This window comes from Aphelocoma coerulescens, chromosome 8 (assembly GCF_041296385.1).
Source record: "Aphelocoma coerulescens isolate FSJ_1873_10779 chromosome 8, UR_Acoe_1.0, whole genome shotgun sequence".
Lineage (NCBI taxonomy): Eukaryota > Metazoa > Chordata > Aves > Passeriformes > Corvidae > Aphelocoma > Aphelocoma coerulescens.
Window position 1 is genome coordinate 2891601 of NC_091022.1, and position 288358 is coordinate 3179958.

General features: G+C 41.7%; 1 protein-coding gene and 1 long non-coding RNA gene across 3 annotated transcripts; one reads left to right on the forward strand and one right to left on the reverse strand.

Moving 5' to 3' along the window:
* Positions 1–27891: 27891 nt before the first annotated feature.
* BRINP3 (BMP/retinoic acid inducible neural specific 3) lies at positions 27892–236979 on the forward strand. 2 transcript variants are annotated; one of them, XM_069022751.1, is made up of 8 exons: positions 27892–28011; positions 45671–45956; positions 142973–143163; positions 152118–152308; positions 170125–170230; positions 173406–173642; positions 195769–195991; positions 235596–236979. In XM_069022751.1, exons 2-8 carry the CDS (start codon positions 45721–45723, stop codon positions 236710–236712), a joined length of 2301 nt encoding a protein of 766 aa, XP_068878852.1. In that variant the 5' UTR covers positions 27892–28011; positions 45671–45720; the 3' UTR covers positions 236713–236979. The 2 variants fall into 2 exon arrangements, with proteins under 2 accessions (XP_068878852.1, XP_068878853.1); XM_069022752.1 differs by lacking the exons at positions 27892–28011; positions 142973–143163 and having other exon boundaries at positions 45777–45956.
* On the reverse strand, positions 114671–119798 carry LOC138113957 (uncharacterized). The gene is made up of 3 exons (XR_011152417.1): positions 117397–119798; positions 115991–116117; positions 114671–114763 (listed from the first exon to the last, which is right to left on the reverse strand). It is a non-coding gene; the product is annotated as an uncharacterized lncRNA (long non-coding RNA).
* Positions 236980–288358: the final 51379 nt, after the last annotated feature.

The window sequence follows — 288358 nt, forward strand, 5'->3', positions numbered from 1 at the left end:
TAATTGGGCCCCACAGATTTGTCTGCGCTCATGTTCTTCAGATGAGCTTAATCTTGATCTTCAGTTATGCTGGGAGAGATTTCTTCCTCCCCAGTTTCTGACTTGACTTTAAAGGATTTGAGAAGTGTGAGGAGAAGGATCACCATTGAAAACTGAAGCAAGAACAGTTTTTGAGCAGCTCAGCCTTCTCCATGCCAATTGTCACCAGCCCTCCTGTGTCATTTACTGGGGGTGCAAGGCAGGGGTACATCTCTGTTAATCTTCCTTTTCTGCCCTACTCACTGGTAGAAGACATTATTATTATTAACTATTATTCACATTCTTTGTTGAACTTAGCTGCAAACATAATTTACTTTTCCTGCTCCCTTCCCTAAACTCTTGGACCATATTCCTATATTCTTTCCAGGATTTTTGTCCCTGTTTCCACTGCCTATACATTCCCCTCTTGCGATTCAGTGTGATTCAGGTTCTTACTCAGCCATGCTGGTTTTCTGCCTTTCTTTCTTGGTTACTTGCACATGGGAATCAAGGGTCCTTGTGATGTAAGAAAAATGTTTTAAAGGGCTGTCAGCTCTGTCCAGCTCCCTTTATCCCCGAGGAGAACTTCCCAGGAAAAGCCATCCATCACTTTTTAAACTGAAAATTCACTTCCCCCCTTCCTTCCCCCCTTCCTTCCCCCCTTCCTTCCCCCCTTCCCCCCTTCCTTCCTTCCTTCCTTCCTTCCTTCCTTCCTTCCTTCCTTCCTTCCTTCCTTCCTTCCTTCCTTCCTTCCTTCCTTCCTTCCTTCCTTCCTTCCTTCCTTCCTTCCTTCCTTCCTTCCTTCCTTCCTTCCTTCCTTCCTTCCTTCCTTCCTTCCTTCCTTCCTTCCTTCCTCCCTCCCTCCCTCCCTCCCTCCCTCCCTCCCTCCCTTCCTCTCCATCCAACCAAGCCTCAGTGATAGTGATCAGATCACAATTTTCCACCTGCATGGTGGCTCCCAGCTCATCCTGTTTCTTTCCCAAAACAGCTCAGAGGTTCCTCTAGATGAGCAGAACAGACTGGGAAACTTTTCACACTCCTGCAAACTTCCAGTAACAAGATGCAAATTGCATCTGTACGTGACCAGAAGTAAATGCTATCACCACCTGAGAAGTGACTTGGGACTATGCCCAACTGCAGCTTAAATTATACAATGTCTCTGAATTGATGAACTTTGCAGTGTACATGTTACTAGTTTTTCAGCATCGTCTCACAGCTGAGAACAAGTGCTTTAGCCATTCCTTGGCTTTTTAATCCTGATACCTCACTGCCTGCTGGTGGTCGAGATTGTCAAAGAAGCCAAAATAACCACAATTTCTCCATTGAATTCTTTCCCTTTGCTGCCCAGAAGCTTCATGCTCCACATGCCAAGTGTGTGAGTAGGAGAAACCTGCTCCATCCACGGTGATGTCTGGGAGGTTTGTAGGGTCACGGGAGTTAATGCTGTCCAGGATTAACAGGTCCTTAGGGGCTGTTTTGGGGTTTTTGAACCCTGTGGAAAGTTGCTATAAAGACTGGCAATGATTTTTGGCTTTAAGAGCTGATCCAAGTCCAGTAATGATCACATTTTCTGCATCTTGTTTATGTAATAAATAAGGGAGCTTTAATCCCTCTGAAATTAGTATGAGTTGAACAGTCATGGCATTGTCTGAGTGTCCATGAATGAATTTAGAGGGGCACAGAAATAGATTTCTGGCTGCAGCTATATTTCTCTGCAAACCTTGCAGATAACAAGTAAAAAAACCGAGTCATTGTTGTCTACTACACAGAATTTTCACATACTCTTTAGCTAAATTTAAAAGAAAAAATTCAGAAAGAACTTTAAATATTGTTTTGTCATCAGAAATCTAATTAATAATCTTGTCATGCTCTTGAATTATTTTCTGCCACTGATGGAAGGGTTGTGTTTCCCTTTCTAATTTCAAAAGTATAGGTCCTACAAGGATGCAAAAGCAAAAAACCTCTAAATGATTTTCAATAAAGTTTATAAGTGTATTTTTTTCCCCCTGTTTTAATAGTGTTTAACTGTGCTTTTCAACTCAGGAAAGTAAGCAGGACAAGACACAGAATGTCAAACTGATTTTCTAAATTAAATTGTTGTTTGATTTTATTAAAATTCCAGAAAAGCAGCATATTGCAAAGCACAGAAACACATGACACCTTCTGGGTGAGTCAGTGTCTTACTTCAGATTTATTAGTACTGAAGAAAGTTAACCTAAGATATATTAAGCAAAGTCAGCCCCAAACTTTGTGGCTTCACTGAAGTTACGCCTGTGAGGACTTAATTACATTTTCTGCTGAGCCATCCCGAAAACTTTCCGGAATTTTTTGTCCTTTAAGGAGTTGGTAAACATTTTTTTCCTTCACCAACCTCTTCCTCCCCATCAGAAAGCACCAAGCCCATTAAAATTTGTTCCAATAATTTTTTACAGTAAGTTAATTGATGGGATATTAAGGCTACAAAAGTGGACAACTGCTCTCCACTTCACCTCTTCTTATCCCCCAGCTGTCATTGCTTGAGAAATGAAATGCCTGAAAATGGAACTGCCTGTTTCAAACCAAGCCTACAGAATGGCTTTTATTTAACCCACAAATTCCAGCCCGAGTCAAAGATAGGGCTGCCATAACACTCCTATTGTTCAGTTGGCCAACTACAGAAGTCCAAATTCTTGGACAAGAGCAACCATCAGAGCATGGATAACTAAGGCGCGGTGTTTTACCCAAATACGACTTTTGCCTGCATAAAAAGAAATATTTTCTTCCCTATTCCAGTGAGCCCACTGCCAAAGGTAACATCTTGGTGGGATATGTTGCCAGTGGAAGAAGCGCTGCCGTGTCTCCAAGCCCTGCGTGTGCTGCAGTCTCCGGGATGGCAGAGGCAGCGAGCAGTTCCTGTGCCAGCCTCGAGCAGTTCCTGTGCCAGCCTCTCCAAACCTCTGCAGCCTCCCAGCCTGCCACTGAGCAGACATAACCCTCCTTCTGGCTGCTGAATGGGAATATGGATGGAAGATTTTCCGAGGCTGAATATTTATCTGGAGAAGGTCACTACGGCTTTGGCAGGGAAACACGATTTGCTATTGATTTAGGCAGAGACATAATTCCACTTCTAAAGTGAAGAGGAAATTTATCTGCATAGTCTAATAACTGAGGGTCCTATTTTGACCAATGAGAAGTGCAAGTCATGAGAACTCACGGTCTGTGTCTCTCCCTCACCCTTTTAGCATACATTAACATCTATTGATACATACATAGATCTCACTTATTAAAAGACTGCTTTATGGTCTTAGGGTTCATTTTTGAAGCAGATGGTGCTTTCTGTTACTGATGCTTGTCACATTCGTTTTCGAGCAGAAAGTGCAACGCTATCGACATAAAACCAAATTTAACATGTGAAAATAAAATCAGTTCCTGCGTTCTGCGTAGGGATGTTGAAGTCCCAGGAGACCTGGCTTTGTCTGACAAGGTACAAACTCAGATGTCCTTTTCTTTACAGTTATATTGCCTAAAATGTTTAATCGTGGCTTTCATTTTAAAATCTCATCTTTTCATTCCCCCACAATGCCTTTGCAAAGGCAAGCTGTCAGACAGAACCACTTTGGGTGTTCCACCTTCTCCTTCAGATCTTCCCCCCACCCACTTAAATGGTGGAGTTATTCTATAAATCTAATAAGAGGTCAAACTTTTCTTTTTCTACTTGAATAGGCAGCATCTGATGTCCAGAGGCTTCCAGTGCCCTAACCAGTAAGCTGGCCTCTGTGGGCTGTGCCTGCATTTAGGTATTTCAAACTCACATACAAGGAGAAGAAGGGATAAATCAAAGCTCCACAAAACCCAGAAGATAACAATTTACATTCAAGATGTCAGGACAAGTCCAGAGAGTACCAATTTGCCTGTGAAAAGTGAGGACAGGTGACAATACTCCCTGGTGCCAGGGAGCAGCTGCTGTAGATTAAACACTTCCAGCTTCCTCTGCTGCTGAGGTTGTGTTTTGCCCTGCCCTGTGACCCCAGAGGGGATGAGCAGATGGAACAGCACTAGGGAAAGGGACTTGGGAATGCTGGTGGATGAAAGGCTGGACATGAGTCAGCAATGCAAACTCACAACCCAGAAAGCCAAAACTGTGTTCTGGGCTGAGCCCCCAGCGTGGGCAGCAGGGAAGGGATGGGGATTCTGCCCCTGTGCCCCTGTGCTCAGGTGAGAGCCCACCTGCAGAGCTGCCCCAGCCCTGGGGCCCAGCACAGGAAGGACCTGGAGCTGCTGGAGAGGCCAGGGGAGGCTCCAGGATGAGCAGAGGGGTGGAGCAGCTCTGCTGGGAGGAAAGGCTGCCAGAGCTGGGATTGTTCAGCCTGGAGAAGAGAGGGCTCTGGGGAGACCTTATTAAAGGGGGTTTTTAGAAAGAGGGGGACAGACCTTTAAAGCCATTCTGGCTTTAAACCAAAGAAAGGTAGACTCAGGAGAGATATCAAGAAGAAATCTTTCACAGTGGTTGGTGGTGAAGCACTGGAAGAGATTGTCCAGAGCAGCTGTGGATGCCCCTGGATCCCTGGCAGTGCCCAAAGCCAGCTTGGACAGGGCTTGGAGCACCGTGGGACAGTGGAAGGTGTCTCTGCCATGGCAGGGGTGGCACTGGATGGGCTTTGAGGTCCAATCCCACCAAACCATTCTGTGATTCTATGAGTCAAAGGGGCAGTTGTTATGTAAAGAAAAAGGAAAGTGCTTCTCCCACCCTGTCCAGAGCCCTCTTCTATCCCCACAAAACTCTCAAGCAGCTCTGCAAAGCTGTGAATCAGCTCTGCCCAGAGAAGCTCTGCCAGAGCAAAACTGCACTGTATCATTGCTTCTTCTCAAAGTGTTTATTATTACTAAAACCAGGAAGCCTTTATTTCACCCTTTTTCCTTAATCTCTGCTTTGCTAGTTGCTGATCTTGGATTAGAAATTGTAAGACCTGGTGATGCCATGAAGATTTTTTGCCTTTTCTTTTATACCCCTGTTATACCTTTTTACAACTTCTGTATTCTCAGTGCTTTTTCCCTACATTCTTGGATTTATTTGCCAAGCTAAGAGACTCAACATTTTAGAAGCTTTGTAGCCAGGGATCAGTGTGTCCCAGAGCCCAAGGTCCTCTCCAGAACACATTCTGTAAACCAAGATAGAACCATCCAGGGGAAGGCTCCTTGGGGAGGGGGGCTCATTGAGCCTCTCATTGGGGAATCTTTGATAGATCTGCTAATTAGTAACACCTATAATGTTAGACCAGATCTTTGGGGGCACACTGGGCGGGGTGCATCTCGATGCACATGACCTGGACGTGTGCACCTAAGGATCCTTAAAATAAATCCCAAGGTAAAATCCCTTTTCCCCTTCTAACCGTGTATGACTCTTGATTTTAAGACCAGGAAAAGGCATCACTGGGAAGAAAGCTAAGAAAGTACTCCGTTTGGGAATTAATTCTTCTTAAAAGGGAGGGCAGATGTCCACCTGTTTCCCTCTCAGAATCTCTAATGCCTCTGAGCTCTCCTTAAAAAAAAGGGAGTATTCTTTCTTCATCAAGACTGTCTGGTTATGTGCAGCAGCAGGTAGAGGAAAGTAGTCTCTATGGAATGAAGAAGCTTTGCTTTGGGACTATCTCTGAGCCATAAATCTGTGCAGAGAGATTTCAGCTGAAATTTCCTTTTTTATCCCACTGTATGAAGTCCAGCTATTCTTTCCCATCTTCACCATCTCCTTTAACAAATTTTGCTGTAAGAGTATCTTTTAAAGCAGGTCCTAAAATTTTCATTAGGGACAGGGTTTGCTGTTGCACTGCAGATTTTATCATGTGCATTCTCTGCATCACCAAAGCTAAATCAAAGCCATTGCAGAGAATGCTTTTTGAACTTGTTAGCATGGATAGGTTATCTGCAAGATGGGATGATAAAATTATTTACTTCCTAAAGTTCTCTTATGGCACAACCTGCCTGTGTTCGCTAACTAAGAGCTCCTTTGAGCTGATGCACAACCATTTTACTCTGCAGCAGGCACTAGTTATTCATCTGTGTCCTAATTCCATCCAAATTACTTCAAGCTGCTAATTTCTACCATCATTTAAACTCTTATATCTTTGTTTTTCAGTTAGCTGTTATTGTATTTAAATACCTTACACTGGCATCTGTCTTTCCTTTTTAGGGTATTTTTGAACCTATATTTTTCTCCGAGGTCTGTTTCCTTTGTGCATGCTGGCAGAGCCTGGTTTCTCATTCCTGATGAAGCATTTCTTTGTTTCCAATGTTAGTCTAAGAATTTTTTATCTTTCCCAGCTTCTCATAATCTTTATGTAATGTCCTAGAAAAGAAAAGCAAATGAGGCTTTGCTCTTGCTCTACATTTGAGTATTTGCCTTTTCATTGATACATCTCACTTCTAGGGACATCATAGATGCCAAGACATTGTTTACCTTCTTGCTGCTACCAGACATTGTGCACACAGCTGATGTATTGTCCTTAATCAATCCCAGGTCTCGTTACTGCCCAGTTTTGTAGATTAATATTTTTATTTGTGCTGCAAAATTTGTATTATATACTTCTGGCCTCCATCTCCACTTTTTCCTTTCAGGGGGTCATAACCACATCCCATTGAGTCCCACTGGAATGTAGGACCATGGCATAGGGATGCTTTGCAGGATAGTTGTTTCCTTACAGCTGTTTCTGCACTTCCATCACGTTCCCATTTCCCCCCCCCCCCCCCTGTTTTTTTCCCTTCAGGGAAATACAAGGAGTCACTCCAGCTGATGCCTTGGAATTCAAACAGCTGGAGATGTTTGGGAATCTATTCTGCATCCAGTGATATAAAATACAGAATTTTACAGCTCAAAGAAGGCCTCATTAGACCAAGTAGTGCCAGAGGCCAGAAGTCCACGATATATTTACCAGCCCAAAAAGTAGCTGGCAGGACTTGCTGGGAAAAGCAGCCCCTCTGGAGTGCCTGTGTAGAGCACTCTGTGTCCTGGGTGGTTTAATGTTAAATTTCTATACCTAGGAGCTGTCACAGTACCTGTGCTCCCCTCCTCACAACATATTTCTTACCTAGAAGGGTATAAACCATGCATTTAGGGAACAGCCAGTACAAGGTGAACTCTGAACTTTAGCTCCCTGAATCCTGTGTTTAAGACCTGTGAGCAGCCACCATGGCCAGGGCAGAATTGTTATTTTTGTGCCTAAACCAATTCCAGAATTCCACGTCCCAAACCCCTTTTTCTGACCCTCTGACTGAAAGGGGTAGGCAGGAAGCAAGAGCAGCTCAAGCACAAAAAAAAAAAAAAAAAAAAAAAAAAAAAAGGGAAACCAAGTGAATCTTCCCGTTTGAATCTCAGCTCACTGATTTGTACCTCCCTTGCCGAAGCACCACCATCACCGGCAGAAATCTTCATTTCCACTTGAGTTCCGAGGGAACAAAACAAACCATTTAGGAACAGCATGTGAATTGGTGAGCTGTCAGGTCGCAATGAGTGTTTTGTTTGCAAAACATCCATTCAGAACCTCATTACCCCAAATGAGCTCCACCTGCACTCCATTATAGCAGCTTTATTCTTTTGGGTTTTTTTGAAGTGTAGGAAAACTTCACCTTATCTAGAATTGAGTCTATGAAACTGTGGGCAACGGTGTTAGATGGGCCAGCTTAAATGAAGGTTTAGCTCGGTGGATGAAACATGTAACAGGACTGAAAAAGCCATACATGAAATACTGCATGATTATAAGTAATAGGGTCAGAGGCACTTTTGTTGTCAAGTGTCTCCTGACCTTGCTCAGCTCTCAGGCTGTAGAGACTTTTATAAGCTCAATGTAGTATTCAAGGTTTTGCCAGGAAACAAAAATACTTTGTCTGTTTTGTTTCATGAGAAGCTGATTAATTTCCTTAGATTCCTTAAAAAAAATATCAGGACAGTGGAAGAGGTCACTGAAGGTAAAGAGAGGAACCCCAAGGGGTGAGCATGGTTCCCTCTTTGAGCAGGCCATATTTATCCTAGGAGTTTTGAAATATCGAAAGTTGGTGTTTTCAATTTTAACAAATACTTATGTGGCAAGAACTGTCAACTTTCCTCTTATTCCACCTTATTTTCTAAACAGTTGTAGAGATGCTTAAGAGGCTGAAGCATTTTCATCTGTGCCTTGTCCTCCCATTAGATGTTTTCCAACCAGATTTTCTTCCAGTCAGCTGTTCAGACCCTAATGACTGTTTTAATGTTCTACCTGGAGAGTATTATTTTCTTTCAATTTTCCACCTGTTTCTTACCCTTGGGGTATTTGTCCTTTCACTAGGCCTATTGCAGTGTTTTAGTCCTAAAACATGGCTCTGTTGAAAGGTTCAGAACAGTACCTACACCCTGCTAGGCTGAAGGGTCCTTCTGGAGGGTTTTTCAGTGCATTACCACGTTTTCTTCCAAATCTTAAAGAAATGCCCCAGGATATTTTTGATATAATTTCCTACAGCCCTGGTGACTCTCCAGCTGCCAAATAATTAATTATTCCCTGATCATAAAGTCATAAAGAAAGCTGTCTCAGATCATTCTTTCTGCTAGTTTGGTCAGAGACAGTACATTCCCAGTGAGGTATTTTAGTCTTGGATAAATAAACATTATGTAGGAGCCAGCATCACCATTGTGACACAGGATTCCTGTGCAGCTCAGCTTGAGTGCAATCAAATCTGAAGGGCTTGTGTAAGCCAAGGAAAGAGACTGCTCTCAGAGACCCTGTATAGGCTCTGGCTAGTCAGCTTAACAACTACTTTTGATTATTAATAAGAATGTTTGAATTGTTTTCTTTAAACCTGCAGTCATACCCAACTTTTAGAATCTTCCAGTGCAGAAGAAATGAAATTTTTGTTCATCCAAATGCAGCTTTCCCTATACTTTGCTAATAAGATTTTTGCCCTAATCTGTCTGGATCACTTATATTACATATGCAAAAATTCATTAATACAGGTTAGCTTTACACCTGCCAATCAATGCAAATTATATTAAATGACAGGCGGCAGCTTATATATTTGAATTATTGCCACCACCAAAATGAAAAAATATGCTACTTCAAAGCAGAGAGAGGACCCATGGCATAGAATAATAGAAAAAGAGCCAAAGGGTTTATTAAATTTGACACCTAATCTTTCCATCAAGCTTATAAAAATGCGACTGCTCTCCAGCAGTGACCTAGAGCATTGCAGCAGCACTGCTGCAAGGTGTCGTGCTCTCAGCCACTGCTCTAAAAATGCTATTTTAGTAGAAATGGTGAGCAGGTTGCTCTTATTTGTTTTGCCATACAACCACATCGCTGCCCTGGACCATCCTGAAAGGCTGCTGCCCTTCAGAGTGTGAAGCACTGGGGTAACTCTGGGAAGATGGCCACAATTATAATTAGAAGGCACTCCACCTAATGTCAGGAGGCTAATCCTGTGGTGTCAAGCATTGTGTCCCTGATTTAGCATTGTAGCAGCAAAAGGTACAATCCCACAGCACACCAAGCTCATGAAACCTTGTCAAAAACCTGTTGTACACCTAAAGACCCGGCAATGACTTCTGGGTTTAGTCACATTAATCTCTGAACTGTGTAAGAGCTCAAATTTTGCACTTGCTACAGACAACCCTCATTAGTAATACAGTCAAAATTGTTATATAAAAAAAGGCATTGCTGGCACCTCCCGTTTTCTTCAGCACTAGGCCTGCCCTGCCAATGTTCCTCTGTATCCCAAGGCTGGCAGCTTTGGTCTTCTCCAAGGTTTTGGGGAAGGGGGGATTAACCATGTGCAATTACCACCTCAGACTTTTTCTGGGAATATTGTAATGACTGTGGTGACGGATTTGTTCTCAGTCTCAGAATCTGCCTGAGACTTTCACTAACAATAGTTTTTGGGGTTTTTTACTAGTAATTGTAAAAATCATGTACCTTGGGTGGCCAGCTGGTTTGTCTAGTTTCAGTGTGTAACTTTCCTACAAAAAGCTGATTTTTCCCCATCGTGCTCAGTACAGTGATCATGTGCTAATCTAAACATTTTGGTGAATTTAAATTAGTGTGTTCTTCAAGATTTTAATTTCAGCACCTAAAGTGGGCCAGGTGCTTAGTTGCTTTAATCCATCTACTTCTGTCAAAATCAATTATTTTGATACAATTCCAATGCAGGATTGTATCCACTACAATTTTATCAACCTGTGGTCAGCAAAAAAAACTCAGCTATTTTTGCTGAGGATGGAGATAAGACATTTATTTCAAAGGCTTTCTATTTTTAACTGTGGCCCTCTTGTTTTCTTCCCTCTTCATGGATGACTTTTAGGAGCTTCTGGATCTGTCAGCTGAAATGACAAATTTCTACTACAATCTCTGTTAATTTTTGAGATAGCTGAATGTATAAAATAGTGCACATAAGTACACAGATTGCAGACATAGTGAGTTTGATTGCTGTGCTTTTCCAATTCCTTTTTCTTTTCTTTTTCTACCATTCCTATAGCATGCATGTGCTATACATTAATTTTCAAACCCTTTAATAGTTACTGCATGACCTTAAAGTTAACATCTAATAGAGAATCTATTTACCTACATTCTTTACCATACCCTTCATTAGAATTGACAATTTGGACTCTTCATCATTTTTTAAATAAGCTGCAGGTTTAAAATAAATAAACAGCTGGTTTTTTTCCCATGGAATGGTTGATGTCAGAGATAAGAGCTTATGTGACTTTGTACATTGTGCTGATTTAAAAGGTTTCCCTGGTAGTAGCTGTGGTTTTTTTCTCCACTATAAGGTCACGACACAAATATGTTTTAACTTTTTACCATGAAGAGACCCTATTAATGCTAACGCAACCACCATGAAAGAAGAGTTGGGTTAATACACAGTGGTGTGTGTCAAAGATATACTTGTAGTGCCAAGGAGAATTTGTATTACCGATGTTTCTAATTTTTCCTTTGAAAAAACTATGGGATAAATGAATTTATTGTGTTCTTTATCTGTTAAGATGGGTGTTAACAGGCATACACAGACCTTTCTGGCTTGGAAAAGCAGCATAAATATTTCAGATCAGAAGGGAAACCTGAGTAGTTACACCTTTGCTGAAGGAGAGACAAGACACCCATTGTGACAAAACTCTTATTGTTTGTGGCTCGTTTACTTCTCTTATTTTATAGTATTTCCTATACAACTGGCTCCCAACAACAAGCCTCAGCTTCTACTCTGCTGTCCCATTTCCTCCTAAAGCACCTAATCTGGATGGATAACTTACTCATGGCAGAAATGCTTGGACAAGAACCATGAAGGAACTTATCCTAAACTTATTCAAGGTGGGCATATGGTTCTCACAGTGTAAAACAGGGGAAACTACAGGATTACTTATGGGTATTATTTGTCAAGTTATACCAATGAAGAGAAGAGGGGAAAAAAACCTTTAAGATTGAAACTTATCCAACCAACGTATTTGAAAATTATATTTATGTTACAAACAACACTTCTTTGAAGTTCTGTGCAAAGTGAGGTATAGACTCCATTAGGTGTCCTAAACCCTGGGCTAAGAAACTGTCTCCAACAAAACTGAAAGACTGAAGGAAATGGGGACAGCAGGCTTATGTGGGTCTCCCTAAGGATAAAACCCATTCTGGATGGAGATGAGAAGTGAAGTGCCTAAAGTATTTCCACAGCTTCCAGAAAATATCTCTGCATTTAGAAAGAGACATAGCTGCTTAAAAAGAAGGAAAAGACTTTGGAAAACACATTTATTAAAAAAAAAATAAAAATAAAGAGAGTGAAATTAAAATGGTGAGCATCACAGTAACTCCCATCATTTTGGTCTGCTCCTTGCTTGTTTCCCAGAGCCTCAGGCTTCTGACAGCCAATGCTCCCTACCTGCTCTTCTTCACCTGCTGCCTTGCAGAGGGAACAATTTTGCTAAACCCTACCAGAAGGAACATGGGTATAAGTGACCCAGGTCTGAGTCAGGTGAGTGCAGACTCTGTCAGCCTTATTTCCTTCAACCCAGGCAGCCAGCACAGACACTGCTGGGGATCTCTCCATTCATGTTTTGCTGGCATATCCCATTAGCTCACAGACCTGCTGAATGCCATGCTGTTATTTTATATCATTGCCATGAACTGTACCATTGGCCTCTGATAGTATCAGGTGTTCTGGACTAGAAAAGCTCAAAATAATAGCACGGTATAGCCAAAGCTGGGGCTCCAAGGAAATTCTGGGTAAAAGCTGTGGGTCAGGCAGTCAGGAAAAGCCAAATACTTGGCAGTGCGAATGAGGCACTTGGTGGATCCAAAAAGACAGATAAAGAAGACATGCTGTTAATCACCAGTCATACCATTATCTGGAATATCATTTAAATGGAGATTCTAAAAGACCAAAACATGTTCCAGAGAGGCTGCTTTCTGAATCATGTTTGAGCCAATCAGTGGAGGAAAAAAACCCCCAAAACCAACAAAAAACCCCAAGCCCAACCAAAAGAAGCGTAAAGAGCAAAAATTATGACTATTTGTCTCACAAATTTTTGTCTCTAAAGGTTTTCATGTATCTTGCGTATTATATACACTCAGTCCAACACTGGAAAGCACAAGTAGATCATCGTGGATCATCTGTTTTCTCAGAGCATCAGAGGCCTTCCAGTCATTAGATGCCCATCAGGATCACCAGACCTCTTAATGACACGGGCCTGGCTTTAATTTTCTCTGCAGAAACCAGCCCAGCACATTTCTGAACAGACCCTATCAAGCTCCTGAGGGTCTGTACCCTGCCATTACAGCTCCTGTATGGAGTACTGCTGCTCCTAAGGTAATCTAAAAACCCCAAGAAGTCGGGAAGGCAGAATGCCAGCAGCTATACAATATGGAAAGGTGATTAGGACACTGGGATTGATTGTGAAAAAGCCAGAGGTAAATCAAGCCCAGAAGGACTGACAGCAAACTCTGGTATTTGTCTATCAGTATAAGATTCTTGCATACACAGTGCATTGAAGAAACATTTTGTGAAGAATACTATAAACATAAACCTATTCTCATGAACATGCATTATTGTTCCTAGAAGGAAAAAAAGAAGATAAATAAAATTAGGAGACATTGAGAAACCATAGATTTGGGGGAAAATGGTGAAAGATATTTGTTGTTTCAAAGGTTAGGTTTCTCTGACCCATCTGTGCTGATTGTACCTCCCAGGATTGGAATTTCTGATGGTCAGGTTCTCTTGGTTCATGCCATTTTTACTGACACTTAGATGCAATGAATAGGTGCCCTAACTGCTTTTTATGCTCCAGCTAAATAAAATAAGGAAATAGAATTTGAATTCAAAAGAGGAATGGTCTTTTAAAGTGCACCTGGTCATCACCATCACTTATTGCACTTTTGGTTTTCACTATTGAGCCATCCTGAAGCTCCCAAACTGGAATCCTCATTAATAAAATTAAACTAAGACACTCATTGTAAGTGTTAGCAGGCTGGCAGTCCACAGTTTTAATCTGTCTAAAGTAACCTCATGTCTCTTCCTGAAGCACTCACAGTGAGGTTTCCACGTCCTTTACACTTTTGCTGCACAGATCCTCTCTGGCCACGCCTCACCTTTTGGGAACACGGGACTTTCCAGTCCTCAGTGGGCATTATAGAGTCATTATGGTTGGCAAAGACCTCAAACACCACTGAGCCCATTAACCTAGTTTGGGATTCAGATGTCTCTAATCCACAAGTCCAGTAGACAACTCAAAGGAGGTTGGAAGACAGGTTTAATGCCTTTGCTGGCTGTGATATGCCAGTTACCAGCATGACTATAAAATTATATTATAACATGCTCTATATAGCTGAAGGAAGTATGTCCTGCATCTCTAAATCTTGCCTGCATTAGAAGCTCAGAAATAGTTGTCATTTTAAGGCTCTGTTCAGATCCAAATTTCCACAGACATGTTTGCAACCCCTCCAGTGGAGAGAAGCTGCACCACATGGTGCTTGAAAACCATCGTTTTCAACCCAAACCAAGCTTGGGCTCTTCTGGGTCTAAACTCTGTGTGAAGACAGAGACCATCTTGTTCTTTCCTTTGGAGTAACAATTCCCAAACTAGAAATCATGCTTCTGGAAATGTGATTGCAAGTGGTGTTATGAATCCAGCCACAAAGATAGTATGAGAACCTGCTATCCCCCAAATCCAGCTTGCATGAAACGTGAAAAATGTGAATTCTTACTAAGAGGGTTCTAAACCCTCAAAGACAAGCTCCTTACTGTGGAGGAAATATGTTGAAGTAAAGGCACAATTTCCTGTTTTGTGTGGCCAGTGTATACAAAAGAAGACAATCAACTGCATGTGTACCAAACCCTCTATTTTTCTCCTCTCTTTTGAAGCCTCTATTTTTTGGCAGTTTGGGCTTTTTTAAAAAAGGGAGTGAAAGTTACTCTTCAGTCTGAAATTAAAACAATATTAACTACCACCTCCCCAAACACCCCAACTCCCCAAACTGCTGTGATTGCATAGAGAGGGAAAATATTAGATGATCACGTCATGTGCTCTCTGGTGCACCTCCTTCCCTCAAAATCACACTTGGAGAGAAGCTTAGAGTGCTTTGTAAGTTTTTCAGCCTATCACTGTGCAGGTGGTGCCATTAGGATTTCAGACTAGAGGCAAATTATCAAAGCTAACAAAGTCCTAGGGAATATTCTACTGTAGTTCTCTCAGTGAGAGCTGATGAAGCTGCCATACAAAGAACAGAGGACCTCTTCTCTCTTGTCTTTGTATTTAGTTCATTACCTCCATTGAAAGCTTATGAAATGTACTTGCCAGAGTTTGGGGTTTTTTGCCCAATTATAGCTTTAAAATATACTAGAACAGACTCTCTTTACATATTACAGGCTCTCTAGTTACACATAGATTTTGGCTATGCCTCAGAAAGAACTCAGGCCTATTTTTTGATCCATTTCTCTTCAAGAAAGCATATAAGCACCTGAGCAAAGGCAAAAACACAGGTAAGTTTTATAAGAAGAATTAGGCAAACTCAAAACGTGAACTGAGCAAAGGTGTCTTTTCATGCAGTGATGAGTTCATTGGGAAAGTCAATTCTCCCTCTGATTCACTCTTCCCTCTTCCTTCAGAGAAAAGGTGTAGACAAAGCTGCCCTTCAGCAGCAGTTGGTGGTTCCTCTGTGAAAATGTATTTAAGAAAGGGAAAAAATTCTGGACAGGCAGAGGAGTGAGGGAAAAGATGATGAGAGACAGCCCAGCAGACACTGAGGTCAGTGGAGAAGGAGACAGAGGAGGTGTTCCAGGTGACTGAGATGAGAAGACAACAGTGGAGCAGGGAAAAAGTGTGAGGCAGAAGGAGCAGCAGAAAGGAGCTACTAGGGACTGACCACAACCCCCAGTGTGCTCACAGCATCCCCCTGTGCTGCTCAGGAATGCAGGAGGAGGTAGAGGGGCTGGAAATGATGGAGTGAGGTCCAGCATGGGAAAAAGCAGGAGGAGAAGGTGCTGTTTTAATTTTTTTGTCTTCCTTTCTGATTTATCAACTCTTATTTTTAACTGGCAGTAAATTAAATTAAGTTTTCCCAAGTTGAGTATGCTTGGCCCATGAGAGTAACTCATAAATGGTCTCCCTATTCTTATCTCAACCCATCCAGCTTTTTAATCTGATTTTATCTGCCTGCCCTGTTGAGGGGATGTCCCCTCCGAGGGGCAGTACCAATGCAGCTCTGATCTCTGCTCTCTGTGGCAGTGACAGGACTCAGGGAATGGCTGGGGCTGTGTCAGGGGAGGGTTAAGTTGGAGATCAGGAAAAGGTTTTTCCCCCAGACTTTGTTGGGACACTGCCCAGGCTCCCCAGGGAATGGGCACGGCCTCAAGGCTGCCAGAGCTCCAGGAGTGTTTGGACACTGCTGCCAGGGATGCACAGGGTGGGATTGTTGGGGTGTCTGTGCAGGGCCAGGGGCTGGATAGGATGATGCTGGTTGGTCCCTTCCCACTCAGGATATTCTGTGATTCTGTGAGTGGAGTTGGCAGGGTGGACATCTGGCAGTTGGCCAAAGCCAACTCACCACTAGGATAAATTATTTCTGGGACAGGAGGCACACGGAGCAATTTCTGTGTGGTTTGTGTGTAATTACTACCAGCTGCAGTGCTGAAGGGCTAGGTCGTTGTGGATGTAGGTACAGATCTTGCCTTTATGATGATGGATTACCAAAAGATGTTTTAAAGAAATCTTTCTCAAGCTAATTACGGAGTAAGTTTAATATTTGTTGAGAAGAGGGAGAGCTTGTCTCCAGGAAAAGTTCTCAGTGACCAAATAAGCCTGTGTTTGATGCTGGCCAGAGACATCAGTCATTACAGTGATGTGTTTCAGGAGAGGAATCTTTAAATAACAGTGGACCATATCTGAGTAGGATGAGAAGAATTTTGGATGTAGAGGTAGATTTTCATGGAGGAGCTAGCAGGATCAATGTGCATGTCCTTTAGCTAACTTGAATGAAAAATCCTGCAGAAAACTTGTCAGGAAAATGGTTTTCATTTTCCAGCACTGCAAGACGTTGCAGGTGATGATGCAGTAATCACTGTGCAATAAGCACGTTCAGAAACAGCATAACTTCAAATTACTGCATTGTTCCAAGTGCTGATTTGCAAATGGAAAATACTCCCAGTACTATTATAAACAGCAGACTCACTGGCAGACTGTGCAGAAGAGTTCTTCTTTGCTGCTTGCCAACTTTACAGCCCCACAGGAAGAGAAATTGACTAAATCACTGTAAAGTGCACCACAATTACCTGTGACAAACACAAAACATTTCTTTATTTATTAGTGTTGTGGTTTAACCTCAGCCAGCAACTAAGAACCACTCAGCTGCTCACTCACTCCCCAAACCCTCCTGTGGGACAGGGAGAAGAATTGGAGAAAGGTAAAACCCGTGGGTTGAGATAAGAACAGTTTAATAACTGAAATAAATTAAATAATAATATAAGGAAAAGTCCTTGACTTAGGGTAAGGGTTGATGAGCAAGAATCAAACCATCAGTGGGTGATTCACATTGTTCTCATTCTAAAGACAAAACACAGCACTGTACCGCTACTAAGAAAAAAATTAACTCTATCCCAGCTGAAACCAGGACAATTAAACACTTTTTTATTAACTGTTGTATGTGGTACCTTGCAGAATAAGACCATCTACATGCAAACATGAACAGAATGAAATGCAAAAAAATGTCTGAAAGACATTTATCTTGTATTTCTATAGAAATTCTTAACATTAAAAAAAAACCCCTAATATCTGGTGTCCATCAGTGCATATTGCTAAGTTCATTTCTTCACATGCTTCTGAAAATGAAGGGGACTTTTTATTTTAGGAATTCTGCAGTTTGGAAGAAGTGGAAGATTTGAGTAGTCCTGGGTTGTGGTTTTATTTTTTTTTTTCAGTTTAATGGCAGGTTTATGTTAAGTACAATTAAAATGAAATCCTTGAATGTATTTACAGCTGAAGTTGTAAATTGCATTTACAATTGAAGTCAGCTGATTACAGTTGAATGATTTCAAGTTGGCAGTGAAATGCCTGGTGAAATCTGTCAGAAATTGGCCAATAGAACATGAACACAAACACGAACATGAACATAAGGAATTTTCCTCTGACCTAGAATTAAACTTCTGGTTATCAGGCTTAATTCAGGCAGCCAGCAATCTGCAAGGCTGGGTTCAGAGGATCTGATTGAGCAACAAGGTTCTGTCTACCCAACGTGGTTCTAGAAAAGAAATATTGAGAAACCCAAATATTCACTGACAACTGAGACTACTAGCTAATGTTCTGAATAAAAAGGTGTATATGATAAATGCTGTTACCCATCTCCTGCAGCTGCTCTGCCAACCCCTCCCCACTTCACCAGCCCCACACAGACTTCTTAGCAAAACTGCAGCAAATGAGGGCAGCTGGGCCTCCCCTGTTCTGTGAAAGGCTTATTTTTGTGTGTGTTCAGCCACAGGCAGAGTAGCAGGAGATGCACAAACTGTGCTCAGTTATCAAGGAAATAAATGACCAAAGGAAAGGGCAAATACAAACAAACAGAACTCACCAAGCAGAGGAACGTGGTGGTGATTGGCAGCTACTCAGAGATTGAAACACTGCAGCAAACCTCAGCTTAATATCAGAACTTTTTGCATGAGAATGTACTCCCACCTTCCTAAGGCTTTGTTCTCATTTTCTGTGTTTTACTACATTTATTAGGAACATAGAAAACCATTTATTTAACAGACGTTGAGATTGGTGAGAAAGGAAAGCTTCATGGAGCTGCAGTATTTGGCAGACGAGACCATTCTGTGCCCAAAACTCCACAACTGCTAAGGCAGATCGGCTTCTCCATCTCCAAACCTGATCCTGGGGCCTGTGGAGAGTTACCTGGGTTAACAGCTCCCCCAGCTGCTCCTTCACTCCTCCTCACCTCCCTCCCCACCCCAAAGCAGGATGGGAGAAGAGAACAGGAGAGGCAAAAGTGAAAAAACCTCATGGATTGAGACGAAAAGAGTTTAACAACTGTAAAAAAACTACCCCAAAACAACAACAACAAAACTAAACCAAAACCCCCCAGTGATGCCAAGGCAATCCCTGACCACCTCCCACTATCAGACTGATGCCAAGCCAGGCTATGAGCAATGGCTGCTTGGGAAATTGGGGATGTCTACTTTTGTTAGGAGTGACTTGTTTGGAAGGTGTGGCAGTAGAGGGGTTTTTTAATACTCCACTGCTCTTTTTTTCCTCCTTTTGTGAAAGGAAAATTCATTTCTGAGAATTCTTTTAATTTTTTTGCTGTAGAACAAGATGAATATCCTTGCCTTTGGCTTTCTTATTTTAATTGGACAGAAAAAAATTGGGTTTTTTTGCTAATTCACACATCAGAGAAACTTTAAATGTTTTCTTCCTTTACTTGTAACAGCAATTTTTTTTTTTTTTTTTTGCTATTATGCAAGTCTTTTCATTAAAAACACAATAGTGCTGACTACTGACTTTGGAAAAGGATCATGCTAAGGTTATTTCTTAAGAGTAGAAAATGATTGGAGCACTAACAGTAGGGTACAGTTGTAGGGTATAGAGTGGTTAAACCACACCAACCACATTTGGATTAATACACATACCATCTTCTAGCTCCAAAGTCAATTCAGACTCTCTAAAAAAAGCAATTGCCAATATATATGCTCACAATAAAATAGATACATACTGCCAATTATACACTGACAATTAATTGCCCGGTAACTTCCAGGTTGAGAAGACCTTCAATTTCCTCTAGATAGTCCAAATGGTGCTCAGTGAGAATGTCTCCTCAAAGTTGTTTCGTTGTTATCCTGTAGGGTTTTTTTTTTACTCAGCCCTTTAAAGTGCACAGCTAATGGGAACACTGAGATTGTCCCATTTTAATACATTTTGTCGGTGTTACTTTTCATGTCTTTATCTGAAAAAAATCCAAGCAAGAGAACAGATGTCTGGTTTCTTAGGGCCCAAACAGGAACAAGACAGTGTTCTGCTGTGTCAGAGTTATGCCAAAAAGTGAATGTTGTTTCTAGGGTTGAGCACAATCAAGACAGCTCTCTCGAAATGGAACATATGTCTTTTTTGAACCAGGTTCCGAGATTTCATTTACTTTCTCTCCAATCTCATTTAAAGAAATGCAACTGGAACGTGGCTCTCTGGTAAAGGCACTTTGCAACACTTTAAAAGTACAAATTCCTGCTGGTGTGTGATTCAGCAAAAGGCATGCTAAAGACATGAAGCCATCCTTGTCTGCTGAAGTTTTAAATGCGTGCTTACAAGCCAGCCGGTTCCAGAGTGCTTCACAAAATCCACGTGGGCTTTGTGCTCTACTGCTTTGACGAATGGAGACTGTAATCAAATAAATGATGGAAGAGGCATTTTTTTTTTTCACTGCCTCCTTTCCTTTGTGACTGAGAAGAGAAGCTGACATCTGCCTACTCTCAGCACCCAGCAGCTGGGAGGCAGTAGAAATGTCAAAAGGGTGACGGCTTCTGCTGACAGAACACATACCTGTTGTGTGCCATAATGACTCAACCCAGACTGCTGCAAGACAAGAACTGTGGAAAGCAAAAAAAAAAAAAAGGAACACACAGTTTTATACAAATATTGCTTATTTTTCATGTTGTTATGTTTGAGTTGGAAATTAAGTAAATGGAGTTCATCCGTACAAATTCTTCGTGCTTTTTCTATCTCATTAACTCCATAGCCTGGGCAAATGACAAATGCCTGTAAAATTGCTGTATTTTAAGTGCAGGCTAGAGACTGGAAATGCATGGAACAGAATGTGCAAGGAACTTTATTGTTCTTGTTCACTGTCATTAGTGGCCATGTAGTTTGATTCTTATGAGTTAATGACACATAATAACAAAGGTTATTTTCAAATCTTTCTGCAGATCTCTTGCTCAGCTCATTTCTGTGGGAGATAACCAGATTTATTGAGATAAGGCAGCAGATGTTATTCAGGGAATGACTATCAAATGGAACCAATATCTGTAAAATAATCTATTTTCCAAATGCAAATCACACTCTCTACAAGTTTTTCTTCACAGCACAGCCACTTTGTAAAACTCTACCTTTCTATTGTGCAATTCCTTGACACTGCAAAGCATCAACTGAACTTCACTTGACTCCATCACCCTTCCAAAAACTCATTTTTTTCTGAACGTGGGTCTTGTTCTTTTACATGTGCCACAGAAAATTCATTGAGGGGTCTTCTACTGATTTCAACTCTTCTTCTGTCCTACACCATTAATTCAAACACACTTCAGATCCGAACTCTCTAGGAAGAAACTTTTTGTGTTAATATTTTGCCTAGTCTGGAAGGGACTCCTTTCTGACAGCACAGAAGTAACACAGCACCAGCTGGTAGGATTTTTTGCTAAGTCTGTGTGCCAACACCAAGGTCAGGTGGGGCTAAAACCCAATAGAAGATGCACGACTTCTTTATTTAAACACAAGCACACTAAAATTACACCTCAGTTCCTTTACAAATCTCCTGAGGTCAGTGTTTCCCACACTGCTTGTAGAGTCAATGCTTGTGGGAGAGAGGCCTCCACTCTGTGCCCATCATATCAGCTACTGGAAGTACAGATTATACTTCTTTCAGAGGGCAGTCCTCCTTGTACTGGGCTACTACAGCAACTGAATAGATTTTTCTTAAGAAAAACAAGCGCTTGATGCACAGGAATCTCCACCACAACACTTCAACATGGTTTAAAATGCATCTCCTCCTTTGCCTTTTTCTCCACAAGTATTTCTTGAAATTAGCAGAGACTTTTGTGATTTTTCTAAAGTCCAGTTAGCAAGAAGAAATACCTGAACACATCAGAGGATATTTTAAAACTGGCAAACCCATATTTTTTGCCTGCATGGCTGTTCATCATTGAAACATGGCCAAGATATGCCTGAACTGAAAAAAACCAGTAATAGAGTCAGCAGCATCTTGCAGCACGTTGCTATTGTCACAGTCCCATGGATTTGAAGAAAATTCATTTTCTGTTCACCTTTTCTTTAAAGTGCTGGGAACACTTCAAAGTCACCTGATTTTACCTCTCACACTATTTGATGGCAGTCATCACTTGCCTTATGTGCTAAGAATTTTGCTATAAACAAAGCCCATCACAGGACAGCCATGAAATCCCTCCATTCCTTCTTAGCCATAGTTACTTCTTCAGGCTGCTGCGTGTATCTGCAGTGCAAGGGGAGAACCTCACAGCACCCTACCTGGCACAGATGACAGCAGCTGTGAAGATTCAACAGAATGGCCCCAAATCTTTCAAGGATAGGGGTCAGGAAGTTGGCAGCCCCTGGAGATGTTCATGCCTCCACATCTCATGTGCTATTGTATCCCTCCTAGATGTATGTGTCTGTCTGTGTCTGCTGAGTTCACATCAGCTTACAGGCCTTGCAATTAATACCTTCTGAAAGCAGTAGAGAAATACCACCTCTTCAAAGAGGTTATTCTGTCTCACAAAACTGGTCCTTCAATGACAGCAAGAGCCTGGAAAAAGCCCCAGCCTTTAGGTTTGTCCCCTGCTGCCAAAGGACAGGGCAAGTGAATAAGCAAAAATGGTTTATTTCTTTGAGATTTGGGGAAAAAAATAAAGAAATTCTACAGAACTAGTTCATTTTCTGTAAGTGAAATGCTGGGAGATCCTAAAAATAATCTCTAGTGCAAGTGAGGAAAAACTCAGCGGGTATAATTTTATTCAAGTGAATCATATCTCTGTAAAAGCAAAAATACATGGGTGGAAATATGTTGGTGGACAACAAGCTGACCATGAGTCAGGTGCATCTCGCTGGCAGCAACAGCAAAGTGGGCCTGGACAGGAATGGACCCTCACATTGTGCTCATCATGCTGCACCCACATTCACAGAATGTTTTGGGTTGGAGGGAACCTTAAAGGCCATCTATTTCCAACTCCCCTGCCACGGGCAGGAACACCTTCCACTAGAGCCTGTGGAAGAAACCTCACAATTTGAGAAAGAAGCAGAAAGACGGGAGAGGGACCAAAGCAAGGCCATGAAGACGATCAAAGGGCTGGAGAACCTGTGAGGAAGCATGAAGGACTTAAGCCTTCTTTCCTTGAAGAAGAGAAGGCTTGGGGAGACCTTCCCACAGCCACTGAAGTGAGTGGATCGAGTGGCACCACAGCAAAGTGCAGAGCACAGCATGGGGAGTGTCCTGATCTGGGGGCACCTTGGGGCTCTGTGAGGAGATGAGTGGGCTGAGCAGTATCAGGCAGTAAGAGAGAGAGCAGCTACTGGAATCACTCCCCACCTTCCCTGGCACAGGCCCAACATGCAAACTGGACACAGGATTTGGGGGATTCCTGGTCCCCTCCCGACCTGTCTGAATGCAGTGACTTGAGGGATTGGGGCAATGGTGCTAAGTTCCTGGCCGGCTGTGGTGATTTGACCTTGGCTGGACACCAGGTGCCCACCAAGCCACTCTAGCCACTCCCCCTTCTGATGCCTTTTCCTGGTCTTAAAATCAAGAGTCAGACACGGTTAGAAGGGGAAAAGGGATTATACCTGGGTATTTATTTTAAGGATCCTTAAGTGCACACGTCCAGGTCATATGCATCGAGATGCACCCCGCCCAGTGTGCCCCCAAAGATCTGGTCTAACATTATAGGTGTTACTAATTAGCAGATCTATCAAAGATTCCCCAATGAGAGGCTCGAGTGAGCCCCCCTCCCCAAGGAGCCTTCCCCTGGATGGTTCTATCTTGGTTTACAGAATGTGTTCTGGAGAGGACCTTGGGCTCTGGGGCACACTGATCCCTAGCTATGAAGCCTCTAAAACGTTTAGTCTCTCAGCTTGACAAACAAGTCCAAGAATGTAGGCAAAAAGCACTGGGAATACGGAAGTTGTAAAAAGGTATAACAGGGGTATAAAAGAAAAGGCAAAAATCTTCATGGCATCACTTCCAGCTGGACAGTGGAAAGAAAATGAGATGGGAAACAACTCACAGGTTGAGATAAGGAAGTTTACCAAAGCAAAAGTGAAAGGTTATGTGCTCTCAAGCAAAGAGAAATCCCAAAGATTTTATTCTCTACTTCCCATCAGCTAGCAAGGTCTGGCCTCCTCCTGGGAAGCAGCACATGGAGCTGTTGCTCTGGAAGGTACATGCTATAAACAACACATCCTCCTCCCCAGTCTTCCTCCCCCACTTAGCTTTTATCTCTGAGCTGATGTCATATGGTCTGGAATATCCCTTTGGGCAGTTTGGGTCAGCTGGCCTAGCTGTGTCCCCTCCCAGGATCTTGGCCACTCCCATTCCCAGATGGCAGGGAATCTTGAGAGACAGTGCTTAGGCTGTGCCAGCCCAGCAGTAGCCAAAACTGGTGTGTTATCTGCACCTTTCCAGCTCCCAAAGCAAAGCACAGCACTGAGGGCTGCTCTGGGAACACGAACTCCAGCTCAGCCAGACCCACTACACCAGTGGAGTAGAAGCATCTCCTCTGTGACCGGGTGTCCCTGATAGGATTATAAAGCAAAATTCAAAATGTGGCATGTTTGTTTCTATAATGAGCAAATACAGGGCTTGTTTAGATATGCAGGTCAATTTATGGGTGCAAACAGTAGCTAGAAATGAAACTCATGAATATGTGAAATGTTGTTTCCCAAGCAAAATAAGAACTCCGGACCCAGGCAATTAAGCATTCCCTATGTTTTCTGGATAAATATGCAAATTTGACATTCAACTCAGACTTCTAAAAAAAAATTTCACCCAAGTTAAAACACTAAGAACACAAGCGGTCCAAAGCTTAAATCTTTTTGCTCTAACTTTAATTACTTACCATAATTTCAGTTAAGGGCAAGGCACTTTAGTAGGTTATCATTTTGCTCCTCCCAACTGTTTCAAAAGTCAAGTACAGTTTCCCCTGACAAATCACATAGTGGATGGAATTTTTAGATGGAGAATTTACAGCAGAGTAGCATGCAGGGAATTCATTATAGCAGGGAGAAGGAAGTCACTGCAAGAAGGTGTTGGTATTGTTTGCATAATAGGTTTGCCTGTTGCAAACTAAGGGTAACTACTGAGCTGCCTTAATAAATTACATACATTTCTCAGTAGCTAAAGAGAAGCACTTAGAAGGTTCTGGAAGAAGGAGGACCAAAAGGCTGATCATATGAAGTAGAAAAAAAATGTTAAGGGATAAGTTCTTAAAATGTGTTTATCAACACAGAAACACACTGCTGTTAAATGCAGATTTACAGGATAAAGGACTCTAACAACCCATAATTCGGGGCCACAAGGCTTTTGGGAAGGGACAGTTTGATGTGCCACTCCCCTTTCACATGATGCTGCTGCAGACAGGGTCCCAATCTGGATTTAGCAATTTTGGTGGTGATGTAAGTTTCTGCCTCGTTCAAGTACAGTTTGTTCCACTGTTTGTGGCTTTGGTGTACTGCCCTAAGAGGAGATTTTATAATATCATATTTTAAGGCCATAGATTATTAACACCACTGAACAAAAGGCATCCTGGTCCTCTACAACCCTTTAACTCTGCTTCAGAATGATTTTAAGGGCTCAAGTCAAACTGTGGTGGCAATTAAGTCTTGGAGTTGACCACGGGGAAAGTTCTGTGTTGTAATTCCAAAGTAACTTTTTTAACCTTTAAATAATGGACATAACCTCTTCTGAGCAGCCTCTTCTAGTGGAATGTGTCCCCACCTGTGGCAAGGGGGTGGAATTAGATCATTGTTAAGGTCCCTTCCCAACTGAACTATTCCATAATTCTATGAGTCAATGTAGTGAAGAATATCAGAATATTCTTATTAAATTTAAAGTGGAAAAGAACCATAAGAGTTGATACTAGCTGAGGAAACCAAGTTGTCCTGCTCTGTAGGTGAAAGAAGGTGGCAGGGAGGAAAGGGTGAAATAAAGTGAAATAAAGACCAGACGATGTCCACTGCACCTCTGGAAGCTATGAAATAGGAACTCCGCCTTGTTGTGAAGTGTCTGAGCCAAAGACTAATGAAGTCAGTCTCTTTTATTGGGAGGGTGAGGTTGGTCAGACTCAAAATCCTCCTTGGCTGATTTAAGCTACCTTTGGTGTGAAGGTGCTGCAAAGAAAGTTCGGCCTAGGACACCACTAGAGAAAAGAAGAAACCTGAAGGGAAGAGCAGAAAGGCGTTAACATACCAGCAAATCTCTTTTTATACCTTTTTTGTGTGTCTCTCTCACACACGGGCAATATAAAGGTCCAGAGGATGCTGCAGTACCAAGCACTGCCATGAAGGTGCTGCTGTCCATGTGCACCCCCCGGCACTGTGGATCTATCCCAGCCACGCGCTACGTCTGTCCTTTGTTTTCTCTGAGGTTTTATCAGTCTTAGAAAATGGACAGTACCCTTATTGAATGTCTTGAATCCCAAGTCTATTTGACAGTCATTGCAGGCTTGATGTGCAGCAGTCTCTGTTAAGAAACACAAGCTTTACATAAACAGGCTGACCTTTTTAACCGGCATTTTGTCCGGAGGAGCTGAAGGGGAGGAGATAAGGGAAGAGAAGGGGGCAGAGGAGTCTTTGCTACCTGTTGCTGTAAGAGAAATCACATCCTGAAGGAAAGAGACCTTTTGTTTTTGTAACTGCATAAAGAATCGTATTTATCTCTACATATTTAGCAGCGACTACACCTGCAATGTACACTGCATTTTTTTCTTTACAAACCGTATCATCTTTCCTTCACTCCTTTCTTGTGTCCTCGCTAAAGAAAAAAGTCAAAAAAGCCCCAAGCAGGGTAAATCATTGCTAAGATCAGCTCACTCCACAATTCTTTAGCATAAAAATGATTAAATATGCTGACAGGAAGAAACCAATGTGGTGCCAGTGGAATCTCGGGTTTCTGCGGTTTCCGAGTTTTCCCCAACAGATTCTGGAAACATAAAACTGCTTCCAGAGATAACTGAAAGAAGACAAAAAGCCTCTTAACCAAACCCCAGAAATTACCATCGCTTTCAAAGACCACATGGAGCACAGCAGAGAAGTGCTGGTGATCACTCCACATTGCCCAGCACACACATCACGTACCCTGTATGGTTACTGTGCCTATTGATCCTGCTAAGCGTGGGGAGAACACAGCCATGCTACATCGCAGGGATGCCAAAGCTCCGTGCTGATCTGCACGCTGCTCCCTGACACGGGCTGGCTCTCAGTTTACTCGCGCTGAGCTCTCAGCCCAGCTACAGCCAGGGAAAAGCATTTTTATTAGCCATGAACGCGTGTCTGCTTACAGCACGGGTGTAGAAGAGGGACCAGCAGAGGGGAGGGGGACATACATCAAGCTCCATAAATGCTGGCCCTGCCTCCCTCTCCCCCACACACCTTCAAATTCCGCGCACATTCCGGAGCCACTGTGCGAGGAAAAGGGTGATTTTTCCGCCGAGCCAGGTTGTTATTTCCATACCAAGAGCCTGGAAGCATCGAGAAGCGGGGGGGATGGAGGGGAGATGCTCCGCTTACCCGGGGCAGGAGAGGGACACGGGTGATGAGCAGGGACATTTCCGCCCATCGCCTCTCCCCTCTCCCCCGCAGAGGTTCCTGCGTCCCCGCGCAGCTCCCAGCAGCCGGTTCCCCGCTCAAGGATCTCTGCAGCCCTTCCGTGCCGGGCTCGGAGGGAGAGAGGCGCGGCGGGGAGCAGGGCTGCAGAACACATAAAATAAAAAGATGTGAAACAAAGAGCTTGGCCGAGGGTGGTACGTCCTTACCTGGTCCGTATCGCCGCCGTGGCTCGCTGGATTGCGGGTGCAGGAGGAGGAGGAGGAGGAGGAGGAGGCGGAGGAGGAGAGGCTGGTGCCGCGCCACCCGCAGCCCGCGGGCGCGCCGAGCCCCGGCCCCGCCGTGCCCCGGCCCCGGGAGCTGCCCCCGGCCCTGTCGCCGCCTCCCCCGCGGTCTCGGCTCCCCGCACCCCCTCCGCCGCTCGCCCCCGCTCCGAGGGAGGTCGCGGAGCCCGGCAAAGCCCCGGCCAGCGTCGCTCCCCCGGCCCCCGGCCGCGGATGCCGGGATGAGCCCCCGGCGCTCTCTGGCCCTCCCGGCTCGCTCCGGCCTCCCGCTCCTCGGTGCGGTCTTGTCTGTGTTCCACCTGCGTGGGCAAAGCCCCTGTCCTCCTGCCTGCGGCTGAGATCCCACAATTTGTTATTCTTTCCTCGAGAATCGCTTCCATCACCACCAAAAAAACCCACATCTACCCCAGCAAATCCCATCCCTCTTCGCAACTCCTCTTGCTATTCGGGTTTGCTTCCCTCTCTCCTCCTCCTCCTTCTCCCCTCCCTCTTTCCCCCCTTTTGGGTTTGGAGCCTCTCTCTGCCCTGCACACACACACAGACAGGCACGCACGGTGTAAATGGGTTGTCACACACACAGAACCGCTGCTGGTTCCCAAAGTCCCCCCACCTTGCTCAGCCTTCCTCTAGCTTGAAGCCGCGGATCATGGACTATATGCTTGGAGCCGGGATGCGTTTTATTCACAGCCGCTTCGCCTCCTGCAATTTCACCCGGTGAGTAGGTTTGATCTCGCGTTCAGGTGGCGTGTTTCCAACAGGAAGGACACTAAAAACAACAGGGAAAAATTAAAAAAAAAAAAAAAGGAAAAGAAAAAATAAATTTTAAAAAGTATTGCTCCCCCTTGTTCCTGAACGGGCTGGCTGCACTTTCTAAACTCGAAGGAATTAGGAAACACCAGTTCTCTGCCCACGTTCATTCCCAGTCACCGCGCTCGGCGCTGATTGCAGCGCGCTCCGCATCATCGCTTCCAGAGCCTTCATCGTTGCACTGCTTATTCATCACATTTTATTCATGTTTCCATCAGGCATGGTATCTGCTCCATTCCCTGGTTTAACCCTTGCAGACGAAGCCGCTGGGGTGGGCGCTGGAAGGGCTCAGTGCTTCTCCCCGTGCCGGGGAAAGGACAGGATTGCTGCTGGCAGAGGGAGCCGTGAGCGTGCCTGAGGAATGTCTGGGAATCTGCGGGGGGAGACCAGGTGGAAAAGTTCATCGCTCTTTCCCATCCCCTGAAGAACTTGGACAGGATTGGGGGTGGGGAAGGATTCTCCAGAAGAGATAGGAAAGGATTTCCAGACCTAATGTCCCGTCGCGTGTGCCGGGAGGTGGCAGTGGCCAGGCGGCAGCGGTGGGGGCGGCCGGGGGTGCGGGGGAGCAGCGGGGTCGGCTGCCGGGGCTTCTGTCCTGCTGCTGCCGGGGCTTCTGTCCTGCTGCTGCCGGGGCTTCCATCCAGCCGCTGCCGCCGCTCGCCCGGCGCCCTTTCCTCATTTCTCAATCCCATCGCTCCTGGTTTTAGTTAATTACTATTTTCGGGCATGCCTGTATTTTCGGCTGGCCAGAAATTGGCTCCTGAGGAGCGCAGGATAGGAGCGAGGCGTCTCCCTCACAGAACGTACGCCCACCTGTACATCTACCTGACGCAGAGGTAGATGGTAGAGGTAGGTCTCTTGAATCAATTAGGGGCTTCTTTGAAAGAAAAAGAGAGACCAACCAAGGGAAATAAGCACCTTATGTTTAAGAAAAGGACAAGCGCCCTCAGAGTGCTAGTTGTGGGTGATACTTCCAGGGTTTCACTGTCTCTAATTAGAGGCAGAGATCCACCCACGGTCCATAGCAGAAGGTAGGGAGGAAACAGGTTATCTCTCGTGGGGAGGTATTGACGGGGCTCCGTGTAACTCTGGCGTTTGGTGCAGGATAAGTGTGTGCGTGTGTGTCTGTGTGTGCGAGGTCATGTCTCCAGAGCAGTACATGAAGACATCACATGTGAGCAAGGTGTTAGAGCCTTGCAAGCAGGTAGAGATGCCAGTGAGAAACAACAAGATCCGAATTTATTGCCTGGTGGCAAGCCGAAGAGGGGAAAGACCAATTCAGTGCCAGAGTGTGCTGCCCCCCTGTTCTTCCCTCCCTCCATCCTCCTCCTCCCCGCCCTATTGCCCCCCCCCCTTACCCCCCCAGCCGCCAAATTGCTGGCTGATGTCTGGAAAGGAGTAGTGAAAAAGCCCTTCAAGTGTGGATCCAAAATCCACCCTTCCTCCAGCTCCTCTCTTCTCCTCCCACCGGCTCGAAGCCCCCATGCCTACTTATCTCCTTCCAGCTAAGCGTCCTTCCCCCGGAGCCTCTACTCCAGCAGATTTTCCCATTCCCGCTGACTTGCCCCTGTGCCCCCACCTCCTCCTGCCCCGGCCCTTTCCATGAGACCGAGGTGATTAACCAAATCCCAGGCATTTCTCCTGAATTACCCGCCTCTGGCGCTGCTGCTGCCGGGATCCTCCCGCACCAGGCTGCTCAGGAAAGTTTCCTTGCAGTCATATCCCCTTCCCTCCCTAGGTAGGGAGTGGGTTTCAAAACCTCTACCTGATTTTTAATACTTTTTTTTTTTTCCCTTAAACCTTTAAAAAAGAAAAAAAAAAAAAACCCAAACAAACCAGCAAGTCCTGAGGGATTTATGTAGTAGTGGGAATAGCTCAGCCAGTGAGCATCGCCTTGCCGTGCTGCTTAAATGCTACCGCTCTGCAGAAGAGATTTATGTGCCCATCAGCAGAATATTTCCCGGGTTTAAGAGCACTCAATATTCCCTCTGCTGACGGGGATGGGAGATGGTAGGACACAGGATGAGGGCAGCGGAGTTGTTTAGCTCACAGGCACTGTGACGGATGGCAGTAAAACGGTGTCTGGGCAGTAGAAGTGACACAGGTTGGGCCGGCTGGCATTCCTACACTCAGCGGAAGGCGAGGGGACACACATCAAACCCTTTGCATACAACACCAGATAAATCAATGCAAGTAACGCGGGCTTAATGGGCGATTGCAACAAGCGAGAGTCGGGCATGGCAAATAGAGAAGACTCCCGTTATCCTTGATTTCCAGCATTCCGCACTCCCAGCCCAGGGATACCTTCTGCTCACATGGGGCTGGATGACTCAGAAAAAACAGAGGAATAGCGGGCAGCAGCCGGGCGGATTTTGCTTTGCCGTAGTTGGTTCTTTTGCTTTTGGTACCATAGATTGGCCGTGCGGAAATACCTCCCGAGCCCCGCGGCCCGTTCCTGAGACAATGCTCCCAAACATCTCTCTTCCCTGTATTTAGACGTTCAGGCTGCCTGCTTGCCCGTGTCTGGCTTCACCGCCAAGGATTACCTCCATCTGCCCTGAAGCTGCGTGGCTTTGGGACTCCCTTTTTGGCCGGGAGTTAATCTCCTAATCTCCCGTACTGGCGGTGGCAGACGGACATCCAGGGAGGTGGCTCTGGCACAGGGAACACCTTTAGGGATGCGTGTCAGCGTCCAGCCTGCCTTCTCAGCCGCCCGGGCTTCATCTGCCCCGCTCCCCCGAGCCGCGCGTGTCCCCGGGGCAGGTCCCGGGGGCAGGGCCGGGAGGGGCCGGTGACAAGGCGGAGGTCGGGGGGGAACACGCCGCCCTCCCCAGCAGCAGGAGGGGCTGCTCCGGCTCCGGGCGGAGCGAGCGCCGGCAGCCGGGCGGCAGCGCCGGTCCCGGCTGCGGGACCCCCCTGCTCTCCCCCCGCCGCCCCTCTCCAGCCTCTCCGCATCCTCGGCAGCCGAGGGCAGCTCGTTTCGTGGGGGAAGGAGAAAAACACGCCCCCCCCTCCTCCCCCCCTCCCCGCCAGGGAGCGGTGCGTGCCCCGCAGCCGCCAGTCCGTGCTGGGCCGCCCGCAGAGGGAGCAGAGGCTTCACCGCAAAGAGTTAACGCAGGGCTGCAGGGTGCTCCAGGCTGGAGTCCTGTGTGCGCCTCTGAGATGCACCAGCCAATCCCAGAGACAGCAGTGAACTAGATGTAGCATGCTGTAAGGAGGGAGGTGAGGAAAATAGGGTGTAAACTGTCACCGTCCATCGCCAGGCAGACCTGCTTTTTGGGCTACGGTTTCTGTGCTACTTAGAGACCATCATGCATTTAAAAAGGTAAGGGCTTTGTTACCAACAGTCTGTGTTGTGATTCACTGCCGGATTCAAGTGCATTTTCTGTGTGGCTTTCATTTAGTGCTAAATCGTGTAGCGCAGAGCGGGAAGAAAGTGGCATGTGGCATGATTTACTGTTCGGGAGTCGTTTTGGGAGACTACGTCAGCTTCGAGTTGTAACGATTTCATGTAGAGATTAAGCAAGTGAATGCATGTGAAGTAAAGTGAATTCATGACTGGCAGAAAAAATGAGATGTATGTGATAAGAGAAGGATGTTCTGTTGTAGCACCAAAATCAGTTATGGATCTGTATGAAATGAAGGCTAGTGTGAGATAGACCTGCTTTTGAAAAAATGTGGAGAGTAATTCAGACGCATGTATCTGACAAGCAAGTCTGACAGAAAAAAAGCAAAAATAACTTCTTTCCTAGGAAAAACCCCATGCCTAACTTTATTTAAATACAACATCACAAAAGAATGCTATAAAAAGAAGTGAAGTCAGAACCTTACAGAGTCTGTATGTTCAGAGATGAGTGACTCTGACACATTAAGTGTACAGAGATAAAGCTAGAGTGGCCCTGCTTACATTTACAAGATATAAGAAATAACTTCAGAGGAGCAATCCGTTTAGATATCAGACTTTACAGACTGCTGTCATTGCTCAACTCCATCCCTGTGAGGAGTTACTCATTTTAAATAGGTGCTCCATCAGCTTTGCCATAAGACCAGCTTTGGGAGCAGAAACATTTGACTGGATCTCTTCCTTTCTGTACCCGAGCATAGCAACAGACCCTCGGTCTCAGATGCTGTTGCAGTGCTAATCAGCAGAGTTCCATCAAGAAACTACCTACAAATTCTGGCCTCCAACCATTTTTCTCTCTAAGACATGTACATGATTTAAGCAGGGGAGGAATAAAAAAAAAGATCTGTGATATTTTCTGTAAGCTGATCCACCTCCAGTGAGAGCAAACCTCCCCAACAGACGCTGAGTTCACCGGAGTCGTGTTTGGGGTGCTTGTTCACGAAATGCTGAAACCCTGTGAGTGAAAACGTTAACTAAGAAACATGAAAACAAGCAGCTGAATGTTTTTACAGAGCTCAGTACAGAAGGCAGCATTTGTACAACAAGCCAACAAAACAACTTGAGAATATTCAAGTGATGTAATCATCCCCACTTATCCTTTCCTATTTTTTCCTACAACTCTCTGACTGCCTCCGTGAAGAATTAATTACAGAAGTCAATTCATTGTTTACACCAACTTGTCCAAAAATTTACTTTTTAGTCACATAGATTGCAGTGACTTTTCATTCCTCTCAGTCCCAGGCAACGATTTATGGGACTAAAATATTTTTACTTCATTTGTATCAACTCAAAATTGAGCAATCATATCTGATTGTGATCAGTCTAAGTAATTTCTTGCTTGAGATGCAACAACCATTGAAAACAAAAGGAAGGTCTTTTTACCAGCAAGCTTGCTTCTTCAGCAGTTCTTGAAAATCTAAATGGAAAATTGGATGATCAAACTACTCACCTAAGTTTCCCTCTGAAGAAAAAGAGTGGTGGGAAGTATTAGGTGATAGTTTCTGGAAACATTATTTTCTAGCTCTCAGGCATGCCTCGTGCAGCCCTTTCTCAATCCTCCCAAAGCTTCACCTCTCCTCAGAACCAGAAGTAGACATTCGTTTTTACTCTCCTGAAACACTTGTAATCTCGTATGGGAGCAAGATCACCAGAAAGACACTTTGACAAACAGAGCCCAGGTACTCTTTGAGAAAGGTTGTGCTGAAACCACTGTCCTGTTAGAGCTGCAGGTAGTAGATGACAGCCAGTCATGCCATGGGGAAGGTGTCTAACTTCTTCTTGATCTCATACCGTACCATCATAAGAGAACATTTTTTAAAAACAAATTTGCAACCACATTTTCTTCATAACATTGATTTCCTTCTTGCTCAATATATGTGTGTTCGGTGAGGGCCTGATCTTGGACAGTTGAAGGATATCAGGACATCCCTATTAACTTCAATAAAAGCAAGATCAGTTTCCAAAACAATATTTTGGACTGCAAAGTGAACTTCAGATTTAGAAGGAAAAAAAGTGAGCATCATGGAGTTACATGCTGCACACTGAGCAGTGGGAGGCTTTGCACACCTTGAGTCAAATTGTATTAAAATACTAAAAAGCTGAAGAATTTGTAACCTGATCTTACATTGGTCTAAGCCTCAGTGCTTTTTCATAATTGATATAGCAACATTTTTCTGTATGAAGTTGAGGAACACTGAGAGATCCCCACTGAGCTGCAGGTAATCAGCACCTTGTGACTCAGGTCATCACCCTGCTGAAAACTGCAATGTGAATAATTTGGTCTTCTAGCTTTGAAGTTAATAATGTATATGTACCCCAGTTTGTGTGCATACACAGATGTAGTTTGTATATCCATATGCATACATCGATATAAATATGCACGATATGCACTGCGCATCCCTCCACACCCACGGTCTGTATAATCCCTTTTTTTGCCCTGGCTCACACCATGGGAATGATTATTTAGCCCAGTCTATTTCCCATCTCCCCCTGAAAGTCTCCACCTGCTCTGTGTGCCACAGAATAACACGCTGACGAGAGGGAAGGAGGACACTCTGCCACACCAGAGCTTTTCAACTTCAACTAATGAGCCTCTCACAAAGGCCACGGATTTTGTTCCACCTTCAGGAGAAGATTGACCAAGCAATATATTTTGTTAGCTAAATTAAGACTATTAGACTGTAGTGGTTTCTCTTATAATGAGGTGAGAGCATAAGGCTCGTGTGTCAGACACCTTTATTATAACAGTTACGTTAATGGGGAAGAATTCTGCTCACTTGCAGTAACACCTTCACTGCCACATCCAGCAGCACTCAATTAATGAGGAAAGTGGTTTGTAAGGCAGTTTTTGTACATTGGCAAGTAAAGGATGTAGATCTGGGGAACCAGAGCACTGCTCTATACCCTTAATCCCATATTATTCATGACTACTGAGAATTCTGTAGAGCTAATTTAGCTCTTTCAGTACTTACAAATCTACTGGAAATAACAAAAACACCTGGTTAGGTGAACATGGATGACCACTCTGAAGTCAAACGGGATTATTAAAATCCATTATAAATGTTACTTTTTAATACCTTCTTTTTTTTTCCTCTTTTTTTCCTTTATTTGAAGTCTGTTTCTAAGGAGGCTTACCATTGCTGGTGAAAAGCACTGCTAAATGCTGAAAAATGCCATCATGGATGGAGGTGGCAGCCCAAGTGGATATTTTTATTTCACTGTTTTTCACCTAAAACATTATTGATCCCTATTCATTGACAATTTGCTGGACAGAGAGAAACACATATAGGTTACAACAATTTTGATATTGAATAATTCTCTATGGTTTGTGCTTAATGGGCTGCCCTAAAGGTTAAAATTGCTGTATTTTAGGGCAGAGATGATACAGACCTCTTCTTCTCCAGGATGTGTAGCTGCCCAGCACTTCTTGGATTAATCCCCTTATTCCTTTGGGTCTGTACCAACATTTCTAAGGAAGATGCTTGTTTAGATAAAGCAGGAACGTTTATGCAGGTCAAGACTCATCCTGCTGCCAGCCTCTGGGGACGGTGGATTTATTTCACAGAGAGCCATTAGTTGGTGATGTTCTCTTCTTAAGTCGCTGCTCCTGTGGGATGCAAATCTGACTCATTGGCTTAAAAAGTAAAAGCTTTAGTAACTACCTAAGCACCCTTTAAGCTCTCTGTTAGCTTGAGTTTATTAGATTGATTCACATTAGTTGAAGAGATGGTAGTGGCTTTTTTTTTTTTTTTGAAAAGAACTCTTATTTATAAACCAGCTTAACTTCTTCATACTGGCTTGTCTTGGCTGGGCCAAGTCTAGAACGTTTTCTCTGTCTTTCTGGAAAAAAAGAGGTTATAATAAAGAAAGCTGATGATCCTCATACTCAAAGAGACTGCAGTGGTCTGTAATTCCTCATAAACTGTTTTGTGTCTCTCATTCAGCACTGTGAAGGTATTGCTGAAAGTTTAAAGCTCCTCAGCATTAGCTGAACAAATTTCTGCAGAATAAGAACGTGTTTTGCTATGAGCTACAGCAAGAAATAGTGATCATTTTGTACTAAGGTGGTTTTAGACTGGCTCATACCTAAATTAAAACAGTAGAGAGATAGCAATGCCTGATGCAAAGTCAGACTTTCACCTCTTGTAGCATGATGTTCATAAGAAATACATCTTTTAGCAGACAGGCTTTTTTTTTCCCCCTCTAGTTTTGCAATTTCTTCTAATCTTGTCTAAAATCAAGTCTTGCAAGGCAGCTCTGGTGTTAGATTTATGTGAGATAGCAGGCTGCCCAGTACACATAACATAATTATTACTTGTACAATCAAGCTTTATCCATCCTGAGCTGCAATTAGACCCACACTGGCTTGTTGGAGCTCGAATCTTTGCTCAGTCAGCCATAAAGTCCCTACTCTTGCTATAAAAAATTAATAGCTGTAACATGAACATTTAAGAGGATCTGGCTACTGCCCATGCAGTGGCTACAGGCTTGGAATGCTGCGGCAAAGGGACTGTGGAAAAACCATGCAACAGTTTTGAGCAGGATCAGCTGTAGAACTATGGTCTCTTGAAGCTTCCACGAGTCCTGCCTTGGGAGCTGGCACAACAGGAGGTGTAAATTTGTTGGTTTTTTCCTGCTGGAATAAATAGGTTGAAGATGAGGAACCTGAAAGGAGTTTTAACCACCCATTTATATCAGCTGAAAACCATCTACACCATCTGTGAAATCAGCTGTAAAATATGCTATGAGATCTGGAGCACTTTTCTCTGAAAGGCATAATAAAAGGGCAAAATAAAAACATTACCATTCTATTACATATCATTGTTAAGAAATAAAATATATAAAATAATCCATTCTTCTTGCAATGCATCCAGAAAAGCGCATTGAAAGAAAAATTTCATGATGTTAGATCTTTATGGATGTTATTCTTAACTACTGGTCTGAATTGTAACCACTAATTTCCACGTGGAAAATAAAACCAAGAAGAGTGTAAATCCTCGATCAGATGCAGCCTTAGCTAAAATTAAAGGGCTACATCCCATGCCTGAGTCAGAGCCTCCAAACTGAGAAATTCATTCTTAGAAATAAAAGAATCCCCAGCCACATTATTTGTGGATTAGGTCAGGTAATATCTGAGGGGATGGAAGTACGTGAAACTAGGCTGGATGTTGTAAACGTGTCCCCATTGCAATCAGTACAGTTCATTGCTATTTTGGCCCTCTTCTTAAGTCCAGAGAACTGCTACACACCGTCACTTTCCCCCTTCATTATTGTACGAACAATATTAGCACTCCAACAGCTTCAAAGAAACTTCTATTTTTGCCTGAGACTGACAATTCCTTTCCTCTCCATTCTTTTTCTGAGCATTTGTTGCAAAATCTCCAGGAACAGAAATTTTAAGTAGCAACAAAAATAGTCAGCCGCTCTGTTTGTGGAATAATCAACTTCCTTTTTATTTTATAACATTTTTTGCCATCCAACAATTTGAAAGCTTTCTATAAGCATTGGCTGTTCAGGCTTCACAACAGAAACTGTCATTACAGAAGGTTAAGGGACTTGGCAGAGCTTATACAGTAAAATCAAAGCTGTGCTTTAAGGTAGCTCAGCTCCAAGTACTCTCCTTCCTCTCTGTAACCTGAATCTTCTTCAGTTCAACAATCTGTTGGCGAGCAAAGTTTCCTCCCACTCCATCCCATTTTAGCCCTTCTGCACTCATCAGTTATATTTGGATTTGTCCTCGGGCTCGAAAGCCTCTAGAACCAAAGCTTTGTGTAAATAGCTGCTTCCTCCTGTTCTGGATGGCAGCAGCTGTAAGAGCCCTGGGTTTCAAAACCACTACAAGGATGAATTAAAAGAGGAAAGGGCTGTTTGTTACTCTGGAATGGGTTACTGGGCACAGCTTATTTACATGTGTCTCAGTCTCTTCGTATCCTGCCGATACTTAGCTGTCAAATTGGGTCAGAAATCTTGTCTGGGGACTAAGAGTTATGAGTGAAAAGGAGATATGCTGCTGGAACTAGTGTGTCATGACTGTTCAGTGATCATTTATTACTTAATTTTAGGGTGTAGTCTTTACAGATCCTGAGAAGCAACTCGATTGCCATTAAAACACACCCAACGAGATCACCAGAGTAGAGAATACTGGATGATTAGAAGTTAAGCATTCAGTTAAAAAAAAAAAAAATCCAGTAAGATGGAATGAAGGCTGCTAAATGTGTGTCTCCTGTTGAGATTTTCTTCAAACTTGAATGCTCCAGTATGAAAAAATTGTATGTCACAGCAATACATGTCATTCTGTGCCTGAGGAAATGCTGGACCAGAGCCTCTCCTAAAGCTGTTACTTTTCCATAGAGCCACTCCCAAACTTGTTCTGAGAGAGCTTGTTCTGTTTCCCTTATAACACTTTTCACACCATCAGATGTTCTAGCTGAAAATTTTTGGACAGTTTGGGAGAATGTTTAGCATAACTTGTGTAGTGGAAGGGTGACTTAAGACTGAAATGTCATGCCGAGTTTCAATGCATAGAGCTTTTGTCCATGTGCACTTGTGGGCTTGCAAAGGTGAAGGTTTCATCCTCTATGGACTTCTGTGATTGGAAAAGTGCAGTCATCCAGCCTGGAGCAGACTTCCAGCTCTCAGAGCAGCAGGTTTTCTGTGCCTTCGTGGCATCCTGGCTGTTGGTCAGTTGAACCCCAGGGCTCAGCCAGGGTCCTGCTCATCCTTTCCAGAAATCAGCTTCATTTTAGCTCCTTCTGTGACTTATACCTGTCATCTACCAAGAATTTGGGTGCTGGCCCACATTTAAAGATGAGGAACTTGAGACACTTGAGGACTTGCGTGGATTTTACAAGATCATGGAGTGAAAGGAAAGTGCGGAGTGGCTTTAAACTGAAAGAGAGTCAATTTAGAGATTTAGATTGAACATTGAGAGGAAATTCCACCCTGGGAGGGTGGGGAGGCCCTGGCATAGGGTGCCCAGAGAAGCTGTGGCTGCCCCTGGATCCCTGGCAGTGTCCAAGGCCAGGTTGGACAGGACTTGGAGCAACCTGGGCTAGTGGAGGGTGTCCCTGCCCATGGCAGGGGGTGGAACTGGATGGGCTTTAAGGCCCCTTCCAACCCAAATCTTTCTGTGGCTCAATCATTTCTCCCTTTCAGTTTTTCAGCAACACAGCCCCACCAGCACCACACAAGCTGGGAATGGAGGTCCTGGAGCCCCTGGTCAGCCCCCAGAGGTGTCAGGAGACCCAGATAAGGCTGGTCAAGGATAATGAGGCCTTTTTTGTGCTCTCAGAGACTTGACAGGTAATATCTTCTCCTCAGTGGGCTCCTTGCAGAAACAGATTCACTCATTAAGGCTGAAAGACTGCAATGACAATTTGGGGATGCTGCTTTACATCATCAGCTAAAACACATAAGGATCCATTTGCACAGGAGGATGAACTTAGACTAACAGATCTAGAAAGTGCCTGAGGGAATTTATACATCATGATTTGGGCAGCAAAGGGAAAAATGAGGTCTTTTACAAATATCAGACATTGAAACACTTACCTTGGTACGCCTGGCAGCCAGCACATACTTCGCAGGCTGAGGAGGCTGGCACTTGCTGCACTGGGAAGCAGCAGAAAGCACATGGGGACATCAGCTGAAGGCTCACAGGCACTTGCAGGAGTGAAATTCTGCAGGGACAGAGCAAATACCGAGGCACGCTCTGTGGGCAAGAGCTGTAGCACTCATCAACCAGCCCTCACAGACAGACCCGTGACGGCTGCAGAGGTCAGGCTGACATGTATTCTCTCTTTCTGTGCATGCATTTTCTGTTCTTTTCTCTGAAGACAGGGATGAGGAAAAAATAGCAGGATGAGGAAAAAAGTAGCAGGATTTTAAAAAGAAAAATTAAAAATAAGACTCTTATTTGTTGTTTATTTCAGCTGTTGAGGACATAGTTACAGGGGTCTTGTGCTTGTCTTTGAGAGGGGAGAAGAAAGCTGAAATCTGGCAGTGGGTGAAGCTCTATTTGAATAAAGGAAAGATGCTGATTTAGGGTACATGTAGTAAAAACTGCTACCAGGACCTGCTATGAAGACCACACTTAATCTTAAGCCTGGAATGCAAAACTCTCCTAAGCTTGTTAGACATAGAATTAATTTCTCCTTTCAGATTTCTTTTTGGATTATTGTAGCTCAGAATGAATACCAGAGAACAAGCTGATCCAATCCCCCTCCAGAAAATCATGTTGACAAACATGGCTTGTCTATCCAGGGGCCTTCTAATTTTTCCCCGGTGTCACACGCCGTCCCCTGCAGCTCACATGTGTCAGATCTGATGGCAGGGAGAGCTCACCATCCTCCACCCTGGTCCTTCTCAGCAACCTGGGCCAGTTGGCATTGGGAGAAGCTGAGCTTTAAGATCCCTTCCAGCCCAAACACTTGTGGCTCTATGGTTTGGTGATTCCAGTGCCCCAAATGCCTGTTCTGTTTCTTTGTTCTACCAAAGGCACCTGCTGGGTCTCTTGTTCCTGCCCCAGACATCTGGTGGGACTTCAGACTGGCAGCTGACTATGACCACAGGACAGAGCAGCCCACCTCAGCTCACAAGTCCTTTTGCTGTCCTTCAGGAAGTTCAGCTTGGGGGATTTTTTTCCTGTGGATTTGAGTATCCTCCTTTGAAGAACAGAACCTACATGACGGCTAAGCCCAGAGCAGAGCACGACTGAGATACTTTTGGCTCTCTGCTCTACCCTCCTCCTCCGTAGCTGATACTGATTGCAGCACTTTCTGCTCTTTTCTTCCACAGCACATCATCAGCTCCACGGCTGTTTCATTTACACTGGGCTGTGTGAGGATTCCATGGGCAGAAGCCTCCTCGGGTCTCACTCATTTAAAATTGTTAGCATGAGAAAAATTGCTTCTTGAGAAAAGAATAAGAACCACTGATGATAACACAGTAGGTCCTGCGGTGCTCTGCAAAGGTGGGCAATACGATCATCACACTTCAGATGGGGGAGTGAAAGCAGAGACACATGAAGTGATAAACCCAGGGTCTTGTAGCAGATAAGAGCAATCTCTGAGACACAGACTATTGCTTTATTCTTTATGCAAAATGTCTTTCCATTTTTCAGTGTCAAAATACCTTTGAAAAAAAATGGTCTGGACTTATCTTGCCTTCTCTGAGCTTCACCGTTTCCCACCCAGCTGCAGTGAATAAAATGTTGCTCCTTGCCATTGATTCAAAGTTGCAGCGTTCCTGAGAATTTTGTGTAATAGCTAGGAAACAGAGTTTGCTCCATTCCTGTTTTCCATGATGTGCAGTCTAAAAGAAATATGAGGAATACTCTGCTACACCATGTATTGTACTTGATCAAAAGCAGTAACTTTGAAATCCCTAAGGCTTGTGGGGAATGGAGGCATGGAGTACCAAAACCCTCATAAACGGTAAAATTATGACCTGACTGAAATCCAACTGCCTACAAACAGAATTGGATGTATTCCTCTCCATCTGTCACCAGATTTTTTTCTTTTTTTTTGTTTTATTTTAAAGGCTATGTAAGTGATAGCTAATATTTTGATTACTTCAAAGAAAGACAAACTTTGTGTTTTGCGTAAAAAAGCACCATCTTAGACACGTTAATTTTCTAAAGGTTATAAAAAACTTATTAATTACTTTCCTTTGAAAGGACGTATCTGAGAATAACAGTCTTAAATTTTTGTTTCATCATTATGGGAAGTTACAGCCAGGAGAACCCCACTTCAGCACAGAGGATTGTCAATTTTCCACGGAGAGCTGGGACGTATCAGCGTTTTCTTGGAATTCAAGTGAACATAAAAACCAAAGGACTTCAGAGAGACCTTGGTCTTCTTCCTTTTCACTGACAGAAGGGGATCTCTGTGGGATCTCAGACCAGGGCCTCAGATACATCTCTCAGATTGCAGGGTAGAGAGAAATATTAAAAAAACCAAACCCAAACCCAATCTTATTAAAAATGCCCGTAAATTTGTGCAGTTATTTTATTTTGATTCTTGAGAACTGCAGGTAGATGTGGCCCAAAAAAAGTTCCTGGTGATGCCTAACATCAACTTCATTGACCCTTACTTAAAAAGTTGCTCCACTACTGAACCAGTAATGACCAATTTCGAAGCTATATCTCTACTGTATATTAACACATCTGTATTATACTTGACTCTCACCTCTCAGGAAATAAAAGATTACATGCACTGAGGTAACAATAGATTACTCATTTTTCTTTTCCCTAAAAAATTTTCCCCACAATTTCCATTTTAGAAAGGATTCAAAATTACTGATTTTTTTTTTCTTTTTTTCCTTGAGCTTTGCTGTGCACACATCTGGGCTGGCTCTACATTATTCTGTGTATCATGGCATACATTGTTTATTAATTAATGTTCTGCAAGCAAGAGAGCTCAACCCACAAATCAAGCAGACATTTCAACCTGCACTCTTTTAGCTTGGTATCTTAGTGAGGTCATAAACTACCCTCTGTAATGATATACAATTTTAATATTTTTAAAAATTACCTACAAAAGAAAGACTGAATTTGGTGGGTTCTGGCCTGAAATACCATGACAACAAAAAGACCACAGATGCCCTGTTCTCTTGTTTGCAGCTGAATCTTGATGAAATTTGTCCCAGTGGCCACAACGTTTTGCACTGCTCTTGCCAGCTCTGTGTTCTCACATGACATAAATACATGGATTTTGCCAGGCTCCAGAAGCTTTACACGTTCCTGAGAGGTAGGACTTAGCTATGGTATTCCCAGAAGATGCTGAGTCAAATTCACTAATGCCAGTGAGGAGACAATAGATTTCTAACAAAGAAGAATTTAGCCTGTTATGCTTCTCCAACCCACTTTAACCTCAGAATTTAGAAGAAGGACCAAAAGCTTCACAGCATTTGCAAATGGTAGCTGGGTGAAACCATGGGGATAACAGAAAATAGTTGTGCAGAGCATCTGCACCTGAGAATTGTCCTTTAAGCCAGCACCTCAAAGGGACAGTTGTTGACACGACAGTTTCAATCACAGAATAAATATTGCATTATTTGCTCTCTTATAAGGTCTCCTCTACTTGAAAATCCACCAGCTCTGTTACCTAACAGGTGTTTTAGTGGCCAAGCCCCACCCTTTGTCTACCACAAATTTAATACAGATTGTTCTTCCCTGGAGTTCTGTGATGGTTTTGCAACTGCAAAATTTGTATGTTCCCTATGCCTGTAACAGTCTTTAGAAAATGTTTTCAAGGCATTTGCATTCATTAGAGAATTTGAATATTCAAGATTTTAAGGTATTTCTGATACTGTAAGCTTTGCAAAAATCCTTTGGCTAGAATTTTCTAAATTATCTTTTAAGAGGAAACACACATTCAGATGCCTCTAAACAGCTTAACCCTCCCTTAGCACTGTTTTTTTTTTTTCAGGCTTCTGCCCCTTGTTCGTTAAAGTTTCTCTCTCAGGGGTGTTATGAGAATTAATGCAATGCAGAATGATTTTGCAATGACTGGACAACAGAGACAAGTGGATAAGTACCAGTTACAAATACACACATGATTTTTCTCTCCTTATTTCTCTCCTGTATATTTACAGGAAAATACCTCCATAGATCTTTAAAACAAGGAGATCTTTAAAAGAATATTAATTTCTTCTATAACCTCACAGGTTCTCTGCAGGTGTTTTGCCAGTGGTTAATTTATGACACTCTATGACGTGCAGCATTAAGCCAAAAATAAATTCCTGGCTCTTCACTATTCCTTTCCAACTGCTCATTTAGTCTAGTTTTAGGAAGATGCTACATATACACAGTAATTCACTTTCCAATCCTAATATTATCATTTTGAATTCAAAAGGGACTCAATTAGTCACCATTGCAGTTTAACAGCCTGAAACACTTAAGTGTGAATAAGTACCTGAAAAAGCAAACTCCTATCCCTTCTCATTTAATCAATTACATGATTTTTTCAAAAGAAAAGTTAGAAATTTTATAACAGCAGTAGGTATGAAAATTAAAATTCTCATTACACTCACTTTCTGTAGCTTCCACATAATGTCAGGAAATTATGCCCAGGATCTTCCCTGTCTATGCTAAGGATGATGGAAGGGAGTGAATATGCTGTGCAATATATTTTTCCCCTATTAATGATAAGAAGAGACAAAAGCATTTGTGGATTTTTGCTCTGCTGTGATGCAGAGGCTGGTCTGGCCCATCTGGAAGTGACTGGAATGTTTTCTTCATTTACACTGAGGTAGTTTCTAGCAGGAAATGGCAACCAAATGATCATCGTGGCTTTTATGGGCCAGTAGAGCAATCGATGGCATTTCAGTTTTGCTTCAGATCTGTGCAGGCTCTCTCACACAGTGGGAGGAAGGTTATGCAGCAGTGTAACCTCAACTACATGAATTTCAACCTGTGAAGGAAAGAAAGAACCCACCAGTCTAGGAAGACGATGCTCAAACTTCATGGAGTAAACACAAATATGCAGACTTCTTTTGCATGGTATTGATGGCATGGGAGTAGAAATAAAAGTTTGAGACGTCTCCATTGTAGACTCCTGGAATCTCATTTTGAAAGGATTTATAAAATTAATGCAATCTGTGTTTTAGGGTCAGAAACTACCCCATGGCTGTAACTGTTTATGGTTTCAACTCAGTGTCTTGCTACAGGCTCAGCATTAAATATGAGCAGGGTCGTTCTTTATGCATTTACTGTTTGCACAATCACGTCCAAACCATGTTACAAACAATTACATCACATAAAGCCTGAGTATTTATCTGGTTGTGTAGACAGATTATTATATTCTTAGACTGCAAATTCCTGTTAGTTCACAAGAACCTCTGTGCTCTTCTGGAGGCAGTCAGCTTCCTGCAGACCCTTGAGAATATTAATGTCTCACATACATGCACAGAGCATATTCATTCAGCGACACAATTTTCATTATAAAGGACGGGGGTGCTGAGTGTGCAGTTGCAGGACTGTTCTCTTGGAAGTATCCTTCTTGTAGGGTGCACTTACAGACCAAATTACTGATGGGAAGGAAAAATCTCCCACCAAGTTCCAAGAATCATTGCAAAGGGCATGGTAAAAATGTCACGATGAGTGCTGATTTGAGTGAATGTGGATCCAACATCTTGTTCCCTGTAAACTCATCAGCTAGAAAAATTAAAGCTCTCACATTCATATGTTTTAATTCATTCTGTGCTGTTTCACCTCAGGCTGAAAACTGGAACTGATTGCTTGTATATATTTAGGAATCTACATGACCTTTGTTATCTCTGGGAACCTCATGGTCTTGCATAGATGTTTTAATGAAATCTCTACAGGATATTAGAAACATTAGCCCATTCCACAGGTATGGGGCTGAGGTACAGAGGGAAACTGTGGCTTGTCTTCACTGAGTTCCTACATGCTGCAATCAATACTTGATTTATGATTGGGCACCCAGAAAAAATTGTTTAGGCACCATTTAAAAAGAGTTTCTAGGCTGATCCATTGAGTTGGAGTGATTTGGACTGAAAGTAAAATGCTGCTGTCAGGGGTACTCAAAATTTCGGCATCTGGAGTTGGAGTAACTCACTTGAACTCATCACTGTGGGCAGCTCCAGAGCTCTTGATCAGGGCAGTCTCCTCTGTCCAGCCATGCTGGTTTGGACAGAACAATGTGGGTCTGTTAACTACATTTTACAGTGAAGACAAACCACAATGTAATTTTCCCAAGGACTTTAAAAGAGAAAGCAGCCTGGGTTCTTCTGAATCTCACCTGTTTTCTGTCCAATGTGTGAACTGTGAGCTTATGTACAGACATTGCTGAATGATTTTGTACTGCTGCTAACAGACAAGAATCTGATGTTGCATATTTTTCATTAATGACTAGCATGAATGGGAAAAAAAAAAAAACCTCAACAATCCCTCCCCTGATGATTTGTGAAGATTTCCCTTCAACAGTAAATATTATCGCTGATGATGTTAATGAAGACATTAGTTTCACTGCATTTGAAGTACTGAAACACTCCACTGTTAACTAGCCTAGTGGGGTTTATGCTAATGTAAAATATAATAAAATAGAGGCCACTATCTCTTTAAGCTGAAAGAAAGGAAACTTGTTTCTACTTCCAAGGGATGCCTAGTGTGTGCTTATCTAATTGACTGTGTATTTTGTCTAGGTGTTGAGGGAAAGCTAAGAGAATGAAGGCTCTAAGTCCCCAGTGGAAGCATGATATGGCGATGCAGTGCTGGTGCTGAATTGTTCTCTCTGATGGCTCTATGGGAGTGGATAGCACTGAGTCTTCATTGCTGGGTTTTAGCAGTTGCTGCTGTCTCGGATCAGCATGCCACAAGCCCCTTCGACTGGCTCCTCTCTGATAAGGGACCCTTCCATCGCTCACAGGAATACACAGATTTTGTGGACAGAAGTCGACAGGGATTTAGCACAAGATACAAGATTTACAGGTATGAAGCAAAGGGAAAGCAATTACAGAGGTGCCGTCTTTAGAAGTTGTAAATTATCCATAAGGGTTTCCTTAAGGGAAAGTTTCAGTTGTGGGAACAAATCCATAGACACCAAACTCACTGCTGAAATTATGCAAGGCCGTATGCAAGGCCACTGTGTGTTATGGAAATGCTGCTTGTGTTGTTTCTGTTTTGTTTGAAGAACTTTTGATAATTGATTATGTTGCTCTGAAAAACTTTGTTGTGTACTACCCACCTTTACTCTGTCCTAGTGATATAGTCAAAAATGTGCTAGGGATTCAAACACCACCTTTGGCTGCAGAGGGATCACCTTTGATCATGCATCAAGTTCAATTGCTTTCCATGTGGCTCATCAAGACTTAAGCTGAGGCTTTAAGAATGAAATTGTGGCTCTGCATATGCTGCTGACAGAAGAGACTTCATGGTACAAAGGAGGGCGTTTCAAAAGCAACTCAAAAATGTTCAATGTGGTTTTATGCCAATGCTTTCAAAAGGGGTGTTCTCTTCCCTGAGGAATTGGGGGATAAGAGCCACTGTGAATTTTAACAGAGGTTAAAATTCAGGTGTTTGGTCCATCACAAATCTCAGCATTAGGCTGGCCCAGTTCAGGTCAAGAAAAGAAAAAAATGGGGGAAGACTTCAAAAGTATAGGTCTGCTTGAGAATTTGGGCCTTGCTGTGGAATTGCCTCAATGATATGTTTGTAACCTGTGAGTCTCTACTCTTTTGAGACAGCGCTGGTGAAATGTTTGCTCAATCATTTGCAATGGGTGTAACTCAGTAACATCCAATATTAGCAAGGACATAGGGAGGAAAAGGGGAGTTCAGTCTAATATGAGTGACCTAATGGCAAGTAGACAGAAGGGGACAAATGAGAGACCAGGGGAGATTAAAAACTGGGAAAATAAATCTATAAGCAGAGATACTTTTCACTTCAAGTTGTGACAGATCCCTCCCAACAGCCAAAAGAAAGTGAGGCAGCAGGGCAATACAGGGCAGATTTTCAGCTCACCTGACAGCTGCCCGTCCTACAAACACAGCCCATATTGGTATGGGAAAACTCACACTGATTTCACTGAAAAGCACAGAAGAGTTTGTGCAAATGTCATACCTATTTCAGGCTATTATTCCCTAGTGATACCCAGTCCTTTAGAAGAAAGTAAGAGGGATATATGCCAATATGCATGTTATATTTGGTTCACTGTCCAGTGGCCTGTGACAAAAGTGTGTAAAGAATTTATTTTTAAGGAGTTTGCTTTATTTTCCTTTCCCAAATACATGCAGTAGAGGGCACTCTGTTGCAGGTCAATTTTGCAGTGGGCTCCTTTGCCATAGACAGAGAAATTAAACACATTTTGAAAATAAAGTGTGATTTGGAAATATGCTTGATGAAGTGGCTTGTCTTAACAGAACAGCATTGCCCAATATTTACTGCATTTTAAAAGCCAGCTGTCAGGACCAATAATGTAAAGCCAATAATGCAGAGACTGAGGCAGCATATTTTATTCCCATTATTCTGTATTAGTCAAAACTGAACCGAAATTATCTTGCTAAAACATGAAAGATGGAATTGTATTTCACTTGAGCTTTTACAATCAGGTCCTTGAGAATTTTTCTCCTCTCAGCCATCATTACAGCAACATTGTTAAGTTTCACAGATCTGTAATCACATTGCTAATATTTATTTGGGTTTGTGCGTAGGTTTCAATTGACTTTAATTTACACAATCCCACAGAAAATGTTTCTCATGTTTAGTTCCATTCTCTGCCTGTTCCCTTCAAGTAATGAGCCAGGAAGTCCAAAGAAGCACAAGCTGTACTTTTTTTTGCCCTCCAAAAACAAATCTTATTGTAAGGTTTCCTTGTAAAATATGGTCCCATTAGTGAGCAGTGCAGAACACCGTGACCTTGTTACAAGCCACACACTGTAAATTTAATCCCTGTTGCTTTTCTATGAGCTTTCCCAGGCTACAGGACTTGGAGCCTAATTGTCTGTTCGTTCCCTCACCTGTCTTTTACCTAATGGAAACAATCTCTCTGGGGCAGGTCCTTGTTTGAAGGGAGAGGTAAGGAAGAGGAAAGCACCTGCCTGCATGGACTCAGCCATATTAACAAGGGAGAAAGGTGCTGACAGAGCCCCTCCAGTCCCTGAGCTCTTCACTTCAGCCCTTAAACCACACACCTGACACCTGATATTTAAAAATTAAGGATGAAGGGAAGTCTTCTTCCTTCATTTTAGATCCATGCCAGGTCGAAATCCACGGGGCTGAGGAAGAGTGGGATGTGTAGGGTGAGGGACTCCAGGGGATTGTGTCCCATTTGAACCCTTCCTGGCAGGATGGTGATAGCACAGTGGGGTCAGACAGAAAATTACTGAAGACCCTTTTTTTTAATGGCACAAATGTGGCAAGTAGGCTACCTGAAGGTAGGCCTCTCTTCTGGGGAAGGGGCTGGCTCCAGAGGGACTGATGGGGCTGCGAGCAGTCACAGCTCTCCTCCTGCATCTCCAGACCAACAGCATCCAAGCCTTACACAAGAGATGACCATCACAAAAAACCCCATCAAGTCCTGCTGCCCATGGGAACCAACTTAGGATGACCAAGCCCACACTGGGACTGTTTGTCTACAATTAACAGAAGTGAAGCGACCTTAATAAAAATAAAATATTCCATGTCATAATTTAAGGTGTGTAGCAGGAGATTCAGCATTAGACTGCCACCTGATTTTTGCTTTCCAACAATGGAACGATTATTCAGTGACTAGAATGATATTTTGATTTCCCCTCCATTTGCAGTCTCAGGAGAGGCAGTAATAATGTGGAAAAAAAATAAGATCTCAACGGAATCTGTAATATCCCTAAGATTTTATTTCATTCCCTCATTAATAACATTCTCTATTTTAATCAAAAATGTATTAAAAAGCAGAGAATACATGTTATTCTGCTTTTGGTTATATCAGGCAATGCATTTTTCTGTAAACACCGAAGTTAGAGGTACAAAGGCCTTTGTCTTGTACCACTGTTTGACACTGGTTTGAATGGGATCAAGGTCACACACTGCAGGCCTATGAAAGATATAGAATGATTAAAACCAGATAATAGGACAGAGAACTGGAGAAGCACCCAGTAGAGAGAACAACAAAGAGTATTAAAATGGAGCTTGCTTGAAGGAAACATTGTCATTATTTCTCAGCTATTGAGTAAAACAATGTTGTGATAATTCTTCTATTTCTGTCACTTGCGTGGCAGGAGACAGACTGATTTTAAAGTTTAATTTCACATATGGCAATTGTTTTTAATAATACTCAGTAGGCTTACTTTTTTCAGTTCTTATTTTACGTAACCTGTTTCCATTTAAAATAGATGTAGTCAAACTTTTAGCCTAAAACAAGAAAATTGATCACACATGGACTGTGTGATAGCATTTCTATTTTCATGGAATCCCAGACTGGTTTGTTTTGGAAAGGACCTTAAAGATCACCCAGTTCCCATGGGCAGGGACACCTTCCACTAGCCCAGGTTGCTCCAAGCCCCATCCAAGCTGGCCTTGGACACTTCCAGAGATCCAGGGGCAGCCACAGCTTCTCTGGGCACCCTGTGCCAGGGCCTCCCAACCCTCACAGGGAAAAATATCCAATCTAAATTTACCCTTTTTCAGCTCAAAGCCAGCCTCTCTGTTCGTATGTCAATGAGGCAAAAAGCAGCTGCTCTGTATCCACACCCTCTGGTCACTGTAAACCAGTGTTCATTTGACCATGAATCTGTTATAAATTGTAGGGATGAAGCCAAAGATTTGCACCAAGGAACACACTGATTAACTGAGCCAAATTTCTAGTAAGAGGTCTTAACTTCAGCACATTTTTTTGAAGCATAAAAGTTATGCTTTCTTTTAATCTCCATATCTGGCTTTCGTAGCATAAAACCATCATGTGATAAAACCAACTGGTGCATCAATTGTGGGGTTGTACCAGTAGCAGAATCATCTGCTACCCATATTTTATTCTATCCATTAAAGTTCAGTTATGTTCATGGGCAAACAAGCTGCCTCTCCCTAAGGCCAGGAGTTTTCGGTGTTACACGACAGAGCTGAAAGATGCAAATATAGATGAAATAATGTTTTAATCTGGTATTGCAGAACACTAAATAATTACAAGTGGTGTTCTCGACATTGTTATAAGTGGGAAATGGTGGGCTGGTTGTGTGGATTATGTGGCAGTGTTCTATTCCCTCTAATGCTCCTGCAGGAAATTTGATAATTACTGCAGTTTTTGGTGGTATTCATTGTCACTGATCTATGAAGAAAAACACCAAGAAAACACCCGGATGGCTGCTGAAAACCTCTACATTCATGGGAATTCTATGTCAATATTTCATGGAAGGTGGCTCCTGTGGTTAGCATCAAAAAGTATTTTGGCAAGGAAAACCAAGTTTACAATTTGTCATTTAATACACAAAGGAAGTGCTGTGCCTCTTATGTAAATCAGCTACCCAGACAAAGGAATTTAAATCCAAACAGAATGAGATGAGAGGTTACCAGGATGGAAAGAGTGATTGTGAAATTATGCAAAGAACCTACATTGTATCAGAAGAGGTAATTTCTGCAGAGATAGGGAAGTATTCACGCTATCAAATAAGGTCTTGAGGAAATCTCCTCAGGGATACTGTGGAGTTTTGTTGAAGCAAAATGATTTAAAACCTGAAACAGATGTGAAAAAACAGGGGAAGAAAGAGCGTCGTTCTTTCTTTTAAGGTGGAAATACTTGGCAATACTTAGGGGGAAAAAAAGAGAGCTGAAAGAGGACACGATTCCTGTCAACAGAACACATATCATAGAGTGAGATGAGCTATCTAAACCAAAAACCATCACTGTCTTAAAATCAAATTGGTATAAATGAGCTATGAATAAATTTTGGGTTAGTTCTTTAGAAGAGGTTCCTAATCATCAAAGAAATTCTGGGACATACAAAGTTACAGAACCTTCCCAATCCTATGACTAGGAGGAAAGGGTTATAAGCTATGATGCACATGAAAATGGATGAAGTTTTAGTACCACTGACATCCCTTGGGGGCAACTACTCCTAACAAGTGTCCAATACTACTCTGCAAAATGATAAAAAAGGAATCTCCCAAAGAAGTGAGTAGCTCGTGGCAGTGTGGCATTCACGTGGCTTAAGAAGATCCCTTTAGAGGTGGTTTTAAAAGGGATTGTGTCCATGAACAGCTACAAAAATAGAAGCATTGGAAAATAATGCTATCAGGATAAAGACAAGAACACATTGGGTTCCTCTCTATGTTCTGAATCCTCTGGTGACTGAACCCATTGGGCAAAGTGATCAAGACTCAAGACTGTAACAGAACACTCATAAATATGTTTCAACTCCCACGTGTGAACTTAAGTAGGGCAAACATTAGCTGGTTTTGTCTTTTTTTTATTCCCTATCAAAATATTTTAGCCCATGATTCTCACTAGACTTCTTGACACATGTGACAAACAGTGTTAATAAAACCCTAGGGGGTTCAGTTGTGCAGGTACACAATATGCCCTGAATTATCATTTTCACTCCAGTGTATGGTCTGGAATAACTTTTCCTTGTGCTCTTCCTGAGGTGGATTTCAACAGGTTAATTTGGAATTTGAAAGCATGGAGAAGAACTAATAAAGGTCTTCCAATAATGGTTTTCAATACAAGTGTTTTGTGAAATGGAGATGTCTGTCATCACACCTTTTGAATGTCTAAGGGGATGATTTCTTGGTGCTGCTATTTCCCATACATTTTGACCACACTTTAGAAATCAGCATCACTGACTTTTCTCTGGAAGGGCCCATTTAGTACTGATCAGCTATTGGAGCTTTTGCTTTTATCCAGTAAAACCGTTTCTTTGGAAATTAAAATAGCAATGTCTCATTGCTCAGACATTTCTCAGGAGTGCAGTTTCCTTAACAAAAAGCATCACTCACAAAACCCATAAAAGGTGAGGGAGATGGAGCAGGCTGCATCAGGGAAAGGAGTGAGGCAGATTAGTGCTGCAGAAGCTGAGGGAAGGAATGGGCTGTACTCATCAAGCTGTAATGGGTGACAGTGGGGTGGCTTCCAACAGGTGGCTGAGCCAGCTGGTCAACCATTGCCTCCAGCTCCCCAGACCCTTCGTGTGCGCAGAGTTACTGCTGGGCTGTGGAGAGCTGGGGTCACACTGAAGAGCAGCAAGTGTATCTTCCACAGCTGCCATACCAATGAGGAGTAAATAGCAGGAGCAGTTCTCTCTGCCTTTCCCAGAAATTCACTCCATCAGTGCATTGCTTCCGGTCTGTGTTGTAATTGGTCAGCTTCCTTCAGGGAATATTCCATTCAACTTGGTGGATAAAATGCACAGAAGTCAGGTGAGTCATCATTCCCAGAATGTTTGCAAAAGGCTGGACTGGGGAATGCACAAAGGCTTCTTTTTAAATCCAGGGGCTCACAGGCTGGTAACAGGGAAGAGCAGCTCACAGAGAGTTTTTGGGATTGTGAGTTGATAAATTTCCACTAGAAAAATAATATTTGTAGCCCAGTACATTTTTAAGAATGTCTGGATCTGAAAAAACATCAATGAGTTTAATTTTGGATTGTGACACACTTTAACAGCCTCTCTTATTCTAGTTAGCTGGGCATAAAAAATATGACACCAGTTAAATAACAAGGTTTGGTGAAACTGCTTGAATAAGGACATACCTGAGCAAAATTAAAGCTTTAGATGACCATGTTTCCAGGTCTAGCAATACCTGGATAATGTTCTCCAAAATCATTGAGTTTCCATCCCTTTGTTCCAAATGCAAATCCCTTTCATAGGAAAGCATTTTTGTTTTAATTTTAGAGCCTAAGCACATATCAGGTCATGATGCTTTACAGTTAGCAATTCCTGTTATCAATATTATATCAGTTTCTTGGTCTTTACCCAGGGGATTCTCTGGAGGCTATGTTCTTGTGAAAAGGTGGAAATAAAGGAAGAGGAATTTCAAACTGAGAAGCCATGCATACACAACAAAAATCTTAAGAACGTTTTCAAGTGAATTATAACCAGAGCCTAGTTTAGTTTAGCCAGAATATTAAGGGATTGACAAGTCCCTGGACTGGAGGTTCACAAAGGTGAAGGAGGGTTTGGCTGTCTCCAGTAGCACTGGGAGAATCAGGGGACTGCTCAGATGGATACCAGAGACATGAGAGGTGCAGAAGATAAAGACTGGACACTTGTTTAGCTCTGTGCTCACAATCCCAGTTGTGTAAAATATTCCCAGCTGGGAATATCTCCATATGCATGGATAAATTATATCTCCATGGGCAATAATGAAAGAGTCTGAGCTCTTGTGGGTACTTGTGGCTCAGGAAAAGGCCAGACAGAAATGAAGGCTCAGAGATGGACAGGAAGATAGGTAAGCAGCTCTGATTCCCAAAATGACCCCGTCTTTCCAGCTCTCTTACATCTGTGAGCCAGCGTGACAGAGAAGTCATCTGGTCTGGGTAAAGGACAGCACTTTTTACTCAAGAACAAAGGAGAAATCAAGTTCATTTTTGAGAATGATCCACAATACCAGCCCTCAGTCCATCTTTGAAGATCTTGGAAAAAAGGCTGCACCCCTGGAAGTGCCCAAGGCCAGGTTGGACAGGGCTTGGAGCAGCCTGGGACAGTGGAAGGTGTCCCTGCCCATGGCAGGGGGTGGAACGAGATGGACTTTGAGTGAGTCTGTGAAAATCATGACAGCTCCTGAAGAAACAGTGTATATTTAAGTGACTCTGGCTTCCTACAGAATCTTGCAGAACGTTCAGAATACGAGTGATTTATCAGAGAGCCCAATTCTACAGCACTCAAAGGCTTCTAGGGTGTTTTGCCAGGGACCAGACTCAGACCTACCCTGCATCCCCTCACTCTGCTTGGTTGGCTCAGTATCAGCCTCCTGGGCTTCGAAGCAAGGGTGGAGCTTCTCTTGGTGAGATACAGCAGCACTGGGCAGGGTGCTGGAGAACAGGGCTGGCTGTGCCAGCAGGATTAGGGGCGTTCTCAGGAGTCAGCTTGACAAGAACACAGGCGTGTTTCAGCTTGGCAACAGAGGAAAATATTGATGCCAAGATTGCCTTCTGTATATTATTTTTTTTCATAATACACTGCAGGAGTCTGTGTTTTGACAATCTCTCTTTGTATTTGTTCGGTGTATTTAATCAAAGATCCTGAAGAAACTCAAATGGCAAGGAGAAGAGCAAATCTTATTTTTTGTAAACACTATTATAATCTATTTCTAGAATATACCCTCTTTCAAAATCCAATATTTTAAGGATAATTATTAGATCAAACCTCCTACTGATATGTTTCCCAAGAACAAAGAACATTTATTTAGAGAATATGGTGTGTCATCATTTCAGTTAGTGAGTTCATGAATCATTTAAGTTGCCCTAAAAAAAATTAGTATAATAGAGGCTGTAACTTAATGGTTTCATGCAATCACTGAAGTAGTGTAAAAGCTGTTTAACACTAATAACAGATACATTCTTCAGTCAGCAGGGTAGTCTGTCAGGATTTTGCACATGAAATCAGGTCATTTTCATTAATTCTTTGAAGATTTTTTGTTCGTTTGGTCTTTCTTCTTTCATTTGCCCTTCCTTTTCATTTTTGTTTCAGTATCCCTGCTGGTACTATCAGTGATGCTCAAGATGTAGAGGATATCAGACGCTGATGACTTTCATAAAGGAGAAAACAATTACCAAGACTGCTTTTAGTTACTGAAAAAAAAAGAGAAAGATTTTATTTTTTTATTTCTTGAATCAAATTCTCTGTGCTTGTGTTTTAAGCCCCATGTTGTTGTTTTCTCTTACTGCTGCTAGGGCAGTAGCTGTCTCCAAACAGAATGGCGTTCAGGTTTCTCTTCTTGACCATCTGTTGAGTCTATATGGGTGGCATGTTGTACCTCACACAGAGAGAAATGACGGAGTAGCACAGAAACCTTCTCTGAATAAAAAGCCAGCGGTATTGATTGGAATGTGTGACTCTTTGTACAGAAGGGCATTTGTGCCTTTTCCACGCAGAAAAAGAACAACTGACACCGAATGTGCTCACTCAAGGATTCTTGTCATTTTCTTCTACTGCCGTTAAGTTAAGGTCGTGGTCAATATCTCTGAATCCAAATCTTAGTTGTGCTCCAGCTTGGATTGATTGATTCTACGGGTTTTCACAGTCATTATGCTGGTTGTGAAGTTATTTTTTGTAGCTACAGATTCATTTCAGCAGAGACCCTTGTGAAGAAAAGCAATACTTCAAAATAATGTCTTGTTGCTCGATTCTGCCTAGAATCCCAATATGATTGTTATGGATAACAGTGTTCTTAAGGTCATTAATGGCTCTGTATCTCAATTCATCTTCTGATACTCTCAATTTCTACCTTATTTATGCAGCTTGAGAAGAGAAGATACTGTTACTGACCAGACAATTTGATATATACAGAGCTCTGCAAAATGCACACGCAGAGCCCACCAGCAGCTTAGAAGTTGTGTATGCAGGTCTTGCGAGCATCCAAGAGATAGAGTCTGGCTTTGGGGAGTGAATGCTAATTTCTCAAGGGAAAAGCACATATAGAGGTTTTGCCTTATACGAGTAACATAATTTAAAATCAAAACAGAAGAGACACTCTATTGAATATTCAGAAAGATAGCAGAATCCAAGACCTGAGGAAATGTAATTGATTAGCCTAAATTAAATGTTTGTGTTTCAGCTAATTCTGAACTATATTCTTTTAGTTCTTGAACTGTAACTGATATAGATTTCTTCCCTATATCCTGATTGCTAGCAGTAGGATTGGATGCTTTACTAGGAACCCAAATATAACGTCATCTTTGCTTCTTGATAAATATGCTCTAATAATAGAAAGTAAACAAAGACATCGCTTTATTATCAAGTCACATCTTATTGTATTTTATTTAAACTACATCTTTAGCCATTTACATAAAATACTGGCTACAGATTATAAAAATAATACTGAAAGCTAAACCTCACACAGCATAAACAATCTGATAACCCGCATTAACAAACAGAATGTAGCCTTCTGTCTACATTTCATGTATTTAACCATGCAAAATAAATTTTAAAAATAATTAGTAAGTTCAAGTGGTTAAAAATGAAGGACTTTTAGTGAGGTCTCTTGTTATGAAGAACTGTTCATTTCCATTTTCCTTTTGTAAAACAAACACTCAGCTGGTGATGCTCAAGTGGCTGTGACTGGAGGAAAAACTGGGGGTGAGATGAGGCTGTACAAGTTGTTCCTGAGTTCAGGAACCCATCCTGAGCCTCCTCACACTCCAGAAGCCCTTGGGAGTGATTTGACTCCCTTGAAGGCAGAATGGCACTGCAGAAAGTCCTCCACAAATTAGAGAGATGGACAATCACCAACCATGTGGACTTTAACAAGGAAGGTGCTGCCCCTGGGACAGGGCAACCTTGGCTGTGTGTATGGATGGGGAGCAAGAGGCTGCAGAGCAGCTGTGGGGAGAGTCCTGGGGGTCCTGGTCCATGGCCAGTTGGATCCGAGTCAGCAGTGCCCTGGCAGCCAGGAGGGACATCCCTGTCCTGGGGGGCACCAGGCCCAGCACCCCTGCTCAAGTCAGGGGGGGATTGCCCCCCTCTGCTCTGAGCTGGGGTGGCCTCACCTCCAGTGCTGGGGGCAGTTTTGGGTGCCACAAGATAAAAAAGATATTGAACTATTAGAGAGCATCCATCCTTGTGAGGAGTCACTGAGGGCACTTGGTCTGTTCACCTGGAGGAGACTGAGGGGACATTCATCATGGTTCCAACTTCCTTGTGAGGGGAAGAGGAGAGACAGACACTGATTTCTTATCTCTCATGACCAGGGACAGGACTCACGGGAATGGCCTGAAGTTGTGTCAGGGGAGGTTTAGGTTGGATATTAGGAAATAGTTCTTCCCCCAGAGGGTGCTGGGCACTGCCCAGACTCTCCAGGGAATGAGCACGGCCCTGAGGCTGCCAGAGCTCCAGGAGCGTTTGGACAATGCTCTCAGGGATGCACAGGGTGGGATTCTTGGGGTGTCTGTGCAGGGCCAGGAGTTGGACTCAATGATCCTGGTGGGTCCTTTCCAAATTTGTAGATTCTGTGATTCTGTAATGATGCTTTTTGGTAGCAAATCACAAGGCCTGATAGATTAGAATAAGTGGAAAACATGTAGACTGTGGTGCTTGCTATTTTCCAGATGTCTAGAACCCAAATATTGGTGATTAATGTGAGAATGAATCAGTGTGAATATGAATGTGTGTGTTTATATATATTAAGGAGTATATATTTCATGTGTGTACATGTGTGTGTGTAGACGTATATGTGAACATACATAAATAGAAAGATGGATATGGATGAGTTAAATAAATCAGCTTAATGATTCATCTTTTCACAGTGAGAAGAACACAGTTCATTAGAAAGAAAAGCTTGTGTCCTCTGCAGTCTGGTGTCTGAGTAGGAGCCTTTGGCCAAGACATTAATGAAGTTTGCTATGGACACTTGCTCATGAATCAGACATCCAGAAAATCTTTGTAACCCTGGTAGTGCCAAAAGATCTCTCCTGATTAGATCCTTGTATTAAGATGCCTCTGGCAGAAACATTCTGTCAGCTCTTGCTGCATTTTCTCATGCTTTTGGTCAACTCTAGATTATGTCTTAAACTTACCCATTAAATTTCAGCTGTGGCTGCAATAGAAGACTTCTGAGAATCTGTAACTGAAACATATTAGCATGAAACTTCTTTTTCATACAGGGGCTACTATGACTTTGCTTCATTTTTTTCTCTGTCTTTCCATATGATTCTGGATATAGTTAATGAAATTAACCTTGACAATACAGAAAGAAAATAGGTGTGTACGTGGCTACAGAAGCTCTTCATTTAAATCTCAGTTTTCCATAGATTCCTTGTGTGATAATGTCATGGAAAATTCATATGCTATAGATTTTCCATCTTCATTTCTGGATCCACTGTGTGCTCATGTGTTAGCAGTGCTAAGGGCTGTCAATATATGTTTGATAAATATTACAAGTGGTGCACAACTCCAAACTTCCAAAGAATCTGAAAGGAGTTGGTGTCGAGTTCAGTGCCTAGGCTGGGTGGCCAAGCTGTGACTAACAGCATGTGAGTACAACTCAAAACCTGGACCCATCCTTTCACATGCTTCTCCAGAGGCTCCCTAGCCTCTGTTTCATTAGCAATTCCCACAAAATGCCCTCAAGGCTTGCTTTGTTCCTTAGACACCTTTCCCATTTCTCTCTCTTTTTTTTTTTTATTTTAGTTGCCTTGAAATTTGATTTCCCTTCTAGTAGAACTATTTCTCATGTGGTTGACTTCAAAGGTGCATCTGTTTATTTAGGATTTTGCTTGATGAAGTAATGGTTATGTCCATTTTTACTGCTGACTCCTTGGCCTGGATGAGCACAAGTGTGTGCTTGTTTATTGGTTCTGATGCAGCAGTTCTGTGTGGCTCGGGTATGTGTTTCCTTGGCACCCAAACCATGAAGGAGTGTTAGAAATCAGTACAGTACATCAAACTCCCTGACACTTATTCTTTCAGAGAGACAAAAACAATCAAAAAACCAAAATCAAACTGTTCAAAGTTTTTTTTTTTTTACAGTGATGGTCATTTTCCCATTCTATGAGATTGGTAGAATATTAATAACTTAAAAAGGAATTTTAACCATAGTCATTCATTGGAATTTAGAGATAATTAACAAGAACATTTAAACTTAAAATGTTGTGAAGTAGGACATTAAAATGAAAGAAAAAGAATTGTACTTGAACTTTTAAAAAATGTCTTCATGTACCAATTCTGTATTTATGGGGGGACAAAGATATACAACTTATAAGTGACACTTATTTCACTCTATTTCTCTTGTCTTCACAGTTAAACCATGAGAATTCCAAACCATGAGTGGGTTTGCAAGATGTTATATGGTTGTTGACAGCAATAAAACAGTCTTCATGTAGTATTTATGTTAAAACAAAGTGGAACTTGGCAGGTTTCTACACCACAAAAACTGAGGTCACAGGACTCCTGTCTCCAAATCAGCTTAAATATTTGGAAATTCCTGTGTAAGGCTGATATGCATGAGTTAACATTCCTCTCTTCATCAGAAGCATTAGTTCTGTCATAGTAACTGGAAAAAAACAGTAGGGAAAGGTCAATTTTAGTTAAGTAAACTTGGTAATACCTCAGAATTTAGTCAGGGAACAGAACTTTTGAGAGCAGGTAGGGTGGAACAGAGAAAGGTGCACCTACACATTACCAAATGAATTTGTGGCTGATAGCTCTGTGGGAACAGCCTTGTACCTGAGATGAGGGGGTTTTATCCTTGCAAATGATGCACTTCCCAGTTGTGCTTCCCTGTTGTGATGTGAGACCATCCTGAAACGTGGTAACAAATCAGGAATTTCAGAAGGAGCTAGCCTGACAAGAAACATCCCTTCAAGCCAGAAAACAAAGGAAGATGGTGGTGGCCATCCCACGAGTGGAAAGGCTGCTGGAGCAAATGCCTGCTAACACTGCTGCTGAGTGCAGGGAGAGGAAAGGGGCTCCAGCTTAACACCCACAGGGAAAATCTGGGGAGCCAGCTGTTCTTTGAGTGCCAGAATGAATACAGGTGGCTTTTCCACAACTTCCTGTCCCCTGCTTGATGGCTGGGTCTGGCTGCAGCTTGCCTTGCAGTCAAGGCATTTGTAAGATTTGTTTTGGCACTCACATTAAACTCTGCAGGGACATTTCTGGGTGTGCCTTTTGTGATAACATTATTTTGCCCACTATAACATATGGTCATCAAATGTGAAAATAGTTTTAAAGTGATTTGTGGCTTAATATGTCTAGAAATGGGTGAAGCTTATTTGAGGATGTACACTAAGTTCAGAAATAGATACACTCATCTGCTTGTAACACCTCCCTGTATCTGTAACACCTGCTACCAAAAAGCTGATTCATGACTACCACTGTTTAAGGAACCAGGTTAAATCAAATCCAGAATCAGACTACATGGGAAAGATGGTATTCTTGACTGGTGAGGACCACTAATTGCCACTGACTTGAAAAAGCACCACAGAATCATAAAAATCACAGAATGGTTTGGGTTGGAAGAATCTTAGTCTATCCCATTCCAACCCCCTGCCATAGACATGGACACCTTCCACTAGCCCAGGTGGCTCCAAGCCCTGTCCAACCTGGCCTTGGACACTTCCAGAGATCCAGGGGCAGCCACAGCTTCTCTGGGCACCCTGTGCCCGGGCTTCACCACCCTCATAGGAAAGAAGAATTTAATTTTAACGTCTAATCTAAACCTACTCTCTTTCAGGAGCTGGGACATTTGTATTCTTGACAAGTAATGTCACAGCTGCATAGATTGAACTTTTTTTTTATGTATACAGCTCTAAATCTTCCCTCCTGCCCCTCTCAAAAAAGACAGACTTATTTCTGTTTAGAGAAATGAAACAGAAATTTAGTGATATCTCATCATTTTTGCATGGGCACTTCTAACAGCACTATGAACAGCTCACAGAAATAGACTACAAAGTACACAGGGCTTTTCATTTGGTAAAAGCATTTCTATTAAAGTTTGGGGCATTGGATATTGTATCCAAAATTCATATTACATTTTACTATTTTCTCATGGAAGAACATCACTGTTACACCCTGTGTTGCTGCTGGGATGTACTACATTCATGGAATCATTTGTTCTTGCCAGATCAAAGCAACAAGGTCCATTCTCCCTCTAGTCTTTTCTCATGAGACTGCAGCTGGCACTACACTCTGGGGTCCTCAGCATGAGAAAGACATGGACCTGCTAGAGCTGGTCCAGAGGAGGCCACGGAGATGCTCTAGGGGCTGGAGCCCCTCTGCTCTGGAGACAGTCTGGGAGAGCTGGGCCTGTTCACCTGCAGAAGAGAAGGCTCCAGGAAGACCTTACAGCCCCTTCCAGTGCCTAAAGGGGCTCCAGAAGAGCTGGAGAGGGTCTTTGGAATGACAGGACAAGGAGGAATGGTTTCCCACTTCCAGAGGGCAGGGTTAGATGGGATATAGGGAAGAAATTATTTCCTGTAAGGCCCTGGCACAGGGTGCCCAGAGAAGCTGTGGCAGCCCCTGGATCCCTGGCAGTGTCCAAGGCCAGGTTGGACAGGGCTTGGAGCCACCTGGGCTAGTGGAAGGTGTCCCTGCCCATTGCAGGGGGTTGGAACTGGATGAGCTCTAAAGGTTTTCCAACCCAAACCATTCTGTGATTTTTATGATTCTCAGAACAAATGCAAGAAGCTGGGGTGGCTTTAATTCTTCAAGCAATCAGACAATATCACCAGTTTTCCTCTGCACATTTACTACTAATCAATACAGTTCTCCACAGTTTATCATTCCATGAGATATATCACTGAATATCTCACCTGTTTGGTCTTTGCAAAATGCTCTATGGAAATTGGCCTACAACATGTAACTCAGAATCAAAATAGTCCCTATGTTTTCTGCTTGCTGAGTTAAATTATTCTCCTGCCACAAGGTTTGGTAATACCTTTTAGTCAATGCTGAGAAAGTAAGAAAGGAGCAAAATGAATGACTTCACATTACAAATGCCTCAGGCAAAGACACTCATGCTATTTACCCTTTGGCTATTACCAGGTCTTGAAAATCAGGAATCATTCTATCTCTGTAACAACATTATGCAAAAATGACATGACCTGTGAATTATTCTTGTGGGGTATTAAACTATCTCAGATGAAGCAATCCACTTCTTGTTAAAGCAGGGGGGCTGAACTGACAACCTACAGAAATTTCTGGGTCTAGACTAGCATGAAATGGTGTGTTGATCTCCATTGTAAATTGACAGGCATACACAGAGGGAAATATATAAAAGTATAAATGTGTCCACTGTGGACTTCATGCTGAGACTAATCCAGCAAAAGGATTAGGATTTGGGATTTATTTAACTCCTTTCTAACATAAAGAGTGATGATGTTTTTGTCACTGATAGCAAATGGTGGAATTTGGAACAGTAGTATGGAGATTTAATTCCCATGCTGTGAAATGAGGAACAGTCATGCTCCTCACAGGCAGGAGCAGAAGGTGCAGGCAGAAGCCTTCACAACCAGTGTGTTCAAGGATTGTACATTTACTTTTAATGAGATCAACTACTACTGAGTGCAGTAGAAAAATGTTGAGGTGCTGGAGGGTAGGAAGGCCCTGCAGAGGGATCCAAACAGGCTGGATGGATGGGCCAACACCAGTGGTGTGAGGGTCAACAAGGCCAAGTGCCAGATCCCTACGTGTCCACAGTAACCCCCTGTAGCTCCAGGCTGGGGCAGAGTGACTGGACAGTGCCCGTCAGGAAAGGCCCTGGGGGTGCTGGTGACAGAGGCTGGACAGGAGCCCAGGTGTGGCCAGGTGGGCAAGAGGCCAGTGGCCCCTGGACTGTGCCAGCCACGGTGTGGGCACAGCCCCAGGGCAGTGCCTGTCCCCTGTGCTGGCACTGCTGAGGCCCCTCGAGTGCTGTGTCCAGTTCTGGGGCCTCATGGCCAGAGAGACCTTGAGGGGTTGGAGCGTGTCCAGGGCAGGGAACGGAGCTGGGGAAGGGGCTGGAGCCCCAGGAGCGGCTGAGGGAGCTGGGAAAGGGGCTCAGCCTGGAGCAAAGGAGGCTCAGGGGGGACCTTGTGGCTCTGCACAACTCCCTGACAGGAGGGGGCAGCCGGGGGGGTCGGGCTCTGCTCCCAGGGAACAGGGACAGGAGGAGAGGGAACGGCCTCAGGCTGGGCCAGGGGAGGCTCAGGTTGGATTTTAGGGAAAGTTTCTTTACTGAAAGGGTAGTCCAGCCCTGAAACAGGCTGCCCAAGGCAGTGCTGGAGTCCCCATCTCTGGAGGTGCTCACAAGGTGTGTAGGTGTGGTGCTTGAGGACATGGGTTAGAGGTGAACATGGTGCTGAGTTGATGATTGGACTTGATGGCCTGAGAAGTCTTTTCCACCGTTAGCAATTTTATGATTATATGATTTCCCTAAGGTATTTCCAGGTTGGTTGAACACCTTTTTCATACCAAACAAAATTTTAAAGTATCATTTTCACTGAAGTCAGTTATATAATTAACTGTTTACTAAAAGGAAATAAAACTTTGAGAATAGGTGTGAATACATGTGTGCAGATTTGGGAACCAATCTTGAGGCAGAGAGGATGTTAGACACACACACACACTGTGTTCTCTCTGAAGTAGTTCATAGTCATTTCTGTTTTCAGCCATTTTTTAAAGACTGATAAGCTTAAATGAGCAGTTTCACCTCCTTTTTGTAATTTTTTTTCTAATGTGCTCATGTCATGCTGTGTAAGTTTTCTCCAGGGTGGTGGTATTTGTGAAAGGATTAGGTTTATTCTGTATGTCTCTCCACTCTGGTGCCAGGTCTATTTGATGGTACAAAATGATTTTTTTAAATTTCAAAGCTGGCAAAGCACAGAGTAACACATTCCTTGCTACCCAGTGACCCTGAAAAGCAAGTGGAGTTCACCTTTGTTGTTTTACTGCAGTGCTTGTTCCCACTTTTTTTAAAATTATGTTTTATTTTAATTTTCCCCTGTGCTATGGCCATCTCACAGTTGCAGTTTGCAATGGGAAAAGTGATTGAATACTCCAGGATGGGAACCGTCCAGTTCTGCTTCTGGAGAAGTTAGTCACATGTGTCAGATGAGTAGCATAAATTCTGATTTTCCAGTTATATATTTAACTGGTTTTGTAGGATGGGTGCTACTCAAGTGGAAATATTCTTGTATCTCACTGCTAAAGCACATGGCATTTTACGTTTTCACATGCTTTGATTTCGTGATAAAGTACTAATAAAGGTAAGGTAACAAAGCTGGCTGTGGTTTTTGTGTTAATTGCCAATAGAAAGTGGCCCATGTAATCTTTCCTATATGCTAAGCCAACCCTTGCTGTCAATATAGACACAATTCACCAATCAGCAGCAATGAAATTAATTGCGTATTTTTGTTGCAAATATTTCTAAGCAAGCATGTCCAAAGTAAAAAAAGCACAATTAAAATCTATAATTCAACGATCTGGGTCCATTGATAGAAGTATAGCCACATTTTAAATGAGCTTTAACAGTTTAATAGCTCTGTGCTTCAAAGAAAAGTAGATTAATACAAATAGCCTGCAAGGAAAGATAAAGGTTCAGATCTCAGCAATCTGTAAAACTTTGCATTTCTATGGAATCCAATTTCAGGCTGCACAAATAAAGTTAAGAGGATGAGTAAACTTACTGCACAGAATATTTTGTTATCCTAACTATTGTTGCTTGTTGAATTAAATTTGATCATTCTGCTGAAGTTCCATTTTTGCTTCATATTCCTCATGACACAGATATGTTCTGTCTTTGATGTTCTCTAAATGTCATTGAGGCTAATGCCATATCAATTAAATATGCTGTTTAAGTACTATTTTTTTTCACTAGTCAATCACTGACATTTTCTCTACAGCTTAGCATTAGCATTCAGAACCAGATTTTCAGAAGAACCTCGTCTTTTCAAAAGACTTTAGTCCTTGGTGTGACATTTGTTTATTTAGGTACCTAAGGAGGGTAATTGCTGTGCTGAAGAAGATGGCTTACCAGTCTCATATTAACTAGGATGGTTCCACTGTCATCAGTGGAAAGCTGTGTGAAGAGTTGACGTGTTTAACAGGATTATCCCTCCTGGTTTGGTTTAGTAGGTTCAGATCCTGACTGCAAAAACTTTGGGAGAGAGAACGAAAGAGGGACAAAATAAATAATGATGCGAGGCTGTAAAAATATAAGCAAAAAGCTCAGTCTGACAGGAGGAAAGCTTGAGGGTTTTGTGAATTAGAGGAGTTTAATACCTGGGACTGAATTCCTTCCAGGAGCTGGTAAAGTACTGCGGATTTCATGATGGGGTAGCAGGAAAGGAGTTTGCAGAACACCAGCATTGATACAGGGCAGTGAAATTCTGAGGTTCTTAAACAGAAGTGAGGGAAAATTTACAGGTGATAAGTTCAGATGATAGATCTATAATTGAATTCAGAAGGTTTCTAGCTGTATATTTTTTTGCATAATATGAAGTGTATTGGTTCAACTTAATTTTATATAGTTTATGTCATCCTGCCTTAAGTAAATTTTGCCACCTGGTTGTGGTGCTGGATGAAATTATATCTCTCACCTAAACCCAAACAATTTTCTTTTATAAGTTGCTAAAATGTTACTTTCTGTGCTGCCAATAACCAACTTTTGCTATAGAACTGGGAGATAACATTCCCCTCCACCTTTCCTAGGCCTATGAACCCTTGGTGTTGGCTTCTGACAGTGGCACAGACAGTGATGCACCTGCCTTGCTTGCAAAGAGACTTCTTGACCCAATGTCAGGTGTGGAAGAAAGCAGAATTCCTATTCATTCTGGTTTCTAATGGCATACCCTACATTTCAGCAGCTGGAATTGCTGAAATTGACTGTTCCTCAAAGATATGAACTCATAGTTACTGTGGGTTTTGTTATTATATTACATATTACCTGTTATAGGTATTATGGTTTGTACTTATTTTATTTAAAAAACCCCAATCCAACAACAAAAGCACTCCAGTTGTGTGGTGACGTGTTTGTTTCCTTACTTTCTTTTGGGGACTGTTTTTTTATTTCTCAAACATTCTGGACAGGTCAAGAAATATTTTGGAGAGGAGAAAAACATTTTGGCTGAAAATTTTCCTGTTATCTACTTACCAAACCTGTGCTTCCTTTAATTCCATGTTATAGATGGATCTCAGGAAAAATATCATCACTGAAAGGGTTGTAAAGCATTGGAACAGGCTGCTCAGGGAAGTGGCAGAGTCACCATCCCTGGAAGTGTTCAAAAAACATTAGATGTGGCACTTAGAGATTTGGTTTAGTGGCAGGCCTGTCAGTGTTACCTTAATGGTTGGGCTTGATTTCAGAGGGCTTTTTCAACCTTAATTGTTCCAGGATTCTATGATTCTGTATTTTAGGGGCTGTGCTCTGCAATGCATCCCGTACCAAGGGGGTAGGGAGCATTCTGCACTGACTGTGCAGGAGAACAAAAGCAGGAGAAAGTCCTGCACCTCTTGCTCTACTCCTTAGAAGAAATTGGCACGTGGGAAAGAGGGATTAAAAGCCCCCAAGAAGAATGACAGCTAAAAGACAGCGTAACAATCTTTTCTGTATACATCAGTATGTGTTCAGCTAGGGATTGTGTAGGCTTTGAGTTTTTGGCAAATGGGTTCTAGAGCTGGATTCAGCTGTTTTAGTTGTAGAGGGGACTGTAGATAACCTGACTGAAGATCTCACAGTAAAGTTTCCTCATATGGTGTATTTTTCTTCTTCTGATTGGGTGTAATTGTCACTGAAAAGTTGATCTCTGTTCTTATACTGAGTGAAAGTGAACTGGGCGATTCCTAACATAGATCTTCATTTGTAAGTTAGATTAGAGATGAATTCGTAGCACAGCTAAATAACTGGGTGCATTAAAGGCAGATTTGTGGGTTGCCTGACACTGGAGCACAAGCAGATACAACAAACCTGTCCTCCTCTGCACAGGATGTGTCTCGTAAGGCCAATGTGGGCCATAAAGAAAGTGCTCTGCCAACATGCAACGCCTCATTAACTGAGACCAATCTTAAAGATTTATCTTGAGCTTTCTTAAAATGAGTTTTGCAGGTCAGATCTTTTGGGAAGAGCAGACCTGAGGTGTCCCAGACTTTTGTTAAGAAGATGTGAGGACAAACAGTAGGTTTGTTTGATTTGTGTGAGATTGGTGCTGTGCTGGGGACTAACCAGGTCAAACAGAAATGTTGGTCAATTCAATCAAGCTTTAGAGGTGCAACTTTACTTTTTCAAGATAGTGGTTTTTTCACTGTTTATTGACAAGCTTTCATGGTTTTCCCTGTGAGAAGCATACCGACAGCTTCCTAGTCACATGTGCTTGTTCTGAAATTCATTTGCTGGTTTGAATGTATATGTGTGTGTGTATCTGCATACACATACATACATACATTTTTCCAACATCCTCCCCTTGTAGGATGCTTTAGGTGGGCTTTGAGAGCATCCTGCCTTCATACTTACTGTTACAGTGTCCTTGGGTAAACGTAAGAAAGTTCTGGACTTCTCTGAAATTAGCTGAATACCTGAAATATTCCTGAGCTACCCTTTAAGTAAGCATGTTAGCATGTATTGACATCATGTTTGTGTGGCAGAGGGGTATAAAGGGAAGCAATTTCGAGGGATGCTTTACATGAACTTAGACTAATGTCTTCATGCAATTGCTGTGATAACATCAGCAGCACGCTAAACACAGCCAGATGAAATGCAAACTTTGGGAAGTTCCTGCTCTGGAAACATCTCAGAAAACAGTATTGATTCACATCTGTTTCATCTGTTTGCTTTAAAAAAGACGTGTAGAATGGAAATATATGGTGTCATACCAGAGGCTGAAGCTGAGATGTTCCTCCTACGTGAAGAGTGAATGGTCAACCTGTGGATTTTTGCGTGTTCATCTGTTCTCAATCTCCAAAAGTCCAAAAAATCATAGTGGGTCATTAGCCAAAGTAAAGAACTCTTCAACATTAATTCATAAATACCCTCAGGTACTCTAAAGCATTTCCTCCAAAAAAGCTGAAGTCAAAAACTGTGCCAATGTCACAGCTTTGTTGAACTGCTTTACGTACTGTCAAGACTGACATTTCCTTTGGAAATCTGGAAAACATAATCAGCTCCCTGACTGCCATCTCTCTCTTTATGGAACAGGCTAAAATGCTGGGAATGATCTTATTCAGAATGTCAAATATTCAATGCTGATAATTCCAACAGTTACAGAGCTTTCCTCCAGTGTCCTTCTGCCATCTAAAAGTAAAGTTATACTGACAAAATGCTGAAATAAATGTATTAACGTTTCTATTTTCTTTGTTAGGTTAACTTCAAGTAAGAAGTTGAGACAGATAACACACAGACAGAAATAGTTACAGAAAATCCCAAAGAAACCAAGTTTATCAAAATTTTCTTTCTTCCAAATAGTCAAGCTGCTGGATGCCAAACACTGCATTATGCAATGGTTTTAGTTCTACCTGAAATGAAAAGGGAATATCACTATATAGCCACAACTTCAGAAGTGATGCTGCTGTAACCTGTTATTCTCCCCCAAATCCCTAGGAATAGATTCTTCTCTGTAACCATTTGGATGCAGCTTCCTGGAGGTTTTTCTAAAACACACTTTCACCTAACAGTTGAATTTAAATATAGCCTCTCTGTTGCAGGCTTGAGGGTTTAAGTGTCATTTCAGTGTAACAGTCAGCATATGGTGCCTGGCGCAGGGAGAAAGAAAATTGAAGTCGAAGCCAAGCTGTCAGGAAGCTGCTGCATGTCTCCAAGATAAACTGCAGAGTTTCTGCAGAGCTTCAGGGCTCCTTTCTGATATCGATATCTATATCTGGCACCTTTGGAGTGGTCGCAAGGTGTCCTTGGAGGGGAAAGAAAAAATTATTCACAAGTTCTGGTGTGCTGGCATAGGTAATTAAAAATTGGTTGAGACTATTACTGCAACTAGTGAGCAACTCCTTTAAACTGCAAACTTGGATGGAGGAGAGGGTTTTGAGTAGAGGGATCCCTCTGAGCAAGGCTCATAGGTGTGCTTGCCTTTCTGGCCTCCAGATTTCACAAATGTCTTAGCAACAACAGGTGAAAGGCAAGATTTCACCCAAGATGTCCTTTGGTTTTTCATCTACCTTCTCTTCTAAGGCAGTCTTTTTCCTTATCTGCTTCTTACCACTTTGGTTTACTTAAAAAACCCAGCTTTTAGTGGAGAGAGTAAATCCAGCAGAAGGGATGCAGCTCTTGTAAGGGAAACAGCATTGCCAGGCTTTACTAAATCATTACAGCATCCCTACAGCTTAGCTCTTGTGCAGACTGGATGGAACAGGGTGCCCAGAAATACTGTGGCTGCCCCATCCCTGGAAGTGTCCAAGGCCAGGCTGGATGGGGCTTGGAGAAACCTGGCCTAGTGGAAGGGGCAAGGGGTGGAACTGGATGAGCTTTGAGATGCCTTCCAATCCAAACCATTCTCTTCACAAGATTTAATTCTGAAACCACATGAAAATTTTCTCAAAATTATTTCATTTAGGCAATCATTTGAAACATTGACTTGTTGAGAGATAAATATTTCTGTATGAACTGCACATAACTCTCTCCTAAATATTTTTTCCATTTCTCTTCCTGGTAGTTTTGAGAATTACCTAATTCACTATAAAAACATCAAAAAGTGTGAACTTGATACGGTGTAATGACTAGCAAAAGCAAACATGTATATGAAAGATGTTCTGAAATTCTGTAGAGGTTTAGATTGCGAGAAGTAGTCACAATTCTGATCAAAATGTAATTAAAATCCTAATTTCAGCTACCCTCCAGAGAGACCAATATTCTGCCTGCTTGCGTTAGTTCAGATTTTCATTCTGTAAAATTCCTGTAGTTTGATTTATTTAAGAATTTAAAAAAAATCACATCAACCAAATAATCTCTTATATTAATATCTAGAGAGAAAACAAAAAAATAACATTCAAACTCTTCCCTCTTTTTTCTAAAGTTATATGTTAAGGAAATATGAAAGTGAAATGAAGTCTTACATGCTGAAAATATTCTTCATTTTAAGGAAGCATTTTGCTATTAATTCTTTGTGTTGTTGAAATATTAACACACTTCTTCGAATTGTTATTGTGTGAGTCAGTAATCGACAGTACTCAGTGCTATATTCATCCCTGTTGTTCCTGGGAATGAGGTAATTATGGTGATACTTGGGAATAAAAAAGGTGATTTTTGTAGGTCACTTCTGACTGAGCTGCTCTACTCTAATCTGGTCTAATGAATTTGCTAGACAGACTTCCCTTCCCTTCCCTTCCCTTCCCTTCCCTTCCCTTCCCTTCCCTTCCCTTCCCTTCCCTTCCCTTCCCTTCCCTTCCCTTCCCTTCCCTTCCCTTCCCTTCCCTTCCCTTCCCTTCCCTTCCCTTCCCTTCCCTTCCCTTCCCTTCCCTTCCCTTCCCTTCCCTTCCCTTCCCTTCCCTTCCCTTCCCTTCCCTTCCCTTCCCTTCCCTTCCCTTCCCTTCCCTTCCCTTCCCTTCCCTTCCCTTCCCTTCCCTTCCCTTCCCTTCCCTCTCCTCTCCCTCCCCATGTTACTGCTGGGGGCTCGAGGACATGGAGAATGGGCTTTTCCTTAGTGTTCCCCAAAGAAGGAAAAAGGCTGGGGAATGATTGTGGGACCCTGAAGGTCAACACCTGTACTGACAACAGGGGGTTGTTGTTGACTATGGGGCCTTCTTTTTGGTAGATCAAGGAGCACTAGAACACATCAAGAGATGGGATCCTCCACCCCCTTCCTTTCCCTCCTCTTCCCAGTCTCCCATTCACTCCTCACTTACCTCTGTGTTATGGTAGCTCTGATGCCAGAGCTCTGGCTTGGGATGGACAACACCTGGGCAACAGCTTTTGAGTCAGGATCAGAGGAGAGGTGGGCAGGGGATGGCACTGCAGTGACAGCGACTTACAGACCTCCTGGTGAGGGTGAGGAGTGAATGAAGTCTTCCTTAAGTGACTCAAGGACACCTGTGGATGTCTCTGGATCACAGACCCTGGTTCTCAAGGCGTGCTTTAACCTTTCTGACATCTGCCAGCATGGTGGGACACAAGCAGTCGAGGAGGCTTTTGGAGGCTGTCGGGAATAACTTTCTGTTAGAGGTACTGTGTGGATCAGCAGATGTGGCTGCAGACAAAGCTGTTGTTGGTTAATCAGGATGTGCTGTGTGGCAATGTGAGAATTTGTGGCTTTAAAGGGCACAAATATTCAGGTTCTGGAGGGGAATGAGAAAAGAGAATAGCTGAGTACAGACCTTACACTTTAGGAGAAGAGACTTTGGGTTATTCAGGGAACTGGAAAGCTTGTTGGAAGACAGAGGAGCTCTGGAAAGTTGGCAAGGCTGAGAGAAGACCATCCTAAGACAGAGGAGCTCTGGAAAGTTGGCAAGGCTGAGAGAAGACCATCCTCTAGGCACAGTCAGGAAGATGAGTGGAGGTATCAGCTTGGGCAAGCAGAGCCGTGACAGAGCTTTAAAGCAAGCAGGCACTGCACAGGAGGGGGGAACAAGGACAAGCTGCCAGTGAGAAACTTAAAAACTTCCTTGAACATGCAACAATAGTGTTAGGAAAATGAAAGATTATGTGGAATATAGACTTGCAAGGAAGGGACAACAAGGGCAAAAAAAAAGAGCTCATTACAGGAGCAACAAAATGCTGCACAAGGCAAATTTGGACTCATTGCTGTATGGGACAAGTGACTTAGAGGCACAGTAAGGCAGAGATACCCAGTCGGCATCTGTTGTTATCAACAAGCTTTTCTCTGCCCCTAAACTGAGTGAAGAGGTGCAAGGGGGGGGAAGAGCTACCAAGAGAGAATGAGGGTTGTCAGGAATTGCATGAGAAAACCTGGATCATGCAAGCCCATGGGACCTAGCCTGGTCCTGAATGGGCTGGATGGTGTCCTTGTAAGGCCCCTTTCTTCTGCTCTTGAAAGATCGTGAGAACTGAGGAAGTTCCATGATGACTGGGGAAGTAAAAGTTGAACTCATCTTCCGAAATGGCCAAAAGAATTATCTAAGAAACTGATGACCTTGGCTGTGATCAATGGGAAAATCATGGAGTGAGACCTCTATGAGCACATTTCTGGGGACATGATGGCCACATAAGGTGGCTGGGAATAACATGGATTGACCAAGGTTAAATCATGTCTGACCCACCTGATTACCCTGTAGGGAAGTGACTGGATGAGTGAATGAGGGCACTGACTGCCCTCTACCTCTGCTGTAGTGAGGCTCTGGTCAGCCAGCTTTCGATACTGCAGCCCAGATGAGAGGACAATCACATGGACAACAAACACAGCTTGACTGCTTTCAGAAGGTCAAGGATGAAGGGCCTCATCCTGTTACAGTCTGCTTATTAATGGGCTCATGGTATTACTCCACTGTGAGCCCATTAATAACCAGGCAGTAACAGGGCTCTGCTGTGGAACCTGCCCTGTTTAACATCTTATCAATGACACAGAGGGTGAGACAGATAAGAGTACAAGAGCCAACAGCTATAAATTGAAACAAGAGTAGTTCAGATTATATGTGGGGACAAGCTTTTTCTCCACGAGGACAGTTAAGAGCTGAAGAGGTTGCCCAAACAGACTGTGCATCTTTGTCTGATTTCAGCAGGAGAGTGGACCAGTAACCTTCTGAGGTCCCTTGCAGCCCTTAAGCCTGTGATTCTATGACTCTTATTGCTGAGCTAGTGACATGGCACTGACTGCCACTGCAAATGTTCAGAGGATATTTTTCTGTCAAATGTCAGCTTTTCAGTAAGACTGAAAACCTCAGCTGTTCCTTGTATGGCTTCCCCTACAGACCTTTCACCATCTCCATGTCCATCCATTGGGTGCTCTCTAAGAGCTCAAGATCTTTCTTAAAATGTTTGATGATTAGGTCAGTACAGTGCCATGATGGGGAGAGGTGAGGTATTTATCACCAGAGGACATTGAGTGTGAGGTGAGCACAGGGAATCCTTCAGCAAGATCCATGACACTGTTTTCAACAGAAAGCACTTTCAGTTTTGGGCAAACACAGAGGAACTTCTCCCAAAACACAACAAACACCACTTCTGTCTTTACAAAACCAGAACTTTTCACGAAAGAAGGGAAAATGAAACTGTGAGGAAGATGTACATTCTGTCTATACTTCTAACAGATGAAAAGCGTTTTCCTATAGAACAGAGTTTAAAAGCAGAAAAACCCTTGTCCAGCTCCATTGTTCATTTTTTGCAGAGAAAGGATATTCCACTGTATTATCTTCAGGATATTCCATTGTGTTTTCTTTATGTATGGCTCAAATATATCTGCCTTGTGGGATGAAAAAATAGGCAGTGGTATATGTATGTATTCTGGGAGATTTAGCCCTGTGGGTTTAAAAGAGTAGGCTCAGATCTTTCTGCATTCAGTTCTAGAAAAATGCTGATTTATACAGCTCATTAAGGGACTCAGAAGCAACTGCTAACTGAGAAAATATGGGTGACTAAGCTTATATACCTTTGTTTGAAATAGATTCAGAGTCCAGGGCTTAGAGTGCTTTTTGCAACTGAGAAAACTTATGCCCAAATCCCTGTTTCCTTATAGATTCATTGTGTGACCATGCACAAATCCTTTAGCCTGCTTTTCCACAGATAAAACCAATTTCCTGCCTCACAGGAATCTGTCACAAGGAATACATGTAAATGTGCCCAGGTACTATGGCAAGGGTAGGGGGTGTGGAAATTAACTGAGCACCACTTTTGCTCAATCTGAACTTGTTTGGCCTTTCTAATTTTAAATTTAACTTTTATATAGGTGTAAGGGGATTGTTTCCAGCATGTGTGCATGTGTATCTTCTCATCTGAATCCTCTAGAAATGAAAAACATAGTAGGAGGCTGTAACAGTGATTATAAATTGAGTTTATGATGAACAAGTTTCACTTCTGCTAGCACAGAGGGAGGAATTCCACTTTTTCAAAATCATACCAACCTTTCGTGGTTTAGTCCTTGGTTTTACAGCACTGTTGGGATTTTCAGTGTACTGCAGTGTCTTATGTGTGTTGTAGGTGTGATTTCTGCTCAAGGTGTTCTTTGCTCTTTGTTAGAAAGAAAAGCAAAGTGATGGATGAAAGATTTAAGGACAAATCATCCAATCCTTTCACCCACCAAGAGGTAGGATCTGGTTTCCACGTGATGTCCTTTTGAGATGTGAGCTGCAGATGTGTTTCTAAAACAGCCCCACACAGACCAAGATCTTGCAGCAGATGATGGTGAAGTACAGCGTCAGAAGGCAAACACAAATTTCAGAAAAGTCTGGTTAAAGTTTTCCCTGGACTAAAAGGGAGAAGAAGAAAGGTTTATCCCAAAAATTGGAAGCTTAAAGGAACAAAGGATTACTGTGGATTATCCAACAAATATTCGTTTCCAATGTACCTGGCCACAGAAGAATTTGTAGGCATTTATGGGACTCCATCACTATATTCAATGTCTTTTAGCTGCAAGGAAGAATTAGATTCAGAGTGCTTAATTTATGATTGGATGTACTTAAGAGAGAGCCTGCTGTTCAGCCATGGTTCCTGGGATAACATCATTCACTCATAGGGGAAGGAGGAATCTTTAATGTTCAAATTGCAAGGCACCACTCACTGCCCTACACTGTACTAGGCCAGATCAGAGGAATTCCACAGTCCCTCTTCACCTTAAAACATATGGATATGAGAATCTCTGAAATAGTGGTGCTTCTTGCCTATAGATCATCACCATGTCTCTAGAAATGAGGGGGACAGTCTGTGCAATGAGAGCAGCTGCTGCACATTCCATATCTTATTACAAAGCACGTTGCACTTACCTTCCCTCCACTATTGACACTGCATTCCTCACTAGAAGCACCACGCAGGGGTTCTCTGATTCTCACTTTTTCCCCATGAATCATTTGAGGCTCTTCAAGACACCCGGGGGCTGCCACCATGTGCTTTAATTTCGGTGTGTTAAAATAGGGGAGTCAACAAATATGTATAAAGCACTAGAGGCAGGACAAATTTGGACAATTCACATCCAGTTCTTTCAGTGTGTTCACCTTTTGAATATCTGCTTGTTCGACCCAGCCAAGGTGATGACAACTGTAATAAAGTCACTCCAGGAAAGTTTCTCTCATTGATCTACTTGGACAACAAGGACCAAGATTTGGCAGCACAAGCTCTTAAAAACTTTGGAGACAGCCAGAGGAAGGGAAAAAATGTCAATAAGAGGTAAGATACAAATGTAGTTCTTCAGGAAGGTGGAGAAGATTGGCACGTGGCTTTTGTAATTGCCATCAAAATTTGGCTATTTCTTCAGCAAGCCTAGTAGATGTGCAGAAACAAAGCTGGGTAAGAAAATATTGTCCCATGTTAAAAAGAGATTTCAATACTGGAGTGAACAGTTTAAATATGAAAGTGTTTGTGAACAAACAATCCATTGAGGAATTATTCAGTTCAGCTGAAGGTCTTTATCGCATTTTGAAAATGTTGAATTTTGACTTTTTCACCTCATTACTTGCACTGTTTTCCGGATGATTTAGGAATATGCTGAACAAGAGAGATCCATGTGGGATGCAATAATCTTCTCCCTTGTGCAGAACCCATCATTTTTTCCTCTATATTTGTTTCCTCTCTTTTAGCAATCCATTAATCCACTAGAGGATCTTCTCTCTTGTCCCATTGCACCGTGACTTCTTTAGGAGATTTTGGCTAGGAAACTTCTCTAATGCCTTTGGAAAGCTGAGTGCTCCAAGATGAAAGTGAAGCTGTTTCTGTTTGGATAGAGGAAAGAACACCCTTCCTCCGGTAATCCCCTCCAGAAGAGCTGTAATGGGACCAAGCACAGCCAGTGTCATTACTACAGCAAAATCATCAAAGCCTGCCCATTTTTCTCTCCATACTGCAGTGGTATCCTGGGACAAATCCTGCCACAGGCAGAGCAACTATTTGTGCCTCACCAGAGACATTCTGCCTAACACTCCCTGCTACTGTTGCTCAGACCCTGTTCCTACTTTGCCAGTGCCTTTCATCACAGCTTGCATCCTAAGCAGTCATAAACCTTTATCAGCTGAACCCACACAATCCAAGTTCCTGGGTTTAAATCCTGAACCAAACCAAGGAGTCAGAGCTAGGTGAGCACATGTCCCCACAGCCCACTCTGATCACATCTGTCTCATTTAATTTGTAGCCTTATAAGATTTAAGCTGTAAATGAGAAGTGAAAATTGAATTTCTAGTGTTACTCAGTAGGCAGGCCAGGTTGCCTGTGGGCTTGGTAGCAGATGTAAAGTAAAACAGGCCTCAGCACCTTTCCAGTGCCATTTGTGGTGCACAGGAATCCACATGACCCTCAGAACACCAACAGTGGTATCAGCTGTGAACAGAGAAAGAAATCAGAAACGCTTACATGGAAGGTGGGGTGTCTTTCTACTCCAGGAAATTTCCTGGTAGTAGTCCTGGATAGTACAAAGAAATTACACTGAACAACTGCAAGAAGCTATAGTGGAAAACACCTAAATATTTTCTTATATAACCTTTGATCCTGGTTTAAAGCTGGTATGTGGGTTTTCCACAACACTGTGAAAAGATTGCCTTATGACAGTTTATACAGACTGTTTATAAAGGCTGAATTATTCTCATGTTTTTATGCAATTGATTTTGAAATCTCTTTTAAAAATGAGTCAACTAAACCCCAATTTTGATGCCAAATTCATCCTTGGGAGATCATGCACTTTTTCCAAAGCAAAGCATTTGCTTGTGTTGTATCAAAATGTCAGCTCATTTTTATTTTGCATGTTATCCTCAGTCAGAATATTATTTATACGGTACACAATGATCTCACTGGATAGAAATGTATTCCATCTCCTGGATTTGTAAATGAAAGCTGTAGTTTGGCATGAGCTGTGCCAAAATTCTTGTTGTTGCTGTCTTGTGCCTTTTGCTGCCTCCAAGGGGGTAATTGAGGCATTAAGTTAGTCATGTATTGTGGATACTAAAAAGCAAAGATCAGAGGAATTTTCCAGCTGCTGCAGCATCCTGTGAAGTTTTTCTTTCTCATGCAAGCTAGCTGAGAAACAGTTTTAGCTTTTTGTAAACCAAGGCTTTATCTCACAGCTGCAAACTTGTTGTCCAACTCTTGCTTTGGTATGTTGGAGAAAATATTTTGAATGGGTGTTGTGGAGCCTCCACCTGTCATTCTAGAGGGTGGTTGATCAGGGGACCAATCGTATCATGCTCTCTTGCAGACCAAGTTATATAACCCAGCTTGTAATTAATAAAAAATTCCATTTCTCCTTGGACCCTGTTGTGATTCTTGCTGTTTCTTGGTACAACAGCGACAACTTATTTAAGATATCATAGAGGCAGGAGAGAAGGCAAGAGTAAAGAAAGGTTAAAAAAATGAGACCCAGGGTTTTCTTGGGAAATTAATATTTCATCTGAAAAGCAGCAGTGTTCTCCCAAATTGAAGAATCTGATGTCTCCACTGGGAGTGGCTCTTTGATATTGTCTATTGTCTGTTAGCTTGCCAAAACTGATCAAATTATTCTTGAAGTATTCAAGGTCATATTGGACCAGAACCCGAGCAAGCTGGTCTGGTGGGAGGTGTCCCTCCCCATGGTAGGGGGTGGAACTGGATGGTCTTTGAGGTCTCTTCCACCCCAAACCATTGATGCTGAGATTCTGCATTATGATTCTGTACAATAAGATGTTTGCATAGCTCTGGGGCACAGAATCAATGACAAAAATCATAAGGAAGGAAGGAATGATCCTGGCTGGTTTGCTGAGCATAGAAAATGCTGCATAAATGCTCCATCTGTCTGTCAGCCTTCTGCCCGTCTTGCTTCGATGGGGAAGCGTTGCCGAATTTATTGGATTGTTCCACGTGCTTCTAGTGTAAGTCACAGAATTGTACTGTAGAATCATCAAATGCTTTGGGTTGGAAGGGACCTAAAGCCCATCCTGTTCCACCCCCCTGCCATGGGCAGGGACACCTTCCACTAGACCAGGGTGCTCTAAGCTCTGTCCTTGTACACTTCCAGAATTCCAAGTCCTTCACTGGAAAAAGAAGGCAGGATATTTAAAAGTACAAGAGACAACACACAATTAGATCTGTGGAATATGCTGTCACAAGGTAGTAGAAGGAGAAATACCTCTGTGAATATTTCTGAGTAACCATGACAGCTGTACGTTTTCTACCATAGGCTTGACAAGGCTACGAGGGCTCATGTTTCGATTTTTAAACTGGTAACCAACTGGGCACTGAAGAAATTTGCTTCCAAGCATTGCACAATTAAGCCTTCTCGGTTGAGTGCTGAATGCCTTCAGCTTCCAGGGAAGCTGAATACCTCACAGGCTTGCATTCCCTGCCAGATGCTTTGTAGATGTTAATCCACCCATCTGTGAACCATCCACTCTGCCCCAGCTGGAGGTGGGATGCAGAAAACACAGGGAAAATAGCCCGTCAAACCACGGTCATTTCCTATCCTTGCACTGAAATGTGTGGCAGGACAGAGCAAGGAAATATATTTAACAGAGTAACACGTGTAATTTATTTCTGGTTTTTCTCCTAATATTAATATTATAAATTTCCTGTCTATTCATTGATTTTATTTAGCTCACGCAGAACTTTTGAAAGTGACAGACTACTTAAAAAATCATTCTAAATCATCAAAAGAGCAAGCTTGGCAGCACATACAAACTCCCTCCTCTGGATCCAGTTGCTGTGTTTCAAGGGCACTGCCGAGAGAGGTGCTTTGGGGAATGAGAGAAGAGAGTACAAGGGAAGAGTACAAATTCATCCTCAATTCCCAAAAAGCTTTCTGTCCCAGTAAGAATCCCAGCCAGAGGTAATCCAGGGCTCTTACTGAAAAACTGAAACTGAAGAGTCAGAAATAAAAAATTATTTGATTTTTTAGCCAACCTGTGCTTGGTTTCAAGTTGCAGCCTTGGGTGGGGTGAGTTTCACCTCACAGCTTTAGCTCCAGCAGGAGAAAAGCAGATCAAGGGTCTATCAGCCACCAGTTTTCAGTAGAATATTTCACAGATAAAATATTTTTATTTTGAATTATCATCAACTTCCAACCTTTCACAAGTATTAAGCTTCATTCAGACTACCTTATGACATGTCAGCAGGTGTGTTAAAGGAGCCCTTGACCTCGGAGGAATTAATGTATCACTAAAGCATATGACTTCCACTGTTCAACTGGTAATATTTATACTATCTGCAGAAACCAGCTTTTAAGATATTTTTCATCTTTCCTTTCACTCTCTTCCTGTGAAGCTTTAGAATTTGATATCTGTCCTCCTCTAGCTAAACTTAATATTTTTTTCTGGGTGTTGAGATGAAAATACATTGATTTTAAATAAGAAGAAAAGCTGTTTACAAGTTTTTAGATTTCCCTTGGTTTCCAATCTGTGCTGCAAAAAGCAATGAAGCTCGCTCAAAATATAAAACACCATTTGCCTTGGACATCTCACCTCCATTTAAAGTAGCTTTGCACCTGTCAGTGAGGTCATGATTAAAAGCATATTCAAATTGCCTTTTACAGAGTACTGTCACAGCTCACTAATAATCCTCCCCAGTCAAGCAAGGAAATTCATATGATGTTTTCCTTTTTATTTCAGTAGAAATTGGGAAATGGTGTAATAGGTTATATACTTTAATGTCTGTAAGTCTTGCAGCTCATCACCGCTGTAAATAACTTCATTGTTTTTCCATTATTTTTCCATTCCATTTATTGCCCCTTCTGAGAACTGTACAACACACATGTGCCTCTAGGAGTTTGTTGAATGCTTATCAGATATCAGATAAAGTTGCTGCTCTACCCTTTCTGGCTGAGAGGTCTGATCCAGGCTGTTTGGAAGACTGTAGGAGGAAAACATTCCTGTAATGTTTACATGTGGGACACAGTGAAGAGAAAGAGGAGCCTTAGGACTGAGCAGAGCCATAGCTGAACACTCTCACTCCTTTGGTTTCCTTACAAATAATGTTGGACTAAAGGAAAGGTCTCTCATCTTGCAGAACTGACCCCCCAGCAGGAAGGGAAGAAAAGTGGTGTATCCCCTTATTCCATAAAAAATTGGTCTCGTTAGTGGAAACAAGCGTCTGTGTGTTTTGGATAGGCTGGAGAGCCTTTGGGAAATTATCAGTATCTGTCCATGAAAAATAGAAATAAACAAACTGATGGATAAGGACATTTGCACTAGAGGAATTTGAACAGGCTTTCAATTTCTTATCTTCATGGCAGATGATTTCTTTTCTTTGCCCTAAACATGTATCCTTTTTTTTTTTTAATCTGACCAGCCCTTTTTCCTTTTTCTAGCCTCTGGTAAACACAATTGTGAGCCTATAAAATCCCTTTCTCTTTATCTTTTATGGGGATGCAGCAGTCGTTTGCAGCAGCTCCGCACATTTTCAAGTCGGTAAAAGTGACACTTGTTCTAATGTAATAAGCCTAGAAACTGCATTTATTTAAGCAGTTAATGACTCTTGCTACAGTAAGTTTTCATTAGCTTGTTTTTTATTTTCATTCTGTTTTCAAGTCCCCTCTATTGTGCAAGGAATAATGAAGCTTGGTACCACAGCAGAGGCTTTTGATTTGCTTGCAAGCAGCAGCAGTTCTTTGAATGGCCTAAAGTTGCACCAGGAGAGGTTTAGATAAGCTGTTAGGAAAAAAAATTTCACAGAAGGTGTTGTAAGGCATTGGAATAGGCTGCCCAAGGAGATAGTGGAGTCACCATTGCTGGAAGTGCTCAAAAAGCATGTGGATATGTTCTCTGAGGAACAGTTAGTGGTAAATATGGTGGCTGCTGCTGGGCTGGTGGTTGGACTCTATTTTAAAGGTTTTTACCAACCTGGGTGATTCCTTGCCTCTATGATTCCATGAACATCTAATTCTCTGAACCTTCTTCACCTTTTCCAAGGTCACATGAGTATGTCTGAGGTCAGCCAGGCACAGCCAACATTAAGAACCCCTTATATTCATGTAAAGGCACTTGTTTTGCAGCTCCTTGGGAGATGACGACAGTCTGCAACATTCAAGGGCTTTGTCTATTGAAGCACAACCCTTCTTCTCATCTGAAAGCTCTCACACTGCAGATAAATTGGGGCTTTTTTGCTCTTTTTTGCTCTGTCTGCTTTAGCTGGGGTACTTAATGCAAAGGCTGGTTTTGTGACCCTCCTTTTCAGTCGTCTCCTTAGACCTGACAGTGGCAGGTCCTGGCAGGGAGGCCTAACACCTTCCCTACTAACAGTTCCTCATGACCTCAGTGCCTCTGGTTTGAAGGCCTGTACCTCACCAATAAGTCAAGCAAGGAAATGAAATCCAGGAAATACATAAATAGAGAGACATGTAACCGCAGTAATAATTTGTATGAGATGCAGAATTCAGCTGACTGTAACTCAGCTGCCTCTAAATCAGCCTCCCATTCCCTGGAAGAAGATTTAACCAGCCTTTGCCTACATAGAGCTTTAGTTGCTGCTTTTCTTTATAAAACCTCATATGCTTCAGGACTTCCTGACAGTTCAAAGCAGAGCATTCTTCATTAAATGCTCTCTACTTTGGAAATGCCCTCCAAGCCACTCAGATTTTGTGTCTCTCAGAAGCATTTATGCATTTCTCTGTGCCTTTGTGGGATTAGATTGCAGGATAGAAATATGTCACGTCAGACTTTTAAAAGCATTTCTTTAGCTTTCAGGTGTCAAAGTAAACATTTGTTTAGGAAATAGGTAATGAACAGTGGACATAATAAGAAGTCAAAGCCTGTTTTCAGCAAGTATAGCCAAGAACCATATAAATACTGTTACAAAACACAGTGTGAGCTGCACTGCAAGGTCTCAGCTTCAGTTTTAGCCATACTGTGTTTTCTCATCAAAACAAGGAGCAAGAAGAAGGTTGTGAATCAGCGACAGCGTTTCCTAAATTGACCTCGCCTTTGGTGCCAGTAATAGAACTGGGTCTTTATTAAACCACTGAGTGCTCATGCCTCTTAACGTGCCCAGCTGGACCATGTCTTTTTAGGCACTTATGCTATTTGCATCACAGTGGCAGGACATATGAAAAAAGTCCTGGGGCCATGCAGCTGCCATTTCTTTAAGCTACCACAACTCTGGCATGTTTAAGACTTTAAACAAAATGTGTTTTATTAGGTTCCCTCTGTGTTCAGACTAAAAAAAATAAGCTGACACACTGGACTTGAGTGCAAAAGACTCCAGTGTACCTGCTGGGATGGAAGAATCTGGAATATAAGAGATGAAGGAAACATTTGACCACCTGGGCAGTCCCAGCTGCCACTCCTGGGAAGAGCGAGCAGCGTGGACAACCCACTTCTTCCACATGCCAGCAGGCAGGAACACCTCCCAGGATTGCAGAGGAAGGACTTACTGGTTTTCTTGGTGAGAAAATGCTGTTCTCCAGTGGGCTAGAGGCTCTGAAGAGAACTGATATCTGAGACACCAGGAATTGAGAATGATTCAGCAAGTCACTCAATGTGGGTTTATGAATAAAGCTACCAATTAGCCAAATTGCAGAAGATGGGGCAAAAATCAATGCTCAGTAGCATTGAACTATTGCTGTAATAGTTGTCAACACTGCAGTTATTTCTTATAAGAGAGAGGAAAAAGTGTTTGTACAGTTGGAAAAATCATCCATAGAAATAATCACACATGACTGGAAGATAGATGACCTGTAATCTGAGTGTCTTGGCCAAAGGGTTCCTTGACACTGCTTGACCCAAAAGGCACAGAAATGTTAAAGGAAAGGGATGGGAGCCCCAAAGCCTGGCTTCCTCTCCATCCATGAAGCTTGTTTTCCCTTCAGCTCTACACTGAGAAGCTGCTCTTCTGTTCTTTTCCTGTGCCTGACTGTGCTGCCATGAACTGAAACACTTCTATTTCATGTCAGCAGCAGTTTCACTTCAGTGGTGGATGAAGTGATTCAGCCATGGGGCCTACATGTACCTTAAAATTTTTCCAAGACCTTAATGCTATTTTGTATTTTAAAACCCACCACACAAATGAAAATTGTTTTTCCATATTAATCAAAGTCAAAATAGTTACTTACTTTAGTTGCTTTATTCTCAGTTGAGAGAACACAAACAGTGAAAACTTTAAATAGTGCTCTTCCTGAACCAAAAACATGGTGTCTAAATCAAGATGTTGTTTTTCTTGTTGTCTCTTTTCTTCACATTTCAAGGTACCATCCCATAATAACATCATCACTGTCTCTATTAAGTTAGCTTGAGCCAACACCAGGCAATCAGTAAGGGATGGTTCCCTCTGCCTCTAGTAACTAGAAAATTAGAAAAAAATGCTGCTTTTGTTAAGAAATAATGAAAATTATTTTACTTTATAGTATAAATTAATTGAAAAAATAATGCATAAGAAGGTTATAAGGTTAAATTGTACCTAGTACAGAAGGGGAAAAGAAGTCTCTTGATATTTCATATTAACAGAGCAGAAAAAGACTTGGTTTTCCTTTTCCTTTTAAGATCAACAAGATATTAAAGTGCATAGATACCATAAGTACACAGATGCATGAAGTATCTTGGGTGTTACCAGAGTATTTCCAGTGTATCTTGCAGCATGTGCAGCATATCTCACAATTCAGGTTAAACAGGACCACAGAAAGCAAGAAATGCAGGCACAGCAGCCTGGAATCTGCCCTGAAACGTGGGCTGTGTCTGCGAGAGTGTTTTGGACCAGCTGGGTTTCAGTCACCTTCCTGAGGGGATTCTCAGAATTAAGTTTTGGGATCCTGAAATATTTCTGTTAACTTGGGATTTATCTCTAGGCCAATGAGTAACTTTGGCTTCATGGCTAAAATTATTTTGATGAGACTGAATGAATTGAAACAATGAAGAAATGTGCATAGCAACATCTTTTATTTTAATAAAGCTGTGTACAGGTTTTATAAGTTCCATCTTGCAATGTTGTTTTATTTTAAGAAGGCAATGCCTATATCTGTGCATGTGGATTTTATTTTAAAACTGATTCTTATTTACTTGTATTAAAAAAAAAAAAAAAAAAAACAAGAAACATCTTTTTCCTCTCCACAGTTGCAGTAGAATCACCAGACATTATATTGGACATTGTAAATGACATTGTTTCTGCTGTAGGACAAGTTTCAGCTGGGACAAAACCATAGGATTGCAGGGGCAGCTCTTTATAATGGAAATTTCTTTAGGTATGAGGAGGTTACAGAAAAGGTACACTATACAGCTATAATATACCATCCAAAATGTGTTCCAGGTAGTATAAAACAAAGAGAAGAAATTACTGGAGAGTGGATGAACAGGGATGTAAAATGCAAGGCCTGGAAGGACTGTTGCACGTTTTTTTCATTTAATTGCACTATGTCTTTAACTTCCTCATCCTCTGTTAGTCTTCTGTTATTTCTATGGTTTAGTCTCTCTCACTGCAGTAACTAGTGGGTGATATTATAAAACCGGAGTGTTTAACAAGAAAAAAATGAATTATTATTATTTTAAATGTGCAAATAAGAGGAAACAATTTGTTTAGTGACAATAGAAATTCAAAGGATTCTGGTTTTGGTGTTTGTTGTTATACAGATACTCTTGCAAAGAGAATTGCCATTTAGAAAAAACATGAAAAAAAAATCAGCAAAAGTCAATGTTATTGAAAATAATTTTATTTTAATTGTATTCTCCTTAATGAAGCAATTTTCATTTACAATAAAGAAATTATGTTCTTTGAAAAATAATCTTTGCTATCCAATATTGGCAATATTTCAAGGCAAATTTTGGATGTGATAATTTTTGGGGATACATCTTTGGATACAAATGTCTTCCCACAGTTTGTATGACCTTAATAATAAATGCCTGAAATTTAAAGACATTCTGAAACCGTGGCAGATACCTTCCTATAGAGAACAAAATGTAGCCTGTCATTTGTCCAGGATGAAAGATACCTTCTTGCTTTGGTACTGAAAGGCTTTGAAAATTAGCTGGGTTCCACCTTTGGAAGTGAGGAGCCTGTGCTGGTATTTTTTGGACTAATTACAGTAACATATTTATATTTAGATTAGATTATCTTAGAAATCTTTCCCTGTGGGGGCAGGGGAGGTCCTGGCACAGGGTGCCCAGAGAAGCTGTGGCTGCCCCTGGATCCCTGGCAGTGTCCAAGGCCAGGTTGGATGGGGCTTGGAGCAACCTGGGCTAGTGGAAGGTGTCCCTGCCCATGGCAGGGGGTGGCACTGGGTGGGCTTTAAGGTCCCTTCCAAACTAAAGCATTTAGTGAGTCTGTGGTTCTGTATTTCTGTTCATGGGCCTTCAGGTACAGTAGAATGCATCAAAAATGGAAATATATTTGGAAATGCCTTGTAGTTTCAGGGGAAGAAGGGCAGGAAGTGGTGACACACCAAGTCCTCTGGTGCCAGAAATCTGAATGCCCCTTTGCCTTTGCTGCTGCATCCTAGAGCCACGCTTGGCTCTCTGGTAGAAAGGTGTGAGAAGCACATGTAGAGCTCTGTAGCAGAAACTCTGCTGTCACAAGCTGGGATGTCATCCTGCAGCACTCTGCATTCAAGTGAGATCTGATGGACTCATTAGGACTGGGTTCAGCTTCTGGAACCTGCATTGCATTTCAGCTTCTGGAACTTGAATGCCTCCAAGTCTGGAGTTTTTTTTGCTTGAGTGAATTTTACAGGGTTTTGCAGGGAACAGAATAAAGTCAGAAATGCTTTTATCAGTAAAACCTTCAGTAACAAATATTCTTTCCTTCTAAAATGCTTATTCTTTCCTTCTAAAATGCTGTGCCTTGGTCAGGGAGAGCCAACTGATCAATTTTGAAAGGTTTTCTTCCCTCCTGTGTTTGGATTACTGTCTGAACTCTCTGGAATGGTGCTCAGTGCTGGCACTGAGATTTCTGCCTGTGTAGCTCATTTCTGTGCACTGAGGTGACAACACAAACTTTACTGGGGTGCTCATTAATGCACAAATCCTTCTTGAATGCACATTAAATTTTCCATGAGACAAATATAACACTTACCATCCCATATTCAGTTACAAGGGTTTTTTCCTATACTTTGTGGCTGGCTCTATTAAACTCCAACATTTCTTGACTAATATTTTTATATTTGGAAACAGAGAACTTTGTTATAAACTTCTCTGTGTAACAGTTAGTTACAAATTTGTTTAGTCTCCCTTGAGATTTCCAGTGATACGTCAAGCACATTTTGGATATTTTATTTGAAGATTCTAAAGATTCAAAATTCTAAATATTAATTATGAGTTAATTCTGAAGATCTTTCTCATTGCTTTTGAGATAGATTCCAATGTTTGCTTTTACTGGAGTCTGCCATGTTTTATTTTGAAGGTCCAGAGTCCTTAAAGCCATATCATGATTCTAGTCAAGACAAATTTAAACAGATTTTATCTTTTGAAAGACTATTATTAAATGTTTCCTACCTTTTTTTTTTTTCAATATTTCTTTTTAATTAGGAACCTTTTTTCTATACCAACACTGTGTTTCATCCTACTGCACCTGTAAGTAGAAAGACATTTGGCTTCTCTCTAAAAGATAGCCAAGACAAATCTCTGCTTTGTGGATGCTGCCTGAGATTCCCATCCCATGACGATGATGATGAATTTTCCTTTGTTTTATTCCCCAGCTCCCTCTTTGTGCTGTGCTTTTGTAGGAGAAATATATAAACTGAATCTTTGGAGTGAGGAAGAGACTGAGAAAGCCAGGAAAGAGTTACTTTCAGAGGGAACCAACAAGTGAGTTTCAGACTTTTATGACTCCAGGTGGAAGGCATCCCTGCCCGTGGCAGAGGCTGGATTGAGATGAGCTTTAAGGTCTCTTCCAACACAAACCAGTCTGGGATTCTGTGATCCCATAGTGGGAAACTAGAAACATGAAGGAGACAGCCAGACTATGGAGGTGAAGGAAATCCCTTGAAGATCCTAGGGCATTTCTGAAGGGCTAGGACTCAGTGTATCCATGTATATCTGTTGAACTGGTAGAATTAAAGTCAGGAATCGATAGAAAACAATGTGTAATTTTTAATTTCTATCTTACCTTTTCCAGCTGCTTAGAGTTTTTTGTATTTGAAAAGCTGGAGGGTCTAATATTATTTATTCATTTCTTAAATCTTGAGCTCGTCATTAGGAGCAGGAGTTTGGTCCCTTGGGGTTGTTCAGAGGAAGAAGAAGCCAACACAGCTCAGTCACAGAGCTCTGTGCAGCTCAGGGTCCCGTGACACTTGGCTAATCCCACTATTGTGGGATGGCTTGCTCTGAAGGCAGGCTTGGGCTCAAGCAACTGCTTAGGCTCCTGCTGAAAGACATCATTAATTTTCAGGATGAATTGGAACATTGCAGGGATTCTGGTTTTTTGGCAAGTGCAACTAACATCCCTTTCTAAATCTGAACAATATCACAGTGTGTGCTTGCACAGGCTGGACTGGCAGGGTATTCTTAATGGTGAAATAACAAAGAATGAAAAGTCATCCTGCAGCAAACTGTCAGGCCAAGAGGAAATGGCCTAAAGTGGTGTCAAGGAAGGTTTAGATCAGATATTAGGTAAAATTTCCTCCCAGAGAGGGTGGTCAGGCACTGTCACGGGCTGCCCAGGGCAGCAGTGGAGTCACCCCTTGAAGGGTTCAAAACATGTGGCACTTGAGGACATGGCTTAGTGGTGAACGTGGTGGTGGTGCTGGGTAGATTTTCCAATCTTAACAATTCTCTGATTCTATGAAATGTAAACATAAGAAAGAGAAGAAGAATTTAGCTACTTTCAGCACGCAATCTACTTGTGTCATAAAGAGACAAAAAGGGGGATTTTCAGCAATGAGACATTGGTCTCATGTAATTTATATTCATTTTCTCTTTCTGCATGTACTTTGCCTGTGCTCCAGAAAACACATGAGTTTTCCACAGGCAGCATTGATGGCAGGGTTTTATTTCAAGAACAGGCCCTATGCTATTTCCTTACCACTTTTTAAGATAATCTCTGTTTTGATAAATGAATAAACACTAAACTCCCCAGTAGGCAACTTTCATCTGTTTGAAGGAAATGTTGCTTGCAGGTTCACCGTGTCTCTCTTTTCTGTACCATTTCAAGTACTTATCCTGAAAAGTTTTAATTATTTCTAGCAACATATATTCTCTGGACATTTATTGCTGTTAAATAGTTTTTAGAGGATATTCCTAACGTTTTGCTTTCAGCCTGCATGAACAGTAAATATCCCTAGCAGAGCTGCTCTCAATCCCTTTTTTTCTCCCCCTAAATATGTACTTTTTCCAGAGCAGCTGATCTGCTCTTACAACATCACTATTTTTATAAATTCAGCTCATGGGTGTCTAGTTTCAAATACTGCAGGGGTTTTGTTGACCACTCTACATTGCAAACAATTATTCTTTTTTATGAACTCATTTAGAAAGGATTTCTTGCTTTATATACACTTTTCACTTGATACCATTGAAATTATTGTGATAATGTCCCTGGGTCTCCTTGAGAGCCAGATTTGATACCCTGAAACACAGTGAGTAGGACCTTGCTTAGCCATGGCCCACTGAATTATTTTGATACATCCCATGACTGGAAATCTTTCTGGGAAAATTGCTTTCCTTCATAGCCCTACAAGAACTCAAGAATCAAAGCAGATAAATCTGTTATCCCCATCCTTGGTGCTTTTCACCCCTCAGCTGAATAAAGCTCTGAGCAATCTGGTCTGACCTCAGAGCTGCTCCTGGTGTGGGCAGGAGTTGGACTGGAGATGTCCTGAGCTTCCTGTGATCCTGCTGACACAATCAGCACCTGCTCATAAAAATAAGTTGTGGATTTGGGTTTTTTCTGGGTTTTTTTCAGAAAAAAAATGAAACCACAAATGCTCTGCAGGAGTTTAACCCTTGAGTTATTTTAATATTTTCACATCTATCTCTGTAACTAATTTTTTTTTGGTAGGAATATTTTTTCTCCCCCAGTTTTTATAGACTGCATATCAGGGGCTTTATTTTACTTGGGTCTTTTCTTCAGTCTTTCATTCATGGATTATCCACAGTGCCAGTCACACCTGTATAAGAAGGTGTGATTAATTTAGCATTAATTTTTCATTACAAATGTAGTAGCAAGTGTGTAGTGTGTTGATGACCTCCCCTTAGGTTTTCATGCTCAAAATTGTTCCTAAGTCTCACAAAATCCTCCCCTTTGAAAAATTTTAAGTTGCACAGAGAAATGTAAACCGACCTTATGACAAAAATGAAAAATTGATTGCAAAAAATCACTGTAAAGCCAGGGTTGACCTGTGTTTGTTTAGAGGTTGTGTCATCAGCAGGTGTCTCAGACAGGGAACTCTCAGGTAGCCTGGGTAAGCTTCAGGATCTCTTCTTCTGTAACTTGTCCACCCACCACTGATCACCTGGAAGCAGGATTCAGAATTAATGTGTAAAACAGCTTTTGCTTTACAAGATTCATGAGTTTTGTACTGTGGTAATCAATTCTTTTTTCCTTTAATAGAATTTATTTTTCAAATTTATTTCTTCTATTTCATGTGTATCATTTTGGCCACATCCTTTTTCATCTGAGATTCTGAGTGTCTGTGTTTTCAGGCTGTCTCAATTCCCATCTCATGAGTGGGTGTGAAGGGTCTGAGCACATGGCAGCCGTGTGGTGCCCTACTCTCAGAATCCCTGCTTTGGAATGGTGTCATTACATGATATTTACCTGCATGAAATTTAAAGGAATCTGTCTTTAGCAAAACACATTTGCAACTCTGGCACTGCCATTTCAAGGTTGTCATCGAGAGGAAACATGTCTCTGGGGAAAATTGCTGTTTCTCAAGTGTCTCTACTATCTTCAGTGCTCAAAGCAAGCCCAGTGTGGAATTTTGGGTCACAAAGCAAGTTCCACCAGGTGGTGATTTGCTTCCCAGCACATGGTTTAATTAGACTGCTTTAGTTTTGTGTTTGATTGATACTTTTCACAACTGGAATAAGGAGGAAAACTGCAATTTATTTATACCTAGCTGAAAGAAAAGTGGAACTCAGATTTAAGGTGTGAAAAGTCTGAACTTGGGAAAAGTCATTGTTCCAGTGCCTGACCACCCTCTGGGGGAAGAACCTTTTCCTAAAATCCACCTTAACCTCCCCTGACACAGCTGCAAGCCTTTGTGCAGTTTTTAAGTTTTCCATTCAGGTATTTATTCCAGCATACATTTCCCATTTCAATGGTTTCAGAGTTCTGACGTTATAAAAATTAGATTATAACAAAATCCAAATATTTGATGTAATACGTAACATGGATCACAGTAATCATTAAGGTTGGAAAAGAGCTCTAAGATCATCTACTCCAACCTTTGACTGATCACCAGAGTCATGCTATGAGACAGATTAAATAAAAGCCAATAAGAGACAGATAAAAGATTGTGAAGATCTTAGATAGCAAAGCTGATTAGGTTTTCACATAACAAAAATGCACCAGATGAAGTAATGTATTTAATTTAATGAAAGTGGGGCTACAACCATTAGGAGACTGGGCTTGTAGTTTGGAGCTGATCTTTGCTTCTTAATATACTTCTAGTTGTCATGACAGAGGCTTTACCCACCATCCCTGGCTCAGCTGCAGCAGGTAAATACTGTTTTATTACCCTTGAAATGAAAAAATTATAACTTTGGATCTGTATTTTACCAAAGCAGCTGATTTCATATTCAGGATTTTTTTTTTTTTTAACCTTCAAATTTATGGACTTTCTAGTTTCTGAGGATTTAAATGTAATGAGTTTTAGAATCTGTTATTATAAACACAACAAATTATTCACAGGATAATGGATGGAAAGTGATGAATTACCGGAACATAAATCTGTAACATTCACTCATGGTGGGAAATAACAGAGGAACAGCAAGGCTGATTTATTACTTGCTGGTGTATCTATTCCTGTTCGTGAGTGTTAAAACTACAGTACATAGAAAAATTTAATTAAAGTTATTAAAATGAGAAAACTATTTTCTGTTTTCTATTCCATAGCTGTAAAAGTTTTTCATTTGCTCATAAATTTAGGAATAAGTGTAACATTCATCAAAGTGTAAAGAACGATGTTAGACATAGAGCTTATTGTAAATCTCATATTTCATCAACAGAAAGGATAATATGTGTCAGAGAGTGCAAGAACTCTGAGCTTTAGAAAGCCTAGCATAGAAAGAAGTCATTTTTCATAACTATCTGAAATCCTCATACAGACAAAATGCATTCAATCCATTTGGATGTTAAAATAATACATATAAAATTGGCATGATGATTTTATTTCCTGCTTGAGCCATGGCTCTTCCATACATTGGAGAAGTTGTCTCACGATAAATTTCAGAACCTCTTTCTTTACTGTGTTCTAAATTCTCCCAAAAAGCAAGAAAAACCAACAGTATTTACTGGGAGGGAACAAGATATCCTTTATTTGATGCTCCAACATGATCCAGATCCAGAGGAGGAAGGACACTTGCAACAAAATCTTTCCAAATCCACTACAATCACTTTTCTATCAGACTATCCAAAGAGATCGTGGGGGAAAAAAATGAGTTTAGAAATGAGTTTCTCCTTCCTTGATGAGACTTTATTCACTGACACTTTATTTTATTGATTTCTAACCTTCAAGTAATTTGAATGGGTTTTGCAATGAACCAGTACAGAATCTCACTCACAACAGCAACTCACTTTGCTCAGGGAAGGGAAGTATAATAGGCAGTTAGATCAGGTTTCAAAGTCTGAAGTAAAAGCCAGGCCAGTTAAGGTTCAGCTTCTCAGACAGTGCCCAGCTCTGATTGGTTATCCAGAGTTAAACTTCAGCCCAGACTCAGGGAATGTTTTGCCACTTCAAGAGTTTCCAGCTCTACTTAAGAGTTGGAGCTTTTGTTCTCAGAGAGGGAATTTTTCTGCTGAGCCAAGGACACAAACCAGAGTTTAAATTCAGAGCATTCTTAGGGCTGCCTGTACTCCTGGAAAGATTTATTAGCTTCTAGTACCAGCAGATAGTTAGCCAGGCTGCATTGGCAGAGTTCCACGGGAAATGCAACCGATGGACAGCCTGCAGAGGAAGAAAACCATGAAAAGCTTGACAAATCCAGGCAAGATCAGTGAGCTGAACAGATGAAATAAGATCCTAACGAGTGATCAAAAGGCAGTGTTAGCTCATACCTAAAGGAAGTCACTTGAACAATCTCCTGTATTTCCCGGGAATGTGTGTTCCTGTGGTGTCAGCTCCTTTACAGCTCATGAGAGATCAGGGTGGTTTCCTTAAAGCTGTCATTTTAACAGAGCAGAAGAGGAGAATTTGAATCCATCTGATCATTTCCCTTGAATCAATATACTCTTTTCTTTCCTTCTTATTTCCTTCTAGATGTTTCCTATAGTTTAACCTTCTAAAAAGTCTTTTGCTCTACACCAAAGACTCTCCTTGTGTTCAGGGAAGAAAAATTCTTCAGAGTGGGGTAAGGAGGAATAGCTCACATAGGCAGCCAAGAGGAAAAGGGGAAGAAAGTCGTGTGGGTTGACAATAGTAGAATAAATATGGGGAAAGCATCTTGATTGATCCTCAGCATTTCTCATCTGATGAAGTGAAGGTTTTGTACAGACGGCACAGCTGTGAGAGCTGCCAAAAAACTTCACATATGTTGAGAAGGAGCACTGAGACAACCACGTAGAGAGAACCTATGGATACTCACATATATATATATATAGAACCATGTATATTTAAGTAATAAAACTCAAGTTTTATTTTATTACTCAGTAATAAAACTGAAGTTAAAAGGGAGTTGGAAAAAGACACATTTATCATCCCTGTTCCTTAGACGGATGCAATGAAGCACAAAGGTCATATAAAAGCTCTCTGGGTACTAAAATACTGAGCTCCCACAGGCCATATGTTGAATCAAATGCTTTACTAACATGGCACCTTTTCTTCAATTCAATAATGATATTTAAAGCCTTTAAACCAGTGACAGCAACACACACCAGACAGGGAATCCCAAGAACCTCTCGGAGTACAATGCAATGTTTTAAATGGAGTGCTGTGCCTTGCATGCATCCACCTGATTTAAATATGTTCATTTGAAGAGTATGCAAGCAGCCTATTTAAATTTCCAAAATGCTCTACAGTTTTGCAGGCCATAAAAGCAGTTTTATTTAAGGACAGTTTTGCATCGTTTGCCAGAAATAATTCCTACCTGAATATTTGGGCACTTCTACATCATTAGATGCTTGAGGAAAATGGTTAGTTTAGAGCAGTAGGATAACAGAAATGGAAGTAAACTTGTATAGGAAGGGATGCTGACCAAGCTTTAGCTCAGTAAGAATATCTAAATAAAATTCAGATAGTGCAAGTTGAGCACAAATGGTTCACTATCAACACAGAGATTAAGAATTGTTTTTTTTTCTTCCACAATAAGAATTCAAAAAATATGAGCTAAAATAGCAACAAAATCAGGAATTTGAGGCTTTAAGTAACTTAGAGTTGCATGAGTTCATGCAAATTTGTAATTAAAGATGAAAGAGAGAAATCATTATTTTTGGTGTCATTTCTGTTCCATCAGATTTGCCGTTTTCCAAGGATAATGAGGGATGGATATGCTCTCCTAATAGTTCTGAATTAAACACCTGAAAAGGCAAACAGAAAATGAGTCATGATGCTTTGCCAAATAACTGGAGCTTAAATGGTGAATTCACTCGGTCATAAAATAATCTGGGATAAAATATTCATACACAACCCTTTGGGATGCAAGTTACCTTAAAAACAAAATAATTGGTGTATCCAAATTTCTAAACCACTAATGATACCCTCAAGAACAACAGGGAAAAGCTGTAATTTTCACAGAAAGTTTCCTAAAAGGAATAATTATTTTCATTTCAGCATCATTTTTATTTTAGTATTGACCCTTTAAAAAAATTGCAAAATAAACCACTTTTAGACAAGTTACTGTTTGGTTTAGCTTTCCATCAGAGATTGTGATCAGGGATGTAATTCAGAAATAAATCATGAGCTTGCAGAGGGTATGATGACTTGGAAGTGTTCTGTGCCATAGCATTAATATGTAAATAAAAATATTTGTGAATATGTGGCAGTAGATTGGCCAACCTGGTGAGGTGGACTTTAAGCTGAAGGTCTTGAGGGGCAGGGTTCAAAGTGTCAACACTCTGGTCATTGCATCCAAGTGGAAAATTAGCCAGGCCATCAAGAGCAGGAACAAACGTTCCTTAACTTCCTTCCAAGATGAGAACCAGGAGAGCAACACCTCGAGTGAATGTGTGCAGTGCATGAAGCCCGGGGAACCAAGAGGAGGAACAGGAGCTCCATGCCCTGTTGGGAACTGATGGTGTCATTAACACTGTGGGACCACTCCCGTGAGCAAAGGATGGCCGTGGATGGCTGTTGGGTGCTCTGTGAACACAGGGAGGGAAGAGAGGAGGAGGGGTCGTGCTCCATGTTAGGCAGAACCTTGAATGTGGAGAAGTCAGCTGTGGCTATTGTTGACTACCTCACCGTGCTGGTATCACCTTATCGCATGACTCTGGGTCAAGGTCAGTGGGATGACCTCCAAGGAGGAATCTTGCAGTAGGCATCTGCCACTGACCTCTAAACCAAGATGAGAAGGCCAAAGCAATATTGGGGTCACTGTACTAGTTTGGAAACAAACCAGCAGGAGATTCCAAGTGAGAACTACAATTTGATAGGAAAATTTAAATAAAGGCAGAAAACACTGGTTCAAACTGACAGTCAGGATACAGCCTGACACCCTGTCGGTGAGGGTGGTGGTAGCAGTCCCATTAAATGGTGGCTGCAGTCCTGTTGAAGTGATAGATGTGATTCTGTTGAAGCAGTGATCCTGTAGAAGGTTCTGGTCTTCCTCTGAAGGTCCAGTGGTGGTTATGTAGCTCTTGTCCTCAGGGAATCCAGTAGGTCAGGGCTGCCTGTGGTGTTCCAAACCTCAGATTATATCCAGGTAGGAATGCTTGGTTCCTCCCCCTGGGCAGAGCATCTCACGATGGGATGAAGTAATTTTATGAGTCAGGCAGTGAGGCTGGATAGCCCATTAGCAGAAGATATCTCCTTGGAGGGAGTTATCAGAAATGTATCATAGAAGAGATTAAGAACACTGCCCCACTTATCTTAACATCTTACATAGATGGTGATAAAATACATACTTTTGGTTACATCTTGCACTGTAACCTAAGACAGCTCCTTAAACAAGTTTGGGTCAACAGGACCTGGCTCTTATGGGTGACTTCAACTATGCAGACATTTATGGGTAGTAAAATGCAGCAGCTCGCATGTCAGTTCGTGTGACATGCGGTTCCTGGAATGCCTAGAGCACTGCTTCCTCCTACATTTTTTATTTTTGCCAGCCAGAATGAACTGCTGCTGGAATTGCTACTCCCAAACCAAGAGAACTTGCTTTGTAGTTCCTCAGTCAGTGATGACCTTGGCTGCAGTGATCACAGCATTGTGGAGTTTGGGATCCTGGTGGCTTGTACTAAGACAGAGGATTTAGATTTTAGAAGAACAAAGTGCAACTTGCTCTGAGCTCAGCTGGGAGGGATTCTGTGGGAAGATTCCCTGGAGGATAAAGGAACTAGTGCATGCTGGGGTTATTCTGGAATGTTCTCCTGGAAGCACAAAAACATTTATGTCTTTTAAAGGGAAGGGGAGCAGGCAGAAGAAGAGAATGCTCTTGGCTTACTGTGAGCTTCTGGGTCTGTTCAAATCTAAAAGAAAGTACCAGAGATGGAAAAGCAGTCACATACCCACTGAGAACTGCAAGGGCATTGCCAGGGTGTGCAGACCTGCAGTTAGAAAAGCAAAATCTCAGCTCAAACTGACATTGGCCAGAGACGTCAAAAAACTACAAGAAAAGGTTAATCAGGTTCATCAAACAACAAGCAGAAACAGAAGAAAAATACAAGCCCACTGTTTAACAGGAGAGGTGTCACCAAAAAAAGCTGAAAAGATGGAGGTTCTCAACACCTCCTTCACCTGCCTTCCACAGCACTGTTGGACCCCACTCCTTGGAACACCAATCCAGGTTCATGCAAACACAGACCTGCCACCAGCAAAGAGTTGGTATGTGAACTATTAGAGGAGCGTGACCCTTATAAATCCTGAGGATGTTAAAAGGGTTGGCTGATGTAATTGTGAGGCTGCTCCCCATAATCTTTGGGGAGTTGTGAAGGTCAGGGGATGTCCCAGAAGACTGGAAGAAAGTTAATGTCACCCCTGTCTACAGGGAGGGCTTAAAGGAGGGTTCAGGAAACTGCCTGTCCATCAGTCTTACCTCGTTCCCTGGGAAAGTTAAGGAAAACCCACATAGGTCAAGACAAGTCCATTTACTCAAGGAAAAGCCAAAGGCTGTGTGCAACAAAACAACAAGATTTTATTCTCTATTTCCCATCAGCAGCACACAGCCATAATTCTTCTTTTTTCTGTGTACCATCCCAGAAATTTCTGCTAAGAGCTAGATTCTGATACCCAAGTTCATAACAAATAATTCTGTATTTCATAGGTGTTTCTCCCACCTACAAATACATATGTTACTTAAATCAAAACTCTACTGAGACAAGAAGTGTAAGTGTTATATATTTGATTGGCAGTGAAAAAAAGCATCAGGAAGTGTCTACCAGCTTTCTGCAAAAGTTTAAGCCTGTGATATCAACACTGTTTTTATCACATATCCAAACACAACCCCATACCAGCTATAACGAAGCAATTAACCCCATCCTGGCCAAACTCAGTACAGAGAGGCACATGTCTTTTACAATGGTAAAAGAGCTATGGAAAACTTGTCCTTTCTCTTTGACACACCCAGTTGGATGCCTTATGAAGACCATCTAATTCAAAATATATATAGTATAGAGCAGCATCTGTTTCTGAGTTAAACAGACACATATTGAGTGGGCTCATAGTTGCATAAGGCTTCAGGAGAAGTGAGGTAGATCAATACATGGATTTGTGTGGGAAAACTATCCTGGTTTGGATTAAAAGCAAGCTGAAGTTATTGACAACATATAAAAAGTAAATAGGGAATAGACTGGACACCATTTGTTTTCCCAGAGCAAGCTTACTAGAAGCTATAGGGATTCCAGACTTGCTCCAATTACATTCATTTGGAGTTGTTTTCCATCTGGAAAAGAAAAATTTGCTTTTAGGTGCTTTCCTCAGCATTTTAGGATTGCCTTTTGAGAGTAGTAGACCACTGTCCCCTCGCAGGGTTTAACTTAGCCCCTGATGGCATGGCTGTAGTGTAGTGCAGTGGGTCCTTGGGGCCGCTCAGCTGTAGTTATGGTCTCACACTGCCTAAATTGCTGGGGTCAACTAAGGAAGTATGTTTCGTTTTGATTGCCACTGTCATCCCCTTGGTGAGGAAAGAAACAGTGCTGGAATGCTCTGCTGAATTATCCAGAGTCTGCTTGTTCTCAGAAGTGATTAACACTGAGGTTTTTATAATCTCTTCACAAATTTTACTTGTGGGAGAAAAGTAGCTGAGAGAAGCTCTTCAGTGAGACGATGCTGATAAGTGGCCTCCTAGATAGTTTTGTCCCATTCTCCAAATTTGCTTTTAGCCATGCACCTGATTCCAGCAGGACTAGGCTTCAAATTGAGACTGGGATCGTGAACACTTGATCATGTTACGCTTTTTGGTACCACCAAGTCTGTTCTCTCACCTCGGGGGCTGATGGGTGTTGCTGCTATGTCCGACGTACCTAATCATGCCTTGGAAAGTCATTGGCAATGAGCTCCTGATTAGTGACTGACCCATCTGTAACTTAGGAAAAACATAAAATTGGACATATCTTGAAAGCTGCTGCTGGTGTCACAAGGCTGGGTACATCAATATGTTGGGTGCCATCAGGATTTATATTGTTTGTGCCAGAAGGACGTTTCCAGATTGAAAAATGTCCAAATGGTAATGAATTGGAGGCAGCAGATTTCATTCATTCCAATAAGAAAAAAAGTAACTGATGGGATGGACAAGGATTATTTTGATGAAATAGTCCTTTCTTGGCTTCTTTGCTAGAGAAAACTTGCCTGAAAGCTTGAGAAACAGATTAACTAAAAGTTAAAGGCTCTCCTCAGTCTTTGATTTTGCTTTTTACTGAATGACTTTTTAGTAGGTTTTGAGACTCTGCTCAGACACAGAGTCACCTGGTGACAATCCAGTAAAGATTTACACTGCTGCAATTATTACTGAACCAATTATTAAAGAACCCAATTATTGTAATCATTTTATTCTCCATTACTGGTGAGGCTGCTCCACTGAGTCAGAGTTAGTTCCAAAGACAGTGATATGATTACATGCATTTTTAGAGGTATTTCAGCCCATTTCGTGTGCCTCAGGGTTGGCATCTATCAGTTGAAACTGCTGGTTTTGATTGTGAGAACTATGGAAGGTTTTGTTTAGGACCTTTCCACGTCTTTACCTCGTGCTCCCGTATCAACAGCTGAACATCCATGATACAAAGTCTGTGCTTCGTGAGCTCACCGTTTTGGAAACAGATGTTCCATGAAATCCAAAAAATTCATCTTGCTCTGCTTCTAAAAAAGTACCCACCATGATTTTTCCAACTTACCACCTCATTAATTTTGTAGTCTCTTTCAGCTTTTTCTGATTTCTTTACAGTTTTGATGATTTTAGAGTGTCACATTTAACAAATAATTTTATATTTGGTTGTTGTTATTCAGCATCTCACGTACAAGTACCTTATCAAGAGGGAGAAATATTAGCTCAGGTCTGTATATAGATGTGGCTGTTTTGTATTTTTGTTCAAGTTCTGAAGGTGAGACTTTAACAACAAGTTCTTCTGAAAAGAAAAAGAAAATCCTCTGCAAGCAACAGGGTTTTCAAGAATAGCATATCTTTCTCCATTAAAGCATGTCAAGTCTTATCTCAAGTGTATTTCTGAGTTTGCCACTTTCCATTCTTGTTCTAGTGTCACTGAATTAACCTTCTATACACAGTATGATCTCAGAATCAAAAAGTTGTTAAGACCTTGAAGGTAAAACACTAAAGATGTCATATATCTTCAGAGAATTGCTTGTCTGAATGGACCTGTCTTCCTTTTTTTCTTTTAAAGAAAGGGAAAAGTACATTGTAAAAATACTGAGCTTCCTAGTGGTGAATCCTGTCGCTGCTCCATGCAGAAACCAAACGATCAGCTGTCCTGGAAAATGGGTTGTTCTCACATTACCAGAAGCGTCCTGCTTCAGACTGAGTCCATGCCCACAGACATTTGGAGTTGCCTTAACAACTACTAGTCTTGTTTTTAAATCTTTGCCTTGTGAAGGGGGTACCAAAAAATGAAGAATTAGTCCCCAAAGTTCTCTTTGTGCCCTCTCTCATTCTCCCTGCAGCTACTGCTACTACCCCAACTTAAGTAGTCTTAAGGAATGACTGGCTAAACCTTTCAATAATTTGAAGTTAAGTGTTCTATCTGTGACAGAAATGAAAAGTGTGCCCATTACTGCAGCATCTCTCAGTCTTTAATGTAGGCAGCTGTGTATTACTCTGGCAGATTGGCTACTACTGGGAATGACTTACAAAGGCACAGGCAGTGGCTGAGTGGCACTATTATACTTGAGATACATGAAATTGTTTATTGCTAAAATTAGCTAAACCCCCCCCCCAAAAAAAAAAAAAGAGAAAAGGAATCCATCTCATAAGGCAACAAGGAATGTAGAAGGCCTGGTTCTCGAGACAGTTGAGGAAACACAGATAAGTCACTTTTTTTGCTTTTTGTTTAAGTTTGGATTGGCAGGAACTCTTTGACAGAATGGACAACTTTGGAATCTCATCACTTTGATTTCTATCACTTTTTCATTCCGATTTCCCTTCCACCCTGTAACAGGAACTTCAACACGAAGTGCCACTAATGTGATTGTCATGTTGGGTCACTAAATCCCAAGAACTGGGCTGAACAAAAGTTATTCTAAAGCTTTGTTTATTTTCAAGTATGGCACTAAATATTACCATTCACTTCCTCAGAAGAGAGGGAAAACAGGAGAGGAACTCCAGCAGAAGACATAAGATCCCTGACAGAAACCAACTGTATGGAAGGCTGTACAAAGGCAAATTGAAAACTTTGCCCCTTATATTAATATTTCTTTCATAGTTTTTTCCTGAAACATCATAGATTTTGAAAGCTGATGCAAGGCTTTTGAAATAAAGAAAAATGTGTGTAATAATTTTCTGTAAACTGCCAGCTAAAAAGAAAATTTCTGCCTCCATGAAAAGGGGACACACAATTAATTACTTAACTCCCATTATTCACAAAGACTGAAGGGTGGGGAAAGCACACATTTAGAACAAGTTTTCTTTGAAAGGGCATTTCAGTGCCCAAGTTTGCCATTGCTGCTATGTTATGATTGAATATTAGCTGTACAAAATTAAAAGACTATCAAAAGGTGTCAGAAGTGCTATCATGTCTCCTGGTGAATAGATATCTTACAGTTTTGGCCCTTTTTCAAACAGATGTCTAACAAAGTGATCCCAATATTGACTGCTCCAGCTAAGGCAAATGTTTGCAGAACTTTGAATCAGAAAGGAAGGATTATGGGTTTTCGTGCTCTGTGATAGGCACAGGAGATGACACATGCAGCAACAACCTCTTTTTCTCTGTATTTTGTCATCCTTGAATCCTTGAATTCCTACAGTGAGTCATTAGCATTTATCACATGGTTTTCTTGACCTGGGCACCTCTATTCCAGTACTTGGTCTGTCTCCAAAAACACACAACTCACGTCTTGCAGCTGAAGGTTACTTTTGTAAAAAATCAATTTATATGTTGAGATCTTGTGTCCATAATAAAGGTTGGTCACAAGAATAGGAAAAATTCAATTGAGGATTAAAGCTGGCTAAAGTAAGCTCCATATTCCTGAGCATATTATTGAGCATTCCCTTGCAGTCCAAAGAAAAAATCTGTAAGTCTGGGCATTCCTACACCTGTGGGCACAACACAGAAATATGGCACGAAGGTGAAAGGTGCAGCTGAGCCCTAGGGGTGGGTTTGGAGCAGGGTCAGACCACAGTGTCTTCCACAGTTCCTTCTCCAACACGTAAGCCCAGGGCTGCACTCAACTGAAGGGCTTCAAGCAGTGGCTTCTTGCCAGTTTATTCTGCTTAACTAAATTCTTTCACAGCTGACTTTCTTCTCCTGCCTGAAACGGTAGAAGGGAATCGAAACAGAATAGAAAAGAAGCTGATCCTGAATATTGTGGTTTATTTTATTATTGTGATTCATTGAAAGAGACAGAAAGCTTCAGTTTGGTTTAATTCTCCCTACTACGGATTTCTGTCAATGCACACACCTGCCCCCTCCAGCCCAAAACACTTTTTCATTATTTACAAGTGACGGAATGCACATCATAATTATCCCTTTATTTGTTAGAGACGTGACCTAGTTGAGTTGAAAAGCTGTTTCCACTTACACAGACAAGCAGAACTGCCCTGGAATGTTTATGGAAAAATCTGGTGTACAGAAATGTTCTCACTGTAAAAATTTTTCTACAAGAAACACCCAGATCAAAACTGTAGGCTTCCAAAAGATAAAACAGGCCCTTAATTCTTTCAACATAGTTGTTGTAAATCTGTGTGGTTACTTTTCCATACAGGACTACAACCACATTTAAAGGAATCTTCATGATATGGTTTAATGGGCATGGTGGGGTTCAGATGAAGGCTGGACTTGATCATCTTGGAGGTCTTTTCTGGCCTTAATGCTTCTATGAAGTGTGGTAATGAAGCAGTTGCTTCTGGCAGTCAAAAATTAAAAGCCACCATAATTTTACTGCCACCATAAATTATTTCTTCCCTCCTGCAAAGTGCAGCATTACTGAGCGTGCCTTTTCAAAATGCGAACGTCATGAACACGGACTGAGCTGATGCTTTGGACAGGATAAAAGTGTTTCACCCCATTTAAAATTGATTACCATGTGCCTAAGGGTACAAAGATACAGATCCACAGTTTAGGATACAAGCAGACAACGTTCCTCCAAAGGGAGAATTCCATAAGTTCAAAGCTTTGTCCATCCAGCTGAACCAAGAGCAGCTTTCTTTTCCTCATTGCTGCATTGCCATGTTTTATTCCAGTCACACTTGCACAGAACTTTCACAGTATTCCCTTGTTGTCTGAGATAATTTACTTTCAGCTTGATCTTGAATAACTGGGCAGAGGTGGTTCTGTTCATCTGTGAAACAGAAGGTGTTACATCAGCGCTAAAAGTGCTTATGGAAGGCAAACACTGTGGAAATACCATCAGAAATATGCATGCAAGGGAGTATTAGCACTTTAATTTTCAGCTGCTGAAGAATCCCACGTGAGCTTTTGGGGTTTTTTGAGCAAGGGAAGTTCTGCTTGCTTCCTAGGAAATTCCCAGGTGCTCGCAAATGAGACAGGGCTGAACTATATTGCAGAATATACAAGTTGTTGCTATTTTACACAGAAGGAAATTTAAAATTGTAACTGTTCAGCATAGTCAGTAGGGAATTGGCTGGTGAAAGGGCTTTGTGGACTCCTTGCAGAACTGCCTAAGGCAGTAGAACATGTTAAATCATGTGTTTGGTTTTGGTTTTCTTTTTGTTAATATTTAAGCACAAATATGTGCTTTATTTACCTCAAAGGGTACCATGAAAACTCCCCAACAGTCCTTTTAATTTAATCTGATAAGAGAGGAGTGAAAAGACAGGTTTTTATGATGCCAAATTTCTGCTATGGATTTTGTCCTTTTTATTTTCTTTCCTCTATTAACTGAGAGAGAGCAGATTTAGGTTAGATATTGGGAAGGAATTCCTCCCTGTAAAGGTGGGCAGGCCCTGGCACAGGATGCCCAGAGAAGCTGTGGCTGCCCCTGGATCCCTGGCAGTGTCCAAGGCCAGGTTGGACAGGGCTTGGAGCAGCCTGGGAGAGTGGAAGGTGTCCCTGCCCATGACAGGGGTTGGAACGGGATGGGCTTTCAGGCCCCTCCCACCCCAAACCCTTCTGGGATTCTGTGACACCAGTCTTAGCCATTTCTACTTCCCCTGCCTTCCTTCCTCACTGCCCACATCTCAGCTTATTTTATTCCTCAGTACAAAAATTTGCTACCTCTTCTTCTGTTGTCCTTCTTTCTAATTTTCATCTGCTTTGGTTCTTATCATCAGAGCCTTCCTCTCCAGTGCTTCATCTTAGATTGTGGCTTTCTTTGAACTTTGCTTCTGCCTTTGTTTCTCATAACAGAAGATTTGGGGTCATATTCATGCAAATGTTCCTGGCAGTGGGGGGCACAAGCTGATCTTCATTAGGAAGAGAAACTGGAACCTATTTTTTTAATACATGGATAGATACCTGTTTGATATGGTACTGGAAAAGAGGGAAATGAGCCCCTGTTGATTTTGCAGAATTATATCTAAACTGAAATTCAAAAGGTACAAAAAGTTCCTGCAACTAAAGCAAGAGAGCTCCATATGTGAAACAACTTTCAGTGATACAATTTTAAATAAAGTCTACCATATTAAAAAAAAAAAAAAAAAAAAAAAACAACAAAAAAAACACCAAACCAAAACAACTCTTATTTGTTTCCCCCAGAAATTTAGAATTCTGAACAAGATATTTCATTGCAAAATTAGCAGCAGGGGTGTTCATAAGGAGTAGTTCTTTGGACAGGTTTGAATGGGTTGGTTATAAGTTACATAATTTTACCTCAGCATTTTATGTGAATTCATGTGCAGTCCAGCAAGCCATTCATGACACTCACACAGCACATGAGCAACAAGCTGTCCTGTAGTTTGGGGAAACTAACACTTGCAAGTTTGCACAGGGAGAACCCAACTTTTCTCCTCAGACAACACAGAGCTTAAAAAAAAAGCCCTTCCACTCCTGCACACTTAGATGTAAATCTCAGCCATAACCTGGCCTTGCTTGGTATAAGAATGGGGCTGTTTCACAGCTCATTTTCTTCTAAACCCAGGGACTTTCCACTGAGTTGATTCCTACAGTTACATTCCTGTGCAAAGGAAAGGGCCTCAGCAATCATCCCAAATGATTTATGGGATGTTCAAATCCAACATGTCTCTCATTCACGCTCTGCCTTGATGCAGATCTGTCTAAGCAGAGTGCGTGCGAGCAAAGTCATCCCCATGCACTGTAATAAGGCTCCACATCCCTCCAGGAGCTTTGAAAAGATGAGGGATACTTATCCCATTTTTATTCATTGATCCATCCATTCTCAAAGCAAAAGATATTATATTTCACAGCTTCAGCCACAAGGACCTCCAGCCTGGCTGAGGAATTTTCGGAACCACTGACTCTCATTTCCATATTCTGGGGAGAACAGTAGAATGCATGAGATTAATATCTGAACTTAGCAAAGCATTTGATATCATAGTTCACAAGAATTATTCTTGAAAATAATCTATCTTGGCTTGACTACGACCCTTTGGAGGAACTAGTACTTAAAAATGCTTAAAGGTGATTGTCTATGAGGATGTAGCTGACCTAGGGAGCAACCATGTCAACCTCAGCCCACAGAACGAAAATAAAAACAGTGTCATTCATGGAGTCCCTTATCCTACTCGAGGGAGGAAGTTTAGAGTCAGTAAAGTGTTTGAAAAGTGCTTTGCTATGAGTGACTGGGATATTTTGGCTGACATTCTGCTTTTCAATATTATCCATTTTAGGCTTACTTGCATATAAATACACCCTGGCTTATTTTCCCTAAGAGGCCTCTGGGTGCATTTCACCGATTAAAAGAATATTTTATAAACCATTAACAATACTCTGCCAACAACTGGCAACACTTACTCAAAGCCCAACTGAAATTAAAGCTGCTGTGGTGCCACTAGTGAAGAGCAAATGCCACCCACACCTTTTTATAAGGCTTTGAGCCTTCATTATCACTTAGAGGAAGAGAGACCAGCAGATGCCATTCTGATGGGCACTGATAAGTGCCTGGATGAAACACAAATGCCATGGAAGTGTTAGATGGGTCATTTTTGTGGAGCAGAAAGAAGCAAGAATAGACTTAGATACTAAAGTTGCTCCAACCCTGAAGTAAAAAGGTTTTGACCACTGACAATTATTTATTTATCTCTAGTTGCTAGCTTTTGGGTTTTCTGGCTTTTGTCTGTAGTGATGGAGAGAAAGGCATTCATAGCCATAAGGTTGATCATTTTCAGGAGCTTCTGTTTTCCAAGAATTTCCTCTTCCCAGAGTCACCTCTTCCCAAAATTCCCTGTAGCTCATGTACAAGCTGGAGAATTCTGAACTTGAAACTTAAAATTTAGGCTGAGCATGAATTTGCCTTTTCCTGGGGCAGTCGAGTTTGATGCTCTCTGGGCTGTTTTAGTGATTGAGATAAATTTTGTGCAGCTTGTGCCTTGAAAATGATAGGAACTATCAATTTAATGAGCAGTTGCACTTACTACAGTGCTTTGCTCTTTTTTTTGTGTGTGTGCCATGATCAAGTACAGCACCAGGGTCACTAAACTGTATCTTTATACTTTAATTGCATGTCCCCATTTGTGATTGACTAAAAAATTGATAAATTGGACCTCGTAGAAAACAAATAGCTTTTAAAAAAATGCTCCAGATCACATTTTCTGTTTGTTGCCTTATTTTCCCCTGCAGCAAAACTCTGTGCAGCCCTGACAGTGAGAATACAAGGTCAGTGGAGATGCTGACATTTAATGCCTGTAGTAAACATTTCAGCATACAGAAAGCAATTATTTACAGCTTAAGCAGTGAGAAATTACAAAGCTTGTCTTTAGACCTTGTGGCTTCTTGGCTGGTATTTGCAGAGGTGATGTATACACAAAAGGATTTCTTTACTGCTGTATTTTCTTTATTGTATTCTCTCTAGATGTTATTGTGCTGAACTTTCTGAAGGCTAATAGCTCACAGAACACCATAAAAAGTGGTTATTTAGCAACACTTCCGTGGCTATAATACTTTTCTTTTTTACCCTCTAATGCACCTTTCTAATAACTTCCAGCTGAAAATACTGCCCTTATTTCCTAAGAGCTCCTCATGTTTACTAAATCACCAGTAGGTATTGTTGTTTTTACAAACCTCCTCACAAAAGCAGCCTGTAAAATATTATTATTTCAAGTAGCAGTTCATGGGAGCAGAGCAGTTCTTTGTACTGAGCAGGAGAAATCATGTAGTAGAATACAAACTTCTTATTCTTTTAAATAGTAAGGTTTTATTAGAAGCTAACATAGTTTGGGTTTTTTCTGTGAGTGGTGTGTGCTGTAGTAATATTTTATAATGCCTGCTGTGTTATGTGTATTTCACACTTTTAGAAATTATAATGCACTTAACTAATGCATTCTTTGTAAAATTTGAATTTAGAAATAATTTTCTCTACAAACTCAAATTATTATTGCTTATTATGCATTGCTATTATTATTATTATTATTACTACGTATTTTAATCCATGATATCATGGCAAGTACCAAAGACAAGCAAAATGTGAATTTAAAACTGTAGCAATCTGCACAAGGAAAAAGACACAAAGGATAAATGACAACAGAAAGTGACAATAAAAAGCTGAGCACAGCAGGGATGTTGTGTGGTTACAGTGCCTGAGAACCCAGCAGCGTGACACAGGCTGCTAAAATACAACACAAGAAAACAGGAATTAAGGGAACTAAAACTTTTTCTAGGTAAGAAAGTGGTATATAAAAAAAGCAGGAAGGGTTAGGGAAGCCAGGAAATTTGTGGCTCTCTTAAACACTCCATGTTAAATTCTCATTATGAATTTGGGGATGTTTTAGCGTCGTGGTTGTTGGATCTTTGTTGGCCGTTCCCAGAGGCCCCCTCCTCAACAGGACACGAGAATGAGATGAAAAAGCTCGTGGGGTGAGAGACACACAGGGAGACCATGTACCAACTACCAGGCTAAATTAGGAAAATTAATTTCGTTTTTTGCCAATTAAAATAGAGTAGGAAAGTGAACACCAGAGACAAGAACTCTGAGACAGTTTTCTGAGAATATTTTACTGTTTTGTTCAAAGAAACTGTGATTAATTCTTGTGTGTGGTCTGTTCCACTCCTTCTTTCTTTTCTCTCTGTCAAGCAACTCCACCATCCAAAAAATAAAAACCCCTCCAACAGTTCCTTTCCTTCCAGCTCTTGAAAATTCTTGAGCAACCACAGTTGTTGGCCTTCCCCTGTGGGGAAACAGAAGAGTTATCATCCTTCAGCTTCAAGCAAGACAATCTGGAAGTCTAGAAAACAGCTGAACTGCCCTTGGTAGCTGTATTTGGATTCAGTCCTGGCTTCCCACGAGTAGGTGACCCAAATGGTCAACTTGGGCCCTCAGTTAGCATCTTAGATGGACAAGTCAGGCAATTTAGGTGAGGAGATAAAATATCTGAGCTCCTGTAAAGGTGTGTGAGCAACTTTTAGTCCAGGTGCCTGGCTCGGTGATACTCTTGCAGCTCACAATACATTCTACTCCTCCAAAGTTATGGGCTTCTCCTTCATATTTATTTGTACATGGAGTTATAAATTTCTGATCTTATTTCTTGCTTGTGGGATAAATTTTCTCCCTGTGCATTCTTATTCATGCAGGCTTTCATTTGATCCTGCTGTAAGATTCTTCCCTCCTCCCCATGTGCTCAAAAACTGTAGCCACAGCAGTTTCCACGGCCGTGGAATTATGCAGCTGCTTAACACTCCTGTCTTTATTGTTGTGCTTATTCTCCTTCCCAATGTAATCCCAGGGACAGGAGTTATGACACTGGAGTCTCTTAAATCAGCAGTGTTAACACAAGAACAGTTTGCTCTCCCTGCAGTCAGAGATCCAGAGGCAAAGGGTGCCCTGGAGCCGGGCATGCTCCTGTCTCAGGGGGCTGCTCTGCAGCTGATGGACAGAAACCACCTTCCATGCTGCATTTTGAGCATTGTGGAAGTGCAGTATTTTAAACTGCCACCTAAAAAAACCCAGCCAACAGACTGAGCAAGTTATTTCTGCTGCCTTTAATTATGCATAAGTGTTCCTAGAAAGTTGTCTTAAAATGCATCCAGTGTGACCTGCAGATTGCTTTTCATTTTCTTGCTGTCATGGACACTTCATTGTGCCATCCTCCATTCAGCTGGCTAAAAAGAATGGAAATAATGCTTTCAGATAAACAAAGATGCAATTTCACCCTCCACCCCTTTTGTCCTGCCCTTGTTTTTTCCTTTTTGAGAAGCAGCTGATCTGATCTGTCGAGGTCACGTGCTGGAGAAGTACAGAATGCAGGTGCTGGGAGGTGTCCAGTAGCCTGGAAACATTTCTTTGTACCTCAGACAAATTGTTCATTTAGTCCTGGGACTGTTTAGCTCTCTGGCTCCTGACATTTTCAAATGACAGTAGTAAAAATGAATGTGGTGAGTGGAGTTGTAGCTGCTGGTTTATGTACTGCTTGAACAGGGGTTAATGAATCCCTTTTCTGCATTGTGAGGTTATGAAGTAAAGCAGAGAAAAGGCTTGTGGAGGTGGAAAAACACTGAATAACACCAACATCATAAATAAATTCCTAAAGTAGGATTGGTTCTATCTTCTGAGCTAAATTTGATAGCATAGTACACTTCCTCCAATGTTAGGAGAAGGGGGAGGCACACCCAAAACAGTATTAAAGGACACTGAGAAAAGGCAGAAGTTGAGGAGGACTTGCTTCAACTCTCTTTAGTAAACCTTAAAGAAAATCTTTGACAAAAATCCATGTCTAGTCCACCATAAGAAGTACTAGCCTTCCAACAGGAAAAAAAGAAAATCTACAACATTAAGAATTAAAAAATTACTGGGATGAGGAAAGGAAGAAAAGAACCTGGGAGAAAGATTCTCCAGTAGCTGTCATACTCATCTTTTTTTTTTTACCCCATGTAACCAGCACCACGAGCTTCAGAGAACCTGATGCACCAGTGACACAGATACCTCTTGTAAATCAAAGGTGGTTTAATGAGATTTAAATCAATTTGGAATTGAAAAAGTTTGTTAATGCTAGTACTGGTAATGCAAGGGGTAAACAACAGTAGTAAATAAACAAGTAATAAATGGACACCCCCAATTCCCTGGAACTCTTCTACAGCTGATCGAGGGAGCTTTAATCTGACACAAACAGACAGAAATATGTTCCTGTACCTCAGCAAAAAGTGAAACAGCACCTACAGAAAGGAATGAGTGCTTGGGAGGAAAGTGCAGCCAAAGTGATAAATAGTAACGTTGTGATTGCTGGATCTGGAGAATAAAAATAAGCCCCTGTATTAAAAAACATACTCAAGAGAGCAAACCAGAAAACAGATTTTAGGAGTTTATCCTGAATTTTTATATAAAGTAAAAATAATCTTATAATAGAAAATATCTACAACTTCAAGGAAAGAGCTGAGAAAATGAAGGGGAAGCCCTGTGGGGTTTTGTGTATGAAGAGGCAGAGAAATAACACTATTTAAGTCATCCCTTAATACCAGACTTACAAGGGTGTGGGGAGTTGTTCCTCTTTAAAAACAAGGGTAAAATAATGCATTTGTAGAAAAATTTGGTATTGCTGCTATGGTAAATACAGATCAATCAAAGCTTACTTGTCCTATTCATTAGACATATAGAAGAAAAAATCCCTACTACTCAAACTGCAAAAAATCCCCAAATAAAAAGCCCTTTTAAAGCTGTATCTGTTTGATCCTTGCTTCTAGTCTCTTTAGATTTATTTTTTCTGGTTTATAAAACCATGCACACTGGTGACTGAGCAATTATTTGTATGACCAAGCTCCTATAAAGCTTGTAAAAGGACTGAAGAATAATTATTTATGCACCCAGCGAAGCGGAGCGGTAATCAGGGAAAAAGTGACTTCATATGCAGTCTGCATGGGTTATAAAGGGATTTCTGTGTTTCACCCTAAAAAGCAGAGATAAGTGATGATCTTTCTAAATATGATAAAACATATGTTCCTGGTTTCTTTGTGAAAAATCCCCAGAAAAATATCAGGAGGTGCCATTTTCCTATGTTGTCATTAACACTGTGAATGAAGCAAGTGGTTTCTTAAGGAAAATATTGAGACTTTTTCAATGAAATCTCAGTCTGTTGAAATTCTGTAGGAATACAGGGCTTCAGGGAGCAGGGGAGATCCCCTTCCCCCTCGGTGGCCACCCTGATGGCTCAGCACCCATTCCAGGGGTGCAGTAGCACTTGCACAACTGGGCACACAACCTCCCAGACTCCTCTTTTAGCCCCTGCCCACCAGTTCCCCACGTTGGTTCTACCCCCAGTTACGTATTCTCTCCTTCTCTGTCTTGAGCTCCCCTTAAATTGATCACTTGTCCCTGGTTTCTTTTTCCCCACAGAAGTCATTTCTCCTATACCAGCACACAAATTTAGAATGTTTGACAGCATTCCCAGGGTAATCCTGGTGTTGCTGGCACAGTGCCCTGCGTGCTGCTGGCCTTTCAGACTGTCTCCACAAAAAGTCCCCAGCCCTCCCTTCCAAATATTTCTAAAAAGTGCCTTTCTTTCCCATAAATCCCATTAAACTCCTGAAAATCTGGCCATTCCTAACAGCATTGTCTGTAATTTTTTTTTTTTTTTCTTATCATTGTGCTCTTTGTTACACCCAGCAATTTCTCATGTCATTCCTGGTAGTTTCCCAGGGTCTGTTCACTTCTCAGGTCAGGGCTTAGTCCTTTACCTGTGTGCCCAATTCTACAGATTCTTTGAAAATCTCAAGTTAAAAGAGCATTAAAATCAGAAGAAAATTTGAAAATTAGAATTATTATTAAATTTTAGTATCTTTTTTCCTTTATTGCATAGTATTACACTTACAAAAAATATTTATTGGGTCTAATTTGATAATAAAGTTACCAGAAAATTTTTTCATAAGTCCAGTTTGATTTTCTTGCTTGTTACATCCTCATGCTGTATAAAACCTCAGAACAAAGTGCTGCAACAGGAGGCTGGGAAAAACATATCTCCTAAGGATATAACCCAAAAGTAACCAAAAATTCATGAATCTGGTAAAATACTGATTTTATTACATGCAATTGCCATCATATACATGACAAACTGATTTAAAAATGGACAAAGCCCTCCATGTGGGCTGTATATCCTGGCTGACATGGCAGTAGTAACCAAGTACACTTTTAGTGCAGCTAAATGTGATATTCCAGTGGTTCTACAAAAGCCACACACTTTGGCACAGCAGAAAAACCTGGACCCATGGCTCCCCAAACTCTGTTCTGTCACATCAATGCCGAAGAGTCAATGACCTCAGCGTGACCAAACACCTGATCAAAAGGGCTCAAATGTACAATTTGCAACTTCACAGACGCTGCACGATCAATAATTTGAAAACCACATGTGTAACCTTCAAGATGAACCCAGAAAGACAATGCCTTTGAGCTTCTTGGCACTGGATTCCCACAAGGACAGGGTTGGATTAATGAGCACACTGTGCCTCGTGGCTTGTTACCTCTCAGCAGCAGTGCTTGAGCCATTAGCTTGCAAAACGTTCCCTGTCATCCCAGCAATCTATAGATGCTGTTCCCTTGACCCCACAGAAACCTGTGTGCTCTGATCATCCCATCAAGGACCCGTGCTGAGCCAGGGGTTTAATGCTGTCACCTCCATCCTGCACATGGAGGGATCCCAGGGACCTTCACCCTGGTGCACCCCTTCCAGGGATACACATCAGTCTTCCTTGGTGTTACAATGTCCCCAACATGCCCTACGTACCAATCACGGGAGGTTTTGCAGCGAGCTTGAAACCAGTGACTTCAAAAATGCCTGGTACGTGGGTGAGCATTGGAAACGTTCAACCACCACAGCAGATTTTGCCTTGAATTTTCCCCAACAACCGAGGGAAAGTGGAATATTGGTTTCTTCTTAGGCTATCAGACCAACAGGCACGAACTGCAATGACAAACCTTGAGCTTTGGCTGCTGTTCCTGTGGTGCCCTGTACCTGGATGCACAGACAGCAAGCCATGTCTCACAAGGGCTGGTTTTAACAATATTTCGACAAATAAAAGCAGTTTAACTCGACGCCACAGAAAGGAGGTCTGGGCTTTTGAAAAGCTCCAAATCTGGGTTCTGCTCAGGCTCCTTGTGCCTGGCAGTAAGCTCAGAAGGTAATGAAATGCCAAATCCCTAATGTGAGAAACAGGTAGTTACCATGTGAATGCTGCCCAGATGGTGACCATCCTTCTACCTGTGCTTTAGCCAATTTGTATCTGTGTATACAGCTCTGACAGCTATTAAGTTCTCTTAGCTTTAACACTGGTTTTAGAATGCATTTAATTTTCATACTAAGAGACCCAAATTGATGATGTGGGATGGAATCCAAAACGCACTGAACTCAGCAGAAAAAAAAAAAAAATCACAGCCTGACTGCATCTTGGAACTAGTAATTAGTGACTGAAAGTATTCTATAGCTGGCATCACACTCTTTAATAAATGCAGTAGAGTGCTGGAAGGAGAGACATGGACAGAACTGCACTGCCATGTGTGTGATTCTTCTCCATTTCTTGTCTTGGCTTATTGGGACTAAACATGATTGAACGTGAGGTGGGAGGGATTCTGGTAGGATAGCCTGCTTCAGACAGCTCATCACAGCAGGAGGTTTAACATCAATATACTGTGCAAATAAACACCTTTGTAGATGGAAAACAACCACATTTCCAGCCTTTTTGTTCTCCGGGGCCTCAGCTGACAGACAGCACTTTGGCTTCCTTGATGTGGAGTAATTCATGCAGTGCAGCTATACTGCTCCTCATAACCAGGATGGTGCTTTCAAAAGGTGCCCAATACTGCAAAATCTCTCTTTTCACAGCCCCAGGAGCCAATAAAGGCTGCTCACAGTCATTGACAGCATTTTTTTGTATTATTATGTTGAAATACAGAGTCATAGAATCCTATAATCCCAGACTGGTTTGGGTTAGAAGGGACTCTAAAGCCCACCCAGTGCCACCCCCTGCCATGGGCAGGGACATCTTCCATTAGCCCAGGTTGTCCCAAGCCCTGTCCAGCCTGGCCTGGGACACTTGCAGGGATCCAGGGGCAGCCACAGCTTCTCTGGGCACCCTGTGCCAGGGCCTCCCCACCCTCACAGGGTGGAATTTCTTCCTTGGAGCCTTCTCTTCTCCAAGCTGAACAGCCCCAACTCAGTCTGTCTCTGTAGCAGAAGTGCTCCAACCTCTCCCATAATTTTTTTTTTAATAACTTATTTTATTTTTAATGCTTGTGTGCAGCATATCCTGGTTCAAAAGTATTATCACATATATTGCAGGCTAACAGCAAAGCTCCCCAGATTTCTTGGCCAAGTGGTATAAATCAGTTCTCTGAGTCACTGGGTGAGCTGGCCCTTGGAGGACTCTGGATCTCTCAGGCCAGGCCAGGCTTGGTTTGGTTTTCTGTATAAAATCCATTTCAATTAAAAGCCTTGCTGACAGTAGCACCATTATTCAAGCTGGGAAGAGTCATTCCATGCTGATAAAATTGGATTTCTTTGTCACAGTCTTTCAGACTCTATCTCCACAATGTGTAGCAATTTTGTACAGAAAAAAAAAAAAAAAAAAAAAAAAAAGGTGATTTAATCCGCAGTGGTTATTGCAATTACAAATAGTGTTCACAAAACTGAACAGAATTCATAATTCTCCAAAGCTTCACAGTGCCATTCAGCCACAGCACAGCTGGGGAAGAGAGTGCTGAAGAAGCTGAACAAAATAACTGATTGGGGTGCTCACAATGGGAGTGGTTTAATGCTGCCACCCAGCAGAAATTACCCACTCCCCCCCCTCGGGGTTTGCTGGGAAGTCCCAGCACAAGCCACTCAGCTCTCACCAAGCAGGCCCAGCAGTAGGAAGGGGAGAGTCTGTAAGGAAATGTCAAGATATCGCTGCCCGTGCGTCCTCTGGAGCCTGGAAGTCTGAAAATGGCCACAAAGTCTGTGCCAAAGCTAAAGGAATACAGATGGAAGAGTGACAGATTTGGGCATTTGAATAAATCTTGTAGATATCTGTGGCCATTCCTGGAATACTGATCTCAGAACTGTACCGATGTAATTTGCAATATCATGGAATCATGGAATAATTTGGGTTGGAAGGGACCTTAAAGCCCACCCAGTGCCATCGCCTGCCATGGGCAGGGACACCTTCCACTGGCCCAGGGTGCTCCAAGCCCCATCCAACCTGGCCTTGGACACTGCCAGGGATCCAGGGGCAGCCACAGCTTCTCTGGGCACCCTGTGCCAGGGCGTCCCCACCCTCACAGGGAAGAATTTTTTCCTAATATCCTATCTAAACCTGTGTCTTCCAGCTCAAAGCCATTCCCCCTTGTCCTGCCACTCCAAGCCCTTGTCCAAAGCTCTCCAACTCTCTTGGAGCCCTGTTAGGTGCTGGAAGGCCTCAATAGCTTTACCCCAGGGTCTTCTCTCCTTCAGGCTGCCCAATCCCACCTCTGCCAGCCTTTTCTCACAGGAGAGGTGTTCCATCATTTCACAGCCATGGATGCCCTTGCTAGTCGGGTTAGTTTTACATCTGGGCGTGAAGAACCTCCTTTGCTTCAAGGAAATCAGAATCAAAATATGCTTCTAAGCACAAAGTAAGCGTTCATTAGGATTTCTCTTACCTAACTGGCCCTTAGGAGAGCAAGGTGGGAGCAAGCAGGCTCTGCTGATGCTTCTCCCAGCAAACAAACTCTGTGGGATGAGTTACCTCGTAAACTCAATTTTTTGACGAATTTTTCACTCCTTCCACAGATGGAGCAGTAAACAGGGGCAGTGAGGAAATGCCTATAACTTCTGAGAAGTACCAATTGTGTGCTGCTTTCTAAAGGAAGTCATTGAAACACTGCGGGGGTTAGTATGCAAGGTGCAGAAGATGTTGAAGAGGAAAAGATATGCTTATTAATTATTATAATTATATTAATAAATCTTCCAGGAAGTTAAGTGTATAAATATCAATAAGTAGTATTATTTAATAGGATTATTTCTCTTTCTCTCATAACCTTATCTGGAAATGCAAACTGACAGAACAGAAAATGAAAAGACCAATTAGATGGGGGGAAAAATGCGTTGCCATCCAAACACTGAGCTCCTGTCGTTTCTTAGCCTTCGTTAACGAGCTCCTCAGCTCACCTCCTCTCCCTGATACTCCCACAAGTTCAGTTCAAGCTTTTTCAGAGTTGCAGAAGTTGTTCAAGCTCTGATTGATCTGCAACAAACATAAAAACGGGTCAGAACCTTGAGTGTCTCTGAAACATGCACTTCACATAAGCACAGTAATGCTACTAAAAATAAAACTTTTTGGGATCATAGCAGATATCTGAAAGATTTCTGTTTCTCTGAAGAGTTACAGAGACTTGAGCTCTCGTTCCAAACGTTTTAAACATTTGAGGGACTCTGAAAGCAGCCATTCTTCTAGAAAATAAAAACTTGTGCAGAAATGATGCTGGGATGATTTTTCCCTTTGTAGCTGTGCCACAGCCCTGGCTGAACATAAGCTGTGCACACATGTGCACACAGAGGCACCTGTGTTACAGAGCCCCCACCCCACTGTGCAACAGCCTTCATCTCTCAACACAAGTACTTTAAAGTGCCTTCCTGAACACTTTTGCTGCTTTGAGTCTTTTTTTAGCTTACTGCAAACCTTGTTAGCACTGGTATTGAGTTTAGTGAGGCCAGAAACCACCTCCCTTCTCTTGGATACGTGGGGGATGAGGATCTGATGGATTCAGCTGTCTGGTTTGATCAGGGTTTCCACACTGAAGCCGAGCTATTTGCGTTCAATGTCACGAGAACACCGGTCCCGCTCTTCCCCTCAGACATTGTGGAAACCTCAGTGTTACAAGTGAAATACCCACGCCCCGACAGCTCACCAAACATGCAGTCCAAGAGCACAGGGCATATTTGTGTTCTCTAACCTTGTAACGCACTTTTCCCATTTCCATTTTTAGTTTTTGAATCGGCATTAGCGGTGGTGGAATTATCAGATGCTCTTCCCAGCCGTAGTGGGGTTAAGAAGAAGGAAGGAAAGGAGAATGAGAGAAAAAAACTCTTCTTGGAAAGAGTTTTTGAGTTAACTCTGTCCTCCAACACTATCTATGATTACAATGTGACAGGAATAATGTATATGCAGTCCATGTGAGTAACACTAGGAGTGAAGGTCAAATTGTGAGAGTGGCACTTTCACCATCCTAACTTTTGCAACCTAAAGGGAAAAATAAGCCCCTGCTAGGAGGGAATTTCAGACAGGTACAGGACACCTGGCTCCACGCCTGTGTCTGCCAGTGGATTCCTGAACAATCATGGTCACTTCCCTTTATTAGTATCTCACCTTTTTTAGAGTGTGAGGCGCTGGTGTCATGAATACTAAATTGATTGGCCAAATAAAAGTAAAAGCAGTTGAGGATGTGGGAGGAAGGTCAGGATTGATACTCACATTTGTGCTGAGGGGTTGTCTCATTCAATTCTCACTGATTTCCTAGTAACTGAGCTTGGAAGCACTCTTCCTGGTGTCTGGTGTAACATCTCCAAAAAAAGGTGTTAAACTTGTCAGCACCTCAACCCTGCAGAAGGAGAGTGACATAATTATAAGAGCATAATTTTTATGGAAGAATATATCCCACCTGAAATACCCTATATTTCAAAAGCACCAGCTTTTCTGCTTCAGTATGTCAGCATTTCCATTGAAACCCTCATTTTAATGGGAATGCTGTTCATCTGCAAAAAGTGTGTTCTAAGCAGAAAACGGGAGCATCCAGGATCAAATACAAGCACACTGCCATTTAAATGAGTTTTAATAATTTGAGAGAGAGTCACTTGCCTTTTTTTTTGAAAAAAAACATAGCCATTGGGAATTTCATTTTAATTTTTAAAGATTTGTTAAATCTTGGCTGGAATTCCAAACGGTCCATAAACCTCTTTTCAGAGAAATATCTGCTACCAGGGAATGGAATGGGCTTGGGGAAAAGATTTATTAGACCTGCTCGATGTCATTAACACAAATCAGGAAATAGTGACACTCTGAAAATGCAGAATTCTGGGGGGGGAGGGGGGAGAGCAGAAATATCTCCAAAATACAACCGAGTAAAAGGAATGAAAATAATTGTCTCTGATCCTAAGATGCCGCTGGGAATTTCCAAATGGGCCCCAGGGGATGTAGGAGCACTGATCTTCAAAGGAAGTGCACACAGGGCTGTTACAAATTGTGTAAGGTCTGATAAGGAAGTTACACGGTCTGATAAGGCAATTATCTGGGAAAATACCGCCCTTAAATCCAAAGCAATCCAGAAAGGCACTTGCAGGCAGCTTTGGCAGTGTACTTTGGCCCGTCTCCACGCACTCCTAAGCAGGATGGGAGGAGGAGAGGGGGCTTGGTTCTGATTCTGGCATGCAGGACTGTACAGACTCTACAGATTAATTCATTGCACTGTCACCTCGTGATTTCCAGCGTGTGGCTGCCCTAGACAGTGTGGCTATTACAGTTGTACATGATGGGCTTAGCTCTGAACTCTCACGTATTTGAGTGCTGGAGAGTCATGGTGGCATGGCAGGCCAGAGGAGTTCAAAGCTGAGGCAGCATCTCCAGCTGCACCTTGGTGTCACTGGATCCGCGTGATCCCGACCTGTGTGGGCTCCATCTCCAACCACGAGGCCAAGAATCACCTTGTGCAGAGAATGGAAATGCTTCAGAGCCATCCCAGCTTGTGTCTCAACACAAGCTTGCTCAGACCTTAGGTATGCCCTTCAGAATTGTATTTTCCCTTAGCTACAGCCATCCCAGAACAAGGGCTATGATTGCAAATTTAGTGGTTTCTTTAGCAGGAACTTTTCTCTGAAACGTACCCGTTAAGCGTCTTTCCTGTGATTTGTAGCAGCTGTTGTGTCTCCATGCCAACTGATGGGGGAACAGGGGAAGGACACGCTCAAAGTCATCTCTGAGCTCTGCAATATCTTATGAAGAAAAGCTCATGATTATAATGAGAAAAGTAATTCCTCGCCATGAAAGCTGACTGAGAGCAAATGGAGAAAAGTAAGACTTTCAAGTAAAGAAAACCTGAGTAGGATTATCACCCTACATGAAAAAGGTGGAATTGCTTTGGAGATGAGACCTTCCTCCTGCCTCCTGAGATCAGCTCCTGGGAAGGGCTGAGAATTGGCTGTTGTGAGTAATCTTTGTGCCAGTGCTTGTGGGGTGATAAAAGGCACGAGGATTTAAAGTAAATTTCCTCGCCTGATAAATCCAAGCCTTTCACCTGGGGAGAACAGTTAATTTTTGTCAGAGGCATGTGTGTAATTGCCTCAGTGCTGAGGCGAGTGGGATCTGAGGCAATAACAGACGAGTCCTAATGGCGAGAGAGAGCAAGGAACTCTTCAATGTCTCCATGAAGGCACAAGTGTTTCAGAAACGCAATAAATAAAGCACAAGTTCTCTGCCAAACTAGAAGTATTGTGATGGACAAAGAGAGCAAAACAAACCTGGGGGAGGACGAGTTCACATTGAAGCAATGACACGGTTGCTGCATATGCAGCAATCTCAGCACATTCTCAGCTGTGTCGCCGTTGTTATCCCAGACAATGCATTTAAGTATTTGCTGCAATGCTATTTAGCAGATGATAATGAAAGAGCAGGAAAATGTACATGAAAGAAGATGGAAATATCTTGTGCCTCCTCACAGGGAAGCTATCAAGCACAGAAACAGGGAAATGACACTCAGAGCTCTTCGCCGCTTTCCGCTGTAAATTGGGCACTGGGGGAAAAGGACAGAAATTCCACTGAAGTGTAATAGAGGGTAACGTTCACCACCATGTGTCAGCACTGCACCCAGGGAATGCAGAGGGATGAACTGCAAGAGGCACCACTTTTTGAAATTTATCTGTCGCCACTTTCTACTGCTGAGCAAAATAATAATAAATAAGAAAATGTTGAAGGCAAAGAATGATGTGATGTCTCTCTCATTTCAGCTTCAAACAACCCTAGCTATGTGTATCTTCTTCTTCACTCCTCTCTGTGGTGTCTGCACAAGGTCTGGAATACTGCATAAATTTAAAATATTTTTGTGGACAGATCTACTGACATAAGAGAAGGTTTGAATTTCTAACTTTAATAACAGACATGAAGGTGATTGGTCATATCAGATACCTGCTGAAAGAATTGCCTACACCAATGGATTTTTGCTACATTAAAGTCGTCATGAATTTTGTATTCACCCCCGAAGCTGAATTTACAGGATAATGAAATAGATGTACACACAGAACATGCAGGTAATATAATTGTGATGCAAGGTGGACACAATGGAGTGAACTTCACTGTGGTCTACAAGTTTGGCCTCAGCTTTGCAATTTGAGCCTAATGTGACTGATGCATTTAGATTAATGGCAATTTGAAGGGTTTTCTTTTTCTCCTTCTCATTGTTAAAATATGTCCAGTATAATTTTATCCATTTTGTATCAAATTGGGTGCACCACTCCTTTACCATTCAGAAGTTGCTGGATATCTTTAACTCAGAAATTAAGAAGTCAACAACTTTGTAAGTCCTTCCCTCGAAACAAAGCTCTTGTGATGCTCTGTGTACATAAAAATTGGTTGCTCCAGACAAAATGGAACTAGGCAAAGGTGACAGAGTCTTACTTTTCCTGGCTGGCAGGTTTGCTCATTGTCAGGGAGCTTCCGGAGGACATTTTGACCAAAATCTTCTCACTTTTATCTACTTATGGTACTGCTTAAGAAGAGGTGTGAGTAGCACTGAGAAATCCTTCTAACAACCCGCAGTTCAGATTGCAGTGAAGAAACGTCCACATTAACTGGCAGTGACCTTTCTGAGTCAACATTCCTGCACTTTGAAATTCGAGCGTTTCTAGTTCTGCCTTTTTTGCCTTTGATTCTGACCTGGTACAGCTGGAACTAAATATAGGTGTGTAAGGTAAAACCCATGATCACTGTGCTTCAAACGTGCCTTTCAACTTGCTTGCTAGAGGCCTTACAAATTGTGTCGTGCACCAGTAGTCCGTGGGCAATAATCGCCTCTCCTCGGATCAATTTAGGATAAGGACACTTTCATTTGGGAATGTGTTTTATTTAACACCATCAACCTTTTTTTTTGAGAGACAATTTCCTATCATTCACATATCTTGTAGATGCATATTTTTTTATCACTTTGTGGTAGTGGCACAATATTTGTAAAATTAGACAGAAAAATATTTTGCTTTTACTTATCAGTGCTTATTTTACTTATTAATAGAATAAATTTCAGTTGCAGCACGCTGTGGTGTCTAATTTTATATAATAAACCTTGCTAATAATGTAGCTTAAGGTACTGGGGCACTGCTGAACTATAAATAACAAAGAAGAACAAATCGTATCCGAAACTAGCAAGGCTGACATAACAAGAGGGTAATTAAAAAGTCATTAGCTGCTTTTTTAGAGTCATCTGAGGTTTTGGTTGATAAACTAAAAAATTAACATTTGTGTTCTGAAAATTGATTAACAAACAGATACACAATTTTCATCATAGAAAATCAAACTGTTGGTTAAAATCGAATTTCTTACGTACTTCAGATAAAAAAATGATCGTCTATTATGTTCTCCTCTAACAGGAAAAACTGGAGTCACGTGCAGTAATGCATGGGGTATGGCTTTGGCTCTGGTCCAGTTCTCCATAAATTCTCATAGATCAACAGGAATAGACAAGTGAGCCAAACCCAATGAAGCTAATTTTAGATGGCTGAAACCAACACCATCTGGATATCTGGCCCTGGTAACTTTCTATTGATCCAATCCTTCCAGAATGATTTGATGCCAAACGCATAAGGAAGCTTTCCAGGTTCAGAGCGTGCAACAGGACGGTTCTGGACTCATCTCCTTTGAGGGTTTCAGATGCTGTAACTTTCCTTTTTTTTTGGTTGAACAACCTTGTGCTTGTTGCAGGTAAACGTTAGTATCCGTTTCTTTGCACAGTTCCAGAAAAGAAGCATATCAATTTAAATAATTTTCTCTCTGAAGCCACGGAATCAGTCTGAAGTGGACAGATGAGCGCGTTCCCCATGCGGTTCAGCTCATCTATACATCTGCTTGCTTATCCCACTTATGTTAATCCAATAAAAGGAGATTCATGCAGTGGTCCCAGTTAACTGGCACTCTGGCTGTGGTGTCAAGCAGATACAATGAATTATCCCCAGTACAAAATACATGGGAAATATTCTCACTGCATTCAAACATTGAATCAGCTACAAAAGTAATCTGCTACTGGACATGCTGTGAACAAAAGGAACTTGAATCGATCAGACATTGATTGTGAATAATTTACTCAAGTACATCGTTTTAAATCAGTTTTAGGACCAGAGGGCTAAAAATACCAGCTAAAATTTTTGTGGCTTGTGGATTTATTTTCTGTCTCTTCATTTACTTCAGTGGGCTTTGTATTGAGCTCTCACAGAGCAGACTTACATCAGACATCATGTAACTTAGGGTCCATGATCCTGTTTTTAATAATGGTAGTTATAGTGCTAGCATTTGATATGAAGAATAATTTGTACCTACTAACTTCTTTTCTCTGTTAGATTTTCTAAAGAGTAAATAAGATGTTCTAACCTCTTGGGACTGTTAGATTTTATGACAGACCTTGGTTTTAATTTACTTTCAGAGATGTGGGATTGTCAGCAGAGCTCACCAATGGCATTATTTGTCCTGAGTGTAGGTATTTTAGTGTATCATTAAATTACATCTCCTACACATGCTACATAAACACCAAATATAGATACACACTTCTTTATACCTACTACAAATTAATAAATAGGCCCTTTTAGATTAATTTTTTTCTTTTTTTTAGTGACTGTGTCCATTCAGGATGAGAACATTTCAGCTGCTGGTTTTTCATCAGTGCTGGGTAACTTTGCTTTTGCATATCATTATTCAGTGTCACAACTGCTTGCCAACAGTATCAGAGGGGCTGGAATCCGAAGGCTCAAAATATTCTTGCACAACATCAGTGTCCTGAGTATATTTATCAGACACTCAATAAGCCCAGAAAGTTGCCTTTCTTTGATGTTGGTGCAAACACCAACTTCTGCCTCATTATTGAGGACACCTCCCAGGGCGAGGCCTCCAGTGGCTCATGGCAAATTTGCATAACTCCAGCAGGTGCAGAACAAACGTTCTTCACTCCCCATTCCCCTGCCATTTCTGAACTAATCATTGTTTACTTCATTAGTCGTGCTTCCAAACTTGTATTTAGAAGAATACTGCTTTATTGGAGCTATTGAAAGGATTTTGATGGCTCATCCTGGTAAAGATGCCTTGGGGAGAAGTTAGATATTCAAATGTCTGGGTGTAGATTAAAACAAAGGTGAGCATTTACAATTTTTTATACCTATTTTTGATTGTCTTTAATCAATTAAGTCAAAAGCCAGGTGGGAGATGGAAAGGAGAAAGAGAATTACAGACAGTTTGCATATTTACTCCTTACTGAAGCAGATGCTGAATTTAGAAGACCAGATTCTACCTTAAATTAAAATTACTCCAATTTTAATCATTCTCTTTGGCATATTTTAAGTGCTTAGGATTTCCAGAGGGATGAATTTCCATAGAATGTTTCTACTCTTTGATTTATCTTGATTAAGGTAAGACATGGGTAAACTAATCCCCCTCAGGCAATAGCAAGTTTGTTGTTTTATGATCCTTTGCACAGGTCTGCCGTGCTCCTGACTTTTGCCTTTGCTTCTGCTTGTGTTATGCAGAAAGGGAAGTTAACAGCCCTAAAATATCCAACATTTTTTTCCTTATCATGTCAATAAACTTGTCACAGAAGTGTCCCAGTATGGGTGTGAGTGTTTGACCAACAAAGTGCCAACCACTTACGTTTGCTTTGACGTGGCCTGAGGTCAAAGACCTGCTGCCATCAAGGGCAGGTAGAAACCAAAAGGGCTCCAGCAGGCAAAGGGATTTACTGCTGCCTTCTTATTCTGCCTGTCTTGCACCTTCTATTTGAAGGATTCACTTTTGTTCTGGACAATCTGGCTACGACAGCTACAGCTGCAGTTTAAAATGAGTTAAATTGTACACAATTATGAAAATATAACAATTTCAGGCATGCCCCCTAACCTCAGCTCTGGTGCACGGGATAATACACCTTTGCTGCTGTCAGCAGTCTCACTGGCAGCTTGATGGGAGGCATTTAAACCAACTCATCCATCCATCCATGCCCATCTGCGCCTTCCCAAAAATGTTCAAGGCCCCTGTAAGTGGTACGGCCTGCTAGCCTGTGAAACTAAATATACTTGAATCGTGTCAACTTTGATTATTGGCACATTTTTTGTGGTTATTAATACATGGCTTAGATCATCCTATGATGCCATGGTTATTACCTTGCTGAGAAATTGTGCTGGCAGGGCCATATTCCTGTCTCATTACCGGAGTGAAGCTCAGCGGCCCAAGTACATCTGCACAGAGATACAGATAATTACCACTGGAGCATCCCAAGGAGAACAGAAACAATGACTTCTAGGGGCAGCAGGGATTGCTTGGAGCTATGGAGGCTCCACTGCTGCATGGAAGTGAAATAAGGTCCTTTAAAATCACAAGGGAAATGGAACCTCTGTGCTACACAGACCAAAGGGCATCCCCATTTGAAATTATTTTTGCAGAAAGAATATAATGCTGGAAAAGCCATTTAAAATCCCATCCCAAACATCCTTTTTCTGCCATCACCCTGAATGGCATTCTTCTTGCCCCAAAACACACAGTCTTTTAAAACAACCCCCTGGCCAAGCACAGCTCTTTATAAATGCCCTGGGGAAACTCCTTATTCCTCCCACCTGATTCCAGCCATGCTTCCCTCAGGGGATTCACTCTACAGGCAGCTGTGTTGTCTTGTGATGAGAGCAAAGTTATCAGCTCTGTTCTTGTTCCCCAGACAGAGGCTCTGGGTCACTGTACTTTGTTGCCCCACAAGAAGGAAGTGCACTTTGCTGTGTGGAATCTCCACCCGGATGCTGTTTGTCCATGAACAGTGACCGTGACTGGCTGAAGAGAGAAGGAAAATACTGGCAACCCCTTCAAGGCAGGGAGGTGTAAAATCTTAGAATCTACAGAGCAAAATGAGGGAAAAAAAGAGTGGGTGAATAGGTTCCTCTCCAAGTTTTCCTGGTTTTCTTTTATTACATTCTATTCTTTCTGAGCAACAGCTTATAAAATCCTACTCTTGTACTGAAGAAAGGCATTAATTAAACTCCCAGTGCAGACATTTCTGATTGCAGAGTGGCACAGAATTGTGCTTTCAGTAATATTTTACAGATACAGGTATTGTGACGTCCATAAATGTCTCAATACTTATCTTTTCCAGCTGGGAAAACTGAGGCTGGAAGGGGTTGTTCTCTATGTTTAAACAAGTGCATTTGGCAGTGGCCATATGAGACTCTTAAAACACATTTTGTTCTTAAAATCCCTAAAGCTGCTTCCCAAACAACATAAGGTCAGGTACACACTGATTACACATGTAGTTTGTATCCTGGAATACTCGCTAGAAAAAAGAAAGTATTTATTCTGATACAGTGTAAATGTGTAAGGACATAAAAAACCTTCAGAGTAGGCTTAGTTCCCCATGAAAATGAGATCAGAGCTCAAATGGAGATGCCAGGTCTTGTCCACTACGCAAAACCTTTTGCATTCCAGTTTTGGGCTGAACAAATACCGCAGAAAAATATTTTGATTTAAAAAGCCTGAAGAGTATTTAAGGCAAATAGAATCTTAAAACAGCATTTCAGTTCCACTTTCCCAAGATATTATCGTCGAAGATCTGAGGCAGGGCGTTCCTGGAATCTTCAGCACATCTCTGGTGCTTTCACACTTCCTCTTGTACAGCTCACTTGTAAGCCTTGTAAATGTTTAATGGAAGATCAATCCCCTCTGCTTCCAGCGTGACAGGAATCCTGTTAGGGATCATCGCAGCCACTCCAGCCCTCCCAAACAGCTCTGCTACTGAGAGCAGAGCTCTGGGAAGGCTCTCCCCCTCACCTGGGCATTGCTGCTGCTTATCCATGCTCGACTTTTGTTCTCTCCCTGCAGCACATTCCCGTTATGTCAATGTCTCCCCTGCAAGGGCTGTTTGTCCCCCCACGTCCAGCTGCTGGGGCAGCGGCCACCCCTGAGTTTCTGAATTTTGCTGAATTCCTGACAGCAAATCGCTACAAATGCCGGTTATGAAGGACCCACGGAAAGCCTGGAAGTGCTGTTTCCTGATAAACAATCCTCCAGTTTGCAAGAGGCATTTTCCCTTCTGTTCTCCTTCCCACTGAGGACATCAGCTTCTGAAGAGTCACCTGTTCTCAGCGCGTTCACCCGAAATAATCCTTTATAAGGATTAGTCCTTACAGGGTTTATAATGAGGCTCTACTTTCAGGAGTTGCCTGATTGCTGTGAGCTGCCAGGGAGCACTTTGGTCCGCAGCAGTGATGTAAACAAAATTAGCACTTTGCATAGTCATGCTTCAAGCAATTACAGAACAATGCAGTAGAAGGTGCAGCAACATAACCCAACCAAGAGTTGAAGGAGAAAAACACTTCCAGTTTTGTACTGTGAGGTTTCCCTCAAATCCCACAGTGATAACTGTTTGCCTTGCAAGGGCAGGGCCAGGCAGAAAGGACGCCCTGTTGTCCTGGACAGGACTGACTGTTCCTCTTCCTGTAGCTTCAAACACAAAGAATCCCATGGTTTTGGGGACAAGTAGCAATTTCTTTATGAGCACTGCTATTTGTATGAGTATTCATCATTCCTTTCCCTCCTCTTCTTGGGAGTGAGTTAAAATGATAATTCAGAGTCTTGATAATAACTGCACCGATTCACATAAGCTAGAATCTTAATAGTATTAAAAAGTTACACTTATCTGTGCTTTTTCTTATTTTTAATCCCATGAGGATAAAAGTATACATTATATTACTTTCAATTGCCCAACTCCTCTGTAATTAAAATGTCATCTCTCGGTGTCTCTGAGTCAAAATGTGTCAAAAATACACATTTCTAAATGCACTTAAGAAAAGTATCAGTCCAAATTAAATTATAGTTGATCAAAAAGTAATCTTGAAATTCTTTTAATATCACTGAAACAAAACATTTCATCTAAGCATGGTAAGTCTACTGAAATGCTGAAACAGGCAGCTTCTACTGCATATTTGACATTTTCAGTGAAAATACCATTCTTGAGTACAGCTCTAGACTACAGCTCCACTCTGGCATTTTGGAATAGTTCTCCTTGCATACTGTTCCATCCACTATATGACTGATCCTTCACGAAACATAGCAATTATAATTAGCACTTCATCATTTCTTTTATTGCATATCCTTGTATCAACTTGTAGCAAACCTGCCTATTACTGCAGCCCTAGGGTGTATCACCGTGTCCCGCAGCCGTAGGGAGGAGGAGGAGAGAAGATCCAGCAGGCAGGAATTGTGCAGCAAGATTGATTTATTTAATTATTTTACAAACTCTTTTATAGACTTTTTTCTTCATAGTGTAATTGGACAAGGATCAGTCTCCCCTTGGGGTGATTGGCAAAAATCCTAAAACATCCATTGTCAAAATATTTTTCTACTGTACCATTAACAAGACTTTTCATGGGTGCAGGTGTTTAGTTGTTTACATAACTCTGCTGCCTCTTCTGTGAGAGACAAAAGTCTCTCATGGGCTTGGAAAATCGCAAGAAAATCCTCGCTGGCAGCATTTTTGGATCTACACCTGCCTTGCACAAAATATAATTAAACCTGATTCTTTTGCTGACAGTTCCTTATTTTCTTTGGTGAGAATGTTTCTCTACCTTTTCAGGAACTACTGAATTGGGATAGCACAATAACTGCAAATACTCTTGGTTTGTGTAGTGGGACTCACCAACAGACCAAGACTAAAGCATGTACAGGCACTGAAGGTGCCCACAGAACTATCCTGGAGCAAAGGAGGCTCAGGGGGGACCCTGTGGCTCTGCACAACTCCCTGACAGGAGGGGGCAGCCGGGGGGGGTCAGGCTCTGCTCCCAGGGAACAGGGACAGGAGGAGAGGAGGCAACATCAAGCTGTGCCAGGGAGGGTTTAGGTTGAATAAGAGGTAAAATTTCTTCACAGGAAGGGTTGTCAAGCATCGAAATGAGCTGCCCAGGGATGGGGGGCAGTCCCCATCCCTGGAAGTGATGTGGTACTTCAGGATATGGCTTACTGGTGACCACGGCTGCGGGTTGATGGTTGAACTTGACCCTAAAAGCCTTTTCCAACCTTAGCAATGTCGTGATTTTATGAAAAAGCTGTCAGTGCTGGCAGATGCTTGCAGTGGAAGTCGGAGATGGGAGAGGGTGGGTGGAGGTCAGCAGGGAGGGAGCTGTGACAGGTCAGTCAGCACCAGTGCTCTACTCAGATTTGCAGTTCTGCACTGGCAGAAACGTGGCCCTGGCACCCAGCTCTCGTTCAGCCCTCTTTGCCCCAAATAAAGCTTGTTTTCCCTAAGGGAGCAATTGTTAGCCTCCTGTTTCTGAATTCTACATTTCATATGTTATTGGAAATTTCGTGTCCCTCGATAAAATCCAACTCTGCAACCTTTCCCACTAAGGAATTTCTTACACCTTTTTATCTGCTTGTTATTTTGAAAAGGATTTAGACAAATATTTTATTTTATTTTATTTTATTTTATTTTATTTTATTTTATTTTATTTTTATTTTACTTTATTTTATTTTACTTTATTTTATTTTATTTTATTTTATTTTATGTTATTTTATTTTATTTTACTTTATTATTTTTAATTTAATTGAATTTAATATAATTTTGTTTTATTTATTTTTGGTTTATTTTACTTTATTATTTTATTTTATTTTATTTGTAATTTTACTGTATTTTTTTAAATTTTACTTTATTTTATTTTATTTTACTTTATTTTATTTTTTATTTTTCATTTAATTGAATTTAATATAATTTTGTTTTATTTATTTTTGGTTTATTTTACTTTATTATTTTATTTTATTTTATTTGTAATTTTACTTTATTTTTTAAAGTTTTACTTTATTTTATTTTACTTTATTTTATTTTATTTTACTTTATTTTACTTTATTTTATTTTATTTTTAAAATTTTTTATATTATTTTATTTTACTTCATTTTATTTTATTTTATTTTATTTTATTTTATTTTATTTTATTTTATTTTATTTTATTTTATTTTATTTTATTTTATTTTAAATTCATTTCTCTCTCTTTGGGGCTGTGATTGGGATCTTAGCAGCCCTCTGGTAACTGATGTAGCTATTTTGTTGTCACATATAAACCCTTCTTGTTTTATGTTAGAATTTTTAAAGATTGCAGTGGATTTCCAAAAATAATTAGGTGGACTTTTTGGAAATGTGTCATATTTTACCATATTTCTACTTGCTTAGTTCTTTATTTTCATAAAAATAAATTTTATGAAAATAAATATTTTCATTAAAATAACTTTCATAAAAAGTTATTTATTTTCATATAATGGAAAAGACCTCCAAAATCAGTGAATCCAACCTTTGACCGAATCCTATCATACCCAGTAAACCACATCTCTTAGATACCAGATCCAGGTATTTTTGTAGGGATGGCGACTCCACCACTGCCCTGGGCAGCCTGTTCCAATGCCACTCTTTTAGTGAAGATATTTTTCCTCATGACCTGGACCTCCCCTGACACAACCTGAGGCCGTTTCCCCCCACATTTTGTGGTATTTTCTCTTTTTTTTTAGCATTGTACCTTACCTTTCTCAATTTTCAACCTCTTCTCCGGTGTCTCTGAACCTTCCAAAGTACTTGCCAGGGCCCTCAGCTTAATATTGTCCGGGTACTTCATGAACATGCTTTCTACCCTTCTGCTCAATAATAAGAACTTTGAAAAAGAGCAGGCTCAGGACAATCTCTCTAGGATCCTTTCTAAATTGATAATGCACCAGGTGCAACAAACCCTTTGCGTATCTGGGGCTGCTACGTTCCGCCGAATGTCTGGAATCGCTCTTTCCCTGCTGAGGTACACAAACCCTCACCATTTCTTGAGGCTGCAGATGGACATTAACAGACCGAGTTCCATCCTGAGGGACTCTGAGCTGGCCCGTAGCACAGAGGTTTTCCACAGCCTGGTGATTTCTGCGGCTACCGAGCTGCTGTGGCCAAGGAGAAGACGGCAGAAGGCTGCAGTGAGGTCTGCCATTATTCCACGCCACGATTTTCTCTCCTTACGTGAGTTGTAGAAGTGCAATTGGTGTATGCAGAATGCTACAAAAATGCCACTAGAAAACCGAAATTTGCACGGTTAATGTTTTATATTTTTTTGTTATTTTCGCATAAGCCAAGTTGTACTGAGCTATGAAGCAGAGAATAGATTAAAAATTACAGTGTAAGTGAAAAGTATTTGATTTATAATAACTTTAAATACTTTCACCTTTTAACTTTTCTTTGGTTCAGTATATTAATTTTGATGAGACACGGATGTAAGATGTGGAGGATATTTTTTCCTGTAATTTCCTTCAATTTCAGAAATTTCATTAGTTGTCGCAAGATGCAGCAATACCACATAGGACAAGACTTACAACAAAATCAACTGTTTTAATAACAAAAAAGGCTTGGATTGCTGCAATTCTTTTTATTTCTGTTTCAAGGAAAAATCAGAGAGGAGATGAAATCACCTGCTGTTCCAATTAGCATTTAAATAGTCCCTCTTTGGCAGCAAATTTCGTGTGCTTATTTAGGTTAAAGAGGTGAAGAAAGCCTTTGTTCTCATCTGTGCAGCTGCTGCTGGGTCAAGTTTCTCTTGCAAGGGTGCAGGGATTCATGGCTATGTCAGAATTCTTGGATCCAAGACCACTTCCTAATCCTTCATATCAGAGCGTTTTTGGTCTCATCCAGATTCAGAGCAGGATATCCATGAATTTTCCTTGTGCTTTAATTAATTAATTAATTAATTAATTTTAAAAGGCTCAGGATTTTCCCCAGAGAGGCAATGTGGGCTCCACGTAACACATCTCACTTCCAGGAGTAGATCAGATGAGGCCCAGTGCTCTTGTGGGAGTTAATTTCTTCTGGAAACCTGCTTTTCTACCTTTTCCTCTGTGGACCACTATTGCTGTGGGCCTCCCCTGGGCATGGATGCCTGTGGGCCCTGCGGGAGAGGAACAATTATCTCCACTCCGAGGTGACCCTGTGGCAGGGGGAGATAAACCTCAACCACACACAAGTGTCAGGTTTAGGATGAGCAGAAAGCAGAGGCATGAAGAGGGTGGTTCTACTCCGTGTGTCTGAGCAGTTGTTTGGAGCTTATGGCTCGGTGTTTGAGCCCCTGCCAGAAAATCAAAAGGAGAGATATTCCTCACATTTGAGATATCAAAATTGAGATATTCCTCAAAGCAGAGGAATATACCTCTGCCCCTGCCTGACAGAGGTGGTGTGGGGGGATAGGGAGGTTGTGGGTTTATGGCTTTGTTTGTGAACTTCTTCTTACAAGGAACCTCTGGCAGGGAGTCCCATGTCAGGGAGATTTCTGTTTCTGTGCTGTTCGGGTATTCACTCATTTTCTGCTCTCTTTGACCCGATTTCACCCGGCCCTGGGTTCAAGGGGGAGGGAAGTTGTTCAACACGTGGCACAGCAGCTCTCTGACCTTGTGTGAAGCACATCAGGAATCAGCACAGGCTGTGCCAGCCTTGGTCCAGCTCAGAGAACATGAATTATCTGCACAGGTTGGTGGCTGTGGGTTTCTCACTCGTACAGGACAGCCTTGTACAACTCAATGCACCAGCAGCACAAAGTGAGCATTTATCTTGGTGAAAGAAAATTTTTAGCCATGCTGTCTCTTGTTCCCACTGCTTGCATGCTGCAAGACAGGAAGAGCAAACCCTGGTGTTATGTAGTTTCTACCTCGTTTTCAGTGGGATTATTTATGAATAAGCTGATCAGCTTGCTCCTGCAATTTGTTGATGTATACATTTCCCCCAGGAACTGAAGCTGGGGGTCCCTTCACACTGGTCACTGCCAAATATCAGATGGCAAAAATGCCTGTTTTGTTGCAAACTCAAAGGGCAAGATTTTGTAAAGGTTTGGTATTCAAACTCAAAGGGCAAGATTTTGTAACTGCTCACAGGACCCTGTGTCAACAGATTTGCCTTGTGCACTGCCATTGTCCATGAGTATGATAGAAACAACCTCACTTCTTCTCACACCTTTCATCTAATGGAACATATTCTTATTATCTACAAAATACTGGACTATATTTAACGCTTAGTCTCGATTTAGGAAAAGCTGCAGAGGTGAACTGGTGGCTTTTTTCCTGGCAGCATTGCAGAGCTAGTGTGCGCTACAACCAAACAAAAACCATCTTGGCCAAGACACTAAGAGCAAATGTTAACTTTTTGCTGGCCAAAACTGAATCCCTGGTAATTGCTCAGCATTGTTCCTCACACAAAGAGGCTGGAGAAAAACACCATCACGTCTGTTGGGCATATGGATTGGGAAGCCAGTTAATCTTGGCTTTATTTCTAGATCTGTGTAGCTGTGTTTCATTCTGTTTCTTCCTAAGCAAGCTTCTTAGGAAAAACCTAGGCCTTCATTATCCTAAACCAGGGCAGAACAGCAGTCAGGACAATGTGGTTGCTATACCGTGGCTAATAATCTGAAATTATTGGCTAATCAACCTCAAACTGAAATATACCTAGAAGACAAGTAATAATCTTTACGCTAATTTTAATTAAATTATTGTGCCTCTCCTTTATTTCAGCTGGCCTGCATAGCTTACGCTGCTCCCAAATATGTTAACACTCATGTTCCATGAAAAAAATGGAAGAGAAAGGCAGAGTGACCCTGCCCACAGCTAAATGCTTGGGAGGATATACCATGTCTCACTTCTCCTGGCTGTAAAATATGTCCCTGGTCTGCAGTTCTTGTCCCAGCCTCTGCTGGGTGCATAAAGTCTCAGTTCCCCCCCAGTCCGTGTCAGGACTCGTGGTATTAGAACTAAAATCTACTAAAAGTGTAGATGATAATTAAGTGGTGTTATTAATACTATTTTTATCCCCCTCTGGTGTTTATATCCCATTTGAAATTTTCCAAAATCACTTTTATTTTTCTCTCTAAGACCTCCTCTACAAAGGTGCTGGGAGTGACAATGAGATGAACTCAGAGGTACAGAAATTTTACAGTAATGCATTTTTAGTTTTTATATTTTACATAGAGCTTCATTCTATGTACAGCTTATGAAAGAAACCTCATATTTGGACTCTGTAGAGGGGTTAAGTATCTTTTTCAGAATTTTTAGTGCAGTCTGAGCTTCAGAATCGGTCTAGTTGTGTACAAAGTGTGTAACTCTCCAATGGGTGTATTACTAGGTACATTACCAGCTGGCCTACCCAGTTTTATACGATTCCCAGAGAGCTGGAGGTTTTGTTTCCGTGTCTGCTTCCCCACCTTGTGTAATTTCTACGTCCCTATCTATCACTCAGAAAGGACTGAAAGAGGGACCAGAGGGCCTGGACAGGTTGGAGAGCTGGGCCAGTGGGAACCTCATGAATTCAACAAAGTGCAAGGTCCTGCACCTGTGTCGGGGCAATCCCAGATACACCAACAGGCTGGGCAGAGAAGGGACTGAGGGGCAGCCCTGGGAGAAGGACTTGGAGGTGCTGGGTGAGGAAAAACTCCCCGTGAGCTGTCCCTGAATGCTCCTAGAAACCTACGGAGTCCAAGGCTCATCCAAAGCACTGTGACCACCAAGGTGAGGAAGGGGATTCTCCCCCTCTACTCCGCCCTTGTGAGACCCCACCTGGAGCTCTGTGTCCAGTCCTGAAGTCCTCAGCATAAGAAGGACATGGAAATGTTGGAATGAGTTCAGAGGAGGCTGCCAAGTTCCTGAGGGGACCGGAGCACCTCCCAGCCAGGCTGGGAGAGCTGGGAACGCTCATCCTGGAGAAGAGAAGGTTGTGTGGAGACTTCACAGCAACTTCCAGGGTCTGAAGGGGCTGCAGGGAAGGTGGAGAGGGACAATTCATGAGGAACTGGAGTGACAGGACAAGGGGGAATGGCTTCCCACTGCCAGAGTGTAAGTTTAGGTTAGATATTAGGAAGAAATTGTTCCCTGGGAGGGTGGGCAGGCCCTGGCACAGGGTGCCCAGAGAAGCTGTGGCTGCCGCTGGATCCCTGCGAGTATCCAAGGCCAGGTTGGATGGAGCTTGGAGCAACCTGGGCTGGTGGAATGTGTCCCTGCCCATGGTAGGGGGTGGGACTGGGTGGGCTTTAAGGTCTCTTTCAACCCAAACCAGTCTGGGATTATAGGATTCTATAAAGTAAGATAAATATAGGCTTTATTCTTTCACAGAACACATTTAACACTTGACTGTTTCTGTTGCAGAAGTTAATAAGTGAAGTCCCATCCAATGCTTTGATTTAGTTAAGAGCATTAGGAAGCTCTGTGTTTATAATCTGGAATTATATTGACAATTTTCTTGCCCTGATTCTCTGTTTAGCTCACCAGTGCAATTCCTCTGCTTCTTTAGAGATATTTGCAATTTAGTCCACTGGAAAAAACGAAGAAAACCAGGACCATATTTAATAAACCACCACTCGAAATTTAATTTGGAATTAATACAAATACTTTTCCTAACAGAGAAGCATCCTTTGCTGTGGTAGAAACATTTTTATACGCCGAATAAGAATTCTTGGCTTATTTTTTTTTGCATGCACATAGAGATCTGAGCATTTCCTGCCACCAGTGCAACAACAGTTACACAGGAGGAGGACATTTAGATGCAAAGATCAGCTGCACATTCCCCCAAGAGATAAGCCATAAACAAACAAATGAAACACCAAAGTATTTTCAGGAAATATTTTCGTTTGCATCCTACTACTCTCAACAATTTGAATTGGGACAGACAACAATAGTGCAGTTGATATATTTCACAATATCAAGGCAGCATTTATGCATGTGTTTGTGAGATTTACACCTGTGTGAAGCCAGTCTCATCCCAGAGTGTTGGTAGAAACAACTGCCTTTATAAATTCAAGTGCAGGTTAAGGAACTGTCATCCATCAGTGCTGTAAATAGCACTGCTGGCATCAAACTGGAGACAAAAAGCCTCCACTTTGGAAGGATAAACTTCTAAATTGAATAGAAAATGAGCCAAATAATCTGCACTGTAGAAGGTTAAGTGTATACAACATTCTTCCTGGAAAAGGAACAACTCTGGGCTTTATCTGCAGCTTCGTAAATAAGGCTTTGGATCAGTATTTCTTTGAGAATCTGCTTGAGACCATTTCTTTTGTCTGAAGCCAGCAATTTGGGTACTTTTTCCCTCTTTCAGGCAGTCAGGTGTTACATCAGCTTTTGTTTTGAATAGATGGCAATTTGGTCTCTGTGGCACCAAGCAGGAGCCAATCCTGAGCATCAGTAACATCCCAGAAACAAGCAAGCACACAGCTTCCAGAAGCTTTAAGAACTCATATTCCCTGCCACACTATCCAGGTCATAAAGTTTTTTGTTTGGCTCTGGGTCCCAGGTAGAAGGAGGTCATGGCTGCTCACAGCACTGCCAGAATTCTTAGCCTGACTGTGCCTCATTTTTCAAATGAGAACTAAGGTGAGTAAGAGCACTCCCTTTGAATTTTAAATCATCTGCCACGGTGTGGGTTTGTCTGTATGCCTCTCCATTGCCCAGTACTACAGATCAATTTGTAGCTCTGAAACAGAAATTGTAAAAATGGTAATAAAAGGCATTTCAAAGACTTTGAGACTATGAGCTGTCGCACATAATGATGAGGAATTTTAGCAGTTTGTGTTTCCCCTGTGATTCATCTGGGTGTATCCATCAACACTGAATCTATGAATCCTCTGCTCTGTTTTATTTTCTCCAACAGATCTTTATGCTGATTCATCCTTCATAAACTGTATTTTCATGTGTTGATTTATGCACTAAAACACTTCCACAGATTCAAATTTCTTCCTTATCTCTACAAGAAACATGGTTCAGTTCTTTTCCTTTTTAGTCAGGACAAAAAGAGAAGGAAGAAAAACATGATTTTCATGTTGATTTTGAAGCAGGATAAGGTATAGCCAAATCCCTAAAGCCCAGCCCTGGTGAGAGCTCCAGAGACTTTTGAGTTTCATTTTCTTAGGATCCAGAATCATTAAGATTTTTCCTGTACAATTAACTACAGGGACAGGACCATAATATCAACTGGCTCTTAAGCGAAGGCAAAAAGACTATAAACAGACCTTTTTGGTTCTCTTTCTCATAACTGTTCTCCTTATTGTGCCCAAATTAACTCTTTTCCAGGGCAATCTTCTTCATTTTAAAGGTTAACTACTGTTTTATCTGTAGGCAAGATACCTTCTTCCCTGAAAGTGAAACAGTCTTTTACCCCATTTACAAAGTATGAATTTTTCCTCACATTGAATTTCAGGCAACATTGGCTTTCCTAACAGTCACAAATAAAATGAAAATGAAAATAAAAATAAAATAAGTATTATAAAATAAATGAAAATAAAATGAAAAAAAAAGCAGCAAGAATCTTCCAGTCAGAGAATTTTTTTGGATTTCATTTGTCTTCTGCCAGTCTAAACAAATGCACCATTTTATCAAACCTGTCACCTGTTTAGTTAATAAATGATTCCTATGGGCAGATGTGAACTGGGAGGAAAGGATGCTTTGAGCTTGCCAAACTCTCTACTAGACTGCAGAAGGATTGGATTACTGTGAGCAGTGCATATACAAGGTGTTGGAAACTCTCTTGATACTGTCAAGGGGAGAAGGAACAACTTTCAAGTCCCTCTAGGGCATATGACAAACCACGAAATCAATACTTTTTGCAGGGAAGAATAAATAATAATAATAATAATAATAATAATAATAATAATAATAATAATATAAACCAGTGAGAGTGGATTATTGTAATTATTTGGATGGACGACTACTTGAGACGCCAAATATGTCACCATCTCACCTGCAGGCTGTAAGCCCAAGTTGATATTATCATTTTCACAGGATCCCAGACAGGCTGGGGTTGGAAGGGGCCTCTGGAGAACATCCAGTCCAAGCCCTGCTGAAGCAGGGTCACCAGAGCGGTTGCACAGGATCACACCCAGGCAGGTTTGGAATGTCTCCAGAGCAGGAGAACCCACAGCCCCTCTGGGCAGCCTGTCCAGTGCTCTGCCACCCTCCAAGAAAAGAAGTTTTTCCTCCTATTTGGGTGGAAATTCTGTGTTTCAGTTTGTTGCCCCGTGTCCTGTCTCTGGGCACATGGAGGGTCTGGCCCCATCCTCTTGACGTTCGCCTCTGAGATGTTCGCATGCGCCTACAGGCCAGAGCACATCTAAGAAATCAAACCCCAGAAATATGAAAGGGATGTAAAATCCATTTCCTCCTTACTCAGCCTGTGTGAAACACCTCCCAAGCACCCCACTCATTTTCCATTTCAGATGTAGTGGAAGCAAGGGTAGGTTTTATTGGGAATTCTCCCATTCCTCTCTGCTCCCTGGCACTACCTTCACATGCAGAGCTAATGAATCATTTGCTTGGGATGTAATCCTTTTCTTACAAGCCTCTGCAAACTGGTGAGATCTTACAAGATAATTCACCAGTTCCTCACTCTTAGATGGTTCATACAAACACATTTCAGTTCTGAAGTGTTTGTGCTCGGCCTGCAGTTGCTGTTTAACCTTTGTGTCATTTGCAACATGCTCCTGGTAAGAGCGTTCCTACTTTATTCTGTGCTGCTTGGAGATTGAGCTGCCTCTGAGGCAGGAGGTAAATCAGGTTTAGTCATTAGGAGCTGCTGGTTTTGTGCAAATACCTTTGATGAGTATTGGTCCAGCTGAATATGTGGATGGTGAGTTCCTGAATGAATGCCCACAAAAGTGTTGGGGAGTTAATCACAAACTATGGGTAAAAGGCAATCAACGCCACAGGACAAGACACAGAAATAATTCCCTCCTGGATTTCATCAGAGGAGGAATTGTTCAGTGCATATGTTACAGAGGCTAAGTATCAATCAGACATGCACAAAAGGAAAGCCACATTCCTTCCTCTTGTGTCCCTTTAGTGTTCATGACAGGTGAGAAGTTTGAAATCACTGACATCACAGCAGCTGACACAGTAATCAGATTACGAGTAGTCATAAAAAAGAAATATATCCGAGTACATTCTAGGCATAGTGTATGTACTTTTTATTAAAATTCATTAATACATTGCCACGTATTTCATATGCATAGTGCAAGAAAATAGTGAAGCTGCTACTGATGAATTCTAGTTCTGGAAGTAGAATTTCAAATGCCAGGAAGCTGATAAGGCAAAAAAGGCATAGAAAGAAGAAAAAAAAAAAAGACTAGGATGTTTCAAAGGAATAGTATATTAGGATAAAAAGAAGTCCTACTGATACTGGTTATTCACTGTAAGGTAAAAAGCAATAATATGGAAAAAAAATGCATATGTTCAATAAACTTTTCTGGTTTGACCTTGGGAAAATGTCAGACAATTACAAGCACGAAGTTAATGAAGAAATACTTTCCATTTCATCGAGGGGAAATATGTTTAAAAGGAGCTTGTTATATCTTGAATGTCTTTCTTTCTGATCACCACATGTAGACAATTGAAAATGTTAAGGGGCATAGATGAGATGTGTCCTGTACTATCAGGCCCTGCTGCTTTTCCTCAAGGGAGGTGGTTCTGTATACTTTGCTCACATTGCAATGTTTTTCCCTATTATCCTGTTTCTATACAAAGGTGGATGTTTTCAGGAGGCTGCTCAGCCACAATATAACTTATATAACTGATATAATTCCCTTCTTTTTCCCCTTGGATAGAAAAATCAACCATAACAAGCATTTAGTAAAGGTTGTGGCAGATTGAAAGCTTTGAAAGTTCTATGACCTGTGCTAGTAAGGAGAATTTTTTCCCTTGACAATCTGTGAATAACACAGTCTTGGACATTACCTGATTCTAGATCTGTCCACATCTGGGTGAATCCTCTCTTTAAAAGTAATTTTTTTTTCTCTAGCAAATATTTTCTGTACTTCCTGTTTTGGAACTGCTTGTAGGTAGAAGTTTAATATAAAATGAAACTACTATCATCTCATCTTGGCCTTATTAAAGCCATGGCCTCAGGCATTAGAAATACTCAGGCTTTTGAAGAAGGTAGGAGGAGAAAAACACCATCTATTCTCTCAATGAGCTGTCCTGCCAACAGCAGAACTTGCAGCTGCATGGGAATACATTGGATTCAGGCTGGGAATACATTGGATTCAGGCTGGCATTCCAGCCCATTCCAGCCCACACTGGCATTCCAGCCCATTCAAAGCAGTCACGCCCTCACCCTCCAAGAGTGAAGGTGTCTCATTTAGAAGACATTAAGAAAAAGGAACACAGAAGAGTTCTTTTGTGTTAGAAATTATATGAAGAGTTGTATTTCCAAGAGTGTTCTCCACATTATGCCACAATAATATTCAGTAACAGTTATGCTTACCAGCAATAATGTTGATTTATAAAACACAATAAATTACTTAAAATGAGGCCTAACATTGTTAATTTTGCCTGGGCTCTGTTTTGCGTGTAGTTGACCTTAGGAGAGACTTTTGTAGTTAGGAAGAATCCATCAAACTCACAGTAAATCTGTTTATGGCTGATTCAGTGACTGCAGTGGAAGAGATTATATTCCCAGTTCAAATCTCCTCACACTGCCATTTTAGAGTACAATGGTGTTTTAAAAATTTCCATCTAGATGTTTTATAGAGAGCTTTCCCTGTAGCTCCCCATGCCATAGGACTTAAAATGTATTGAAATGAATACAGGGATAGAAGCAAGTGTATAATTAATGTACACATTTGGGAAAAAAGCTATGGCTTGAAACTCAACAGAGACATTGACAGCCCTTGTTGGCCTCTGCTCTAGGATTCCTTTCAGATCCACTTGCAATTTAAGCTTCTTTGAAGAGAAAAATTTGTCCAAAACTTGTAAGATAACTTTACTAACAGGTCTTTCCTGTCAGAACACTAATGGTTTCCTGAGATTAAACATCCCTCTCAATGTCATTAATAGAAGAAATAGTGTTGAAATGACAACTGTATTTTAAACTGTGCTTCTTTCCATCCCACACTGACTCTCTGGCTGGTCATTCTTCAACCTAGCATTCCCAGCAGAACTACTGGCAGGAGACAGGCTGTGGTCCACCTGGCCAGGATTAGCACTGCTGGGCTCCAGGGCTCCCATGGCCACGGCAGCCAAGCATCCAAGGGTCAGCTTTGTGGCAGCACATGCAAATCCACAGCTCTGATAGATGGGAAGATGGAGAGAATGTTGCCCATGGCCTCTGGCACTACTTATGATAATAACATGATTCCATTATAGGCTTCATCCTAGGAGCCAGGCTGACTGATTTCCTCTCTCTTGCACAAGCCTGGGAACTCTGAGCCATCATCCTTCTCCACAACAGGCTTTGCCTGGAGCACTAAAGAACTCCATCCAGTGAGCAGCATATTGTTTGGGCTGGAATTAGATGGGCAGCACAGGGGGTGCCTCCTGCTATTCCCTCCCCGAGAACACCATGGGAGCTGCTGGCCTTGGCTCTCACACAGCAGAAGGAGAGGAGGAGCAGGAAAGAAAAAGCTTCTCATAACTCCAGTGTTTGTTCTCAGTGGAAAATTGGTTTTCTTGACCAGCAGCCAGCATTGATGCCGTGCTATTCCACGGGAGGTGTTCTCCTGATGAATGGGACTCGGTGACTTTGGAGAGCAGTGTTTTCTCTGCTCAGAGTAAGATCAGAAACTCCATTAGGCCTCCTGGTCTGCCTTTGGCCCTGAGCAGGAGCATGATGTCCAAAGGGGAATAATGCACACTGGGCACAAAACAAAATGATTTGGGCTGGAAAATTTCTGTTAGACACACTGCAAGACAAACAGGTAAACAAAGGGGTGATGAGAGAGGGGAAAAGCAAATAGGACTTGCATTGCTTGCAAAGAGAAATTAAGATTAAAAAAGGAAATTGTATGGATAGGTATGTAGACATTTTTATGTGTCATATAAAAGGAAGATAAGGATGTGATTTTTCCTTAGGGTGACATCGCTAAAAGAGAAATCACCTCTAATTTTAGGAGCTACTAATGATCCAGAAAGCATTTGTGAAAACCTCCTCTCTCAACATGTTAGAAATAATGCACCACAACCTCTCACTCTGAACTCCATCCCAGTTTTACCCTGCTCCTACACTTTACTCTTGTAAATCCAGTTCCTTCTGAAGTCTGAAATATTTCCTCAGCTCTGGAAGCTGCTCATCACTTCTCGCTTGTCCAAAGCCAGGTATCCCTGCTCCTGCAGACAGGCAGACACTTTTAGTGTCCTTCATCCCTATTTTATCTTCAGAGATGAACCTTCTTCTTGTCCATCCCAGTGGGTTTAGGTCTTCATCTCTCCATAAGCCAAAATACTTCACTTAAGAAAGACCTCAGCAAAAGAGAAAAGCTGTTTTCTAAAATCTCTTAAAAGCTTCAGCTCAGTCTGTGGCAGAATTACAAAACTGTCATCTTTTTAAAAGGGTTCAGTCTTCCATATTCTACTCTCCCAGACTCCTCAGCAGTGAATTTCAAAGGCTGATTACTTGCTGCACTAATAAATGTTTCCATTGATACGTTCTGAACTGAAAAAGAATGACAAAACTTTTACAAAAGCATTTGCTTATTTCCTCTCTCAACATGCAGCAAAAAAAAAAATCCTTCTGTGGCAAAAACTGTGCAAGGAACTCAAATTTGTTTAAACCAAGCAAGTTTCTCTTAGTGCCAGAATAACCCAGTCCCTGGATTCAGCAAATAAAGGATTTGTAGTAGGTCAGAGGGAACCTCAATTTGGAAATTCTTCTGAATTTGTTATGGATGAGGCCATTGTTTCCAATTCAACTCTTCCAAGAAAGGATTTGCTGCTTGTGGAGCAGGGCTGCAAGGCATAATATCTGAGCCCACTGTGCACAGAGAGGCACCAAGGAAGGCAATGGGCTCAACCCAAGGTTGAGAGGGGATTCAAACAAGAGCTGTAATTACTTGCACAGAATGTGTCTAATATTCAGAATTTTTTTTCAGTTGCCCAGCATGCATTAAGAGCTCAAAAAATTGGGAACTGGAATTGGCAATGTTCAAACGGAAAATAAAATGCACTCTCTGTGGTTAAACACCACAACAGATTGTTGGGGATTTCTGAGAAATCCTCAGAATTTAAGTCAAGATGAGATGTTTTCCTCGGGGGACAGTTTCTTCTCAATCCCAAAATGTGACATGGGCAGCAAGAGGCATTTGGTGAGATTCCTCTGACGGTGCCAAAAAGGGGGCAGCTTGAGGGGATTAGCGTGGTCTTCTCTGTCCTTAAATACTGACAATGAAAATCAGATCAAGGGTGGCAGCAAACTGTCTTTTATAAGAATTGTATCTTTTCTGTTGATATTGTGTTTGAACCTCAGCTCAGCTGGCAAGCTTAGAACAAAAGGTTTCCTCAAGGTATAAAATGAATATTTTACATCACAAAACTTGTAATATTTTCTTGGTGTCAAAGCAAGTCTGTCTTCCTGGTCTGTTCAGGAACTACAGCTAGCCAATATTTTCTGATGTATTCAAATGAAAAATTTGAAAGCAGAGAATTTAAACACCAAAAATGGGAAGCTTTTTTGTAATAGATTTTTTTTTTTGGTGGTTGGTTTGTTTTTCACTCGAACATTACATTTACAGTGCAGGGTAATTCACTGTTTTTAGTGTCTGCATTGGTGTGATCAAGATACACAACAAAGATTTTTTCACTTTACAGGCAAAAACTATTAATGTGTAATTTTTTTTATTTCTCTCTACTCATATACAGTAGTTCCATAAAAGCTGCAAATAGAAGTTATTGGTTTTAGAGTTCCCTGAAAGGAGAGGAAAGCTGTGAGAGAAAACTTTAAAACCTGACAACTAAGTTGGAAAAACTATAAGAAAGCAATTCCCAAATAGTAATTTAGGCACACTGGTGATGTGTAGAGTCTTTAAAAATTATGGGAATAGGTTTAACTTCACGCCTTTGACTGGTAAATTGCATTAAATTTCAGTTAAGTTACAGAAATCTCTTCCTACCATCATTCTTCACATTTGTTTTTGATAAAGAAATGGCACCTGTCTGAGAGGAAAGGCAGTTTGGATCCGGGAGAGAAGGAGGAGGATGCTGGAAAGCAGAAGGGCTGTACAAAAATGTGTTTATCTGGGTTCTACCAATAACCATGGACTTAAAAGTATTACAAGAATCCTTGTGTTGAGTACGTGTTCCACAGCCCTGGCCATTCAGCCTCTGGCAACGCTTTGTTTCGGACATCCCCCAAATACTCTTTTTGTGCTGCAGCTTCGATTTCTGCTTCTGTGTTAATTTTGTGCGTGGACGTCGCTCTCTGTTTACCTGGGACCTTCAGCAGGATCCTGCGAGCTCGCTGAGCTCTTTGCTTCCCTACAGCCTTGTCTAAGAGGAATCCTGACTGATGTGGCTGCACAAGACTCAACAAAGTGGTGCTGAAGCAGAGTCCTCAGATTGATTGCCCTTAATTCCCAGAGTCTGTAACCAAAACAGCTATTGCTGTATCTGGGAAAAGCCACTCTAGTGCCAAGGCTGTCTGGCTTGTCTAGATTTTGAGGACAATGAGTCCTTCTCACTAATAGCTCTATCTGGTATCTTAATTGGCAAGCAAATGAATAAAAGATGTGTTTATTGCTGTGCAATGAGCTTGTTTGTTTCCCCTGCTGTCATTGATTTATTTTGGGGAGGGGAAGGGGACAAGCCTTTGAATTCAACTTATATCCCTCCTACAATTGAAAAGTCATCACTTTTTAGGAATCAGTCTTTCTGGCTGTGTATTTCCTCAAAACGGAGGCCAAAAGTATAGAAAACTGGAATTATCACTAAGGTCAAATGTGGTGGGACAGTGTTTCTCCAAGTTATTCAATTTATCCAGTTCTGTACCTAAGTGACTTAACATCAAAAGGCAAAGAACATGGACTCTTTCTTGTTACGATTTTAAAATTCACCTCGTTCTAACAAAAATACTTGTTGCCTCTGGTCCAGATTTGGGGAAATCGTTGCTTTCGTTTCGGTTTCTACCAAACCTGGCTGTTTTCGTGCAATATTCACGTCAGAGGACACAAGAAACCAACAGAAGCAGCAGCAAGCTAAGCGGCTTAGTTTTTATTTATTTCTTCCCCAACAATTATTTTATTATGGAGCACTGTCTCCACTCCTAATAAATAACGCTCGTTGCTTGCCCTGTCTATAACACATGACGGAGTATCACTGTCAAGGCCTCTTGTAATTCCCAGCCAGTCGCCCCCAGCTACTCAGCAGAGCAGAGTCGTTTGCAAATGAAGGACATTTGTCTGAATGACACATTTCTGAATGAGAACTGCTTTGTTTTTGCAGAGAGTTTGGCCGCTGGAAAGTAAACAATCTCGCTGTGGAAAGAAGAAATTTCCTCGGCTCCCCACTGCCGCTCGCCCCGGAATTCTTCCGTAACATAAGACTGCTGGGACGGCGCCCGACCCTTCAACAGATCACAGAAAACCTGATCAAGAAATATGGGACACATTTCCTGCTCTCAGCTACCCTGGGAGGTAGGGTGGATTCTTGGAAATATTGGGGACGAGCTAAAAGTGCTGGTCACAACTGTTTCTCTGTAGAGCTGATCCTCCTCCAAACCGCTGGGATGGGCAACTCTTTCTGTGGATCAGGTTTTGTCCACAAGTCTTGTGACTCCTTCTTCTCTTTGTTGGTGCTCTGTATACATTTTTTATGCCCAAAAAGAGATCCCCAAGGATCTTTCTCTGCACTGAGGTCATTAAAGAGAGTGACATTTACTTTGTGTAACGATTTACATAATACCAGGTTGCAGAAGTACCTGGGTCTGTTGCAGTCCCACAGAAACGGAGCCAGAAAACCAGTAGCAAGTATTTCCAACAAATCTTTTAATTCATGAGACTTTTAAACTACTTTGTCCATTGGAAAACCCCCATATTGTCACTCTGCCCTTTTTAGAATTAGTCTTCACTTAACCAGTGGGACTGCATTTTCAAAATGGGATGATGGGGCTTTGCCATGTGATTCCCATTAACTTAATGGAATCTGCATCTTTCAGTCCCCACAGACTAATCTGGAAAGGGTAGCCCCATGGATAATTGGGATCCAGTCACCAGATGGATTGAAGAAATCCAGTGAAGAGGCCTAATGTTCAAAGGAGAGCATAAATTGTTCCGAATGAGAGATAATTAGTACCTGTGATTACCCATCCAGGCATTACAAAATGAACTGACATTTTAGAAATGCAGCTCTATCCCATCGTGGGTGATAATATTAAAGATAATTCTGGTGATTGAGTGTCCTTCCAGCAGGACAGGCTTGTCGAAATCCTTTATTCACCTGAGGAATGGTTCTCCTTAATACATTTCATAACTGAATCCTATCCATTTGTAAAGGAAATGAGAGCCTTCCTAGTCTCTCTTGGCTGATAGCTGAGGTCTGTAACAACCCAAATGGCTCACAGAGGCTTCCTTTTGAAGGAGACCATCCTAGAAACAAGAGGAATTTCTATCTTGCTGAAGTTATTTTAAGAAATAAAGAGCTAATTTCTATCATTATTTTGGGAACTAGTACCTCTACAGCATTACCATTAGAATTTTAAGAACGATTTACGTGTGTGGAGCAGCAATTTGTAACAAAACCCCCCTGAATTTCTTTTAATCACTTTGAACATTTTTGCATGCAAATATACACTATTTATACATGTCTGATTTCTTGAGTGCAGAACACTTGGCACATTTGAATAGAAAAACCAAATGCTGAAGAGAAAGAAAATGTTTCTTAAAATATAAAGCATAATAATTAAAGCTCTGGCTGCAGCGTGTATCCTACTGCAAGGATTATCCAATGGTAAAAATTATTTTTCAGCATTGCTACCTAATTATTAACTAATATAATTATATTATATATTATAGTGCTAATTATTAACTAATGTAAGTAGCAGCACCTCCTCAGCCATGTGATGAAACCCATTGTCGAGGTGAAATTGGATCTAACAGCTCTAGGAGAACATGGCCACAGCTGATCTTCACATTCCAAGCAGCAGTATCACACTGATCACAAAAGAGCCACGGAGCTGACACCTTTCAACAAGTCTGGACCTGAGGAAAACTAGAACTTGATGGCATTTCCCATGAAGACATTTGAAAATCCTAGCTTAGACATTCAATATTCTCCCCAAAGCCTCAGGATTTGCTGCAGGGAAGCTGAGGCAAGGTACCCTTTTCTCACCTCTCAAAGGCTCTAAAATGAAGTAGCTGCCACAGCCTTGCCCAAATTTCCACTCAGAGGGAGACAGTGTTGACTTCTGGGCTCTGTCACTGCTTAACAAAGTCAAAGGGAGTTTTTATATTAACTTGGGGTTTGATTTAGGTCCCTAATCTCAATTTTTAGGCGTGATTTAAGGCACACCTGCTGCCTTCCATTATCACTGGATGGGTGCTGACTACTTTGGAAAATTGCTTCAATTACAATAATTACAGGGAATTAGTAATTTCTAAGAAAGCTTTGATGAGGTAGCTAATAAACCCATACTTTCCTGGATGTGTTAGCTCTCATTTTCGGGCTGGATTGAATGGGGATTCCCACAGATGCTTGTCCACACTTTATTAACATGTAATTAGATTTTTTTTTATTATTTTAATAATCTATTAGTACTTTCCCTTTAATTACAAGTTGTTTTATTGTGAAAGCTTGTCACTTATGCAGCTCGTTAAAAGCACAAGACCAAACGGAGTGTGCACAGTACTTTTATTTAATGAATCCCCAATCATCTGTATTCATGGACAGAAAGGAAAACTTGGCAAATGAACGATGCTGTGATAAGATTTGTGTGCCTCTGTGACCATTTGGTTTCCATAAAGATCCCTTTTTGAACATAAAGGGAACTCTTGCACATGGTTGTTTGTGATACATTCCCCAGTCTTTATTCACAAACACAGAAATACACTCCTCAAGGGCATTCAGAAATGAGAGCCCGGGGAAAAAAAGTTCTATATTTCTTGCTGCCACAAGATAATGTGGAAAGTGACATTTCTCACTGCTTTTATTTCTTATGGAAATTTTATCTCCTTGTGACACAAGCCCAAAGTCCATAATGAGCAGCTCCAAGCTGCATGATTGAAGGACCCCGTGTGACCCAGCAGATCGAGCAGCCAGTGTTACTTTGCCTCCTTTTGTTTCGCATTTATGCTTTTCCCTTTTGCCTGCATGCAGTGTCATGCAGCGATGGTCCGGTTTGCTGGAGCTCCACTTTAATGGCTTGCAAAAACCAGCGCGCAGCAGCGAGCTTCAGAGCCGGAGGGTGCTGGGAAGCCTGGGGTACCACTGTGGGATAAGTGCAAGAGCACAAACCCCAATCACTCCCGCCTTAAAGACGTTCACTTTAATGCTGTTGCTACAGAAAAGGCCATTTAGCAAAGCAATGCAGTTGGTGAGGAGGGTAATTAGCACACCGCAAGGAGATGATGGCTCTTGTTCCAGGCATTTGGGTGAAGTGAGGCTGATTTGGGTGCTTTGCAAGATGGAGATAGCGGCCTTTGCAAGCAAGTCCTCCTTGAACCTGGAAACAGGGTAACTGCTCCGAATAAACCGATTTGCAGGACAATGCCAAAGCTTCTCGTGGGAGGAGAACCCCGTTAGGCAACTGGCTACGTGGTCATCCGAGATGATCCAGGTAGAGTTATTTTGACTGCTCAAGGTGTTCATTAACAGACCATCAATCCGTTCAGCTCTCTGGGTCAGGAAGTTGCCCTTGATGTTGTTGAAGGCTGTGTGAATCGGAAGGAAAAGAGGTAGGATGTCGCTCTTGTACCGAGAACGGCGAGAAAACGACACAAGTCCAAGTTCAGGAATAAAATGGCCCCATTTAATTAATTATAAATCCGTTTATATAACTTGGTTCGCAAGAGTGGCATGATATTATGGGTCCCTTGATCAACCACCTCCTAGAGTGATTAGTGGAGGCTCTACAACACCCATTCAAAATAGTTTCTTCCATGCACCATGACAATACTTGAAAACAAGTTTGCAGCTGTGAGATAAAGTCTTGGCTTACAAAAACCTCCAACTGTTTCTCAGCTAGCTTGCATGAGAAAGGGAAACTTCACAGGATGCTGCAGAAGCTGGAAAATTCCTCTGCTTCTAACTTTTTAGTATCCGCAGTAGTTTTGTCTTTAAAACAGGCAGTCTTAGCAGGTGTGAGCAGACCAGCTTGAGCCCAGCCTCTCTCCGCTGGTTACAGCCCTGCAAATGTGATGGTTACACCTCGCCTGTTCCACGAGTGCCAGCTTTGCTGTCCCTCATTAACATTTCCCTGGAGCTGCGCATCCTTCTGCCTGCAGGGATGGGGGGAAATTGTCGGGTGGTGTAAAACATCGAATCTCGATGAATTCCGGAGGATTTATTAGCGCTTACACTAACTGCGGGTACGACCTTTCCTTTCCGTAACGCTCCCTCAAGGTAGGATACAAACTACTGGCAAATAAGGGAGAGGAGAGGACAGTCTCAAATGACTGATGAGAGAAAGAAACTTGGAAAGTTTGCATCAGTCACACCCCCGCCCCCCGGGTATGTAAATTCCCCAGCATTTAAGATTATGGAAGCTAAGGGGAGGGAAAAAACCCACTAAATATATTAACTTTCTTTCCTCTCCTGTCTACTTAATGAAAAAAAAATTAAATCCTTAAACAGATGGTGTGTATAGAATTAACACACACTGTTATTCACTTGAACCATGGAAATGATACCACATCTGGCCTGACATTAATTTATATAGTTTTTGAGCCTGTGCATTTCCATCAGCATCTGCTTAAGTTTGGGAAAATGACCTGATAAAACCCTAATGGTACCTTTGGTGATCCAGACAGGAATAGATTTTCCACTAGCCAGTAGTAGCTGGTGGATTTATTTAGGTGTAGTTATTTAGGTGGTGGCTGAGGTATTCTATTTAATCAGAAACCTTTGAGGAGTTCACAGGCCAAAGACCTTCAGGCCTGTAAAAGATACATTTATGTGTATGAAGAGAGAGCTCTGAGTAGGTGTCTGTGGGTTATGTTCCACTGTAGCTGCCTTTGAGTGCTGTCCTTTTATTCCTGTTTCCTCTCTTTCTGATGTGCAGGGATGAGAACTGCTTGGACCACTGCCTTTTCCTAGCACTTCCCAGTCTACAGATGACAATATGTAACACCAAGGCCTATAATCCCTTCGTTATTCCAAAGATGTGGGTACAGGCAAACAATCCCCCAATAACTGAGGCAGAAAATAGCACCAACTATTTAAATCATATGAATATGTATTGTTATGTATAACAAAATATATTTGCTCCTTCAATAGATGGTTATATTCAGTTACAGTTGTCACAGCATTATTCCAATCCCACCATGTTGATGGAGATGTTAATTTTTAATTTAAATAATTCCTGAATATGTTCTTAAGATGAACACAAAAATTAATTTCTAATTAGAAATCAGAAAATTAATTTCTAATTTCTGAATGCCACTTACCAACTGTTACTTAGGAGTCTAGTTACATCTAAATGGCCACAGACACAGGGTTGTATGTCTGGGTAAGTTTCCATATACCTATTTTATTTAATATTTTTTTTAAAAAAACAGCATGTGTTTCTTAACTCAGGAGCTAGTTTAACTTATAAATCATGGACAATATGTTCCTATAAACCGAGGAAGAATTAAAAATTGAGGTTAAGTTATAAACTTGCATATTCCAGGGCTGGTGGGGACATTGTGCCAAGGCCAATGAAGGGTGTGAACGGTGTGAAGGTCAGTCCCCTGCCCCTGCAGTGACTCTGTCAGTGACAGCCTCCACATGGCAATAAAACATCCCTGGAGTGACCCTGCTGGTTTCTTGAGCCACTCATTAGGCTATGAGGCATTGTTTTGTGAGCAGAACTGAGTGTTTTCATGCTATTTCCTTTAAACCTGAGAAACTGAAGCTGACTGTCTCTTGAGTTTTGGGGAAAGAGAGCGAATGCTGCTTTCAGAGCTTGTGAAAAGCACAGCTGGGAGGACTCGGTGCTGAATAATCATGTTTCCTAAGTGTTCTCTGTCATTACTTCTTTTCAGTTCTTAAAATTCATAACCTTGAATAGTTTTCTAAATCACACTTGCTTTCAGCTGATGCCTGGATGTCTTCTTAGCCTGTTTATGGTGGCAGACAGCAACCAGTGAAAAACAAGATTTGCCCGTGTTTTCAGTGTGACAAAAAAGTCTCTTCTGGCATGGGTTTTATTTCCTCCAGATGAACTTAAAACTCAGGTTGTCTTCCCCAAATCAGGTTCAGTGGCGTTACTTCCCAAACCGTGGAGTTCTGGGTGCCAAAATCCTGCAGGGACATGGGTGCCTAAGCCCCAGTGTATGTGGGAATCCACTTTGTCCAGCAAGAGCTCAGTCAGCTCTGACAGATGAAAATCTCAGTGCAAGGTTCTTTTCCTGAGATGTTCTCATCAAAGTAAAACAGCACAACGTGCAGCCCTGTCCTTTTTCAAGGTTTGTTTGTTTGTTTGTTTGTTTTTGAAATGGGAGGTTTTATTGCAGTTCTGCTGTCTGTTCCTGGAGAGCAGGGAATGGGAAAATGCCTGAGATTTTTTTTTTTTTTTAATGTGAACAAAATTCAACAAACTCTGTTTTAATAATAAAACTTAGCAGAATTCTTCTGAAGTAGAAGGAGCCCCACCATCTCTACTAATGACTGATACAAATCAATCAAATTGTTGACATGAGAACAGGGTGCTGTGGGTGCTCCACAGGCTGGAGAAGGTTTCCTACAGAGCCAGGATGGGAGAGCTGGGGTTGTTCAGCCTGGAGAAGAGAAGGCTCCAGGGAGACCTGGAAATTCCAGAACTTAAGGGGACTCATAAAAAAGAGGAAGAGTGACTTTTTACATGGGCAGATAGTGATAGGATGAGGAAGAAGGATTTTGAATTAAAAGAGAAGAAACATAGCTCAGATGTCAGGAAGATCTCAACATCGCCCTCAGCTCCCTGTGAGGGTGGGGAGGCCCTGGCACAGGGTGCCCAGAGAAGCTGTGGCTGCCCCTGGATCCCTGGCAGTGTCCAAGGCCAGGCTGGATGGGGTTTGGAGAACCCTGGGAGAGTGGAAGGTGTCCCTGCCCACGGCATGGATAGAACTGGATGATCTTTAAGGTCCCTTCCTACCCAAACCAGTCTATGAATTTATGATTCCGTGATAATGAAACACAAACAACTTCAAAAAAAATTAAAAAAAATCTTTTCCAGAGATTTCCTGCAGCTTTAAGTCCTTGTTTTCTTTGCCCTTACAATTCATTATCTTTTCAGTGAAAAGGTGGTTGACCTTGCAAAAGCCACTTTAATCTAAATAAACTAGCTGAGATGTCTGGAAAAGGGGAAAGCATGGAGAGAAAGCTCCTAGAGAAATTTTGCACCTAATTTGTGCAGCCTGGACTGGTCACTGGCACAATATTCACCCTCTGACTTCTGATGTTGTCTTCTCTGATACCACAGAACCGTGGAATGGTCTGGGCTGGAAGGCCAATCCTTGGACTGGGTTGCTCCAAGCCCCATCCAACCTGGCCTTGGACGCTTCCAGGGACCCAAGGGCAGCCACAGCTTCTCTGGGCACCCTGTGGCTCCTCACAGGGAGGAATTTCTTCCCAACATCTCTTCTAAACCATGTCTTTGCAGCTCCACAAACAGCTGCACAAAGCCCACGGCCCCTGGCACAAACCTCAGCCCACTCCATTGCTTTTCATCCCGGAAACCTCTTTCATCCTGGCTGGAGTCACATGGCAGGTCAGGTTTTATTGCACGGGCACGGTTGAATTCCAGCAAAGCTGGAACCTAGAGCGGGTTCTGATGGCAGATTTCTCTCAGAGGACAGGCCATTAGAGCTTGCTGTGCTTTCCCAGTTCCCTCCTCACGGCAGTTGTGAACCTCGGTCTACTTATTACAGCAGAAAGATGAAATAAATGGGTGGGGAAATCCTGGTACTCATGGAGGCTGTGTTAATTCCCGGTTCTTTGGAGCTTCAGGCAATTAATAGCTGCACTGATGACTTCATGCACAAAATAATGACCCGTTAGGAAACTGTAGGAGGAGAAGTGTGAATGTAGTGGTGGAAATTGAGTTAAGCTCCAGCTGGAGCAGCCACCTGTCCCTTCCAGGACAAAAGGAACGTACTGGACAAGCCCTGCAGGTCTAATTAGATAATAAAGCTCCTGTGTAATGCCAGTTTTGCCTCTGTAAGGTCTGAGGGGCTTGACTGCCCTCTGAATTTCTGAGAGATTGGGAAACACATAACATACATTGGTGAAAAAAGAGTACTCATGTTAACCAAAGACAAATTTTGCGAGTCAAAATTTGCCCACAGATGTGATCCCCTGCACGGAGGCACACGTTCCTCGCCTAGCATTGCTCACCACCAAAATTAGCTCCCTTTAAAGATGATGTCATCTTTCCATCCTTTGTTTTATCCTTCTACAGCTATTACTTTTTGGCACGTAAACCCATGTGAAGTTGGCATCCCATCCTCTGCATGGGCACAGTGCCACTGCAGCAGATGGGTGAGCAGTGAAAGTAGCACAAGTGGCAAGTCAGACCTTTAGCAGGGTAACTTCTTTTCCAGCAACTAGGAAAAGGCACTCAGTGGAGTTGTTCAGCACCTAAAATCCAGGTATAGTGACATTATTAATCAATTGTTGAGCTAAATGCTGAAGAGTGCAGGTTACCAAACACAGGCTCAGAGAGTAAGTGCTTTTGTAGTTATTTTGGACATAAATTTCACAGAAGAAAGTACTGGGTCCAGAAATTACTTTTCCAATTTGTTTTGTGATGTAAAGGGTTTTTCCTAAACACTTCATCAAATGAATGAATTTTTACTTAGCCTGAAACACAGGAAAATATATCCATGAACTAGACAATAAACATGGAAAATTTACGGTATCTGTAGGTCTGTTCTGGAAATGGTCCTAAGAACTCCCTCAGTTAAGCAAGTCAGGTTCTTGGTTTTCAATAATCTTACGGAAACTAAAATTTCTGGATCCAACAGTATTTATCCACGTCTCTATAAGGAAGTGAGAAATCCATGACGTAAGATGCCAGAAAATTCTATTTTCTTTTGGAAAAACACCAACTTTCTGAAACCCCCACACTTTTCAGTTGCAGGAATTTGGTTTATGGCAACGGTTCTGTCGGATTCCAGGCACTGCTGAATTGATTGGAAAGCACATGGTTGCTCATAACAAGGTGGAAATAGGTACTTTTCTTCTGAAATCGGTTGTGATAGGTGTTGTAAGAGAAGGAAACAAATGAACATCTCAAGTATTACACTGGTTTCATTTCCTTTCGTGCTAACCTTGAACACTACAGAGGGAATGTACTAAGTGACCTTGGAAATAAGCATATTATTCTGTATGTGCTTCAAGTTGAATGTCTACAAAATCTCTCTGTGCTGCTGGACATTGCTGACGCCTGCTGGGGTTCTGTCTCCCTGCTCAGGAGAGGAGTCACTCACAATTTTTGTGGACAAACGGAAGCTGAGCAAGAGGTCGGAAGGAAGCGACCCCAGCACCAACAGCTCCGCGGTGACGCTGGAGACCCTGCACCAGCTGGCAGCCTCCTACTTCATCGACAGGGACAGCACCCTGCGGCGGCTGCACCACATCCAGATCGCCTCGACCGCCATCAAGGTAGGCAGAGCTCCGGGACACGCCTCCAGGGGAGGTGCCAGCCTCACCAGCTGCTCCTCAGGGGAAATGTGGTTTGATCAGTAATTGTTGGCAAAATAATCGGTTTTGTTCTCTTTTTTCACCCGAGTCAAAGCATTCAATTTATAACGAAGATGCTAGAGTGGAAGAGGGCCTATAGATGTACCAGAGGTATTAGTGAAGAATGATACATAATTTGACTGATACAGAAGGGTTTATAGAAGTGTTTGGTCATTGAGACAACCTCATGTACATGTGTGATCAGTAACTTCATTTATAGACAGATTTATATTTCTCACACTTCTTTCTTTTTCTTCTTTTTTTTTTTTTTTTTTTTTTTTTTTAATGGCTTTTGGAACAGTTTGTCACTCTTGGCTCTGCAGTTTTATGGAGATGCATTATTTTCTGTTAAGAACTAGCTTCAGCACAGTTTGTCAGTCAAAGCACCCTCTGTGCTGACTGCTGCAGGTCACTCCTAGCACTGATGGATGCTTGGCCAAGATCAGTGCCCCAGGTAGGACATAAAGCAACTGCTGTCCTACTGAGGAGATCTCTAGTCTTATGTTAGTCATTTGAAATATCCTCTCCCAGTTCATTTCCAGCACTGAAGGGCAAATAAAATTGGAACTTGTAGTTAAATGTGCAGTAATTATGAAGCTCTTAATGCAAGATGTGATTTAGGATCCTTTCTGCTGATTGGATCTTTCCACTGGTAACCGAGATCTTCACTAAAGACACCTGAAACCAGATGCAATTCCTACCTGCCTTAGCTGTTACTCAAATAAATATAAATTTATGTCCTTGAAAGTGCCTTTACTGGGAGAAGGATCCAACCAGAATTTGTGGCTCCACAGCATGAGTTTGGCTGCTGGTCTGTGGAGGACATTCCCACAGTCCCATCCATCCTGGAATGGGGGCGTGGCAGCTCAGCCCAGCTCAGGGCTGGTCACCTGCTGGTGACCAGATGGTGTTTGGCTCTTCAGGCAGCATGGCTGAGAGTGCAGCCGAACAAACCCAGGGTTTGGTTGATGCTGCCCATCTCATCACCCGGTCTTAGAGGAAGGACTGGATTGGGAGGTTCTGGCGAGGTGGGATTGGATTCTTCTACCAGGCAGCTGGTGATGGACAGCTCAGGTCGTTCCAGGGTAGGTTCACAAGGGATTTGAGGAAAACTTTCTTCACCTATGAAGGGGCTCTCCAGGGCAGTGGTGGAGTCCCCATCCTTGGAGGTGTTTGAGAAGTGGATGAGATGTGGGCTAGTTGACAGAGTGGTTTGAAGGCTGGTGTTCTTGGAGATCCTTTCAACCTTGATGGCTCAATCAATTCCATGATTCTTGCTGCAGACCATGGAGTCACCCACTCCTCTGATCTGACTTACCTTCACAACCTGACTGTTTATCACGCAGATGTACAGCAACCTTTAAAACCAGGCTCCTTCCACACGCAAAAATTCCTTCTGTGGGAAGATAATTGATGACTGCAACCAGTGGTAACTCAAGTGACAGAACATAGAAATGCAGAGACAAAACACTGCCTGAAAGAAATCTGCCCCTTCTAGTCGCTGAAATATTTTTAAGAAAATTTGTGTTACAGTGCAAAATTCAACCCTGCTCACCCAGAGTTTACAGAATGAATCTTCTGCATGTCCAAAGATTTCTACAAACACTACAAATGAAAGATTTCTCTCCAGCCTGCTGCTGAGGTGGATGCAAACCAAGTGTTAGTCCACCAGCAAATTTGATTTGGTTAATTGGCGGCAGGAGCCTCCAGGAAATGGTTCTCACATCAGATGCACCAGTGCTGATAAATGAAACCCTGGCTTCTTCCACCGTTTCCATTGAGAGGCCTGGAACATTTGCATGACAAATTTCTACTGTCAGAACACTTAATTGAACAAAAAACCTGTTTCTGTTGAAAAGCAGGAGCACAAAAAGAGCCAAGGAAGACTTTTTTTTTTTGTTCTATAAGCACAGGTTTTTTGAAAGACTGCTGTTTTTAAATTGGAAAGCCATCAGGTAAAGTTTTAGATCCAGGGTGTAAGTAGCACATTTGAAGATTATTCATTAAAACATGTATACTGACATCTGAGATAGACTCCTTTCCATACAGCTGCTGAATCAGGTCTCTGTGTCCCAACATGAGGGTTGATTTGGGAGAAGTGACACCGGGAAGGACCTGGGGACCAGGGTGACCATCAGACCCTCCCCTCCTGTGGGGCTGTAGGGAGGACTGACCCCAGTGCTTTTTACACCACAGACTCCTGAGCAGCTTTTTAAGTCCCAGTGTCACCAAAACTGCATGAAAAAATCCAAAAACTCTCCAGCATAATTTTTAATGTTAGAGAATTAAGGCATTGTTTTATTCTGGACAGGATGTTCTGGCCAGGATGTGTAACAGAAATAATTTCATCCATGTGTTGCTCGGGTTGTGCAGAGAAAATCATTCCATCACACATGGTTCTTTACTAGATTTTTCATGTACTTATACAGAAAAAACTCATAGAAATTCACTGGCTCGATGTTCATTGGTCCCAAATTATACAATTCTTACATCTTACATCTTCTGTGCTACTCCTGGTCTGAAAATGCTCAGCTCAGCAGGCCTCGTCCAGGGAACAGAGTCTTTTGAAAAGAAACTTTAATTCCTTTCCCCTGGACAAAGACGAGCAACCCCCTGACCAAAGTCAATTAAAAATTTTAAAAGTTGTATCATTTCCAACACCAGCACCTCCTGTGTCTGACTTGCTCACTGCAGCTTTGCTCAAAGCCTTCCTCTGCACGAGAGATTTGCCAAAGGAGCCCAAGAAAAGGTCTTGCAGCTTGGCAGAACTCCCTTTTGACCAGCATCAAAGAAATCCAAGATAAAGGTATTGGCGCAGGTTGAGAAATCCCTAAAATTCTGAAGTAATATTAGAAGTTTTCCCAGTGACATGTAATCATTTTTTGATTGCTGACTAGTTAGCAACAACAACAAAAAAATCATGTTCAGGACCTAGTTAGTGTTTGATACTATCCCTTTTTATTAATTTTGGATGGCATTTCCATATGCAGTATTCTAGACTCTACCATTTTAACAGAGTTGTTTATATTTTAGGAAGAGAGAGCTGAGAGTATCAAAAATGTTTCATATAGCACATGCTCTTACTAGGATCAACACAACTACCCTGTTGGGAATGCACATCTGAATAAACCAACCAAACCGAAATATTTTATGGAACAGAAAAGACTTAAAAAACACAAATCAAAAGCCCTGACCCTTGCTGTTACATCAGAGCACTCCTGGGCATGAATGAAATCTGCCACTCCAGTTCCTGGACTTGGAAATGAACAGGAATAATTTGCTTTGCTATTTGACTTATTGTTCGTCACATTTCCTGTGACGGTGGGCAATCTGAAACTGCAGCAGGAGTTAGAAAAGAATAGCACAACTGCTTGCACACCACATGTCTTCTGATTGAAGTGTTCAGGGATGGTTATCTCGATGGCTGGGACACCTCTAAAGTATTATTTGAGAAGAGAAATTACAAATACTGTTTCTTTCCCTCAAAATCACACAACCCCCTACAAACAAAGCCAATATGTGTTCCTTCTTTTTTCCTCCTAATCGGGATAAGCATCCCTTTTACAGGTTAGACTACATCACTCTCACACCTCTTTTTTCTCTATGAAAAAAAAATTGCAGGTTTTCTCCTAAAAAAAAAAAAGGGATAATTTTTATAAACACACAATGTATCTTCTAAACAAATGCCTACATTAATTCTGTGTCCTTTCTTGTCATTTTTTGTTCCTCCTACTACCTGAGACATAATTATCCTTAAAAGTAGCATTGAGGCTGCTGCTGATGGGGGCTCTGCGTCAATCATGCAGACAATACACTGTTTATTCCACATTAAAAGAGGTAACATCACTCTGTGGCAACATTTTCTGACTGGAAATCAAAGCGTCCATGGGAAGAGCCCGTAGCTTGTATCAATATTTAATTTATTTCAAAGTCCCTGATATGAACATTCTTCCAATATGACTTTAACAGGCGCATTTCAGAGCGAGTGCTAAGGCTCGTGTGCTAAATCAACAGTTTGGAGCCTCCAGGGCCTCACTGGAACCTCACCAGGTGCCTGAGGGCTGTGTCTCATTTGCATCACATTTACATGAACATCCAGCCTGTTGTGTTTGAAATATTACAGGTCCAACGTCGCTTCCTTGGCATGCTCGTTTTGGAGGTGTTATCCTAGGAAAATCTCTCTTCAGCTGCACGGATGGCTCTTGGTTCTCCTTGTTAACAACCTATTAGGATGATGGGGCGTGCTCTGCTCTGGTCTAACAAAACCCTGCCTGGCCGGGGTGATGCCCAGAGCCCACTTCAAGGCATCAGTGGGAGCAGAATACAGATAAAGGCAGCAGATTTCCCCTTGCCCCGTTAATGAGTGATGCTCTGAGCCCCCACCAAGGCGGTGTCCTGCTCCTCTCAGACGAGTCCAGTTTGCCACAAGCTGTAATTCCAGCACCGTCCCTAACAAACTTCTGCAGTAACTCCAAACAATGGTGCAGAACACATAAAAACCACCTTGGCTGCATGGTAAATTAAATATTACCCAACAGTCTCACTGCATTCTGCAAAATTATAAACGCAGTTATGTCAGTTACAGCACTGCCATTAATGAAGTGAGGCTGCTCCGTAGCTGTCTCTTGGAGAGAGACAGCCTTCCATCCCAGAATACACCTCCTTTTGTGGGAGCTGGGCCAGGTGAATACAGCAGAGGTGTTATTGTAGAGTCCAAACAGTTCTGGGACAGCCACAGTGCAATCAAGGAACAGGAGGCAACAGAAGAACAGATGCATAAATTGAATTTTCCACCAGCTATTTACAGCTATTTACAGCCCATTTATTCCATCTGAGTGAGAAAGAATAAACATCCCTGAGAATGTGCCCTGTAATTCCAATTAAATTTTATTGTGCAATTTGCCTTTTACTTTCCCCAAACCACTTTTTTTTTTCCTTTGCTATGAGAGATTTAAGCATTTTGTTTTATCTGCGAAGTTTAGATTACAAAGAACAGGGCTCTATTGTGATGGTAACTATGTCTGATTATCTATAATTAACCCATGAATGACTCATGGTGGGCTGTTAGAGAGGAAACTTAAGTGTAATGAAATTAGTTTCTCACTCAAGACTCAGACTGAAATACAGACTTTTTTTTTTTTTGGTTTTCCTTGTTTTGTCTGAAAAAGCTTGCTTGGTTCAATTTTTTTTTTTCCTTTCATACCTCCTTTTTGAATGTGTTTTTCTGTGAATTCAAGTAATTGCTGTAATCAAAAGCAGAAATGCTGAAATACCATAAAGCCCTGAGCTTTTGTCAGATTTCTGACAAATTCTAAATCTCAGCAGTTTGCACAGTTTTGTATAAACAGCCAACTTTTGGGAAGCTTTCAAAATCCAGATCTCGAACCCTTCTTGCCCTCACTTTATCCATTCAGTTTGTGGGTGGAATTTAAGACTGCACAGCTGAGAAACCTTGTAAAGGACCAAAGACTGGGAAAAAAATTTGCCCAGCAACAGCTTTAAAGTGTAAAATCGCAGCTAGAAGCACTGTTTTGGAAAGTCCTGTGATAGCAGGTTTATCTCATTGAAGAAATGAAATACAAATGTAAATTTAACTGGAACAATCTACAGAATTAAGAACCAGAAATTATTGATCCTCATGAAAAATTTGGGGTTTCCCTGTGGTGTAGGTTTGGTGACATGACTTAAGCATGTCAAGGAAAAGCCACAGAACAGATTCTCAAGGATAGGTATTGCTCAGGACCATTATGAAATGCCAAGTTCTCCACTACCTTGGGAGATCAGACTGCCTTCATACAAGACCAAAGCTTGACATTTCTCCAAGGGGGAGTTAAAAGTTAGGAAATACGTAGGAATTGTGATCTGGAATGTTTTTCTCCCCCGAATTTACTGTGAGAATTGAATACTTCTGCAGGTGTCTTCAGAAATCTCACTCAATATTAAGAGCTTCGCAAACCCAGCTTGCAAGGTGGGAACTTTAAATTTAAATTTGGGTCATTATTTTATCTTGCCAGAAGGACTGGGGCCTGCAGTTAGACTTTGGGCATCACCCAAAGGTAGCTAAGAAGTCTCTGTACCATCTTTTACTGCACAGCACGGGATTGGTGTTTGTGTCACTATAAAAATGAAGTACCTGGGGTTTCATGCTTCTTTTATGTGGAAATTGTTGGAGATCTTTGGATTAAATTCACCATAGGTACAGCAAGGTATCTCGTGACTTCTGTGTGTGGACTGTTCACTAATTTTAAGAATATACCAAGTGAAATGTTAGGGATCTATTTCCATATCTTATTGAGGAATTTAAGGGGATGATATTAAAAAACCCTTTAATTCATTGGACAGTTGAGTTTTAATTAAACTGAATCTCCAGGGCTGAATCTCCAAAGGTAATGTACAGGTCACTTCTTGAGCAGGTGTAAAACAGCACCATTCATGTGAGAATCTGGCCCTCAGTATTTCAGAGTGAGAGAAAAGGGTGGGGGGGAAATCCTAAAGTATCTAAAGGGGGCTTTCAAGTAGGCTGGAGAGGAACTTTTGAGAAGGAGAGGTAGTGATGGGAGAAGTGGAAATGGCTTTAAGCTGAATGAGGGCAGGGTTAGAGGGGATATTGGGAAAAAATTCCTCCCTTTGAGGGTGGGGAGGCCCTGGCACAGGGTGCCCAGAGAAGCTGTGGCTGCCTCTGGATCCCTGGCAGTGTCCAAGGCCAGGTTGGATGGGGCTTGGAGCCACCTGGGCCAGTGGAAGGTGTCCCTGCCCATGGCAGGGGGTGGCACTGGATGGGCTTTAGGGTCCCTTCACACCCAGACCAGTCCGTGATGCTGTGATTCCAAACCCAGAGCAGGAAGTTGAAGCAGTAACATTTCACGAATCACTCTCAATGCCCACTCAGCAGCATCACTGCCACGATCCATCACAGCAGCTGCAGCACCAGGCACTCCCAGGGGGATGTGTCTCAGCAGCCCCTGATACCAGCCACACTCTCGTTATCTCTGCAGCAGGGAGTGCAGAGGAGTAATGACTGCAAGGAGTTACAACTGGTTGGCAACACAGCGTGAGATGCTTTTAAACACAATAAAATGGCACGTAATAGAGATGCTTGGATAAGCATTTTGGAAATATTTTGGATAACTGTTCTTCACTTAATGAAAAAAAAAAAAAAAACAACCCAAAACACCAGAAAACAACAACAGAAAAGGAGAGAACACATGACATGATAGAGCAAAATAAATTGCAGGGCTCTTCTATTAGTTATGAGTTTAGTCAAAAGAGAAGAGTAAAAAGCAGACAGGGAGATGAAGACTGCCAAACCCTGAGCAGGCTATAAATATACATATGTAAACGAGGAACCTTAACAGCACTCACACAACACTTGCCATCACAGTTGTCAAAAACCTATAAACAATTCACACTACAGTTCCTCAAATGTTCCATACTCTTTTTTTTTTTTTTCCCCTCTCCCTAAAAAAGTGAAACTAAAGTAAACAAACCCAGAAGATGGAGAAGGGTTTTAGTATTGAGAGCTCCACAGTGAACATATTGAACAGTGCAGTTAGCCAGAGCATTCCAGCAGGAATTTGGAGGCACTCAGATTTGTGCAGGTTTCAGTTTGATCTTTATTCTGGCTGGCTTGTGTATGGGTTGGGGAACTTCAGCACTCTGCCTGTCCTCCACCCTCTAATTGGCAGCTACTGCTTGTCAGCAGGTCAGAGAATGTCAAGCAAGGACTATAAAATTCACAGAACATTTCCCTGCCTCTGAGCTCTCAGAAACAGGAGATAGCACGTATCAACAGCTTGTATGAGCACAGAGGTCAGATTAGGAAGAATATCTCAGATGAATGGAGACTCTGCATCAGAAGAAGGCATCTTAACGAATAAGAAAAGGCTGTGGAAAGTTTTCTGTGTTCATCTTATTTTTCCCAGAGAATTTTTGCCGATAATACATTTTTGCATGTTTTGTTGTTATAGTTTATGATTCAATCTGCAATCAGCCCCTTCGAATAAATGAATAAATCTGTTCATTTAGTGTGAAAAATTATGCCTTGCGTGGGAATCCTTCACATCTAACTGACACTGAGAGTTATATCATTGCTGTCTTCTGCACTTCACTGTTATTTTTACCTTGCAGACCTTCTCATGGTGCTTCAGCAGAATTTGCATGTCTGACAGCAAAACTATAATTTAATCTCTTACAAGATAATGCATATAAAGCCTCTACATGCTGAAGCAGAGCTGGGTTTAAGAAAGGTTTCATCATTCATCCAGGAGACTTTCTGTACTGTAGAGTGAGCATTATTTTCGCATCTTTAATGCCTGACAGGTTGGAAGTCTCATCCCTGTTCTACAGAGTTGAGAGCAGAACCCAGTGAGTGAAATAAAGGGTGGTTCTGGTTTTGCACAGTGAGGTTCTGACCTTACCCAACGAATAAACACCGCTGACATCAAGGAAGCTTCTTCTCATTCACAGCGGTGCCACCGAGATCAGGGCTTCCACCAGTCAGCCTCACCTACCATCTTCCCAATCCATGAAACTAGTGCTCATTATCTCTCTCTGGATGACCCAATTTAGCCCTTTATCTTCCAGGGAACAGTTAATACATTTCATGGGCTTTGGGTGTTCTCCCTTTGAATTTTATAAAAAGTAATAGGAAAAGAAATAATAAAAAGGCCTTTTTGTGTCATGGTTATAATAGTTCATAATTTTCCAACATTTATAATAATTCCACCAAATGGAGGATATGAGAGCCTCCCAAATAATATGTAAATTTACCAGGAAATTTAATTTTATCTTCTCCAAGTATATCTAGAGTCTGGCAAACGAAAAATCATTCCATGTCTTTTCTTCAGCTTTTCATGAAATCCTTAATGTGTAAAATTAGGTGATGATAAAACCTTGATGATAATAGAGAAAATGGTTTGAAGAGGACCATTAAAATATTTTTCCTCTCGTGATTTAGTCCGCTTAAGTAGAGTTTATTCTTATTCCATTTCTCTGTTCGAAACACAACATTCACAAGAATACTGAGCTGTTCTTGGAAATAAATAGCCCATGTTCCTTCAGGCATAAAATAAAATGTGTTGGTCCACTTTTCTTACTTTGCTATTGGTTTACACTGGGGAGGATCTGTCCTTCCTTGATGAAAATATCCCAAACTGGCAAGGCTGCAGTGAGAGTTCTACCCAGGCTTAGAAACAATTGTGCATACATATGAGACAAACATTCTGATAATTAATAAGCATAAGGAAAACATACAGTGGCATATATAATAATTTAATCCAGATATTTACATGTGTAAGATTTTTAGTTGAGAAAACAACTCTTGTCAAAAGGTTTTTCGTACCTACCATGCCATGAAAGGAGATGGACATGCGGATATCTGGGAATGTTCTACCTCACACTGCCACCTGCACAGAAACAAAGCAAAACCTGCTGGTGGTTCAGGGTTTCTTTCAATTCTGAGCAGAACAAAGTCCTTTCAGTTCCACAGGACTCCACAGTCCTGATAATAAGCACTGCTTTCTTTTCAAAGGTTTCCTCTTCTTCCTTCTGAACTTCCCTCCTTCCCTCGATTCTTATGCTCGTAGGAGCTCTGGTTCTCTCTTTTTCTGTTTTTTGATGGAAAAAATGCACTTGCCCTTATCATACATCATTCTTTGCCCTCGCCATTGTCTCATCTATGTCAGGTCCAGAAAGAAATGAATAAAACCCCTTGGACAAGATCCTATACTCTACATTCTAAATATTTTTTCCTACCCAAAGTAGGACACATTCATGTATGTTTTAATGAACAGGTCTTGATATTTCATAGGTCTTTCTATTCCCACGAATCAGGATGATGTGAAGGATTTTCCAGCTGGGCTCAGCAGTCTGCCTGGGTAACGTTGCTCTCATAGCCTAATTCTAAGGGCAGTCTTCTGTACATTAAAGTATCTCTTCCTGTTTAGTTCATGAAATAACAGTGTTGAGAATCACCGGGTTCTCAGCCAGAAGTTTCCATATGAATGAAGCAGCCGTATGAAATGAAGTTTAAAGCTTCAGTATTAAGTTGGTTTTCTTCTCTAACACAAATTTAGAGAAGCTTAATTCCCTTTGGCTTGAACAACTGATTGGGATTTAATGATGAAATTATAGATCAGTTGCAACTGCCTGGTCTGTAGGTAGGTCTGCAAAGATGCAGGAAAACACACTAAAAACCAGTTGCATTAAATTAAGAGTTTAGCAAAACCTTAAATTGAGAGTTGGCTGTGACAAAGGGACAGAAAGGGCAGCTGTGTTACAATCATTTACCAGAGGGAATAAACGGGTGGGAAGTAATGAGGATATAACCTAAAAATAAATCCCTGCACACATCTCTGTGAGCCAGGCAGACACCCACGTTATGGACACTAATGTGATTCCTTGTGAGAGCTTGGGATGGCAACCCCAGGAGGGGGAGTTTGATGGCCAAATCAAATGGACATGAAAAATGTCCTGCTGCAGATGTGACCACGAGTGAGGCGCAGGGTGATCACAGCTGGAGTGCCACAGACAGCACAAATAACTCAGGAGTTTCTGGGCAGGACAGGTAAGACCTGGAAGCAGCTTAAAGCAGTCAATTGTTAGAGATATTGCTGAAAAGAACATTGCATCTAAGTTTTAGAATTGCACAGAAATGGATAATCAAAGGTGAAATCTCTATGGAAAATTGAGTCCTTAATTAACCTGCCCTTGTCATTTTGATTTTTAAGCTTCAAGACTTTAAATGCCTTTCATGTTATTTTTAGGACCTAATGTTAACCTGTCACATTTTTTCTTTGGCACAAGTTTGGGGGTTTTAAAATTTTTTCTTTTTTCTCTTAAAAATAATATATGCATAATTTTAAAAACTGACCACATTAAAGGTAAAATGTTCCCAAATTATCCAAAGATAATTTTTATATTTACAAAGAGGATCTTTCTCCTGACACTTCAAAAAGAAGAGGAACAATTTAACTTTTCATCCTGATTCAGGAAGGACTATATTTTTTATTCATACTTTGCCAACATAAGAAAAAAATAAAAGATAGATACATTTTCCATTCAACTGCAGTATTATTATGACTAATAATATCAGTGAGTCTTATAAACAGGCAAATCATCCTGTCTTCCTGAAACTAATGGGGACACAGTGAAAAGTCCCAGTGGCCTCAGCACTGCCTATTGGAACTGGTCCATAGAGACACAAATCCTGTTCCCTCTCCTCTCCCTCACTCTTGGGAAGTCCTTGCATGGGATTCTGCAGTTGGGTTAAATGTAAGAAGACATTTAACATTTACAGTATGAGCCCCCAAATTTCTTCGGAGCCTTTTTTCCTTTATACAGTAATGGAATTATGTTTGGAAAAGGATGGAAAGTTGGGAATTGGGTTTTTCTTAAGTAGGCATCTTTGCTTTTGCTTTCTGCAGATACCTTGAGATTTTTATGAACGTGAAATATTATTTTAATTTGTATCTGCGCTGTTGTCTCTGTTTCTAATTTTATCTTTTACACCAAATATATAGATTTCATTTACAGTTTGTTGCTCAGCTGTCTCTTTTAGGCAATAAAAGCTGAGAAAAAATAGTATTAGTGTTAATTTAAGTAAGATATGGGTGAGCAGAAGTAGCTAAATGGAGACTGAAACAAAATCCTCCTTTTTTATTACATTTTTGCTAACTCTATTACCTCTCTGTAAGAGAACTTCACTGTCATCTCTTGCTTCAAGATTAATTAAAAGACATAACCTGTTCTTCTGGAGATAATGCCTGTCCTCATTCTCTGTATGAGGCTGATGCACCTTTGATTTCTGAAAGTGCAGGAAATAAAGGCTCTGGCTCTGCTGCCCTGCCTGGTTTTCCAGCAGGCTCATTTCCTTGCAAACTTCCCTGTTGCAATCCAGAAGGTGGCAGGGGAATGTGGCATCTGACAGGCAACGGATTTAAAATGTCCTTGAAAAGGGGAAATTGTGGCTGCGATGCCAGAGCTGCTGGTGCCAATATTGTTCCAATATTCTTGTGGATTCTCCTGGAATTTACAGACAATATATTGCTCCCTGAGATAGTGGGGAACAGACTTGAGCCGAGAGGTGATTGTTCCCTATCAGAGGAACCTGAACAGCCTTAAAAAATCATAGTATTTTTAACAGATGTAACAGCGTAGAATTAAAGTAGTGTGAGTTGATTTCTAGGTCCTGAATTCTGATTTCTGAGGTATTTAATGCTTTATGTGAGGAGAATACATTTCAATTTCCTTGTTATTTTAATGTAACAATCTGGTTCACAGTAAATTCCTGGGAGTGTAGAAACAAAGGAGTGCAAATGGAAGGATTAGACTGATCTCTTGGGAAGCTTTAGTGCTGCATTCAGTAAAATTCAAAGTCGTCTCCTTGCCCAGAAACTTGAAAGGAGTCCCTATTTCCCTTCTAATGAAGTTGATGGAAATTTTGCAATTATCTCTTTTGCAGAAAGATCAAGTTTACTGTTCCTATTCCATGTTACAGATGACAGAAAAATATGATGGGAGTGTTTCCAGGTCTCCCGAGTTAGCGGGCTCTTCAAATTACAGCACCAGCCCTATGCTGCTAGAAAATGTGTTGAAATTTTGCATGCCTTTGAGGTATTGTTTTCGATTCCTGGCAATTAAAAAAATGATATTGGAAACATGAATCCAACCCCTGACATTGTGAATGCTTCTGGTTTGTCTGTACCTCCTCCAGAAATGTTCATCTAGCCCGTAGCATGAGAAGTACCAGTGCTTGGAATACTCAGAAAATCTGATTTATTTTAATTACACACTCATTAGCGGGAGTTTTTTAATATGTTCAATGACAGAAATAGGGCAGCGGAGCAGCAACTATTGTGTGGCAAAGGGAAGTGCTGGAATAAAGGTGCTTTTGTGAAAAACTGTCAAGCCTGGGGGAAAAGAAAGAAGAGAGTTAGCAGGAGATCCACATCTAAGTAGAAAGTACATTTAGTGCCTATTTATTTGATCAACTCCTTTCTAAGGTGAAATGAGCATGGGGCTGGGATTGCAGGGTGTGGGAGCACGGGCTGCAGGACAAGCCCTGAGGGTGAGGTTGGCAGGACAGTCATGGAATCCGAACCACTAGGGTTGGAAAAGACCTGGCAGGTCACCAGACCCAGCCATCAGCCCAGCACCACCACCCTGTTCCTCAGGAGAATCCTGAAGCCTTCAGGTTTCTCCCTGTTCCACACTTTTGCCCCGTCCTCTGTGGGCACAAGCACTCAGAACAGACCTTCCTCCCTCACGCAGGTACAAGGAGTTCGCTCCAAATCCTTATTTGAATGTTCAAAGTGTCAAAGAGGTTTGTGAATGCGAGCGCAGCTGCCTGTTCTGCAGTGACCAGCACTGCCTCATCCTCCTTTGTGCTGGCTCAGTTCTCATCCTTAGAAGCCAAATCCATTTTTAAAGAGTGCTGCTGAAGAGGACAGTCCTTTATGCAAGGCACACACCACCTCTGCATGGGCACTTCGTTAGGAATATCAGCTACGTGCGCTTATAAGGACGTGCCAGGAGCAAAATCTCCACAGAAACGTATTCCCCTTTTATTGGGAAAGTCTTACATAGGCTTAATTACCATGGACAAAAAAAGCAGACTGTTTCCCAGGGAAATACTACCCACTGATATCACAAGAATTCAGCCCAGCTTAAGTGCTAGGAGGTATGTTCTCAGTGCACTTATAATCGGGTCATTATCACCATGGTTATGAGATTTAACTGACTGAAAACTGTAGGCATTTGTCTCATTAATGCCAAATGTTAGAGTTTATTTCTGGGAACTGAAAACTCTGCTGCCCAGGGAAACCTGTTCTGTGATAATCTCTGAAAACAAGGCGCTGGAGAACATCCTGCCTGCTTCGTGTCAGATGATTTCACAGGAGTTTTGTTACTGGTTCTTAGGGGGTTTGGGTTATTTAGTGACTTTGTTCTGTCGTGGTTTGCTTTGTGAGTTAATGTTCTTTGTGGGCTGCAGGTCGTGCAAAGCAAACATGTGGTTCTGGTGCTCTCGGCACATAGTCAGTCACTTCTGGACCATGCTACATCTCAGCATAATCTGCATTTCTATTTTATTACCTTTCCCTCTCCTCTTTTTGCTTCATCTTTTTTTTTTTTTTTTTTTTTTTTTTTTTAATACACTTTCTGACAAAACAGTTTTCAGCTGTGGTCTTGGGACTGAACATAGTCACACTTCTCTGCTTCGAAGATAATTAAAGACGTGCCATTGCCTTTCCAATTTCATTCCTATTGTTCCTGAAACAAAAAATGTAAAATCATCAGTGACATCAGTAACACTTGGATCAAACCAGAATTAATGTATTTGTATCCTTTTTAATTCGTTTTTTTTTCTTCTCTAGTCTGCTTTGCTATCACCAGTTACCCCAAAATGTCCAAGACCGGGTTGGATGGAGCTTAGATCAACTTGGTCTAGTGGAAGTGCCCCCATGGCAGAGCTTGGAACTAGATATTCCTTAAGATCCCTTCCAACCCAAACCAGTCTGTAACTGTACGATTTAGGAAAATCAGATCCTTTCACTTGAACCAAGAATTTGATAGAAATTTGAGGCTTTCATTTATCAGTCACTCACATTTTTTTCTGATTTACAATCTTCGTGGAGTAGGATTTGTGTAGAGTGTGCAATAGCATATGTATCTGCATGACTTTGACCTCTGACTAGAATTGTCATCCATCAAAATTTGAAGGTTGGGTGATTTTTATATTCTTTAGCATTTCTTTTTTTATATACAGAGACTATTCATTTTGAATTTCTTCTTGCAATCTATTTTCTATGCAAAAGCTAAGAGTACCAGAGCAAGGCAGCTGACAGAGGGTGTGAAGGTACCCAGAAAAGTAAAAGAATGAATAATATAAATATAACATTGGGAACGAAAAAATAACATTTAAAAAGTCCTTATTTATTGTAGTATTTGTTGAGCATTGTCTGTTGCTATCATAATTATTATTATAGCAACTTTTTATTACTTCACTGCAACAATGATTGTAAGTCATATCAAAACTGCCCTACATAGTTTTCTCCTGAATCAATGTATTTATAAATGCTGTCCCTCAAAACAGTGGTAGTCTCTACCAATATCTGCCATAATTCAGATAAGAGTGAAGAATCATGAACAAGAAGGGGCACAATAACTACAAAGCTCCTTATTATGTGATTTCAGGGGGCATAAAAGAGTGACAGGAATGGATAGGAACTCTAAAGTTTGCTTTGTAGTTTACACATTCCATATAACTTTATGAAGCTGCATCGCCTTATAGGCAAACGCTTGAAAAGCATAATAATACTATGCAAACCAAAACAACACTAAAATAAATGGATCTTTAAATAAAGAATTGCACAGATGAATGCTGAGCATAGTATCTCAGAGTAAGGCTAAAATTCATTGCCACATTTACCTGTCTTTTTTTGTCTCCTGGCTATTTCTTATTTGATCTAGGGAACACTCTTTGTTATTGTATAAAGAGATTAGGATTCTATATATGGACTGGGGGTACTTCCAAAAAAGAATATTTTAGAATGGAACTTTAGACTGCTTGTTGGCAGAGGGCTGAAGGATCACATGTAAATCACAATTGTCATTCCAGCCGTGTCCAACCCAACTCTTATCCCCTTGCAAGAGTCTTTCTACTGATTGAGGATGATTAAGCAAAAGCTGTGGTAAATCTGGTGCTGTTGTGAATATTAAGGATTGCCAAATGTGTGCAGAGAGGACCCAACCTGACTTGGTCCCATTTCCTTGTGCAGCTCGAGCTGTGCTAGCAGGTTTGGTGGAGGCCAGTTCTGTGTCCTCTCCGTGGGCTGTGGCTCTGCAAAGGGCCTCTTGCTCCACCCTCAGGAACACTTCTTCAAAGTAATGGAAAGATGCCAGGAGCTTGGAATGACAGGAAGTCTCATATATTCTTTGCAAAAGTGCAAGAAGAATGTGAAATCCCAGTGGTTTCAAGAGCATCATGACCCACCCACAGGCTGTGAGCGAGCCAGGTGACCCTCAGCCACATGAACAATCAGGGTTTATATCAGCAAACCTTCATATACCCCCCAAATCAGACTGTTCAATAGCCCTCTCCCTTCTGTTCTGTACAATTCACATTGGTTGTCTGGTTGCAGGGCTGTATTTTGGAAATCTGCTCCCTGACCCTATAATTTAGGCTTATTCTCCAGGAGACCCCCAGGTGAGTATGATACCTGCAGCAATAGAAAATAGAAGGAGTTGTATTCAAAACAGAGGCAGATACCAAATAAGGGTAAATCTGGCCACAATTTCTGAAGCAGTCAAAGGAAGAGAAGTAGGAAGCTCCAGGAGAGTGGCTGAGAACAGTTTGGGAGGTGCATGGCAGAGGCATTGGTTGTACTTTGACAGCCAGTGGGTCTAGGATGATATCCCACAGCCACAGCTCCCTGCTGTGCCTGCTTGCACTGCTTTTTCTGCACTTTCACCTTCTGCTCTCTGCCTCGTCTTGATACAAAGGAGAAGGAACTGCAAACCCATGAATCTTCTACAGCACCCAAAGCAATTTAAAAAATGTGAGATCGTGGTATATCCACCCATGCTAAGGGGTTGGGGTTTCTGTGGCTGCCTGCTCTGCTGGACACCTGCCCGGGGCATCACAGCAGAGCCTCATTGCTCAGAAACTGTATCAGGCCCTTCTCATTTTAAACAGAAATCAGCCCTTTTAATTACTTTGTTGATGCTCAAGAATGATATATAGCATTCCAGGAAGCAAATAGATTGCTAACTTCTTTTTTGCCTTTTATTTAAATGTGCTTACTCACCACGTTGCACCAGGGGACATTCAGATTGGATATTAGGAAGAATTTATTCACTGAAAGGATGTCCAGCCACTGGCACAGGTTGCCCAGGACTATTCCTGGAAGTGTTCAAACACCATGATATGGTGCTTAGGACACAGCTTAGTGGTGTGTGTATCTGGCAGTGCTGAGTTAATGTTTGGACTTGAAGATCTGAAAGGGCTTTTCCAACCCCAGTGATTCCATGATTTAAATAACTGCTCTCTGCCAAATATAAACCTCCACTGTTAAGCCAGAGCTCTGCTTGTGGAGGTTCTGTTTTGATAAATGTAGCTGTGTTTTGGTTCTCTGGCCATGGATTTGGTGATTGCAACAGAGAGAATATCCTGAATTTTGTGCCTAAACTTATCTCAGGCCCCCTTCCCTTATGAAAAAATATCCCACACTCCCACCACTATAAATACTGCTCATAAAGGGTTTTTAATTCCAAATACTGATCTTCTTCACTGAAAAAATCTAAGCTTTTTCCATGATTTTGAAAGACTTGTCATGCGCACAAGTTTCAAGAGGGGGAAATCACAGTCCTCGTTTTTATAAACCACATTTGGCAAACTCATTGTAATTCTCACAGCTATGAAAAAGAAATTGTCTTTAGTTTTGTAAATTGGTGTGGCATTACAGCATTCTAGCATTGTACTACTGTAGTATTTGTGTAGTATTGTAGTGGTGTCGTGTTTGTAAGGATTCTCTGTGATAGAAATAGTACTTCCTGCAGTTTGTGGGACTGGTGAAACATTTGCCCTCATCCTTTTGGCAGTTAAATTGAGTTATGTCACCATAATCAAGTCTGAAACGTATTTCTGGCTGAAATAGAGGGAAACTTGATGACACAATCTTCTGAACTCCCCAGTCTGCTTTGGATAATCCAGCAAGTGCTTCTCCCTTCCCTTCCACCAGGTGACAGAGACACGGACCGGTCCTCTCGGCTGCAGTAACTATGACAACCTAGATTCTGTCAGCTCTGTTCTGGTTCAGAGTCCTGAAAATAAGATTCAGTTGCAAGGTATGTAGGTGCAATTTCATTAATTTGTTTTGGGACGGGGTGACATTTATCATGCTATTTGTTTTTTTCTTTCTTCCACCTCATAAAAGGTCATTTTCCTAATTTTTGTGTGTGTGTGTGTGTGTGTGCAACGAGTGTGTTCCAGACAAAGTGAAGGAAATGTCAGTGCCTCGTGCTGCCTTTCGAACAGAAACAATTTCTGCACCCATCAGAAAATAATTTGAATAGCCCTGCTAACATTCTGCATCCCTATTTAGCATCCACTGGCACAGCTCCTGAACAGCCTGAATTCCCAGAGATTCCACCAAGCTGGGAGTGACATTTAGTGCGCTCTCAGCCTGCTTTGCACATCCTGAGCAGTAGCTCACACTCCATGTGGTTGTTCCACCAAAATTAATGGGGTTGCCAGAGGAGCAGGATATCCATTTTCAAATACTCTAAATCAGGAGGAGTCAAAGGGCTCCTCTTGGGAATTTAAAAAAAAAACAAAACAACAAACTTGGAAGGTTAAAATCTCACTCATCAGGAAAATAGTAGTAATTGTGTATAAATAAAAATTAAAAATAGAAAGAAGCAGAAAGAGAAAGCAAAAGGAAGAAGAGAGTCACTGTTTCTAAATAATACTTTTTTTTCAAAATTCCAGCAGAAGCATTTCCCAACCTGCATATTAGGTCACAAAAATTTTTGATAAGTCCCCCTTTATGGTATTAGGCCATTAATAATTTCTATTTTCAGTTACAAAAATAAAGCATGAGCAAATTATGGCTATGAAAACACCCACTAAATTCTCTTTAATGGATGTATTCTTGTATACCTCTGACTCTACGGCAATTAATTATTAATTAAAAATGAATTAAAAAATTAATTCTTAATTTGCAGTTGGAGGTAGACACACAATTATTTCCAATATTTAAAATTTTCTATATGAGTTTTGTAAACTACTCAGACAAGCAGTGTGAGGTGGTTGGTGATATTAAGAACAGCTCTCAGGGATGATGACCTTCAGTCCTTCCTATCCTTCAGTCTCGGGATATTCTAGGATTCTATGACTCTTCCATAAAATATCCATGTGTGTTTTTTCCCTTTCCTTTCTCCCCAGAATAGATTAAATCCATAAAAACATAAAATTATTTTCTGCAGAGAATATTTTTTATTTTGTACTAAAAACTTGTCATTTCCACTGGGATGCAATGAATATTTCCAGAAAGATGTAATTTTTGATGGCTTCCAGCATATTCGCTGTGTTTGTCAGTTAAAATTTGGAAAATAATCTTTGCATCTCTCAGACTGTGGTTTGTTGCTGCTGGATTGTCATGTGGAGAAATATGTTATCAGAACTGTGTAAACTCTTTAATGGAAGAATCAAGCTGGGCTTTCTTTTCCTTTCACTACCTCATGGTTTTTCACAAGCACACAACTCTACCGCAATATTTACTCAGGCAGCAGCAGAGTTTCACAAATTTTGACATCAGACAGAAGAAAGCACAGTCAGACCAGGTTTCAGCAATTGTGGTATGAGTTTCGACTTGGAAGGGTTCTGAAATGACTGTTACAGCTATAGTTTCAGATATATCTAAAAATAAGGGATAAATCTCTGTGAAATCGTCCAAGTGCCTATGGAGAAGAAACTTGTATCACCAAATACACAATTCATATGCTGAGAAATTACTTGGAACACAAATAAGCTCCGCTGGTTCTGGAGGGATTATGTTTGCCACAGAAAACAACAACAAATATTAAATAAAAATTCATAATATCCCTTGCTGTGGCTCTTTGATTGGTTATCACTAATGCAGCTGGAATGACTGAGGGCTACAGGGCTAAAACACTTCTCTGAAATGATGCCTTAGGTTTTAACTTTTATATTTTTCAAATCCTGCACTGCCTAGTGTGTAACTCTGAAGTTTCTTGTAGCCTGTTCACTTCTGCTCTCTCGTGCCAGGCAGACATAACAAAGCCTCTCTGGGCCTGCTCTCCAGGGACACTCAGACCGTCCTAGGCCCAAAAAGTATAAACCAAAGAGCCCCTAAGGGGGGTAAGCAGAGGGGAATTACCTCATTAAACTGAAGCTTTAATTGGAGAACTAACCCTGCTATGCAAATGAACCAAACCTATAAAAGTGTGAAGAGCTTGTGACCTGCCGTCCACCTTGGGGTCCATCCTGGCAGTGGCCTCTGGCCCCCAGGGGTACCTTTGAAGGCCTTTCGGATAAATACCTGCCTTATTCCCTTATTCCTGCCTAGTCTCTGTTTCTAGGAGGCCTCTCAAGGCATCAGTAAAATACTCATTCCCATCACTGGGATCTCATAAACAATGGTCAAGGTTTTCTGGTTCACAAACATGGGGAATTTTTGATTCCCCTGCTCCCTGGTTCTGACACAGGAGCTGGTTTGCACCCTTTGCATGCTAAAACTTTAGTAGATTTAAGAATGAGTTTTCTTCCTCGAGGTTTTGTAGCCCTACCCTTCACATCCAACTGACTGTCCCAGAGCAATTTGCTACCAATGCTAGAAAAATAAAAAAAATCAGCCAAATTTATATTTCAAAAGTTTCCTCCAGCCCAATTTCCCCCTTCCTTCTTAGTTTACCCTACAGAATCATGAAAGATAATGAGTTGTTTAGACAAGCTACATCTTCTTGTGCCAAAGGAAACATGGAAAACCAGCTCAATTTCGGATGGAATTTTTTACACCTCTTTTCCTGATTACGCCGTATCTTTACTCTGTCTCTCAGGGCTGCTTCCCCCTCATCAGCATTTTCAGAATCTGCATTATTGCTGGCACCAAGATTATAATTCAGCTGTGTGATTTCCTGCTGCAAGGCTCTGACTGCTGTTCACTCAGCAGCTCTTCCCAAGGAGAAGTTGACGTTGCCCAATCCCCCTAGGAAGATCACAACAGTCAATATCTGAGGAATATAGGCTACTCATGAGTGGATGGATGTCCCATGCTAAGAGGGAGATGTGAGGAATATGTCTGAAAATAACTATTAAGAAAGGAAAATACATTACGTAGTACAAATGCTGGACAGACATGCAAATTGTCCTAAAAACTCCATTTATTTTTTGTTTTTCATAATTGATTGTTTGTTTGTTTGCTACGTAGGTTGGGGAAGCTGCTTGGCTCCAGAACTCCCTTTGTGTTTAATACCATAATATTTCCTCCATGTCCTTCAGGTCTTCAGGTCATCCTTCCTGAGTACCTGCAAGAGCATTTTGTGCAGGCAGCTCTGAGCTACATTGCCTGCAATTCAGAGGGTGAGTTCATCTGCAAGGACAATGACTGCTGGTGTCAGTGTGGCCCCAAATTCCCGGAGTGCAACTGTCCCTACATGGACATTCAAGCCATGGAAGAAAACCTGGTCCGCATAAGTGAGACTTGGAACGCATACAACAGTGAATTTGAAGAATCTGGTGAGATTTTTATGGTTTTTTTTTCCCTCTTTGGTTGTGTCTCATGAAATGGTTTGGGTTTCAACTGGCCCGATCCATGTTGTCTTTACAACTTGCATGTGCCACGTTGGGTTTTCCTTAATGCATCCAGGTTTGTTTCCTACATCATTTTCACCTGTCCTGATCATCAGAACTTCCAGTCCCATAGAGAATGGGAACTACAGGTAAAATCAGCTTCTGAACAACTGTTTTCACAACTCGCTTGTTCAGTGCTACCAGGAACAGCTGTCTAGCCAGATGGTGGGGAAAGCAGGGAGAGCTCAGCAGACCTGGGAAAAATCATTGTGAAAAGAAAATAAAATTGAGGGAGATAAGGAAAAGTCAGAAAAAATACAAAAATCAGAGGTTTTAATGAGTTGTGTTGGAGAAAGAGAACCAATCAGTAGAAGAGAAAAGGAGGAAGACTACACAGCGGTCAAGGGAAGAACAGAATAAATATCAAACAAAACTGAATGAACAGTAATTTATAGACATTCATTTTCCTATTTCTTGTTTTATTGTTAATGATTCCTCAGTTCAAGAGAACTGATAATTTCAAGAGACCTTGTATCAGTTAAAATTTCATTTCTACTTTTAACCTGAGCTTTTTATCTGAGTCTGTTTATAAGATCTGAGGCCCTTTTGCCACCCCCATGCTCACTTTTAGCAGGAGGAGACCAGAACTTACAATATTTCTCCTTGGAGCATCACAGACTTCTCTGACTATAAAATCATGGATTTGTGTTTTGGTTTTGTCTACATTTGGGTGCATTTTCCCAATGACAATTTGGACACCTTTAATTATTTGTGGAGCCATGCTATCATTTACTCCTTTGCACACCAGGGCAAATATATTGACTCTGCAGAGGGGCACATATTTTGCCATATTTTGTCCTATCTGCACAGGCTGTGACACCATTCAGTGCCTGAAGAATATCCTTTGTAGGCACCTACTTAACAGCAATTTTAGTTAGGCTGGAAGAACACACACATCTGAGTCTGTGGAGGATTCTTACAGCAAGCTGTATATGGACAGCAAGTTAATTATGAGTTTGAATCGTTGTCAGCTACATTTCTAGTCCTATGCTCAGGTCTGTGACATGACTGCCAGGGGAAATTTGGTAAGTGTCAAATTCTGGGCTTTTAAAAGATTTTTCAGTTCTGCTGGGTGAATCACTAAAATGCCAACTTCACATATATCTGTCAATTTGGTAATTGCTAGTAGGTGTGGCTACTAAGAAGTGTGAAATTTAGGTTATTAACATTGTTAAGACACATGCCACACTCCCCTCTTTAGCCCTTGAAATATTTAAATCATTTTTAATCTAATAAATATACCAAGCATGACTTCCACAACTCAGAGGTAGCTTAGAATATTTCTGCTTTTATCTCACAAAGTGTTTTGCATAAAGATGTTCATGGGAAGATGGGATAGGTAACCTTGTGTGGGTCTGCACTTGGACAAAAGGTGGCACGCGAATTTTTGATTGATAACTTAGTCATTGAGCATTCAACCTCATATAAATCAGATATCACCTCTGAGCAGCTCTTTCAGTGCTGTCACACATGGTCTGTAAGCATTTCCAGCCACACTGATTTGTGTATATATATATATATATTTTTTTTTTTTTTAATATAACTATTGGGACATATTCTGCAACATTTGGAGCTTGAGTGATATTTACATGATGAAAAGCCATTAACAAATGTCAGAGTGACCTGATCCATGTTAACAGCATGATCTGGGAACAAAAGTGACCTTTATTAAGGAAAACTCAGAAATTGCTAAACATTTGTCTAAATCAGTGGGAGTCAGCTTTTGAGATAACAGTATATTGCTTTATTCTAATCTATTTATAATAAAAAAGAAATTCACTAGAAAGAAGGCCAGATTATGCAGTAATTTCAGTCTGAGCTGCAAGGGGCAAAATAATCCAGAGCACTCACTGCTGGCCCATACAATCTACTATTAATGGGAGAGGAATTAACGAATTAATGAATTCCCTTCTATGACACTGTAAACTCCAGAGCCAACCAAAGGTAAATACAAGAGAATTAATCTTTTACCTTTTCTGCCCTCCAAGCCCATTCTTAGCTCACATGTTACAAAATAGTCCTTGGACTCCAGAAATTAATCTTGTCCCCTAAAACAGACCTTTAAGACTTACTGGGTTCACTCGAGGCCATTCACAGTGCCTGTGGGGGGCAGGGTTTAGTTTAAAGAGGAAGGAGTAAATATTCTGTTTAAGATGGTTTGTTTACTCTGTGTTATCTTTCCTCCTGTCTGTTCAAGATAAAACAACTGAGGAGTGTTTTTTTTTTTGAAGAAAGGATGAGAGGGTTGGGGCTGTTCAGCCTGGAGAAGAGAAGGCTCAGGGACCACATCTATAAACCCCTGAAGGGAGGATGCAAAGGGGACAGAGCCAGGCCCTTTTCAGTGGTGCCCAGCAACAGGACAAGGGGAAATGGGCATAAACTGGAACTCAGGAGGTTCCCTCTGAACACCAGGAGACATTTTTTCACTGAGGGTGACCTAGTACTTGCCTAGTTTGCCCAGGGAGGTTGTGGAGCCTCCATCCTTGGGCTTACCCTAAAGCTGACTGGCCGTGGTCCTGGACAACTGGGTCTAGGTGGCCCTGCTTCAACAGGGCTTTGGACCAGGGGTTCTTTCCCATCTCAGCCATTCTGTTGCTCTGTGATCAAAGAATTGTTGTGGTTTCCACATAGAAGGACTCTGCTCTGCAATCTGGCCTTGCTGGTAGAGACAATTCTCTCTTGAGCCACCCTGACTGCTACAGGTTACATGACCGAACACATTCCAGTCCACAATGTGCTGTTTATCCTCATGTGCAGATTGCACTTCACTCAGGCTCCTCTGGCACTTTTTAACTACTCAAATCCCATTTTGGAGGATGTGCAGCAGTATATTATTTATCCCTCAGTAAATTTGGCTGCCTTTTTCATCTCCCTAGCTGCCCTCCAGCAATAAATACTTGATCACTATTAGCTCAACGAGCTTCGTATAACCCCTTAGTGTCAGGTTATGTACTAAGATCTTAAAGAAATAACATGAGCTACTTCAAATTGTTTACTCTGAACCATCTGCTTATCCTTTATCAGATCTTGTGGCCTCCAGACTCTACTACTCCCCAAGAAAATGAGCAGCTGTTTCCTTATCAAAAATCCATATGAAAGCTGTTCAACTTTCATTAACAAATTTCATTAGTTTCTTGAGGCATTTGGCTGAATTACTGCGTAGGAAAAGTCCTCCCTGAGACCATCGTTCCAACAAGCCATGTTCTTACCGCTAACGTGCGGCCTAAAAATATCACCTCTAATGGAATCAGTGTTTCATCTACCTTTCCTGACGTGCATGAAAGTAGCCTTTCACTGGAATTTGTAGCCTGAAAGCACAGCTAGATGATCCAGTTTGACCTGCTGTCAAAGGTCAGAGGTCACTAAGTTTCCCTGAGATTCCAGACTGTGGAGTCCACCCACGTTAGATTAAGGCTGTGCAGTCTTCACGAGCATCCCTGCAGCCCTCCTCACCTTCTCGGTGTTCAACTGTTCTTTGATATTGCCAATTTTCTTGTTCCCCTTCTGCCCCAATATAGGAGCACCTACTTGTCCAGGTGCTTCATCCTCCCAGTGAACTCAGCCTTTCCATTTCAGGAAAAAGGTTTGACCTAAGCATTTGAATGCAATTTGTTTCCCCCAAATAAAGAGTGTCAAAATATTCCTTGAAGAAATTCTCACATTTTGGAAGTAGGTGGGACTTACACAGCTGATGGTTGCAGCAGTGTTGAAGATAAGTGGGGATAAAAATGTTGCCATGTTACCCATCGCTGGTTTGGGAAGATTTTGAGACTGTCTTGTCAGGAGTTAATACACAAAGAAACCAATTCTGACACACAACACTGACTGGTGATTTAACATTTTCCAGAGTTCATGACCCACTGCTCTAAAACACAGGGAAGACAAGAAGAGCCCCCAAACGATCCACAGGCTCTGGATTCTGAGAAGGATAAGACCATGATCACACATTGCCTGTGCCATAATCTCGGTGTGGTTGGCTGCTGGGTATCTTTGGAAATCTGAACACTTTGTATAAACACTTCAAATGACAGCAATTTTCTTTTAAGGTGATCTGGTCGTTGAAAGAGAATTTGTAGCAGTCCCTGTAGTGACCTAATTTCATTTTTTGGAGTTAAAAAGGCTATCAAAATAAATAAGGACATGGAAGATAGTGTTGCTCAAACAATAGAAAATGGCAAACTGCATTTTCATAGTTTATTTTTTTTTTATCGCTAGCATTTACCAGACCTCCTGGAAACATGAAAGTAAAATCTTCCATCAAGCATTTATTTTCACATATCTGACATGCAATGGCAGCTTGTTGCCTTCTCCCTGCATATTTCACAATATGCTGAGCAGTGGATTTTTTTTCCCCACCCCCTTGAAGGCAACAAAATCTCTTTTGGAATATTTCCTTGGAACGCCTGGGATGAGGAGATGTGCAATAAGTATTATGAGACATAATTTCAAAGTAGCTTTGAAATGACAAACTCATACTTTTAAACATTTGGTTTAAATGCCAACTAAGGTGGAAGGGAAGAGCATGCCCACCACAAACTGGACAGAAGCTCAAAGGGGATTCAGTGGTGCACTGAAATATGTGCCTGTGTGAATCATTTGTAGCCCATTAACTTCAGGGATTTGACTGGAATGTCCAGCACCAGCTTAAGCAGAGCAGAGCCAGAGCCATGGAGGCCCTTGAAGGGTTTGACCACGGGACACAAACACTGTGCACTCCAACAGACACGTGGCTGCACGGATGGAATTAAACATCAAAAGTCACCCTGTAAAGATTTTGAAATGCATCCTTCTACAGCTTTAAATGACGAACAACTTCTCAAAATGTCGAGTTTGATTTTTTCAGTCACTTCTGTATCTGCTTTACAGAGATAATTCAAAAGGTAAATTTCAGTATCATGGAAAGTGCAAGCAATGAAAGTACAGCCAAAGTAAATTGATATTAACTTTCACATTAATATTTGCTGAAACTATTTTTCGTTGTCCATCCATCCACCATCACTGCTTTGATTGCAGAGTACTAACAGAAGTGAATTGCTGGTGCAAGCTATTCTTAAATCCCTGGTTTCATTGGATTTGGATTTCATGTCTAATGCATTCCATAATTCCCTAATAACTCTGGGGTGCCTTGCTATTGAGCACTGGTTACCCTTTACATGTACTGACTTAAAATCATCTGAAAAAAATGCACGGTTTTGAAAGGTTCACCTAAAAATGAGGTCTGTTCCTCAGTTAATACACAGCACTGCACAGATGTGAACAAAGTTTTTTTGTTTGCTCAGCAGAGATTGCTTTGGAGACTTTTGAGTCCTGTTCCTCAGTTCAATTATATTTTTCCCTTTCTTTACAATGATTGAATTAATGATGTTCCTGAAATCCCTTGTATAAAAGAATTTGATTTAAAGGGTTGAAGAAAGTGGGTTCTAATAGAGGAGATGATAAGCTTATTACTGAATTAAATATCAGTAATACTGAAGATGAGGAAGTTCAACTGTTCCATTATTTTTGGGGGTAGCATTTGCATCCTGCATAATTACTTTTATGCAAAACCTACTGACAGTAATGGGAAAGATCATCTCCAGCATTCCAAAATCTGCAGTGAGATTTAGAGAATTATCCATTTAATAGTGTCATGAATTTATATCTCCATCTTCAAAGCTGCAAAATGTGGAAAACCACCATATTTTGCTGATACACTTTCCTAGCTCTCGCTTCTCCTTCAACTCATATTTTCCCAAATGAAGAAGGCCATGCTGTAAAACACCAACTTTGGAACAAGAAAGGCTCTTTCCACTAAGCACATCTGCTTCTCAGATCTGTGAAACTGATTTAGGAAAGCCAAGCACAACAGAAGATTGTGCTTGCCTTTGTGCTCACACAGTCTTTATAAAACAGGACCATGCCCTCACTCCTGGCTTCAGAAATGTTCTGCTCTTTCTTGTGGAGGACACTGATCCCTGGGTTTTTTTCAGTGAAAGCAAACCACTTCACTTGAAAACAAATCACTTTGTGATACTTCCAACAGCCAGGCTGCAAACTGTTGTAAAATACAGCAAGAACAAGACTGGAAATGAGCATTGGCTCACACCTGGAAGTGCAGGTGCTCAGGGGAGAATTTCCTACACTCTCTGCCAGCCTTATGTATTTGTTACAGATGGACAGCATTGCTTTTGTGATTGCTGAGGCCGTAAAGAAGCTGAGAAATAGGAATTCTAAGATTGTTCCAATGTCAGAGATACAGTCACATAGTCAATCAGTACACCCACCCATGGCAAGTGATCATATTTGATCTCAAAATCTACACAAATGTCTTAGTACTTCTCAGAAAAGAGGATTTTAGTCACCATTCTTGCATGTAGATACTCCTAGATGCTGAGCACACAGCAACACAGAGCAATACATCTGTTGAGTTACTTTTTCATTCATTTTTTTGTAGCAATCAAAAAATATCAGATACAGCTGGACTTATTTAATTTGCTAAAAATATACTGATGCTTAAGGAAAGCAGGTGCAAATCCAGGCCATTAAACAAAATATAAAGTTATATATTTAGCTTAGATTTAAATAGACTAAATTTGAAGTTAGAAAAAAAAAAAGTAACGTAAATAAATTTAAAGAGATTGTCCAGTGCTGAAGACAGAAACCTTAGGCATGTGATGCACAGGATGCATTATGAGGGGAGCCAAAGACAAATTCAAATCTTCAAGATCAAATGTGAATCACAACACACAGGAAACCTGGGGGCAAGAAGTCTGCACCATCAGATAAGTACTAGCTTTTTCATCATTTCATACACTATTGTCAGCTGCAGTTCTGGAATCATCTTAACTATGGATTATATTAATATCTCCAGCAGTGCATTAAGGAATGCAACCAGTGGAACAGTTGTTCTCCTCCTCTTCATCAGACAAGCACTTTAAACTGTTGCTGTGATTAGAGTGTGTCATGTTCTCTCTGATGCACAGCTCCAGCCAATCTGCATTCAGTCTGTGAAGTTTAATCTTAAAAATCCCTCTATATCTAGTCAGAAAAATCAAGTGTAACTTTGTTTGCCATCCCAATAAGGGCCAGATTTATGCTATTCCTGTGGCAACAAACCCTTTTTTAAAACAGCTTTAGCAGAAGAGGACGTCATGGGATTCCTTTCCATTGCCCCTCGCTGCATTCAAATCAAGGTCAGCTGGCTGACATGTAAAAAGGTAATTCTTCCCAGCAGCCAAACTTGTAGATTGACATCATAGAGACACTGAGCCAGGTTCCAGCCTTCTTCCTTCTTACCAGCAGTAAAAATGACAACCCTAAGAGCCAAAAAATGCCCTCAATAACTCCTGTGTAAAAAATACAGTGATGTTGTTTTAAAAAATTTCAGATCGCCATTTAATCTTTAGCTAAAAATTGTCTTGGCATTTATAGTGTTCCCCGTGGTTCTTCTAGCACGGGAGAAGGGAAAATAACCACCCCCTTCCCTTCCCCCCCCAAAAAAAAAACCCAGAAAAATTCCCCCCAAAAAAGATCAACAAAAATCCCTCAAAGAGAAACTACATTCTACGACAGACACTTTAAAACAGAGTTAATGTACCAAATGTCTCATTTATACCTGTTTTAAGGCTTCTTAAATTGCTAAAAGGAAGTAAAAGGGCAGAAGGTAATTGCAGGCATAATTTGGGACTGTCAGTTTAAGCAGAGATGTTGTGTTGTACACTCTGATCAGAAGGAACTTATTGCACTTATGATGGAAAAAAGGGGCCCAGACTGATTTTCAGACTTGATGTTGAGATTCCAAACCTTAAATAATGCCACAAGATGACAAGGTTTGACTTGGCATCACAGACAGACTATAAATTCACAGGCCCACTCCATCATTTGCAGTGAAGGCAGTTTGCACTAGAAGTCCTCTCTTACTTAGTCCAGGGACATATTCCTGCTTTTCCAGCTGCCGTGATTCAAGTAAAATGCATGTAAAAGGAAGATTAAAAATGAGATCTGGAATTCAAACTGAATACGGGAGGGTTTCTTCAACTTATAGATGCAACAAATCCAGCCTTGCTGTCTAACTAGCTTTGTTTCCATGGGTTTGGGAGGATGCCCCTGCAAGGGTCCTGGCAAGCTCCTTGCACAGAGCCCATGCCAGGTGTGCCCAGGCCACTCAGCACAGCCTGGCTCTCTCTGCTGACCAGGACAGACCCATTGCCATGCAAAGCGAGTCCCATTTGAAATCTCGATTGAAAGACTCCTTGTGAACAGCCTGAACTGACTCCCTGGCAGTTGAAGGTGCTTTTTAATCACTGAGAATAAAGACTTCAATCAATATGGTTCAAACTATTTGCCCCGAGCAGTAGCGCGGTGGTTTCCTTTCAAACACCGCTTACAGCTTCAGGCTCAGGGCCAAGAAAACTTAGCCCCTTGAGTTCTTAATATAATTATTGTTTTCTCTATTATCTGGCAGGGGTGTTAATTTGCCTCCCAGTAATTAACTTCCCTCTGTGGTTGTCAGGGAGTTTAATCAATAGCAGGAGCAGCTACACCAAGCTGCCAGTCCTTCTGTGACCAATACTCCCCTACCCCACCTCTTCCACCCCTGTGGAGGTGTCATTGTTTTAACAAAACAAACAGGTGGGGTGTGCTTAATTCCTTCGGAGAGTCAAGTGTCTCAATTGTTCCTCTCCCACTCCAAAAATGATGGTGCAGCCGATATGATTGCCCCTGTTCCCAAACTAAAAGCATTATACAGCTCCTGCTAAAGCTGCACCTGGCAAATCAACTTATTAAGGTTTTACATGGCATTGCACTTCAAACGTCGTGGTGACATTGTAATAAGAGGAGGAGCAGAAGGCTTGATCTAATATAATTCTACTTATGTCCACCCTGTACAGGACATAATGTAATTCCCTTCAAAGCTAGTGACAAAATCCCCTCATTCTTGGTGGAATTCCAATCTGCCTTGGCAGCTTTGGGCTTTCTTTATTAAGAGTGATGTCACTCTGTGGCCTCTCTTTCCTTCTAGGGCAGTGTTGTCTGTTCTGATTCATAGCTTCTTAAATCTTCTCCTGGAACAGCTTAACACTGGTTATTTACTTCAGTGTGTTTTCCAAGAACCTTTTTCAGTTTCACTCATTCTCTTCCCTCCTTTATCCTCCTGTGAATCATTACATGTTTATTTACCCTACTCAGTTTTCAAACTGCAGGAGCTCCCAGAATGATCAATTAAAGTAAATTTTGGACTGACACAGGTTATATCTATATCTACCCATAAGGAACATGTCTTATTCATTAAGTGAATTTATAGTTCTGTTGAAAGATAATAAAGGACATTGGGACATCCATGTTGCAGGACCACTTCTAAACCACGTTGAAGTCATAAAAATGTTTACCAAAAAAAATCCAAAATAACCCATAGACAAATTTTTGAGACATTTTTATTGAAAGCTCACTGTGAATTCCAAGGAACATCCCTTTGAAAGGTAGTGATAGAAACATTTTTAAAGGAGTAATGAACCAAAATCACACCTGAAAGCAAACCTGACAGGATGAAGGGAATGTCCTTCAAACTCTGGGACTTGCAGAGACAGCTGTGGAGTCTGCCTTTTTGGATTCTGGAAAGGGAACTTGCTGTCAGGGTCATATTTAGATTGACAGTAAGAAACAAGTTGTTTCGTTGTAGGAAATGTGAGTCCTTCCAGCTCGTAGCGGAGTCCAGGAAAGGTTGTTATCTCCCTCCCAGGAGAACTTCTGAATTAATCCACAATTATAGGACAATATTCTGGTTTCACTACCCATTTTGACTGCAGTTTTTTCACCTTTATGTGCCGCCAGGAGACTTTCAAGGCTCATGAGAGAAGGGTTTTTGGTCTCCTATTCCTATAAGAGGCTGACATTACCAGCATTAACCCTGTAACACATGTATACACACGTGTGTTTGTAATTTATACACATATGTAGCATCTATCAAAGAATCACAGAACCATTCAGGTTGGAAAAGACCTTTAAGATGATCATGTCCAACCATCAACCAGCACCACCACCCTCTTCACCACTAAACCACGTCCAAACATTTTTTAAACACTACCAGGTTTGGTGAGTCCACCACTGCCCTGGGCAGTCTGTTCAATGCTTGGCAACCTTTTCCACGAAGAAATTTTCCCTAATATCCCTAATCTAAAGCTTCCCTGGTGCAGCCTGAGGCAATTGCCTCATGAGGCTCCTCAGAACTATAGCTATAAATAACTGACCAGAGGATCTCTGTTCCCCACCAATTCTACCTCCATGTTGACACTTAGCCCTGTTCTTTCTTGCACAGCACAGGGTTGAGAGGAGCTATCCCTGCAGCATTCCTCACTTCAAAAAGAAATCAGCCAAAAAAACCAAACCCCACAGATCTACCCTCCTGTCAGAATCGCCCAAATTTGCTTCCTTGAGGCTTCTGTAGCAGTTGGATTGTTCCACTTCAAATAGTCTGTCCAAAAGGAGGTGTGGATCTCCTTTCCTCCTTGAAAAACAGAGACCGTATCTCTTGCAGAAAACACACATTTCCTTCCTTCCCTTTGTCCTTCAGAAAGTTTAAAGGAGAAATCCTTTACTTTGGAGAGGGAAATATTTTAATTTTCAGGAGAGCTGGCTGATTTGGCCTAAATTGAAGTGAGAAGGGGAAGGAAAATTCAGATTTACTATCTCTTCTCTGAAGAAATAAGGTTGTTTCCAGCTGCAGTCTTCTGCTTCTTTGAATTGGATTATTTTCAAACATATATTTCTTGGAACACAGCTGCTACTTCTTTGACAAATTGAGTAATGCATCATGAAGAACTAAAATTCATGGCAACATAAAAACAAATATATGTTCATTTTAGCACTTTGTTTTCTCCAGGCTTCTGAATCATGGTGGGATATTTTAAAAAACATCTATCTTTTATAAATCTCTTTAATAACATCTACACAATATTGAGGCAGCACTTTAATGAAGGGCAATCACATCCAACCATTTGAAATGTGGGTCCCATGGTTTATATCCTCTCAGGCTTGCAGCTTTGTGCTTTCAGGTCTTGATTTACAGCTGACACTGGTGTTTGACTCGCCGTCGCATTTATTGCCCTGATTAAAATCAAAGAAGCATTGTTATGGAATCATGTTATCACATGGTGGTCACACTGCTGGAGCAGCAACAGGTTTTCACAAACAGTACAGGAAAATGGGGGATAAAATGGGGATTAGGAGATCTTTCCTACCACAACTCTCGATCCTTACACTAATTGCAGCTCCCACTGAGGGCACCAAGGAGGATGCTGTTGCCTGGAGCCATAGGCAAATTTATTTTTAGTATTTGTAATAAATGGCAACAATTAAATTTGGGGTCTGTTGTGCTAATTGCCCTATAAAGATATAATAAGAGCCAGGCTCTCCTCTGAAGAGCTTGCAGTCTAAACAGCAAAGTCTGTTGAACTGCAGCAGAGATGAAGATTTATATACAGAATGTTACAAAATATAGAGACAGCTGCTTTGAATAAACCAACCAGGAATAATCTTTTGGTAACTGCAAAATTATGGTTTGTTGGGGTTTTTGTTTTGTTTTTTTCTTTTTATTTTAGGAAGGCACTAAAGCATTTAACCTTCATTTTGAAATGTTTATTCATTTTTAAAAATTTTTTCCTTCATAGCTTTGATGTTGTAATAGGGAACTAAAGGTTGATATAACAATAAAAAAATTCCTATTCTGTCAAGGTGGAGTATTTTGACTGACTCAAAGCAAAGCAAGAGAGGAAAACTTGCCAACGTTCCTTTTAGAGGATTTCAGAGGAATTAGAAGCATTTGGAAAATTTTAGAAAATTTCTAAAGATTTTAGGTAACCTTGGGAGGCTAAAAATCCTCTCACAAAATGGTTTTTCTTTTCTTTGCACAGTTCCACTTGAGAGCCCTCTGGGTGGTGGCATGAATAGCTTTAGCAGCTTTCCTTGCCTGTTGTGTGTGATTAACTGGCAGCCTTCTTTCCAGCTCCTAACCTGTAAGAAAAACCAGCCAGTATTTATATTAAATAATAGTCTTGTTTACAGCACCAGCAGATAATCAGCCCTGAAACGGACACACAGCAGGGCTGGCTGACTTTGCTGCTCTGTGTCACCTTTTCTGGAGGGAAATAAAACTTCTGGAGCTACTGGAGATATTTCCTAGGTGTTTTCCAAGGAGAGCTTCTGGTCTGAATATTCTTGTTGGTCCTGATTGTTGCTGCTTTCCCTTATGCAGTATTATCTGTTTACTTTGGCTTGCTCTTAGAAGGAATTGTGCCAAAGGAAGGCTGGAGTCATATTAAAACCAGGTGTAGGTAAATGATTAGCAGAGACAAGGAGACAGGTTATTTTGAAGGAAAGACACATCACAAATGAACTAAAACTGCAGCTGATTTTTTTTTTTTTTTAATGTAAAGTTTTGGGTTCCTTAAGTTAAACTTTAGTTTAATTAAACTTTACTATGGAGTTTTTCATCTGTCGGGCAGTAGTCTGGAAAGGCATTATTGCAGGCACATGCCTCTGGAATATCATCTTGTGGATGGGATGGGGCTCAGAGAGGGAAGAGCACAGCTGGAATGCACCAGGAGCCACACAGGGCTCAGGCCTGTGAGGAGAAGGGGGAATCTTTCCTCGGAATACACAGAGCAGGGTGACAGCAACAGGAGCAATGGTAAAAGATGGGAGATGGAAATCCACCTTGGGTGTGCTGCTCAGACGCACTCTATGTGTGAAATTAGTAGAATGAGGGATGAGGAGCAAGGCAGTTGCCTTCTCTGCTGTGGAGTAGCCTGGATGTACGGAGCTCTGCTCTGGGATGGACAGCAGGGATGAGAATTTGTGGGTCAGGGTCAGAGGAGAGGCAAACAAGGCCTCTTTCAATTCAAGGATGTGTCGGGATCACAGACCCTGCTTCCCATGAGGAACTTTGGTCTCCCTGACGTGCTGAAAAAACAACAGTGGGACACAAGCAGTCGAGGCTGTGCCAGTTTGGCCAAATTTAGCAATATATCCTCTGAGAGAAGGCAGGCCACAAACCACCCCTCCCCCACCAGGTTCAGGAAAAAAGAACCTTTTTCCTCGAAGGAAAGTGAAAGAGATAAAAATTATTTCTTTAATAAACACACGGGAAAAGGATAATAATGCTGAATAATAAAATCTCTCACTGTGGAGAAAAACCTGGGAAAGCGTTCGAGTCCTCCCTTTGGTCTCCTGGGAGCTGGGGCTTGGCCCAGGGCCAGGCCCTCTGTGCCGGGTGGAAAGTCCTCCCGATGTGCTCTGATACTGAAGCAGTCCAGCAGAAAAGAGAAAAAAATATTCGAAATTCCAGAAAAAAGTCCAACTCTCAGTCTCTCTCTGGAGAAAAAGAAGCTGAACCACTGGCTGAAAGCTGACTGGAAAGCAGCAAGCCGGGTGCCTCCTCCCTCGCCTGCCGCAGCTGGGAAACAAACTATCTCTGTGTGACCTTGAACAAGCTGCAAACTGCTTCGAAAAAGTTTTGCTCAGGTTTTTCCTTCCCCCTCTCAGGCTCAGTTTAGAGGCATAGAAAGGCACAAAAATTAATTTCTGGGCATAGGCAGCGATATGGGATACACATCATAAAGTCACCCCAAGACAGAGGCTTTTGGAGGTTGTCAGCAATAACATCTTGATCAATCAAAAAGGAGTGACACAGAGCTGGACTGACTACTCCCTAACAAAGAAGTGCTACTTGGGGGTGGAATAATCAATGGCAGCCTTGTCTGTGGAGGACATGTGAGATAGTGGTGGTCAGGATTTGGAAAGGACAGGGTAGGAGAGAAGCAGAATTTAGACCTGGGCTTCATGAAAGAATTCCCAGTTCTCGGAACTGGGAGGAGGTGTTCCCTCTGAGAAAGCTCTGAAGACAAAGAAGCTCTGGAAAGCTGGCTGGGCTTTAGGACAGCATCCTCAAGCAGAACTGTCCATTCTGATGCTCAGGTCACACACTGGGATTTGCTAAAATGGGCAGCTCACGGCAGAGTTACAAAGCAAAAAGGCAGCAGCACAGGAGGTGCAAACAGGAACAGGCTACCAAGGAAAAACTCAGGAACACTGCCCAGGCATTTGGAGACAGTGATGGGAAAAGCTACATCCAGGGCTTGCAAGGGATGCCAAGAGCAACAAGAAAAGCTTTTCTAGCTGGAGGTAAAAGATTGAACAAGGAATTGTGGGCCTGCTGCTGAACAGGTTGAGGGATTTAGGGATTTGCTTCAGAAGTACTCAATGCCTTCTTTGCCCTCAGTCTCCACCAGCAAATCCTGCAGGTCCTTGAGCTCAGGAAGAGGAGGCACCAGCAGTGAGCAAGGGAGCAGTCAAGGGTTATTGGAGAGGGCTTGACCCCTGGCTGGCCATGGGAGTTAACAGACTGCACCTGGGGTTTTGAGAGACAGGTCTCCTTGCTTTGAAAGATCATGGAGACTGGGGAATATCCCTGATGACTGCAGAAAGGCAAATACTACACTGATCATCAAAAAAAGCCTGAATGGGTGGTCCAGGGAATTACTGACTGGTCGGATTCACTTTGGTCATTGGGAAAATCATGGAAGGGGGAGAACTGGGAATTTAAGGAGTGAAATTGAGCACTGGAAGAAGGAAGGGCTGGGGCAAAGGTGGCCTTAATTTAATCTTTTTTTCTCCTCACTATCCTACTCTATTTTTAACTGGCAATATGTTAATCCTCCCAAAGCTGAGTCACTTTTGCCCACGTCTGTAGTTCATAAGTGGGATCCCCCCATCCTTATCTCAGTCTAGGAACTTTTCCATCTTATGTTGACACCCTGGAGAGTGAGAGAGTGGGGGGCATCTGGCAGCCAGCTGAGGCGAAGGGAGAGCAAGGGACATGAGGAAAAAGATGGTAGATCATCTCTGACCCACCTCATTCTCTCCATGATAAAATGCTGCTTTATGGATGAGATGAGAGCAATGGGTGCCATTTACTTCAGTTTTAGCAAGGCTCTCACACATGGAATCTGGCCATACAACTGGATTTTTACCCATATTTGTCCTTCCATCCACAGCACTGTATCTTACCCTGGACACCAGAACGTTGTGGGAGACAGAATGCAGGGCTAGAGGGTCACACATGCTGTCTGAAAAACTGGTGGCAAGTGCAATACAGCCAGGGTTTGTCCCAGACACAGCCAGGGTCTATCCCAGAGCTTGTTCTCTCTACTTTCTTTAACAGCGACTTGGAGAAACTGCACTCTCATCAAGTTTGTAGATGTTGCCAGTTTGAGGGAGTGAGACAGAAATCTTCAAGGTCAGGGCTGGCATACAGGGGGACCTGGACAGGCTGGTGGATCAGGACAACAGGAACCTGGTGAAGTTCAGCAAGGAAAAAAGGAAAATCCTGCTCTGGACAGGCAGAGCCCCAGCATCATTTGGAGTTGGATCTGCCTGGCCAGGAGCAGCTCTGCAGGAAGGTTCCTGGGGCAGAGAACGGAGTGCCCTGGCAGTACCAAGGCCACATTGTGGGTGCTACGAAGGAGATCAAGGAGGTGATTAGCCTCAGTGCTTTTTAGCCCACATTCAGATGCTGCATCCAGTTTGGGGCTCCACAGTACAGGAAAGACATCAGCAACCTGGAGGGTGGTCAGGGATGTCCTCAGAGAGGTTGGGACTGGAGAAGCTGCCCTGAGAGGAGAGGCCCCAAGAGGGGTTGGTCAGCCTTGGGCATGGAGACTTTGGGGAACTCAGAGCAGCCACCTTGTCTGCAGGGAGGGGAAAGAGAGAGCCAGGCTCTGTGTGGTGAGAGACAACAGGCATAAAGTGAAATGAGACAGATTCACACTGGGGATATGGGGAAATTTATTCTCCACGAGGGCAGCTGAGCCTTGATTGCAGTTTCCAAATCCTGACTGGACCAAGCTCTGAGACAGCTGATCTGATGTCAGAGTTGACCTGCCTGAAACACAAGATCGTCTCTCCTTAGACTACAGACTGCCCAAGGAAATATCAAGCCTGACTTAACATCTGATCCCGACACTATGGTTTAGGAAGCGAGCTGGCTTCCTAAGGTAGCAGTGCTTTGTACAGAGGAGTGATCATCTGCAAGTCTCATTATGGGAGTGAGAAAAGAGGGAACGCAGTGGAGAACAAGAATGCACTCCAGCTAATTTCGAAGTTGTCTGAAGCACTCTCACTTGGACCAGCACATCAGATATCACTGCTTGTTCAGACAGCGTCACACCCTCACTTTAACTAAAGGCCAGGCCATTTTTGTCAGCTCGCCTTAATCCCACTGTAACATTTTGTTAGAGCCAAAGCAGAGCAGTTTTTGCATGAGGTATTACTCACTTCTAGACTGTGATGGCAGAGTTTTAATACCTCTAGAGCAAGTTAAGGAGCTTGATTAAAAAAGAGGATGCATGTACGAATGACAGATGTGTAGATATTTTAAGGGAGAAAAATGTTTCCTTAGAGCCTCATTTAGAGAAATGACAAAACAGCCCATTGAAGTTGCTCTCTAATGGTAGATTTTGACATGCCAGTGTGATGTAATAAGGGGTTTTCTCCTATATATGTATTTTTACTGAACTTTGTTAAATGAAAAAAAACCTCTAAAGTCCAAATCCTTACTAACATTAGAAAATACATAGACTATATATAATTGTGAATAGTATGTTTCAGTCAACAAAAGATTCTTAAATTTTTTCAGCTATTGTCAGGCTGCTTCTGCTCAGAGAATATAATTGCTTTTTCAAGGTTTGAATATTGTTTAAAAAAATTAAAATTGATTTTGGGTAGATGATGTAATCAACAGTTAGACAGGGTTATACATTTACTGAAACACTATGCTCTAATTTTCAATGCTAAAGGTTTTGTTTCCATATGATTATATTATTTCATGTCAGGTGAAATGGCTCATCAGAAAATATGACATTAAATCAAACAACAGAATAAAGCTTGATGGAATGTCATCTCCCCAGAAACTGTAATTTCTGGAGACTGAGAGAAGGTGGCTGAAATTTCTTGTAGGTTACTTTGCTATGAAACTCTTTTTTTCTTAGCATATCACCAAATGCAGACTCTTTTAAAACTGTGTTTTATGTTCTCCTAGACTGTACGTGGATTTTCACCTCACCTAATTATTATCATGTGTATGTTGTCATCAATTTCAGCCGTAATAAGAACCAGCAGGGAAAAAATAAATATAGTATTCTCTTTCCTTTGATAGAAATCCCTGTCAAATTTGAATTTTCCTATTTCCTTAGGAGTTCTGGTCTTCCATAAGCACATTACTGAGACCTCCCTAGACACAAGATACGGCTGTTGTTTTATCCCCCTGCTCCTGCTACCCTGACTGCAGAGGCTCAAGCTCTTCCCTGCCTTTTTGAAGGAGGAAATTGCTCCAACACCCTTAGTCCTGAGATAATCTCTGTCATACTGATTGGGGAAACAGTGCCTATAGGATTTAAAACAAAATTTTAGGAATGGCAGTTTGAAAGCTCAGTCGTGGACTTGCTCTGTTTACTCTAAAAGGAAACAGGAGGCCAAAGTGCAGTGACATAATTTGGTGTTTCCACATCTCCAGCATTACATTGCTGTCAGATGTCAGCCTGCAGCACCTTTAATAACCTGCTGTTCTGAATCCCTGAGCAGGAATAAATCCATCGACTTCCAAGGTGCTTCCCGAGATCCTCCACAAGGGATCTTAGGAAACAAGCTAACCCACGACATTTTGGCAGCCTGGAGAAATTGCACAAACCACTCAGCCTCAACTGGAACAAAACCAGAAGTGTGCTGTGTAGGTGAGGCAGTCTTGTACAGACCTTGTAGCAAAATACCAGGGAAAATAAAAATATTCACAGCAGAGAAATCCTGTTCTCTTCCAACAGTGACCAGGCACCCTTTTCCCTTGTAGCAGAGCACTGTCAAACCCTTGGATGAGGCTTCCTGGATTTTCCTGGCCTTTGCCAGCTCCGTCTGCAGAGCGGTAATCACTGCACTCAGCACTCAGCACTCAGCCCTGCTCTGACACCAAATAACATCCCAGTTACATCTCTGCGGCTCTGGGTATTTCTCACAGCCTAAATAAGTCTGATATTCATCGGATTTCAGCAGTAATGTTTGCTCCCATTATGATATTTCTCATTTATTCTTTCCTGCTGAAATATGGGATGCCATTTCCATCTCCAGGCACTGTTGACACGAGGAAGATTTACCTGGCAGAAAGGGGGAGGTGAAAAGCGACACAACCAGCCAGATGAACTTGCCTGACCCACCATATATATATGATGTTTTACTTTTTTACCTTATTTGCAATTAGTTAAGGATATCTAAAATCTTACTGCACGTACTACCCATGTGAAAATAAAAGAGGAAGTGCTGAAATCAGATTTTATGTGGTATCAAGAATCATGGTCTGTTTTTTGGGGTTGTCCTGTGCAGGGCCAGGGGTTGGACTCAACGATCCTTGTGGGTCCTTCCCAGCTCAGGATATTCCCTGATTTTGTGTATTAAAGTATCAATTTCTATGGCCCCCAGGCCTGTAATACTGGCTGTTAATCCTCAGGAATGGCTGGCACCGTGTGTTGATTAGAGTGTAATAGTCTAATCATCTCTCAGTGTTAGGAGTTCATGTTGTAGTTTCACAGATCATGAAATGTGTCTGTTTAAGATATGGGCACATTACCTTCTTCCTTTTTTTTTTTTTTTTAATGCAGCAGGCACTGTGCAACCGTGCTCATTTTATCTCTGTCTCTCCTTTACCTGCCTTACGGAGCTCATTAGCAGGATCAGACAGGGCACAGGGGTAGTCAAAGACCATGTTTATTACGGGGAGAAAAAGAAGCATTTTCTTATTGGAAATGCTGTTGCATCGCAAGTTGGGGAGTGTGAACCTCCCTTATCACTTCCAAACACTGCATGGAGCAGCTGTTAGCTGAGGAGATTAGTGCCGTGGTGCAGAGGACAGCAAAGTGACAACGTTTCTTAAATAAGTGACTGGAGCAATGTGAGGGCTGAAAAGGCATCGTCTGAGCCTATTGTCTCCTGAGGGAGTTGCCTTTGTTTTGGCTTCATGAAGCTCGTTTTTAGCAGATATTCCAGCGTCTCAGAGGAACAGAAGGGAAAAGAGACCTTAGGAATTAAGCAGGTAGTCAGGAATGTGGCACTGGGATCTAATCCTCCCAAGGTGTCCTAGTATATATTTATATGCATATATACACCCTTAATCCTGTAAATCTGGTAGAACTTGTCTGATTTTTACAAGCTGCAGATCTGTGCTTTGTAAAGGACATACTTTGTATCAGCTCAGTTAACCTTATTTCCTAGTAATTATTATTTTTTTTTAAAGACCATTTTTTAGTATTTTTAAATCTTCACCAAGCCAATGGAACTGTGGTTCCTTCAGGCAAGCCAGACATAAGCCCCTGTCACACCTTCTGTGCAGACCTGGGAGGCACAGGGGACTGGGAAGGGCAGTGTGAGGATGTCACTGAACTCGGGAAGGAACGAAACTCTGACACTGAGCTGTCAGTGAGTCAGGCATTCCTTTATTCTGGCCAGGATGTGCACTGGAAATCATTCCAACTACACATATCCATCACAAGACTTCTCACATATCCATATGTTTATGGAAAACGAAGAATTCCTTGGTTCTACATTACACAATTCTTTCCATTAGTTAGTGTGTGATCTTCTATTGGGTATTGATCCCTTTGCCTTTAATGCTCATTTGGCCCAGTTTTGTGGTTGCTTTAGCATTCTTCTCTCACACAGGGCATCTCCAACTTTGCCAGGCAGAAATGTCTGTTTATCTCCTCCATATCTTCTAGATTCCCAACGCATAAATTTTAAAATCCCAGAGCTCCAAGACTCCCTTTTGTTTGTTGAAGCTTACCAGGCCCTGCCCAGCTAGACCCAAAACCTCGGTGCTTTAAAGATTAAACCAACAGCAGAGCCCAGCTCTTCTCCCCCTTGGCAATGGTCAACAAACCCAAGACTAAAGCTACTTAAAGCTAAAAAGAAAATTATGTCATTTCCAATAAGGAAATGGTAAAGCTGGACAGGGCTCTGAGCAACCTAATCTAGTGGAGGGTGTCTCTGCTCGTCGCAGTGGGGGCTGGACTATAAATGTCCCTTCCAACCCAAACTACTCTGTAGTTCTAAGGAAGGAATAATTATCACTTGGGAAGGAGAAAACGGAACTGTTTTTCCCCAAACTACACTAAGATTCACAGAGATGCTCACCTGGTAATGTAGAATTTATTAAATATTCCCATTGATTCAAATCGTTAGCTGTACACCCAGGAACGGACATTCTTGATGGACAGAGGATAAAAAGCAACTCAGACAAAATTAAGGAAGGGAAAAAGCAAAAGATAAAAGGCTCCAAATAGCTGATAAGATAAAGAAACAGTTCCTTTCCCTCATGCCCTAAGGACAGCACAGGGGCTGTCCTTCAGGGGAGAACAACTCCTACCCAAAGAGGAAGGCATGAGGGCGAAGTGAACACTGCATTCCCAGAGGAATTATTAAAAACACTTTGTTAAACATCAAATAATCATCTTTTCCCCTTGGCCTTTCATTTTTTACGTTCCAGAGGACCTTTCAACGCCTTTTGTTTTCTCATGAGTCTCCACCCATCACAGAAAATACTCTCCTGAGGTGGGACTGTTGTATTCCATCACCGCCCTGTGTCCCTCGGGATGAGGTCAAGGGCCACTACAGCTTATTTACAAAAGATTCTTTTTTGTCTCCACCCATAAAAAAAGAAAATATTTTTGCCTGCTTTGTGTAAAAATGTTTTTAAAAAGCCTGAACTAAAGCTAAACCAAAAGACTTATGAACAAGGACAGTAATGAAGTATTCTTTGATGTGAGCAGACGTTTTCCCCAACCAACCCTCTCCCACAAGCAACCTAAAATTACACCAATGTTAAATATTATGATTATTTTCGTTTGAAGAGGGAGGCTACTTCAGGCAGTGGGATCTTTGCTTTCACATCGCTTGCTGAAGTGTAGACTATCCAAAAGGAGCATCTGGCAGGGTGAAAGCCAAACTGTGGGATAAGTGACTTTGCTGGAGGAACAAGCTGAAAGAAAAAAATGAATTGTGAAGGGTGGGAGGATAGCAGCAGGCAGGAGGGCAGGCAAGGAAACCTACTGATATATGGGAACAAGAAAGAAAAAGGATAACCATGTGCATTCAGGGGTGCCACTCATTTTCACATATTTCCTCAGTATCTCGAGCCCTTTTAATGGAAGTTTATTTAGGTTCAGAAGTTATGAATCATTCCACTTATGGAAACTGACTCTCTGATGAATAAAATTCTGTTAATAAAACTCTGTCTACACATTTTGTGTGGACTGAGCTACCAGAACAAGTCACAAAGCATGGCATGTTCACAGTAACAGTGACCTTGTGACTGAAGAACTCCTTTCCACCACTTTAGAGTCAAAAAGAAGTTATGGGAACATTTCTGAAGTGTCATAAAATTTTGAAGTACCATAAAATGCTTTGAAAGTCTCCATTTTAATTGTAAACACTTATGAAAGTCTAATTTAATGGCTTGTGTCAGGTGAAATAACATCTATATAAGAGAAATGGCCTGTAAAATCACATTTACTTGCATGTCCTAAGTACTGGAATATATTTCTTTTAAGACAGTTTCTGATATTCTTCAAATGAGTCAATAAACATTGATCATTAAATGCATATTTGCTTTCACATCCCAAATCTGAAGGTAAGAAACTCTGATCCTTATTTAATCTTCATAGTATCCAGGTTGAGAAACAAGGACAACGCTTGTATTTGTTTTAATATTAATTTAAAAATGATACGAATATTGGATTTTGCTGGCTTCATTCTAGTATTACCAATAAAAATGTAGTCAATTTTCTAGTCTGCAAGAGTTAAAATGTTCAATTTTAAAATTTCAAAATACCGAGTTTATGAAAATTGGTTCAAGCAAAAAACAAATTAGAAGTTAATTTCCGCTGCGAGAATAACCATAGCTGCATAATTAAAGACTATTAATTATTTGTTTTTTTTTCAGATGAATTCAAATTATTTATGAAGAGGCTGCCTATGAATTATTTCCTGAACACATCTGCTGTGATGCATTTGTGGACAATGGACTCTAATTTCCAACGCCGCTACGAGCAGCTGGAGAACAGCATGAAGCAGCTCTTCCTCAAGGCCCAGAGAACGGTGCACAAGCTCTTCGGCTTGAGCAAGAGGTGCCACAAACAGCCACTCATCCGCATGCCCAGGCAGAGGTAAGGAACCCTCGAATCCGGGGAAATCCAAACTGCTCTCAGGAAGTCTGTGAAATCCCGGGAAATCCAAACTGCTGTCTTGGCACTAAAATCTCCTCAAGGCCACGGAAATGGGAATGGTACGGGCACAGGGTACAGTCCTTGTGTTTTTAGGAGTTGAACAATCCCAGCTTTCAATATCACTCCATTCCTGTTTTCCTAAATGCAATGGGAAAGGTCAGAATGAATCCTGATGGAGGAGGCAACTTAGAAGAGACAGGAGCACAGATCCATCCCATTTGGTTCGCCTCTGTTTTACAGAGCCATGTTTTCTGTGGCACTTGGCCAGGCATGACAGTGCAAAAGAATTGTGTGCAGAATCCTGAATAACTGCTCTGGAGCAAGCATAACTATTTTAGGAACTTTGTGGGTCATTATACAGTGTATACTGCACACAATTGATTTCTCGTCTCGTTTGTCAAATATGAATTAGATTGGAAAGGATGCCTGAGGAAAGAAAATAGCAGAATTTCAGTCCTTCTTAGAAATAGAAAGAGATCCTGAAAGCCAGCTAATCAAATCTATATTAGCATAAAATGGGTATACTTGATTGCTGGTCGAAAATTGCTTTGTTGAAATTAGTGCAGTGACACTACAGTAAATCTGAAATGAATGAGCTTTTAAGGACATTGTTCTTCTGAGCACAAGCACTGTGGGATCGTCCAGTGATTCCTGCATTTAGCACGTTTCTGCATTGATTTTAAAGAAATCTAGCTTAGGTTCAGTGTTCCAGAACTGCCAGGGATACTTTACACTCCCCTGCTTTCGACCCTGCTGCTGCAAGCAGAAGCACCATCAATTCTTCTTCGCCTTTCGGTGGCCCTCCCCCTTCTCTCAGGAGGCAGTGCTTGTGGCTTTCATGCTCCCCTTCTTCTACATATTGTGCTTTGTGCTCTCATCTGGTAGTTGAATGTATTTTTCACTTGTGGGGTCATTTAATGATCAGAAAACATTCTGCTAAGGGAGGTTATATAACCCCTCCAGAGCCTCCTATCCTCTCAGGTATGTCTTGGGCGTGACCTGAATGAGCATCCTGCAAAGAGATGATTCACCATGAACAACTTCTGCAGGAGCCCAGAGCTTCTTAAAGCACAAGAGGCAACCCAGGCTCACTTTCTTCCCCACCAAAACTGAATTTATTTCAAATAATTTAACATAATCAGGTCTTCTAAAATGACCTCCACAGGGCTTTGGGGCAACGCTTGGTTGCCACAGATAATGGCAGTGATAAAGATGAACGAGATATTTAAAGTTGCAAGGATTGATCAAAATACAGCTTTCTTATTATGTCAAGGATTTTTTTTTTTAAATGCAGAACTTGCAACTTCATGATTTATGTTTTAATGTAAAGATGTGGCACTGTACCAAAAAGATGTGGACAGGCTGGGAAAGATCCAGACAAGGGCCACAAAGATGATCCCAGAACAGGAAGCCGCTCCATTGAGAGAGGCTGAGAGACTTGGGTTTGTCTGGCTGTGAGAAAAGAAGTCTGAGGAGAGACCTTATTTCCATGTTCCAGTATTTACAGGGAGACACAAAGAAGATGGAGACTCCCTTTTTATAAGGAGTCACATGGAAAAAACGAGGGAAATGGGAACGAGTAACTGCTGGGGAGATTCCGAGTGGACACAAGAGGAAAACGTTTCACAGTGAGAACGGTCAGTCACTGGAATAGCCTCCCCAGGGAAGCAGTGAATTCCCCAATGTTGGGCACTTTTAAGATGAGGCTGGACAGGGTGCTGGGCCATCTTTTCTAGACCATGCTTTTGCCAAAAAAGGTTGGACCAAATGATCCTTGAGATCCCTTCCAACCTGGAGGTAATTCCATGATTCTACGACAGTAAATGTTGCTAGCGATGAGTCTGCCTGTTTCACTGGGAGTTGCACCAGGCTTTCATGCAGTTTGATTTTGCAGTGCATCTCGAACTTAGAAACACCATCACTCACTTTTGAGTTAATTATGTCTCGTTTTAGTGACTACCCTAAATTTTTTTTCTTGTCAGTACAGAGGGAGATAGGGCGTATGATGTAGTGATGAGCAACAGATGACTCAAATATCAGTGTTAAAGGCAGGCTTGGGAATACTTTGCCAGTGGGATACGTTTGCTAAAAGAGACAGTTTTCAAAGGTTGGATTCCATCTGACTATCTGGGAAAACTGCCTTCTGACATGCAGGCTTTTATGGCTGATAAGAAGAGCTTTAAAATGAGAAGTGAGGGGAAAAGGCCAAAAGAAACTGGTTTAATGTCCAAACCTGTTTTAAAAAAAAATCTGATAGATCAAGATAAAGTATTGGATAAAGGAATATCAGTGGCGAAAAGACCAAAGGGAGAAAGAAAGCAGAACTTTGACAGAATAGTTTTCAGATATTCCTCGTGATAAGAGTATACCTAATCCAGATAAAATACTGAATTTTTAATACCTGCCAACAGGTAAGTGAATGGCAGTGTAGAATGAATACCCCAGTAATGCCAGGGAGAAACAGGAACCATTGCTCAGGCTGTAACATCAAGCATTTCAGCAGACAGTGTAGTGGAATAAGAGAACCAAACCCCAGGACTAAATTTTCTTATGTTCAAGAGAAGACAGAAATAAAAGCAGAAAAAACATCTTTGTGACCTTCAGGGTCCCTTCCAGCCTAAGCCAATCTATGATTCTGTGTGCCATTGACAGTCTAGGGTTCAAACAAACAAGAAGGGGGAATTGGAACAAAATGTCATTCTTTTCCAAGGTTTTCTAAACATCTCCTTCAGGTTAGTGTTTGGGCTCTGCTACTGGGTGAATTTTATTATGGAAAGAGAAATTAGATTGAGTTAATGAAGATATAAATATTATTTTTGATAGTACTTTTTGTGGGCACGTGTCTTTTCAGATACAGATTAAAGAGGCAATGCTTCAACTTTTAGTAAAGGTCATGGTGCTGGCAGTGAGTAAAACCAACTCTGCTAATGTTTAATTCTACACCGAGTTTCACTAATCGACAGAATATTTGTATAAAGGATTTTTAAAGGAGTATCTGGAGAGTGAGGGTTGGTTTTTCTCCTTCATGAAACTGGGAGGTATGTCCTCAAAGTTTAATATAATTCATCAAAACACTCTCTCAGACTGGAGTTTTACAGGGATTTATCTATGTGGTCTGCCAGAAATCATTTGGTCACGCCTGAAGGAGCTCCTGCATATGGTCAAGGTTATCATTAATTACTGAAAATACTCATCTCTTTTCTCTGGCCACAACATTTCTTTCTTGAACATGAAAAAAATTCTTGCCTGATTGTTTTAAATGGGGCTTAATTAATGAGCTACACAGAATTCCTTGCAACTCTTTCATGTCTCCTGAAGACCAAGACACTTAGTAATCATAATACTAAATTACATTTATATTTAAATTTTTAAATCCTGAAATCAAAATACCATTGCATCCTCTCCTTACACCATTGTTCACAGCAAAAAATGACTCAATTAACCTGCAGGTTAAAGGAACTACATTTCCATGTCTTCTTTTTGAACACAGTTTATAGTTTTCAGCTAGAATAAAGTACAAATAGTTTTCTTCAGTTTACACTCGTGGTCAGAACAATTTACTGCAGCACTTTTGTGTACAGTGTGGGTGGGCACAGGATTACTATTTTTATTTTATTCTGTTCACTGCAAATCTTTTCAAGTTCCAGATGTTCTGCCCCGTTTTTAAGCTTGCTTTCATTACCATGAAACAGACGATTGGTCCTTTTCCTGAAAGTTAGATCATGCCAAGACACATCAAAACCCCCTTATATTTCCATTGTGGCACTGCTGAGTGTAACTTTTAAAATTCACCTGAATCAATCAATCAGTCTGTAATCAGTGGAATAGTTACTGGTTGTCTTGAGTTCAACCAAAAATACCAACTAAAATTCGAAGACAACGAAGTGCAGAGAAATTGCTATGTAGGTAATCTGCTCCCATGTTGTGTCTAAGGATGGGCTAACAAAACAGTCCATTTCAAGTGACAAAGAGAAAGACAACATGAAAAAACAATGCACTCTGAAAAAGAAACGTGTTCTGCAGAATAGTACTACCAGGTGAGCTTCTGCCTCCATGAACTTGAGGCTCTGCTGCTTCAAGAGCCTGAGGTGATTATTTCTAGTGTGTTCTCACTGCATTGACACGTCAGGCTTAAAAACATGGAGTATCCTTGTGTTTTCTTGGGCAGAGTCCACTGCATGCAGCAATGGTTATCCCACTCGAGGGCCAGCTCCTGCTGCAGTCTTTGTGCAGCAATGTGGTTGAGAGATGGCACAATACATTGTGCTTTGCAGGGATCAGCAGGAGCTGTAAAACACGGATGGGAGGGTTGTTGAGCAGTGCAATGAGCACAACACATTTGGCTTGCAGGAATCAAGCTGAGGTGTAAAACACGTGTGTGCCCTGGGCTCATCTTCTGCATTTCTGGGTTAGGACCATGAGCTGTGAGGAGCAATGGTTAATCTTTGGAAGGGATTTTTTGTGGAGTGCATCTACCCAGAGAAAAGGACTAAACTGTTCATTTAGTCCAAGCTCTGGATTCCAGCAGCATCTTCCTCAAATGAGGTCAGAAAGTGAGTGCAAGTTTCCTCACTGGCTTAGGCTAAGCCTACTGACTCACACCTGCACTGGAGGGTGACATCTGTGAGCCATGTCTCACTTTAACATCACCCACAGGTTGAACCTTTTCATTTGAACCTTTTCATTTGTCAAAGACAAAATAAGTGGAAGGAATTAGTAAATATCAATTGTACTGCACATGGCCACTGTAACTCACATATGGCAAGGGAAGTGGTGAAGCAGCAATCAAAGTTGTTATACAGCTGTCACTGTGTTATGGGGAGGGAAAAGGGGTTTTCTTTCTGTTTTGGTGAACACAGCAGTAAGGTTTAATTTCAAATGCAATGACTGCACTGAGAAGCTGAAAATCCCAGAAACAGAAGACCTGATGCTACCCTTGAATTGCTGTCAGTGAAATCCCTGATGTGAACCAGAGCTAGGGGTGTGCTGGCACTCACATCCACCCAAATCATGGAACCAAAGTGAGAGGACTGGAATCCCCATGCTTGAGAGCATGAAAGAAATATAAACTGTCTTGGTGGAGAAGGAGAATCTTCCCTTTCCCAAATACTTTTCAAGAAGGACAGCAATGATTTCCTCTGATTTAATATCCTGCCATTAGTGAAAGACATTGAAGAGAGGGGAAGCTTTCATTTCTTCCTTCAGAAGTGCCAGTTTCGAACTTGGTTTCATTCTTTTTGTGTCATTCCAATGGGTTCCTTCACTAATCATCCTTTTGAGTGAATACACTCAGTACAGGACATTGCTGTAGGTATGAACCTTATCTGTATGCACTTTAAATCATTTCATAACGAAAAAGCATCACTTAAGGCCTAATTTAATCAGGACCATCTGTGATTTAATAAAGACATAAACAAAAATATTAAAAGAAGAAATGTAATGTAAATACAGCAATAAGTCAGTGGGAGAAAATTGCATCTTCCTTGCATAATAACTAAATGGATACCACGTGCAACAAGCTGCAAATGAAGATTATCAGCATCTCAAGTAAATAAGAATTTCAATCTTAGAAGACCAAGGTATGGCATGTGAACAGAAAAGTATGGAGTTTTGAAGAGAATGTTAGTATTGGAATTTTTGAAAAGACTGGATGCTTAATGTTGCCATATAATTTACAGGGAAGGTGATAATTACACCAATAGTTCAGATACTTTTAAAAAGGATCTTATTCTGGTAACAGAAACTGAAGACAAATACAGATGAAACTTCTTAATAACTTTATAAAAGTATTTTAACATATAAAACCCCTATTTCTGGAAGGAAAGCCATTCTTGGCAGTTCTATGTTTGAAGCATGTCCTTATCTCCATGAAGGCTATTTTTTTTAAGAAGCATACTCTGAAGCTAACGTAGACTTAGAAGGAGTTCATCACTAGAGGCAGTGAATAGCTACATCAAACAGAAAAGCTTCAGAAAGAATTCTGCTGTTTAAACCCAGATTTTTTTCTAGAATTTCCCCCAGAATGCACCACAGGCATCTATGAAAGAAGGAAGAGCCAAGAATTTACATTTTCTTGTTTTTCTCTTCTTTTTGAATTTCACGTAGCAAAACATTCACATGTCCTAGAAGCACTGCAAGGCCTGAATACTCTAAAAACACTTCAGAGAAGGGATTTGTGTCTTAGTCTTCTCTTCAGTCCATAGGCAGAAAAACAGATTTAGACAAGATGACTTTTTTACAGCATCTGTAACACAGTCCATCAGAACACTGAGGCCTGGAAACCTGGTTCCTTCAGAACACTCCAGAAGGAAATACATAAGAAATAAAGAGAGTAGTGCAGGTTAATCCCATTCCCTCAGGATGTAAAGCAGGATTAGTTCCTTACATCCCACAGTTGTTTATCAGCTACTTCAGATTGCTTTGCTGTAAGTGTAATTGATTCATGGGCACAACATAACTAAGGAGTAAAATCTTCCACCAAGGAAGCCACAGAGTTCAAGACATGAAAGTTTCACCGTGCTTCACACAGAGACTTTTCTCCTTAAAGAACATTTGTGGCAATGGATGCAAGGGGAAAACATCTAATTATCCATCACTTAGCAGGCTGCTGGAATGAAGATGACCAGTGAGTCCAGAGGAAAATGATGCTTTAGAAAGGCAGTGTAAGACAGCAAAAGCTCCTCTGGGTGGGCTGGGTCTAATGACAATGATTCTTCTGAACATGAGGTGCTAAATAAACAGTATTTTGTCTGGTTTCAGAACATCTTCTTTAATAGAGGACAAGGATCATAGAAATGTTTCCAAACAAAAGTGGTTCCAAGAAAGAACAAAGAAAAACGTGTCATTACTAGTATGTTTAAAAAAAAAAAAAAAAAAAGGATTTTTACTTTATCTGCTCCAACGAAGATATTGCATCTGGGAGTTAAAAATGGATTTACAAATTTTAATGTAAAGGAATGCCTGTCCAGTGGAAATTTAGATTGGATCTGACACGCCAGGTGCCCATCTGAAAGTTGCATGGCACAGACAAGGAAGGTGGTAAGATGAAAGTGTGTGAGATAAAAGGAAGGTCAGTTTGGTAGTGGTTGCTTTTACTAACCCGAATACTAAGCGTGCATCTGTTCTCAAAGGAAATGAAATGAATCACTTTGAGGTGATACCTTTAATTGGATCAGGGATTAGAGTTATTTAAAACCAACGTGACATACATAAAAATATGATCTGGAGCCCTGCAAATAATAGGTCTGATAACAAGGAGGAGCAGAGATAAACTCTTGTGTACACATGTGTTTTCACTCGTGGTTTAAGAGCTGTATAGACACAGGGCAGCCTGCTCTTGGCACCTGTCCCTGGAATACCTTTCTTCTCAAGGAGATTTGGGGTTCTGACGGTGCAGGACTTTAGTGCACATTCCTAGAGGCTGTTCTTGACCACCTGCTACCCATGAAAATTTTTCCAGCTGCTCCTCAACTCCACTTTTGATGTTTTTGATGAATAGCAACATTAGAATGAAGTAATTTCAGCATGTCAGTCAGTGAAATGAGTAGAGAGAGTTTATATTAATGTCACAGGGCAGGAGTATTCCTGCTTTGGAAACACCATTATGTGCAATATGTGCAATGAAATCACATTTCCACACCAATGTTCTGTCCTTTTCAACTGTAAACAACTTACCAGTGCAACTGTCCCATGAAAACAGTGTTTTGGCCAGCATAGTTTACATTTTGTCACGGAATGTTAAAAAAAGAAAATCATCTCAGTAAGATTCATCTGGCATGAAAGCTGTTATACCACTACAGTATGACACATGATTTAATGATACTGAAGGTATATGATATAATGCTGATTTAACATCGTAGGGTGTTGAGTTACACCTTGTTCTGAGGCTTGCAACACTAAAATATGATTGCTGAATCACTGACCACATGGCAAACAGCCTATACTTTAAAAGGACATAACAGATGTGACTTGTATTGCCCACACGTTATCTATGACTGCTGGATAGTCAGACAACATTTCAAAGGAGTCACCATTCAGAACTGCAACAGCAGAACATGACTCAAGGAAATCATCTGTTCAAGAAGAGTGATGTTCTTGTGGGCTCACTTCTGAGAGTGACAGGGTGATAAGAACGGAAATCACATATTCTGTTGGAACACGAATTTCCCCTACACAGTCCAGTTCTGAGAAAGTGGAAAGCTGGGCTCAGCTTCCACTTCTCCGTCATGAATCTGGAGTGTCCATTTATTTCAGATCCGCTGACACTAATTTGCTACCACTGGAAATTGCCTCTGTCCCTTCCATCTAACAAAACATCTCTTTGTTTCCAACTCAAATGTCCAAACTTTCTTTTTTTCCCCCCCAGGTAAATTTTGTAATTCAATTGATCCAACCGACCTGAAAATTTGAAAAAAATTAAACACAAGGTGCTTAAAATAGCATTTTATTTTACAGATATGTGGTGTTAAAAAAAAAAAAAGTAAAAAAGGAAAACATGGGTTAAGAAAAAGCTGCTAAAGAATTTCAGCTATAAAGTATTCAGCACATTTAATCCCCAGTGTAAAAGCAAAGTACTGAAGATCTTGCTTTTGGCCTTTTGGCTTTTACTGTGACCAAACTGCTGTAAAGGACTTTTCCTCAGGCCAGATTTAGAGACATCTTAATCACCTATCCACATGAATCACTTGCAGAGACAACATCAGAGCCAGCACTGCGGCGACTCAGAAGGCTTGGAAGTCTACACTTTAAAATAATTACTTGACAGGTGGATAGATCCTGGCACACATTTCTGGACTTGGCAGCTCCTGTTTGCCCCTGGCCTGGTGACCATTTGTCTCTGTGGTCATGACATGTGACATGGTGGCCATGAGCCTCTCTGGACAGCACCCCACCACCTTCAGCAAAATGTTCTCCACCAGTGCAGCTGGAGGTCAGGCAAGGATACCAGAGGGGTATTGGATCTTGGAGCATCCTGGGCTTCAGGCCATCCCAAGTCCAGACAGTCGTAGTATCTTACAGATTTCCTGTATAATAACAGCATATTTGGACAGGGAGATCATAAAATGTATCATAAGGGCGTATCTTTTATCATCTACGAGTTATTAAGTGGGGCATGTACAAACTAAGTAAAAATGAGCTTTGTCTTCTTCATCACCCCAATATAAGAAAGATCTAAAGCTGTTGTAGAGCATTCAAAAGAAGCCACGAGGATGGTGAAGGGCCTTGAGGTGAAGCCATATGATGAGCAGCTGAGGGCACTTGGTCTGTTCAGCCTGGGGAAGAGACTGAGGGGAGACCTCCCTGCAGTTACAACTTCCTTCTGAATGGGAGAGGAGGGACAGACACGGATCTCTGCTCCCTGGTGACCAGGGACAGGACCCCAGGGAATGGCTGGAGCTGTGCCAGGGCAGGCTCAGGCTGGAGATCAAGAAAAAGTTCTTCCCTCAGAGGGTGCTGGGGCACTGAACAGGGAATGGGCACAGCCCTGAGGCTGCCAGAGCTCCAGGAGAGGGTGGGATTGTTGGGGTGTCTGTGCAGGGCCTGGGCTTGGACTGGATGACTGGTGGGTCCCTTCCAACTCAACTTTTTCTGTGATTCTGTGGTCAGGAATCCTCTGTGGAGCCACCAAAGCCCCTCAGTCTGTAGCCATCACAGTCCCACAGCCTGGCTAGACCCCATCTCCCTCGTTCTCTTTTTCCATTGTGTCCCTTCACAGTGACAGCCAGGGTGTTTGTCACAGTGGGGTCCCAGCCCAGGCTGCCGCGAACTCTGTAACATAAACACTTGTCTGGTCTGTGCTGTTTGAGGGGAGAATGTCTCCTCTGTGGGGAGATGGTACTAATGCAAAGCACTAGAAAGCTTTGACACAAGTGCAGAGGAAAAGGGGAGATGAAGGCTGGACTTGCGTGGATATTGCCAGGCATATCCATATCTCAGGATTTTGTTGCTCTGATGCCTTGCTTTGACAATGAGGTCTCTGCTTGTCAGGTCAGGTTTGTCAACACTCTGAAAATGAGCTTTTCACAATCAGAATCAGAAAAAAAATCTCAATTAAACAAGCAGAGGAACTGTGAGACATGCATTGACATAGAAATGGACAGAGACTAGTGAGTGTCTGATATTCCTCACCTGGGTTAAGTCATATGCAATTTACTTTGTGAGATTGCTCAGAAGGTGAGGTATCAGCTCCTCAAAGGGACATCAAACACCATTCTTTACCCTTCAGGGTTGTGCCACAGGTCATCTTACCTAAGGACATATATTTGCTTTGAACGGATAAATTTGAAGATTGCATAGACAGGTTAGATTAAATATTAGGGAGGAATTCTTCTCTGCGAGGGTGGGGAGGCCCTGGCACAGGGTGCCCAGAGAAGCTGTGGCTGCCCCTGGATCCCTGCAAGTATCCAAGGCCAGGTTGGACAGGACTTGGAGCACCCTGGGCTAGTGGCAGGTGTCCCTGCCCATGGCAGGGGGTGGCACTGGATGGGCTTTAAGGTCTCTTCCAACCCAAACCATTCCATGATTCTGGGACTCCGCTCCTTAGCACTGGATTGGTGCAGGAGGTGCTCAGCAGCCGCCTCAGTGGGCTGCAGCTCCCCTTTGCCCGAGTTCAGGAGGATTCTCCCTTTTCCTTTGCAACAGCCTGGCAAACACGGAGCCTTTCAGCCCACACCATTCCCCCTCTGGGCGAGCACCAAGACATTCCCAGCCTCGCAAGGCTGCGCTGCCACCCCACGTGCTGCAGCCCCTGCCAGGCCTGCTCAGGGAGCCCAGGCAGCTCTGCACACATCTCCTGGCAATTGCTCATTTGGGAGCAAGCAGGAGCCGGACCCTGCACAGACAAACCAAGCAGCTGCTTTGCTCTGAACCCCAAGGACAGGCAGTGTCCAGCGTGGCCCTCTGTGCCATCCTGGAGGTTTCAGCTGCACGGTGGCTGTTGCCAAGCACGTGTCCTCCCAGGCTCCTTGTCTCAGGAGATTTTCACCGAGGCAGCAAGAGCTGCATTGGCAACTGCATTTTAGTGCTGCAGCACCTCTGGGGGCACCTGCCCCAGCGAGTGGGATCCAATGTCCTGGCAGCAAAATCCCTGTGTGCCTCACAAGGAGTTCCACAAAACGGCCTGGGAGCTGCTCCCCTGCACAACAGGGACTTGTGCCACATCTCCTTGCCATGGCTGAGAGCACTCCTTCCTGCAGAGATCCTACAGAATCATCCCTGCACCAGGGCAGCTCTCGGCGAGGAGAACTGCACCCAAAAAAGGGGCTTCTGCATCAAACAACCGCCCTGTGCCCCAGGAGTCACAAGGACTTGGTGTCCCCGCATCCCTCCCGGCCCAGGCAGAGCCCTTCTCCTCTGCCCCACCCAGCACACACTGCAACGCCCCAGAACCAAAAGGCTTCGGGCTTCAGCATTTCCCCCCCAGATCAACGACTGCAGCGCAATGAAAACAACAAGCACTTCTGATTTATCAATTCAATCACTTTATTCACTCATTTTATTTCAATGAAATCATCTTGTCTATATCTAACCTGTTCTAACTGAGCAACAGCTACAGCTCCACTGCCTAAGGAACGTACTCCAGAGGAAAATATTCCAGATCAAGTGCTGAATAAGACTATCTATCAGGAACAAAGAGAGCTTCCTACCCCCTTTCTTTACAAACCAATGTCTAGTTTAAACCTTCAGAGCTCTTGGCTTTCCTATGCCACTACCTAGGCTGAGCCCATTTGTAATTTATCAATTAAATAGGAATAGAAGGCATGAGATTGGCCTTTATTCCGTTATCTAAAACACTAGCAGGGAGCTCTACTAACATCTACCCCTACTTTCCCCTACAAAGTTTAATTCTATTCATTCTCCTAGTTTTGCTCCTCCAGTTCTTGAGGCAGCAGCTACAATGGCACCTCAGTCAGGAGCCTCCTGGCCCTCCAGCAGATCCACACTGCCACTGAGTTTGGTGTCGTCTGCCAAATGACTGAGGGTGCCCTCGATGGTCTTGTCCAGATCAGTGAAGATGATGTCGATGCCATAGTCAGGGTTTTGGCTACTCAGACCAGAACCCTGACTTGCTTTGGCACTTGCTTTGCAGTGTCTTGTTTTCTAGTCATGTCTGTGTCCCAAAGAAGAGAACCAGGGTCTGTCTTTGAGGACCTGCCAGATCGGTGCAGGTGCCTTTAAACCCAGTTGGTTGGGGAAGGGCTCCTATCCATGCCAAGCCTGCCAGTCGGGTGCCAACAGCTGTGATGGATGCCTGGGACAATGCAAAGGCATTCCAGATACTCCAGTCAAGGCATCTGCTTTGTGCAGGGCCTGGCTCAGGTGCCTGTGCACAAACACACGCCATGTGGGGAGCACAGCAGAGGGAGGACAGAGCATTCCAGTGCTCATTGCAGGGCTCATCCCTCCGTGGGTGTTCCACCACTGGCATCACCATGGAGCCATGGTGGGACAGCCTCTATGCCTGGAGCACGGGAATGAGGTGTCTGAGGCTCCCGAACGCCCTGCGCAGGGCCCTGAGCGCCCTCCTGAAGAGGGACGGCCTCTGCATGGGCACAGCTGCACTTTGGTCGCTGCTTTCCGACCATAACTCGCTGGGGAGGGACACTGAGCCACTGTCTTCAGCAACGCTCCCGCTCAGGTCTCCGTCTTCGGCCCAGGCCTCACATGGGAGGGACCCTGAGCTGCTCCCCTCCTCGATGCTCCAGCTCAGGTGTGAGATTTCTGCCCACTTTTTGGACAGCCCTGGCCAACTGCACACAGACCTGAGCTTCTTGGAGCGGGACCCCTCCTCAGATGGTGCCTCTGACAGGCACAGCTCTGCTTCTGCCCCTGCCCCCTGCCCACCGAGATCTTCCAGCTGGCTGGGCGAGGGGCTGGGGAAGCTGCGGTCCATACCCGGGTATGGGGTCGAGGCCCTTCTCCAGCGGTGAGGGGCTCTGCTGGGCGGAGCTGGGGCTGTGCACGGCTGAAGGTTCCCGTGCTCTGCCCATGCCACGCGTGGCCTCAAAGGGGGCCTCTCTTCTTCGCCTCCCCAGCTTGGATCTGTTCCCTCTTCTCCTTGGGACAGCTCTTGGAGGCTCTCCACTTCCCACTCTTCCTCCAGGAGGACGCAGGTCCTCTCCTCAATCTCTGGTGATGGCCCACGGCACAAAGGACCCGGGAACGCTGCTGGCCCCACGGGCCACTCCCCAGCACCCCTCGGACAGCGGGGCAGGGGGCTCAGAACCAGCTGCAAACCGGCTGGAACCAGCTGGAACCGGCGGGGACAGGAGTGTGTAAAGAGTGCGGTGACAGAGCTGTCACACAGCTCCTCGCAGTGACAAATCAGCCACTGCAAATGGAAGCCATGGATGTGCCACAGCTTTTTAAAAGTGTGTTTTCACATCATGCACAGCTGTAGAGTTGTAGAAGGCATCACTGCAGGCTGAAATTTATTTATAAATAATTACAAGTTACAAAGAATTTTGGAAAATGTTCAAAACAGCCCAAGAACATCATTGTATTGGTGTTTATTATGTGTGATAATTGCACTCTCAGCCGAGAATTCCCTTCTAAAATCAGCACAGAGGGCCCACTGAAAAATGCCGAGGCTCTTGCACAAGGAACATGGGCAACACCAAGTTTAGGATCAAGACCTGGGATGTGAAAATCCTGGGCTCATTGGGAAAAGGGGTTTCCTTCCACCATAGTTAAGAATTCCATAATTTGCCCCTTTATAACGCAGAGTAAACCACAGGAGAACTCAGATGGTTCAGGAGGCAAAGGAAAAACTCCAGAGATGAGCTGTTGCAATAGAATTTCAAGAATGGCTGAAATGTTGACATAGCTCCCATTTCAATTGGGAAATTACAAGAGGAAATAATGGTGAATATTCCAGTGAAAGAGGGCAGGGTTAGATGGGATATTGGGAAGGAATTTTTCCCTGGGATGGTGGTGAGTTGGCCCTGGCACAGGGTGCCCAGAGAAGCTGTGGCTGCCCCTGGATCCCTGGCAGTGCCCAAGGCCAGCTTGGACAGGGCTTGGAGCACCCTGGGCTAGTGGCAGGTGTCCCTGCCCATGGCAGGAGGTGGCATAAGGTTTAAAGTCCCTTCCATCCCAAACCATTCCATGAGTTCATGAAAAGATTTATGCAAAGTTTCATATGACTGATTCCTACTAGGGTGTTTTTCAATTTGCAACACAAAGAAAGAAATAACTCATATATACATAACTCAGCTTTGTAATTATCAAAAGTTTATAATTCTTCCTTATTTACAATCCATTATGTCTTTTATAAACCGGAATTTAGTTAATTTTTGGTGTAATATATTCTCTTTATTCTCTCATATGCTCTTGATAAGAGCAAAATAAATTGGTAGAAAGAAGTTGAAGGGTAAAGGGTAGGGAAACATTTGATTTTTCTGAAATTGAACTATTAGATAAGAATTCAGTTTGTGCATAATTACCATGGATACTTTCAAGTGTAATTTTGAACAAAGCAATAGAAAAAAACTATATACAAGAGTATTTAATTTTTTTAGAAACATAAAGAAGCCTCTGCAAAATTAAAATTTTCAAATTAAGAATTCATTACTGGTATCTCGTGTGTGTAGCTGTATCCAGATTGGTAAACACAACGTACATTGGTCACCCCGAGGAGCAATATCAACATCTCTGCTGTCAGCAGGGGTATGACACCACTGCCTTTGCCCCCTCCCCTTGTCCTTCTCCCTTCCTGCCTTCCCCAGTTTTGGAATGAATTTGTGTCTCCCGAGAGGTGCCAGGCAGACAGCCCAGGAGCATCCAGCCCTTTGTGCTCCTAGAGGGACAGGAATCAGCAGCAGGTCCAGGCTTGCTCTGTCTTGCCAGCATACGTCACCTTTCCGTGGGAGGGATCGCGGCTGGAGGGGTGAAGGCAAGCCCGTGATAAACAGTGAGCCCAGTGCTGTTCTATTCTCTGCTGGCTGTGGTGTGCCGTGCACAGGTGTCACCCAGGGAAAAGCTTTGCTGTTGAGGGACTCACCTCATCTTCTGTGTTGCCAGAACATTTACATCCCTGACAGATTTCTTACAAACTCAACGTAACTCCAGGACTGCGCCCAGAGACTCTGACAAAAACAAACCAGAATCCTTCAGTCCTGAGTGGTTTGGGTGGGAAAGGACCTTAAAGCTCATCCAGTTCCATGCCCTGCCATGGATAGGGCATACCTTCCACCAGAACAGGTTGCTCCAAGCACCTTCCAGCTCTGTCCTCCCTATCCTTTGTTATTGTACAAAAGGCATAGACCTTCACTGATGCAAATTCCCCATGTTTTTATTGTTTTGGAAAAGTGCCACAAATATACCTCAGAAAACAAATATATAGCACTGTGTTATCAGTAATATTCTTTAAAAAAAAAAATCAATTTGAGAGTCATTTTTAGGCAGGAAACAGAAAAGCTTCAGGCTGAGAGGATGCAAATGAATTTTATTGCACCAAAAAGTGAAGGAGATCAGGGCCTTAAAGCAACCTTTGAAATGAAAACAAGATTGCCTTTCTATCAAGTTTCCTTCCTCCACATTGCATCCCAACCAGTGTTTTGGAATTAAACAGTTGTCTCCTTATTCTACAACTGCATAAATACCAATGACAAAGAGAAAAATCAGATGTCTGAGACATCTGTGTCCCATGGCTTCAACCCACACCTCTGCAGGAAATGGCAGGAGGGGCCTTTTTCCACAGAAAGGCATCAGAATTCATATGAGGAACTCACAGAAATCACACTCTGGGATCCCATGTGATCTGTCCCAGGAAGACAGTGCTGATTCAGGACATATAGTCTGTTTACCCTTTGTTTTGGACCCTGGGACGTATTAACAAGATACAATCAGTGCAGTAGTTTAAAATGGATGAGCACAGATCATTACAAAATCCCCCTCAAGCAGCAGATAACACAGCAAAGCTGCAGAAGGCATTAGTTCCAATTAATTTGTAAGGACCCGGTCAGAATATTATCAGACTTCTAGAAAGCCATCTTTGAAGCTGTAGGTGATGGTGAGAATAAAATACTTACCTATTGCAAGGAGCAGAACTAATGGCACTCCAGACAAAAGGTGACACTAGCTAATTTTCTAACATAGTTATATTTTATTATCTTTAATAACTGACTCCTCTCAATTGTTGAGATATTAAAGTAAGAAGATGGCCCAAACCAAACTAAAGCCTTCTCTGAATTCTGCTAAGAATCACTTTCTCTTTGCTTAATTTGGAATGAGTTGATTTGCTTTAAACTCTATAAATGTAATTACAACCTATACAGAAAGGCAAGTTGTTTATTTTTTCCCATTGTGAAGCTGACACCATATTTACCACAAAATTTGTTTTCTCCAGGTTTTTGTTATTAAAAAAAACCCCAAACTTTAAATTTCTTTTTATTATTTTCCTATATGGCTTTTTAGTCATTTGGATTCTTAGATAATTAGTTCCTGCCCTACCCATATGACAGGAAAAAACTTCAATATGCCTTCAAACTTCTGCTGTTACGTAAAAGAACACCAAACATCAGCATTTGTTGTGTTAATTGAAATTAATGTATGTCTTTGTGTTAAAAAAGAAATTTGGAATGCAATTAACTTTTTGAAAGGCATTTCCTTTTACAAAGCAATTAGAAGTCTCTGTCAACATGGCTTAGACTTTGTTCATTATATTTCTATTCCCTATTTTGAGCAGGATATTTCCAACAGGATCTAAAATCAGGATCAGTATCTTAAACTTTTATTATTTTGTTGTGTTTTTGTTTTTTTTTTTTTTTTTTTTTTAAGTCTTCCAAATTTAAGAAACTTCTTGTTGATAGTTAAGATGAAATCCTAAAAAATTCTTTAACTGACCTTAGAAGAGCCCAAAGACATCGTGTCCTTGGAACTGTGCATGTACTATTCTGCAGATTTTTGAACAAAGCTGCCTTAATTTTGGAAAAAAATAAGAACAATAACTGATGATTTTTTTAATGTAAGTTGATAGCTTACCATCTGTGTAGATTGCTTCATCAGTGCATTATCTGCAGCAAGCACTACTGGGTTGGATCATTCCTGGAGTGATGGCTAAGATAGAGTATAAATATAAATGAGACAGTTGGCAAATGTGTCCAAGATGGGAGCAAGGCACTGGGAAATGGAAAGCTGAGCTGCTGACAGGGCTGGCCCAGCCTTCCTTGACAAAACTTCAGTTAAATAAGCTCTGAGCAGAGACCAATGTTGCAAATCCCAGGCCAGCATGCAGACTTTCTGTTTCATCAATTTAGCCCTCGATACCTCGCAAAACCCTTGAGCAGCAGTTTCTGTCTTGCTGAGTCCAGCCCACGGTTTAATGAGTCTTGCCACTGGTATGAGGTTGTTCAACATTAAGTGATTTTTTCTTTCTTCTGCCGGCCATCTGCTGCATATTCCGACTACTCCTCTATGGATATCCACATTTGGATATAACATAACCGTGTGGGAGAGAAAACATTTTGCTTGTGGATGAAGAGATGAGCAAAAGTCCATAAAAGCCAGAATCCTCAGCTTCGAATGATAGAAGTAGAGAAACAGGTTTCCAGCCATGAATATTTAAAAGGAAGTCTATACAGAATGTCTACATCTGGGTTTCCAAGTGTTGCTGCAACTTAGGGTTGGATTAACTTCAAAGACAAAAATAGACCCTCTGTCCGTGGAAGGCGGAATTTCTCTGCACTGAATAGAGATTAGTGTCCTGCCACAGAGCAGTGAAGCTTTATAAAGAGGGTTTCTACAGGAGGCACCTGTGAATCTTGGCAAATAATGACTCCAGGGCCTGTTTCTTCTTTTTTTTTTTTTGCTGAATAGCAGACAGTCATCTGGTTATAGAGCTCTATAGACAAATTCAGATGAATGGTGCCATGCATTTGTGAATTCCATGACATTGCAAGGCTCACAATCTGTGGGATCACACATCTCACCCGAACTTTCAAATTTATTTTACAAGAAACCTCTTTAATCTCTTTCACCTTTGAAGTTTGCAAGAGCATTCAGTATATTCTTGTTACCCTGTGTACAACAGTGATAGTGAAATGGAACTGATATCCTGTGTCCATTAAATTTTTATGCAATTCCTGATTTAAATATCTAATCCTAACAGTAAACACAACCAGGAATTCCTTTGCAGATCATAATCCCTAATACTTGATATAAAATATAAAACCCTGTGCACACAAAATCATGTTCATGTTTACCTATGATAAAAGAACATTTGCAGAACTCTTTCTTTAACAAAAGTATACAAATTTCCTTCAAATTTGTCAAGTAAAAACTTCTTGAGCATTCAAGATGCACCGAAGTTTGCCTCTTAAAAAAAAAAATCATAAATGGTTTCTCAAATTCACTCTCAGGAATTTTATAAAACTGCCCTGACTTGTGGTTTCTGCTTTTAGTCTTTGAGAAGCTTTATTTTAGGGGGGTACGTCACAGATTGATCCCTCTGAGTCACAGAACTTTCCACACTTTGGAAGAAAAGGCTGTTTCACATCATTTCCAGGGGTCTGATCGGAGGTATTGCCGTGATGATTTAGAAGAAAATTGGTAAAAAGTAATAACCATTTGCAGTCATTTTCTCTCTTCCTGACCTTGTGGTATAGACTCATGGAATCATGGAATGGTTTGGGTTGGAAGGAATCTTAAAGCCCATCCAGTGCCACCCCCTGCCATGGGCAGGGACACCTTCCACTGTCCCAGGCTGCTCCAAGCCCCATCCAGCCTGGCCTTGGACACTGCCAGGGATCCAGGGGCAGCCACAGCTTCTCTGGGCACCCTGTGCCAGGGCTTCCCCACCCTCACAGGGAGGAGTTTTTCCTAATGCCTAATCTAATTCATATCCCTTTCTTTTAGATCTAAACTCAGTTGCTTGCTCACAGTTCAAACCCAACCATCCCGTCAACACTTTCAGCTCCAGGAAAGAAGTGAGCAGTTCTAAGTGCCCCTTGTTGCCCCCCTTAGGTCTGCAAGCTCCCACAGACCTTAAGATGAATTTCATGTCTTTATTGGCAGTATCAGTCTAGCATGAATTCATGCTTGTGAACCCCAAATAATCTAATCTCTTGTCCCTGTAATAATGTAGGTTTAGCACGTACTTTTATTCGTGCTTAGTAGCCTCATGGAATAGAACAGATCCTAAATCAGTTCAGATAACCTGTAAAAAACCAGATTTATTGAACTACTTTTGGGTTTTTCTTTCGTGGTTAACAAGTTGTGTTCAGGTCTGGAAGCTGTCACCGTGCTGAGGTTTCATTTGCTCACCTAGAGTTTTAGGCGGCTCTGCATATGTTGTTGACATCAGAAGGTGCTGAATTACCATTTCCACTGGAGGAAAGGAAAAGATTGAGTGCTTAATTTCTTGAGAAGATAGCTTTTAAAATGCAGTTAAGGTGTGCAACTGCCAGCACTAAGGCACCTGAATGGCAGCAACACTTTGCATACCTTTAAGCTGTAAAGTAAAACTGAGTGTGATTAATGGGATGGCTTTGCACATAACAGCACAGCTGGGGATTATGTTATTTTATATTCATCTTCCAAACTCCCATAAAAGTAGATGATTGTAGCATAGCACTTGTGAATAGTTACATGATGACTGGAGTCTTAACAGCTCCCGTGTTCTTACAAAAGGGAATGTACTGCCTGGAAACTCAGTCCTCCTCTGTGGAATTCACCCTTCAAGGAGGATGAGGAATATAAAAAGCTGGAAGGCTGTTTAAGGGACATTGGGGTCACCATAAAAATATTGGAGGAAGTGTAAATACTCAGCTGAGCATGGGAGTGCATGAAGAGAATCTTTGCTGAACTCCTGTGGCCCAGGTGGGCTGTGCAGGGGTGAGGGGCACCTGGGGCTGGGGGCACCTGGGGCTGGGCACCGGTGACCTGAGCACCAGCGCTACAGCTGTCACTGTTCCCTGAGCCCCAGAGCCATGGCAAGAGGGAGAAGAAGGTTTTAAGGAGCACATCTGAGCCTGAGGACGTGCCCCAGAGTGTCCTGGTAGTGGCATCCATGTTGGGAGCTCTACACCAGCACCTGGATGGATTGAGCAGTGAGAGAGTGGTTAGAGGTATAGAAATTGCATAGATACAGAGGAGATATACATTAATAGAGCTGTGAGCAGCTCTGCATAAAAGGGTGTTTGACTTATGGTTCTCATTGGCCACTAATTACAAGATAAAAATTTGCAGCCATCTAAACTCTGCTGAAACCCAGCTGGAGTTAGAATTGCTGCCATGTGTCGTGTGAAAACCCTATCACAAAGGAAGTTTTTTAATGGCTGTTGGCATCAGCTGGAAGATGCCCACTGACCTCATGGCATAAGAATCAGGGTTCTCTTTTAGGGTGACTCTAAATTAAAATGCCTTTTAATAAAAAATCAAATTTTCCTTGATTCATAGTCTTTGATTGTTTTACTTATGACCAGCTGAGTCACAAGAAAAGAAATTTCTTATTGCTTGAGTTTTTCCCCATTCCTTTTTGCTGTTATTTGTGAGAAAATGTAAGTTTACCAGTAATTAAATATTAATACTTCAATTTCATTAATTTTAACTGTATCCATATCGAAAAGGATTCAGGTTGATTCCAAAGCAGGAGCTTTATTGATCTGCAGAAAATCTTGCTCTCAGTCTGGCAGATATCACAGAGATCGGGTACAAAGAATATTAACAATAAGTAATTCAAAAATGTCTAAAGTTTTTTTACACAAAAAAAATTTACCGAATAGGATTTTAGCAATTTAAAAAAAAATTACTTCTAATAGAAGAATAATACTCATTAAATCCACTTTTCTGTACTCTGTGTTCTTCTGGATGTATGTTAAGCACCAGACCTGCTGCTGACATGGCCTCAGATACCAACTTTCCTGGAATAATTTTTATTTTCTCACTGATCTGTTACACTTCTGGTGAATTAATAAGAGAAAATATTAAATGCATTTTAACCTCCCCCCCCCCCCCCCCCCCCCCAAATTCTCTGTGGAGAATCTCCTTTTTTTTTTAGCTGTTTATTTGTAAGCATCTGGTATTGCAAACATTTATGAGGCAATGATGGTGTACTTAACTAAAGCTAAACACGGAACTATTTTCCACACAGTACTGCAGTGCCATTTCTGGGCTCCTAAAGCTCTTAAAGGGTAGATCCCTCTAGGAGAAACATAAATTTAATAATAAATACTTAGCAGGTCAACAAGAAATGAATAATAACAGGTGACATTGCTTTACCTCAAAACAAGTAGGAGTAATGCAAATATACCAACCTTAGCAAAAGCCTTTGAAGGATAAATAATGTAAATGCATATTAACATGTTGTGTTCTATGGTTAAAATGTATTCTGATTCTTTATGCTTTTAAAAAATATGTTGAAATAATAGTTGGAGGGGATTTTTTTGGAAACTTTGGTTTAAAAAAAAAATGTTTAAGAAAAAAAAAGCAAAAAAATTATTCAAAGAGAAAATAGTCCTGTAAATGCTGAAACTAGCAAGTCCTGTTCCCCTATAAATTAGCCTCTCATTGCTGAATTCCCATGTGAATCTCTGGATTATTTGGGCTCACACTGCAAATTAACAGTTTCTCCATTCTATGGACTATCTTATTTTCATAAAACTCCATATTCTTGATAATTCTGACCCTTTCCAAATTTTGTAGATATTGGCTGAGCGCTTCCAGAACTTCATGGGAATGGTAGACAGCACTGCTAGGCAATACTGACTGCTAAATAAGCCTTTTTCCCCTCAGAATCCGAGTGGGAACCCGTGCAACCTTAAACCAACACAAGCACCAGTGGTTCCTTTGGGGTCCCAAATGGGAACACTTCAGTGGCAGTGAGGTTATCCTAAGTCTCAGAACCAGGAACCAGGTTATGAGGATTTATCCTTAGTGAGTATCTCCTTTGAGAACTTCTCTGTGTTCATATATGACCGCATTTTTTTCTGAAAATCCCCCCAGTTTCAGAGAATTTATGAACATCTATTTGCTGTAAGGTCTCAGTTAATTATCAGCACCATCCTCATGGATGGATTTTCACACTCTCTCTCCCTGCCTTTGAAGAACATCAAGGAGGTGTGAGTTTCACAAGCAATTATGTGTAGATTTTGGAGTAAACAGAAAGAGCAAGTGTATCTCCACACGAGTACAGAGTAACTGGAACAGTGCTACAGCAAAACTACTCACCTCTACAAATTCTTGGGAATTGAAAGGAATGGTCCATCAAAACCTGACACATAAGTGGTTAACAGGGAATGCAAAAGACTGCTTGAATGAAAAACAGGCTTAAGAAACCATCACATCCAAGAAAATAAACTGTTAAGTTTGAAGGAACAGGTGGAATTGGGAAACCGACAAAGTCCCTCACAAAGAAGAGAATGTAGGAGCAGAATCTTAATCATCTTTTTCTTTAATATTTTCAAATTGAGCCATCAGGGTAGGGTTTGGCAAGCCAAAAATGTAAGAATCATTTTGTCTATCTATAGTAAGTTCTCCAAAGTAACAAACACAAATTCCCCCCTCTATATACCTAGTGATCTTGTGGAAAATTGCAAATTTAGCAACAGATGGCAGGAAATGGAATTTGCTGTCTTATCAGGACAATAAAGCTGAAAACAGTTGGGGTAAACTTGTTACAAAGGAAAGAAAATCTAGCGAAAGAAAATAGAACAGATACTCTAGTTCACATTTATAGATTCTATTAAGGACAATCTGTTTTTAATTGGAGAGGGCTCCCTGAGCCTGAAAATGTAGTGTCTGAGAAAGTATTTGCAAGTTATTGTCATGCAGAACATGAGTGCTGCTCATGCACTAAATTAGATTCACTGCTCAGTGACTCCACTCCTGTAGTAGCAAACCAGGAGAATCATGAGTGGTGTCTGAAACAGCATCTCCACCAATCACTTACCTTGTAGTGGAGCCTGAGGAGAGAAGCTGATTATTTCTACAGCTCAGCTCAATCACTGCTGTTCAGAGGTTCTGAAAATGTACTGCACAGGTGACTGGTGCCTTCAACGTGGCTCAGCACACGCTGGAAATGGGCTGAAAGTCTCCCTCAGCTGAAATGAGACATGGGAAATTCATGAGCCATTTTCAGTGTGAGAGAATGAAAAGACAAATAAATAAAAGACTCCCAGTATCTGGATAGAATGCAGGGACAGCCTGGTTTTAGGGGTCAACCCAAAAATTTGCACTTCTAAACTTTGCATGATTTCTCTTCTCTTTGTTTTTTTTGTTGCTGTTTTGAGGTTGGTATTTGATGAGGAAAGGAAAGAGGAGGAAAGATGTAATGGAGTGCTAGTTCTGAGTTCACTGTGATGTGACCTTGTGCGACCCTCAGAAGGAGCTTTGGGTCTCTTTGTCGTTGGCATGGTGTCCTTTGGGGGCAGAAAGTCTCATCCATCAATCACTTCTGAGAAAGATCTCTGCTCAAGGAGGAGAAGGATTGCAGCCATGTCCAATGTCTGAACCAGTCACTGGCAAAAGAAGGAAAAGTCATCTTTTATCCATTCCCAGCTATCTGATGTGGGGACAACATGCTGCTTCCACCCTCCTCCCAAATAAGAGAGCTGCTCCATAACTGCTCTGGGTCTAGAACTAGAATAAGGCAATTCCCAGCACCATGTAAGTGGTATATTTTCCTCAATATTTGCAGAGTTTCCCTAGAAAATGTTTCTGGACCATTTTTCATGTCTTAGTAATAAATTTCCCTGTGATGCTTAGCGGACGACCTGGTCACTGTTATGTACAAGGTGTTCATAATTAGCACTTTGTTTATAGAAGATATTGCCCCTCTGTGCTCCAAAGAGATCTTATATAAGGATAAATAAATAAATAAATATTTTTAAAAAACAAAGCAAACAACCCCCCTTCCAACCAGAAACTGAAATTAGTCAAGAAGAAAATAAAAGAAAATGCTTTCCAACATTAAAAAGATGGTCATTTTCCTGCAGAATGGTGTGAGAGTTGAGAAAGGTTATTTTTCTTTTGGCTGCCACAATGCTAAAGCCAGGTTTCTGCGGCAGGCTTTTGCACTTTTGATCATCTCTTCTTCACTTTGTGTCCGTTTCGTCTGAAGTCCAGTGGTTCTGTCCCTAAACTGAAGTGCTCTTCATGCTTTAGGAAAGGCCACAGGAATTATCTCCCTGAGGTCTGCTGGCAGAATTCAGCCCATCTTACAGCTGCCTGCCTTCTGCTCCTGTACGTGAGGACTGGACTTGGCTTCAGGATTACCTGAAGGATAAACACCGAGATTTGGGGGTGGGGGATTATGCCTTGGCACTACAGAGGTTGTTTTGCACTCCATCTAATGGGTTTATGTTTATGTGTTCTGCACGTCAAACAGCGTTACCTGAATACAAGCTGCCTAAAACCATGCTCAGGTTTTTCATGGTGCAAACCATAAAAGATGAAAATATAAACTAGATTAAAGAGGTCAGAATTTAAAAGGTCTGTGAAACAACCTCAACAACCATGATCAGCTCAGCAGAATATTTTAAGTAGAAGAATCAATCAAATTGCAGATCAGTAGGAAAGCAATGACCCCCTTGGCAAGACAATTAGGCTCTCTCCCACAGCAACCCTATCTTCCTCTTTTTAATGGTTATTTTTACCCTAATATCATCCTCAACTAGAAGATGGGAGATTGTTGAGATCCTCAAGCTCTGGGATTTACTTGGATGCATTAAAGATTATGCCATGACAATTCAAATTTTCTCCCCCATTACAATCATTTAATGCTGGGAAACAAAATGGCCTTTGAATACCCAACAAACCTTTATTTCTGGAGCTGAGGGTAGAGATATTTCATTCAAGGGTTCAAGTACCCATTTGTGGACAGGGAGTCTATGCAGCAATTCAGTCCTGTGTGACAAAATAATAACTGCATATGTTTCCATAGAAACTAAAGACAGCCAGTGGAAACTGCTGTGGAGTATTAAAAGAATTCAGCCAAGTTTTATTTGAGTAAATAAGGATCACTTGCAATATACTGCCGGCTACAAGGACAGGTGGTACTCTTAAAATTACTTTTAAAATTACATCAGTGAGCAGGAGCTTCTGTGGTTTCTCACAGAGCTACAGGCTGGCATCAAAAATATTAGGACCATGTAAGTGATTGATCATGAACGCTCTCAAGTTAAAGGGGTCCTTTTTACCACTGCCATTATTTTTTTTGGAGCAAGCCCATAGCAAGGTGAATTAGATAGATTAAGGGAGTAACAGGCATTCAGATAATAGTAGTGCTTGACAGAACTACATTGCAATAAGTAGCACTGATTGTAAAACTCCTGCCAGATGTAAAGCCAATGCTAATTTGCTGTCCTTTTACCACAGACAGTTGGGGGTTTGGAGAATGAGTATTTGGCTCTTAAGAGTAAACTTCAAAATCCAAGAAGGGAGAAACATTTGGTCAATTTCTCTCTAACTTTCTGGGGATGTCAGTCCTGGCTGTAAACAGCCCTGTGAAAAGCACTGGATTGTGTGTGGTTCTGGGCTCCTCACCCCTTTGCTATGGGAGATGGATGGTGTGGCCGAGGCAGGGTAATTACTCATCGAGGTGAGAGTGTTTGTGCTGCAGCCCTGTTTACCTTCCCATGACAGACCCTCTTACCTTTGCTGTCCATCAGAAGCACCACGAATTGCAGCAGCTTGGGAAGAGGGAAAAGTCATCAATGATTGGATGAAAGGCAGGTTTAAGGAGATCCCACCAAAATCTGCCTGCCCCTGCAAACTCCCCTTTAGTATAAATGCTAAGCTGCCTTGTCCACTGGAATCCATGTAAAAGATACTTCCAAACCCCATGTGTTGGACAAATCGTGGATGTTATGTTTGCCTGAGGACATCAGTGCTATTTTTGTGGCTGTTCAGTGGTATTCACTGGGCACAGCAGGGAATCCTCTGCATGACAGAGGGACTGTTAAAGATCCAGACTTGTATTTCAGCTCCTGGCTCTGCAGTTATCCCCCTCCAGCCCTCACCATCCCTCACCACAGCTCTAAAACCCCTGTGAGCACACCCTACAGCCCGTTTCTATTTATTTAATCTGGTTTGCACTCAGATTGGGATCTCCTCGAGGCAAAGACTCTTGAGGCAGATTGGCTTTTTCGATGTGGATTGTGTCTTCAGGCTTTTGTTGTCACTTCTACTGTAAATACAATAAAAGGTGCAGTATCATTTGTAGAGTGTTGAGAAGAATGGATGGCACCCTTTTGGGGCCATTTTGGTAGTGCTCTTACCCCAGTAATGAAACATTTAGAAACTATCACTATGACATCCTTTGTGTTTCATGACCTCTTTCACAATCTTCAAGTTTAACCAACCTTCATGAGCTTCAAGAGCTTAAATTGCAAAGATATTGAACTACAGCTGGTGTAGAATCTGTGCAAGGTGGTAAAGAAAATGAGCTCTTTGCCATTTCTCTGTCCTCAGCAAAAAATTCAATTTTATCTCTTCGTCATTCATTTCCATTAATTAGTATCATCACCATTCCCTTAATGCCATCATGACCCTTGTTGCCTTGGTTTATTTACAGCCCCTGAGCGTGTGTTTGGGAGGAATTTTTTTTTTTTCAGGGGATTTTTATAGCTTGTTTTGTTTTGTTTTGTTTTGTTTTCCCCAGGTGGAAGCATGTGGTCTTTCTGGAAGGGACAGAAAAACCTTTCAGAGAGTGCCTAGGGTATTAAGAAGGAATGTGTGTTGTGTGTACATATATATATATATGTGTGTGTGTGTGTGTGTACATACATATATGTATTTATATAAACCAATCTAGAGACCTTGTTAATGATAGAACTCCTCCAGAGCCTTCAGTGCCCCACTGTGGTTATAATCCAAGATTCTTGGAATGACTCTGTGGAGAATGCTAAATATCTCTTAAAGCACGTGCCATTGCAGGCTCTGAAATGTTACACGCCACTTGTCAGAAGAACAGATTCTCTGACAGATCTTTTTCTCTTCTCCTGCAAAGAAATCTTTTCTGCTCCGATCCACTTTTGGTTATTGATGTGAACACTTAGGAATTCTTTGGGAAAGACAAGGTCCTTAAATTAATTCCTTCTGTAGCAGCCTGTTAGTTTTACTAAGGAGGAATTTGAAGGGGACCAGCATGCTGGGTATTTTGTTGGCTTTTTGTTGTTGTTTTGGATGGGCTTGTGTGTGTCTTTTTAATTATGTTCCCTTAAATAAAAATTGCAAGGTATTAAGGAAGCTGTTCTGCATGGGGATATTTTCTTTCCTCCCTCGACTATTATGGCATACAAAGGCATTCAGTGCCAACAGGGGATGAACTCATCAGGATGAGATTACCTACATAAATAAATAGCATTTCAGGAGTAACGTGGTCTTTTTCTCTTCAGTAAGAGTTGTCACTGCTTCAAGGTGTGGTTCAGAGCTCCCATAGTTGTGCAGATCACAAATCCATATCTTCCAAGGTGGGACTTTGGCCCCTCACTCTGTTATCTCTACTAATTTTTCTGTGATGCAGATTAACATGTAGAAAGCTGCTCTTTTTTTCACCCTTTCTATCACCTTCTACGTTGCATTTCAGGCTGTGGGTTTGATTGCTTAAGGAAGACAAAAATGTCCTAGGAGATGCAATCACTTGATATTTGTTATAAGCATTACTGCAAGTCTGTCTCCTAATTTATATTATAAACATGCAATGTTTGGCCATTTATTTTAATGCTTTCCCCATTTATAACTGTGACACAAGTGACATCTTATTGCAAGTATTATATATTATTAAGTGAAGTGAAATACATGTTGTTTTTAGAACAGTAGGATCCAACTTTTCTAGACAGACTTTAATTTTCCTTCAGGAATTTAAGGGTGTCCTTGCAATTTATTCAAACATACCATGGCAGAAAACCAAACCTCTATTCTGTTTGTCCCTATATTAAAATTTTAAGGGTTTGCTCAAAATTATAGCTATTTTCAGTTATTATAAAATTAGAGAAAACAGCACACTGATCTCAGAATCTTATTTTGGTTTATTTTGTTTAATAACAAGATAAGTGAGGTGTGAATACAGAGCTTGAATTTTGTATTCTTTAATTAAAACCATTACTCTTGTCTGGGAGATCCTTGCTTTGCTGTAATGCTTCTGGTTCTACACAATGGAAGAAAATGACAGATTGTTGCTGTTTATATTACAGTAGCTTTTAGGGATAACTACATTTATAATCCAAATAGGAAACAGCAGGGAAAAAATAAGGATCATTATCAAAGGAAAGAGCAAGCGACTGGCCCATAGTCATCATCACACAGAAATAAGCCAGGAATAAATGCAGATTGTCCTTAGCTCCACATTTATAGCTGCCACAAAGTTTGCAGAAACAGATTTTCTTTTTTTGTTTGTTTGTTTGTTTATTTTATTGCAGTAATTTGTATCTGGGAAAAAGGATGCCTAAAATAGAACTAAAGGTCCTGCCTCAAAATCAATAGGACAATGGGAAGATGTAATGGTCTTGTATCAGCTTCACAGATGTAATCATGGACTTGCCTCTCTGCTACTGGCTGCTAATGAGGCTCTGATTTTACCTGGAATAATGAGGTTTAATTCTTTTAATTCTTCTTCTGGTGCTAAACCTCTTTTCACATCCAGATTCTCCTCTCACCATGGTTAAAACTTTGGATGCTTTTGTCAGCAGCAGGGTTTTTGTGGGTTTATTATGGTTTAGTAACCCTACCAGTTACCCCTTTGCTTGATTTTTAGTTATCCTGCAAAATATTGGAAGGCTTTAGCTCAGAAATGATCTCCAGTCTCTGAACTTTCTGGTTTGCTCCTGTTTTCAAGAAAATTCTCCAAGAACATAGATGCTGCTTCCTCCTACCTGAAGTGCAGCCTTAAAACACACAGCGTTCTGTACTCATCTTCAATAGATTTTGTGTTCTGCTACATTATATACAAAGACCTTTCAGTCAAGGCTAATTTTTGATTAATTCTAGAATTTCTACTGCCAGCTAGAGCTGCTGGTACATCTTGTTATTGTTGCCAATAGGGTTCACACAAAAAATTTAGACTACCATTGTGCGTTTGGCTTCAAGATCTTGAAAAGGGAGATCAGTTGGTCTTAGTAGCTGCTACTGGCTCCCTTCCTCCTAGAGATTAAATATTGGAACTAGGCTTATGCCAGCTATATGTATATTAAAATTCAAAGAACCCCCTGAATTAGCTACATTTACAATTCCATCTTAAATTATTCTGTGAAAGGAATTTTCATTTCAAAATCCTATTTAATTTTGCTCCTTTTTCCTAAGTCAGGGTGTTCCTTCACTTCTTTCTTTGTTACCCCTGCCTTATGGGCTGCTGATCACAGAGCAAAGAGCTGCCAGTGGTCCTTGCTCTGCGTTAATGTGAGCATCTTTTAGAGCTAATAAATCCACCTGGGAGGGAAAGGCTGGCAGAAGTGCAGGGGAGTACACTGGGCAACATCAATGCAGACTGAGACATGAATGGACTTCTATAAAATATGCAGAGAGACTTTTAAAGAAGGCCTGAGGTGAGGGGACAAAGGGCAGTGGTTCCAAAATGAGAGAAGGTAGATTTAGACTGGACATAAGGAAAAATTCCTTTTAGGGTGAGGGTGGGGAGGCCCTGGCACAGGGTGCCCAGAGAAGCTGTGGCTGCCCCTGGATCCCTGGAAGTGTCCAAGGCCAGGTTGGACAGGGCTTGGAGCAGCCTGGGCTAGTGGAAGGTGTCCCTGCCCATGGGGGAGGATTGGATTGGATGATCTTAAAGGTCCTTTCCAACCTAAACTGTTGCAGGATTGTGTACAGAAGTGTACACAGCATTATCACACCCTCATCTTAGCTCTCTCTGTAAAAGTAAAGACAGGGCGGTGTTTGCTTGCAGTTTGTCCAATATTGTGATGTTTCCACAGTTTTCCTTCACACAAAAGGAGATGATTACATTGCAGTAAATGTGGCTGTTACTTTTCTAATGCCTTAAATGCCTTAAAGCCTTAAAGGGGTTTATTAACCCGACTGTCACAGAGGCATCTAGTTAAGCCTTATAATAACTTCATAAATTTTTTTTATATTTATGCTTCAAGATACATCTGGAAAATGCCACCTAACATTGCAAAACATTTGTGGCTGATCTGTGAGGCAAGGTCAGTTTTTCCCAGGTCTAACACTACGAACACAAGCACACTCACACAGTGATGCACAACAGCTCGGAGGCTCCAAGAAGCACACACAGCTTGGCTTTGGTGGGTTTTGGCTGGAGTATTTTGGTGGGGTTTTGTGCATGTGTGCAGCAAGTTATTTCCTCCTGTACATGGAAACTCTTATTTTGCCTAACAGCTCTGATTCCTTTCATTCTACAATTGACTGCATTAATTAATTTTCTGTGTGTTTCCTTTGTCCCTGCTGCCCTTTGGATCGTTATTTAGTAAAAGCTTCCAAAGCCTGTCTCTGATTTGACACCTTTTATGTAAATATTTGGTGCTGCAAAGCAGTTTGATTCCCAATTAAATATACCACAGTGGTCATTATGATTAGAGCTGTGTCAAAAAAAAAAAAAATTATGGGTATATTTTCTTAATATATATTTTTTTAATAATTATCTTTTGGGGGTGTGCATGGCAGAAATGTTTCAGATTAGAAAAATTTTACTATGGGAATTATAAGGGTGTAACATCAACGTAGTTAAAGCTACCAAAGCTTTGTAAATCAATTCATAACAGACCAACTAGAAATACCCTCTGAAATATTGCATGTTTTAGTGCCAAAATATTGTTTAGCTTGAAATATCATGAAACCCATTTTTTCTATGAGATGCAACAGGTTTCTACCACTTAATGTAGGGGCTTAATTCCTCTGCTTCTCATAATATAAAGACTATCTGGAATTTAAAAGGAAGAACATGTATTATTGATTTAGAAATATATAGTACCAGCCCTGAGGGGCCCAGGCAACAGCTGCAGAATGATGGCACGAGGGCTAGAGGATCTGGAAAGACTCTCCTTAAATGTGATTAACAGGGAAAACAAGATATTTTACCTCCATAATTCAAAGCAGATTCAGTTTAGATTGTGGATAGCCCCAGCAACATAATCCAGAATCATGCTCCAGGTTCATCCAGTCACCACAGGGCGACCTCACACTGAGACAGGTTTCTTTAGTTACTGCATCCACTTCAGTGCTGGGAGCAATTTTAGCATGTAGAAACAACATTTCTATTAAATTTCCTTAGCTAATTAATATCCTTTCTGTGTATGCTAGCAGGCATCCCTTAGGTAGGGCTTTCTCTTTCCTTTATACACATTTAGAAAAGCACTGTAGTCTTTCCCTACTTTACCCTACTCTTTGTGTTCACTGTGGTCCACACAACCCAGACCTTTGGATCAGCCTTAAAGCACCTGGCTCAGGTAGAGCAGCTACCTGAAATTGTGAAATTGTGAGATGTGAACTCAGAACAGCTGCACTGCTCCTCTTTGCCATCTTTTGGAGTGGGATTTGCAGCGTCACCAAGAGCCTCACTGCCATACCTGAATTGTGAGCCACAGTAAAATTATTTCAGACAGGTTTATTTGAGTGGTGGGTAATTTTGTGAGGCTGAATGAACTAAAAACATTCAATCTTCTAATGACAGAGGGACCGAGGGCACCCTCAGCAGGATTGCAGGTGACACCAAGCCAAGGGTGCAGAGACACCCCTGAAGGACAGGATGACATCCAGAGGCACCTGGACATGCTCCAGGAGTGGCCCATGGGAATCTCAGGAGGTTTAACAAGGGCTGCACCTGGTCAGGACAACCCCTGGGGTCAATCCAGGCTGGGGATGAGCAGCTGGAGCAGCCCTGGCAGAAGGATTTGGGGCTGCTGTGGGTGAGAGCTGGACGTGCCCCAGCCCAGAACCCCCCGGGGGTGCCCTGGGCTGAGCCCCCAGCGTGGGCAGCAGGGAAGGGATGGGGATTCTGCCCCTGTGCCCCTGTGCTCAGGTGAGACCCCACCTGCAGAGCTGCCCCAGCCCTGGGGCCCAGCACAGGAAGGACCTGGAGCTGCTGGAAAGAGTCCAGAAGAAGCATCAGGATGAGCAGAGGGGTGGAGCAGCTCTGCTGGGAGGAAAGGCTGGGAGAGTTGGGATTGTTCAGCCTGGACAAGGGAAGCTTTGGGGTGACCTCATTGTGGCCTTGCAGTGCCTGAAGGAGCTGCAGGAAAGAAAGAGAGAGACAATTTCCAACAGATGGAGGGACAGGATAAGGGGCAATGGCTTCCCACTGCCAGAGGGCAGGGATAGATGGGGTATTGGGAAGGAATTCTTCCCTGGGAGGGTGGGGTTGCCCAGAGAAGCTGTGGCTGCCCCTGGATCCCTGGAAGTGTCCAAGGCCAGGCTGGACAGGGCTTGGAGCACCCTGGGCTAGTGGAAGGTGGGTGGCAGGGGGTGGCACTGGGTGGGCTTTAAGGTCCCTTCCAGCCCAAACCATTCTGTGGCTCTATGATTCTCTGATCACTCACTGCTCTTCTGGCTATGTGCAGTTGGTAGTTTTACCCTGATTCCTAGAAGCAAACCTCATTCACATAAACACCATTATCAAATTAAGTGGCAATTACTGCTGTTGTTTTGAATCACATCACAGAAGGAAAGTACTTGGGGTCTGATTTGTCCTTCCCAAGATGTAAATCCACCCGATGGAGAGTAGGACATTGCAGAGATGTCTGTAAGTGCATTTGGTGTTGATGTTGCTGTCTCACAGATTTATACTGGACTTGGCCTCCAAAGGAAGGGAAAATAGGTAATGGGTATTTTACTGCCTCTCCTCTTCTTGTTAAATTGTCTTCATTTTTTTACTTAGCATCTGCCTCACTGAGTACTCATCATCTGCTACTGAGCCATCTGATGTACAACAGATGTTAAGCACTTAGTGAGGCAGAGAAGGAGGTAAAAGTGTCATATCATGATTAAATACTTGCTCCAGCTATTCTATAGGGTGACCACAGTGCTTTGTTCTTACATTTAATGTTACAGTGTGCTGAACAGGAGTAGGCACACAGTTTGGATTAAGCTTGCAACTGCTCTAGTAAAAATAATTCTGTTTTTAAGTAAAGTTTTTTTCATAGCAAGAAAAAGAATTGCAAAATATTTTAAATGCACTTTAGAATTATGATTTATGTTTCTCATTGAGATTCTCGTCAGAAGCTTGGCTGATGTTAATTGCTGCATTAACTTCCCTGGGATTACCATATTTTTTTACTGTGCTTGTGTAAAAGTGAGATTATCTGGCAGGCTTTCTTTACCCTGCAAGCATTCCAGCTGAAAGCTGGTGCAGTTTATGTGGCAGCAGATTTACCAGCAGGAGTCTCTTCATCCTGCAACAGTAGCCTGAGCTAGTAGCAGAGCAGGAAACGAGGAGAAGTTGGAGCTGGAGTTGCTATTGAACCAGAATTAGTTAACAATCTGCTTCCAGGTAAATTTTAAGGACTGAGAAAATTAGTGGAATATTGTCGTCACCACTAGGTGCTTTCATATTCACATATTTGATCAGACGAGTTCAACAAGGAGGGAGGAGTTGTTCTTCTGTGAGAGACGTGATCTGTGTGAGCAGGAGCTCTTTGCGGTCAGTGGTGAGATTCGAACCCCAGAATAATGGAGACTGAGTTTGGGGGTCCTAACTAAAAGGCAGGAGTTTGGGCTTTGGATGGGTTACCTGGCTCAGTGTTCATAACTCAGAGCAGCAGCTCGATGATCTATTTCCTACCAAGACAACAGGTTTTCTACTAACAGGACAATCAATATTCGTGTTTTCATAGAAATTCTGTCCAGTCTTAGCACTTCTTTTGTACTTTTGTGCTGGTTTTGAAAGGTTGATTTCAATGACTTGATATCAATAAACAAAAGAAGTTTAAAAAAAATTCCAAACAGTTTCCAGGAAGGTGTAATTCATTATATAATTTGACAAGTATCCTATACTTACCAAGTATCATGTTTAATTAAACTAAAAATTACTTTACTTCTACAGTAAAGTTGTGATTTCAAGTATATGAATCACTAGAAATAGCTCTCAATTGTAAATTATCACGTAATTTTGCATGATGAGGAAGGCACGGGTATTTCAAGCATTCCATTTTTATTTGAACCTCAGTGGAGTGACTGGGAATGTTCTTGCTGCTTTCACTAGGTTTGGAAGCCGGTTCTATATCCCAATGTTTGGAAAACTAACTCATCAGGCCAGCATATGTAATTTTCCAAATCAAATAATTTTTTTTTGTTGTTGTTGTTAAAAGAATAACTGAAGAGCTCTTCCAAGCCTCGCTCAGGGCTAATTGCCTTAATTTTTTCATTGACTTCTATAAACGAGAAGGAACTGCTCGAGATAAGCAGCCTTTGTCACCAGTCCCCCGTTAACACCGTGAGAACATAAATTATGTGAAAAACTGAGTAAAGGCAAAGGAGCACTGGGATATGTAGAGAGCATTTGTGGTGGGGATGAGGTACCAAGCCATCCTACAAGGAGCAAACTTCAGGGAATACTTTCTGCCCTTCCCCTGTTGACATCAGTAATGCCCTTGGTCTTCTTCACCATGAGATTGACCTGCTCATTCCCTGCACTAATTCCCAGATAAGGGCTGCTCTTCTGAACAACAGGATAACTGTTCTGTTACCTGCCTCCCTCACTTCCTTCAGGCTTGGTAATTGCCCACCGTGCAGTCAGAGCAGCCAAGGCTGCCACCAGCTCTTGCGTCCTCAACCCCTTCGTCCCTACTGAGGAGCAGCAGCCCCAGCAGAGCAACTGCCCTGTTCTGCTGCGTAAATATTTATCCTGACTGCATTTCCTGGAGCTGTGTCCTGTCATGTTACCCTGCCTGACACTGGCACTGGTGCTGGAGTGGTTGAAGTCTCCCTGAAGGTCAGCACCTGTGGTCACGTTGCTTTCTCCAGTCGGTTACAGAAGGCTTCATCCATTTCCTTTGATTTTGTGGTGTGTAACAGGTTCTGACAGTGTCCCTCTCACTGGCCTCTGCTCTCATCCCTGCCCTTGAGATCCTGACCAGTCCATTGCTTGTTCAGCAGTGAAGTTTTCGGTCTGTAGTCTTCTTTTTGTGGGGAGTGCAGTTGTTCCCCTTCCAGATGATTGCACCGAAGAGTCTCTGTCCACCCACCCCATCTCTGTGATATCAAGGAAGTCACAGTACTGGAAGTGTGCCCAAATCTGCCTGTTTCCCACCCAAACCCATGTCCAGGCACAGAGAAGGGGCCCTAGGTGTACCACTTTCTGCACAGAACGAGTCACAGGATCACGGAACACTTTGGGTTGGAAAGGACCGAAAGATCATCTCGTTCCAAGTGGACGATGCATTTGCAAACCATGCTGAAAAGCCTCTCTCCCTGCATGCTTTACTCCCCAGCCCCCATTAGAAATCCAGCCCCAAGCTAACCATGCTTGAAGCCCTTGTCACGGGGTCAGCAAGTCTGGCACTTGAGATGTCACCCCTCATCTTCTCTGAAACCCCCTCTGTCCCCAGCTGCCGCCGTCCTCAGAGTGGCTGTGGGAGCCTCAGCTGCACCAGCTGCTCAGCCAGGTGTTGACCTGCAGGATGCATCTGCTTCCAATCAAACCTTTCCCGTGGCTGCAGGGTCCAGAATTTATATGATCGTTAATTTCTAGGAGAAAAAGAATGATTTCATAATGACATGCCAGTGTGAATTTATCCAATTAAGGATGAGTGGCTTAAATAAAGTAGGTATTGCTGGCATTTTATGTACTTTCACATAATTCACTTAATTTGCTCTACTGGAAGCAATGAATTTACAAAGAGTTACAGTATTCCTTAATGAATAATTTTAAAACAAGCAGTTAAATAAGGAAGTAGATTTTATTTTTTAAATAGACTATATTTGTTAACTAATCAAAGAGAAGTATAAGCAGATTCTTCCTGAAACCTCTCTGGTTAAAATCAGGTAAAAGGAAATCAAAACAAGGCAATAATATTAGAATGCTATTGTTTTGAACTTCCTTGGAATAAGGAGATAACCTCCTTCCCTCTAAAGTTGTTGGCCTCTTTGCAACTGCAAATCATCAAAGACATAGCTGTTTTAACAAGATAGATGCTAACTTACAAACAATATAACTAATTTACAGAAAGAAACTTACTTAATTGTGCAGCTTGTAATTTCATGCAGATTTTTAAACTGCTAATCTAATCCCTAACAGAATAAAAGGAGGAAGGTAGGCTGATTAAAAATTAAAAAGAACAGAAAATAAGTGACTTTAAAGATTTTGCTTCTCATAATCATGGAAACAGTAGAGTGCATCATTATTAAAGAAAAAAAAATGTTTTAAACACTATGTGGCAGGAAAAGTGAGTAACCCAAATCAAATCAACACTTGCCAGTAAATTAATGCTGCTGGTTTAAGTAGGCTTATTCCAACAGTAGAAAATTCTCCTTTTCTGAGAGTGCCGAATTCCTCACCAGCTGTCCCTCTTCCAGCCACCCCTGCTGACTGAGAGAATTCCTTCCCTGTGTTCCCAGTTCCATTCTCTCCTCCACTCTGAAGTAATGCCACGGTTTTCACTTTTTTCTCTGCTTAGTGCAGCCTGCATTCCAGATACTTTTCCCAGCCAACCATGCAGGAGTTCCCTCACAAAACCTCTCCTATATGAAAAAACCTGATGTGCAGAGCACTTTTTGACTTGTTTCAGTGCCAAATAATTATAAGTAGTATTGTCATATATAAATATGAAAAATTGCAATGGTGTTGACTAGATCTAAGAGGAAGAGAGGGTACATGAACCACAACAGGGATCAACTTAAAGCTGGAAATTATTTTATTGTGTCGTGGGTTTATCACTGCTCCCACACACCCAGCCACTCTCTCATTCACTGCATTCAGTAGGAGGGAAGGAGATAAGATAAAAGAGCTTTTGAGTCAAGATAAGAACATCTGGCTGGAACCAGATGAAACTCTGTGGACCCAGCTGTGGCTTCTTCCCCCAGAGAACACCACTGTGCCTTGCTGACAAAACCATTCCAGTGACACCCAATCCACCTCAATAAAGCAACATGCAAAAATTCACTCAGAAGATCTCTTCAGCTGTTTATCCTCTACTGAGGTGAATTCAAAACCACAGCTGGAAGCTCAGAGCTGCTCTATGTAAAAAGAGGTTTCCTGAAATGTGCTCTGGAAATGTATTCCTGGTATATAACAAAACTTTTCAAAGGTGTGGACACTTCTGTTCCCAACAGAAGCAGAAGAAGTGCTAAAAGTCACAGTTACAAACCCAGTCGATATCAGTGGTCATGTGGTACCCCCTAAAGAAAACTTGGAGATTAAAATGCAAACAGTACAGCCTTGGAATGTGCCCAGTTTTCTGTCCAGTGTGCTAAATCATAAGCCTTTATGAAGGCCATTGTGAAGCAAATGGCATTAGCCAAAGACTTAAAGTAAACAAACCACACTTTTGTACCTTACCTCCAGCAGCTTTCGGGACTCAGCATCAATTCTTAAATAAGCACAGAGAAGCACAAAGGATTAGGGAGAAGCTGCAACAAGAGGCCTTTGAGAGGTTGGTTTCCCTCCTTTGGAAAGGACCTGCTCTGTTTTGGTTGTTGTGGTGCCCATGGGGTTATGGCCGCAAACAGAGCTGAGAGACCCAGGCTGGCAGGGGAGTTCAGCCCAGAATGGGCACCAGGGTCCCACACACCTGGTCTGGCTGGGACAGCCCCAGGCTGCTGTCAAAGCAACCCATACAAAACACACAGGGACTTCCCATTCCACCTGGGACAGCTTCAGGGTCTTCTCAGTTTTGGGGTGACTTTTATTTTGTGATATTTGACCTTCTTCGCAGAACGGATATTGTACTTTTTAACCAGGAAACAGAGGAATAAACTGGCCAGAGTGCTTCTGCTTGACTCTGACTTTCAAATAAGCACAAAGAAAAAATAATGATAAGAAATGCTCATGTTGTGCATGTTATTGTATTTACTCGTGCTTCTGGAAAATACCTAGAGCTATAGGCATATAAACCCCCAACCCTGAACAACCAAAATTCCTGCCCTAAAAAAGGGAAAAATTAGGAAGATTTAAAATGCCACCAGAGTGTAAAATGATGTATTTTTTTAACTGAACTTTATTTTCATGTTTCTAAAAAATCAGGCTTTGAGATGCCATGGATTTCTCCTTGAGACAAATTCAGATGTGACTTAGAAGTAAGTCAGGAGTAAATGAGGCTCTTACATTTTCTCTCCAAAACAATGTAATGAAAGAGGAAGAAGCTGTACAACTATAATCATTCATGTGGCAACAATAGATCTGACTGCAGCAGGCAAAACAAGTTCTTTAAACTGTGCGTTGCTGGGAACAATAGGAGCTGAAAAATGCAAAGGAAGAAGATCATTTTTCCATGTAGTTCTTCTGTTCCCATTGTCTTTCTTCTAGTGACTGTGCCTCATCAGCCTAAATTGTTGGTTTCAGTATGTTTTCCCAGTGTCATGTAGGGTATTAACTGTTGCTCCTAGTGAAACTGAAATGAGATGACAAGAAGAACATTAAAGTGATCATTTCATTTTGTCCCCAAAGACGAAAGGTAAACACAGCATGCTCGTGCATGGCTTCCTGTAGAGATTCTGTAGTGCTGGAAGTTATCTGAAGAATCTCTGTAGGCGGGGAGCAGGGAAGTATTGCTGTTCTAGGAAAGAATTTTGGCTCACTGTCTATAAATCAGTGCAGTTCCAGCCAGTGAAAAAAAACCAGCTTCCTAATAGAATAGAGGGACAGTAGAGTTGTGGACACTTAGATACACCCAAAGCACTTCTTTGGTCAAATAGAACACACAAAAATAATCTCAGCTGCATAGGATTTCAAGATGTTAATCTGAAGATGATTACAGAAAATGGCTCTTTGTCAGGCTTCCTTGACAGACACCCAGAGAAAGCAAACACATAAACCAAATGTTCCTGTCATGCCTGTGGGTTTATAAGGAAACTTTTCTTTGGTGATTTTGCATTGTTAAGGGGGCAATTTATACCTGTATCTATCTGACAGCAGATGCTATCGTGCCTTAATCTGACACTAAAACCAGCCTTATTTTTCTCTTTCTGATAAAACATAACAAAGTATGTGTTTGTTGTGTGTTGAAAAAGTTCGAGGACTTCTGCAGCGGGAGAAATTTCAGAACAACCAATATAATTTATAAAAACAAGCTCAGTTTATTAGCAATCCAGAGGCACTTATACAGTATACCAGCTTGTTAACTCTTAAGTGGCTTCAACCTATCAAAGCGCATTTCTGCTTCTACATAATTAGACTACATTGGCAAGCTTCTACTAGTTATGTTATGATTAAAGAATTCAGAGTTCACCCTCCCTTCTCCTGGTCAGTACATCTTATCTGCCCAGCTGCACCTCTTCAAAACTCCCTTTTTGTTCTCAGGCTTGTTTCTGACACAGGCACTTCTCCTGGAGGGTTTTTCTCATGCAGGCCTTTTGCTTGCAGGCTTTTGCTTGTACAGTTATTGATTTGTTCCCTTTATCAATAATCCATGTCCCTGATCCTCTGATCATTTTGCAACAGTTGTGTGCAGGTCTCTCTTTGTTAAAATAAGTTATTTTCACGTTGCAGGTCTTCCAACTATTGGCTCAACCGCATCCAGTCGTTTCTCTACTGCAACGAGAACGGGCTCCTGGGAAGCTTTTCTGAAGAGACTCACACGTGCACCTGCCCCAATGACCAGGTGGCCTGCCAGGGGTTCCTGCCCTGCACGGTCGGGGACGGCCCCGCGTGCCTGAGCTGTGCCCCCGACAACCGCACGCGCTGCGGGAGCTGCAACGCCGGCTACATGCTGAGCCAGGGGCTCTGCAAGCCCGAGGTGGCCGACTCCACCGAGCACTACATCGGCTTCGAGACGGACCTGCAGGACCTGGAAATGAAGTACTTGTTGCAGAAGACAGACCGGAGGATCGAGGTCCACGCCATTTTCATCAGCAACGACATGCGCCTCAACAGCTGGTTCGACCCCTCGTGGCGCAAGCGGATGCTCCTGACTCTTAAGAGCAACAAGTACAAGTCCAGCCTGGTCCATATGATACTGGGCCTCTCTCTTCAAATTTGCCTGACTAAGAACAGCACCTTAGAGCCCGTCCTTGCTGTTTATATCAACCCTTTTGGGGGCAGCCACTCTGAGAGCTGGTTTATGCCTGTGAATGAAAATAATTTCCCAGACTGGGAGCGGACTAAACTGGACTTACCCCTTCAGTGTTATAACTGGACGCTGACTCTGGGCAACAAGTGGAAGACATTTTTTGAAACCGTGCACATCTATTTGAGGAGTCGAATAAAGTCAAATGGTCCAAATGGCAACGAGAGCATCTACTATGAACCCCTGGAATTTATTGATCCCTCAAGAAATCTGGGCTACATGAAAATCAACAACATCCAAGTGTTTGGCTACAGCATGCACTTCGACCCTGAAGCGATTCGAGACTTGATTTTGCAGCTGGACTACCCCTACACTCAGGGCTCACAGGACTCAGCACTTTTGCAGCTGTTAGAGATTCGGGATCGTGTAAATAAACTCTCTCCACCTGGCCAACGTCGTCTGGACCTCTTTTCTTGCTTGCTCCGTCATAGACTCAAGCTGTCTACCAGTGAAGTGGTGAGGATCCAATCTGCTTTGCAGGCCTTTAATGCCAAATTGCCAAACACAGTGGATTATGACACAACCAAATTATGTAGTTAACCATAAATGTGAAGCACAACACAAAACCTTGAAGGAGTTTTTACAGTGCTTTTGTGGAACAGTTTATGTTTGGAAGAGTAAATTTAAATTGTCTTTTCAATATCTGTCTTATATAAGTCAATACTGTTGGATGGCAATTTACACACATGAACTTGCTGAAAATGAATATATTATACCTGCAGTTTTGGTTTATGAATGAAATAAATACTGACACCAGTCTAGAAGACATTCTACTTTTTACAATAAATTTCATTTGTAATTTTATATGTTCCGTGGCAATGCTTTTGTGCATTACATCCTCTAGAGGGAACATAGAAGGAGACCAATAAAATTTTGTAGCTGAACAGTTATTACAAAGAAACGCTGTGGGATTCTTTTTTCTTACACAAAAGTAGTAACTTTGATACACTTTTGTGTGTGTTGAACTCAGGAGGGGTAGGTAAAGAGAAGAGGTTGACTCCAGATTTTGGGAGAAACTGTCAAAAAGTCAAAGCCATAGGATTTTTTATTTTTAGGATGTGGATCTAAGTGTTCATGCTGGGCTGAAGTGACAACTGTAGCGATGCTTTACATGCTCCACCTGAGGCTTGTCCTTCCCAAGGTGCTTGATGTGACACCCAGGCATCAGAGTGATCCCATGGAGTGTTTTAGGATGGGCAGGAGGCTGGAACTGTGGGATGCACAGCGGTGGAAGGCTGCATTAGCTCTACAGGAGACAGGTGAGAGGCTGTCTTTGCAAATGATATTACCCCTCTCACAAAAGCAACAATCTTTTCCAGCCAAAATGCTTTTCAGAAGTCTCCCCCCGATCCTTTGCTTTGCATATTTACCAAGAGAATCAAGCATGAGCACACATTGCCTCCTCCCAAATACATGCACTATAATATTCAGAATTCTCTGTTTTGAACTGCTCACCTAAGTATAACCATGCTGCTTAGATTCAAATTAATGTTAAAAATTTCCCTGCCAATGCAGCTGTTCAGTAGGTGGGTACTTTTTCCCATTATTTTCAGTGCAAGGTTTTTCAGTTTTTAAAACATATCTCCTTTTACAGATACAGGACAGCCATTGAAATCCAGTTTATAAAGCTGACAGTGCAAATTATTAATGAAACAAAATCAATTACTGAAACTAATTAAATGTGAATGGCTGTGGATCAGAATTAGGTTCTTTGCTACTTGACACATCCCAGCAGAAAAAAAGCACATCTGAGACAGCAGAACCTGGGACTCACAAGGAGCTTTTGCTACCTCTTGCAAGAGAGCAGAACAAATGGCTGGACTGGCAGAAGTTCTTGTTAGTAAATACAGGGTAAAGTGAAGGAAATTTATACAAAGTGGTTCAGTGGCACCTCCTTACATCCAGTCTGAATCTGGATCATAGATTTAAAAGTCAGTTTATGTTTTTTAAATGGGTAAGAATTACATAAAAACCCATCATTTTATGGGCAAGCACAGAAAGCAAAAAACCCCATTTCATTCATGCACAATTTTAGTTCAGCCAGACTTCAACTCACTTCAGTGAAATTCACTTCATTCATTTCGATTTGTTATATTACAATGCCTTTTGAGTTTAGCCTAATCTGAGCTTAAGGTGCAGTCCTCACTTCCAGCAAGACCCCAGCAGCACAGGGGAGGCCACACCTTATCAGTGAATGCAGACAAGGTAAAATGCAAGGGCAGAAACTCTTTAGAAAGCTAGGGGAAATCTTTTCCATAGTGATTCCTGTCTCTCCTGACTTCAATAAATATTTATCTGCTTTACTATTTCACTGCCACCCATTTGGATAATTCCTCAGACCTTCTGTATCCTAAGAAGTCACTCAGAATTAAAATTAGAGATTTTTTTTTTTTCTGGAGGAATTAACCTCTAGATGAATTCCTGTTTGTTTTCCTCTGACAGCTTTCTTCTGCTGATAAATAATGTATCTCAGCCCCTCTTCTACGTGTCCAGATTTTGGCTTGCTCTTGCATTAATAAGATCTTCCCAGTTAAAATTGTCAGTGTTCCTGTTTTCATCTTCAAGTCTTTCTTTTGCTCTTTTGTTATGTCTTTGGCAACTATAACAACTTGCAAAATTAGATAGTTGGATTTTGCTGCTCAGTACCTTGTGTAGTCTGTTCAAACAAATGAAAGACTCTGATGTTATAAAATGAACAAAAAGCAAAAATAAAAATCCTCTCCTGCTTATAGAAAGTAAAAGTTACAATGGAAGTGTGGGCCATGATGAAGCATTTGCTTCCCTTCACTAAGGAAAAAACACCAATTACCACAGTAAATGATCTGAGGCATCTCCCCCCACACACCTTTCACCCTCCTGCTTAAAATTTTCGCCTATGACTGTTTTTGCTTTCTTGGCTGAGTTGGTTTTGTTTTTTTTCCACATATCTTTCTCTGCCAAGATTTAAAGTTCTTCACTGTGTACAAATACGTCTCTAATAGAAGGTCCAGATCAGAAGAAGCCCCAAAAGTGGGGCATCATTAAATTATTATACAGCACGTTCATTGTGTAGGACTGGACTAGTGGAAGCCACTAGCTTTGTGCCAGATTTCCTAGCTCACTAGTCACGGACTAGTTTTGGATTTTGGAACCTGTAGGCCCATAGAGTAGGGAGAGTTTCTATTTTACCAGAACTGGATTCTACAAAGATAAATATGATAGGAAAAAACCCTGCAAGTATATAGTGAGAAAAAAAAAGGCACAGGTTTATTTATTATCTGGTTCTCAAAGAGGAGACCATGATATTTCCCTTTAGGCATCTTTTCCAATTGGAATCTTTATGTGTTCTCAAAAAAGAACTTCGGGATGCTTTTTAAAAAAAAAGGCGAGTCTGGGTAAGTCAAATCAGGAAATGACTTGATCCATAAGAAAGTTTTGTAATAAGATATGAACCCTATGGTGAAGGAAAAAGAACTGTGGCTACATCCAAGTGTGCTCATTTCCATCTGGGCACTGCAGATAACATTTGGAGTGATCAGATCCTGATGTCTTCTGCTGGCATTCACCAACGCTGTTATTACCTGCCATCATAACCTGAAAAAAAACCAAACCAAGGAAATTACGGTAACAGAGAATCACAGAATCATGGAAATGCAGACTGGTTTGGGCTGGGAGGGACCTTACAGCTCATCCCATTCCACCCCTTGCCATGGGCAGGGACACCTGCCACTAGCCCAGGGTGCTCCAAGCCCCATCCAACCTGGCCTTGGACACTGCCAGGGATCCAGGGGCAGCCACAGCTGCTCTGGGCACCCTGTGCCAGGGCCTCCCCACCCTCACAGGGAAGGATTTCTTCCCAAGATGTCATCTAAACCTACACTTCTTCTGTTTAAAGCCATTCACCCTTGTCCTGTCACTGCCTGTGCACCTGCACCCATGGAATGGCATGATGACAACCCAGGACAATATTCAGAAGAAATTCTAGTGACTACTACGGTATCCAGATAGTTATTAATTAGAGCACAGTCACCATCTTGCTTAAGTGAAGCCTTCTCTGACACAAAACCCTTCTAACACTCTTTTCCAAGCAAATCCAGTTCGGATCATGTCTGTAGCGTGGGAGCCAAGTTAATGTCTAGAAATTCTATCGTGGGAAGAGACTGCAGTAAGGATGGGGCACCTCATCACTACCTGGGAACCAGAATTAGGTTTCCCAGTCTCTGGGTGACAACATTCAGAATGCAGAGGCTGAATTGTATCATATTAAAAGCACAGTGAACACGAATAAACTTTCATTTCTCTCATTGCTTGCTGAAAAAAATATAGGCAGGAAGAAAATGTGCCCATATTCTAGTGGCTGAAGGTGGAGAGAGACATAGTCACGTTTCAGAGTCTTCCTTCCCAAAATCTGAGGCAGAGCCTTTGTTTGCAAAGGTATGCATATGCTGACTGCATTTCTTGGGAAAGTGCTTATTCGGCAGGTACCTCAAGTCAGCAAAGAGGCAAAAGCCAAAAAAAGTCAGTTTTCCCAGGCTGAGTAAGCAGCTTGTGCAGGAAGGAGGACAGAGAAGGCAGGAGGGGGCTGAAACCGTCTGAAGGTCTTTCCTCTGAAAACACAGCACGTATTTCAGGGACAAAACAAAATGTCACAGGGAGGAAAAGTGATCCACACCCTCCTCACTGCTGTGCTGGCAGCAGGCAGGCAAATGGGATATGGTGAAGGATCAGTGTTTTACAGTCCAGCAGCCAGTGTTTCTTTGGCAGGGAGGGGACAGAATCTGCGCTACTGTGCCAGCATAGGCACCCCTGTGAGTGGGATCACCCTCTGGATGGTGCAGCCAGGGCTCCTGCCAGGCTGGGTGGAGTGTAAGGGGGAAGCCAGGGAAAAGTAGAGAGAGGAGAGGAACCAAGATCTCATTTGAGTAGGCTTTTAAACAAGCAAGAGAGCCTGTATGCCCCATTACAGATAAAAGCAGAGGCCAAGATCTGCCTGGGTGTGGGTGAGGTTTGGGAACAAGGAATGCCATGGCTCCTTTTTAATGAGAGTCAGTGCTGGGAGATGTTGCCACCAGAGCAAGTGCAGTGTTACTGCTGAAGTGCAGGATTCACTGGGACCCAGCAGGGCAGTTTATGGGGCTGCATGACTGACTTTGGGGTCTGACTGACTTTGGGGTCGACTCACTCAGCTTCATTCTCTAAGCACGAAATCTACTCCAGAAGCAGCACATATCTAACACTTTCTGCATACACAGACCACAGGTGGAGCCACCTGCAGCCCTGGGTCACAGTGGATAAAATGTCAGCTTATCCACACGGCAGAGGAGTGCATGGGTTTCTGACATTTTAGGTTCACCAATTTGGCAGCATGGCCACACCAGAGATGACACTGCTTTGGGAGCAAGTGCACGTGGGAGAACAGGGTCAGAAATTCTTTCTTTCCCTCCCAAGCCAACAACAGCAAGGTGTGAACTGTGACCAAAGAAACAGTTTTACCTCCCAGAAATGGTGAAACTTTTCCTTCCCTGCAGGGTTACTCCTTGGATGGTAATGTGCATCTAAAAGTATCAGTGTATCTTGCCAACACACTTATATGTTCCCCTATTTTAGGGCACATTTAGTGCAACGTGCAGATGTGAAGGGGAAATACAAGAAATGCCAATGTTGGTGACAATAGGTGCTGCAGGATTGCCCACTCTCTGGGCACACCTGCACGAGGCATTGTTTGTGTGCCTATGATCTGCTCTCAGCACACAGCAGACAGAAAAGAGCTTAAAACCACCTGGGAGGCAGAGATAGCTTTGCTCTGAAAACAATGCTCCCCTAAGAAGGACTAATCCAGAGCGTGACCACCTTTGAACACATTCCAGGAGCTTTCTCTTTTTGGAAAAGGGCTTTTTGCCAATTCTCAGCTGACAGGGAAGACAGAAGAGGAGGAGTAACACAAAGCGAGGTATGTACATATCAAACCGCGATTCTTCGGCGGGGGAGAGAGGGGAGAACAAAGTGTCTTTGAAGCGCTTTGGGATCCCATCACAGCTGTGTAACTCCCTCCAAGAGCATTGAGGTAATAAACAGGGATAACAGAAGACCAAAAAAATGCAAAGATCGGGTACAATCTCTGGGCATGAGCGTGACAGAAGAAAACCCACCATAACTAGTTTTGAACACACAAATTTTTGTCTTACATCTTCCACTCGCTCTCAGCAGAGAAGAAACTTTAAGGATTAAACAGGAACAAGAGAATGGCAAGAGATAATTCATGGTGTAAACACGTGGAGCTTCTTTCACGTGCCCTTTCCATTGGGGCCCCTCATGTCCCCCTCAGTTATTCCCTTTACCTGGTGTGTGTTGGGCCGTAACTCCTTTGCCTACAAAACAAAGGCATCACAACATGGGACAACTTTATGGTTGTGTAAGATGTCCAAATAATTTTAAATAGCCATATGTCCTGCGTATCATTATACATTTTCCAAGTAAGTCCTTCCTCAGCATCAACCAAACCAAACCAAACCAAACCAAACCAAACCAAACCAAACCAAACCAAACCAAACCAAACCAAACCAAATAAACCCCAAACAACCAAACATAAAAAGACCCCCCTCCCCCCGACACAATACAATATAGACAATTTCTACAGGATTAGACAGTAATTCTACCATGTATCAGCTCTCTGAATTTTCAATTTTTTTTTTTTAACTGGTTTTGTACCACTGTCTTTCTAGGAATTTAATTCCTCTCTTGCTGTCCAGTGCTTAATGTTTCCCTCCCAGAATCAGTATTTCTGAAGGGACTAGTCTGACAGCTTGAGATGTGAAAGTTCTGGTTTAACAGCAGGACATCAGAGAGCATCACAGCTACCTTTTTAATATTTAGATGTGTACAGTTAAGGTGAGGACTGTGCTGCTAAGCATTTTAAAATGCTGACTTGTCAGCACAAAATAGAAAATGGAAATTCTTAGCTATGGATTTTATCCAGGCTCCAAACATTAAAGCCTCTGGTCAATCAGAATTTAGTTAAAAACATGTAGAAGTACCAAGCATTTATTTTCATACATTATTTCTCAGCTTTAACAGACTCAGAGAGCAAAATGAATGCATGAACTGACTGAGATTGAAAACATTGGTGCTATTTCTAATAAGCCTTTGGTAGAATGGAATATATTGATGACAATTTTTTTTTCCTTCATTGGAAAGGCACTATTCTGTCATATTCTCTTAGAATAAATTGGACTAACTACATTCAGTCACTTCAACCCAGATATATATGAATTTTTTGGTGTGAATATTTACTAAAGTAGCTGGATTCTACACACACACATGCACACTCATAGTCATTGAACTGCCCAGTTTTTTCCTTAAGAGACAACTTTTAATGTCTTTGATAGAGTTGAGAAAAGCTATTCTATAAAGAACTTGGGCACACTGAGCAGTAATCCCCCTGGCAAGTGCAGATATTTGACTTTCAGGTTAATAGATGTCATTTCCACCTAAGCACTGGGGGAACAGGCAATTCTTGAGCAGGTGAAGCTGCTTTGTAAGCAAGTCCTTTGTCACACTGCTACAGGTAACACACCTTTCAGGTGGCTGAAGCCATCCCTGCTCACATGGAGGCATCCAGCTGGTAAAACTTATGGCATCTGTAATGAAGGCTTTAAGACAGAAAAAAGCCTTTCTATTTGCAATAAAGCTCTGAAGGGCAATTTGGACATCTCAGTAGCCTGCACCTGTCCATCAGCAGTCCAAAGGTCCAAGGTTCCCAGCCTAGGTTAGATGTGTGATGTTGGACAATGTGAATAATCAGCCCAGAACTGCTAAGGCTGTTATTGACAATTCCATTGAGCCTAGGGCTGTTTTCTAGGAAAAAAATCTGCACTGCAAGTGAGAGACAAAGAGCAAAAAAGAACAAAAAAATAAAAGAAAAAGAAAAAACAAAAAAAAAGGTTAGAAGTGATTAAGGCCCACATTTAGCCACAGCATGGAATCATGGAATCCAAAAATGGTTTGGAATCCCAGAATGGTTTGAGTTGGAAGGACCTCAAAGCCCATCCAGTTCCACCCCCTGCCATGGGCAGGGACACCTTCCACTTGCCCAGGTTGCTCCAAGCTCCATCCAGCCTGGCCTTGGACACTTGCAGGGATCCAGGGGCAGCCACAGCTTCTCTGGGCACCCTGTGCCAGGGCCTCCCCACCCTCCCAGGGAACAATTTCTTCCTAATATGTCATCTAAACCTAACATCTGTCAGTTTGAAGCCATTCCCCCTTGTCCTGTCACTCCAGTTCCTGATGAATTGTCCCTCTCCAACTTCCCTGTAGCCTCTCCAGACCCTGGAAGTTGCTGTGAAGTCTCCACACAAGCTTCCATTCTCCAGGCTGAATACTCCCAGCTCTCCCATCCCAGTTCCATAAGGAACTCCATGGCCTCCTCTGGACTTGCTCTGAAATTCAGCAAGGTGTGATGCAGCTGTGCCTGGAGACCGCAGCACAGTCACACCTCAAGGAAATATTTTTAACGCATTAGGAGAAAATGTAAAACCTCCTTATGAAATATGATGTTTGGATTTATAACTGAGTTCCCCCTGGTAAGTTCTGGGAAATTTCCCTAAATCAAATTAAACACAGGGAGGTCAGCTGGCCTCATAAATCACCTGTCTGAACCAGGCAGGCTTCAAGTGATGCACGTCCAAGTCAGGAAGCGTGACAATAAATTTGATGACATGAAATGAGCCTGTTAGGCCTGGATAAAACTGTCAACAGGCACTTTTTGTACCTTTCCTAGACAACTACAAATGAGGCTTGTTTTTGTAAAATGCTGGATGAAGTGTCCACATGTGCAGCTACAGCCCCATTGGATCTTATTCACAGCAATGAAAAGTTTTCTGCTCAGAGAATTTTGGAGGTTGCTCCGACACTTGAACCTGAAAATGTTCAAATGAATATCAGGTCTTGGATAGCTCCTTCTCCAATGTCTGTGCTAGCAGGCAGAAGGGAACTAAACAGGAGTGCAGTGTGATTAACACAAAGATGGGGAAGGGTTTGGAGCATCTCTCTGGTGAGGAGAGACTGTGGGAGATGAAAAAACCAGCCCATGGCAATTATTAGTTGCTTCAGTTATCATTCAAAATCTTGTTATAGACAACAATAAAACACACATTAAAGCAAAGAATTAGTTATCAGCATATTGAAAATCTTACCAGAGTAATCAGAGAATTAATATTAGTTCAGAACAAATTGTTGGAATAAAAATAAGGAGTAGAATACTATTACACAAATAATAATAATAATAATAATAATAATAATAATAATAATAATGGCAACAATAATGATAATAGTTAAACTCATTTATGAGATGAATAGCTAACTCATTTAATAGTTAAACTAGTGGCTTCAGGCAATAGTTTGTGGTGGGAGGAACATCAAGTTGTCAGTATCCTATTTGCTTTGCTGGAGAAATAGGATGTGACACATTCCCCACCAGCCCCCAGGGACAGGCTTGGTATTTTCACTTGTTGTCCAACAATTTTGTCCACTTTTCTCTTCCTTCATCGGTGTGAAGGTTCCTGCCATAAGTGAATTCACTGCACGTGGTGCATTTTGTATAAGTTAAATATTGGGGATTTGTTCTCTTTGTTACCTCCAAATTGATTTTGTCCAGCTCCAGCTGGAATACACAGCACAATATAAACACCTATGTCTGGCTGACATGCTAATAAAAAGAAATAAATGATATACTGCAGCAGGACTTTCAATGCTCCCCTGGTCTACCCTATTAACCCCAGAGGACACATTAAAAGCCCAGCACAGTTTCAGGTTTTTCAGTGGGACTCTGATGGCCAAGTTTCCATTTAGAAGGATGTTGGCTTGCCTTTGTTTTCATTTCCAGAGTGCTTCATTAAGCTCACAAATGTTTAATTAAGCTTTATTAAATGCATTAAGCTGAGAGTAAGGAGCTGCACTTTGCACACTGGGTGAAATGGACTCGGTAGAAAAAGCCCATTATCAAGAGTGATCAAGATTGATCTGTGAAGGCTTAGGCCAATTTGTAGCTAGAGGGAGGCTGCTTTTTACTTGCTGCTTATTTAAGGGAATTAATCATACAAGTAAAAATAAGTCACTGTTTTGATTAGCCACTTTTTCTTTCTTTTACTATTTTTTGATTTCCTTGTAGCAAATGTCTGTTCTACCTGTTAGAGACAGGCTGGACTGACTCCCTTAGGAAGTACTGATGTTTTGCCAGCTCAGGGATTCTACTGTAAGGCTGATGAGACCAGATTTGTTTTAAAGTCCAGGTCTTGGAAAGCTGTCATTGAGTGAGTCTTCATTATGTGCACACAAAAACCTCCATATCCTCAAGGCTAGAAATAATTGGTGATATAATGGGAATATTGTGGGGAATAGCCTTCCAGGTGGCACATCCCATACCAGGCTTGAGCTAAAAGGAAAATCCAAAGATTTTTAAGCAGCCAAAGCCATCTGATATATAAAAGTTTCTGATAAATAAACCCTCAAATTTATGTGGCTGACAAAAACCTTCTCACTGTCTTTGCCCTGGTTACAACTGACATCTGTGGGTGAACCTCCCTGACTGGAAAAATTAAAAACAATACACTAAATTAAACAAACACTAAATCACAAGGCAGTCTCATGCTTTTTAAGCCAGATTCCATGGATCAGATGCTTGTTCTTATCATTCTTATTATGTGTAATTTATGCTAATATATAGCCCTGATTACTGGTGTTTTTTTTTTTTTTTTTTTTTTTACTTGGAAGCTTACAACTAATCAAAGAACTGTTGCTATCCTTGGCTGAACTTTAATTTTTGTACTCACAGAGTTGTATGTGCCACAACATCTTGGCTCCTTGAGAAGATACTTGTTTTGGAAAAGAGTAAACTCAGCATATCCACCATTTTTGTCTTTGTTCCTATGTGCTTTGTGCTAATTGGAACAGAACCTTAAGTTGAATTAATTCTTGTATCAGTTGGGCATCGAATCTGCACCAAACAGAAGAATTATTTAATTTGTTGGTGAAACTCTACCATGCCCCTGCTCAGAAAAGAAACAAAGAGTGGGGGAAGGAATTGGGAAAAGCAGCCCTGCAATATCCAAGGGAGAGAAAGAGGGGGGAAGGTGCTCCAGATTGCCCTGCAGAGTTTGGGGAGACCCTGGTGGGGCAGACACCCACAGTGCAGACACTGAAAGCCTCAAGGTGGGTCAGGGAGGGTCAGGCTGGAGATCAGGGAAAGGTTCTTCCCCCAGAGGGTGCTGGGCACTGCCCAGGCTCTCCAGGGAATGGGCACGGCCCCAAGGCTGCCAGAGCTCCAGGAGTGTTTGGACACCGCTCCCAGGGATGCCCAGGCTGGGATTGTTGGGGTGTCTGTGCAGGGACAGGGGTTGGATCCATGATCCTGGTGGGTCCCTTCCCACTCAGGATATTCTGTGATTCTGTGAAAACCATAATTAATCAGTAGGCCACTTTGCCAGAAAGCTCAACTCTAGTCATAGAATCCAAGAATCATGGAATCATTTAGGTTGGGAAATCCCCATTCCTTAGATCCCAGTGTCAAACAAGCCTGTGCACAGCACTGACACGGCTCAGTGGGACAGCTTTTCCAGTGGGAGAGAAGGGAAGGGTGAACCATGTGAAGTAACTCTTTGGCCTGTTCAGAACCTTCTCACAAGACCTGCTCTTCACAGTCCAGGCTGAAAAACACTCACAGAACCTCAGGGCAGAACTTGCAGGAGCACTTGGCATTTTGTTGAACTGTGTGGTGAAGCAGTTCTTTACATAGCTTTAAGCCATTCTGGGTAAGAGGTTGTACTGGGAGTAGGGGTAGCTTGGCAAAAGCTAAATCAGCATTTGGGCAGAGCTCAGCTCCTACCTCCTCCCCTGACCTCAGAGAGACTAAGTTTAACCACTTATGTGACACATACATTTAGGTATCAAGACTGCAGAGCCCATTTGTCATGTAAAACATATTTCTTTTTGGCTTCTAGACATTAAAAACTGCAGTTGATCGACAGTACAGTCAGTAGTACAGACTTTGGGGGTCTTTTGCATTGTGCTTCAGGACTTACAAACATTTCTGCAGCATGACATTGTTTGAAAACACAAAAAGCAGTTTACACAGTGCACCTCCACCCGAAAATTCAAGAATGACATAATTTGCAAGTCACATAGGGTAGAAGACATATGGTTTATATACATAAAATATGTATATCCTTCCTATCCCGCACCTTACATCCTACACCTTGCATCCCACAATTATTAAGATATCTCCAGGTGGCTGACACTTGAGCTAAGCAGAAGGCATTAACCTGTCACCTTTTTGTCCTTGTTGACTTTTTCCCAGACATTCTCAGATGAAGATTTCCAACTCCCAAAACAGTTGAGATCTTAACCTTAGGACTGCGAGGCAGAGAACACGAAGAGCTTCCATCAGGTTCCAAATGAGAACCTGAAGGTGTGTGGGAGAGTCAGAACCTATTAGAGACACCTCTGCTTGTGAATGTTGGTGTATTTAAAGCTGCTGCAACTGGAGCAAACACACAGGAGCTCCTCTGCTGCTGCTGCTGCTGGAGGTTGGGAGACCTGCACACCAACACTTCCTGGCTTTCACAGGCACTGAATTCAAATTCCAAGGAAGAGTCTCTCACTTTCCTCTTCCTCTATGAATCACTAAGCACCATTCGAGCCTGCAAGTCTTGCTTGAAAGAATCTGCATTAATTACTACTCATCAGCCTTAAATATGGTGACAGCTCCTGTTGGCAGCACTGTCTATTTTGTGACCACCTTTTCAGCTCTGCTGTCAAATGGAGATTTTTTTCTCATTCCCAAGAAAACAACCTTTCTCTGTGACCAGCTGCTGAGAACAAACCTCCTCTCCCTCCCCTCCCCAGTCCTGAACACGCCATCCTTATTTCCTTGCCAGTGAAATTCTGTCCTTATAAATAGGGCTCAGGCTGGTGTTACAGACATCAAATTTTAGGCTGCTCAGAGGACAGAAGGTCTATACTGCTTCTCTGGTTTTCCTCTTGGTAGATATTGTGATCCATCTGTCAAAAAGTTCCTAATTTCCCATGAGTGTCTGTGGTTTCTCTCTCTACAGAAATGTTTCTTGTTGCAGAGGTTTGTTTGGAACGCTCTCTACCAGCCGACCCCCTGTGAAAATCCTTTCTGATGGAGATGTTATTTAATAATTTTTTTTATTGTTTCTTGAGTAATCAAAGTCTATAAAAAAAGAGCTTGGCAAGCTATAAAACAAAACATCTTCTACCATCCCTTTTTCATTAAAAAAAAAAAATTAACCTCTCCCAACTTTCAAATAACAGCACCCAAAAACCTATCAATATAGCTGAAGAAAAGTAATTATTGCCTGAGGAAAAAACCCCAATGCCTGAATAAGACACCTCTGAAAGAGAAGAAACAAAGAGTGATAGAGAATTAAAAGGTTTCAGAGCCTAAACAGTAGAACCCACAACCATAAACACAATTTAGTGTAAATGGCTTCACTTACACAATAAAACCTGAGTCACTAAGTGAGAGAAGTGAGAGAAGATTTAGGGAATAAAGAGGACAGGAGGGAGGGAGGGAGGGAAGGAGGGAGGGAGGGAGGGAGGGAGGGAGGGAGGAAGGGAGGGAGGGAGGGAGGGAGGGAGGGAGGGAGGAAGGAAGGAAGGAAGGAAGGAAGGAAGGAAGGAAGGAAGGAAGGAAGGAAGGAAGGAAGGAAGGAAGGAAGGAAGGAAGGAAGGAAGGAAGGAAGGAAGGAAGGAAGGAAGGAAGGAAGGAAGGAAGGAAGGAAGGAAGGAAGGAAGGAAGGAAGGAAGGAAGGAAGGAATCAGAGAAAGTTCTTTTAAAACAAAACAGGGACATATTAATTCTCTCTTCCTCTGCTCATCTGCATGGGTACAGTCCCAGATGTGTGAAAACAGCAGGATCATTTTTTACATTTTGAAACCTTTAGCCTCTGTCCTAAACATCCTGTGCAAGTAAGGAAAACCCAGTAGTACGTCCAGTGACTCAAACTGCCCTGATTGCTCCTTTTAAGTTCCTAAATAATGATGCAGAGATCAGAGTTACAGACCAATCCCACTGGCAAGAGCAATTGGGACAATGAAGGATACTTATATGAGACCAATTACCCTTCTTTTTCCTTTTGCTGGCAATAATGTCCAGCAGTCAGAGTACATAATTTGACATATTCTTCTTTATTTAAGTTTCTATCACTTTCTGCACTTGCTTCCTATTTTCAGCCACTCTATCCTTTGTCCTAAAAATACTTCACTTAGAAGTATGAGCAGGAATCCCCCCATATGTCATCGCTTGGCAGCAAAGCCAGAAGAGAAAACCCACTCAGGGGGAGTAACAAGGAAGCAGCATAAGACACCCTTATCCTGAAGTACTTTTGTTTCAACGTGCTTCTACTGAGAAAACTGAGAATTTAATTTGGGCTTTACTACAATGCTGCATCATTAACTTCCAAACACCTCTAGAGCTTTTCCATTTCCCTGATTCTATTCTTAAACCTGGAAATAGACTGCCTTAGCCTTGAGTTCAGGTGCAGCATGTACCTCAGTCTCATGCAGCGGTTCTACTTCTCCTCCTTTAGATGAATGTCCTATTTTTCCTCCTCTCTTCTTTTTTTTTCTTTTTAATTTTTTTTTTGTTTGTTTCCCAAATGTCTGAGATTAAATCATCTGTACTAATTCTCATTTGCACAGTTAGCAGAGGGCTGAAGGAAGAGGCCAGTGGACAACTATGTGAGCAGCAGAGATGGTTAACGGAGAACAGAAATAAATTTCAGGGATGTCTTCCATTCTTTTTCATTCCACGTTGGAGAAGATTTTAAACCTTCAACGTCCTAAACCCCAACATCATTTTGCAAAACCTAGACTTTGCTGGGAGAGTTTTGGTTTTCATTTCGTCTTCTCCACCACCAGTTATTTTTACCAGTACTACTACAAGGACCTCATAAAACTTTCAGTGAGAAAGGCTGTGTCAAAACAGAGAGAACTCCACGAGATATTTAGCTTTCAATGAAATGGATTTTTCTGCTGAAAACCACATTTTCTGACTTGCCCTGGTGAATGAGAACAACTGCCACGGATGTCTTCCGTGGGAAGATTTAAGAGAGTGTGCATGCCACATGTATATTCACCTTACTAACTCCTTGTTCTTGTAGTAACAAGATCTTTCTGATTCTCTCACCAGGCTCTACATCATCACCTGAAATGGAAGCTGGGTGTCAATGCCAAGCTCGAATCAATAAAGAGCTCAAGTACCTGTAGTGGTGCCAGAGGTAATGTTTCAATTAATCTTTCAGGATTAATGTCTGCTTCATTTCCAGGAAGTCCACAGGGGTACGTAATGGACCCATTTTGTGCTGTTTGAATAGGATGAGAAAAATGTCGCTTTTGTAATTTGGATTACACAACTGCAGGAGGATTTGGGTGGGAGAAACACCACCCTAAGCCAGTCTGATGATGGGAAAGAGCAGTGAAAAGAGCACTCCCTTTTTATTCTCTTTTGCAACCAGGCAGAAAAGCAAAGGAAAATATTGTGCCTTCACTGTGGTACCACCAGCAGCACAGAAATTTGCTGCAAATTCAGCCTGAAAGTAATCACTGCTCCTGGTGACTGGTGGATTTGTAGGAACTCTCCAGCTGATCTGCTGTCAAGCTCAGGAATATTTGGAGTGGCATCTAGCATCCAAATCTGTTGGAGAGAGGGACAGTTGTTGAAAACTGTTGGACATGTCCAACTCCATGATGGTGTCTGCAAAAGCCTGGGCCCTATGAGCTCTATAATCAAAGATATAATCAACTCACGGAGTTCTGGAATGGTTTGGGTTGGAAGGGACCTTAAAGCCCATCCAGTGCCACCCCCTGCCACGGGCAGGGACACCTTCCACCAGACCAGGCTGCTCCAAGCTCCTTCCAGCTCTGGCCTCCCTGTCCTGCAGTTGCTTTTATGGGAGTCAGGAGATTATAAAGTGTCTGTAGAGGATGGAGAGGGAGCTTTCTCCTGGCATTGTTGAAAGCACTGCTATTACTTGGTGATTTCTTCCATTGTGAACAAAGGAGTGCAATGATTGTTTGCCTGATGCTCAATTGTGGTTTTGTCAATACAGAGCTCTCACTTGCCAACAACTAAGAAAGTCTCATTAACTCTTTTTTTCTGTACTACTAAACATACTTGAGTCTCTCTGCTCTGCTGTTAAGTGAAATAGCAGGAGGGCTCCTTGTTACTTCATTCACTGTTCAGCAACAAAGCCCTGTAGGGGTTCAAACGAGTGGATGAGTGGCACAAGAGGCCCCGTTGCTCCAGCACAGCCCCCTTGTCACAGCAAAACACTCGAGGTGCTGCCTGCGAGCAGCGTGCTGGGACTGCCACTGTGCAGCTCTGCCCTGGGGCTGTCGGGGCTCAGCAATTCAGTGCAACCCATTGTAGAGCCACACAAAGCAGGCAAATGCATCCGGGGTGGAAGAACTCTGCAATTTCATGTTGGTCCATAATGAAGGCTGTTCATTGAGATTAGAAAACTCTGCATTTCTTAAAGTGTTTAGAGTTCATTTTTCAAGATCCTGTATTTCTGAAGAAGTCACAAATGGTTTCGGGGCTACAGCATCCCTTAGAGTCTCTCAGCCTCTCATTGCTCTGAGTCTGAAACCATGACAGGCAAAATGGTTGTTTTCCCAAATATTTATATTTAAAAAAGAAAGAAAAAAAAAACCAAAACAAGGAAATTATTTGATATAATCTGAGAAAAAAAGAAAAACTTTCAGAAGGTACCAGAATCCACCAATGCAAGAGTAGCACATAGGCAGAATATTCTTGCTTGAGATTAATTTCCCATCTAAAGTAGATGCCAAAGCCTGGCATGTGAATGGTTGATGGGGGGAGCTCACAGAAGACACACAGACATTTGTTGAGAGGATTATTTTGCATGATGCATTTCCATGGGCACAGGAAGCTTTATTAAGAACCAAACTCATACCAAGGCTTCCTTTCAACACCATGGACTTCTACAGCAGCTCTGGGCCATCACATTTTCCAGCCTGCAGTCTCAGGGTCTCTGTCAGAGGTAAGTAAGCAATCAACTGTGTTTTTGAAGTGGTGACATGCTTGTGAGTAGAGAGACACACAAAAGTTCATGAAAGCTGGTTTGGGATGGGGGACTGATTTTGCCTATTTTTTAAAGACCTGTTGAATTATCATGGATGTTTTTCTAAAGCTCTGTGCAGCTGCTGCCAACTTTTGCTCAAGGCACTGACATTTATGAACATTCTGAATTCATTTATGAGTTCTGTACATGAAGTGCTCGAGCTCAGACTCATCTTAACAAGAATATGAGTGGGGTTAGGAGCAACCTCAGATGTTTAATTAGCAATAAATAATAGTATTTGAAATATAGAAAAAATCTACCATTACTTATGGCCCAGCTTGAGCATTTTGTGCATTTCTAAAATAGTCTTATATGTTTTTCTAATTTAACCTTAGCAAAATTTGGCAAATCACTATGAAAAAAAAATTGGGACTGGCACCATTGCTACATCTAGAAGACATTTTACTTTTGTTACTCCCATCAGTCAGGGTGAGACACAACCCTAAGCCCACAAATGATCAGTAGTAAACCCCAAAACAATCAAAGGAAGACAGCTGTTTTATTACAGGGTCTTAAAAATATGTCTAGAGCTTCCTAGGCTGTTAAATAGTCACTCAGCACCTAGCCCTCTCTGTCTTCACAGGACACAGATTTTCTGTCTCTTTTTGTGTGTCCAACTGATGAAAGTATCTCACGAATGATTAGCTGAAAGCACCTGCAGGTCATGGAAGATTTGAAATGAAATCAATTAACTGGTATCTGCAATTCATGTTATTAAGTTTCAGAATCCAGTGATGGGAGAGAGAATGATCTGTGTGTTCCTCACCCAGCGCCAGTGTTTGCACAACCTAGGCTGGAGTTCAGCTCAGTCCCACAACAGCTTCACACTCAGAATCCCCATCAGGCCAGCAGCATTTCTTCACATTGCTGATGCTGCCATCGACACCAGAATGTGGCCACAAGCACTCGTAGGAAACTCAGTTATGAGGCAGCTCCACTGTAGTTTGCAGCCTGTAAGGCAATAAATGTTTCCTCCAGAACACCTTATAAATTCTAACTCTCACGAATAACAATATTATCACTGCTGGATGAGGGAAGGCTAATAAATTTTAACAATAACCAAAGCAAAAGTGATGCCCTAAAACCCAAGTGAATGAACTGTTTCAACAGAGCTGGGTGAAAAGCAAGAAAACATCAAGAAGCATAAAACCAGGACTTAAAAATTTGGGTTACTTCAATCCTCCAAGAACCAGTAAGCTTCCAAGTTGTCTCTATTTTATGAGGATAGAAACCCCTCAGATCCCATCATACACATGCAAATGCAGTGTTGAACAAAAATATTGACAGTTAAATACCAAGGATGCTAAATCATATGTAAAAAAGGAAAGATTTGGTGATTTGAAAGCTTAAGAGTAATTTGGTGATTCAAAATCTCTAAATATGCATAGTACCTCATGCTACATTAAACCAAACCCAGTGCAATGTACCCCCACTGCCAAAAAGTGAATTATTGAGACCTCTTGGGAGAGATAAGGCTTATCCAAAATCTGCCAACAAACATGCATTTACTGTCCCACTGAGCCTCCATTGCCAACAGGCCATGGCACCATTCAGATGAAGCACATAGGGGGATAAACAATTCTTTTTTTGGCTTGTTGTGTGCTGTCTCTAAAGGTTTATCTCTGTGCTTGTCCATTTCTGTGCACTTTACAAGGCCATAAAGCCCAGGACACACGAAGTAGCAGAAAATGGGGCTGCTGGAGCACTGTTTATCCCATTTTCTTCCAGCAAGGCAGCACTAATATCCAAGTGCAGTTGCTGGCAGAGGGTGGTCAGGCTGCTTTGTTCTCACAGAACTTCTGTGCCTGAACCTCCACAGCCCTCCCGTATAATTTATTCCAGTGCTCCCCAGCTCTTACATGAACCAACCAAATATGGTTTTAATATCGAGCTGTATCACAAAAAGATTACAGTTTAAGCCCCATGTCTCTACTTTCTTCACCATGGACAGGAAAGTGGATCATGTCCTTTCCCTTCAAAGTTTGTTACAGAGGCCATTGTTTTCCTTCCAGAGTAAATATGCAGGGGAAAGTTACAGAGAATTAATGATCTTGTAGTCCCTCTAAGGACTTTGAAATAATCCAGGTAGCTCTCGCTAAATTAATTATTGAATTTTCTCTAATTAAAAATTGTTCACAAGAAATGGCTCCCAACAACAGAAGGGAACCTCGGCATGCCTGGAGAAAAACTGTGCCTGCATCTTCAGTGTTTGATCACCAAAGTATAGCCAGAGGAACATTTAAAAGGCCTCATGAAAGCCCAAACAAAGGTGCTCTGCAGGTGTAATAAATTTTTTTATCGCAGTTATTCGAGACAGATTTCCTTAAATTGGGACTAAAAATGTGCTTTTTTCTTGCACTGCAAGATCTGGAAACGATTTGCACCTAGTGCAGGCTACCACTCCTTCTTTGTCTCAATCCCATTGCCTGTTTCAGTGTTCCTAGCACGATTTCTTTAGGAATTCTTGGTTTTGTGCGTGGTCAGCATTAGCTGAGTCCCTTAGCAGGGAAGGGACGAGGGCAGAGTGGGAAAGGGGAGGATAAAGTGGTCACATTCCCAAGGCTACCAGAGCTCCAGGAGCTCTCAGGGATGTGCAGGCTGGGATTGTTGGGGTGTCTGTGCAGGGCCAGGGGTTGGGCTCCATCACCCTGATGGGTCCCTTCCAGCTCGGGATATTCTGTGATTCCATCCTATGATTCCAAAATTTTTTCTTTAGCTCAAGTTGTGCAAGAAGTGCTGTGGTGCAACTCTCTGGAATTGTAACTACTCAAATTATGGGCAGAATGAATGCTCTGCTCCCACCAAAAAAATGGGAATCCTCTCTCAGTGTTATTGTTCAAGGCTGGAGCAGCATGGCACTGGGAGCGGGACCAATGCTTTCCTCAGGCAGTACCCTGCTACAAGCAGTAAAATTTTATTCTTTTGCCATTGCTGGTGATGCCATGAAGATTTTTTGCCTTTTCTTTTATACCCCTGTTATACCTTTTTACAACTTCTGTATTCTTAGTGCTTTTTGCCTACATTCTTGGAGTTGTTTGTTCAGCTAGGAGACTAAACATTTTAGAAGCTTTGTAGCCAGGGATCAGTGTGCCCCAGAGCCCAAGGTCCTCTCCAGAACACATTCTGTAAACCAAGATAGAACCATCCAGGGGAAGGTTCCTTGGGGAGGGGGGCTCACTTGAGCCTCTCATTGGGGAATCTTTGATAGATCTGCTAATTAGTAACACCTATAATGTTAGACCAGATCTTTGGGGGCACACTGGGCGGGGTGCATCTCGATGCATATGACCTGGACGTGTGCACCTAAGGATCCTTAAAATAAATCCCCAGGTAAAATCCCTTTTCCCCTTCTAACCATGTATGACTCTTGATTTTAAGACCAGGAAAAGGCATCACTGGTACAAATACAGCCAGAACCATACTGGTTGCACGGATTTGGAGAAGCGAAACCTTTCAGAGTGGCCATTTTTTCAGAACTCATTTTACTATTAAGCAACACAGGGAACAGTGTAATGTATGGCTCCTATCCTCAGATAGAGGGGCTCACAGGAAGGGTGAGATTTAGACATTTTGAATTCATTTTGAATTCTTTTCCTATCTGTAGAATCATAGAATCATCAATGCTGGAAAAGACCTCCAAGATCGAGTCCAGCCTGGTCCAACCTCCACCACTGGGAAATCAAGAGCAGGTGGCTCCAGCTGAAGTGCCATGGCTGTAAACATCAAGGCAGTGCTTGGAAATGTTGCAAAGAATGACACCACCTCTGTATTTAAAGAGCAGAAGAGTGCTTTTCAATTCTTGTTAAGAGAGGAACGATGTCTATATTTGACTGTTCTAACTTGGAGAAAAGATTAAATATACAGATAAAGATGGAAGCAAAGCAGGCTGGCAGTTTCCTTGTAGTAGCCAGAACAGATGCCTTTATTCAGGTTGAGAGGGCACATTGCTTTTTTATGTAAATGTTCATACTTCTGACATGAAAAAAAAAAAAATTTAGGAGAAATTTACATGAATAACACTTTTAATTATCCTACGTTCACTGTTAATTTAAGTACTTGGTGTAAGTGGTGTATAATTGACAAAAGCTCATTTTGTTGCTTTAGCTACACAACCTTTCCTTGAATACGACAAAAGACATCCAAAGAGAGACCAAGCCATGAAGTTAAAGAATTACATTTCTTCTTCAGTTTCAGGAGAGTTACATTTTCTTCTAGGTGTTTAAAACAGACTACTTTTAGGCTAAGAGTGGTGATAGGTTATCTGTCATTGGGTGTGAAAAGGAAAGAAAGGAGCCAAAAATATTGGGGGGGGGGAAAAAAAAAAAGAGTAGACTCATAGAATGACAGAATCATTAAGATTGGGAAAGACCTCGAAGACCAAGTCCAACCTTAGATCTAACACCACCATGGCCACACCATAGCACAACCTGCTGTGTGCACTTGAAGCACCAGAATATTGGTGTCTGCTTTCTAACCTGAATTTCTCTGATACTGCCATCATATGGAGTTTCTCCTGCAGGAGGGCTCTGAAAGTCTGCAGTGATGCTGTTCCTGAGGAGCACAGCTTGCACCAGCTCAGGCACCATCGTTTCCCAGCAGTATCCCAGCTTCTGTGAATGGAGACCTCAGGCAGCAGTGGCTTCAATGAGATGCACAAATCATTCTGTTGGTTTAGAATCCGTATCTTCAAGAGAAACAGACTGAAATATTTACATCAGAAATCCCATGTTTTATATTATAAGCCCCTCAGTCCCCCTTGGGGAGAAGTTGCAGCTTGTGGACCTGTTTGCCAAGTCTTCTGAAGATGTGAGGCACAGCTACAATTTAATTAGTCACGAGCATTTTTCTGGCTGAATAAACCCCAATTTAAGTTTATTGCCTAGCTCAACTGGAGCAGACCTTTGTGAATCAGCACCAGTTTGCAGGAACATTACCAGCACAAAGGTAAGCTCTACCCCATTCCTGTCTGTAAAGAAAATGGTGGTGGTTTTTCCTCATGCAAATTATTTGGTCTTCTAAAAAAATAGCATCAGTAACCATAAGGTACTTTTTTCCTGCCAATTCTCTGTATAAATGTGCATATTAAATGTGTTCATTAGCAGTTCAGATGAAAAAATAAAGCACAAGTTCTCAGTCTCCAATACTACCCTACTAAAAACCTTTCAGTAACTGGAGTAGGCTTAGTACTCCACTACTACAAATGTGTAAATCTCTGCTTGATTGTTCAAATTCTTCCTGAATTTTTTCTGTCTTAAACACACTGTCAGATCTGGTCAAGCTAAATATTGAATTAACACAGGCTATGACTTCCCTAAAAGTTGGTGGTTACCAGTTCTAATCAGGAGCTTTCACGTTTCCATGTGAACAGAAGTTCTCTGTTTACCACAGAAATAAGAAATTCATGTTGAAAATCCCCCTGCCTTTGAAAGCAAATGTATATTTGCTAGAAACCTCTCTCCTCTTCTAAAAAGAGTCTGATGAAAAGATATATGAGTGCTATGAGAAGATATTCCTGCAGAACTGAAAGATGTAGTTTCTCGTGCACCATCAAATTGCCAAAAGCTGTCAGCGGAGGTAAATATTATTTTAACAAGTGTCATTTCATTTTCAACTGATTTAGGCAATGGCTTTAGAAAAATGTTTAGAAAAGTATTGTGAACTTGCATATACATTTTATATTCCATCATGATTGTTCAGCAAGTAGCAAGATAGTAAAAATGATATATTGGAATAATATAGTAACAGTGTGGGAATGAATGGCTCCGACTGTGATATATTGAATATTTTGTGTATTTCAGATGAACATAGATACAAAAAGATGCTCTTGTCAGTGCAGGAGAAATTTTTTGTTATTTGAAAAATATATATATTGACTCATTATATCATACTTAGCCATTAAGTCACAGTATGCACAGATACTACATTATCACTAATGTAAAAAAAAAAAACAACATTAAATTACAGGGTAATAGAAAAAATACCCTATTTTCAACCAGAACTTCTTCAGAGCTGCCTAGCCATGGGAGTTTCATTTTGCAGAAGGCTATTTTAGTGAGATCTTTCATCTGATCTGAAGTAATTTATTTTCCAGTGAGAATTTGAAGGAAATTACATTCTGAGCAGTGTCTGTAATTCCTATGCACAAGTGATCTACAGGAGCTGGTGAGCTTTGTGTGCTAGAATTCCATCTGCCTCAGGGCATTGTTTTGCAGAGCTGCTGCTCCACGTTTTGGCTTAGACATATCCCGAAATATATGAAAATGCATTCAGAACTTTTAGGTTTCTTGGTAAAAAGAGAACCTTTCAACTTTGCTAAATCGTGCACATCTGGATTAACAAGAGTTACAGGCATTATGCTTTAGGCCTGACTGAAAATACTTCCAAGTCAATAGGAGCCATTTCATTGGCCCTGAGTGGGGTTGTAGCATCCACTTGGCAAAAGTAATGCACCTTGAATTGAAGATGCTCATTGTTTCTTTTCTTTAATCATTAGATAACTTCCACTCACTGTATTTTTCTGTTCATTGTCCCATCCTTGCATCCTGACTCTTCTGTTTGCCCTCCATTCCTCATGGGTTTCATTGGGATTTTTGCTGATGCATGACTGGTATATTTTTTTCCCCTTTTTTCCTTCCCTTTATAATTAATGTCCTATGATTTATGAGTAACTCAAGGAGAGAAAACTTCACACTCTTGCTTTCCTGGTTTAGAAGCCTGATAAGGGTAAAGAAAGAATAATGGAGGCTGCATAATAGGTAAGAGAAACTTGCTGTGAACTGAAAAATGTGCAGATGTTTGCAGAATTAATATCACAGAAACACAGAATATCCTGAGTTGGAAGGGACCCATCAGGATCATCAAGTCCAACTCAAGTCCCTGCACAGACACCCCAACAGTCCCACCCTGTGCCTGACAGCATTGTCCTTTCCAACCTGGGAATGTCATTAATTAGGCTATCTATAATAATAGATAATAAATATTTAATAATTTTTTAAATTAATAAATTTAATTTTTTATATATTTTAATTATTTATTAACTGACTCAATGTAAAGTTATCTTGTTAAGAAAGGAAACCAACAGCAAAATATTTACTTGCAGAATAAAATCTAAAATCGTTTTAGTAAGAAATATGTGTATTTTTAAAATGTTTACATTCTTTTTCTTTTCTTTGGGCCTTTATGTTGAAGGGGACATTCAACTGTAGCTGCTCAGCAGCAGCAGCAGCAGCAGCAGGAATTTGTGACTGAGGAATTGATCTGGGATTGGATGGGAGATGGACCCAAGGCTGGGCTGGGATTCCCTACACTCCCAATATTGGTGTTGGCTCATGGTGCTTCTTTGCAGTCTCCTTGTTGTGGCAATAGATCTCTGTTCAATGTATTGGGGTTTTTTATTTGTTTGGGGTTCTGTTTGATTGGTTTTTTTTAGGGTTGTTTGTTTTCTGATTAAAAAAAAAAAAAATTACATTTAAATGCAAGTGTGTGCTTAATTCACCTCAAGGGCTAAAATAAATATTCCCAGCAGCAAATGCAGAGCCTCTCATTACATTCAGAAATGGAGACATGAACAGTAAAGAGAAGAAGGTGGAATGTTTTCCTCTGCTGTCACTTAAAAAATCTCTCATCAGAAATAAGTAAAAATTTTTTAAAAGATTGAAAATATGCTGCTTCAACATGAGACTCTCTCCTGTCTCCCACTTAACTTTTCTGCCTCAAATGTTTTGTCCCATTTTTCTCTTTCTAAAGAAACCAAAATGCTCTTTTCAGAAAGACAAAGAAATTAGAATTCCATTCACTGCTGCAAATGGGCTTGCTTGGGGTACTGAGGTACTTTTCCAAAGTAATATGAAATGCACATGAAAGAACCACTGTAGAGGTAATAATCACTGGGAAGGCTCAGAATTTAAAGGCAGAAATGGTCAGGCACATACCATAAACTTGGATTTTTCCCCGAGTACCAAATTTACAGGGTGAGATACACTAAGTGTAGATGCAGCTCAAGGTCAGGAACACCTCAGTGTTTTTTTAAAACATATCAGATGATCATATTTTAGTTTGGTATATAAATTCCTGTAAAACCAGAGGAATGAGAAATAAAGAAACAGGAATAAACTGTGAAAAGCAATTATTTATCGAGTTCAATGTGTGTATTAAATTCCAGGAGCACAACTCAGGGTCAAAACTCAGGATCAAAGCTGTAGTTTCTGAGATGTTTAGGATTCATTCCAAGCAGTATGGAAAGAATCTCTGGAAGAGGCCTAGTCTCTATTTTTAGGATCACTGACACTAACCTTTCTAGAGGTATTTTTTAGTAGTTTTATTCTGGCTATGTATATTCCTCTGCACATGATTTCTTTCAGCAGTCAATCCAGAGAACACACAAGATAGGTTGATAAAAATAATTCAAACTAAACAAATAAAATAGCCTGGAAAAGGAAAATTAGGAGAATCGTGTAATTTGGTTAGGTTTGTATTAATTGATAATGGCAAAGGCTTTGTTTTAGCATATATTTGTTTAGTATGATTTAGTTCTGACACAGTTGAAGAGTGTTCTCTTTCAGATGTTCATTGAAAAGAATTTTTTAAAAGTAAAACAAATTTTCTCATTTCATCTGTAAGAAAAGTGGTTCTTTCATTGTTACAATACAAAATGTTATAGTTTCCCCTGGGTATGTGTTTTATGTACTTAGATTTCTCTAACTGAGTATCCACAGTAGGTGTAACATTTGAGTTCAGCTCATAGATTAGGGTGAAAATTGCTGTTATAATTATTTTATGTGGATTCTTTGGTGCCTAATACAGTGGTCTTCTTCAATAGGACATCACTTCATTTTTTGCCTTCTTTCTTGCCTCCTTCATTTAGCAAGAACTTAATCCTCTTTCAAGAAACTTCTGAAGTTTGGCCAACAGATTACAATATTTTATGGACAAGGGAAGTCATAAACACCTGTACAGAAAGGGACAAGGCAGTGAAATAGGTACATTACCAAAGATCTGAGAATGTTGCTTCACCTTCGCCTCGTGATCCTGACTGTAAAAGCACAATGAGGATTTAAATGATTAAGAAAAAAATCCCAACAAAACAAAAATCCATGACGCTTTCTTTAAATTGCCTCATTAAAAAAGTCCCAAAACGTAACCTAAAATTTTCACTTCTAATAAGCAGAAGAAAAGGGGTTAATTTTATTTTTTTGTTTTGTTTTCTCCTGCCTTATTTGACAGAATCACCATTAATGTGTTTAAATAAAATTCTAAATGGGAAAGAAAAAAAATGAAACTGCAACTTTAATGCTTCTACCATAGCATTCCAGTGACATTTAGGAATCTACAAGACCCTTGCAAAAATATGGATGAACACACAGCCTTCTTGGCTTTTAATCCAGAATTTAAAAACAACGCACATGTGTATTGCCTTTTAAATCCATATATTCTCTCGTTGGTCTTGGGTAAAGAGAGGAACAATAGATGCAGTGGTTGATAAATTATAACAGTGCAAATTCCCATGTTTTCCTCATCAGTTATGCATCCTGTGAAAAGTTTGTGCTGCAGGAGCATGGTCCCACCAGGTGGGTCACTGCGTGATGGGGGTACAGCGAGGAGGAAACAATAAAGACAAATTAGGACTCAGAAATGAACTATTCCTGTGCTACCACCTAAACCACGTTGGGTACCTTCAAAATCAGTGGAAGTGGCTTGTCCTAACACTGTGCAAATGCTAGAAAGGCTTTAGAGGTTCTGGATCCCCCTTGAGGAATGCTCCCAGGTTCAGCCCAGAGCTGTGTTTCTGCTGGGGAACTGATCTCTTTGCTGCATTCAGACTCTCCTGCCTGCTTTCCATTTAACACAGCACTGCTGTCTGATGGAAACCTGTTTTAGCCCAGAGTCCTGGTTCAGTGTTTTGGCTCTAGGATGAGAACAGTGTTGATCCCAGTGTTGATGGTTTGGTTTGCTCCTGAGCAGGGTTTGCACTGACTCAAGGATATTTGGGCTTCTCCTGCTGCCCTGCCAGCGAGTTGGCTGCGGGTGCACAAGAGGATGGGAGGCGACAGAGCCAGGACAGCTGATCCAAGCTGGCTGGAGGGATATTCCCTACTGGATAAGATCATGAGGAACAATAAAAGGTGAGGGGAGTTGCAGCCACTACTCAGCTGGGGATCAGCCAGCGGGTAGTGAGGGATTGCATTTTGCAGCACTTACTTTGTGTATTCTTTTTCATTACCATTATTACCCTTTCCTTTTCTTTCAAACCCCCTGTTTCTTAAGCCATGAGTTTGGATTTTTTTCTGCTTCTGTCCCTGATCCCACTGAAGTGGGAATGAGTGAATAGCTGTAATGTTTAGCTGCCTGCCAGGTAAACCACAGCACCCAATATGGGGCATGAAAAGTTGAGATAAATCTGACCACAGCATGTTAGGAAAAAAACAACCATTTTTATAATAATTCATTTTATTATTTAATAGTTGCTGGTCACAATCTTTATTTATTTGATCTCAGACTTCCTGTGCTTATTCCCAGAGTTGTGGTAGGTAGCACCTCATCTCCTGTAAGTGTTCCCTGTTTATGTGCTGTTTAGCATCTCTGGGGGCTGGATTAAGGTGATTATTTTTCTGTACTGTGTAACACTGGCTCATGATATGATAAAATGACTGGTTGTGGCACTAATCTGGTATTTGTACTCAGCATTATAATCACCTCTGCATTTCAGGAGCCGTCTCTTGGGAACTAGTAACAGTTTGTCTCTGCACCTTTTCTCCTCAGAGAGCCAATCCATGGGGGGAGTCAAGGGAGGACACTTCCTTCCACTCCCTCACCTTTCCCTTCTCCTCCAAGCTGGTTGCAATAGCTCTTGAGAATTTTGGATGTACTTGGGATGTTGAACCAGCATATCCCTATTGATGTGCTTCCTGATTCTGTACACCTGATCCTCATCCTTCAGAGAACCGTGAGATAGGCAAAAAGATTCCACCTATAATCCCTGTGGGACAGGGGCCCAGTAGCCTGCAATTGCAAGGCAGGGAACCAAGCAGCTGGGATCACGTTCTGGGGACTGGGGCAATGACAAAGCAATTGGAAAAGGAGCACGAGCCACAGCCTCTGGAGGTGACTGGTGCCAGGGGTGAAGGAAGGTAGCCCTTTAAAGAAGATGCTGTGTGCCACCCAGGCAAGGGGACCACCATGGACAGAGGCAGCAGAGAGGGAATTGGCTGTGCTGAAGGTGTTCTCGATGACCTGGACAACGAGCAGTTATCCAAAGACACAGATACAGTCAAGTGCACGTGATCCATGCGGCAAAGTCCGTGTGGAGGACACTGTCACTGAGTGTGCCTCACTGGAGTCGTGACAAGGGCAGGGCCAAACGGAGGGACAATGGGCTGGCCAGAGCAACATGGAGAAAGGCTCTTTTCCTCCCTACACCCTGTCTTGGCTGTGGAGACACTGGCATGGGAGTTCCAGCATTTCCCACAGGGTATGTCCTGTTCCCCACCTGTATGGAGTGGCAGTTTGGCTGCCAGGAGTGAGCGTTCCTCTGCTCGAGGAGCTGCTGCGGATCCGTACTGAGAGCCACGCTCTGGATTCACCTGTGGGACCATGGAGAGGACGTGAGGAAGTGGGATGAGTCATGGCTGTGAGTGTTGCAAAGAGAAGCCATTACAAAGGTGTTTCTTCCAGGAAAACTGCTCCAGCTTCCAGAGGGTGGTTCCCCAGATAGAGTAGAAGGGCTGATATCTCTGATCTTAATAGGGGTTCCTTTTCCTTTTCCTTTTCCTTTTCCTTTTCCTTTTCCTTTTCCTTTTCCTTTTCCTTTTCCTTTTCCTTCCCCTTCCCCTTCCCCTTCCCCTTCCCCTTCCCCTTCCCCTTCCCCTTCCCCTTCCCCTTCCCCTTTCCCTTCTTTCCGTTTCCCTTTCCCTTCCCCTTTCCTTTTCCCTTCCCCTTTCCCTTTCCCTTTCCCTTTCCCTTTCCCTTTCCCTTTCCCTTTCCCTTTCCCTTTCCCTTTCCCTTTCCCTTTCCCTCTCTTTTAAACTTTCTTTATCTCAACCCAGGAGTTTTACCTTTTTTCCTGATTCTCTCCCTGACCCCATCGGGGGGAATGAACTAACGAATGAATGAACAGCTCTGTGGGGTTCAGCTGCCTGCAGGTTAAACCACCACGTGGAATATTGCTTATTTCTGTAGGAGCAGTGCCTTTGGCTTCTTACAATGTTTAATATTTATATAACAAGGTCGTACAGACCTTATTCAAAATGATCAACAAAGAAATGTTTAAAATGCCAGGATGTTTTTGAGGTTAAGCATTTGAGTTCCATTCCTGATTTCATACTTCTTCTGCTAAAGAGGAACTTGAAGCTCTCAGTTTGACAGAACTTTGACTTCAGTTTCTCAGTTTCTCTCATTGCAGTACCAGTCTGCATTCTTTTCCTTTGTAATCAAGATCCTTACGAAATCCATACCAAACAAACTCTGGTTCATATTTCCTTATAGGAAAGAAAAATAATAGCAAAAAAAATTGTCTTGCCTGGGGCCCTGTTTAACAGTGATAGCACTTTCCTTGATATGTATGAACAATTGCATTTTCTAATGCAAGACCAGGAAAATATTGATCTCTCACCCTAAATCAAACTCAATGATTATTTTCATGAAACAGAACACTTATAAACTAAGATACTGCATTAAATTGGTTAACCATTAACAATTCACCCTTTTCCAGCCACATTCTTTACTCCCACTGTAATTTTGTAACACACATGCACTTGACAGGGAAATGATTTTTCACACTCTTGTTTGACATACTTATGCTGGGAAAACCTTCAAGCATAGCTCAAGCCAGAAAGGCACTGGGGAATGTTCCCTGAGCAAAGCACAACTGGAAGGAAAATTAATAACCCTTCTTTGGATGAATGCAAGCGAGGACAAGAATTAAATATTTTTTGGTGGAACAGCTATAAAGGAGTGATTCAATACTTCTATACTATTCAAGGACCTTTAAAGGGCCAATTTATTTATTGTTCAGTAAAAGCTGAGTGTGGCTCAGTGCATTGAAAGCAAAACTTCACATGCACTGGCACAAACTGAAATTCCCTCACAAGCTCAGCCTACGGTTCCAGTTCAGACAAAGTGCCAATTGACTTAAAAAGCAAATAAAAAATGCTCTTACCCCTGTTTTCGGTATAAGAAGGAGCAATATTTTACAAGGTGTGTTAAAGTAGCTCCTGGTTCCTGGTGCAATATTTCTGACATCTGTTATTTCAACGTGATGTTTCCATTGGCACTCTAACCCTTCAGCCAGCCATGAAAAACTGAAAAATGACTTTGTGCAATCGAAATGACAAATACAGATCTACAGGATCAGCCTTCGGCAAGAGTCAATGATCATAAATCCCATGTTTCCATTGTTTCCTTGAAAAATTTATGGTGTAGTTTGGCTTGCTTTTCAAATGAATGCTGAACACATCCTCAGCAGAAGGATTCCAGAGCCCTGTAAGCAATAACCCCTGGGTTTTTTTAGATACTGAAGATTTGTCCCAGTGGGAAGGTTTGGAGTTTTACACAAGCTTGTTGGACAGCAATTTATTGCTTTATTTAGGCTCTCTGTTGTGTTTTCAGTGGGGTTTAGTTATTTATGGTTTATTCTATACATCTAGAAAACCTCTAGAAGAGTGTGCTGAACCAGAGCTGTGTCATTCAATACAATATGGAGGTTTTAAATCACCACTATTCTAGGATTTCTACACAGTAAGAAGTAGGCAGGGAATATGGATATGAAAATAAGATAGGACTTTCCTTTGGCAGGGAAAGGGAAAAAACCACCCCACAAATAAAACCAGGAATACTTCTAGATTTCATTTCTTGTCTCTTCCAAATTCATATTCATTCATATTCATATTCATATTCATAATCCATGTAAACCAAATCCCTTATCCCCTTCATGTTTAATTTCTCTGTGGATAAAACAGAAACAATGCAATTTCCTCTGTCCCTACTGAGGAAGGAAGGAAGGAAGGAAGGAAGGAAGGAAGGAAGGAAGGAAGGAAGGAAGGAAGGAAGGAAGGAAGGAAGGAAGGAAGGAAGGAAGGAAGGAAGGAAGGATGGATTTGGATTATGGGCGTCTTCACGAACCCTCCACTTCTCTTCCTTTGCAGTGACACAGGGAACTCCCTTATCCCATCTGCCTCCTCTAATATCACACATGAGACAAAGGAAGCTCAGAAGAATTTGCAAGGTACTCAATAGTTTTTATGTAAAACAAACCTGGTCATGACCTTCTCTTTTTGTGTTTTTAGATTAAAAGCAGCACTGAAGACTAATTTTAACAAATCAGAGAAGCACATTTAGACAAGGCATTTTGTGGAGCTGTTTTCTGTGGTAGGTACTCACACAGAACCTGTTGCCCATGATGGAAGTAATGACATAAAGGAAAATATTTAGATCCATATTGAGAAAGGTTCAGCAATCTTGACCATGCCAGATGAGGACAATTTTTTAACCTTATCAGTGCCAGTCCTTTGCTGTGAAAGGCCTCTCCTGCTTAACTTGACGTCTTATATTGTCTGAGGAGCCATTTGACAAATTTCTGATGATCCATTCCCTCTTCCATAGCTTCTGAGATTGGAAAAGGAATAGGAAAATTATTTCCATTTCTTAATGAGGAAATTATAAATGTAAACAAAATTGTTCATCTTAGAATGAAATTGTGGAATAACACCCATGCCTTTTTCCTAGGGGGTTAGAGAAGGACTAACTCTGATTTTCCCACCTCCTTAAATACTGGAAATTTTCAAAATGTTAGACACTACAAAGAATAGCATGTACATAGATTGTGGCTTTTCTTCTATTCATGAAAAACACCCAAAATAATAAGATCAAAAATGTTACAGAAATGGACACAGTAATAAAACAACTCATTTCCCACTGTGAACTGGTAGGGCCCTTTAAAAACTTTTTAAAGTCTTGGCAGATTCAATTCTATCCCTCTCTCAAAAGCAGTGAAAAAACATACACTGCTTAAACCTTTCTGGTGATTCGTATGAGCAAGGAAAATGCAGAAATATTGTTGTTCAGAAATGTGTAGGCAGAAAAGTCATCATCCTGGTAGCTGGAGAGTTGGATTTGCTGAGGGCTCTGAAATCCTGCTAAGCTTATTTCTTCTCAAGAAAGAATATTAAAACCAAAAGAAGGATCAGTAACTGTGCTGGAGAAAATATTGGTCCTCAGCAGCAGCAGCAGAAAGCAAAGAACACACCAGTGAAGCACTGAAAGAAAATTTACAAGTAGGGAAAAACTTATCTAAGAAAGTCACATGAAATAAAAATTGAGCAGAAACTGCAGTAATTAGAAAACATTTTCAACCATGCTTGCTCTACAAATGCATTTTGGCAAGATCTATCCTGGAAATGAGTTGTCTGATCAAGGTTAGAACCCCAAAATTCCTAGGACTTCTCTATTTCAAGAAGGAGGATGAAGCAGAAGGCACAAATTGCATAAAAATGGGAATTATTTTTTGAGTGACTTGGCACCACTTTTAAGCACATTATAAATTAAAACCACTTATGTCTGCATAAGTCACTTGTTTTATTGGGCTGCTGCTATCACTCCTGAATGTGGTGTGTAATGGGGCACTTGGGTTTGGTGTGACTTGTTTTATATAAAAAAAAGGGCCAACAGGCTGCACTTGGAAAAGCAACAAACAGATGAAATTTGGAAGGGATGGGTTTTCTTCCAGGGAAACAAATTCTGTGTGGTGATTGAACATGGAAATGTAAAAAAATAACACATTCAGATATTGAAACTTTCACACTCACATGTCTCTCTGTGGATTCTAAATCCAGAACGCAAAGTTTTCAGCTGATTATCTCTTTAGGCACGTAAAAGGAAGTTTAATCCTTTTTACTTCATTTTCATTACTTCATTACATTTCATAATCCTTTACTTCATCAGTTTCATGGGAATGTGTGGAAGACTGAAACCTAGAAGGGGTTCTACAGGGAACCCTTCAGAAGTTTTTCCATTATGGGACAGGATGATTAAGTACAATTTTCTTTTAGGTTTTTTTATTTCATTTTCTAACATTTAATAGTATATAATATATAATAAGCATGGAATGCATTATATTACATAGACATATTAATTTTTCACCTATTCCTGCAAATGTAATTTAGAAATACCTACATAGGTTTCCTTCATTTAATTCAATGTAAATTAGAAATGCAAACGATTATGCTAAGGCTTATAGTTACTATAAATATTTAATGGAGTTCTCAATCAACCCCTTATTTTTTTAACTATCTGGTGCATACCACAGATAGGATTTTACATAACAGCTGATGTGACCTTTCATTCCCGCATTACTGATCTGTAAACCTAAAATAATCCATTTTCATGCCATAAGCAGATGTTCCCTGAGTGTGGGTGTGCCAACCACTTGTCCCAGTGGCCAGTTTGAGGTGGCCACATTTGAGGGGCCTCCACTGACTCATAGCAGGAGATAGGCTGAGATACTCCTGAATTAAACACAACAGAGCTGCCTATCTGGGCTGGTGTGCCAGCAGAATAACCAGAGGAAGTTGATTCTGGTCGTGTCATTAGAGCTCACACAAGCACTTGCCATGCTGTAGCTCTATTTAAAAATTATACAGCAAACAACTAAAGCAGTTGGAAAGAGGAACAGCTGCCTGCATCAAATACTGCTGGTCTTTGATACCAAACCCTCTGAACAGACTTTAATTAGGTGCTGAGATTGAAATCTGTGCCCTTGGAAGGGTTGGTGTGTGACACGTTCACGGCTGCTCGTGGGGAGCACACGTGGATACCCAGACTGGTGTCCACGGGGAACAGCTGCCAATGAAGCCTTTGGTGACCAGGTCCAAGTATGGAATATGGCTGTCAGCTTTCTGAATAAATGGGGCTTTATGTCCCAGTCCCACTGGTGCTTCTGAACTGGGATGATTCAAACCAAGTGGGACACCCAGTGCCTGAAGGAGCCAACAAGATGGAGAGAGACTCTTTACAAGGACCCGGAGTGACAGGACACAGGGAATGGCTTCCCAGGGACAGAGGGCAGGGATAGATGGGATATTGGGAAGAAATCTCCCTGTCAGGGTGGGGAGGCCCTGGCACAGGGTGCCCAGAGAAGCTGTGGCTGCCCCTGGATCCCTGGCAGTGTCCAAGGCCAGGCTGGACAGGGCTTGGAGCACCCTGGGCTAGGGGAAGGTGTCCCTGCCCATGGCAGGGGTGGAACTGGATGGACTTTAGAGTTCCTTCCAACCCAAACCAGTCTGGGATTCTGGGATTTATGTACAGATCCCACTGGTGCTTATGAGAGGGAATGAGCTGAAGGCAGGCTGGGGTTGCCTGTGGGTGAGGACCAGGCTCCAGCTCAGTGGTCCAACTGATCAGGGCTGCTGAGAGTCTCAGGTCCTTGAAAGTGGCCTTTGGGTGCAGCAGTCTATTTCTTCCAGTAATCTGGAGGAAAAATATAAAGCCCTGTGAACAGGGCAGGCTTCACAACAAAACATCCTCCCCTGGCAGGGGCAGCCCTTTGTTCTCAGCCTAGTGGCCTTTTTGGTCAGCAGGGGCCTTGTCATTCTCAAGGCCTTACAAGTAAATTTGAACTTTCCCTTCATTTCTGCTAATTCTACTACGTGTGAGTAGCTTATGAAATTAACTTCCTCTTTTCCCTGATAATGCTAACCATTTCCTGTACGATGGGTCCTCTCAGATGTAGCAATATATTGCCTACAGCAATTGCTAAAAGACTTATTATCAATAAATATTTCAACCCTGGTGAGATCCAAAGGCCTCGCACTAAGGTGGGAATCATTTGTGGTGGATGCTGTGGAAATACAGAGCAGGATTTCATAGAATCACAGAATTATTAAGGTTGGGAAAGGCTGTGGTTAAGTCCCAGCTGTGACCGATTCCATCTTGTCACCCAGACCAGAGCACTGAGTGCCACGTCCAGGCCTTCTTTGGACACCTCCAGGGGATGGGAATGTCACTGAATATACTGACTTCTAGGATTTTCCTTTAAAGTTTCCTCTGTGCTGCCTTTCTAGACTATTTATCCAGTCAAAAATAATATTTCTGTTTGAAAATGAAAGTAATTTTGATGGCAAATATATTCTACCTGACAAACCTCCAAAGGGATTCTCTGACAATGAATGTGCTTCCTTGTAACTGATTCCAGGAACAATTTTCATATTCTCTTCTCTAACAAACACAGCTCTTAGGAGCACTTGAGCATGATGACATCTTCCTTAAGATAATAATATAGCCAAAGAAGGGAAGATGTGCCTTGCAGACTGCAGCCTACATGGTTTCCATAGAAGATATTTAAAAGACTTTTATTTGCTTCTGCATCTTATTGTATCCAAATCAGGCATATAGGATTCTTATTATTTTAAACAATACTGAGTGTAAAGATTAAGTTGAATTTGCAGGTGATTTCTACAGTCTGACATAGGGATAGGCAGTGCTCTGTGCAGCAGAGAGCTGCCTTATCTGACAGGTTAGATTGAACCTGACAGGTTTATTCGTCAGGAGAAGGCACCATGCTTGGCACATTTAGAATCTCACTAGTTCTTACCCACTGCCACGGCCCACAAAAGCACTTGGCAATTACTGTGGGTTAAAATAATCAGTTTTCCATTACCAGTACTGTAAAATGGGCCAGTTCTTGAATAAATGCTGTGCTGGAATTAACTTACAACAATCACTGTAGTCTTGCCCTCGTGGCAAACAGAAGCTACCATTTAAATACATCACACAAAAGGCAAAGTCTAAGGTTCCAAAGACTTAATTCCCAATTTAAATATGCAGGAGCTGTGCTCTTGTTGTAGGAACAGGAGAAAGACAGGCTTCCCCACAGAGTAAACCAGAGCAGGTTTAACTTGTGTATTTCAACAACCTGGCTTTCTTAACTGAGCTTTCTAAAGCACTCTAAAACTTGGCAACATGAAAGTCTGCTCCAAACCATCCTGGTATAGAGCACTAAAGAAATGGTTTAAGGAGCACACTAAAAAACCTTGTCCCTGTAGTTGAGGATATGCATCAGTAAGTTCCAGCTTTAGCCTACTATTCCCAAGGCAAGGCTATTGCTAGAGAATTAAAATACTGCAGTATTACAAATAACAGTCCCAGGACCACGTATCATTTTTATTTGCATTTCTTGCAGCCTTCTGGCATCTTATTATCCCCCTGGACACAAGGCCAGTAACCTTAATGAAATATCAGAAGATATATACAATTCTAGCACTCCTAGTTTAATAAAAAAATGCTTTAAACTTCTTAGTGCAGAGCAGATTATTGGCTGTTTGTAAAGAATTCCACTTGGGAGAGCAGCTGGTGCATCAGTGAACGCAGTGCCCTTGACTTTATATGCTGCCCATTATTTTGGGAAGCAGTCCTGAGATACAAATAAATAGCAGACATGTTTTTGGAGCTACTACCAGGATTAATAATCATTAACTGAGTCTCAACAGCTATCCAAACATTTCACATGTATTGCTCAAAGTATTCCCCCCACCTTCTGTAGACACAGACACGGAATCACAAATCGTATTTGCTGGGTCATACCAACTTTGGTGTGTGCAGCTCGCTTGGGGCAGCAGAGCTTCTTCCAGATACTCTGCCTGGGCTTCTGAGGAGCCAGAGGGAGTGGGATGGGCATGGAGTGAAGGCAGATCCTGCAGGAAGAAGCTGGGGAGAACAACTTTAGGTGTGGGAGTCCTGCTTCCCTCAATCTCTCAGCGTGTCTTCAATGCAGCTCTGGGCTCTCCCTCACGTTCTCAAAGTGCTCAGAATGGTTAGAATTCATTCCAGCAGCGACTACAAACTCACCAGCATCAGCTGTGGGAATAGTGAGAGCCTCAGACCCTAAATAAGTTGGAAGGTACCAGATAGAGGAATGACAAGGGAAAACTACAAGAACATGGAAATATTTCCCTATTAACTGTGCCGCAGTCCACTGGAGCCACTGGTGCAGGTTGCACAGAGAGGCGTCACTGCTGCTGTTCTTCCTTTCTTTGTTTAGCACTTTGTCTTGGAGGCTGTGAGCAGATGCAGCATCCCCGTGGCCTAAACAAGCTCACCACAAACCCTCTGCCTTCCACACCACAAACCCTCCACCTTCAGTGTCTGATGGAGCAGAAGATCTTCCCGTGAGCTGCTTGTGAGTTATTACAATTTCGTGGCAGAACATTTCCAATAAGTGATTCTCTAACTTCATGGAAAAAAGATCTCATCTTTCTTAAATGAGCTCTTCCTTCATCATGAACGATTTCCCAAGCTCTGTTCCCGATGCCCTGCGAGTCACAGCCAGCACACCAGTGACACAGCTTCATTCTTTTGATGAAGTCTTTCAGTAATCACCTTTGCCAGTAGGCACTTTCTTTTTCCCCCCACAGATATTCCATTCTTTCATTATTTTCTGGATTAGGACCAAATTCTCTGTCAGCCAGGGTTTTCCAGGATCTCATCTATAAAACTCTGAATTAGCAGACATGATGCCAAATGAGGTGTTTGATACTATCATTCCTCCAAGAGCATTTCCATGCCCCTCCCTAACAAATTTCAAGAGTCATTTCATGATATATTGTCCTTTGTTAGCACAACAAAGTGAAACCCTGCAGATTTTAACCCATATAGAGAAATTTAAATTCTATTTTTCATTTTATAACCTTTTACATGGAAATTATTTTCTTTTGCAAGGGTAATGCCCATTTTAGGCACTTGGCACTGAATTTAGAAAGGCCCTGGAAAAGAAAAGCGTGCTTTTATAAAACTTACAACAACCTTTAGAAAAAAAAATGAACATAAAAAATGGATTTTTTGAATAACGAATTATTTCTGGGGAAGGCTAGGAAGCTGATTTGTTATTCAGAATGGATGACCTACTGCACTTCTTCACAGTGAGCATGGAGAAAAATATAATTGGGCTTCCTAACAATGGTATTTAGCATCAATATACAGTTAGAAGCTTCATTACTGAAGCTCTGGGTGGAAGTGACTTGGTAGCACTCTATCAGCATAGTCCCCTTCTACACAACATTTTGAAGTTAACTGCAAAAAACCAGAACAATTCAGTGCATAAAAAATCTATTAAGGCTGTACAATACTTGAATGAAGATGTGTTTACAAAGGCACTCCTCAGAACAAGGAATATTTCCCTTTATTCACAGTTCAGAGCGCAGAGTCGGTGCATTCCTGCCCCATCTCCCACAAAAATCAAACGAGGTTTTCCTCTCATGTCCTTGACTCTGCTTGGAACTCGGCCTTCAAAGTGCACCCGTGAATCTCAGTGTTTAAAAGAATGTGTAACTGCTGGCTTTAGCATTTAGCCTCGTTCATAAAATACACAGTCTATAACCTATCCTGTAATTTAAATGCAAATAATATTTAAACAAAGCTAATCTGCTGAGCTTTTGTGTGTAGAGTGATGTATGGGGTGGAGCTGTTTGAGGTGCAATAGTTTACTGCTCTCAATTCCTTTTCACATCAATCATCTCTCCACATGCATCAACAATTAAAATGGTTCATGGCTGCAGGGACTATGACAAACTAACTTCATCATTTAAATGCCCATGCTAGTACCTTTGAGCATAAGAAGCTGATAGAAAATGATAAAATGTTAATTATAAGTTGTAAGCAAAACGAGGTGCCTCTATTCATCAGTGACCTGCTGATTATAAATAGAGCTTGTTTGTACAGCCACCATACATCCAGCAAAACATGCTGGGGGTGGAGGCTGTGCTTATTTAATGTTTTCTGTATAAATCAGCCGTGGCCAGCTCTGCCTGTTGCCAGGGGAAACACATTTTTACTTTGCTTTCCCATCTTATCACGAGGATGTAATTGAGTAACTGTCCCTCCCCCCAGAGGAGATATCAAAAAGTTAATCACAAAAGTAGAATTTTTCATCCTTTCCTGAAACAGGCTCGCAATGGGTGTGTCATGATGAGCCATTCCTCTCCAGGCACTTCCTGCTCCTGTCCAGTCAAAAGGGACTGCTGACACTCATTTTTCCATCTTCCAGATGGCTCCTCAGCTCTGCAGTGTCAATTTAAATTGGTGCTGACACAATCCAAAGAGTGCATTTTTTTCCCCCTGTCCTGCAATCAGGGTAGTGATTCTGAATTGTGTTTAAAATGATTCTCCACTTTCCTCTTCCTTGGCTGTAAACCAGCTCTCATTATTTTAGAGTACACTGTGACCATGTTATAAAAAATATCATGAGTCACTTAGATGGTCTATTTTATTTGAACTGTAGAAATGAACTGCAGAAATGAACTGCAAAACTGTAACATGAATTAGAGAGCTAGGAACATATTTTTCTTAGAATGTAGCCCTAGAATGGATTTTTTTTTTTTTAAGTAGAAAAAGTAGGCTTGAATGTAAACATGTTTATACCTGTTTTCTATAAAGATAAACTCATTTGCTACAGGACTATTTTTCTGGTGCATAATTCCATGTGTAGTTATATAAACTGATACTAAATCTATATAACAAGGTGACCTTTTTTAATCCCAAGAAACACCTGTGAAGTAATATTCTATAACTTTGCCTTATTATACCATATTTTAAAACCTTTGTCTCTATTATTGTTTTTAAATCAAATTGGCCATTGCCTCACGATAGATCCTTGTTAAAAAAGGCACATTTCTGCCAATAATCACTTCCCTTTTCCTTTTTTTCCCCCCCTTTTTTGTTCTACAACTACTTTCCCAGAAGCTGATCAATACCTGGAATATTCGCACTTCCACGCTGCCAAATCCAAGAACTGTGGGTTACCTGTGAGATTTGGAGCAAAATCATGACCCAGTACAGAGCAGCAGGAGTTTTCAGGCTCATATTCTTACATTTGTAACAGAGACAAGAGCTGTGGGAGTTTGGAGAAGAACAGTGAATAAGCAAGAAAAGTCACTCTATGACAAAGCACCGTGTCAGGACAATGTAGAAAGGAAAAGGGAGCTCAAAAAGAAACGGAGAGAAAGCATTCCTTTGCTTCAGTCTCAAACAGAAAATAAAAAGGCAAAAAGCCATAGCAAATCTGAAAGTGAAATGTATCTGGTGATTATAGAGATGTTTCTTTTAATCATTTTCTCGAAGTTCAGTACTTTCTATGAGGAATATATACAAAATAAAGCCACATTTTTAATACTGCCAAGATTTTCAGCTTAAGTGTTTTGAGGTCACGGTTTCAAGGTCTCTGAGTTGTTTGGCTCTTGGATTCTTTGGAGAGGGAAGCCAAATTGATATGTGGATTCTTGTTCCTTTGCTGCTTCTTCCTTGTTAGCCTGACTTACAAACCTGATAACAGCAACTTGTTCAAAATATCTGCACAATCCATCGTCATCTCAGCTGTGCACAAGCCTGTTCTAAAATGTCAAGGGAAAAGTAACTTCCACAAGTCCTGACTCCTAATTTTAGCATCAACTGAGAAAACCTGATTTTCCTGGTGTGGACTCAAATGCAGGAAGGTTGTCTAAAAATGTAAAAGCTTTGCAAACAGAATAAATTTGATCACAGAAAGATGCTGGGATACATCCAGTGTCATGTAATTGTCCAGTGTCCAGCCAATGGTGCTGGATAACAATGCACTGGGGCTTGGACATGGAATTTGTTATTGTTTAGGCTGGAAAGACAAATGTACCCATTGCATGAAGACTACTCAGAGTAAGTCCATAGCAAGAGCTCACCAGTCTTCTTGGAGTAGAAGGAAAAGCAGAAAAGGTAAGAGAGCCTGGATCTCTTTGGAATCATGAATCTGCCCCTGTGTCTTTAGCCATTTTTCCTGGAACATTTAGTTTGGAGAAGAGTATTTTTGAGTACGTTACATGAACCACCCTGTCTTTTGTTAATACAGAATTAGATTTGTCACTGTTACAGGTGAGTTGAAAATGAAGAAATGGGTAGTTTAAAATGCAATTAAAGCACAGCAGGTGTTTGGCTTGTTTGTTTGTTTCTGTATTGGGGTGTTTTTAAGCATTCTGAAGTCAAAGAGGATCACGTGGATTCTGCTTGGATGAGATTGCCATGCAGAGCAGCAGCTTTTTCTTTGTTTTGTTTTGGTTTTTGTCTTTTTGTTTGTTTGCAAATTTTGTGGGGCTTTTTGTTTGGCTTTTTTGTTTGTTTCTGTTTGTTTGTTTCTGTTTGTTTGTTTCCATTTGTTTGTTTGTTTTGTTTTTTTAACACATAAAGAATAAAATATGTACTTATGTTGCCATCCAGCTTCTGCAGTAGAGGATTGATAATTATGTCATTTAGCAGTGGATGTGTTCCAGTTTGTGCCCATTGTCACTGGGCACCTCTGAACTGAGCCTGGCTCTGTCCCCTTTGCACCTCCCTTCAGGTACTGACATTGATAAGATCTCCCTGAGCCTTCTCTTCTCCTGGCTGAACATTCCCAGCCCTCCCAGCCTTTCCTCATAGGAGAGGTGCTCCTAACCCTCAGTCACCCCTGTGGCCCTTCATCTGTAGTGCTGGGGAGCCCAGAGCTGGGTTCTGCACTCCAGGCACGGCCCCACCACTGCTGAAGGGTTGTATCCAGTCTCTCAGGCTGTTCCCAGCACTCTTCCTAAGGCAGCCCTGCAAGGACACCTTACTGGCTCATGGTCCAGTCCTTTCTGACTGGGTGGCCCCCAGCATGTCCTGGGGCCTGGGGTTGTCCTTGCCCAGCTGCAGGACTTTGCATTTCTCCTTGTTGAACTCCGTGATGTTCCTGCCAGCCCGTTTCTCCAGACTGCTGAGGTTCCTCTGGATGGCAGCACGAGGTTCTGATCTTTTGCTGAGGTTGCAGCATCTGCACATCCTCCAGATCCTTCATGAAGGTGTTAAACCAGCTCAAACCCAGTGTTAACCCCTGGAGTGCAGTGCTGCTCCTGGGCTCTGGCTTGATTTTGGGCCGCTGATCATGATGGAAGTTTCTTGGATTTCAGTGCAAATGTCTTCCCACCTACAAGTCCTGTTGGAGGGCAGGAAGGAGATTTAAGCAACATTTGAGAGCAGTATTTGCTTATCTAAGCACACATGTAATGAGACTGCTGAAAAGACTTGGAAGAATTGTATTTTCCCCCGAGTAACCTTTTATGACAGTCACAATATGTTGCTCCCACTGTTACATTAAGTTAATGATAAAGAAAACAAATTCAGAAAAAAACATTAGACAAAGTCAATAGATCAATCAATTATTTACAGTCTAATGGGGGAAAATTCTCTTTGAACTGAGAAGGATATATGGCATAAATATAAAAATCAATATGCTGAAGTCATAAGGGAGAGTTGCTGTTTGCAGCCTGCTGAATACTTGGGAGCTCTCCAGAATGAATGAATTCTACAAACTGACTGAATTCCACAGCTGGTGGCCATGATCCACGAGCAGTCCTGGGATTTGTTCTTGTGATCACAAAGTTTGAACATGAAAGGATGCATCTGCTGCAACTCAATACAACCTGCTCTGGAGGAAGGTGTCCCTGCTCATGGCAGGAGATTAGAACTGGATGATCTTTAAGACACCTTACAATGCCATTCAATGATTCAATGATTCCATGAATTCTGACAAAAAGCAGTAACTGAATAAATTCTTTTCCCCCCCAAAATGCATTCCTCTTGAACTACCCTGTCCCAAATGTCCCCACTATTACTTGTAAGCCAGCTTGAAGTTTTCTTCAAAAGGATAGCAAAGGTTTTTTCACTTGGCACCAATGTCTCTTGATCTGGGCACCTGCAGATATTGTCATTCCATGATTTTGTGTTCCTTCAAAGCTGACAAATAAACTTGCTTGGGGTTTTGCCACTACGAGCTTCCTCCATCATTTTTCTTCCCAAGCCATCGATGTCTTAAGAGCATCTGCTTTGGCACATTTCAGTGAAATGGAGCTGCAGAGGTGCTGATAATGAGAGAGATGTCCCCTGACATCATTCCAGCAAGCCAGGGATGCCAAACTGATGAAAGGGCTTTGGACTAGCACAGTATCAGAAAGGTGGAATTGCTGAAACACAAAACTGTACCCCACTGTCACAAGTGCTGACCTGGCAGGGCAGACGTAGCCCCACCTCACTCTCACAATGCCACAGTGATGTTTTTCACCTCAGGAATTCTTCTGCCATGACAGCAGGTCACCAGAAGGAAGGAGAGATGCACAAAAGCTTTAAATAAGTCCTATGTGACTCCTTGCTTTTAAAAGCCTAACGTTAAAACAGGGCATTACTGATTCATAACCTCGGGTGTCCTGCACTGGGGAAATTATTTCTATAAGTGCTCTTTAAAAAAAAAAAAATCTTTTCTTTTTGTTTTTTCATCCATGGCCATCTTTCACGTTGCATCTGTGGTTGGGAGGGGTGAAAAAAAGACTTCCTTCTTCACCTCTCCCTCCCAGGAATTTTCAGCAACGCTGAGAATTTATCCACAATTTACTGAGCACTGCACATAACAAATGTTTCTCATATCTGTCTACATCTATGTGTTAAAATTAGCAAGAAAGAAGCAAACAAATCAGCAATTTCATTTTTAGTTCTGTAATTTTTCAAAATAACCTTTAAAAAGGTAGAGTTCTAATGAAAACTATCTGCTTGGCTCTAACCCTGGATCCTTCTTTGCGTTCTACCCCCACTGTGTTGTTCCCCCATTTAATTTATACGACACAATGCTCCATTAGTGACATTCCACAAGACTTTCAGTGAAAGACTGAGTGTAAAAATGGGAAGGCTGCGTGTTTTGGAAACAAAATGCAATTGTTAGGGCTTGTGATGGAAGGCTAATCACCATAAACATAAATCCAGGAAGGATCAGAGGTGCAATGGCAGGCAGGGGAACCCTAAAAACAGAGTCAGTGGAAATAGATGACTCCTTTTCTCCACCCCTCAGGGGCTGCCTGAGGACAGGGACTGCTCTTGGCACTGCTGGGAAACACACCAGCATGAACCAGGCAAAGAAACTCCCAGGGCTGTACAGGTGCAATCGAGCCTTTATGTGACTTTGTCCCCCAGGATTAAGGATGGCAAATCAAATATATTTATATAAATGAAATAAATGGTTTGTTTAGATTAATGATGATAATTATAATGATTAGACTACAGATCTTAATCAGAATTATTTACTGCACAGTATAGGCAGCTCTAACTACTACTACAGTGCACTATTTGTTGAAGCAATGATATTAAAGCTGGCAGAATCATTACTCAGTAGAGATTGATGTTACTCACCCATCCCAGTGACTGTGGGCAAATCTCTTTAGCTCAGCCTTGAGGAGTGACCTTGAGGGGTGTCCTCACTCCAGGGAAGAATCTCCACACACATGCCAAGAAAGAGCTGAAGATTCCTCCCCTAAAAATTGGGACTGGGTTTTCACAGTATAAAGTGTTGGGCTGTCAGTCAGATGCCCCCAGGCTGTGCCAGCTCAGCAGCTTTAGATCAGGTGTCAGCGCTATAACTTGTTGGTTCCTCTGTCAGGAACTCTGGAAACATTGTTCTTTGGGATGTTTAACTTTGGGATGGATGAGTCAGGCTGGTCTCAGCATCCTTCAGCCCCAAAAGCGATCCCCATCTCCATTGCTCTGATCACTTGGCAAACAGGGAATTATCTGAGCTGTGTTGCCCCCCAACACATCCGTCCTACGGGTGCACTCCAGTGCTAGTGAGCTCCAGGTGAAGAACAGGAGGGAGCCATCCATGCTGTTTCCAATGGGATGTGTTTCCAGCTCTGGTGTGTTCTTCCACCTTTGCCAGGAGGCAAAAAGCAGCAGTAACTCAGCACACAGCAGGGATCAGCATCAAACTGTCCCACTGGCACCCAGAAGCTCTTTGGTGCAGATGTAAAATCTCATTTTGGCTTAACTGAAAGAACCCCCACAGAACTGTGAAAAAGCCTCAGAAAGCTGAGTTCCTGTGGCCACCACCCCACTCCTCAAACCAGACTCTCCAAATCCCTACAATTCCTGCCTCACCAAGGACTGCCACGGGTCCCAGAGACTGCTGTGGAAGTTCTCCTATGAGCTACGTTAAACCAGTTCGGGGTGTTGATGCCATGATGATTTTTTGCCTTTTCTTTTATACCCCTGTTATACCTTTTTACAACTTCTGTATTCCCAGTGATCTTTGCCTACATTCTTGGACTTGTTTGTCAAGCTAAGAGACTCAACATTTTAGAAGCTTTGTAGCCAGGGATCAGTGTGCCCCAGAGCCCAAGTCCTCTCCAGAACACATCCTGTAAACCAAGATAGAACCATCCAGGGGAAGGTTCCTTGGGGAGGGGGGCTCACTCGAGCCTCTCATTGGGGAATCTTTGATAGATCTGCTAATTAGTAACACCTATAATGTTAGACCAGATCTTTGGGGGCACACTGGGCGGGGTGCATCTCGATGCATATGACCTGGACGTGTGCACCTAAGGATCCTTAAAATAAATCCCAAGGTAAAATCCCTTTTCCCCTTCTAACCATTTCACTCTTGATTTTAAGACCAGGAAAAGGCATCACTGTTGTAGCCCCACTGGATGCCCTCCCCTGTCACAGCAGAACTGAACATTAAAAAACTAATCAGGCATCTTTCAGGCACATGTGCCAGGCCAGTTCACAACTTCCATTGCACTCGCTCAGTTTTATGAAGGGAGTCTTTGAAATGACTCTCAGATGCTTTTACAATGGTAATCTCAAGACTATTAAGTGATTAATGTGATCATTTGGACAGAAAGTCAAAGTTTGCCAGGCAAAGTGACACAAAATGCTCTGTTGTAAGAGAGATTTCAATTTTACAAAGGTGAACATTTATTGTGCTGTCAGTGTTTAGAAACACACAGCTTTAAACTTGGACAAAAATAAGGTTAAAATGCCTTTTGTAAAATGGTTAATTCCAGCCTGCATGAGTAAAGGATTTTCAGTTAATAGATGTGAAGATAATCTTATCTAGTGCCATGATTCCTTCCTGAACAGATTAGAACTATTTTACTAATCACACTGTTTGTTAGGCAGTGGATAAAGTAAAAAACTGTGCTTTCTTCAGGATGAAGCACTTCCACCCTGTCCTCATGTCCTCAGTACCATGAGTCTGTCAGACGAGGGCATCCTTTCTAGGTTGGATTTACCAAGGGAAAAACCAGGCAAAGTCATGATACAAAAAGAACAATGATTTTGGTAGAACTGTTTAGTTTTTCTTGAGAGTTTTTTTGTTTGTTTGTTTGTTTTTTGGGGGGGGAGGTTCTTTCCAGTTGCCTGCATCAATCCCTAAATACAGCAGTTCAGTGCAATTTAAAAATCAGAGATATTTGCACCCTTCCTGTTAAACCCTCAGATCCTGGTCTTGCAGAACACAGCCTTTGAGCTCCAATGCCAGAGAATAATGACAAGCTATCTTCTCAAACAGTTTTGGGTATGAAGCCTCTGGTACTTCATTAGTGTTTTCACCTGAGGGTTCTAAAATCCCATCTCTCAAGATTCCTTCTGTAAAGTCTCTTTGAACTTTTTAGCATAAAATGCTAAAAATTTGAAAGAATCCCTAGGAAGGTCTTGACAGTTAACTTCTCATGCATATGTGATAAGTACTTTGAAAAATAAATTAGCCTTTTGCCACTCTTGAAGAGGACAGTTTTTTTTAAAAACAAAAGTTAGCTTTGGCAGTCAGTAAGCATAAAACTGTCCTTTTATGATTAAATTTAATTGCTGATAAATAGAAAGGGAGAGAAAAACATATTCCCCCTTTGGCAAACACTAAATAGACATGTAGACTGGGAGAGACTGCTAGAACACATTTACCAGTAAAACCAGCTATTTTTCCCCTCTACTCTTTTTGTTCTGTCTACTCAGAAAACATTTTAACCAGAAAACCAAACTCTTATTTTTTTCCTTGGGATTTTTCTTTTTTCCTCCCTACACTGATAGTGTAGTTCTTCAGATAGTTTGAAAATGTTTCTCAGTCAAATATTCACCTGAGCTTTTTCTCCTGTGTATTTATTGAGAAATGCCTGGAGCTGAGCTGTACAGCTCTACTTTTTAGGAGAAAAAAGATCCATTTACTTATTTAATTAAATTTACTCTGATAAAGATTTCAAATATCAGTTTGCAGCAACTACGAAGTCCAGCTGAGAAGGATGCTGTGTTGGTTTGTTGGGGTTTTTTACAAAGTAGAGTACTTTTGAATGTCTTCTGTAGCTTCTGCAACACTTTTCTCAGTAAGTCTTCTAAGTTTCAGATACGCACAATCCTCCTTAGGCCTTTTGTAGGAATTATCACATTACTTAAAAATACGAACAGAAACACAGAGGTTGGACATGCACTTGGGCTAGCAGAGAAAGGGAATTATAAGTAAATCTGTTGGCTGGTTCCTTTTTCTTCTCTAGTTCAGTCCTGCTCTTTTTCCTTCTGTGCTAAAGGTCTGCTCCAAAGCCTATCCCAGACAAAGGTCTGCTCCAAAGCCTGTCCCAGGCAATAAAAGTCTTTCCCCTGGTTTTCAGTGGACAACGCTTCAGCAGTTCAGAGTGTTGCTGATGCATTTACATTTTCTGAGGTAAATTAGTTGCTCGCAGCTAATTTATTGCAGCCATGAAAACCCAGCCACTTTCCAATTCTTGGCTTTTATAGATCAGCTAGCATTTGGGATTGAGGAGATAAAAGCTGCTAAAGAATCAATTGGTTGAACAAGTAGAATGTATGGAAAAAAACATTAGGAAAGCTCAATGATGTACTACATTAACATTAAACATCAATAAGAACAGGGAAGCAAAGCACCAGCAATTCTCTTTTATACACAAGGAAGAGGATAAATAGAACCCAAAGGCATGAGAGATCTGGGTTAGGTCCCTTAACTCTGAAAACAAGTAAGGGAACTCTAACACAGTTTGGCTAACCCTTCTTTTTTTCTTGCACAAGAAAGGAAAACTTATAAATTAAAAAGCTTCAGGATTTCTTTTATATATCCTACATATCTTGACTGTATTCTATGTCACTATATGAACATGATACATATCCACCATCTTACTCACGGTCATTACTTTCAATTTATGGCAAGACAAGCTCTTCTCCATCCCTTAATTAGCAGTAATGAGGTAATGGCAATGGCCATCTGCTCTGATTAGGGGAATCAGTGACAAGAGCTGCTCGCACTCACCTCGTGTTTGCTCAGTGCTCTGAGGTGCTGCATGGTAAGAGCCCTTCTCAGACAGAGTTCCATCTCTCCTGCTTGAAAACACCCCATGCAAAGTTTTCCTAGGACTCCTTGTGTGCTCTTGCGTTTCCAGGCTGGGATTAGAGGAACGCGGGAGCTGCTCAGCATCAAACCCACAGTGCCTTAGCTTTGCCTTCCCACAGCTGCTCAGGAAGCAAAACTCCAAACAACGATTTCATAAAAATCTTTGAAAATCCAGACATAAATCTCTCTGTATATAGATCTCAGTCTGACAATGTTTCTCAGGGAAACAAGGGAGCTTCCAAAGTCTTTCTCCAGTTTTTCGCATTCCTTTCCGTTGCTGGCAGGTGTTAACAGACTAAACCTGTTCATAGCTCCTTACTTTGCTTTTGAGTGGCCAAATGAAGTTCAGCAAGGCCAAGTGCTGGTGCTGCACCTGGCTGGGGCAATCCCAGGCACCAATCAGGTTGGGCAGAGAATGGATTTGGAGGAGTTTTAAGGTCCCTTCCACCCCAAACCAGTCTGTGATCTTGTAAAATTTAAAATTTGATTAATTCAGTTATTGTAATACATATATGTGTGTATGTATATATATATAATGCTTGATTTAATTGTGTAAGGATTAATGTTTACATTTACATGTTTATATACACATCAAATGTAAATTGTACAAGTTTTATCCTTAATGAGAAGGAGATTCCTGTGTAGGAGAGGGAGGAGAAGTCTAAAATCTTCATTTCTGTCTCTTAGTGGCTTTCAGAATGTTGAATACTTGCTTTCTTTGTGTTACTTTCCATTCCCTGGTAAATTGGGATAACATTTAACTCCTCTGTAAAGCACTGTGCTATTTATAGGAGGTAATACAGCTTAGGAAGAAACTATGAGGAAAACATGTAGTTGCATTTTTTTGTGTGTAGGCCTTGCACTTCTTCAGCATTCAGAATGCTGGAGAAACTGAAAGATGATGAGATCCCTGGAGAATCAAGGCAATATGTGAGATAGTCTTGAATGTGCTTGTTTGGGTGAAAAATGGGGGAAATAACCTTAATCATCTCCCTCAAAAAATATATTTTCTTAGCGATTCTTGATTCTTGTTACACCAAGAGCAGGATGATAACTACCAATTAATGCACCTCGGGTCACAGTTTGGAGCTTTCCACTTACAGATTATTGTACAGATTTCCAGTTACAGTTATTATGACTCTAAACCCACGTTTGTATTAAAAAAAAATATTGAAAATATTGCAAGATCTATCAAGAGCACAGAGAGGAATGTAATTTTTTTTATTTTTACTTTAGCAAAACAGGTACAACAGGAAAAATAAGACGTGGCATTACCGACTGATTCGTATCCCGTTATTCCAAGTGCATTTCTCTGGATGTTAACTTCTGTGGCCTGGGTTGCTGTTACTGCATATCAATCATCAATTCACCTTTATTAACTTTATTAACATTTAAGTCTCTGAATGACACATGTATAATACATAGGCAACCATACTCAAACGACACATTTACTGCCTGTATTACAGAAGAGAAGTTCAGGGACTGTGTGCACTGGAATTGTAACCAGCAAGGTTCTGCTCCACGTGGATGCAAAGTCAGACCTCAAGAGAGGGAGAATTCTTGGTTGTCCTATCTGTAAAATAGAAAAGTAGAAACCTTCCTTCTTAGTGTTAGTTTTTCATATTTGACTAGTTTGTACATAATTTGGGATGCCCTTTATCTGTAAAGATCACATTACAAGGGGGGGTCAGTGGATGTTACCATGAAAAATGGAACTCATAGAATGGCTTGGGTTGGACAGGACCTTAAAGATCATCTAATCCTCCCCTCCTGCCCCTCCTTCCACTGTCCCAGGCTGCTCCAAGCCCTGCCCAACCTGGCCTTGGACACTTCCAGGGATGGGGCAGCCACAGCTGCTCTGGGCAACCTCTACTTCTGTTTCAGTGTCCTCACCATAAAAAAATTCTGACTTGAATCCAGTGTAAATCTATCCCTTCTCATTTGGTTTAAAACCATTGTCCCTTGTCCTGCCACCTCAGGCTCTGGTAAAAAGTCTTTCATCCTCTTTCTTAAAGATGTTTTGCACATTGAAAGGCTGCAATAAAATCCCACTGGAGCCTTTTGTTCTCCAAGCTAAGGAACCTCAATTCCCTCAGACTTCCTAAAAATGAAAAAGGTGTTCTTGTCCTCTGACCTTTGTGTGGCTCTCCTCTGGACTTGCCCTGACACTTCTATTACTTCCTTTAATTAATATCCACAGTACAAATGTTATTTATAGATTTGAGGGAAAAACACACACAAATGAATTTCATAAAAGCATATTTATTTCATTAACCACAGACAACCTAAAAGGAAACCAGGTTTCCTTTCTCTGCTCCAGCTCCAAACCTGCTGCAAATTTGGAGAAGCTTGTTCAAAAAAAAGAGGTGTCTATGCTCACTCAGAGAATATGTACAACTGTAGTAAAATATCAATTGTTGGTTCTGAATTCTACTTTTTTATCAATTTTATGGTTTCAAACTTACTTTCAAAATACTCTTACTCATGTAATTTTTCCAAATCAACCACTGAAACAGAGTTAAATATAGAATGTGGCAACCTGTACTGTTAATATTATTAGCAAACCAAAGTTTCTAGGAGCTGCTAGACTTAATACCAGCTTCTTGCCTGAGAAATATTTGCTATTGAAAAGCTTCCAATGCAAATCACTGGAACACCAGGTAAAGCAGATGCCAGGCTGAATTTTTAACAAGCTATGTAGAAACCTTGATATATGGCAAACTCTATAATGAAACAAATGTTAGATGTTAATTCAGGTCACAAATAAAAGCCACTTGATAAAACTTAATGGCAAAGTTGAATTTTAAAGTGCTCTTAGGATGATTAATGCTTGGAAGAACGTATGAGACTGTTCGGTGTTTTAGATGGCCCTGAAAAATAACATCAATGTATGGAAAGTACTTAAATTTCTCCATCTCGTCCTCCTTGAGTACAAACCAGCCAGTTCATCTTTCTGCTCCTAAGCTGATGCTTTATCTCAGTTGAGGTCTCAAACATGCTCATTGCTGAAGGGTTTGCACTTGTCCCAGATGAGATTTTTCTCTAGGAAGGCGGCTATAAAAAGCAGGGTTGCATTTTAAAAATAACTCAAAACAGAAGGGTGCACTGAAAACTTCTCTGTTTCCATAACCATGTTAGCCAGCTTCTGTCCTATTGCTCTAAAAGCATGTACAAGGACAGAGAGTTGTCCATTTACCTTATTAAAAGGGATGTGTTTTGGGCAGAATTCATAATTAGGAACCCATTTGAAAATTATTGTCATTCACATTACTAAAAATGGATGTCAAGCCACTGACACTTTGTCTTGTTGATAAATATTTATTTTTTAAATAGTAGACACTGAACCCATTAAATGTACCAGAAGATGAAGATTGAATTATAGTTCTCTGGCAGCAGTTAAGCTGGTGACTGATTTTTGCATCCCTGTTGAACATTAGGCCAGGGGGTACATTTGTGAGCAAGATTTGTGCAGGTGGGGGTCAGGATTTGACCCTGGAATATTTACTGTGCTAAGACAGGGAGGAATATGTTCATCAGGTGATATTTCATTAGACCCAGCAGCAACTCTGTCTCTGCAGAATATTTACACTACAAAGGATCACATGTTCCAGAGGTTACATATTTCACACTACAAAATAATTTATTTCAGTGTGACATAAGAGCTTCAGCAAGTTACGCAATTGCAGAATCTTTTAGAAAGAATAATAATTGGAAATATGAAATAGAAAGATTTCCTAATGAAAATTCTCATGGAAACAGGTCAAATATTCAAAGGCAGTCTTCATTTAAGGAAACCCCAGTCCTCCAGTACGACACAGAACCACAGAATCATTAAAATTGGAAAAGACCTCCAAGATCATCAAGTCCAACCTTA

Excerpts from the sequence above, each read along its gene's own strand:
- BRINP3 (XM_069022751.1), top strand. The coding sequence starts at position 45,721 with ATGATATGGCGATGCAGTGCTGGTGCTGAATTGTTCTCTCTGATGGCT. Across the intron at positions 45,957-142,972 it reads ACAAGATACAAGATTTACAG|AGAGTTTGGCCGCTGGAAAG; the intron begins GTATGAAGCAAA and ends TTGTTTTTGCAG. Across the intron at positions 195,992-235,595 it reads ATCCGCATGCCCAGGCAGAG|GTCTTCCAACTATTGGCTCA; the intron begins GTAAGGAACCCT and ends TTCACGTTGCAG.